Source organism: Hippopotamus amphibius, chromosome 2 (assembly GCF_030028045.1).
Source record: "Hippopotamus amphibius kiboko isolate mHipAmp2 chromosome 2, mHipAmp2.hap2, whole genome shotgun sequence".
Lineage (NCBI taxonomy): Eukaryota > Metazoa > Chordata > Mammalia > Artiodactyla > Hippopotamidae > Hippopotamus > Hippopotamus amphibius.
Genome location: NC_080187.1, coordinates 198262330 through 198516753, shown reverse-complemented (window position 1 = coordinate 198516753; position 254424 = coordinate 198262330). Strand labels below are relative to the sequence as shown.

The 254424-nt window shown below is 37.1% G+C and overlaps 2 protein-coding genes, 1 non-coding gene and 1 pseudogene across 9 annotated transcripts; 2 read left to right on the top strand and 2 right to left on the bottom strand.

The window, feature by feature from the left end:
• The first annotated feature begins 50361 nt into the window (after nucleotides 1–50361).
• On the top strand, nucleotides 50362–50487 carry LOC130847261 (U6atac minor spliceosomal RNA). The gene has a single exon (XR_009052044.1). It is a non-coding gene; the product is annotated as a U6atac minor spliceosomal RNA (small nuclear RNA).
• Nucleotides 50488–106332: 55845 nt separating this feature from the next.
• MNS1 (meiosis specific nuclear structural 1) lies at nucleotides 106333–170367 on the top strand. Of its 4 annotated transcripts, XM_057722420.1 has the most exons (11): nucleotides 106333–106451; nucleotides 107281–107502; nucleotides 123652–123779; nucleotides 135996–136098; nucleotides 138559–138788; nucleotides 139365–139581; nucleotides 139686–139793; nucleotides 154863–155120; nucleotides 160694–160819; nucleotides 162161–162265; nucleotides 163749–163871. In XM_057722420.1, the coding sequence occupies exons 1-10, from the start codon at nucleotides 106449–106451 to the stop codon at nucleotides 162251–162253; spliced, it is 1488 nt and encodes a 495-aa protein (XP_057578403.1). In that variant the 5' UTR covers nucleotides 106333–106448; the 3' UTR covers nucleotides 162254–162265; nucleotides 163749–163871. The 4 variants fall into 4 exon arrangements, with proteins under 4 accessions (XP_057578403.1, XP_057578404.1, XP_057578405.1 ...); XM_057722421.1 differs by lacking the exons at nucleotides 162161–162265; nucleotides 163749–163871 and adding an exon at nucleotides 170294–170367; XM_057722422.1 differs by lacking the exon at nucleotides 162161–162265 and having other exon boundaries at nucleotides 163749–163875.
• Nucleotides 133923–135236, bottom strand: LOC130845349 (26S proteasome regulatory subunit 7-like; annotated as a pseudogene).
• On the bottom strand, nucleotides 159066–232760 carry TEX9 (testis expressed 9). 4 transcript variants are annotated; one of them, XM_057722424.1, is made up of 12 exons: nucleotides 232657–232760; nucleotides 232460–232551; nucleotides 221656–221719; nucleotides 220072–220151; nucleotides 212283–212331; nucleotides 211451–211533; nucleotides 209353–209531; nucleotides 206653–206735; nucleotides 206064–206237; nucleotides 187119–187253; nucleotides 163671–163805; nucleotides 159066–159511 (listed from the first exon to the last, which is right to left on the bottom strand). In XM_057722424.1, the coding sequence occupies exons 1-12, from the start codon at nucleotides 232675–232677 to the stop codon at nucleotides 159494–159496; spliced, it is 1113 nt and encodes a 370-aa protein (XP_057578407.1). In that variant the 5' UTR covers nucleotides 232678–232760; the 3' UTR covers nucleotides 159066–159493. The 4 variants fall into 4 exon arrangements, 3 of the variants coding, with proteins under 3 accessions (XP_057578407.1, XP_057578406.1, XP_057578409.1); XM_057722423.1 differs by lacking the exon at nucleotides 159066–159511 and adding an exon at nucleotides 162780–163061; XR_009051386.1 differs by lacking the exon at nucleotides 159066–159511 and adding an exon at nucleotides 165868–166003 and having other exon boundaries at nucleotides 163757–163805.
• Nucleotides 232761–254424: the final 21664 nt, after the last annotated feature.

Here is a 254424-nt window from a genome sequence, read left to right as displayed (position 1 = left end):
AAATAAAAAATAACTTAAAAAAAAAAAAGTGATACCAGGAGTATTGTCAGGTAATTGTCAAAGCTTTTTTTACCAGGTAATGGTCAAACGCTTCCCCCTCTAACTATTCTCCTGAGTACTTCCCAATTTCCTGGGGCTCCCTTTTGATTGTCCATGTATAATGCTGGGGCTTTGTTTACTTCATTCTGTCACACATTTACTGTAGCTGCTGCCCTCATGTCCAGGACTAAGTGAAGGGAAGTATGTGAAAGCTGAAAATGCAATGGGAATCACCTAATCCTCTTGAGACTCTAACTCCTCTGATTGGAAAGTTTTCCTCCCTCAGTTTTTGATATTTGTCTGGTCCTGTGGCTGCCAGGAGAACCCTATCTTGCTCTGTGAGTGTGAGCTGGAAGACTTCTCTGGAACCTCTCCCTGGCCACAGCAATGCCCATTTCCTCATTTCAGGCTACTTACATCTAGGCTGAGGGATACCAGAGGGAGAAAAGTAGTTTGCTCACCACTGATTAGGTGACACTTCAAATTCTGTCCTCCAATCCACCTACTACTATTTACTTTTCAGAGTTCAAAAGCTGTTACATGTATTCTGTCCAGGTTTTATAGCTGCATTCAGTGGGAGAGTCAGAATGAAGTGTGCTTACTCCATCTTACCCAGAACTGGAATCCTTATAATAATTTTGTAATCAAAAACAGTAATAGTGAGACTGTTTACTCATTAAAAAAACAAAAACATAAACAAATTTGAAATGTAGCATTTGCAATACTAGGCCAAAGTTTTTTTTGAAAACTTGCCATAGCTATTTAATCTAAGGAAACTTTCAGGTAGAAACCAGTGTTAAAATTTCAGCAAACCAAGAGCAAATCAGGGATGCCTGCTTTGTTAGTCAGGCTTCTTAGTTACAGTTCACAGAAAAGCTACTCTGGCTGACTTAAGATGAAAAATAGCTTACAAAACAAGTATTATAAGAAGACAAAAATAATCAAATCAGAAATGAAAGTGGGGACTTTACTGACCTAAGAAAAATAAAAAAGAATTATAAAAGAAAACTGAACAATTGTATGCCAAGAAATTAGATAACTTATATAACATAAACAGATGTCTAGAAACAAAAAATTACCAAAACTGAATCGAGAAGAAATAGAAAATCTGAACAGAACTATAGCAAGTAAAGAGGTTGAATCTGATAAGTGGAATATTGCCTGCCATATCGGTAAACAAAGGATGTCACAGTCACCCTCCAACATGAGCTGGTGATCCCTGAGGAAACTCAGGAAGGAAAGAATACCTGCCATCTAGCAGCCATCAGACTGTAGCCACTCCCTACAGTGGGCCCTGAGGAAACTCAAGATGTGAAAACACAGGATACCAGGCCCAGGTAGCTGAGGTGCATATCAAAGGAATGATTTCAGTGAGCCCAGAATCTTGCTTCTTCCCATACATAGAGAAGAACTAAATTCCTTAACTTGGAATATCTGGCTTTCTTTAATTAATAATCTTTTGACCTTCAGACTATGTCCTTTGTTGCAAAACTTCTATATAACCTGGCTTCCTTTTTGCCTCCTCAGAGCAGTTCTCTCAGGGTTACTTGAGATGCTTCCCCTAAAGGGCTTGAAGTCCTAAAAATTCCCACCAAATAAAACAACTCTCAACTTTTAGGTTGTGAACATTTTTTAAGTCTACAAATCAGTAATTTAAGAAATCTCTCTACAAAGAAGAGTCCAGGGCCAGATGGCTTCCCTGTTGAATTCTACCAAGGATTTAAAGAATTACACTAATCCTTCTCAAACTCTTCCAAAAAATAGAACGGGGAGCCCTTTGTAATGCATTCTGTAAGGCCAACATTATCCTGATACCAAAGTCATATAAAGACACCACAAGAAAACTACAGATCATTGTCCTTTATGAATATAGATACAAAAATCCTCAACAAAATATTAGCAAGGGAAATCCAATAGCATTTTAATAGATTAAACACTTTGACCACATGAAATTTATCCTAGGAATGCAAGGATGGTTCAACATAAGAAAATTAATCAATGTAATATATCACACTAATAGAATGAAGGAAAAAAATGCCACATGATCATTTCAACTGATGCAGAAAAACATTTGACAAAATCCAACACATTTTCATGATAAAAACTCAAAAAACTTAGAAGGAAACTTCTTCAACATAGTAAAGGATAGTTACAAAAATCTCACAGCAAAAACCATAATCAATGGTAAAAGAGTGAAAGCTTTTCCCCTAAGGTCAGGAACAATACAAAGGTGGCTGATTTCACAGCTGTTGTTCAACATTGTACTATTTTATTTTCTTCATTTTATTTATTTATTATTATTTTTGGGGGTACACCAAGTTCAATCATCTGCTTTTATACACATATCCCCATATTCCCTCCCTCCGTCGACTCTCCCCCCACCCTCCCCGTCCCAGTCCTCTAAGGCATCATCCATCCTCGAGTTGAACTCCCTTTATTATACAGCAACTTCCCACTGGCTATCTATTTTACAGTTGGTAGTATATATATGTCTCTGCTACTCTCTCACTTCTTCTCAGCTTACCCTTCAACCCCTCCCCCCCCAAACCTCAAGTTCTCCAGTCCATTCTCTGCATCTGCGTCCTTGTTCTTGTCTTGTCACTGAGTTCATCAGTACCATTTTTAGATTCCGTATATATGAGTTAGCATAAAATATTTATCTTTCTCTTTCTGACTTACTTCACTCTGTATGACAGACTCTAGGTCTATCCACCTCATTACATATAGCTCCATCCCATTCCTTTTTATAGCTGAGTAATATTCCATTGTATATATATGCCACATCTTCTTTATCCATTCATCTGTTAATGGGCATTTAGGTTGCTTCCATGTCCTGGCTATTGTAAATAGTGCTGCAATAAACATTATGGTACATGTTTCTTTTTGGATTATGGTTTTCTCTACGTATATGCCCAGTAGTGGGATTCCTGGATCATATGGTAGTTCTATTTTTAGTTTTTTAAGGAACCTCCAAACTGCTTTCCATGGTGGCTGTACTTACATTCCCACCAACAGTGCAGGAGAGTTCCCTTTTCTCCACACCCTCTCCAACATTTGTGGTTTCCAGATTTTGTGATGATGGCCATTCTGACCAGTGTGAGGTGATACCTCATTGTGGCTTTGACTTGCATTTCTCTGATGATTAGTGATGTTGAGCATCTTTTCATGTGTTTGTTGGCCATCTGTATGTCTTCTTTGGAGAAATGTCTATTTAGCTCTTCTGCCCATTTGTGGATTGGGTTATTTGCTTTTTTGGTATTAAGCTGCATGAGCTGCTTGTATATTCTGGAGATTAATCCTTTGTCCATTGTTTCATAGGCAACTATTTTCTCCCATTCTGAGGGTTGCCTTCTAGTCTTGTTTATGGTTTCTTTTGCTGTGCAAAAGCTCTTAAGTTTCATGAGGTCCCATTTGTTTATTCTTGATTTTATTTCCATTCTTCTAGGAGCTGGGTCAAAAAGGATCTTGCTTTGATGGATGTCATAGAGTGTTCTGCCTATGTTTTCCTCTAGGAGTTTGATAGTGTCTGGCCTTACACGTAGGTCTTTAATCCATTTTGAATTTATTTTTGTGTATGGTGTTAGGACGTGTTCTAATTTCATTCTTTTACATGTTGCTGTCCAATTTTCCCAGCACCACTTATTGAAGAGGCTGTCTTTTCTCCATTGTATATTCGTGCCTCCTTTGTCAAAGATAAGGTGCCCATATGTGTTTGGGCTTACCTCTGAGTTCTCTATTCTGTTCCATTGATCTTCCTTTCTATTTTTGTGCCAGTACCATATTGTCTTGATCACTATGGCCTTGTAGTATAGTCTGAAGTCAGGAAGCCTGATTCCACCAACTCCATTTTTCCTTCTCAAGATTGCTTTGGCTATTCGGGGTCTTTTGCGTTTCCATACAAATCATAAGATTTCTTGCTCTAGTTCTGTGAGAAATGCCATTGGTAATTTGATTGGGATTGCATTGAATCTGTAAATTGCTTTGGGTAGTACAGTCATTTTCACAATGTTGATTCTTCCGATCCTAGAACATGGTATATCCCTCCATTTGTTTGTGTCGTCTTTCATTTCTTTCATCAGTGTCTTAAAGTTTTCTGCATACAGATCTTTTGCCTCCTTAGGCAGGTTTATTCCTAGGTATTTTATTCTTTTTGTTGCAATGGTGAATGGGAGAGTTTCCTTAATTTCTCTTTCTGCTCTTCCGTTGTTCGTGTATAGGAATGCAAGAGATTTCTGTGCATTAATTTTGTATCCTGCTACTTTACTAAACTCATCAATTAGTGTTAGCAGTTTTCTGGTAGAGTCTTTAGGGTTTTCTATATATAATATCATGTCATCTGCAAAGAGTGACAATTTTACTTCTTCTTTTCCAATTTGTATTCCTTTTATTTCTTTTTCTTCTCTGATTGCTGTGGCTAAAACTTCCAAAACTATGTTGAATAATAATGGTGAGAGTGGACACCCTTGTCTTGTTCCTGTTCTTAGAAGGAATTCTTCCAGTTTTTCCCCATTTAGAACGATGTTGGCTTTTGGTTTCTCATATATGGCTTTGATTATGTTGTGGTAATTTCCTTCTATGCCCATTTTCTGGAGAGCTTTTATCATAAATGGATATTGAACTTTGTCAAAAGCTTTTTCTGCATCTATTGAGATGATCATATGGTTTTTATCCTTCAATTTGTTGATATGATGTATCATGTTGATTGATTTGTGTATATGGAAGAATCCTTGCATCCCAGGGATAAACCCCACTTGATCATGGTGTATGATTTTTTTAATGTGCTGTTGGAGTCTGTTAGCTAGTATTTTGTTGAGGATTTTTGCATCTACATTCATCAGTGATATTGGCCTGTAATGTTATTTTTTTGTGACCTCTTTGCCTGGTTTTGGTATCAGGGTGATGGTGGCCTCATAGAATGAGTTTGGAGTGTTCCTCCTTCTGCTATAATTTGGAAGAGTTTGAGAAGGATACGTGTTCGCTCTTCTCTAAATGTTTGATAGAATTCGCCCGTGAATCCATCTGGCTCTGGGCTTTTGTGTGTTGGGAGATTTTTAATCACAGTTTCAATTTCTGTACTTGTGATTGGTCTGTTCATAGTTTCTAATTCTTCCTGGTTCAGTCTTGGAAGATTGTATTTTTCTCAGAATTTATCCATTTCTTCCAGCTTATCCAATTTATTGGCATACAGTTGCTTGTAATAGTCTCTCATGATCTTTTGTATTTCTGTGGTGTCCATTGTTATTTCTCCTTTTTCATTTCTAATTCTGTTGATTTGCATCTTCTCCCTTTTTTCTTGATGAGTCTGGCTAATGGTTTATCAGTTTTGTTAATCTTCTCAAAGAACCAGCTTTTAGTTTTATTAATTTTTGCTATTGCTTCCTTCCTTTCTTTTTCATTTATTTCTGCTCTGATCTTTATGATTTCTTTCCTTCTGCTCACTTTGGGGTTTCTTTGTTCTTCTTTTTCTAATTGTTTTAGGTGTAAGGTTAGGTTGTTTATTTGACATTTTTCTTGTTTCTTGAGGTAGGACTGTATTGCTATAAACTTCCCTCTTAGAACTGCTTTTGCTGCATCCCATAGGTTTTGGGTCATTGTGTTTTCATTGTCATTTGTTTCTAGGTATTTTTTGATTTCCTCTTTGATTTCCTTAATGATTTCTTGGTTGTTTAATAGTGAATTGTTTAGCCTCCATGTGATTGCATTTTTTGCAGTTTTTTTCCTGTAATTGATATCTAGTCTCATGGCGTTGTGGTCTGAGAAGATGCTTGATATGCCTTCAATTTTCTTGAATTTGCCAAGGTTTGATTTATGACCCAAGATGTGATCTATCCTGGAAAATATTCCATGTGCACTTCAGAAGAAAGTGTATTGTGTAGTTTTTGGATGGAATGTCCTATAAATATCAATTAAGTTGAGATGGTCTAATGTGTCATTTAAAGCTTGTGTGTCTTTATTTATTTTCTGTTTGGATGATCTGTCCATTGATGTAAGTGGGGTGTTCAAGTCTCCCACTATTATTGTGTTACTGTTGATGTCCCCTTTTATGGCTGTTAGCATTTGCCTTATGTATTGAGGTGCTTCTATGTTGGCGGCAGAGATATTTAGCATTGTGATATGTTCTTCTTGGATGGATCCCTTGATCATTATGTAGTGTCCCTCCTTGTCTCTTTTAATAGTCTTTACTTTCAAGTCTAATTTGTCTGATATGAGTATTGCTACTCCAGCTTTCTTTTGGCTTCCATTTGCATGGAATATCTTTTTCCATCTCTTTACTTTCAGTCTATATGTATCCCTTGGTCTGAAATGGGTTTCTTGTAGACAGCATATAGAAGGGTCTTGTCTTTGTATCCATTCAGCCAGTCTGTGTCTTTTGGTTGGAGCATTTAATCCATTTACATTTAAGGTGATTATTGACGTGTGTGTTCCAATTACCATTTTCTGAATTGTTTTGGGTTTGTATTTGTAGGTGTTTTCCTTTTCTTGTGTTTCCTACTTAGAGAAATTGCTTTAGCAATTGTTGTAAGGATGGTTTGGTGGTACTGAATTCTCTTAACTTTTGCTTGTCTGGAAAGCTTTTGATTTCTCCCTCAAATCTGAATGAGATTCTTGCTGGGTAGAGTATTCTTGGCTGTAGGTATTTCTCTTTTAGGACTGTCAGTATATCCTGCCATTCCCTTCTGGCCTGCAGAGTTTCTGTAGAAAGGTCAGCTGTTATCCTTATGGGTTTTCCTTTATATGTTATTTGTTGCTTTTCTCTTGCTACTTTTAATATTTTTTCTTTGTGTTTAATTGTTGTTAGTTTGATTAATATGTGCCTTGGAGTATTTCTCCTTAGGTTTATTCTGTGTGGGACTCTCTGTGCTTCTTGGACTTGATTAATTATTTCCTTTCCCATGTTGGGTAAGTTTTCCACTAGAACCTCTTCAAATATTTTCTCAGACCCTTTCTTGTTTTCTTCTTCTGGGATGCCTATAATTCGAATGTTGGTATGCTTGATGTTATCACTGAGGTCTCTGAGAGACTGTCTTCCATTCTTTTTATTCTTTTTTCTTTTTCCTGCTCTGTGGCATTTATTTCCCCCATTCTATCTTCCGACTCACTTATTCATTCTTCTACCTCAGTCATTCTGCTGGTTATAGCATCTAGAGTATTTTTAATTTCAGTTATTTTGTTATCAATTGCTGTTTGTTTTTCTGAGTTCTTATGAACTGTTTTTTGTACTTTCTCTATTTTGTTTTTGAGATTTTGTGTCATTTTTACTCTCATTACTCTGAATTCTTTTTCAGGTATTTTTCCTATTTCCTCCTCATTTATTTGGTCTTGTGGGTTTTTTTCCTGCTCCTTCGCCTGCATGGTGTTTCTTTGTTTCCTTATAGTAGTCCAAACTTTTGGGGTTGCTTGTCCCGGTGATAAAGGTGTTTATAGAAGACTGTCCCAGCCTCAGACTAATGTCCGAGTGTTGGGTTAAACAAATACTAAGTCTAGGAAACACATACATGTTTAAGACACACAATTACTGAATCCATTAGGACATAAGGCTCTGGAAAGACCTGACAGAAGAACCCCAGTATGCTATCAGATATTCAAAGAGAAACCCAACAGAAATTGAAAACCAAAACAGAACAAAACAGAAACAAAAGCAAAAACATACAAACAAACAAATAACACCTTACACATACAAACACTAATCCAGGGAGATTTTGTAAGCTAGGATCAAATATAAAAAAGAGCTAGAGTGCCATCAGACAGAATGGAGATTCTCAGAATGAAATTAGACAATTTTATTAAGAACTAAGATAAAGACAAAAACCTAATATTAAATACCAAGGTGTTGCGTCATCTGGAGAATAGAGCAAGGAGTCTGAGCAGATCGATAGTGTTGCTTATATGTTAAGATAAGATAAACTAAAAATGGATGGAAGACAGGGGAACAGAAGAGTGTAGTGTGATTGGAAATATGCAAATAAAAAGAAAGGAATAGAAATGTATAAAAGATAGGGATGAAAGGAAGGTATGAGAGATATATTGTCCGTACTACCAAAAACTTAGCTAGAAGTATATAAAAAAGCAAAAAATTAAAAATAGAATAAAAACTAGAATTAAAAAAATATGTTATAAAACTTGTAGATCCATTAGGTCTAAGATTGCAGTTAATAAAGGAAAAAAAAATCCAGAATTGATCCCAGAACAGACCAGTTCAATAGAATTGATACTAATATTTTTGTTTCCTTAGAGTCTCAGCTGTAAGTGTCCTTCTACTCGCCTTGGGTGTTTTTTTTTTTTTTTTTTTTTTTGTATTATTCTGTGACCAGCAGAGCTTCCTTTATTGTTCATCTGTAAGCATTGGTGTGTGGGGAGGGAGAGGGTACAATAGTGGCTCCTTCCCATGGGTGTGAGTGAGCAGTGGTGCACTATTGTTTCAGTTGGGCTTGGAGGTGCCTGTTGCAGAGGGATGCTGGTGGCTCAGGTGTAAACAGAAAGTCTCAGAGTTGGGCCTCGCTCAGGTTTTTTTTTTTTGCTTTTTCTTTTCTCAGCAGCCTCCCTGCTGCTGGAGTTCCAAGGGGTTTTAATCTAGCCCCGCCCGAGGGCCTGAGGGTCCCTATTATCCCTGAGTGACTTATGTGGCTCCACTGCCAGCTGCAGGCACCAAAAGATAGGCTATGCCTGCAGCTCCTCCCCTCACGCCCATGAGCCTGCATCATCCAGCTGCCATCATGGCCAGGCAGCTCTCAGGGGCAGGCACTTCTCGTCGTGGACCTCTTCCCTCCTGTCCTCTCAGTCCGTCACCTTTCTGGCAACAATTTTTTTCACCCTAAACCAGCTCTCCAGTTCCCACGTTCCCACTCCTGGACCCACTGTTCAGCTGTGAATCGACATCTCAGTCTGGGAACACTGAGCTGCAGTGCAGACCCTCCGTATGTTTCTCACTCCCTCCCATCTGCCACAGCTCTGCAGTTTCAACCTCTTTGAGCCATCGTAGATGCCTCCCTACCAGTTATGTCAGGATCCTTGCAGTCCTTTCTGGTGTCCAAGGCCGTCTGCTCGTGTTCAGTTGGTTCTTTGTGGGAATTATTGCATCTTTTGGTGCATTCCCAATGCATCTGTGGAGAGGGATGCATTCCACATCCCTCTAATTTGCTGCCATCTTTTTCTCAACATCATACTATTTATAGTGAGAAAAGTTCTAGCCAAAGCAGTTGGGCAAGAAAAATAAATAGAAGGCATATGAATTGGGAAAGAAGAAGTAAAACTGTGTCTATTCATAGATGACATTATCCTATATATTTAAAAATCCCCAAGGATCCACAAGAAATATATTAGAGCTAATATACAAATTCAGCAAAATTGCAGGGTACAAGATCAACACAGAATAATCAGTTGTGTTTCTGTACACTATTAATGAATGATCCAAAAAGCAAATTAAGAAAACAGAGCATCCAAAAGAATAAAATACCTAGGAATAAATTAAACAAAGAAGGTGAAAGACTTGTATATGAAAAACTACAAATCATTGTTGAAAGAAATGATAGAAGACATAAATAAATGGAAAAACATCTTATGCTTATGGATTAGAAGACATAATACTGTTAAGATGCCAATACTTACCCAAAGAGATTTACAGATTCAATGAAATCTCTATCAAAATTCCAATGGCCTTTTTTGCAGAACTGTAGAAGCAAATCCTCAAATTCATATGGAATTGCAAGGGACCCCAAATAGCCAAAACTGTCTTGAAAATGAACAAAGTTGAAAGACTAACACTTCTTGATTTCAAAACTTACTATGAAGCTACATAATCACAATGATGTGATACTGGCATAGGAACAGACATATAGATCAATGGAATAGAATTGAAGACTTTAGAAATAAACCATATATCTATGACCAGTAACTTTTTTATTGTGGTAAAATATAGGTAACATAAAATTTACCATCATAACCATCTTTAAATGTACAACTCAGTGGTATTAAGTACATTCATATTGATGTGTAACCATTACTACCATTCATCTCCAGAACCCTTTTCATCTTGCAAAATTGAAATTCTATGTCCATTAAATAATAACTCCTTATTCTCTCCTCATCCAGTGCCTGGCAACCACCATTCTACTTTCTGTATCTTGATTTTGACTCTTAGTTCCTCATGTAAGTGGAATCATAGAAGTATTTGTCTTTTTTGTAACTAGCTTATTTCACTTAGTATAATGTCCTCAAAGTTTATCCAAGCTGTAATATGTGTCAGAATTTCATTCCTGTTTAAGGCTGAATAATATTCTATTATATGTAATCACACATTTTGTGTTTCCATTCATCTATATATGGACTCTTGAGTTGCTTCCAAGTTTTAGCTTTTATGAATAATGCTACTATGAACAAAGGTGTACAAATATCTCTTCAAGATCCTGCTTTCAATTCTTGTGGGTAAGAACCAGTAAAGCTTTATTAAAAAATTCAGTGTTCAAGCTACACTCGAGACAGAAATTGTTGTGAGTAGAACCCAGGCATCATGATTTTAAGTCTTTATAGTTGATCTGTATATGGCCAAAGCTGAGTGACCTAGATCATCGTACCACATAATAGGCATTCAATCACGAGCTGAATGATTGACTAACTTGTAATTTGTGAAAGGCAATAGGACTTGCTAGATGTATCAGCTTGGTGATGAATGTTCTGGCTTTCAGAAGCGTGGTTGTCAATGCAAAGTTGTCACTGATAGTTTGTGACATGTTTAAAACCTGATTCTGGAGGTTACTTGATGCTATTGTCAGGGAAAACAGTCCTTTCCTGGGACAGAGGATGAGAACATTTTTATTCTCAGCAGTTAAGCAACCTACCAAAATTTTATTGCCAGAATAATAGCTAGGCTTCTAAAGTTACTTTCAGATACACAGAGCCAATAGATAAAAGATAAAGATCCAGGATGAGACCCAGAGATTAAACTTCTTTACCCAAATATGCAGTCTCTGGACCTTGTTTTCACTTTAAATGTCAAAAGTGATTTCAGGATGAGGAAAATGTGATCTCGCCCCAAAATACCTATGTTACTGCATATCCACCAAGATTTAAGAGTAGGCAGTTTATCTCAACTAGCCTTGTTTAGGTTTCCCTCAAGCATTTTACCTGGAAGGGTAGTAGAACACAGTAGATTCTAATGGAAAATTAGTTGTTTCAAACTAATGAATTCATTTACACAGTCTCCCTTTCCTATGAACTCTCTTAATATTTATTTCATTATATATAAGCTTGGAGATTTGAAAGAAGTGTTCAGGGATTAGTTAACCTTTAGCTATTTACTGTAGTACTTAAATAATACTACTGCCGATTGGCTGACTTTCAGTAGCATGTGTACTGGAGTGAGGCTGTTGTTGATTGCCTGACTTTCAGAGGGGGCTATCATTGGTTGGCTGATTACTGGTGTGAAGTAATTATTGATAGATGAGGATGGGTTTTTAATTGGTTCTGGTTGTTATAGTTGTTAGGGCCAATAAATGGTCAGCCCTTTTCTAGAAGAATAAGGACGTTTTTAGTCTCAGCACTTTCTTAGTTCATTTCACTCATTTGTGAAATAAGTGAGATCATAGCAACATTTCTCCAAGTATATCCCACACCTAGATTCTAAGGCATGCAAATAGGAGTGCTGCATATAAATAAGAGTTCTCTGACAAAGATATAAGGTTCATTTCAGCTGGATTAGGCAAGGATAGATGTTTCTTTATTGCATAAGTTTTCAGGGTGTTAAATATCCACAGCAGGAGTCTACAACTGGGAAATACAGTATGCAGCTTTTTATAATGTTATTTAACTTTTTATCCTTAGGAAAGATTTCCTAGCAGTAGAGTTCCTCAAAGCACATTTTGATAAATATTATTTTAATGACCTTCTAGGTTAGGAGTTGGCAAACTATGATCCAATGTCCAAATAAAGCTTGCTGCTTGTTTTTGTACAGCCTGTGAGCTAAGAATAGTTTTTAGATTTTTAATGGTTGGAAAAAAACCAAAAGGATAATGTTTTGTGATACCTGAAAATTATATGAAATTTAAATTTACATGACCTTAAAGGTTTTTTGGAACACAGTCTCACTTACTTGCTTACATACTGTCAATGGCTGCTTTTACACTCAACAACAGAGTTGAGTGGTTGCAGCAGAGATCATACATAGCATTCTGATCACTTCACACTGCTTTTTATGCCACTATTAGTTGCAATGATGTGGTTATAACTGAACAGTGTTTCAAGTGTCATGTGTAACTCTAAAGTGCAGCATTTTATTTTACTTTTATTACCAGTGCATCCTCACTATGTCAAAACAAGTTAGGCAGGTAAAAGTGGACTCTAAATGTCACATTTTTAAGGCACAGTGGAGTGTGAAATATTTTGTTACCAAATGAGATGGCAAATCATTAATTTACATTGCAATAACATTACAGTTGCACTATAATAGACCCTTGATTCATGACAAAGACATTATTCCAAATCACAGGAGAAAGAAAGCCCCATCAGGATGAAAAAATATGAATTTGACCTTACCTCACATTATATATGAAAACAATTCAAGGCGGATTATAATCTAAGTGTGAAAGACCAAATGATAAAACTAGATAATGTAGAAGGATGACTTCCTGACTTTGGGGTATGGAAAGTTTTCTTAAACAGAATACAAAAAACACTAACCCTGATGGAAGACTGAGAAATTTGACTACATTGTACTTAAGATCCTCTATTTATGAAAAGATAACACAAAGAGAATGATAAGGCATGCCACAAATCTTTAGAATTTAAATGGCCAATCCCTTCACGACCAAGAGTTCAATTAAGTGACATTTGTAGGTATCAAGTTCCATTCAAAACGTTAGCAATCACAGAACTCAAAGTTTGCAGAAAAGAGAGCTAGCAATTGTACCTTTCTAGTCACAAAAATGTGTGCTAAGTTTGTAATACTCATTCTCACATATAAAAGTTAATTTCTCAAATGAGCAATAAATAACTTTTTGATATTTATTAACACTATAAATCAGTACTTTGAGGAGCACACAATGGAAGGTTTTAGAACTAATATGTTCAAACACTTTAAAATACAATAATACAAATAAATTGTTCATTCATATTACACTAACCATACCATTTGTAAGGCACTAGTCCTGTTGGATAGAGAATTAAACCTGATAAAGTGAAAAGAAAGCACATTACAATACAATTATCTATGTGGTTGTCATTTAGAGCCCTGGGTTTACTGAAATAATCATTAGACTAGTAAATAAACCTCAACAAAACCAGCACACTATTTTATGTTAGTAGATGCATTAACTTTATTGCAGCTGGTGGACAAAGACAATTTGATGAAACTCCTGGAGGATGACACATTTCTTAGTGAAATGTTTTTGCATCCTTTGCTTCATCTGGTAAATATAGGAACCATTAGGATTTTAAATGTGGCCAGTTTAGGTCAATTAAAAACTCTGAATAAAAAAATTTAAAGTCATTATTTTGAAATCAGGGATAGAATCCAACAGAAAAATGTTAGTGAGGCGCAACCAAGTGATTCTATGATGTTCATCTATAACTACTAAAAAGAATCATTTCAGGAGTAGAGTATTACTCATCAAATTTTCCTTCTTATAAGGTAATTCTCCATGTTAAAAAAAAAAAAAGAAGCTTTCAAAAAGTTCTTCAACAGAAAGAATTTGGGGAAATCTCTACCATCCCTCTCAACTTTGCTGTGAACTTGAAACCTATCCAAAAAAAAAAATTCTTAAAAAAAAAAATGCCTGAAGAGGGCACTCCCCTTTTAGGGACATTCACATCTTCTTACACTTGTATTTAAAGTGATGAAAGGGAAAAAACCTACAATCAAGAATACTCTACCCAGCAAGGCTATCATTCAGATTTGAAGGAATGATTAAAATTATTAAATACAAGCAAAAGCTAAAAGAGTTTAGCTTGATGAAACCAGCTATCCAAGAAGTGTTTAAAAGGTCTTCTTTAAGCAAAAGGAAGAGGCCACAACTAGAAATATGAAAATTATGAAAGAAAAAATCTCTTTGGTAAAGGAAAGAAAAAGTAAAGTTAGTAAATCAACCACTTACAAAGTCAGTAGGAAGGTTAAAAGACAAAAGGAGTAGAAGGTATGTGGTGTGAAAAGTGTTTTAATTTCATTCTTTTACATGCAGCTGTTCAGTTTTCCCAGCACCACTTACTGAAGAGACTGTCTTTTCCCCATTGTATATTCTTGCCTCCTTTGTTGAAGATTAATTGACTGTAAGTATGTGGTTTATTTCTGGGCTCTCTATTCTGTTCTGTCGAACTATTTGTCTGTTTTTGTGGCAGCACCATGCTATTTTGATTACTGTAGCTTTGTAGTCTGAAGTCAGGGATAGTGATTCCTCCAGCTCCGATGTTTCTCAAGATTGTTTTGGCTATTTGGGGTTTTTTGACTTTCCATACAATTTTTAAAGTTATTTGTTGTATCTGTGAAAAATACCCCTGGTATTTTGATAGGAATTGCATTGAATCTGTAGACTGTCTTGGGTATTATGGTCATTTTAACAATATTAATTCTTACAATCCATGAACACAGTATATCTTTCCATCTGTTTGTGTCATCTTCAATTTCTTTCATCAGTGTTTCATAGTTTTCTGAGTACAGGTCCTTAGGTAGGTTTACTCCTAGGTATTTTATTCTTTTTGATGCAATGGTAAATGGGACTGTTTCTTTAATATTTGTTTCTGATAGTTTGTTGTTAGTGGACAGACATAAAACAGATTTTTGTACGTTAATTTTGCATCCTGCAATTTTACCAAATTCTTTGATGAGCTGTAGTATATTTTTGGTGATGTCTTTAGGATTTTCTATGTATAGTATCATGTCATCTGCAAATAGTGACAATTTTAGGTCTTCCTTTCCAATTTGGATTCCCCTTCCTTCTATCCTTCCTCCTTTTCTTTCTTCCTTCCTCCTTCTCTTTCTTCCTTCCTTCCTTCCTTCCTTCCTTCCTTCCTTCCTTCCTTCCTTCCTTCCTTCCTCTCTCTCTGTCTCTATTATTGCTATGGCTAGGACTTTCAATACTATATTGAATAAAAGTGGCAAAAGTGGGCATCCTTATCTTATTCCTGATCTTAGAGAAACTACTTTCACCATTGAGTATGATGGTTGCTGTGAGTTTGTCATATATGGCTTTTACTATGTTGAAGTATGTTCCTCCATGCCAACTTTCTGGAGAGTTTTTATCTTAAACGGATATTCAATTTTGTCAAAAGATTTTTCTGCATCTATTGAGATGATCATCTGGTTTTTATTCTTCAGTTTGTTAATGTGGTGCATCACATTGATTGCTTTCCTGATATTGAAAAATCCTTTCATCCCTGAGATAAATCCCACTTGATCATGTTGTATGATCCTTTTAATGTATTGTTGGATTTGGTTTGCTAATATTTTGTTGAGGATTTTTGCATATATGTTCATCAGTGTTATTGTCCTATAATTTTCTTTTTTGTGATATCTTTGGTTTTGGTATCAGTGTAATGCTGGCCTTGTAGAATGAGTTTGGCAGTGTTCCTTCCTCTGCAATTTTTGGGAATAGTTTGAGAAAGTTAGGTGTTAACTCTTCCCTAAATGTTTGATGGAATTCACCTGTGAAAACATTTGGCCCTGGACTTTTGTTGGGAAGTTTTTTTTTATTACTGATTCAATATCATCTGGTAGTTGGTCTGTTCATATTTTCTATTTCTTTTTGGTTCAGTCTTGGGAGGTTGTACATTGCTAGGAATTTGTCCATTTCTTCTAGATTGTCCATTTTATTGGCATGTAGTTGTTCTTAGTAGTCTCCTATGTTCCTTTGTATTTCTGTGGTGTCAGTTGTAACTTCTTTTTCATTTCTGATTTTATTGATTTAGACCCTCTCTCTTTTCTACTTGAGGAGTCTGGCTAAAGATTGATCAATTTTGTTTCTCATTTCAAAAACAACCAGCTCTTAGTTTTATTTTATTATTATTATTTTTTAATAGCTCTATCATTTTTAAAATTTTATTTTATTTTATTTTTTATTTTTGTCTGCATTGGATCTTTGTTGCTGCATGTGAGCTTTCTCTAGTTGTAATGAGCAGGGGCTACTCTTCGTTGCAGTGCAGGGACTTCTCAGTGCAGTGGCTTCTCTTGTTGCAGAGCACAGGCTCTAGGCACATGGGCTTCAGAAGTTGTGGCACTTGGGCTCAGTAGTTGCAGCTTGTGGGTTGGAAAGCACAGGCTCAGTAGTTGCGGTGCATGAGCATGGTTGCTCTGTGGCATGTGGGATCTTCCCGGACCAGGGATTGAACCTGTGTCCCCTGCATTGGCAGGCGGATTCTTTTTTTTATCTTTTTTAAGCTCTTTATTGGAATATGATTGCTTTACACTCTTGTACCAGTTTTTGAGGTACACCAAAGTGAATCAGCTGTATTTATAGATATATCCCCTCCCTCCTGCAACCCCCTCCCACCCTCCCTGTCCTGGCCCTCTAAGGCATCACCCATCATCAAGTTGATCTCCCTTTGTTATACAGCAACTTCACGCTAGCTAGCTATTTTACAGTTGGTAGTGGATATATGTCTATGCTACTCTCTCACTTTGTCCCAGTACCCCCTTCACCCCCCCCAAACCCTGTGTCCTCCAGTCCATTCTCTGCATCTGCATCCTTATTCTTGCCTTGTCACTGGGTTCATCAGTACCATTTTTTTAGATTCCGTATATATGAGTTAGCATACAGTATTTGTTTTTCTCTTTCTGGCTTACTTCACTCTGTATGACAGTCTCTAGGTCTATCCACCTCATTACATATAGCTCCATTTCATCCCATTTTATGGCTGAGTAATATTCCATTGTATATTTGTGCCACATCTTGTTTATCCATTCATCTGTTGATGGGCATTTAGGTTGCTTCCATGCCCTGGCTATTATAAATAGTGCTTGGCAGGTAGATACTTAACCACTGGGAAGGGAAGGGAAGTCTGTCTGTCCTTCCTTCCTTCCTTCCTTCTTTCCTTCCTGTCATTCTATTTCTTTTCTTTCTTTTTCTTTTTCTTTTTTTTTTTTTGGCTCTGTTTCATTTATTTCTGCTCTAATCATTGTCATTTCTTTCCTTCTACCAACTTTGGGTTTGTTCTTCTTTCTCAAGTTCCTTTAGGTGTAAGGCTGGGTTGTTTACTTAAGATTTTCTTGTTTTTACAGGTAAGTTTGTATCATTATAAACTTCCCTCTTAGAACTGCTTTTGCTGCATTCCTTAGGTTTTGGATCATTGTGTTTTTGTTTTCTTTTGTCTCCAAGTGTTTTAACATTTCCTCTTTGGTTTTGTTTAATATCACATTGGTTAGTCTCCACGTTTTTTTGCAGGTTTCTTTTCTTCTTGTGGTTGACTTCTAGTCTCATTATGTTTTTGTCAGAAAAGATGCTTGATATTATTACAGTTTTCTTATATTTACCAAGACTTGTTTTGTGGCCTAGCATCTGATCTATCCTGGAGAATGTTTGATATGCACTTGAAAAGAATATGTATTCTGTTGCTTTTGGGTGGAGTATTCTATATATATCTATTAAGCTCATCTGACCTAATGTGTCATTTAAGGCCAGTGTTCCCTTACTGATTTTCTATTTGGATGATCTGTCCATCAGTATAAATAGGATTAGTCCCTTAGTATTATCCTTTTATGTCTGTTAATATTTGCTTCATGTATGTAAGTGCTCCTATTTCGGATGCATATATATTTACAAATCTTCTTCCTGGATTGGTCCCCTGATCATTATGTGATGTCCTTCTTTGTCTCCTGTAAGAATCTTTATTTTAAAGTCTATTTTGTCTGATATATGTATTGCTACCCTGGCTTTCTTTTGATTTACTTTTGTTTGGAACACCTTTCTTCGTCCTCTAATTTTCAACCTCTGTGTGTCTTTAGAGTCTCTTGTAGGCAGGATATATACAGGTCTTTTTTCTTTTTTTTTTTCATTCAGCTACTCTATATCTTTTGATTGGAGCATTTAGTCAATTTACATTTAAAGTAATTATTGATGTGTATACTCATTGCCATTTTATCAATTGTTTTGCGGTTGTTTTTAAAGGTTTTATTTTTCTTTCTTTCTTCTTTTGTTCTCTTCTATGATTTGATGACTATATTTAGTGTTATGTTTGGATTCCTTTTCTTTGTTGTGTTTGTATCTATTACACATTTTTGTTTGTGGTTACCATGAGGTTTATATATAGCAATAGATTTATATCAATATCAATATCTATATGTATCTCTATGTGATTTTTTTTAATGTTGCTTATCTCTTAATTTCAAATGTATTTTAACAATCCTACATTTGTGGTCTCTTCCCCTCATAATTACTGGTTTTGATATATTTTATATCTAATTGTTCTGTGTACCCCTTAAGTTCTTATTGTGGATATAAATGATTTTTACTACTTTTGTCTTTTAACCTTCCTACTACCTTTGTGGGTGGACGATTTCCTACCTTTGCTATATGTTTGCCTTTCCTGAGGAGTTTTTCCTTTCACATTTTTCTTAAACTGTCCTCATTTCTTTTCATTTTTTCTTTTTTTTCTGTTCAGCATCAGTGATTTCCACTACTCTGTTTTCCAGCTCAACAATCCATTCCTCTGCATCATTTCATCTACTCTTGATTCCCTCTAGTGTATTTTTCATTTTGATTATTCTATTCTTTATCTCTGTTTGGTTGTTCTTTATATTTTCTAACCACTTGTTAAAAACTTCTCATTTCTGACTCTGTGCATCCATTCTTCTCGTGAGTTCTTTGAGCATTTTATAATCACTACCCTGAACTCTTTCTTGTGTAGATTTCCTACCTCCACTTCATTTAATTCTTCTTCTGGGGTTTTATTTTTATCTTCGATTGGAACATGTTATTCTCTCTTCCTGGTGCATCACCCCCTGTGTTGGGGAGCCCAACATGGGGCTTGGACCTTTCACTCCTTTGAGAGAACTCTTTGCAATTGTAATTATTAAACCATTTGTGAGTCACCCACTGGGGGGTATGGGATTTGATTATATTGAGACTCTACCCCTCCTTTCCATTTTGTTGTGCTTCTGTCTTTATATCTTCATTTGTAAATCTTCTCTGGTAGGTTCCAGTCTTTTTCATCAATGATTATTCTGCAATAGTTGTGATTTTGGGTTGCCTGTGGGAGGAGGTGAGCTCAGGGTCTTTCTATTCCACCATCTTAGCCAATCCTGCATCAATTTGCATTCTATCTCTATGGATTTATCTATTCTAGATATTTAAGATACATGTAATCATACAATATGTGACCTTTTGTATCTGGATTCGTTAACTTTTCATAGCATTTTTGAGTTTCGTTCATGTTATAGCATGTATCAGTACGTCTTTCCTTTTTATCACTGAATAGTATTCCATTGTATGTACATATCATAATTTATTTATCCATTCATTTGTTGATGGGCATTTGGGTTGTTTTCACCTTTTTCCTATTGTAAATAGTGGTGCTACTATGAATATGCATGTACATGTGCTTATTGAAGAATGTGTTTTCATTTCTTTTGGTTACACACCTAGGAGTGGAATTGTGGAGTCATATGGTAATTCTATTTTCAACTTTTTGGGGAACCACAGAACTGTTTTCCACAGTGACTGGACAATTTTACTTTACTACCAACAGTGTGCAAAGTTTCTAATTTCTCCACATCTTCACCAGCACTTGTTACATTTCATTGTTGTTGTTTTTGTTGTTGTTTTCATTATTATTATTGCTATCCTGCTGAGTGTGAAGTGGTACTTTATTGTACTTTTGACTGCATTTTCTTAATAAATAACAATATTGAGCATTTTTAAAATGTGCTTCTTGGCCACTTGTATATCTCCTTTAGAGAAATGTGTACACAAGTACTCTGCCATTTTAAATATTGGGGTGTTTGTCTTTTTTGTTGCTGTTAAGTCATAAGAGTTTTTATATACCCTGACCATTGTCAGATATATCATTCATAAATATCCTTTCCCGTTCTGTATGTGGTCTTTCACTTTTTGATCATGTCCTTTGATGCACAAATTTTTAATTTTGATGAAATCCACTTTATTTTTTCTTTTGTTGCTATACTTTTGATGTGATAGCTAAGAATCCATTGCCAAATCCAATGTTATGAAGATTTACTATATTTTCTTCTAAGATTTTTTAGTTCTAGCTCCTATACTGATCCATTTTGAGTTAACTTTTGTATATAGGGAGAGGTAGGGGCACAACTTCATTCTTTTGTGTGTGATATAAAGATCAAGTTGTTCCAGCATCATTTATTGAAGAGACTTTTCTTCCCATTGAATAATCTTGGTTCTTTTGTCAGAAATTAATCAATCAATGATATCAAAGACATAGGCAACAAAAGAAAAAACAGACAAATAGGACTATATCACAATTTTGATATTTTGTTCATCAAAAGACACTGTCAACACATTAAAAAGATAACCCACCAAACAGAAGAAAATATTTACAAATTATATAGCTGATAAAGGATAAATATCAAGAGTGTATAAAGAACTCCTACAACTCAACAGCAGGAAAAACAATCCACTTTAAAAATGGGCAAAGGAATTGAATTGACATTTTTCCAAAGAAGATAAAAAATTATCAAGAAGCACATGAAAAGATTCTCAACATCACTAATGATTAGAGAAATGCAACTCAAAACCACAGTGAGATACCATCTGACATCCATTGGGATATCTACCATACAAAAAAAAAAAAAAAGAAAATAGCAACAGTTAACAAGGTTGAGGAGAAATTGAAGCACTTGTGGACTGTTGGTGGAAATGTAAAATGGTACAGCCACTGTGGGAAACAGTTTGGTGCTTCCTTAAAAACATTAAAAATAGAATTACCATATGATCCAGCAATTCTACATCCAGACTTATACCCAAAATAATTGAAGGCAGGATCTGGAAGAGATATGTGTACACCCAAGTTCATAACAGCATTATTCACAGTACCAAAAGAGTGGAAGCAACCCAAGTGTCCACTGATGAGTGAATGGGTAAACAAAATATGGTATACACATCCAATGGAATATTACTCACTCTTAAAAAGGAATGAATCTCTGGCACATGCTACAACATAGATAAACCTTGAGGACATCATGGTAAGAGAAATAAGATGATTACAAAAAGAGAAATACTGTATAATTCCACTTACATGAGGTACTTAGAGCAGTCAAAATCAAGAGATGGAAAGTAGAATGGTTGTTGCCAGAGACTGGAGGGAGAAGATAATGAGGAGTTATTGTTTATTGGGTATAGAGTTTCAATTTTGCAAGATAAAAAGTGTTCTGGCGATTGATCACTCAACAGGGTGAACATACATAACACTACTGAATTGTACACTTAAAAATGGTAAAGATGGTAATTTTTTTTTTAAACTCTTAATTGGAATATATTTGCTTTACACTCTTGTACCCATCTCTGAGGTACACCAAAGTGAATCAGCTGCATCTACACACATATCCCCATATCCCCTCCCTCCCGTGACTGCCCCCCACCCTCCCTGTCCTGGCCCTCCAAGGTATCTCCCATGAAGTTGATCTCCTTTTGTTACACAGCATCTTCCCACTAGCTATCTATTTTGCAGCTGGGAGTGTAAATATGTCTATGCTACTCTCTCACCTCGTCCCAACTTCCCCTTTGCCCCTCACCCCAGCCCCGTGTCCTCAAGTCCATTCTCTACTTCTGTATCTCCACTCTTGCCTGTCACTGGTTTCATCAGTACCATTTCTTCAGATTCCATATATATGTGTTAGCATGAAGTATTTTTCTCTTTCTGGCTTACTTCACTCTGTATGACAGATTCTAGGTCTATCCACCTCATGACATGTAGTTCAATTTCATTCCTTTTTATGGCTGAGTAATATTCCATTGTATATATGTGCCACATCTTCTTTATCCATTCATCTGTTGATGGGCATCTAGGTTGTTTCCATGTCCTGGCTATTGTAAATAGTGCTGCAATGAACATTATGCTACTTGTTTCTTTTTGGATCATGGTTTTCTCTGGGTATATGCTCAGTAGTGGGATTACTGGGTCATGTGGTATTTCTATTTTTAGTTTTTTAAGGGACCTTCAAACTGTTTTCCATAGTGGCTGTACCAGCTTACAATCCCACCAACAGTGCAGGAGAGTTCCCTTTTTTCCACACCCTCTCCAACATTTATTGTCTCTAGATTTTTTGATGATGGCCATTCTGATCGGTGTGAGGTGATACCTTATTGTGGCTTTGATCTGCATTTCTCTAATAATTAGTGATGTTGAGCATCTTTTCATGTGTTTGTTGGCCATCTGTATGTCTTCTTTGGAGAAATGTCTATTTAGGTCTTCCATCCATTTGTGGATTGGGTTATTTGCTTTTTTGGTATTAAGCTGCATGAGCTGCTTGTATATTCTGGAGATTAATCCTTTGTCCGTTGCTTCTTTGGCAAGTATTTTCTCCCATTCTGAGGATTGTCTTCTTGTCTTGTTTATGGATTCTTTCACTGTGCAAAAGCTTTTAAGTTTCATGAGGTCCCATTTGTTTATTCTTGATTTTATTTCCATTCTTCTAGGAGCTGGGTCAAAAAGGATCTTGCTTTGATGGATGTCATAGAGTGTTCTGCCTATGTTTTCCTCTAGGAGTTTGATAGTGTCTGGCCTTACACGTAGGTCTTTAATCCATTTTGAATTTATTTTTGTGTATGGTGTTAGGACGTGTTCTAATTTCATTCTTTTACATGTTGCTGTCCAATTTTCCCAGCACCACTTATTGAAGAGGCTGTCTTTTCTCCATTGTATATTCGTGCCTCCTTTGTCAAAGATAAGGTGCCCATATGTGCTTGGGTTTATCTCTGAGTTCTCTATTCTGTTCCATTGATCTTCCTTTCTATTTTTGTGCCAGTACCATACTGTCTTGATCACTGTGGCCTTATAGTATAGTCTGAAGTCAGGAAGCCTAATTCCACCACTCCATCCTCCCTTCTCAAGATTGCTTTGGCTATTCGGGGTTTTTTGCGTTTCCATACAAACTGTAAGATTTCTTGTTCTAGTTCTGTGAGAAATGCCATTGGTAATTTGATAGGGATTGCATTGAATCTGTAAATTGCTTTGGATAAGATAGTCATTTTCACAATATTGATTCTTCCAATCCAGGAACATGGTATGTCCCTCCATCTGTTTGTATCATCTTTGATTTCTTTCATCAGTGTCTTATAGTTTTATGCATACAGGTCTTTTGCCTCCTTAGGCAGATTTATTCCTAGGTATTTTATTCTTTTTGTTGCAATGGTAAATGGAAGAGTTTCCTTAATTTCTCTTTCTGTTCTTTCATTGTTAGTGTATTGGAATGCAAGAGATTTCTGTGCATTAATTTTGTATCCTGCTACTTTACTAAATTCATCGATTAGTGCTAGCAGTTTTCTGGTAGAGTCTTTAGGGTTTTCTATGTATAATATCATATCATCTGCGAAAAGTGACAATTTTATTTCTTCTTTTCCAATCTGGATTCCTTTTATTTAATTTTCTTCCCTGATTGCTGTGGCTAACACTTCCAAAACTATGTTGAATAATAATGGTGAGAGTGGACACCCCTGTCTTGTTCCTGACCTTAGAGGGAATGCTTTCAGTTTTTCACCATTTAGGATGATGTTGGCTCTTGGTTTTTCATATATGGCTTTTATTATGTTGAGGTAATTTCCTTCTATGCCCATTTTCTGGAGAGTTTTTATCATAAATGGATGTTGAATTTTGTCAAAAGCTTTTCCTGCTTCTATTGAGATTATCATATGGTTTTTATCTTTCAATTTGTTAATATGGTGTATCACATTGTTTGATTTGCATATATTGAAGAATCCTTGCATTCCAGGAATAAACCCCACTTGATCATGGTGTATGATCTTTTTAATGTGCTGTTGGAGTCTGTTAGCTAGTATTTTGTTGAGGATTTTTGCATCTATATTCATCAGGGATATTGGTCTGTAATTTTCTTTTTTTGTGACATCTTTGCCTGGTTTTGGTATCAGGGTGATGGTGGCCTCATAGAATGAGTTTGGGAGTGTTCCTCCTTCTGCTATAATTTGGAGGAGTTTGAGAAGGATAGGTGTTAGCTCTTCTCTAAATGTTTGATAGAATTCGCCTGTGAATCCATCTGGCTCTGGGCTTTTGTTTGTTGGGAGATTTTTAATCACAGTTTCAATTTCTGTACTTGTGATTGGTCTGTTCATATGTTCTATTTCTTCCTGGCTCAGTTTTGGAAGATTATACTTTTCTAAGAAATGATCCATTTCTTCCAGTTTATCCAATTTATTGGCATACAGTTGCTTGTAATAGTCTCTCATGATCTTTTGTATTTCTGTGGTGTCCGTTGTTACTTCTCCTTTTTCATTTCTAATTCTGTTGATTTGCATCTTCTCCCTTTTTTTCCTGATAAGTTTGGCCAATGGTTTATCAATTTTGTTTATCTTCTCAAAGAACCAGCTTTTAGTCTTATTAATTTTTGCTATTGCTTCCTTCCTTTCTTTTTCATTTATTTCTGCTCTGATCTTTATGATTTCTTTCCTTCTGCTCACTTTGGGGTTTCTTTGTTCTTCTTTTTCTAATTGTTTTAGGTGTAAGGTTAGGTTGTTTATTTGACATTTTTCTTGTTTCTTGGGGTAGGACTGTATTGCTATAAACTTCCCTCTTAGGACTGCTTTTGCTGCATCCCATAAGTTTTGGGTCGTTGTGTTTTCATTGTCATTTATTTCTAGGTATTTTTTGATTTCCTCTTTGATTTCTTTAGCGTTTTCTTGGTTGTTTAAGAGTGTATTGTTTAGTCTCCATGTGATTGTATTTTTTACTGATTTTTTCCTGTAATTGGTATCTAGTCTCATGGCATTGTGGTCAGAGAAAATGCTTGATATGATTTCAACTTTTTTGAATTTACTGAGGCTTGATTTGTTACCCAAGATGTGATCTATCCTGGAAAATGTTCTGTTTGCACTTGAGAAGAAAGTGTATTCTGTTGTTTTTGGATGGAATGTCCTATAAATATCAATTAAGTTGAGATGGTCTAATGTGTCATTTAAAGCTTGTGTGTCTTTATTTATTTTCTGTTTGGATGATCTGTCCATTGTTGTAAGTGGGGTGTTAAAGTCTCCTACTATTACTGTGTTACTGTCGATGTCTCCTTTTATGGCTGTTAGCATTTGCCTTATGTATTGAGGTGCTCCTATGTTGGTGGCATAGTTATTTACAATTGTTATATCTTCTTCTTGGATTGATCCCTTGATCATTATGTAGTGTCCCTCCTTGTCTCTTTTAATAGTCTTTATCTTAAAGTCAATTTGTCTGATATGAGTATTGCTACTCCAGCTTTCTTTTGGCTTCCATTTGCATGGAATATCTTTTTCCATCCCTTTACTTTCAGTCTATATGTGTCCTTTGGTCTCAAGTGGGTTTCTTGTAGACAGCATATAGAAGGGTCTTGTTTTTGTATCCATTCAGCCAGTCTGTGTCTTTTGGTTGGAGCATTTAATCCATTTACATTCAAGGTGATTATTGACATGTATGTTCCTATTACCATTTTCTTAATTGTTTTGGGTTTGTTTTTGTAGGTCTTTTCCTTCTCTTGTGTTTCCTGCTTAGAAAAGTTCCTTTAGCTATTGTTGTAAGGCTGTTTGGTGATGCTGAATTCTCTTAACTTTTGCTTCTCTGGAAAGCTTTTCATTTCTCTGTCAAATCTGAATGAGATTCTTGCTGGGTAGAGTATTCTTGGCTGTAGGTTTTTCTCTCTCAGGACTTTCAGTATAGCCTGCCACTCCCTTCTGGCCTGCAGAGTTTCTGTAGAAAGATCAGCTGTTATCCTTATGGGTTTTCCCCTATATGTTATTTGTTGCTTTTCTCTTGCTGCTTTTAATATTTTTTCTTCGTGTTTAATTTTTGTTAGTTTGACTAATATGTGCCTTGGTGTATTTCTCCTTGGGTTTATTCTGTATGGGACTCTCTGTGCTTCTTGGACTTGGTGAATTATTTCCTTTCCCATGTTGGGGAAGTTTTCCACTATAACCTCTTCAAATATTTTCTCAGACCCTTTCTTTTTTTCTTCTTCTTCTGGGATGCCTGTGATTCAAATGTTGCTGTGCTTAATGTTGTCACCAAGGTCTCTGAGACTGTCTTCCATTCTTTTTATTCTTTTTCATGTTCTGTGGCAGTTATTTCCCCCATTCTATCTTCTAACTCACTTATTCATTCTTCTGCCTCAGTTATTCTGCTTTTTATACCATCTAGAGTATTTTTAATTTTGGTTATTTTGTTATCTAGTACTGTTTGTTTGCTCTTTAGTTCTTCTGATTCCTTTTTAACTGTTTCTTGTAGATTTTGGATCATCTTTACTATCATAACTCTGAATTCCTTTTCAGGCAATTTTCCTATTACCTCTTCATTTATTTGGTCTTGTGTATTTTTACCTTGTTCCTTCATCTGTGGCATATTTTTTTTTCATCTCATTTTCCCCCCACTTTGGATGGGCAGGATTGTGTTCCTGCTGAGTCTTGGTGTTAATCTGAGAACCTCTGGGAGACCTCACGGTAAAGGATGTTTCCTGGGAACTGGGTTTCCCTATTAGTCCAATGTTTTGGCCTCTGAGCTCCCACCTCAGGAATGCAGGCCTGACACTGGGCTTGTGTATCAAGATCCTACAAGCTGTGTGGAGCAGGGAAAATGAAAAAAAAAAAAAAAGAAAAAAGAAAAAAGGTAGGAGAACAGGAGAACAATAGCAAGCTAAAAAATACAATAGTAGGAAACTAACAGATGTGTTAGAGAAAATTTAAAAATAAAATGATGGAGCAACAACTGGATCGTAAAACAACTGCAATATCCTAAGTGAGGGGGTGGGAAGAAAAAAAAAGAAAAAGAAAAAGGAAAAATAAAGAGAAAAAAAAAAGAAAAAGAAAAGCCAGAAAAGGCCTTGGCTGTGGGAACGGGGCTTAGACAAGGGTGGGGGGGGGGGGGGCAGTTAGGCAATGGGCAGGGCCTACCCTTAGAGAAGGCCCTGGGGGTGGTGGGGAATGGGGCTTAGGTCCAATGAGGTAGAAGGGCCCAGAAGTGCCTCTGGTCCTGGGAGCAAAGGACCAGGTCAAGGTACCCAGTGGGCTCCCTGGGCCCAAGTTGGTGGGAGAGATGCAAGCACCTCCCCTAGTCCTCCAGTCTCAGAGGGTCCCTCCCCCTTGGGTTCTCTTTTTGCCCACCCCCTCTCTCCTATTCCCCTAGAACCCTTACAGCTGCAGGGGGCACTGAAAGGCAGGAGACCAGACTCTGACACCCAATAGGCTTCCCATGGCCAACTGGGCTAGGGTAACACCTGCCACACTTCCCCAGATCTCCCAGTCTCGTAGGGTCCCTATCTGCCTGTCTTCCTCTCCCCCACCCCCCACTCTCCTAGGTTCTAAGCAGCTGGAGAGGACCCAGAGAATGAAGGACCAGGTCCAGGAGCTCAGTCTGCCTCCCTGGCCAAGAGAGCAGGCAAAACACCTTCCAGCCTCCCCTGACCCCTAATCTCAAAGCTCCCACCCCCTCCTGCCTGCCTCTCCACCTCCTCGCCCCTCTTTCCTCCTTCCCACACCCCCAGGACCCAGGCAGCCCGGAGGGGGCCTTGGAGGGTGGAGGACCTGGCTGGGGAGCCCAGCAGGCCCCCAAGCCGGGGAGCTCAGCAGGCCTCCTGGCCTCCTGGGTGGGAGAAACCCAATCACAGTTTCCCCGATCTCCCCAACCCCCAGCAGTCTCTCCAGGCGGGAACCTCTCCCCTCCTCCAGCCACCCCCCAGGGTGCCGGTCTGGTGAGGCTTCCCCTTCCCCACCCCCCTGACTTCTCCCAGGTCCTACCCAGTTCCTGCGGGGTTCCTGTGGTCTGCTTGGGCCTCAGGTCCCCTGCTGGCCTCCGATAATTGTTCTATTTGTGGAGAGACGCAATCTCCACCTCTTCCCATGCGGCCATCTTGACTCCGCCCCTGGTAATTTTTTAAAAGTCCGTACAAAGGTACATTTTGAGAGGTAGGATGGGGTTTTGATGAGGAAGGGGCATACCCATTTATTGCCATTTTACCCCTTTACTATAATTTTCATGGAATTTTGGGAGTTAAGCAAAATTGTAAATTTACTTTTGTACAGATGTTTGTTTTTTAATTTTTTTTTTTAGGAGATAATATCCAGGTACCAATGTGTGAAGGATAGGCTGAAATCAGGAAAACCTGATGGCAAAAGAAAGCTATAGGGAGCATTTATAATAGTCAAATTTAAACACACTTATGGGGTTGGACTCCAGCCTCAAAGAGTATTTGCAAATTAGCTTCAACTATTAAGCAAGAAAATCTCTCTCTCTCTTCCAGTATCTCTAGGACTGAAAAATACAGCAACAACCCAATTCAAACAACAAACATCTTGGTATGCTCACATTACTGTGATTCTCAAGAACTTCCAATTTATCTGGACTCACTATACCCCACAGTTTCATTTCTATCAGATATTGGAATTTGACATGGATTATTTTCTTCCTACCATTTTAGGTCAACCTTGGCTTCATACCATTACTTGGAATTATCCAACTAATAGGTTTAGACAACATGTGAAGTCCAAGGTACATTCTTTTTTTTTTTTTTTTTTTTTAATATATTTACCATTTCCAGCATTCTTTTTTTAAATTAATTAATTTATTGGCTGTGTTGGGTCTTCGTTGCTTCACATGGGCTTTCTTTAGTTGCAGTGATCAGGGGCTACTCTTTGTTGCGGTTCACAGGCTCCTCTTTGCTGTGGCTTCTCTTGTTGAGGAGCACAGGCTCTAGGCACATGGGCTTCAGTAGTTGTGGCACATGGGCTCAATAGTTGTGGCTCATGGGCTCTAAAGCACAGGCTCAATTGTTGTGGCACACAGGCTTAGTTACTCCACGGCATGTGGGAACTTCCAGGAGCAGGGATCAAACCTGTGTCCTCTGCATTGGTAGGTGGATTCTTAACCACTGTGCCACCTAGGAAGCCCAAGGTACATTCTACCTGGGGAAGAGGAAAGGTGGTAGAAAACTAGAAGAGAGATGGAGGGAACCACCTATTGAGTACATCTCTAAAGCTGTATTATTGATTTTAAATAGGTTATGTCATTTAATATTTATGACAACCCTATGAGGTATATATTGTTATTTTCTGTTTATAAATTAATAAAAAGAGACTTGGAGAGCTTTGATAATATTCCCAAAGTTAAATAAGTCGTACAGAACAAGAAAATTGAATTTAGAACTCAGGTGGTCTAAGTCTATTCTGAGGTTGTTTTCTGAACTGCCAGGGATGGTTAGCCTTGAGCTTAGCTTGATTTTAAACAGAATGTTGTCAGGAATTGGCCTTTGATTAAGATAAGAATGCATCACGGAGTTTTCTCATTTCTTCATGCACATTTTCCCAGTTGCTGTGACAAAGATGCTTCACCAAATGGAGAACAGATCCACACTTTGCTGATAGGAAATGGGATTCATGCTCAACTGTTGCCTTTGGTGCCTAAATATACTACGAGAGCTGTAGAATAAAACATCACAAATTCAATGCTAATTATGTTTAGATGTTAAGTCTATTCTTGCTGCCAAATGACAAAACAAAATAGTGATGAACATTGAATTTGCACCAATGTGCTCTTTGTGCTTACTTATTCATGAATGCTACACTGATTTTTTCCCAACTCATAAAAGGTTTATAAGAATACAAGAGGGAACATACTGAAAAGTTTTAAAATATTTAGTAATTGAATGGCAAGTTTTCAAATTATGCTAGAAAATTAAAGTCATCTTTCTTGTTCAATGCAACAAACTTGCATTAGAATTTTGAAGTAGTTCGTTGCTTAAAGAGATCAAAATCCCATGTTTAGAATCTGCTTCTCTTATGTGGGGTTATGGAAAATACTGAATATGTTTCTAGATCTACAGAAAGCAAACCTTTGTTAGAATATCACTTCCTCCAATTTCTCCATCCCTAACTGACCACTCTCTAAACTTGTGTTCCTACTTATTGTGAGAAGCACCTGACCATTGAGGTGACTGTTAACTCCTTGAAGAAAGTTTCAGACTTCAAATCTCATTCTTTGCAGGACCCAGAACAGCACTTCTCAACCTTGGCTACAGGTAAGAACCAATTGTGTTGGTTAATTTTTTGTGTCACCTTGACTGGGCTGTGATGCCCAGCTATTTGGATAAGCATTATTTCTGGGTGTGTCCATGAGGATGTTTCTAGATGAGATTAACATTTGATGGATAGATTGAATAAAGCAGGTTGCCCTCCCCAATATGGGTGGGCCTCATCCAATCCACTGGAGGCCTGAATAAAATAAAAGGTAGAGTGAGAAAGAAATCTTTCTCAGCTACCTTTTCTGAATCAGCCAGTGTTCCCCGGGCCAAAGCAAATCTCTGAATTGTTATCTACTCTGAATCTAGCGCCAGTATTTCTTCAATATCTTGTACATTTTTTAGATGCTTTTAAGAATATGATTGTTTTATTTGAACACTTTTAAAGTTGTCTTCAACAGGAGGATTGATTCAAATTATCTAGTCCATCATCACAAGAAGGAGAAGTCCTAATCACGCCTAAATTAGGGATTGGTGTGTTTTACAGTGTTTAATGTTTTTACAGTGACTTGGCTAACTTTGGGATATAGCCTTGAGTCCAAATAAGGAACTGGAACTAAGTTGCCTGAATAAATCTAGAATCCCCAAAAGGGGATCACATTTTATATTTCTATGAAAAAGAAATTAGAAAACTTCACCCTTGAAGTTTTGGAAAGATGCAAAGTAGCTGGTCATTTGCCTGATTTTGTGATGTAGGGGTGCTTCAAATTCTAAGAAATTAAAACCTTGAGACTACTCCACCAGTTGTTTCACTGTGGGTGTGGTGTAGAGGATCTGAATTTATTCTACTCAGTAGTGAAGACCTTAATTTAAAAATTATCCCTAGGACCTCCTAGGTGGTGCAGTGGTTAAAAATCTCCCTGCCAATGCAGGGGACACAGGTTTTAACCCTGCTCTGGGAAGATCCCACATGCCATGAAGCAACTAAGCCTGTGCACCACAACTATTGAGCCTGTGCTCTAGAGTCCATGAGCCACAACTATTGAGCCCATGTGCCGCAACTATTGAAGCCCACGACCTGGGGCCCAAGCTCCACAACAAGAGAAGCCACTACAATGAGGAGCCTGCGCACCACAATGAAGAGTAGCCCCCGCTCTCAGCAACTAGAGAAAGCCCGTGTGCAGCAATGAAGACCCAATGCAGCAAATAAATAAATAAAATAAATAAATTTATTTTTAAAAAAAAGTTAAAAAAAATTATCCCTAGCTATTACAATAATTTGGGGCATCCAACAGTGAAAAAAAGAAACCACAAAATTGCTCCATGGAGACCTTTCCACACCCCAGAATTCATTAACTCACATGTATAAAGCAACCCCGCCATTAAAGTTAAGCTAGCGATAAAAATTTACAAACAGCATGAGATGATCTGGCATGAGGAAGAGTCACCAGACACAACAAACTAGAGAATTAATAGGCTAAAAACTTGAGGTAACAGAACAATCTCATAAAGTCTACAAAACAAATTTGTTTAAATGATCAAAGAGATGAAAGAAGGAGTAGAAATCACACTGATGAACAAACCACTGTGGAAAAAAGAGGCAAATATAAAAAGAAACAAGTATATTTTTATTAATGAATATAGTCATTATAGTCATTGGAATTTAAAACTCAGTAAATGTTTAAATAGTGAAAAAGAGAATTAGTGACCTAGAAAATAAATCTCTGGATATTACACAAACACGGATTAAAAATATAGAAAACAAAAAGAGAAGTTATAAGACATGAAGAGTATAATTAGCAGGTCAAACATATCTCAAAACAGTTCCACAATGAAAGAATAGAAGTGCACCAGTGTTTAAGGAGAAAATGTCTGCAAATTTTCTTGAATTGAAAAATAAAAGCAATGAGTCTTCAGGCTGAAGGTACATTAAGCCCCCTGTTTGATAAATCAAATGAAATGCAGAAGTAGACACATTGTCAGTAAAGTAGAGAATACCAAATACAGAAGGAAAAATTTAGAATACACCAGAGAGGAAAAGACAGTGTATTTATAATGCAAAAAAAATTCAACTGAGTGAAGACTTGTTATATTGACAGTCATAAGATGATAGAATAATAATTTCAAAATGTTGAGGAAAAATAACTCAGTCTATAAATCTATACCCAGATGTATTATCTTCAAGAATAAAGAAAAAGTAAAATCCCTTACAAACAACCAAAGAATAAATTTATTGCACCCAGATCCTTGAAGAAAATCTATAAATTTAGGAAACTTAAACCAGAGTAATGTGTGGGCTGTAAGAATAATATGAGCAAGATGATGTGGATAAATCAAATTAAGAGTTAAGCATATAAAAAAGTAAATGAAGAATCACTATTACAAAACTGGAAAAAATAATGTGAAGCTGAGAAACAATCCAAATTAACATGAGTAGTAGGTGCTTGTAATCAGAGTCCTTACATTTTAAGGAGGAAGAAATATTGACTAATTTTTGATTTTCTGTCAGGTATAATCGGTGACCCTTAAATCCATAGAGGTGGGGAAATATGAGTGAAGAAAAGTCAATCAAAATAAATAAATAAAAGTAAATAAGCAAAGTAGGAGAAGGAACAAATAAAAAGCCCAGAAAGTAGAAAATACAATATAATATGGTAGGAATTAAACCAAATACATGAGTGATCCTGATAAATGAAAACAGAATAAACTGGTCTTTTGAAACAAAGATTGTCAAATAGGATTTCAAAATAGAATCTAGCTATATGTTTTACACAAAGAACTCATCTAAAATATTATGACACAAAAAGGATGAGGACTTGAGGTCATTGCTGTGACAACGACCCCACTTGTTCCAAGGCTGGGGAGGCCGTGGAAAACTCATATAATCTGCTGGATCTGTAGACAGATGGTGATTCATGTTTACTGACCCTGTTACTAAAAAAGATTTGTTCTCCAGTCTTCCAATTTTAACATACTCATTTAGAACAGAAGCATTATTAATTCTTCAGTATTTGAAGAAATGGCTATGGACAAAGGGTGTCTTTTGGGTTTTCACGTGCCAATCTGGAAATGGTGCCAAGGTTCATTTACGGCCTGTACCCTTCTGCAGTCTAATTCAAAATGTGCAAGCTCATTCTATCTCAGTCCTAATGAACTAGATCTGCAGTGCAATCAGAAAATCACTGTTTGCTGAACTAAACATAATTACTAATCATTCCTTGGAGGATACCATAAAACTACAAAAAGATTTTGTTATGTTAGAGGTCTTAAATAGGGTAACTACATATAATACTGTTAAGTTCATTTCACGGATGCTAAAAGATTAAATTTTTCCTAGAATCTTTTATTACGTTTTTCTTTTTAGAATTAATTTTAATCTAATATAAATATAACACTCAGTAATAGGTATTAAATAGTATATTTGGGGCTTGTCTGGTGGCACAGTGGTTAAGAATCCTCCTGCCGGGAATATGGGCATATGTGTATAAATACAGCTGATTGACTTTGGTGTACCTCAAAAACTGGTACAAGACTGTAAAGCAATTATATTCCAATAATAAAAAAAAAAGAATCCTCCTGCCAATGCAGGGGACACGGGTTCAAGCCCTGCCCTAGGAAGACCCCACATGCCGGGGAGCAACTAAGGCCATGCACCTCAACTACTGAGCCTGCGCGCTAGAGCCCATGAGCCACAACTATTGAGCCCACGTGCCACAACTACTGAAGCCCACTGTGCCTAGAGCCCATGCTCCGCAGCAAGAGAAGCCACCGCAATGAGAAGCCTGCACACCCCCCACTCTCCGCAACTAGAGAAAGCCCGTGAGCAGCAACAAAGACCCAACACAGCCAATAAAGAAATAAATTAATTAATTAATTAAAAAAATAGTTTATCTGAAAGACTGATACTTTGCATTCAGTTTATTAAAATTTTAAGCTGAGCAATTACTTGTCTTTTTCATGATAAGATGCAGATAAAAGGTAGATGCACACTAATTTCTCAGGGCAAGATTGTGAATATTATCAGTACTATTAAAAATAATATTACATATGACTAGAAAGAGTAATAGAATAGAATACAATCCATAATGAAGTCTAATAGGTATATGATGAAGGTGGCATTAGTGGAGAAAAGCCAGATCCTTCGAATAAGTCATATTCAGACAATTTATACCAGGATAAATTCCACATGAAGCTAAATTTGATGATAAAAATGACTCCATAAGCTACTAGAAGAAAACATAGATTGTTGTATATAATCTTGGAGTATCATGACCTTTCTTAATATGATATAAAACCAGGATTATATAAAGGAAAAGAATAAGTAAATCTATTTAAAAATTAGTAACATTTCCATGAAAACTATATATAGTAAAGTTAAAAAGAACATATTGGCAAAAACATTTGAAGATAAATTACAAAGTGCCATTTAAAAATTCACGTGGAATTTTTATAACTCAGTAGGAAAAGATGAACACCACCAATAGATATATGGGAAATGATATGAAAAGTCATTTCATATATAAAAAATACTATGAGTGAAAATAATTGTTTGTCCAGCTAATTCTTTAAAAGATGCAAATTAAAAAAGCAATGAGATACTATTTTCTAAAGTATAAGCTTAACAAAGATTTAAAACTTTAATATTACCCCTATTAGCAGGATATAGAGGTACAGATGGTCTCATAATGTGGGGGTGCAAATTTAAATTCATTGTAACTGCTATAGCAAAAATTGACTACATAAATAATTTTTGTCAGATTTACTGAGGAGTAATTTACATACAATAAAATTTATTCTTTTAAAGTACATGATTTGGTGAGTTTTGACAAACACATATATTAGTATAAAAATTTTCATTTCCATCACTCCCCAAAGTTCCCTCCTTCCTCCTTGAAGTAAAGCCCTTGTCTTTATCCCTAGGCTTTTGCAACAATTAATATACTTTCTGGCCCTATACAGTTTTGTCTTTTGTAAAATATCACCTTTTTTATCTGGCTTATTTCATTTATCATAATGCTTCTGACTGTTGTATCAGTTTATTCCTTTTTATTGCTGAATACTATTCCATTGAATGGATGTGCCAGTTTTTTTGCTCATTTATGACTTGGGCATTTGAACCTAGTTTGGGGGCATAATGAATAAAATTTCTATGACTATACATGTGCAATTATTACAAGGATATATGCTTTCAAGTTTCATTGGCAAATATCCAGGAGAGGGATTACAGGGTTATATGGTAGGTATATGTTTAGCTTTATAAGGTACAACCATACTGTTTTCCAGAGTGGTTTTACATTTTGAGCATTTTAATTACTCCATAATCTCACTAATGCTTGGTATTGTGTCTTTTAAATTTGATCATTATAGTGGGTCTCTAGCAGTATTTTATTATGGTTTTAACTTGCATTTGCATAGTGACATATTGCAAATCTTTTCATGTGTTAAAAGAAAACATAATGATAACACCAAACCCTGGCAACATGAAGAAACTGGATCACTCATACATCGCTGGTGGGAGTGTAACATGGTATAGCCACTCTAGGAAACAGTTTGGTAGTGCCACAGTAAACTGAACAGGCAAGTACCATGTAACCACACTATTGTACTCCTGGACATTTATCTCAGAAAAATTAAGAAGTACGTTCATAGCAACATCTATACATGAGTGTATCTAGCAGCTTTTGTCTAATAGCCAAAAACTGGAAAAAACATAGATGTACTTCAGTGAGTGTATGGTTAAACAAATTGTGTTAAATACATATCATGGAAATATGACTCAGCAATAGAAAGGAATGAACTATTGATAAATGCAACAGCCTGGATAAATCTCTGGAGAATTATACTGAGTAAAAAAAGCTAACCCCAAAAGGTTATATACTGTATTATTCCATTTATATAATATTCTTGAAATGAATTCTAGAAATGGAGAATTAATTAGTGTTTGGTTAAAGAGGGAAATGAATGTAGCTATAAAAGGACAAAATGAAGAATCCTTGTGGTGATAGAAACATTCTGTACTTTGACTTTATTATTGTCAATATCATGGTTTTGATATTATAGTATAGTTCTACAAGATTTACTATTGGGGGAAAACTAGGAAGAGTGTACACAGGATCTTTGCATTATTTTTTGCAACTGCATTTGAATCCTCAATTATCTTAAAAATTTAACTTAAAGAAAAGTTAAATATACACCTACCAGATAATCTAGCCTTTCCATTTCTAGGTATCAACCTAAGAGAAATGAAAGCTTACGTTCCTACAAAGAATTGTATAAGACTGTTCATAGCAGCTTCATTTGTAATAGCCTAAACCTGAAGAGAACTCAAGTATCCTTCAACGGGTGAATGGATAAAGAGGTTGTGGCATATCCAAACAATGGAATACTCAGCAGTAAAAAGAACTGAACTTTTGATACATGCAACACTATGAATGAATCTTAATATAATTTAGGCAGAGTCAAAGAAGTCAAACAAATATAATATTCTAGAAATGCACTTTATAATGACAGAAAAGAGATCAGGTGGATTTACAGGTGCATTTCAAAGCTTATCAGATTGTATACTTTAAGTGCTTACAGCTTATTGTATGTTAAATTATAACTCAATTAAGTTGTAAAAATAGTCATTGTCTTTGTGTTTTTACAGAATTTTATTTAAAATCTCTATTACAGCGTGAGCTTTGGAGTTCGAGGCCAGGGATGGAGTCCCATTTTCATCATTTATTAATTATGTAACTTTAGGGAAGTTAAAATCATTTCATCATCTATAAAATGAACATAACAAAAGTGCCTATCTCAAAATATTGTCTAGAAGATTGAATGTAACAATGCAACTCTTGACACACTTCCCAGTAACTAGTAAGTGCTCAAAAATGCCCAATGCTCTATTCTTGTATTCCCACTAACTGTTGAAAAAAGTACACTCTCAATCTTTAATACATTGAATTGAATAAGGTGGATTATTATTGCAATATTCCAAAGTACCTTCACCCTTCCACAGCATTTGAACATTTGGGCCGTTTCCAGGTTGTTTTTTTTTCTGTTGAAACATACACAACTACAATATGTTGTCACAGTAATCACACAAACCTTCCCCAACCCATTTCAACTTACTTCTTGGGATACAGTCTCAGGAATAATATTATCACAACATTGGGCATGATTAGAATATCAGATTGCGGTGACTTTTATTTTGCTTAGGATACCTTCCCATTGCCTGTCATCTGGTGCCATCATCTTTACTTTGAGGGATGGATGCCTGAGGAGGAGAGTAGCCTGGAGAGCATGGTCATTCATGGTGTCCACCTTCACTGGTGAGTCTCTCATTGTCCTGTATTCCTCTGGGCAAGTCACTGGTTTGTTGGTGGGAGGGCATGTGACTTAAGTCTATCCAATAATCTATCCAATAAGTGTCCAAGTTGGAGAAGGAAGGATAGCCCTCTCTTTCTCTTGGATCTTGAAATGTAGGATGTAGGCCTCAGATAGTTGACTACTCAATCTTCAATAATGTTAGCAACTCTAGTCCTTCTAAGTTATAGAGGAATGTTTTTGTTTTTTTTTCTTAAATATAAAGGAAGTCTTGACCGATATAATTAGTTTTATGATTTTTCCCCTAACTCTTTTTAATTTACTGTACTAAAAGCTTACTCATTTGTAGTTATCAGAAACGTATGAGTGTACCTAATTCCTTTTGTCCACCCACACATGGTTTTAGAATTTTAAAACAATTATCTTTTACTAACTTAATAGGTGCAAGAATTGTCTATGTTGAGGGTTCTGAACCTGCAACCCATCTTGCCATATTGTTTTTCTCAGACTCCTTAAGAAATGCAATACAGAAGACTCTGCAGCATAGTCTACACTCCTAACTAAAGCTTCTGACTCCATCTTTGTCTGCTTTACAACCCTGGTGAGCTGGCCTGGACAGTAAACAAAATAATCTGGTTCACCCATTTCTGTGAAATCCTGAGGTAACCACAGTCTGGCTGTGGCTCTCCTCAACATTTCAGAGCCTGCTCCACCGCTTGCTACTACTTACTGCAGTAGGGAAATACAAAGAGGACGGAGGGCAAGCAAGAAACAGAGAAGAAGTTCTCATTATTTCTTCACTCTTCCCACCAAAGGTTTGATCTCGTAGTCCTGAGAGAGTGATGAGAAAAACATTGTTAATACATGGTTACCACGCATTTAGTACCTATTAGGAGCCAGGTCTTCTGTTTACATATAGACATTTTAATCTTCATAAATATCCCATGAGCTTGGTGTAGTTATCCCAGGGAAGCTCATTAAACTAACTTAAGGGAGATTAAGTAAATTTCCCAGGCTCACATGTTCATAAGGGACGGAGCCAAGATTTGACCCCCAGGCCCAGACCTCTGACCCCCTTGACATAGAGCATGCTGCTTCTCAGAGGTTGCACCATTCAGAATGTATAATGCTCAGTAGTGGCCCTCTCTCCCTTGGCAGGTACAGAAAGACAGTAGATACTTTAAAAAGACCTATTCATAAGAAAACACCACTGTCATAAAATAAATTTTGAACACAGCTTTAGGGTCAAGGGAACCATCTTGTATTCCTTCTCTTGCTGCAGGGAAATTGATCAAAAGAAAAGGAAGGCACTGGTGCATGTAATCTTAATAGATGGCTAGTGGGAAGCAATTGCATAACCCAGGGAGATCAACTTGATGCTTGGTGATGACCTAGAGGGGTGGGATAGGGAGAGTGGGAGGGAGGAAGAGGGAGGGGATATGGAGATATATGTATAAATACAGCTGATTCACTTTGTTGTACTAGCATAACAGTGTAAACCAGTTATACTCCAATAAAGATCTGGGGAAAGAAAAAACTAAAAACAAAAAAAGAAAAGGAAGGCATTGGTGCACATACTCTTAATAGATTTTAAATGATACTTGGGCCACCAAATGCTACCAAAATGCTTCTAAACTGTAAAATGCTGTGAAATTTTTAAAAATTTTTCAATTAATTTAAAATACATCATTTATATTTATATTCCTAAGGTGCTATGTTTGTAATTTATGATATGTTGTGATTCTCTGTATGAGCAATATGTTTACAAAAATATCTTTCGAACTTGGAGCATATGTTTTCTGTCTTAAGAAAAAATGAAGAGTTATAGTTATGTATATTGTCAGGCAAATAAATCCACAATCACAAAGCTGTTTCTAAGTTAAAATACTTATGCTGTGTTAAAATTTCTAGTATCTCACTTGTACAGCAATGGCCCAATTTCTCCTTTTCAGCTGCTCCCTGGTACCCTCTTAAAAACAAAAAAGTTGTAGATTTAAAAACATCAACCTTTACCTTGTACTTTATAATAAGTAGCACTCCTGTTCTTATCCTACTTAAGATACTTAATACCTAAGTATGTAAGTATGGTTAAGTAAATGACAAAAATTCTATGATTTCTAATTACTGTGTGACAAATTTGATTAGTTTTTCTCTCACAGTTAAGTAGCAGACTTCTCCAAATATATTTTTAAAATATATATATTATTCTCATTTGTTTCCATCATTTTACTTGGGATTTTCAGAGAGTTTTTGCTCTCAGAATCTCATGCCATTTTAAAATAAGACCCTTCTCTACCTGTATCTTGTGTCAAAAAGTCCCTAGGTGTAAATTCTACTTCTATTAATAATCAAGAGTCTTGGTGGCTTTGTTTCTCTGCTTGTTAGTATTCAGCTCTCACTGACTTCTCTATGCCAAAAAGTGTTAATAACAAGTTGGCTATTATACACTTTAAGTGAGCTATGTATATGAAAAGGATTATTAAAATGCTACATGAGATACAAATTCAAAAATATACAGCTGTACATGAAAAGCAAGAATATTGCTAAAATACCACTATACCCACCGAATAAACAGGAAAGACGTGTCAGAACTTTACTGGCTTTGCTGACACAAACAGCAGTGAAGTCAGGAAAAGGGTTGGTACTTCAGTAATAATATCCTTGGGGGCCTCCCATATACAGGTTGCAAATAATTAAACTTGAGCTACAAGGCCACTTAGCCTAACACAATATCAGGCCATGTGACATTTAATAACAGTGTAATTTTGCAGCCTTTTCAAATGCAGCTTCAATTTGAGATAGGAAAAATGAAAAACCTACATATTTTTATTCTATGAAATTTGCATAAAGAGTTGTATCTGTCATGAATTATTATAGTGAGAGAATAAAATGTTTCATTAGGAACAAAACGCTGCAATTTTACTGATTCACTTACTTCTTTTGTGTATCTATGTCATAACTTATGTTACCTTTGTAATTTTTCACTTCATTTTAAACTATGCATCAAATTTTCCTAGTGAATCTGAGATCAGTTTGCTCATCTGGAAAATAAAAGGATATTAAAATAGATTATTTATTTATTTTTAAATTTTTATTGGAGCATAGTTGATTTACAATGCTGTTACTTTTAAGTATGCAGCAAAGTGAATCAGTTAAATATATATACATCTCCATTCTTTTCCAGATTCTTTTCCTATATAGGTTATTATAGAATATTGAGTGGAATTCCCTGTGCTATACAGTAGGTCCTTATTAGTTACATATTTTATACGTAATAGTGTGTATATGTCAATCCCAATCTCTTAATTTATCACCTCCCCCATGCTTCCCCTTTGGTAACCATAAATTTGATTTCAAGATCTGTCTATGTTTATGTTTTGTAAATAAGCTTATTTGTATCACTTTTCTATTAGATTCCACATATAAGTGATATCATATGATATTTGTCTTTCTCTGTCTGATTTACTTCACTTAGGATGATAATCTCTAGGTCTGTCCATGCTACTGCAAATGGCATTATTTCATTCTTTTTTATGGCTGAGTGTGTGTGTGTGTGTGTGTATATATATATACATATATATATATATATTCCATTGTATATATGTACCACATCTTCTTTATCCATTCCTTTGTCAATGGATATTTAGGTTGCTTCCATGTCTCAGCTATTGTATATAGTGCTGCAGTGAACACTGGGGTGCATGCATCTTTTCAAATTATGTTTTTCTCCAGATATATGCCCGGTAATGGGATTTCTGGATCATATTTTAGTTCTATATTTAGTTTTTTGAGGAACCCCCATACTGTTTACCATAATGGTTGTACCAATTTAGATTCCCACCAATAGTGCGGGAAGGTTCCCTTTTCTCCATGCTGTCTCCAGCATTTATTGTTTGTAGAGTTTTTGATGATGGCCATTCTGACCAATGTGAGGTCATATCTCATTGCAGTTTTAGTGATGTTGAGTATCTTTTTATGTGCTTTTTGGCCATTTGTATGTCTTCTTTGGAGAAATGTCTCTAGATTTTCTGTCCATTTTTTGATTGGATTGTTTGGTTTTTTTGATATTGAACTGTATGAGCTGTTTGTATATTTTAGAGAGTAAGCTCTTGTCGGTTGCATTGTTTCCAAATATTTTCTCCAATTCTGTGGGTTGCCTTTTCATTTTGTTTATGGTTTCCTTTGCTGTGCAAAAGATTTTAAGTTTAATTAGGTCCCATTTGTTTATTCTTGTTTTTATTTTCATTACTCTAGGAGGTGGATCAAAAAAGATATTGCTGTGATTTATGTCAGAGAGTGACTGTCTAAGTTTTCCTCTAAGAGTTTTATAGTATCTGTCCTTACATTTAGGTCCTTAATCCATTTTGAGTTTATTTTTGTGTGTGGTGTTAGGGAGTGTTCTAATTTTATTCTTTTACACGTAGCTGTCCAGTTTCCCCAGCACCACTTATGGAAGAGGCTGTCTTTTCTCCATTGAATATTCTTGCCTCCTTTGTTATAGATTATTTGTAATCAAACTTTTTTAATGCTGAAACTCAATAAATCAAAAAGATAGAACTAGAGCTGTTATGGCTGACATTGGGATAGGGAGGGACTTTTCTCCTAAGGAGAGCACTAAATCATCTCCTTTCCCTCCACCCTGCCTGTAAGAACTCTAGAGAATCTAGTAAAAAACAAACAAACAAAAAAAAACACCTATTAGAACTAAGAAGTGAGGCCACATGATATAATATCAATACAGCAATCCAGTAATGAAATTGAAAAAAATTTTCCACTCACTGTAACATACAAAAGAATAAAATACTTACAAATAAAGTTGATAAAAAGGCAAGACCTTTACACTGAAAACTATGTCATTGTTGAGAGAAATTAAAGGCCTAAATAAATGGTGATATATACTATGTTCATGAACTGGAAGAGTTAATATTGATAAGATGGCAATATACCCCAAATTAACCAATAGAGTAGATAAAATTCCTATCAAAATCTCAGTAGGTTGACAATTTGATCCTAGAATTTATATGAAAATGAAAATCACCTAGAATAGACCCCCTTCCCCCCAAAAAAAACCAAAACCAAAACCAAAAACAACCACGTTGAAAAGAACAAAACTGGAGGATTTATCCTACTTGATCTCAAAACTTACTACAAAATTTAAGAAATTAATATATGGTGTTGGCATAAAGATAAACATACAAATCAATATAAAAGAACAGTTAGTCTAGAAATAAATGCACATATTATGGTCAGTTAATTCTGACAAAGTTTCCAAAACAATTCAGTGGAGGAAGAACAGTCTTGTTTTTAATGGAGCTGGAATAATTGAATATCCATTTTAAAAAAACCAAACTTATAGAAATTTACCTCACACCATACACAACAATTAGCTCAAAATGGGTCATAGACATCAGTGCAAAAGCTAAAACTATAAAATTTCTAGAAAAAAAACACAGGCAAAAATTTTTGTGACTTTGGGTTGGGCAAAGATATATTATATACGACACCAAAAGCACAGTCCATTTGAAAAAATAATATATTGGCCTTTGGCAAAATTAAAAACTTTTCCTCTTCAAAGGACACCATTTAAAAATGAAAAGACAAACCACTGGCTGAAGAAAATATTTGCAAATCATATATCTAAAAATGAACATGTGTACACAGTACCCAAAAATCAACTCAAAATGGATTCAAGATTTGAATGTAAGACCCGAGGCCATAAAACATTTAGAAAAGAATATAGGGAATAAGCTCCTTAACCTTGGTCTTGGCAATGATTTTTCGGATTTGACACCAAAAGCAGAGGCAACGAAAGCAAAAATAAACAAGTGGGATTACATCAAATTAAAAGTTTCTGTAAAGCAAAGGAAACCATCAACAAAATGAAAAGACAATCTACAAATTAAGAGAAAATGTTAGAAAACTGTATATCTGATAAGGTGTTAATATCCAAAATGTATAAAGAACTCATATAACTCAATAGAAAAAGAACAATCTGCTTTGAAATAGCCGCCCCTCTGTCCTAAGAAATAGAGGCACCTAGGGTAAGGAGAGTAGCATGGGAGGAATCCAGGGTGCCCAGGGTTAAGGGGAATTTAGCAGTAAGGGAGTGAAGGTAGCTCATGCGGATAATCCTTTTCAGTATTTGCCAGTAAAAGGACCATGAGCAAGGGATGAGCCCTGGAAGAGACAATGAAGACCAGGGACAGAAACTTCCTTAAGGAAGCTGTTTGTTTTTAAAAATGGTAAGTATATTCATAAGCTAAGAAATAGTTAAACTAATACAATTTGTTGCTACATTAGTCACTGATAAATATAAGCCAATTTAGAACTAGATGCTATGAAAATAAACACTATGAAAAGCACCAGTGGAACCTTTTGTTAAGTGCTTCTTAATAGCAGAATTTACATTTCTAAAAACCTACTGCATTGATGTTGCATCTTTAACAAAATTAAAACTATTGCATTAAGTCAAATACCCCTAACCTAGTTTGATTATGAATGAGATTATACTAGTCAAGAAACTAGTATATGCACATTATCACATTATTTAAAGAATCCTTTTGCAACCATCGTGATAGTGTTGGCAGTGGTTAGATTAGGTCTGGTTTATGGGATTATATAGTATCTTATTTTTCTTTTTGTTTATTTGTATTTTTTGCATTTTTGACAATAAAAATTTTTTTAGTGGAGGAAAAATAACATTTTAAGTTTAAAAATCTTTTTTCTCCCAAACTGACTGTTAGTTGAAAGGAAACTAGTTAGTTGAAGGTGGAAGTAATGTAACAAAACATAAATACCCACTCTGAACTGGTTTTACTTTTGTAAAGGAAGGTGAGAAACAACTTCCAGAGTCAAGAGTGCTCTTTAGCTGTAAACATGCCTTTGACTGCGGTCAACTCTATCACCCCTGTGAAGGGCAGGGATTTTCCATAAGAGGCTGAGATTAAAATGGTGAATGGAAGTGACTGACGGGCTAGGTGTGTTTTCAGGATAACTGACAGTCCAGAAAAGAACCGAAACAAATGACCCAGCGGAGAAGTTGGAGGAATACTCTGTCAAGTAGTTCAGCCTTAAAATCTGGGGATGGGAGTGTTTGCTTGGGCAGAGCTGACAGGAAAGTCACTTGGAATGGGCTCCTGGGGGAGGCCCCAGATCAGAGAACTGGAGCCTGGACCAGGAAACTGGAGCATTTTCCTGTGAGGAGAAGCCAGGGAAGACCCTGGCTGAGCTGGGAACAAAGGCAGCTTCCAGCATGACTGGTGGAGAAGCAAAGACCCTGCTCTGAGATTTGAAGGGTTAGGAGAAAAAGAATGTGAGTGAAGTAGGAAGATTAGTAATCCCAAAGACTGAGCCTAGGAGAGAAATCTCTGGACTGAAAAAAAAGGCACTATCACTAGGGAGGAACCAAAAGTTCCCAGAATTTTATATCAGAGCATTGTGAAATTGCCTCATTGTAAGTTTAAAATTGTTTGTCTCAATTGTATAACTATATGAAGCACACACCTTCAGATGTCCCTCTGCTACAGGAAGTTATACCTGTATATTGATACCACAGTGCACCCTGATGGGAAAAGAAGCTCTGGTGGAGACCAGAGGGTCAGAAAAGGAAGGGTACTAACATCAACAGAGAAAATGCTGCTTCATAAAATTTGGCTACAAGTGCTAAGCATGCAAGGTTTTCTTTTAATTTTCACAAGGACCTTGTGCCATCAATATTATTATTCTTGTTTTACAGACAGGAAGAGCATGGAGTTTGACAATTTGTGGCCTCGTTGACCGGTCAGCTTCAGTCTGCTCGTAGCCCAGGCTCCTAGTTCTCATTTCACCACACCCGTAAGTGCTTTCTGACTTGGAAATGGAGATTAAATTTAGGTGAGTCAAGATAGATAATTCAAGTGGGAAGGATCATCTGTTTGGCATCGTTATTACTAGAAGGTGTAATAGTTTCAGCATATTGCCTAATTTCCCAAAGACTCTCAAGAAACACCTCTCTACAAACTATTATGTATAAAATAAGCTGTAAGGATATATTGTACAACACAGGGAATATAGCCAATACTTTATAATAAGTATAAATGGGGTATAACCTCTAAAAATTGTGAATTACTATATTGTACACCTGTAACATATAATATTGTACATCAAATATACTTCAATAAAATTTTTTTGAAACAGAGATACACCTTTCAAGACCCCAAAAAGTGGAAACATTCCATCCTTCAAATGAAAAAAATTATAAGTAGTATTTTCAGAATGCAGCATCCTTATATCTGCGATGCTTATGGAATTAGATACACTCAGCTACATAAGTAGGGTGCACCATGTCTAACTGGCCTGAGAGAGTGAAGAAATCAAATATTATTAAAAGTGATTTAGAGATGTACAAAGATAGCTCTCAGAAAGGAAGCCATTAGCAGGTTTATACCATGTCTAGATTTTTCTATTTTTGTGTTATAGCATAGCTGTTGATAATCAAGAAAGATTACTTGTTTCCAGGGTGAAGGGAAAAAAAAGCAAGCAATTACACTAAATCAGAAGTATCATTTGATAGGGAATAATAACAGAGGAGTGATGAGTGACAAAGTTCCAACAAAGAATTTTAATGAGAACATTTTCACTCATTCATTCATCATTCATTCATTCATTATTCATTTTTTTCCTTCCATTGCTAGGCCCTGAGAGTGTCAGAGAAAAGATAATGAGTAGGGCACAGTCCTTCCCTCACAGAACTTGCAGTCCAGTGAGGGCAATAGATATGCATAGCTACTACCCTGAAGTGATGGGCTTTACAAGGACAGGATGCGCAAAGGGCTGTGGAAGCCAGAAGGAAAGAGGCCTCTACCACACCTAGAACTGTGTGACTGTTAAAGCAACCCAGGGGCCAGAGGCCAGCCCCGATCCCCGCAACGACTGCCAGTGTAGCAGCTGCAGAGCCGCGGTTACACCGTTGTAGCAACAGCCAGAGAGCAAGGTGAAGCCAGGACCAGCAACCTCAGTGTTGTGGTTAACAGGTGTTGAAGCAAGTATGAAGAAAATGTAAGATCAAGCCACAGCCGGGTTTTGAGAGGTAAGCGCTCTATTAAATGCATAAAGAAATAACGCAGGCAGTGTAGGTATTTCACTGAAGTTTAAATCCATCTTCAAATTCTCAGGATCCCAATACTTTTCCTATGGTTTTTCTCAGCCTTGACACTTACCTTGATTATAGCTCTGATTTGGAAAGGATGTAAGTGTTAAGAGTTGAATATTTGGAAGTTGAAGATGGACCTCTGTAAGAATGTGGCTGGAGTTTTGATGAGACCCTCAGTTGGAACTTTCTCACCTGCTAATTCCTCACACTCTTCATTCTTTAAAAATTGCAGTGCCCCATTCATCCATTAAACATATATCGAGTGCCTACGGTGAGTTAAACATTGAGGATACAAAGGTGAGCAAGTGCCATCATTGCTCTGTGGGAGTTCCACCTTGATGAGAGGGCAACACTCAGACAATCCCAATACTAGACAATAAATGTGTAAGACATACGCTGGAAGCACAGTGGGGAGACTGACTGATCTGCTCGAGAAAGATATCACAACAAAAGACGGGCAGCAGCTTTCAAATGGAGGACGGCACAGAGCTTTCCAAAGAGCCTGCGCCGGGATACGAAGGCACGGAATTGCATGAAGTGTTCAACAAAGGTGATCAGTTTTAGGTAAGAATTAGAGTGGCAGGAGATGAGCTGGAAAGGTAGGTTGAGACTACTGTACAGGAAAGAGGAAACAAGTAATTGCAATAAAAGCTTTAGCCCCTCTGAACGTGTGGGTTCAGAGATAAGGGGGTTGCTTCTAGTTGACCTTAGCTTGGCTTCTGCCTGTTGTCTACTAGCCAGTCATTTCTCAGACGAAGTTTTGAAGCAGACAGAGTGCATATAGAATGTCCCTCTCCCCTGCTTCTGCTTCCCCTCCATCCCTCCTAAGAGTACCCTCTGTCTCCAGACTCCTTTCCAGTGCCTTTTGTTCTGGTGATCTAACAGAGTCTGCCAGCTAGAGACTCCCTTCTCCTGACTTTGCTCCAGGCTCAAACAAATTTGATAAACATATTAAAAAACACACACTACCTTCACTGTGTCACTTCTCAACACAATATAGCTGACTCTCAGCAGAAGCGGTCAATGTTTTACATAAATTTTTGGTTCTGGCAAGTGCACACGTGTGTTTGTGTACATGTTTGTGAAGGTTTGAGGAGGGGGCGCGGGTGCCTTTTGGGCCGCTGAAGTCATCACACAGACTCACACTTCAGTGAGAGTAAGGAGCTGGCCACATCTAACCACTGGTGTGGTTGTGGTCCCGTCACCGATAGTCTGATGGTGGACAGTGGTGGTTGATTGCAGCTGCAATGTCCAAGGTTCATATGTTTAAAATATTTATAAGCATTACATGCTAAAAATGTAATAAATTATTTACACTAGCAAAACAACCATCACCAACACAACAGATCTCATTCATAAAGTTCCACTGTATCTTGATGAATCTGCAGGCTTCCTGGTTTAATGAGATGCTTTGAACAAATTAAAGAGAGAAAACAGAAATTGACAAAACTATGAATTATATGATGGTTTTGTTGCCAGAACCGATCAGTGACCTATAAGCAGAGGCATCACTGTCATAGTCTATGAAACCAAAGGTGTTTCTAGATCCTACCATTCTTTGTTTCACACACAGCCCATTATAGTCAATATAGATTTCTACTGTATTCTCCATTTTCTAAGTGAGGGTTCTAGAAGATATTGGAATGATGAGAGTGTTTAATATTATCAGTATGGCTAGGGGAATATAAGTCTATCAGTGCAAACAAAAACCTTCACTGTGGTAGTTAAGGAAGAGCCATTTGCCTTGCAGTGTGTATAGTCTAAGACTTTCACAGTCTCTGGTGGCAGCGTTCAGAGGTAGAAGTAAGAGATGATACTAATAAGCTCTGATCTTGCAGATGCAAAATGCTGGGCCAAGAACTGACTATAAAAGGCTTTGCCAGCTGGGGATCCAGGACTGGCTCTTAAATTAAAATGTGAGAACTTCTCTTTTTCTCTTTTTACATGACCTCTTTCCTCCCTTCAAAGAAACAGAGGCCTACAGCACTCTTTTCCTAATTCTGCTGAGGGTCTTTAGCTTCATGAGCAAAGGGAGATGGAAGTTTTCTTTTAAACCAACATCTTAAGCAAGTCAGCTGGGAACTCTTCTACACCTCCCAGGAAAGGTAAAAATAGGAATGCTCCCGGGGCCCTGGAGGGGACGATGTCACGAAGCGGAGATGGGCATATTACACAGGGCTTCATGATTAGCACCATGATCTCCGCTTTGGCTGTGAGGAATATTTAAAATGCCCATTGCCAAAGGTGATAAGCTACCTCCATGCAGTCATGGGAAATAATTGTTGATGGAGCCTGGAGAACTTTGAGCATTATCTCTTCTCCTGAGTTGAACTCCTTCCCCCGTTTGACAGTTGCTGTGTACAAAGCAGGTTAGCCCATCACCTTGGGGAAAGGAAAATCCAAACTGAGGGGCCACAGAAGCATTATCCATCTGCAACTCGGGCAGGGTTTTTGCATATTAGTACAGAGCTCAACGAGCAGCAAGAGGGTTGTTTGTGTTTGGCTTATGTTTGCTGTGTTTCAAAACTAAGGTGAAATCTGGCCTCGGATCCCCGAGGTCTAACTAATCCAGTAATGAACTGAGACAGCTTGATAGGCGGTGTTTCCACCCAATTCCCAGACTGCTCTGTTCCGGAAAGATATTTTCTAAGTTGAAAATGGGGTAAATGTAATGTGCCCCACTCAAAAAGTGACAAATCTCATTGTAAAATAATCTATACGTGAATTGAGCTGTTGAAGCCTTAAAATATTGCTCTGTTCCTAACGTTATATTCAAGAGTCTCACTGTCAAGAAGACATGATAGGTTTATTAAATACCCTATAGAATAACGTACTTGAAGCACTTGCCTTATCTTATGCAATTTTTTCTGTTTAATCTGAGTTGTATGTATGCTACTGCAGCTTCAAAACATCTGGGCACAGCAATTTTTTCTTTCCTGCACCTGCAAGGGTAAGTACACACATAAACAAAAAAGAAATTAAATCTTCCGCAGAGCTGGGGAAAAAAAGAACCCAACCAGCCATGAAGCTCAGGAGAGCAGTATGACAAGTGCTGAGCTGTAAACAAGCTTGAGAGGGATTTAATTCTTATGACAAGTGCCAGTGGTGGCATCTCACATGGACGCAGCATATGCACACATTTCAGAGAGGAGCCACACAGGATTTAATGCAAATAGAAAAGAAGAAAAAAAAGAAAAAGCTCTCCATGCATCAGCTTCTCCTCATCTATAAATAGCCAAGCAAATCAGGATGAGCTAGTGTTGTAATTATCTTGATTTTCAGAATTTTTGCCGCTCAGAAGAGATTTTTAGAGTCTCCTCCCTGCTCTTTATAATTATAGCTGCTGTTCCAACCTCTGCCAAGGGTTGGTGGTTGCAAACCGATATTCGCCAGGTGGCTGCTCTGCAGCAGAGAAAATTATCAAGTTTCCTCGGTTGGTCCAGTTTTATCACTTAGGATCCAAATCAAAACTTCAGAGGGCAGCCATTCATCATCTCGTGACAGCCGCTTCTTCACTTTTGCTTGTGCCTTCTAGACTCTGGCGCTGTGGGGCCCTCCTGCACTTGAGTAAATGACATGACTAAGATACCAAGTAGTTGTGTTCCACTGTGCTTAGAGTCACAGACACCTGTGTCAAGAGAGGGTTAGAAACCAAGCTTTGTGACAGCCCAGAACCTGGACCCCTTCCAAATGTGAAATGCCATGTTTGCTCACCCCTCTTCACTTGGTGTGTTCAAGAACTAGAATGTAGGATGGGAAAGGGGAGTGGAGAGTGATTCTTAAAAACAGATGGGTAGTGTTGTATGAAAGGAGAGAAGGTTAGCACTCCCCTTGACAAGGATGGAAGAGGCCCTTGGGCCTGACAACACGCATATGGTTAAGGCACTGCCACCTACTTCGTGGCATCTAACCACTGTTTTTTGGACTGGAGAACTCGAGGTATGGGAGGTATGGGAGGGGGCAGGGGGTGAAGGGGAAACTGAGACGAAGTGAGAGAGTAGCACAGACATATATATACTACCAACTGTAAAATAGTCAGTGGGAAGTTGCTGTATAACAAAGGGAGTCCAACTCGAGGATGGAAGATGCCTTAGAGGACTGGGGCAGGGAGGGTGGGGGGGACTCCGGGGGGGGGGAGTCAAGGAAGGGAGGGAATACGGGGATATGTGTATAAAAACAGATGATTGAACCTGGTGTACCCCCAAAAAAATTAAAAAATAAAAAATTAAAAAGAAACAAAAAACAAAAAACAGATGGGTAGGATGGGAGACCTTGTTCATTGCCTACCTAATATCTGTCTCCTACATCAAGAGTGGGCAAGCTAAGGTCCACAGGCTAAATCGAGCGTGCTGCCTGTGTTCATAAATAAAGTTTTATTGGAACACAGCTTCACCATGTATTGCCTACGGCTGCTTTCATGCTACAAGGGCAGAACTGAGCAGTTGCAAGAGAAACCATCTGGCCCACAAAACCTAAAATATTTACTGTATAGCCCTTTACAGAAAAAGTTTGGTAATCCCTGTCTTATACTAACAGAGCCCCATTTTGATTGTGGCAGCCATGTGCCAGTTTTTTGGGTTTTTTTTAAATCACTTTCTTGAAGCTGAGGATACACATGTGATCCAGTTCTGCCTGGAGATATAAGAAAAAGTAAACTGGGTGCGGATGGGCTCTAGGAAAACTATTGTTTGTCTAGATTGTAATGGGAAAGCTCCCTGAATCTCCTTCCCAAAAGTCATCTGCCTTTGTGGTATATATTAGCTATTCCCAGCAGTCGATAGTAGCATTATGTGATGGTGTAATTCTCTGACTTAGCAGGTCAACATGGTAGAATTTAGGATGCGAGAAGAAGTGGAACCAGGTGGAATTCTTTCCAGTTCCGTATGTGAAGATTTTCTTTTTATTCCATCTATGAGGAGGTAAAAACCATTTCTAAATGATTCCCCCAGCTCTTCCCGTAGGACTTCGCCTCAGCCTTTCCCCTACTCTCCTCTCCCTTCTCTCTGCTGCAGTTCTCATACTTGATATGCAGGGGATGGAGGTGGTGAGAGAGAGGACAATGGGAGGGGCCGGGATTTCGTGAAATAAGGAGTGCAGTGTCTTCCCCTCACCTCCTCATAACCTGATCAAACTGCATCCATTAATGGGCTTTACTCAATAAGTGGTCATCGCAGTTACAAAATCAGTCCATGCCAAAATGATAGCTTCAGTGGGGACACTCTCAAAACCATCCCACGGCTTCCTCTGCTTCCTTCTCTGGGCCTCTGTAGGACAGTAAAGATTCTGAAAGAGATCCTTGAAATTCCTAATCTTTTCTCATAAAGAAACTTTTAATGGTAGGTAATATGTCTGACACCTTCCTGCTTAGAGTCTTTTTTTTTTTTAATTTATTTATTTTTAGCTGTGTTGGGCCTTCATTACTGTGCATGGGCTTTCAGAGAGCAGAGGCTACTCTTCATTTCGTTGCAGTGCTCAGGTTTCTCATTGCAGTGGCTTCTCTTGTTGCGGAGCACGGCTCTAGGCTTGCAGGCTTCAGTAGTTGTGATGCATGGGCTTAGATGCTCTGCAGCATGTGGGTTCTTCCTGGCCCAGGGCTCAAACTCGTGTCCCCTGTATTGGCAGGCAGATTCTTAACCACTGTGCTACCAGGGAAGCCTTTCTTTAGAGTCTTAAAAGTCTACAATCAAATATCTCATCTTGTATAAGACCCACGTTGAGTTTTAAGATACAAAGAAGGTAAAGTTCTGGAGTTGAATTCCTATAAATATTTACCAGTAGGAATTTTAAATGAAAAAAATTCTTTAAAAGGATTCTAATGTGGCCATTTGCATGAGTGTTTCTGAGAGACATCATTTAGGAAAGCATTAAAAATACTTTTTTGGGGGGCTTTAAGTTTAAATATTATTTGGTCTATTAATGCTATCTTGGTTTGCTTGTAAATGGTCTGTACTTGGTTTAACTTTTCATGGTTTTGTCTAAAAATTATTGTAGACTCTTGGCTATTATGCTTGTGAAGTTTTAAAGAAATGGTTGACTCCACAAGACACTTGGTGCTTCAAAAATCACATTTCCACAATTTAAAGCAACCATTCTCTCCTCTCTCTTCTTTTGGAAATGACTTCAGATCCACCAAACTCCTTCATCAGAAATGGCTCTAGAACACAAGCATAGCTACTGATACCTCAGCCTCCTCAACATGCATCTCTGAAAATATACATGGCCTGGCAACGCTCCCAAGTTAAAACAAAACAAAACAAAACAAAAAAACAAAATACAAAGAGTTTAAAGATTTGATGACAAATGTAAAACAGACTTTTTGCTTGGAAGAAGTACCTAGGAACTTTGAAGAGCACTAGAACTTGCATCCCTGTGAAGGGCAGAACTCTGCAACAGCCCCCAGGAGTCCATCCCCCTGCAGTGCTTGCCCTGTATGTATATCCCCTCTCCTTGGGTGCAGGCAGAACCCGTGAACATGACGAGATATTAGATACCAAGTTACGAATAAAGAAGTTGACTTTGTTTAATCAAGAGGGAGATTGTGTGGGTTGGACCTGGCAGGTTGTATCAATAAATGTCAGAGGACTTATGGAGAGAACCATGCAGCTAAATTTGAGCCGCAGCCTCTAGGAGCTAAGAGCAACTCCTGGCTGACAGCCAGCAAGAAACAGAGGCCTCAGTCCCACAGCTGAGAGGAAATGAATCCTGCAAACAACTTGAATGCACTTAGAAGAGGCCCCCAACCTGCAGACGAGACCCCAGCCCAGCCAACACCTTGATTTCAGCCCAGTGGGATCCTGAGCAAAGAATCCGATTTACCCATGCCTAGACTCCTAACCCACAGAAATAATAAAATTGTGTTGTTTTAAGCTGCTAAGTAAGTTTGTGGTAATTTGTTATGCAGCAGTAGAAAACTAAGACAATCGCAAACAGAACCCTATCTCTGATAACGCTTACCGCTATGGGAGCTCCATATTCTGTTGTGGGGAGGAGATGTCTCTCTTTATAACTTCCCTGCTGAGATGGATGATCTGTTGACTGGATGTTGTACCTGGCAAGAGTCACACAGGAGTTCATAAGGATGGCTTGATCAACAGTAAAATTAGTTGATTAATCAATTCATTTATTTGAAAAAACATTAGAGCACCTACCACATGCCAGGCATGCTTCCAGACACCATTTTACATGATTGTCTTATATGATGGCACTCAATTTTTTCTATTTTTCTCCTCTAGATACTACCTCCATTCATTTCTGTATCTTGGGAGGCTGAATTTTAGGACCTTCCACGTGCTTCGGATTCAGCTAATGGAACAAACCAGCAGGAAGATGAAAGTGTAGAAAGAGAATGCAGTCAGGAAACTTATTTCCCTGGACTTTTCCCTAATGGGCTACTTCGAGTTGCAGCCCCGCACTCTTGTTGGTGTTCCTCTCCTAGGCTTTTCTCTCTCGAAGCAGCCCCCTCCCCTTCCCCCAGCCCCAGGATGCTAGGAGTTCCCCACCATTGCTAGCCTTGGCATGCTGCACCCTCCCTGTTGGTATACCTAAACCCTGGCCACACCTTGGTAAACAATTCCCTTATCAAACTCTCTTCTTTTCTTTGATGTTTGACTCTACTCTTTCCTGCCAAGACCTTGAGGGTACAGCACTAATAATCCCCCCACTAAAACTTGATATTTAGGACCAGTGGATCAGGGGATGTGGATGCCAGTCTCAGTTCATCCTCTACTTATCTGCAGGAACATGATCTTTCAGGGACACTGTTTCCTTATCTGTACAATGAGAGAAGAGGGTTAAAGTATCTCTAAGGTTTATCAGGTTTATGATATTGGTAAGTGGGTTGTAAAACACATTATGTGATGTTCAGAGAAAATTTAATATATATATCTATGACTGATCTGGACTTCCTCATGTTTCTCAACCCATGCATGGATCATGTAACCAAATATAGTTAGAGAAACTATATTCAGGCCAATCTAATGAAAGAATAGAACTAACCCTTTAGATAACACTCACTCTTTTTAGGTAAAAATGCTCAGCCTCTTAAATTTCTTCATTTAGTCCTTAGTCCCCTTTCCACATTCTCTCCAGGATAGTTTCTGGGTGTATGGAGGGAGGGGACCAACTTATGTTATACAACCTATGACTAAGGAAAGGATGTTCTTGGTATTCTCTGGCTCCTCTGATCTCCAAGGTACCATCTCTTGTTTGCCTCATTGCAGCCTGTCCTGCAGCCTTTCATAAGTTCAAGGGCAGAAGCTGGCAAACTTCTCCCATAAAGGGCCATCCAGTAGGCTTTGTGGACCTTACATCTTTGTTACAGTTACCCAACTCTGCAGCTCAAAAGCAGCAATAGAAAACATGTAAATGATTGGGCATTTACTTTATTTACAAAATAGGCCAGTAGGTTGGGTTTAACCCATGGACCATGGTTTGCTAACCTCTGGTCTAGAGGCCCTTGGCTGACTCGGCTTCCCCCAGCCCTCACTCTTGTAGACCCTGCCTCTGCATTCTTACTATGCAGGGCTCAACTGGCTCCATCTGGAACCCCAGCCTTAGGGGTCCACTCCAAGTCTCTGCTGTGAGATCATCTCACCAACTCCAGGGTAAGCCCTCAAGGCCCCGAACTCGGAACCCGGGCACACGGGAACAAAGGCTCTAGTTTCTTTCTGTTGTACACCTCCCTGCATTGTATATGCCCCTCAGTTTAGTTGGTGTTCCTATAACCACCCTGTCTTAAAGCTTTGCCCAAGAAGCGAGAAAAAAATAAGAACTCTGGAGTCCACTGTCTCTGGTTCCCGTCTTCTCACTATCCCTTAGAGTCAGAAGGGTCAGTTTTTTTTTCCCTTCTGGCCTATAGTTTTACTCTTACCACAGAACAGTAAGCTTCCTGGTCTAGCTGCCTTAGTGGAAGGGTTATCTTCTCTGTAATATGAGAGAACTCTTTGGGTTGGTGCTTCCATACTTAGTTTTTAATATGTTCAAGGGAAAATAAAGGAATTTTGAAAATCTTGTCTTGAGGAAATAATCTGTTCGGGGACTAACATCTTTATGCAAAATTCTATTTTAAATATTTTAAAAGGCCTAACTCTTTCACTCTCTTTATATGCCTTTTGGAGCCAACACTACCAGTAAACACACAAATGCCTCCAGTGGAAGTACAAGACTTGGGGAGAAGTCTAGTATTCAGGAAAGCAAATGAGAAAAGCGTGTTAATGTTTTTTTTTTTTTTTACTAAATACTACGCCTGTTACAAGTGAGAGGAGAAGCAGAATGAGGCAACTTTGGAAGAGTCACCAGAAAAGCAGCCACATTCCTAAATAGTTGTTTTATCTTTTATTCAAATCAGTATTGATCATTCACCTTATTTAGTACACGGGGCTCCAAATGACTCTGGGCTGTTTATTCTCCAACATACTCTCAAAAGACAAAGTTTCCTGCCCAAGGATGTCAGAAGCATACGCTGGTGGCTCTGAGGCATTTCCTGAAAGACAGGTGTGGGATGGATGTGAGAACTTGTGCTTTAGCTCTGCTTTGCCCTTCAATTGCTGTGAAATCATGGAATAGTGTTTTACTGTTTTTGAGTCTCATGTTTCTTATTTCTAAATTTAGCTTTGTGATATGTAATGTAAATAAAACTGCCTAGAGTAGGGCCCGATTATATGGTACGTGTTCAATACATGGACTTCGAAAGCTAAAACTATTATCAGGAGAAGTCTAAGATGTCTTTAATTCAATCGTATTAGTGAATAGTCACAACTCTGTTTTGTAAGCTCTGTGTTTTTGTAAAGTTGAATTGAACTTGGGTTGAATTGCACAGTGTCTACATAAATCTCTGCTCCCTTAGACTGTTTCTTCACTCATTACAGGTGACCTCCACCGGAGGAAAACAGTGATAGGTTAGTTGGTACTGCATTTCAAGTACAATTTATGGTGAGAATTACACATAATTGTCTTTTCTTTAACATTTTTTTGCTTTATATTTTAAAACTTATAATTCTTGGTTGGCAAAGATTAAACACACCAGCAGAGCATACCACTTTAATGGACCAAACTGACATGTAGACCCTGTAGTTCATACAAGAAAGGAGTGGGTTTCAGATACACGTAAGCAATTCACTAGTTGTGTTTAGTTCCATTTGTCCCTTTTGTCTCCCCTGACCCCTGTTTTCTGGCTTTGCTCATAATACTTACTGGGAAATGAATTGTTAAATGAGGTCAAATAATAAATAGGTATAGAACTGTTTAAAAGTCAGTACCAATTGTTACATTTCCCACAACAACTTCACACCAGAAAATAATTAGATTTGGTACCGAGCTCACTGATGCCGAGTCTTCCCCCACTGATTCCTGTTCTCTGCGGAGAGGCCGACTCAGTGTTATTGCCTGAAGATTGCTTTATGGATTTTAGTTTTTTAATTCCCATGAGAGGGTTCAAATGGCCACAGCTGCTGGGCTTATCAAAGTGTAGCTGCAGACATCTGCGCCGTGTTTCTTGCTGTTTTTGATACTCCCTGTGCTTATTTAAATGTTATGTGACTGACCTTTAGCCCAATCAGTTTAACTTTACATTGAGAGTTTATTGGGGATAGTGGAGGTGGGGATAAGAGTGAGTTTCATGATGAAAACTCATGCGAGGAGGTAAAAAGGCATCTTTGGGGAGACACTTTGTCTACAAAAATGAGGAAGTAGATCAAAGAGAAAAAAATATGAAACCCACAATGGCTGCCCAGGTAAGAACTCTATAACGAGAATGGAAGCACTGTGGAAAACAGGAAATAAATTTGAGAAATGAATAATGCATCCTTGGTCCATCTTATGCCCAATCTCTTTCCTTTGACTTTTGCCATTTCCTCTGCTGCTCTATGCCTGGCCCAGGGACACTTTCCCTAACTTCCCCTTCCTTCCTGCTGTGTCTTTAATCCTCGTTACGATGTATTTCCTCTACATCCCTCTCCCAGGTAATGGGATTGCTGATGTGATGGTCTGATAATAGGTGTAAATATGTTGATGTGTGCAAGGCACTGTCTTTAAAGTCTAGAATGAAGGTTTGCATAGCCGGGGACTCTGACTCTAGTGGAGAGAGAATCAATCATGAAAGCAGGACAGCTGTGGAGATCATTGTGGTCAGGAAGCTGGACTGAAAGACCAGAGCCCCTCAAGTCATATCTGCTTAATCTAAGTGATGAACCAGCCCAGGACATGCATATTGGAATATAAAGTTTAAGTCTGATGAGGATAAAGTGGCAAGACTGAGGGAAGATGGTAGGGTGGGAGGGCACAAAGGTAATGACAATCGCAGCAGCTTCCCACCAAGGGAGACTCAAGAGGTCAGGGATGCTAAGAAAGTATAGCTCCTAATTTGGTGCCCGCTGCATTTAGAGAGTAGTAGAGATGAAATTCCACAGAAAGAAGGGGGAAGTGGCAGAGCCATTGACAAGATGCAACTTCCCTACAATTTAGCTCCAGTCTCCGTAACACTACATATTGGTGTTTTTGCAACACTTCTTTAAGAAGGTCTCTTAGATACTCATTAGAAATCTCTGCAAATTCCCGTGATAGAGCATGCATGCATTCATTCAATTATGGTTATATGAAGCCTGTGTTTTTTAGGCATGTTCCAAGGGTGCCAAAATAAGACAGGCTTCGTGTCCTCAAGGAGCTTGTGATCTAATCCAGGAGAGATACATGAGCAAGTAATTGCAATGCCGTGTGTGACAAGTGCCTCAGTAGATATATGCATGGGGGAAGAGCATGTGAAGGAGGAGGTAAGGCAAAGAAAGTGTTCACAGAGGAGGTTACATTGAATGAATAGGAGTTTGCTGGCTAGACAAGTGGGAAAAAATCATCCCAAGCAGTGTAAGTAGCCAGTACAAAGACTCAGAGAAATGAAGTAATCTAGTGCCTCTTTAGGGAGCAGACAGATAGAAGTTCAATGAGGTTGAAGGGAGCAGGGGGCAGATGATGAAAAGTTTTGAATGCATTGCTAAGGGTCTTGGGTATTATTTTATAGGTGATGGGCAAGTTGAGGAATTCCTGACACCTTTGGACTATGAAGCAATAGCGATTCGTCCCAGGCCAGGTTAGCGCTCTGCACTGTCCATTTCTTCCTTTCTATGGGCTTGCTTCCCCTCAGGTGCCAAGAGCTGAGTTAGTCACACTCTGGTTCATGGCACTCTGTTGACATGGGCCTAGGTACAGCCCTCATTTATTTCATCACATTATATTTTAATTTTTATTTCATTTTCCCCCTTCAACCATGATCCCCACACCCATTCCTTCCTCCCCACAGAGGCATCCACTCTGGTGGATTTGGAAGATGTCTTCGGATATTTATGTAGCCTTGCAACTTATGCTGTGCTCTTTTGTATGTGTTTTTTTTCTGTTGTATTTATGTTAGCGTGTAAAAATGATTTAAAAATTTTATTTTATGTTGGAGTAGAGTTAATTAACAATATTGTGTTTGTTTCAGGGGTACAGCAAAGTGATTCAGTTATACATATACATATATCTATTCTTTTTTAAATTCTTTTCCCATTTAGGTTATTACAGAGTACTGAGCAGAGTTCCCAGTGCTTTTCGTATGTGTTTTTAACCCACACGGTTTTGTGATGTAACTTTTTTCAATCTATCTTATGGCTATATGTATACTTGAATTATTACTTCCTACTCCTGCATAATATCCCACAGAATCTATTCTCATTTCCTGATCCTCTCCCCTAAAGTTAAACATGAAGTTCACTGCCCTCTAGAACAAACAATGCAGCAATAAACTTCCTTCTATATGGATCTGGGTAGGAATTTTTTTAGGCTATGTAATCAAGACTGGCATTGCAGGTATAAGCTGTAGGAATCTTTGGTTTACCAATCTAGCAGGTTGCTCTCAAGAGCAGCTATACCAGTTTACACTCCAGCTGATTATATATGAGAGTACCATGTCCCTTCACCCTCACCAACATATAATATTTTCTGACTTTGTAATTATTACCAAACTCAAATATGTCAAGTGGCAGCTCATTTTAATACCAGTGTTTCTCTGGCTGATAATGTGGTTGAGCATATCTTCAATGATTTGGTAACTGTTCAGATTTTCCTTTATGCAAATTATTCCCTTATATACTTTCCCTATGTTTCTCCTGGGTTTCCTTTCTTTTTCTTATTTATTTGCAGGTGTTCTTTGTGTATTTATATACTAATCCCTTGGTTTCTTTAATCATTACAAACATCTTTTCCCATGATGTCACCTGCTAATTTTGTCCATAGTGCTCTTCATCCAACAGAAATACTCAGTTTTGATAAATCAAAACCATCAGGTTTTTTTTCCTTTAACTTATGACATATAATTTTAGGCCTTGTTTAGTTGTCCCGCGGCATGTGGGACCTTTCCGGAGCAGGGCTCAAACCCGTGTCCCCTGCATTGGCAGGCGGATTCTTAACCACTGTGCCACCTAGGAAGCCCTAGGCCTTGTTTAAAGAAGTTCTCTTCAACTCTGAAGTGGACAAAAACACTCTTTCACATTTTCTTCTCTTGGCTATGTAGTTTTAATCTTTTATACTTAGAACTCCTTGATCCGAAGTTTGCTTTTGTGTTTGGTGTAAAGTAGGAATCTAGCTTTGTTTTTCTCCAAATTACCCCAACTCTGAATACTAAAGAATCCATTTCTGCCCACTGATATGTCACCCGTTTCTTTTATCAAGTACTCATATATCTGTGGGTCTATTTCTTCGGACTCTATTTTGTTTCATTGTTCTTTTTTGTTTTTTTTGTTTTTTGTCTGTTTCTATAGCCTTACCACAATGCTTTTTAAAAATGGTATCTCTTGTTTGTGATAGGGTAAATGTCCCCCAACCTCATTCTTCTTTTTCAAAATTGGTGATTTTATCTGTGGACTTGTATTCTTCCATATAAATTTTGGAATGTTTGCAAAGCTCCTCAGAGATTGCTGCTGAAATTTAAATTGGGATTTCTTTGCATTTATGGGTTAATTTGGGCAGAACTTATGTTTTTAAAACAAGTCATTTCATCCATTAACATGAAAAATCTCTACATTTTATTCAAAGACTTTTTTAAACCCTTTGAGATTTTTCTCCATTGAGGTCTTAGGCATGCTTTATTATTTCATTCCTAGATATTATATAGCTGCTGTTGTTATTGTAAGCAGTGCCATTTTTAAAATTACATTTTCTCTTTAATTGCTGTTGATGTAATGAAACCACTAGCTCTCTTATTTTGACAGATGATTGATTTTGAGGATTTTCCAAGTAGGGAATCATGCTATCAGCAAAAAATAATACAATAAAGTCTCTTCCCTCTCAAAACGTTTAGTTCTTTCTTCTTTTTCTATGTTATTGTCCTGGCCAGGACTTCTAAAATTATGCTGAACAAGAGTAGTGATAGAGGTTTTCTTTCCTCGTTCCTGAATTTAAGAAGGCTACATTTAGAGTTACTCTAGGAAGTATGAGGTTTGCTGCAGGTAGCAATACAGAGCCTTTAACCAATTCCAGACGTTCCTTCTATTCCTTGTTATCTGAGAGTTTATACTTTTACATTACAAGCAGACATTGCCTTTTTTCAAATGCCTTTTAGGCTTCTAAGTGTATTCTCTATTAGGCAGTTGTGTATTTTTTTTTCCTTTATAGTTCACTAATGTGGTGATTTACATGGACAGATTTTCTGTTATAAAACCATTCTTCATTCCTAGGATATGTCCTATTTCATTATAATGTATTGTTAAATAAAACTCTGCCACTTTCTATTAACTATTTTAGGGTTTTACATCTATTTTCACATATGAAATGGGTATAATTTTCTTCTACTACCATTATTTTATATTGGAATCCAGGTTATACTGGCTTCCTCAAGTGAGTTGATTAACTTTCTTCTTCTACTTTCTGTAACAACCTACATGTGGTAGGAATTACATATTTCTAGAAAATTTGGTAGAATTTCTTGTAAAACAGTCTGGGGATGGGGGATTTTCTTTTCATGAAAAGGTGCATTCTTAACTTATTTTTCCAACCTCACTAGTGATTTTAGTCTATTCACATTCTAGATTTCATTTGCATTAATTTTTGGCATTTGTATGTATTTTCAAAGACATTTGTTCATTCTGTCTAAGTTTTCAAATATATTGGTATATGTATATATGTGTGTGTAATTTTAAATTTCTAATTTCTATATTTTATTTGCAATTTCTCTTTCTCACTCTTTTCCTCTTTAACATTCTTGCCAGAAGCTGTTCTGTTTTATTGATCTTATAAAAAAATTCAGGTTTCCTGTAGCTAAATTTCTCTGTTTTTTTTTTTTTTTTTTTTTTTTTGGTGTTGCTGTTGTTCAGTATTTTATTGATTTTCACCTTGTATTTATTATTTCCTTCCTTTGTGTATCTTTGGGCTATCTCTGTTGTTCATTTTCCAATTTCCTGATGTAAGCACTTAGCTCATTAGTTTTAGATCTTTCTTATTTTCTGATAGATGTTTATTAAATCCATAAATTTCCTTCCAAGTGATGATTTAGTGTGTCCTACAAATTTTGATGGTCTATTTTTAATACCATCTAATTTTAAGTTTCCTTTTAAAACAAAGGGTTTTGGTACATATTTTTTAGTTTCCAGACAAGTACATTTAAAAATTTTTTCTTGTTACTGATTTCTCATTTTGTTACATATGGTCAGGTAACACTGTATCATTTGATTCTTTGGACTTTATTGTGGCTTCCTCTGTGTTCTATTACACAGGTGATTTGTGTAAATGGTTTGTATGTGCTTGCCAAGAAGTGTATTCTCTATTAAGGGTGATAGATAGATACATGATAGTTAGGTAGAAAGACCCAAGTTTTTGATTTTGCTCTTTAAATCCTCTTTATATTTGATTTTTTAAAATCTGAATAAAAGTTGGCCATAGGGACTTCAAATTTCCTAATCCAGGGTTGAGTGAGTGTCAATGAAACAAGATTGGGCGTGAGCTGGGTGATGGAAGAGGGAATTTTTTTTTTCATCCTCTGTATCCAATTTGAGTTACTATGCTGATAACATTCTTATAGAGACGTATTTTATTCACAGTTGTAAGAAGAGTGGAGAATAAAGGAAGGAAATGAATGAGGTTTGTCTGAATGCCTCCCCACAGTGGAAGGAGAATTAAAGAAAGTTGCTCCAATTTGGGTCCTGTGGATGACTTACAACCTGGAGAAAGGTAATGTGTGTACGTATGTTTGAGTGAGAGTGTGTGTGTGCACGTGTGCAGGTACCTTTCACGAATTGAAATACTTGGGCATCAAACTGCTTTGCTTTGGGACATCTTGGATGGGGGGAAACAGAAAGAAGAGAGAACCCTTTGCTATCACCTCTAAACGGCTCCTTCCTGAACAAAACAAGAAAGCTCTATGCTGTGGCTGCCAGGAATGGGTAATTACATTGGAACCACTTTTTTTTCATAGTTCTTGCTTTGTGTGAAGAAATCTCAACATTTCCATAAATGTGGATGGGAGTTATACGTTAACGCAGCCATTTGGTCTGAGACTAATATTTGTTTATGCATGTGAGCTTCCCTGGGGCTCTCATGAATATTTTAGGAAGTGGACTTTGTAAACGACTGGATAATCAAGCAGAAGAAGAGCTCCGGGCCATTGGACTTTGGCCATTAAGTGTTAAAATGAATTAATTCATGCTTACAGATAGTGTGTCTTTGTGTGTGTGTGTGTGTGTGTGTGTGTGTGTGTGTATTACTGGATTATATGTATTGGGAAATATATAGCATGTGTATAACTTATTTTTCACAAGTAGCATACAGCTTTGTTAAGCTGCTTCATCCATTCAACTATATGTCTTTGATGTGGTATAACAGTCAATAAAAATATTACTAGTAATCCACAGTTGGAAAAAATGAATACATTTGAAAATGTGAGGTATTCACACACTACTTACTGGCTTGTCTGATCAGGCCCAATTTACTTAGCAAGGAAGTATCCAAACATTTAAGTATGCAAATGTATAAAGCCAAATGAGATATCATTTAATTCCTTTATTGTCTTACAGTGAAAGAGAGCAAATGAGCAAGTTAATGGCTTTATGCCACTTGTTTTTACTACTATTTCTTTTATGCTAAGGTATAGCTGAAGGCAAGCCCTCAAATTCTAGCATGAACATGCAGCAGCAATAACATGAATATTTTAGGGGCTATAAGATTCTTTTCATGGGTTATGGTTGGAAATAAAAAATTTAAGTTGCAACTGCTTTGGCGAATGTCATAAATGACTGGGACTAAATGTAAGAGTGTGTGTGGCCTCAATCCCAGACTTGCTTTTAAAAGACCCAAGTCCTGGGTGTTCAAGGCCCTCCACAATGCCACCTTCTTTCTTCCTTTCTTTCCAGGTTAATCTTTTACCACTCACCCCATTTAATGCAGCTCCATACCTCCTTCCAGTCACACAGACTTACTTTACAGGACATGAATTTTCACATTCAAGGAACATGGCCTAACAACTGTCCTCAAATATCAAAGCCACTAACTGTGCAGTACAATGGTGACAACAGTGAGAAACTCAGACGACTGAGGCTGACTGGCTGAGTCACAGAGAACAGTGGGTTTACAAGGCTTAGGTCATGACCCCCAGCATGACAGCTACATTTCCTCTCGTCCTCTACCAGACTACATGCTTACCTTCACGCAGTCCTCTCGCAGACTGTGTCTATGGGTCTGAACAGTGACCACAGCAGGGAGCACATGAAGACACCCTCCCTGTCTGAATGACAGCTTGTTGGAGACATCGAAAGGGAGACATTATTCATCTTGAGTACAGTTAACCCGTCAGAGTATTTAACCTATTTGTGTAAGGGTGGCTTTTCCCATTCTAGGGGAAAAAAAAGTACAGTATTTCCCATTCTAGGAAAAAAAAAAGCACATCAAGAATTAATGAACCTCATTCTCTCTTTCTTACCCAAGGCATATCACTGCTTCAAATCACAAAGTGCTGACCTAGCCAGTGGTTCCAGAACCGGGGGTCTCCGCACAGCATTTTAAAGACTCATCCTGATAATAAATTACTATTTTAATGATACTTCTGGTAACATATGGTAAATGGAGAACACTTTCTGTAGATTAAGCAACATAGTTCCCATTAATGGTTTACTATACTTGAGACCTTAAAGAGATTTAAGTAACTGTTCATTTGGTGCAGTTTCTGCTGAATTATTTAAAACATCCTTACTGCTTTAACTTTGAATCTGCATTACAAAGTATAATGCCAATTAGGATTCCTCCATTGCCTCAAATGCTCTAAAAATAAATACAAACTAAATCCCACCCACAAATACATTTTCTCTTGACACTATGAACTATCGTCCTGAGCCTAGGCCAAATAAATAAACAACACGCAAAAATTTAGGAGAGAGCCAGAAAATTAGGAAATAATTAAGGTAACAAAAATTAAAGTCTAATGGATGGCTTTTTGGAAGTGCTGAAGACATGAGGTTCAGAAGTGTACATTTAGGTAGGAAAGTCAGCGTTTACACTTGACTAGCACAAGTCCCAGAATTACATACTGTAAAATATAAATCTAAGTATTTACACTTACATAAAACCAGAAATGAAAGACATTGGCTCAATTGGCTTATTTGAATTGTATTTACTGTGATAATCAAAAGTGAAAATCAGATGCAAGGCATAACTTTGGCGACCATGTTTTCTTTTTGTTTATTTTTGCAAAGCTGAGTGTTTCTCTTGCTCCCCCTCGCTCGCCCCCACCACTTTTTCTCGTTATATGAAGCTTAGCTATTAACTTTAAGCCTCCATCAGATGAGTTTCTCAAAGTAGACCCAAGCTGTTTCATATACCTCACATACACTACTCTGGCTCCCAAGAAACCTTTCTACAGGCCGCTTCCCCCACCTGGAATGTCTGTTTCTTGCTGCCTCACGTCCCTTCCTCTCCATTCAAAGCACTCTACTTAAGGAAGCTCTTCCACAGAAGAGTTCTCCACGAATCCCATCTGGGATTCTAATCTCCCTATTAGGACTGTGCCCTATATCCTTGTACATGCCAACTCTCCTAAAATAGTTTGAAAATATGGTTTTGAGATACTTTTGTGTTAGCACACGTTTTCACTTGGATACATCTCAGCCGATTGGTACACAGCCTTCCTCACAGTTACTGCTCACGAAGTGTTCCTGCTGGACCCCTGGAAGCTTAGAATATCAGTCTGAACCACAGTTCCATCTACTGGTGGGAAGGCTATAATACGTCAAGTCAGCATGACTACCTTCTGCCCAATGTACACACACACACACACATTCACCCCTCCCCGCCACACACCAGTTCTCACAGTCTGATTAAAGAATAAGGACTATGCTATATCAAATCAAAACTTTGCTCCCACCTTTAGTAAGCTCTATGTATTCAGAAAGAAATGACAATGAAATAAGAAAAGATCTCCATTTGGATCCTCTAAATGAAACTGTCATCTTCAAAAGATGGGTGTGAATTTTAGATTATGTCCTCTGGCTGTTTTGTAACTTTTTCTATTTATTAAAAATATTATATATGGAATGAGGAACTGGAGCAATATACAATAAAATGTCTGAATGCCATTGTTTCTATGGAAATGGCACTGTTTTATGAGGAAGACTAGTTTTTGTTTTTGTTTAACTCCAAGAATTTAGGGCCTCCATAATGTGAGCCGTCCCTCCAGGACTGACCAGATCTTTGAGTCCTGAACCTTTGAGTGAGCACGATTTCTCAGCGCACTGTGGAGGGAGCTGCATAAAAGAGCAAAAGTGGAAATATTTAGTCCCTGTTTATCAGGTTACCATTTTAGCCTATTAAATAATTCCTCAAACCCCTTAATAATGCCAATCTGGAAACTCACTAAAAAGCAAATCACATTATGGGTAAATTTTAATTGCACAGAAGTGGGTCTGTAAATTAAGAGAAAACTTTTCTTTTCCCGCACAGAGGCTGATTTAGATAGCATGGGATCATTAGTGACCAAACAGATGCCCCCATCTATAACCCAGAGACAGCTCTCAGCTGTACAGAGAAGCTTTCATTTCCTACAGAGAGGGGAACTCAAAACTTGTCACTGATTTTTGCACCCTCTTAATCTTCCTGTTTATTCTGTGCTTCATTAAAGTCAATCTCCACGGGGCAGACTGTCATCCGAGCTCGGCCTGTCCTGCTGTCTGCTCTCTCCAGAGAGCATCCTTCATCCTGATAAACAGGCTGTGAGCTGAGCACGTGACTGAGCTTCTTAAAGTAAATAGATTACAGAGAGCTGCTCCTTCCACACTCGCTCAACAGAATTTGATAAGCAGGAGCTCTGACGTGGGCATCAGGGTGGAGACAATGCTTTCCCGAAAGATGGGGTTTCAGATTTACTGTTAGAAAATGAGATAGAGGGTATTTATCCTTATCACTGTGTCATACCATACCTTTAAGGCTGCATTAGCTAATGTCATTTATCTGCCAAGTGTCTCCCTCAGGATTCGGCATCATTATAGGATGTCTGCTGCATGCCAGGCTCTGTGCTAGGCACTGGAGACATAAAGATACATAAGAGGGAGGGACAGTGATGACCATGGTGGGAAACATGGTGAAGTTCTGTGGGAAGCCAGAAAGCATGCCACCATTACAACACCAGCCTGTGTTCTGAGCTTAGTGGGTGCCTGTTTGTTGGACTCACGGACCATGTGATCCCAGAGCAATTGTTATATCTGCATGAGAAAACAACACTGGAGCCCACCACTGGTTTCTAGGCAGCTCTGTTTCTACCCTGACTCATGTTGACAGATAAGGCAGTAAGCCTACCCCAAGGGTACACGACTGGTCTCCGTCTGGTTTCCTTCCTACCTAGGAAACCAGACGGAGACCAGACTCTGGAGAAGGAAAGTCTCATCTCTCAGAGAGGAGATTTAGAGACATCTTCAATGCCTGAGCTGAGAAGAGTTGTGTTCCTGTGACCACCAGCTGAGCACTGGCATCACTCCCTAATACCTGGAACGATGGGAACTGTGAAAAAGACACTCCATTGTCACAGCAAGGGTAAAAGTATGGGCAACCCCATAAGACTTTGGAAGCATCCACCCTGGATGGCCAGGGCAAGAAGCTCACTTGTGCTGAGCTGAGAAGCAGGATGAATCCAAGGGAGACTCCCAGCCACCTCACCCCAGTTTTCCCAAGGTCTGAGTAGCAGAAATCCAAGAAGGGTCCTGATGATTGGCACTTCTTAATAATGATTGCAGCTTGCACCTGGGAGGCTTGAAGATCAACAAGCAGACAGGACTCCAGGGAGATGGTGTCCTGTTCTGCCAGGGCTGCTCCGGGCTCCTGACTTGCCTCTAGCTTACTTGGTGATAATAGCAGCAGTGAAGAGCCTGCATGGGCATGGCGTCAAGGACAAGAGCTGCCACATCTGCGGGGCTGTCAGCCTGTGCAAATCCACCCACCGTCAGCGCTCAGACCAACTAATTTCTCTTCCTTTTAGTTCTCCAGCCCCTCGCTGGATCACATGCGTCTCTCTCTCCTCTGAGCTCCTCTTACAATGTGCAGTTTAGTATTTTATTAAATTCAGTCTCATAATCTAATTGTTCCCGGTAACACTGAATTACCACAACAAAACCACATTTGTGTCTTTCACTTCTTTGAAATGAGAGACACAGTATCAGATGTGCAGCAGGTGTCTAATACTTAATCTAATTGGGAATCAGAAAATAAGAGCTTGTAGAAACGTTAATAGAGCTTCCTCCTTTCACAGAATAGTACACACATCCAGAGAACTGCTGCGTTATTCATTCCACAGGTGTCTAATGAAACTTTCAAGCCACTGGGCCTGGTGCTGTGCAGGAGATGGAGGTGCCTGAGAGGTGGGTCGAGCTCCCACGGACCTTTCAGAGAGGCATGGAAGATAGGATGAGTGCCCCCGTCACCAAAGGGAGAAACCCACGGGGAAGGTAAAATAGGTCTGAGGGATCTCAGGTGAGGGAGATGATGAGTCAGCTAGAGACTCAGGGTGGTTTCATGGAGAAGGTGGCAGCTGAATCCCATGTTGAAGGTTGCCCTCTGTGGGAGTGCGGGGGAGGGTATTCACGTGTGAATGCGCTGTGTGGCCTTCACCAAGCTTTACACCCAGCTCAAGGCCAGCCACAGGAATCCGCTGGGACAAGTGTGATTGTGGCTGCTGCCATCCACGCTGAGCCTTCTGAGGGTTTGCTGAAGGAGGACACGTCCGTCCACCAGAATCAGAGCTCAGCGCTCCTCTTGACGTGGCGGCCCCAGCTCTCCACACCCAGAGAAGGCTGCCTCTCTCCTCTTGTTTCTCAGCTCTACTTGCCCCCTCTTCCACTCACCCCACCAAGTGCAGGGAAGCTTGCAGTCCGACTAGCCTTCGGCAGCCGAGATGCACTCTGACCCTCTCGGGCGGCCCCAGCCCCCTAGAGCAGGCGCAGCCGTGCCCAGCTCTGCCCACGCGTGCTGTGCGCGTATGCTTAGGCTCTGCCCTGGCCCGGCCGGGATGTTGCAGGGTTCAAAACGCGCCCCTGGAGGGGCAGCAGGTGCGGCCCACTTCTCTCTCAACTCCGCCTGCGCTCCGCCCCCGGGTTTGCTCTTCCTAGGAGCGAAGCCCCGCTGGGCCTGTTTCTGGGAAAAGCGGGCAGTGGCTGAGCGCACTCAGAGCGCGCAGCCAGGAGCTTCCGAGCCCTCCCCGCTGAGGCCCCCCGCCTGGCCCGGCCCTCGCTCTGCCTTCAGGTGGCTCCCCGCCGCTCTCCCGCCTGCACAGAAGGGTCCCTCGCCCCGACCCTGCCTGCGACTCAGTGCCGCCCTCCCTCTCCCACAGGAGCAGCAGCTCCAGCCGTGTCGGCCCTTTTGCTCACCGGCTTCCCCTCGCTGGGCATGTCCAGTGGCCAGAGCCATCTCCTCTCCAGGTCGGCTTGCTTTCTTTTGTCTCCTGTCGCTTATGCCCTTTGGAGTTAGGGGGAGAGGGAAAGCATCAGTATGCCAAGACAGCAGCTCGGGGGAAAGAACAGAACAGAGAGATGCTAGACAACGTGCTTTCTCTTCTTAGCCTAACAGCCTGCCCCACAATTTCCTCTCCATTCTCCCCTCTAGACCTGGACCTTCAGCCTCTTGTCTTCCAGTTAACCGCCACAGCAAGTGGAGTTCTGAAAGTGGCATCTGGATGAAGAGGCAGCCTCTTGGGCACTCCAGCAGCTGGTGAAGCCCTCCCCCGCTTTCTAATTGTACAGGTTTCTGTCTGGTGGCACTGGGCAAAGGTAGTGTGGGAAGATGCTCCAAACCAGGGTACCCTAATGTCCTCCCTCTTGGCTCTGAGGCCTCTTGTCCCTTTGGCCTGGGCAAGCTTTGTCATTATTGCTTGAGAGGTATAATATCCCTTTAACCTTTTATTTTTTAAGTTCCTCTACCCCCAAATTTAGTGTAAGTAAACATTTACATATGGCAAAAATATATGATTCAGTTCTAATCCTTTGGTAGATGTGCATTTCACACTGTTTCATGTTACCCTGTTTGAGGTAGGGCGATACATCAGGGTTGTACCCAATTTCCCTTTTCCACCTTCCAACTACACTTCATTCTTATCACCTGCCCATGGATGGGGGCTTCCGTCTTCATGTCTGTCCATCTGTCAGGCAGGCACTGGCAGTGCTGATATTGGCCAGACTGAGCTCACATTGCTACCCCAGAACTTCCAGCTACTTTTTTTTTTAACTTTTTATTTTATACTGGAGTATATTAGATTAACAATGCTGTGTTAGTTTCAGGTGTACAGCAGAGTGATTCAGTTATACACATACAGGTATCTTTTAAAACTCCTTGCAGAGGGCTATCTGTGGATTGGCACTGAGAGAAGAGGCTAGCAGTTTGGCTTCTTTGCTGTAATCTGCCCTCGTATTTGAACATGTAGGCAGCAACCTCTGGTGTCCTGGTCTGATGATGTGACAGCCCTGGGAACCAGTGGTCACAGACCACCCCAGCTTCAGGCCAGTCTGAGCGAGTAGGGAGGTTATTGCACAGGGTTTCACCTGATCTTTCTCTACTCCCAGCCCCCCCCCCCCCCCAAAACCCCACTAGCTCACGGTTAAGGGTCAGGAGATTTTCACAGACAAAAATGACATAAAATGTGCAGACATTAAGTACTTAATATTGATCTCCTCAAAAGAGGTTTAACACCAGTAAAAATTGAAAACAGACTCAAAATAATTTTCATTTTAGAAACATTTGAATGTATGAGAAAGAGTATCCTTTTCAGCCTACTAAGCAAACGTAGAATCGGTGAACCCAAGGCTAACAGAGCCTGGAAACTTTCTCTCCAGTCTGTAGGCCTTGGCTCCCTCTAGTGTCCCTGACAGCCTTTGTTTCAGGATGAAAATGCCCAGGACCTAAGGAGTCTATTTATATGGAGATTCAAAGCCAGGTTCTAGGAACTTCTCTTCCTCTTAACCTTCCATGGTGACTCTTGACCAGGTGCATCTCCTCTCTCCATGAGCTCCTGTGTTATTTTCTGTTTCTTACAACTAACATTTTATTATATTCTGTTTATAATAGTTTCATGTGTGTTGTCTCCCCACCCCGCCCCCACAATATCAGGCATGCAATACGGATCTAATACTTACTTTAAATTTGGGAATCAGAATGTTAGAGTCAGTAGGAAAGCTCATATAGCTTCCTTCTTGCACAAAATGGGAAACAAGTCCAGAGAACTGCTGCTTTAGTCATTCCACAGGTGTCTAATGAAATTTTCAAGTCACTGTGCCGGGTGCTGTGCAGGAGACAGGTGTTCAAGAGATGGGCCCAGCTCTCACGGACCTTCTGGGGAGGCAGGAAAATAGGATGAGTGCCCAAGTCACCCACGGGGAAGGTAAAAATAAGCCTGAGAGATCTCAGGTAAGGGAGAGGCGGGGTCAGGTGAGGGAGAGGCGGGGTCTGCTGAGGGACTCAGGGTGGTTTTATGGAGAAGAAAGTACTTGAGCCCCGTCTTGAAGGATTTGGATATGAGCGAATAGGGGGAAAGCGTGGCGGTATGAAAGCCATTCAGGGAAGGAAACATGAAGGAGACTATTAGAAGCTAGGACTGGAATGCCTCAGGGTCAAATTATAGCAGACCTTGGATGCCCGCCAAGAAGCTAGCACTCTAACCAGTAAGCAGGAAGCACTACGAAGGAAGAACTTATTAAACTTTCCAACTTCTTGAACATGTATTGAATTCTTTTTCAAAAGTGAATTCTCTATCCTTAGAGGTTTAAGTACCAACTGGATGTACTTTTATCCAGCTATCCACTTATGATTTATAGAGATTCATGAAGGAGATTCATACATGGACTAGGTAACTGCTATGGTTACTTCTGATTGAAATTACAAAATCAGGATTTTGGAACTGGAAACTGACCCTAACATCATAGGAGGGAAGGCTGAATTTTTGTGTGTGTGTGTTTAGTAGGCGCTAAATGTATGCTTCCACAATTAAAGAATGGCATGAACAGAGTTGTGCTTTAGGAAAAGGAATTTGGCAGCAAGATTTAAAGTAGACTAGCAAGAAGGGAGAGACTGGATATGGACTGGGTAGGACCCTATTATTCACTTTCAAGGTCTAAACTAGGTTAGTAAAAATGGGAATGGAAATTAGGTAGACATTGTGGATGTAGAATCAAGATAACTGCTTTGTTGTAATTATTTGTGACTCTCTTCCTCAATGGATTGAAAATTCCACGGGAGCAAGAAATGTATCTTACTTGACTTTCTGTCGCCAGTTGCCTAACAATGATTATCACATACAAGTGCTCAGTAGGTACTGAATGAGTTTGTGGAGTCAGCGTTGACTGGCTGTATGAGTAAGTAGTTGAGATGGTATTATTTGAGGGGCACTGGATACCCAAGCTGCTGGACAAGGGGTAGCCAGAGTCTGAATCTGAGCCCAGGACTTGGGTTGTCCTGGGACAGAGGGGACACAGGAGACAGAAGCTGTCTCTACTTCCTCACTCCCCAGTCTCTCTAACCCATGCCAGGCAGGCCTTCATCCCCACAGCGCCGCCAGAACTTTTCATGTTTAGGTCACCCCACCCTTGTCCTGTCTTCCCTCTTAGACTTAACTTCTTATCAGCATTTGACACAGTTGACCATTTCATTCTTGGAACATTCTCTTCACTGAACTTCCAAGACATTACTCTGCTGGTTTTCTTCCTACTTTACCAATGGCCCCTTTCATTCTAGTCATTCTGGCTTAACCTACTATTCCCAGTCTTTAAACCAGTGGTCCCCAGTCTTAGCTGCACATGAGAATCACCAGGAGCTTTTAAATCTCTTAATATTCTAGCTGCATCCCAGACCAATTAAATCAGAATCTTTGAGGGGTGGGTCCAAGTTCAATATTTATTTAAAGCTCTCCTGGTGATTCCAATGTCATCAACTCTTGTTCCAAATATTAGTGTTCCTCGGACCTTAGTCCTAAATCTCTTCCTATCTCTGGCTCTACCCTTAGTTGAATGGGGTTCAAGAGCATCCTTATCATGTTAACAGGCAGATCTATATTTCTAGTCCCAATTTCTCCTTTGATTTTTAGATTTGTGTATATGACTTGTCTACTCAACATCTCCACTGGGATATAGACATGGGAGTTATCTTTGAGTAAATGTTTTTGTCGTTCCCCACATCTAATCCATCATCAAGTCCTGATAGTTTTATTTCTGAATTATATTCTAGACCCAACCCCTTCCTGTCACCTCTGCCACCACCATTCTCAACCCTCACTGCTCCACAGCCATGGCTTCCCAGCTCTTCTCCCGGACGTCACTCTTGCTGCTTTACAGCTCCCACGGCCCTTGAAGGGCTCTTCAAAAACTTACATCTTATCATATTTCTTCCTCTTTAAAAATCTGTGCAGTGGCTTCCTATTACATTTAGAACAAAATTCAAACGCTTTAGTCCGGCCTTCAAGGTTCTTTGTGATCTGACCTTTCCTAACATCCACCCCCTCCCTCACTCTCCCCCTAGTTCGCTCTGTTCCTGCTGGTCCTCCTTTTTGTCGTTTGTGGAATATAGCCTTTGCCTCGGGTGCTCCTCGCCTAAATCTTCACATGGTTTGATGCCTACCATTCAGATCTCTGCTCACATGCTATCTTCGAAAAAGTCTTCACTGACCTAGCCCCTCACAGCTAAAACGGTCACCACCCCACTCCTGGTGGTCCTCTGTCTTGACCTTGCTTTATTCTCTTCTCAGCTCTTATTATTATCTGAAATTTTATCATTTGTTTATTTCTGTCTCCCCCCAGTAGAAGACAGGGGACTTGTCTGTTTTGTTTATAACCAGTGGATTCTCAATAATTATCTATTGAATGAATTGTTAAATCCAGACTTGAAATTCACACTGATGGTGAAGCAGACTGCACGACCGAGGTGTCACTGTGAGGTAGATGAATGATCTCAGCATGAGGCCTAATTAATTAAAGACTCTATCGAAGGTGTTTTAGGAGAGTCTGTGGCTTAGCCTGTGGCAGGCTGTCTGCCCTAAACTTCCTTCCTTCCTCTAGTCATGGTGTCTGAAACTCTCCCATTGACAATTCAGTGTCATGCCTCTATGTTGAAAGGTTTTCACCTTCTCTTGAATTCTCTACCAAAATTCAAATGGCTTCAGCATGTGTCTATTTGCTAATAAAAGATTAGGGAAAAAGGATTTTCTGAGAGATCAGACTAAGAGCAGAAGGAACTAAGAGCAGAGGGAAGGCTGATGATGGCCATACTAAATTTTCTTCACCATGCCATAATGCCTTTGACAGAGTCCCTGGAAGGTATCAGTCCTATAGAAAGCCAGATGGCTATAGGCCTCAGCAAAAAACTTTCTGTGTGGATTCCCATGGGACTAGCAACCTCCTTATCTCTCTCTCCCTGTGTACTTCCTATTCCACTTCCCCATCCCCAGGATAATTTCCTACATTATGGGGACTTGACAGTTTGGTAGTCTACCCTCCTGACTGTTTTTCTATCACAGTAAATCAACCAGCCCCACCTATATCCAGGGGAAACTAGTGATTTTTAATTGTCTAAACAATGTGTTATAGTATTCTTAAATGCTAGTTAAAAACATATTTCCTTATTATAAGGTAATACTTATATTTGAATAACATGTTAGAAACAAAGAATTTAATTTCCCTAGTATTCAAATTTGGGTTTCCTGAGAAGCAGACTCGGAGATGGAGGTTAGCATGCAGAGCATGTAGCAGGGAACATTCTTGGGATCAACATTTGTGGAAGGGAAGGAGGCAGGACTGGGCAGAGGGAAAAGCTGAGCTCAGCTCAGCCCCTGGAGAGCTCTGCAGAAGAGCGGGGCTGGCCCTTTAGAGCTGACTCCCCTTGCAGGGAGGAAGCTAGGCTTTCATACTCCCACATGAGACAGACATTGGATGCAAGCTGATCCCCTGTGAGAGAGGGGGCTGTGTGGCCAAGGGCAATTTCTGGAGAGGACTGACAGCTGACAGTTATCTAGTGCTAGCATTCCTAACATCTAGGAAAATAAGTCCTTAGACTGGAAGACAGATCTGGGCAACATGACCCAGCATCCATTACAACTGGCATTTTCATGTTGATGTCGCTTTTTGGTTGCTAACATTATCTGGGTATCTATTGCAAGGTAGTTGGATTAATTATGTACTAAGAATCTCCCTTGGCTGAGTTGGTTTTACTATTGAGGAATCTTTTCTTGTTAATGCTGTGCTTCTGAAATACTTTCACTTTTCTGCCCATAGTATGTGCTATATTCATATGCAGATAAGTGGGTTTTTTTGTTTTGATGTTGTTGTTAGTCTTATTTGACATTTTATGAAGCATTCACAGGATGTACTAGGGTCCTCAGATTGTTTCTTGGCCACCTGCAGTGGCCAGTCCGGCTGATTAGAAAGGTAAGATTCGGCTCGCATTAATCCTGCAGACTCATTTGAATCCATGTCCCAGAAGTTTTCTTTAAAATAAATAAACAAAATAAATACCTCAGCCTGGATGATGTTGGAGGAACTAATTACTGAGGCTTCCCATTATAGTTTTGTCTGTGTAAGGACTGCAGGTTGCGGCCCTGAGTAAGCGTAATTGAGAATTAATGTGTTCTGTGGCTCAGAGGTGGGAAATAAAACTGAGATGGCCCACAAGAGGGAAAAAAGATGACTCATCGTGTAAGTGAGGCAATAAGACCTATGATAGTCAGCTTTATTGCTTAGTCCTCATGGACGAAGACAAAAGGACCCTCTTTCTGCCATGGTTTTTCAATCTGACATATTTGGTCTCTGAAATAAGACTAAATTATACCTTGTTCATCTCTGCAAAAACATGGACATGAAAGAGCAAAGAAGTAATACTTAGTAAATTTGACACATGCCCAAGTGAGCATTAAGCAAATAATAGATTCTTATTAGAGATGGTCTACTTGTCTGGAATTCTAATATTGTGGTTGGGACTGGGAGTTGGTATCAGGTGGTTCATGGGCCCATCTTCCTTTCCCTGCACTACTCCCAGCATCTGAGATAATGAGGGAAGTTCACCTATTTCCTTGCAGTTTTGATTTATTGCTAGGGAGGCTCTACTCAGTGTTTTTGTTTGGATGGCAATATAGTCCAGTGGTTTGGCATGTGGCTCTGAAATCCTGGCCTCGTCACTTAGTAGTAGTACTATGTTAGGCATCCTAAATTATCTGCTCTGATCCTTAGTTTCTTCCTCTCTAAATTTACAATGACCATAGTGCCTACTCCTAGAGTTGTTAAAATGATTAAATGATACGTGAGGTGCTAATGGTGCATAGTACAACCAGTAAATGTTAGGTATAATTATATGCTAGGAATGAGTTCACAGGTATAAGATCATGTTGAGAGTCGCTTGGACAATTTGGGGGCAAAGAGAGGGGCAGAAAGATTTTCTTGAGCTGATAATTCTTTGAATATATAAAATTAAGTAAATAGCAACAAAGAAGTTTCCATGCAGAGTTAAAACCAATAACATTCCCTTTTTAAAGTTAAATATAACTGTGGGAGCTGGATTAGACAATTTATTGGTAAGAAAAAAGTAGTATTAAATGTTAAGTTAGGAGTAGCCATTACTGTCACTGAAAGTCCAGGAATAGCCATTTCTGTCAATCACAAAAGATATGTCAGTCAAGGAATTGGATTTCCTACACCAAAAAGCCTTCCCTAGCTGATCAGAACAAGATGTAGACTCACCAAGCTCAACAACCTGCTTTTCTCACAAGAAAGAATTATAAAACTTAAGAACAGAATTTTAAATTTTGATCTGGTAGCCAACTTATTCTCTGCTCCACTAAGCTATTATTAACTGGGAGGAAGAACGGGTCTCTGTGAAACCTAAAACGTTTCAAGCACTTAAAAAATTATTTTTATTTATTTATCTTAAACTTATTTTTGGCTGTGTTGCGTCTTTGTTGCTGTGTGCGGGCTTTCTCTAGTTGTGGCTAGCAGGGGCTACCCTTTGTCGTGGTACATGGGCTTCTCAGTGCGGTGGCTTCTTTTGTTGCAGAGCACAGGCTTCAGTAGTTGCAGCACATGGGTCTAGTAGTTGTGGTGAGTGGGCTTAGTTGCTCCGCAGTATGTGGGATCTTCCCAGACCAGGGCTCAAACCTGTGTCCCCTGCATTGGCAGGCAGATTCTTAACCACTGCACCACCAGGGAAGTCCCTTTCAAGCACTCTTATTCTTTATCTAGGTATTTTGTTTGGAAATTTTAAACTTCTGTGTTAGAATGCCTGTTGATTTTTATGTTTGATGAGAAGTGTTTCTTAACATATGCTGTTTTTTTTTTTTTTTCAGTTGAATTTGTTCCATATTTATTCATTCAACAAATGTTTATTGAATGCCCATTGTGGACCAGTTATGTAGTAAGAGGATGTTCTGAATGCAGGTAAAAGGAGGAGGATTAAAAAAAAGTTAACAGGCAAATGTCTTTCAAAAATCTATTGAAAATGCATATTGTTTTTATACTTCACATTCATGCGTCTGAATGAATTGGGACCACATCTCTATGGTATTTCGGTAAAATTTCCATTATCTCTGACAAGCACGCACTTGACACATTTGTTAAGTAATGCTAAAAGATGGTTGTAGTCAAGAGGGAAGACAGTGACTCTAAGGGCAACATGATTACCGGTAATATAGTTTATCTTATCAGAAGAAAGTTAGTTACAGGTATAAACAGCCTGAATAAATGATACAATTTGTGGATCTGTTTCTACACATCAGGCTTTAAGAAAGTTTGAGGAGTTAAGCTTTATTTATTTAAAATGGAACATAAGAAAATCAAGTTGTAATAATCAGAAAAAGGAAAGATGGAATAGTCAGAAAAGGGAAGTTAAAATGAAAACCATTGCTTCTCTCTGAAATTATAACTATGTTGTTAAAGGCTTTTGTATCTTGCCCACTACAGGTGAGAATAATTTCTAAAATATAAAGTCAAGGTTTCACTGAAGGCATCCAGAAAGATTAGCATCCAGTAGAACTGAAAGTAATCAAGGTTTAGTTTTTTATTTATTTATATTTAATTCCTCTATTGCTTCACCCATCCTACTTCCTTTCACTTCAGGGAATCTCAAATAATTTATTTTGGCTTTTCTGTGAAGACTGTGAGAGGGAAATGCCAGGGCTCTACCCATAACCTCCTGAATCAGACTGTCTGGATAGTGTGATTCATTCACGTGCACAGTTTTTTTTTGGTAGTGAAACAAACATAACATGAAATTTACCGTCTTAACCATTTTTAAGTGTACAGTTCATTGGCATTAAGTGTATTCACATTATGTGCAACCATTACCACCATCCATCTCCCAAACTCCTTTCTTCTTGCGAAACTGAAAAGTCTGTGCCTATTAAACAATAACTCCCCACTTTTGTCTCTTCCCCCAGCCCCTGGCAACCAGCATTCTTTCTGGCTTTATGACTTTGACTACTCTAGGTATATCATACAAGCAGAATCAGACCGTATTTGTCCTGTTGTGACTGGCTTATCTCACTTAGCACAATGTCTTCAAGGTTCATCCATGTTGTAGCATGTGTTAGAGTTTCATTTCTTTTTTAAGGGTGAATAATATTCCCTTGAATGTATATATCACATTTTGTTTATCCATTCATCCATCTGTGAACATTGGGCTGCTTTCACCCTTTGGCTCTTGTGAATAATACTGCTATGAATTTGGGTGTACAAATATCTCCTCAAGACCTGCTTTCAGTTATTTTGAGTACATGCCCAGAAGTAGGATTGCTGGGTTGTATGGTAATTCTGTTTTAATTTTTAAAGGAAGAACCAAACTTTTTTCCATGGCAGCTCTACCATTTTATATTCCCACCAACACAAGAGTTCTGACTTCTCCACATCCTTGCCAACAATCTTTGTTTTCTTGTTTTGTTTTTTAATAGTAGTTATCCTAGTAGGTGTGAGGTGATATCACACTGTGGTTTTGATTTGCATTTCCAGTGATTAGTAATGTTGAGCGTCTTTTCATGTGCTTGTTGGCCATTTGTATCTCCTCAAAGAAGTGTCTATTCAAATCTTTTGCCCGTTTTCAAAATTGGTTGGGTTTTTGTTGTTGAATTGTATGAGTTCTCTATGTATTCTGGATACTGACCTCTTATCAGATATGTGATTTGTAAATATTATCTCCCATTCTCTGGATTGCCTTTTCACTCTGTTGATTGTGTCTTTTGTTGCACAGAAGATTTTTATTTTGATGTAGTCCAATTTATTTTTTCTTTTCTTACCTGGGCTTTTGGCGTCATGTCCAAGAAAACATTGTCAAATCTAATGTCATGAACCTTTTACCCTACGTTTTCTCCTATGAATTTTACAGTTTTAGCTCTTAGGTTTAGGTCTTTGATTCATTTTGGATTAATGTCTGTATATGGTATAAGGGAAGGGTCCGATTGATAAAACTGAATTCTCATTCAGGATTAAAACTCTTCACAAACAAGGGAATAAAACACCTACAGTGTGAAAAGCAGTTTCCAATGTGTAACTTTTACATTACAGCATATACAGTGTAATCTCTGTTAAAAATCTGTAAATATATATGTGCATGGTTCACTAAAGAGTTAGTAATCATAATCTTTGGGTGAAGATATATAGTTGTGTTTTTATATTTAGTTATCTATATTCTTTGTAACAGTGTACATATAATGCTTTTGCAATTATAAAGCAACAAACAAAATTTGCAGCAAACATAATACGTAGAGGTGAGATGTCAAACATCTAAGTTAAGCTTGCTACTATTAGTTCTCCTAGTTGTCATTTTATTGTAGGTTCTAGCCAGTTCAATAAGGAAGAAAAAAATTTTAATGGTATAAGGAGATGAAAGGAAAGAAAAAAATGTTTATAAATATGAAGACTCAGGAAAATCCACAGATAAATGATTAGAATTGTAAATGGAATTCGGCAAGACTAGTGCATCTAAAGTCAATATACAGAAATGATTTGCATTCCTATATAACAGCAATAAGCAGAAAATTAGTTTTGTAAAAGATCCAATGCTGGATGTCTGTCCCTCCAGATTTACTCTCCACTTTTGTCCATGCTTGGTAATGACTTATGGACTTGTGATAAGAGGCTCCCTTTTTCTTTGGCTTCTCATTAGTTTAACCAGTGGAGATAAAGGAAGGGCAAAAGAGGATGGGGGTTATATTGCCTCACGTCTCTCCCCGTAAGGTTGTTCCTGGCTGACTGTATACATTGACCAAAGATCCCAGCTCCCATCAAAGAGCTCTGTCAATGTAGCAATTTTGGGCTAGGGTTCTGGAAAATTGCCTCCTCCCTTTGCCTTTAGTTTAGGAGTGGTAACGGTTCCCCTCAGTACTGTACACTTTCTGGTTTCCTTAAACCCTGCCTACATCTTTGTAAATGACCCAAATGAGGGTGCTGTTTCCTACTTGGACCTTACATGATATAGATATTATTTGTGACAGCAGCAAAGAATTTAAAGTAGCTAGGAATAAACTTAACAAAAGAGGCATGAGATCTTTATAGAGAAAATTACAAAACTTAATTAAAAGATTTTTTTTAAAAGACATTATAGAGGTGTACCATGCACATTAATGGGAGGACATACTATCATAAAGACATTGGGTTTTCTCCAAATTGATCCATAGAGTCAATGAAATTCCAATCAAATTCCCAACAGTTTTTTTTTTTTTTCATGGAACTTGGAAGGGAAATCTAAATTTATAGATGTGAACTGAGGACAAAGAAAAGCCAAGAAAGTTTAAAGACCAGCAAATCCAGTAAACTATTATCATAATTTTATGTAATAATATTATGTAAAAGTACTTTGGAAACATACAGTAATTAAAACCATGAAATTGGTACATTGTGGATTATTAAGAAAAGACAGTGATGCTGGGACAATGGTTATCAATATGGACAAAAGAATAATAAAATTGTACACGTCATATTATATAAAAGATATGTAAATCCTAGGGGAATTATAGATGGATCATGAAAAGCTTTATGAACTCACCTTATTAAAGGATTGTTTAAATAAGGCAAAACCCCCCATAAGACATAAAGGAAATAATTGATAAATCTGACTACATTGGATTTAAAATTTCTGTGTATTAAAAGGGATTTTAGAGAAAGTACTAATAAAAATATAAGTCTTGGCTTGGAGAAAACAAATAAAGTAGATGTACATGTACTACCATGGAGCAATCTCACAAACATGATGTGGAATTAAAAGCAATTTGCAGAAGTACGGCTCAGTTTTATCATTAAAGTATGCAAAATAATATTTTTAGATGTTGATTCATGGTACTAAAAGTATAAAGACAGTCATAAGAATGAGAAATGCTATTAAAAACAGAATAGTGTTATCTCTGGAAGGAAGAAATGAGACAGGATGATGTAGACAAGAGCACAAAACAGCTTCCGTAGTTTTTCTTACGTTGAGTTATGAAAAGGTGGGGGTCATATTATTCTCCATACCTTTCTGTATGTCAGAAATATTACCAATGCAAGTGGACATGACACAAAAGTAGAAACCAGATATCAGACACCAAAGTTCAAGAAACTAAAAGTTTTTGATTTAATTTTAAAAATTTTTTAAATTTTAAATTTTTAAAATCTAAACTAGATATGAGCTATAATATTTATGGGAAAAGTAGAAAAATACAGCATTAAGTGAATAGGCATCAAAAGGAGGATAATATAAAATATGTCCTTATTAAATGGAAATCAGAAATTCTTTTTGCTAGAAAATTAAGCATCTTTTTTAAAAAAAATTATTGGCTGTGCTGGGTTTTCGTTGCTGCGCACGGACTTTCTTTAGTTGCGATGAGCAGGGGCTATTCTTCGTTGTGGTGTGCGGGCTTCTCATTGCCTTGGCTTCTCTTGTTGTGGAGCATAGGCTCTAGGCATGTGGGCTTCAGTAGTTGCAGCACATGGGCTCAATAGTTGTGCCTCATGGGCTCTAAAGCTCAGTAGTTGTGGAACACGGGCTTAGTTGCTCCGCGGCATGTGAGATCTTCCTGGAGCAGGGCTGGAACCCGTGTCCCCTGCATTGGCAGGCGGATTCTTAACTACTGTGCCACCTAGGAAGCCCCATCTTTTCTACTAATAATTCAATGTTGACCCAAGGTAAAGGCTATGTAAAGAAATGCAGAAGTCAAAGAAGAGTAAGAAAAACATGGAATTAAATGAAGCAAATGTGGACAGAACTAATATCCCTGATCACCTGTCCTTAAGCACTTCAGAAAATTGTAAAGAATTTCACAAAACCACTGTCTGTCATTTTATAAAACTCTGGTAGAGTGTCTGATGAGGTTCTTAATGCAGAAAAATGTCAGCACAAAGACTTTTTTTTTTTAATGGAAAAGAATGGCCTTAGTATTATAATGTCTGTCAGGTCAGATTCCTTGCCCAGAACACTATTGAACCTGTTGTGAAAGCATTAATTTGCAAATCTTAAAAAAATAGTGTTGGGCTTAAAATCAACATGAGTTGGTGAAGATTAAGATCTGTGGGTTGAATCTAATTTTCTTCTGTGATGGGTCTGTTAAAGGGCAGCGACAGTGTAAATAATTGCTCGAGGCTGAGAAACCCAATTAATCTCTAAGTTGACTTTTATTTCATATAATGTTAGTGCTAGAAGAGGCCTCAAGGATCATCTAGCCCACCCTCTTCATTTTATAGACAAGGAAACACACATCAGGGAGGTTAAATGACTTGTTCAAGGTCAAAGATACAGTCTGTCCTTGCCTCTGCGTTCTGTAAATAGGTTCAGTATTGCATCCTTAAAGCTTCTATGAGTTTCTTTGCATCTGATCTTGAAATATTATTTGAATATGGGGTTTTCTGGGAATTCATCTCATGAATGTCTCCTTGCAAGGGTTTCCAAGCCTCAGTCTTAAAAATTTGAAGCCTGTTCTATAAGTTTACACAGCAAAGGAGGAGTGAGGAGGGGTCGTGTCCTAGTCTGCACACTCAACAGGGGAACCCTGGAGACAGAGAAACAGCCCTTAGTGGTGTGGAAAAACAGGGGTCCCAATTTGACGGTGTGAGTGACACCTAATCCTGATGGTAATTTCCAGGCCGTGCCATCCCTTAAGGATTCTATGGGCCTGACTGTAAGATGTAAGTAGAAACCGCTGGTACCTAGAGTATTTTTCAATAAGATACCAGCAGGGCAATGAGGACAACAAAGATGACCTATGAGAACATCAGCAGAAATGAGACACTACAATAAATGTAGGAAGCATGGTGGCATGCCACGTGTCAGTGTGCCAGCCACGGAGGTGCTCTGCTCAAATCTCCCTTTGAGGGAACCTGCTACAAAGGTGGTGGGTGACTAAGAACCTCCAGTTGCTGTGCATTTGGATCTCAGCAGCATTCATGCTGAGCCCTCGCTCTCCCTAAGCTGCTCCCAGCCAATGCCTGAGCATGGCCAGGTAGTTCGGGACACTTCTAATGCAGAGTCTTTGCTTGGGGACTCCCCATTGGCCTGGCAGAGACTTTCTCAACTGTGCTGCAGTTCGAGGCTCCTCCATTCTCCTTTCCTCTCTCCTTTTACAGCTGTCAGACCTGTAACAGTTCTGAAGGCTCTTCCTGCTTACCTCCACTTACCCTCCCCCTTCATCCTTTATAGACCCTTCCCAACATAAATGTCTTGACTGACAAATTCTGTCTTGGCATCTGCATCTCAGAAGACCCTAGCTTATGCAGAGTATAGCAGTTTCCCTGGTCGATGCCAAGGAAGGATAAAAAAACAACTTGAAAAAGAATTTGCATCCTACTTTGCAGGTGGAGGCTTCATAGTAATGGTTTCTGTTTGGTGGTTGTAGTTCCCATTATTACAGTTCCTTAACTGTGCTCCTTCATGAAGAAAATCCGTGTTTCATAGATTCTAAGATATACATTTTTTTTTCATGTTAGCCTTTCTGATGTTAACCTTGATGTATTGTAGATCAGTAAGATACATTAGCTCAATTCAGGTCACCAGATGCCCAGTACTATAGTGGATTTTAAAGAACTAAGGGGCTGGATTAGCCTTAGTAGGTTGTAATTTTGCTACTTCTTAGGTATATTTACGAGGAAAGCAAAACCCTAAGGAACAGGATTGTATTATGGAGAGATGTACAGCAGATAACTACTGTCATGGATATGTTAACATAGAAATAACTAGAGATCCAATGAAACATTAAATAATCACAGAAAGCAAAGAAGTATGTTCTTTCACTTCTGGCTTTATTCACCTTTTTATTCTTCCTTTTTTGACTACTTTTATGACTGATAATTCCCTGTAGGCCATAGTCACCTTGTTCTCCTGGTTATTCTTGTCATTCTGCCAGTAGTATCTTGTGTACCAAAACATATGATAATAAAGGTTTTCCCCTCTATGTGTTGAACCCCATGTTGGTATGTGGACAAAAAGCACTGCGTGGAAGACCAAGCAAATTCAGTAAGCTTACCAACAGTTTCCAGGGAGACGGGTTAGATGGAAGAATCTGTTGCCTGGATTCCCAAAAATGTATCTGTTTATCTAAAATTGGATTCCTTGGCACTGACTGCTTCTAAAATTGGGATTGAAACCATTGTTTCCTTTCTCTCCAGATACAACCTTTATGCCTGGATAAGTTTCCCCTAGCACTCATCGTATTTCCAAAATGGGGAAGTCTCTGCCTCTGAAAAAACATAATTGTTATTCCTTATCTGGATACAACTCAACCAGTACTAGATACTCAATAAATAGTTACTATTCTTATTCTATAAATCCAATGTAGAACATAAATTGTGTAATGTATATACCATTAGTATATTACATATTTTATTGTACGTAAATTAAAAGTGTTATATAATCAATGATATATTGTTAACATATGAATTTTATTATAGTCATTAATTATAATGCATATTTTAACAAAACTGAAGGTTAGGTTTGCGTAGGAAAGAATCAATGAGGATCACCTTGATGTACTAATCCATAATCATTGAAAGGACTGGTATAGTTTGTGGAAAGCATTCCATAAAACAAGAAATTTGCTATAATTCAGAAGTGAAGAGTATCTCCCTATGATTGGGAAAGAGAGGCAATGTAATCTAATTCAGTAATTTTAAAACTTTTTTAACCTTGACCCATGGTAAGAAACACATTTTACATCATGATCTAATATGTACATGCATTCTTTCAATAACTAAAAAGTTTCACAAAATGATACCCATCTTACTAGATTTAACACCCTCTAGTACTTTCCAGGCTATTCTATTTCTATTTAAATACTGTTTGTGATCCACAGTTTGAAAACCACTGCACTCAAGAAAAGAGCATGAGCTGGGGAGACAGACTTGGTACAAAACTGTCCCACTACTGGCCCTTTCTGTGAACTTGGCAAGTTGTTTCTTGTGAATCTTGTTTTCTGTACTTGTAAAATGAACTAGGTTGTTCTGGTGATTACAGACAATTATATGTGAAGTGACTGGCATATAGTAGGTGCTCAATAGATGATAAGGTAGCAGGATAATACTTTCTAATAGTAACTTGTTTTCCACTGCATTTCCTTATGCACTTTGCCATCTTTTACCTTGAGGTAAGGTTGTTAGAGAATTTCTGGCCCATTCTTTTCTGTTAGCTCTAGCACTTGATTGATACAGCTTCTCCCTCTCTTACCCCCTTGCTCTCCCTACTCCTCCCTCCCCTCAGGCAATGAACCTTGCAGGGCTGGGTCAGAGGACAGAACAAAGGGAAGCAGCCTGTATCAATACTCATTGCCTGCCTCCACGTGCTCACAGCCAGCTTGGGCCCTTCGACTCCCTTTACAGGTAGTTGCCTTTTTTTTTTTTTAAGTTTGTTTGTTTATTTTTATTTTTGGCTGCATTGAGTCTTGGTTGCTATGCACAGGCTTTCTCTAGTTGCAGTGCATGGAGGCTGCTCTTCATGGTGTTGTGTGGGTTTCTCAGCGCAGTGGCTTCTCCTGTTGCAGAGCTCAGGCTCTAGGTGCGTGGGCTCAGTAGTTGTGGCACGTGGGCTCAGCAGTTGTGGCTTGTGGGCTCTAGAGCACAGGCTCAGTAGTTGTGCACAGGCTTTTGTTGCTCTGCGGCATGTGGGATCTTCCCGGACCAGGGATCGAACCCCGGGTCCCCTGCATTGGCAGGTGGATTCTTAACTACTGTATGTTCTTCATCTGCTATTCCTCTTGGAGGGTTATCGTGTCCCTCTTCTTCCCCCAGGACCTTAGAGTTACTCCTTGGGTTCTGAGTGCCCGTCATTGTCCTTTCCTATGAGGGTACTTAGATTCCCTACAAATCACCTCTCACTGGTCTGCCCTCTGACCCTCCAGACACACCCACATTTCTCTCAGTGCTTAGCTGATGTGCTATCATTTACTTTAATCATTCCCTTATCATTGCATATTTCAATCATCCCTCATTTTTTGCTAATTAGAAAATTTTACAGTGAATATAATAATGCATTTAGTGGCTTATAAGTTGGGGTCTTATTAATTTTTAATTAGAAAAAATTGTCATAAATGTACCAAATTTGATCAAATTAGGCACTTTTTCTAAAGTTAAGAAATGAAAAAAATACCTTTATAAAGGTAATTTATACTATGTACATATATTAATATGTATACACATATTTTTAAAAGTCAGTAAGAGCTTTGTAATTCAAAAGGGGGTACCTCTGCTCTTCACAGTGAATTAAGTATGGGTATCTTTGCTTTACCACTAACCAAATTAGAGTCCCTGTGCACCACGTGACAAACCCTAAGCAACTGTTATTTCATATCACAAGTTCCATACCCTTTTTATGTATACATGATTTTTTATATATGCCAATCCCCTGTTTTACTACTAGTTAATATCACTTTCATTCAATTCTGTGCCTATACCTGTTTGTCTTCGCTTTCTTTTCTTCCTATGCTTAGAATTTGACATTCAGTGCACGAAAAAGGACAATTGAGGCAATTATCTGGATGAAAGTAATTTTTTTCCAATTATATGGTATTTTAAATAAAAGTGGCTTTTTACAAAATTATCCAGATAAAAATGTGTTCATATCCACAATATATAAGCATTCTTTTTGTGTAGTGTTCCCCAGCCCTGCAAATGAGTGTATAACAATTCTACAGTTATTTTCCAGTTTTACTTTAGAATTTACAAAGTCAGCAACTTCCTGGTCCCTACAGACTTGGTGAGGGTGCCCGAGCAAGAGTGAAAGTGGGAGAGCAGGAAAGGTAGAGACCCACTAATCTAGGTTTAAATGGGGCAACAAATAAGCCATTTAATAGTGCCCTTCCCCCCACCCCAAACAATTATTTGACACTTGATCCCATCATCACATAGTCAATGTGATTCCCAGCTTGTGGTGGCTAAAATATCTAGAAACAGATTTCAATGTCTTAATGAAACAATCAGATTCAACATATGGAAGCTGGCCTATTCTGAATCAACCAGAAAGTAGTCATTTCCTAACTGCATATAACAGAGAGAAAAAGTACAAAAGGAAGTTATATACAATGAAACCATTAAATGCAGATTTGCCACAAGGCAAGATGGTAATGCTTGAACATTATGAAGTGCAAAAACTGCACAAACACATTATATTTTAAACACTCCATCTATTTAACAAACTATGTACACTCTTCAGCTAAATAAGATGAATTGAGATTCAAGAGGCAGCACCGTACTGGCAAATCTCGTCCTAAAGGCATCCATTAATATAAATCAACAGTAGCAATTTGGTTTGATCATTTATTTGCAAGAATCATTAAGGTTTATTAGCATAATTATTCCCTGTGGGATTTCATGTCGAGGAAATGAAAAATGGCATTATCAATATTTAAAAGATAAGTGTGTAATGTTCAGAGTACTTAAACAGTCATCTGCAGGTGGTGTCCAGCTGCAGCAAATTAGATTAGATTTGGGCATTTTTCTGAACAAAAGAAAAATTGTTTTGTTCTAATTGCTTCATTTCATAAAGCAATACGATTTTGTAAATAATTTCTACTGTATAGTTAAAACTTACAGTGTATACCTATTAACATGCTTTATTTCAGATCACCAACTCTGATATGTTCAACCCTGTTACGTTGTAACTATTGGGGAATATTAATCAGTATAATCCATCATTTACTATTAGGGAAAGCTCTTTCCCTTTAGTAATCTAGACCTTTAGTCTAGACCTGTAAGTGAGAAGCTATGTCCCAAAGGGAAGTGAACCAGCAGATTTCTCCTTAATTCTGGGAGGGCATAAATCCTTCCTTAACAATCAAATATCATTTATGAATAGTAATAATTTATCATGAGACATCTTTAAATGTGATAATTGTTTTTTTTTAAAGTCATACAATGGATTATTATTCAGTAATAAAAATAAATGTGCTACCAAGCCATGAAAAACACGAAGGAATCTTAAATGCATTGCTAAGTGAAAGAAGTCAGTCTGAAAAGGATATGATTCTAACTATATGACATCCTGGAAAAGGCAAGCTATAGAGACAGTAGAAGATTAGTGGTTTCCAGGAGTTTGGGTGGAAGGAGTGAAGGGTGAATAGGTGGACCGCAGGGCATTTTAGAGCAGTGAAACTATTCTGTAGGATATTGTAATGGTGGATACATGACATAATGTGCTTGTCAAAATCCATACAGATCTGCACAAAACATCCAGTGAACTCTAATGTAAACTGTGGACTGTAGTGAGTAATGTATCAGTATTGGTTCATCAGCTGTAACAAACGTATGGTGCTAATGATAGTGGCAATTGTGTGGGCGTGAAAGGAAGAGGGGACATATGGAAACTCTCTGTATTCTATCAATTCCTCCATAAACCTAAAACTGCTCTAAAAAGCAGACTATTAATTTAAAAGAAAAATTTTAGGGTAATTTTCTTCAGGTAAAATCAGCTAATTGTAGCAATTGATTAAATTTGTCTTTGCTTCAGATGAACAGTATCAGGCCAGAAATCTTTTTCTATGACAGACCCCCTATTAAATAGCATAAATTATTGTAGAATCCTTCTACAATACCTGTGTGTAGATTGGACACAAGGAGCTATAACTAAAATTCCCTTTAGAGCCAAAGGTCCTCAGAGAAGCAAAATAAATGAAAAGCATACATGTTTGCTAATATACTTTGAAATGATGCATGATATTTTGCTATTAGGAATTAAAAAATTCTATGCTATTGAACCTATTATATCCGGAACTGGTCCTCATCTCTTATCCTCACTACAAGGAGCCTAACCCTTTGAGGAGATGGTTATGTCAAGAAATCTGCAGCAGGCTTCATCTCAGGTCAATTTATATGCAATACCAAAAGGTCAACCTTCTCTCTGTTCCTCTCAGACAGTATTGCCAATGAATAGAGCAGTAGAGGTAATGTTGTTGTGCAATCACGTGACCAATGGCTCAAGGAGGGAGGGGGGCAGAAGGTTTGCAGCTCCCAGAAACTTTCAAGCCTCCACTGAAGCTTTTTTTTTCATGATTTGTATTCTTTTTCTCATGGTCTCTGTCCTTGCCACATACAGTGGTCCTTGGGTATCTGTAGGGAATTGGTTCCAGGACCTGCCCTGGATACCAAAATCCACGATGCTCAAATCCCATATACACCCCTTGGTGCCCATGGTTTTGCATCTGTGGATTCAACCAACCAGCAATCCTGTAGTACTGTATGTATTTATTGGGGGTGGGGAAAGCCCTGTATATATGGACCTTTGCAGTTCAAACCCATGTTGTTCAAGGGTTAACTGTATATACCTTTTTCACCAGAGTTTCCTTCAAGGTGACTGTTGCATGTTTTAACTTGATTATGTATGGCTTGACTATTAATCACTGTTTCTTTGTTAGTACACTTTGTTCTTATTATAATGCCATTACCTTAAGGTGGAGGTCCCCTTGCTAGGGCAACCTGGAGTGCAGTGTGAGTACTCTGTGACTAAGAACTTGAATTCTACTTGGTCAGAATCCTATTTTTTTTTTTTTTTGGCTCCCCTCACTATTTTGATTAAAAGCATGGCAACCATTCCACAAATCTTTCGTTTTGTCTCGTAATTTCTGATGAGCTACCTGGTTTCCCCTTAGTTTATTTGTACTAACTAAATGCAGTGCTTCCCCCCTCTGCTACATAATAGATTCCCCACCTGAATTACCTTTCTGATCATCCTAACACTCAAATTACTACATTCTAAATATAATGTTAATCCTTCAATGTATATTTATTAAGCTATGCTATGTTCAAGGCTCTGAGCTAACCACATTTTGGTAAATTTAGACAATTAGTATTGCATTTAAACTATTGCTGTGTGTGGTGTTCTGAAATATTAATTGCATGTTTTAAGAAGCAAATAGTATTGATATATTTAACTGCCTGATGAAACAGATAATCTATGTATCGATGAGTGAAATACTTTATGTATTTGATTAATGAGTAGTCTTAAAGTTGCAAATATTTCCTTGCAAAAACTACTATACTATTGTGGTTTAGAAGTCCATTGTACATGATAGAGCTTACCTTCGTCGAGTAACTAAACATTTAACGACCAGATTTGTACCCTATTAAGGTTTCAAAGACATTTATATTTATTGATCTGTGAGCATTTCAGATAAATGATGTTGACTTGAATCTATCTATGCAACCAAAGAATTTGTCATTTGGATGCCAAGGAGTAAATTAGATTGTGTTAGGTAGATAAGGAAAGGAAGAAATTGTAGTGTATCTAAACCTCAGAGAAGTCTTTTTGGAGAATTCCCTCAGCAAATTCTTACAGAAAGGCATAGAAATATTGGTAATATATTAGTAAAAGTGGTGCATTGGTAAATAGTTGAATGATTATACTCAAAGTTTGCTGATCTAGTTCCACCTGGAGAGATACTCTAGTAGTGCATGTTAGGGCTCTGTGTTCTCCCAGTCTTACTTAACATTTTTATCTAAGAAGTATTTGAAAATATTAAAGACATAGTTATCCAATTCATAAATGATGTCGACTGAAAAAAATGCACAATGTAAGAGTTGTGAGTTAAGTTTAATTTGGGGTACAATGAAGGCTATAGTCTGGGAGACAGCATCCTAGATAGTTCTGAGGAATTGCTCTGAAGAGGTAGGGGGAAAGGTGATTACATGTGATTTTAGTGAAGGGGGAGTACATGCAGTCAAGCACACATTTTTGCAGAAGGTTGCTGTTAGTCTTGTGAAGGTTGCTACTAGTCATGAGGGGCAGATGTCTCCGTTAATGATTTTAGTGCTTTACTACATATGAGAAGATGCAAGTATTTGGGCTCATAAAATCTTCTCCTGAAAATATCTATCTGAAGGTCTGTTCTGCCAGTTGTTCCCAGAGCACAGAGTGCCTCATTCCTGATCTCCACTCTAAACTCCTTTCAGGGTGTGTTGAAGGTCAGTGACTGCAGTGGCTAGTGACTTAATTGGCACTTGCCATCTGCCTCTACAAGGATTTTTAGATAGCAATGACATGACTCTGGGGGTTATCAAATTACTAGACAAACATGTTGCATGGGTATTTTGGAGAACAAAATCAAGAATGAAAAATTGTGATCAAGACTCTGAAATCACAGGGATTAAGGGAAAGAAACTGGCTAGTAGCTTCTAGAAGATAAAGCAGGGAGAAATGTGAGAAAGGAAATCAGAGGTTTTCCACTCTAATCTTTAAAATCAAGCTGATTTTAAAAGACAATTAATGCTGCAAAAAGTTTTGTTTTTCTTAATCATTTTCACCCATGAAATTAAACAGAGATAGTGGTTGTATCAGTTAGGAATTACATTTGGATAACTGTAATAGAATCCGGGTGGAGAAGAGGACACAGAGGCTTAGACAAATTACTTTTCTTTCACATAGCTTGAAGTCATGAGTTAGGCAGCCCAGGGCTGCTTTGTTAGCTCTGTGGTCCTAAAGAACCAAGGCTCCTTCTCTTTTTCTGTTCTGCATCCAGAGCATGTGTTATCTCATTGGCAAAACTGCTGGTGGACTTTCAGTCATCACATACTCTTATTAAGGGCAGAAACCCACACATACAAAGGCCCTCTGACAAGAAAAATTTCAGAGAAGTCAATTTTGGCCAAAGTTTGAAGAAGGAACCTGAAAGGGTAGGTATATAAGACTTTGCAGGTCAGGCTGATGGTTTTAGGCTTTCTTTAAAGGCCAAAAGAAAACAGGGAATTCTTATCATTAAGGAAAGTTTTTCCAGTGAGACACCAGAGACCTAGTGTGCCAAAACCTGTCAAAAATGCTGAGACTGGACCAAGACAGCAGAGAACCCCCTTTGTTCCACTTCCTGGCTAGCAAGGACCGAAGAACAGGGATCTGCTGCTGGGAGGAGGAGACAAATATGGAGAGAGCCTCTGACATGCAGGAACACAGAAAGGCCTAAAGCTAAGGGTGAATCAGGAATGTTGAGGGAAGCTATCTGGAAAACCACCCCCCTACATAAGCACAAGATAACATGAGAGAAATTTGAAGATTATGGTGCACTGAAGCAACACAAAGTTCAAATCCAGCTCAACTTCTGACTATACAGACTCAACTTCCTACATTAATTGTAGGAGAATAGGTGTGCTTATTGCCAGGCATGAATATGACTTACCTCAGTCTCTGCTGTCTTACACATGATGTCTGGCATTCAGTCAAAAAGTATGAGACACACACACACAGAGAACCAAGAAAAAACACTGTAAAAGGTGTATAAAGATGAAACAATCAGCAGAACAAAACCCACATGACCCAGATGGTGAAACTATCAGAAAACTTTAAATACTATAATTAATATATTAAAGTCTCTGCCGGAAAAGATAGGCAATATATGTGAAAAGATGGGTATTTTTAGCTGAGAAGATGGAAACTATAAAAAGTTAATGGAAATATTAGATAAAAAAATAGAGTGAACATGAAGAATGCCTTTGACAGGCTCATCAGAAGACTTGACATAACTGAGGAAACAGTCAGTAAATTCAAAGATATAGCAATAAAAATTACCTAAACTAAAACACAAAGAGGAAGACTAGATGAAGAAAAAAACAGAGCATTTGAGAGCTTCAAGACAATATCAAACAATCTAACATATGTGGAAACCTATGTATTGTGGATTTATATATGTAAGTAAAATGTATGATAATAATAGCACAAAAGATGGGATGGAGGAATTGAAATTAAACTATTGTAAGGTTTATATTTATAGTAAATATATATATTATATACATATAATATATATACATGTAATATATATAGAGAGAGTAAATCTATATTATATATATAGAGAGAGTAAATCTTAGGGCAATCACTAAAACTTAGAGGTATAAATAATAAGCTGATAATGAAAATAAAATGGGACCACAAAAAATTATCAAAAAGAAGAGAGAAAGAAGAGAAAATGAATCAATAACAGATACAACAAATATTTTAAAATTTGCAAAATTGTAGATATCAATCCATACATATCCATAATGATATGTAAATGTAAATGGCATAAACACACCAATTAAAGGATGATGAGTGTCATACTGAATAACAAAGCAACACCCAACTATATGCTATCTACAGAAAAGCCATTTTAAATATAAAGACAGATAAAATGTAAAAGCATGGAGAAAGATATATTATGTAAACACTAGTTAAATAAAAGCTGGAGTACCTACATTAATATCAAAAAGACTTCAGAACAAAGAATATTACCAGGTGAAAAGAGGGTCATTTCAAAATGTTAATGTCAAAATGTTTTTAGGACATAATAATCCTAAAGGTGTACACATCTAACAATAGAGCTTTAAAACACATGCAGCAAAAAAGGAACTGAAAAGAGAAATAAGGAAATCCACAGTTATTCTTGATGACCTCAACACTACTCTGAGTAACTGATAAAGCAAATCGATAGAAATACTGTAAGGATATAGAATACCTGAACAGGATTCTCAATCAACTTGACCTTATTGAACATCTCACCCAAAATCCAGAATGTTTCCTGTGTCATGTTTCAAGGACACATGAAACATTTACCAGAGCAGACAGTATTCTGAACAATAAAGCAAACCTCAGTTAAAAAGCTTTGAAATCATACAGTGTGTTCTCTGACCATAATGGAATTAAACTAGAAATCAATAACAAAAGATGCCTGGACAATCTAAAATGTTTGGAAAGTTAACAAAATGCTTCTAAATAATTCATGGGTCAAAGAAGAAGTCTTTGAATATTTTGAATTGAACAAATGAGAATGCATAACATCTCAAAATCTGTGGGAGGCAGCTAAAGCAGGGCTTAGAGGGAAATGTAAGTTATACATTTATATTTGAAAAGAAGAATGGTCTTAAAGAAAGATTGAAGCTTTTACCTTATGAAACTATAAAAAGAAGAGCAACTTAAACCCAAATCAAAAAGAGAAGAAAATAATGATGGTAAGAGCAGAAAACAATGGACTTGTAATAAGAAAACAGTAGAAAAAAAATAAATAAAACCAAAAGTTTGCTCTTGGAAAATATAAGTAAAATTAATAAAACTCTAACTGATGAGAATAATATTTCTTCAAAGTTATTTTTGGTAGAGCTTTCTCTTGTGTGCATAACGGTAGTATGTTTTCAATCATTTGTTCATTTAACAAATATTTATCACTTACTATATGCCAAGCACTGTTTTAAATGCTTGGGATACATCAGTGTTCAAAACAACAACAACAACAACAATTCTGACAGCCCAGTCAACAAGGTTTAATTAGAGGCTACTTTAAAAGAAGATATACATAATAAGCCATGATTTTGGTAGAGTTCTTGTGGAAGTTGCTAGACTAACATGGGATTAAATGCAAATAATAGTTACATCCTGGTTTCAAAGTGTTTTGTACTGTATACACCCTGTTGCCAATTTTACTTTTGTAGTAACTGGATTTATAAAGCTCCCCAAAGACAGAAACATTGACAGTATTCTCCCTATGCACACATACAAACACTTGCACAAATCCTCTTCTGATGTTAGAAGACAATTTGAGCCTAAGGTGAGGTCTAAAAGCCCATTAGGGTTATCTATTTGCTATTAATCTCTTTACATTTCAGTTTGGGAGGTTTCTATTGACATACCTTCAAACTTACTGATTCTCTCTTCAGCAGTGTCCAGTCTACTGATACCCTATTAAAGGCATTCTTCATTTGTTAGAGTTTTTGATTTCTAGAATTTCCTTTGGATTCTTTCTTAGAGTTTCCATTTCTTTGCTTACTCTTCTGTTCTTGTATGTGATCCACATTGTCTATCAGATCCCTTAACATTAATCATAGTTATTTTAAATTCCTGTTTAATCCCAAATGTATGTGATAGTTGAGTCTAGTTCTGATGCTTACTTTGCTTTTCAGATTGTGTTTTCCCTTGCTCTTAACAATCTGCCTTTAGCTCTGTAATTTGTTGTTGAAAGGTGGACATGGTATCTTGGGTAACAGGAACTGAGGTAAACAGGGTTTTAGTGTTAGGTTTGTTTGTTTTTTATTACATGGCTAGGAGTTAGGCTGTGTTTAATGTTTGCTGTAGCTGTAGGTTCCAGAGGCTTCAAATTCCTCTAATGTTTTTATTTTGGTCTCCTCTTGTCTTAGGTTTCCCTAAGAATTCCTTGTTAGACAGAGTGTGTGTTTTGAAGGACTTCCAACTGTAATGAACTGTTGCTACACTGCAGCATTGTTGGTGTGGTGATAAAGTGTGGGAAATGGGAAGCATTCTATGATTCTATGGTTAAATCTCTTAGTAGAGCTGTGTCCCTGGGTTGTGACCTTCACAAATATTTCTTAGATCCCCTTTCTCCACTTAGGTGAGACAGGAAGGTTGTTGAAGGCTGGAGGCAGAGAAATGTCCTTGCCCCAGGTGGAATAAAACTTTAGTAAAATCTTTTCCTCTGGAAAGTAGGCCTTTATTGTGGAGAAGGCTCTGGACATATTTCACAATGTCTTATCAACCCCCTGCCAGAACCATGGGAGATCTTTCTTGGTTCTTCATTGTGAGAACGTGCTGAGATTCCTGGAAGCAAAACCCATGGAAGTGTGGGGGCCTCCCTAACACTGCAGCCCCTACTAGTTTCACTGATTCTAGTCCACACTTAATCTCCAGCAATCCATCAAAAATATCATTTAATTATTCCTAATTCATGGCTTCAGAAGCTTCCGTTCCAGTTAAGGTCTTGACTGTGACTCTCTGGATTTACCTCTCTCCAGATTTCAGGGTGGTGGGTTGCCCTGTGACCTAAGTTCTACGATGAATGCAAGAAAAGTCATTAGTTTCAAGTTTATCCAGCTTTATCTTGCAGTAAGGAGGGAAGTGATAACTTCCAAGTTTTTAATATTTTGGAGCTGAAACTAGAAGTCCTATTTGTTATTAGTCTTTAAGCAGACATATTGCTGCACAAGATGGACTTCAAATTAGATAGCACAAACTACCTTAAAAAATATTTTTTTAGTTTTGACAAGATTTCTCTAAACATGTCATCTCTAAAATCAGTATATTTGGCTAATTTCTCTGACCCATCCTGTTCTTAAATTCTTCTATTTAAAATGGACTTCAGTATTGAGGCAGGTTAATAACAAAAACAGGGAAGGACAAGGCAAACAGGAAAATACAAGCCCCAAGGAATAAATAACTTATGGCCTTTTTCACAAGACCCTGCCAGGGGCAGCACAAACATCTGGGTCAATGAGATAAGGAAAAACTAACGTATGCACTCTGGCTTCTGTACATTGCTTCTGCGTAGATAAACATAGCTATAGGCTCCCAAAAGCACAGGAACTGGTCTATAAAAGGAGAAGCTCTCCTTTGGTTTGGGGGCTTAGTTTTTGGATGTGAATCCACTGGGCCTGTACTGGTATAATAAACATTGCTTCCTGCATTATAAGCCTCAGTGTCCTGCCTACCTCTACCGATTCCTCCAACATTTCTGGGGTCTCGTCCGGGATCAGGAGACAGTATACAGAGACAATGCTTTCACCTCCCTTGTCTCTGGGGTATGATCCCTGGGATGCCAGGGGTGGTAACATCGCCTGGTGCCAGCAGACCAATTGATCCGTAGGGGACTAGTCCTCCCAGCGTGTTGGGGTGAGACTTCCGAGAGTACAACAGAACCCAGAGAGGTGCAGGAACCAGTGCAGGGAGCACTGCCCGACAGACTGATAAGAACCCGGGTTCATTCTGGTTTAACAGACCTGTCCTTAAGTGACGGAAGGGGAGCCTGATCACCTCCCAAGAGTCGCCCGAGTAACCTCCAAGACCCTCTCAGGGGGAGAGGAGGAGGCGAAACCGCAACTCTAAGGTTAAAGGATTGGGTGGAGGGCTGGAGCTTGTTGAATGAGTGTGAGTAAATGAGACGACCAGTTAAGGTTGAAGTGAGTGTTGAGTCCTGATCTGGTTCTGTGGCAATCCTCATATGGCTTAGGGTGGTTCTCTTTGGAGAAGTCCTGATGTGGGGTTTATTCCATCCCACCAATACTAAGAGGTGCCTGAAAATTTCCACAAGGGAAGCAGCCAGAGACAGGACAAAGCGCATTTCCAAAATCTGATTTTCCTACTCCTACCCTCCGTTGTGTGTGTACATGTAGTCTGATAGAAGGAGAGGAAATGGTTGGCAAGCAAAGTAAACCCACCCCTTTAGAATGCATGATTAAGAACTTTAAAAAGGGATACTCAGGAGACTACAGAGTTAAATTGACCCCTAGAAAACTCCGTAGCTTGTGTGAAATAGAGTGGCCATCATTCAGAGTAGGATGGCCCTTGGAGGGCTCCTTGGACAGGGGACTAATCAATAAAATATATAAAGTAGTGACAGGGTACCTGGGATACCCAGACCAATTCCCATATATAGACTCATGGCAGGATGTAGTCCTGATAAACCACCCTGGCTTCAGTTATGCCTAGAGGAAAATTGTAAGATTCTGATCACACAGGCAATAGCCTCCTCTAGGTGCAAGCCTAAACCAAAAAGCTGGTCCTAGCGGGAGAGCCAGAGGAAATGCCCCCACCATATGTACCCTTATACCCGCTACTGACTCAGCAAGGAATAGTGAGGTCTGTAGCTCATCTGAAGCCTCCTCACCCATTATGCCCCAGACATCAGACTCCAAACCTCCTCCTAGGGGGACGTCTCTGAATCCTGGAGAACAGAAGGGAAATAAGAGCAGCCCACCCCTCACTTGGGGCCAATGGGTGGCCCTAGAAATGCCACTGAGGGTAACACAGGGACCTCTCTACTATGATCAGGATGGACAGATACAGGGAGGACAGCGTACATTCGTGTATCAGCCCTTCACCACAGCAGACCTCCTAAATTGGAAAAACCACACCCCCTCATATACAGAAAAGTCCCAAGCTATGATTGATTTGACGCAGTCCATAATTCAGACTCATAAGCCCACTTGGGTGGACTGTCGTCAGCTTTTACTGACATTATTTAACACTGAAGAGTGCCATAGAGTCACACAGGCTGCCCTGCAGTGGCTAGAGGAACATCCACCAGAAGGCACTCTTAACACCCAGGCATACGCTCAATGCTATTTTCCTGAGGAAGACCCCCAGTGGGACCCCAATGAAATCCAAGGCCTTCAAATGCTAGAACGATACCAGGAGGCCCCTTTACGTGGAATGAAAGAAGGAGGGAAAAAGGCTATGAACATGAATAAGACCACTGAGGTGCTCCAGGAGCCTGGAGAAAGCCCGAGCCAATTCTATGAGCGACTGTGTGAGGCGTTCCGCCTTTACACCCCATTTGATCCTGAAGCCGCAGAGAACCAGAGGATGCTTAATGCAGCCTTTGTGAGCCAGGCCTGAGGGGATATCTGACAAAAACTGCAGAAGCTTGAGGGTTTTGCAGGGATGAATATCAGTCAATTGCTGGAGGTAGCCACCACGGTCTATATTAATCAAGACCAAGAGGCTAAGTGGGAGGCTGAAAGAAAATGAAAGAGAAAGGCAGATTTACTTGCGGCTGCTCTTATGGAAAGGAAAGGATGCCCCCGAGGAAGGACATGAGGTGGAGGTCAAGGTCGAGGTGGAGGCCACGGCAGGGGCCTGGAAGTGAGTCTAGAGCGGAAACCGACCTATCCAAATCCAGGCTGGGACCAAACCAATGTGCCCATTGCCTTAGGGAAGAACACTGGAAAAATGAATGTCCTCACCGATCAGAGGACTGCCATTTAGGCCATAAAGGAAAGGAAAGGGGGCGAGTAACCCAGGGATGATATCAGCCTGGGCGACAGAGACATGAGACCTCCTCCGATGACTTTGTGGGTTTAGCTGCCATGGAGGGATACGGGGAAGACTAGGATAGACTGGGCTCCATTTTACTAGGCCCCCAGGAGCCCATGGCCCGAATGACTGTAGGGGGCCAACCCATGGACTTTATGGTAGACATGGGGGCAGAACACTCTGTAGTAACACAATTGGTGGGGCCTATTTCGCAAAAACAAACTACCATTGTGGGGGCCACAGGTGGTACAGGGCACCATCCCTTTTTGTTACCTAGGCAGTGCAAGCTAGGAGGCCATGAGGTCGTTCATGAATTCCTATATCTTCCTGATTGTCCTGTAGCCCTAATGGGGCGTGACTTATTAGGAAAATTACAAGCCCAGATAAGCTTTAACTCACAAGGACAAGAGGCTTTGACTCTGGGAAAGCCCAAGACTAGGATTTTGGCTCTTATTTTCCCCGGAGAAGAGGAATGGCGCCTCTATAGTGTCATGAAGGACCCACAAGAAGGACCCGAGCTCCCTTTCCGAATACCTGGGGTATGGGCAGAAGATAACCCCCCTGGACTGGCTAGAAACATTCCCTCAGTGATGATAGAACTAAAACCCAGGGCCAGGCCAATCTGCCAAAGACAGTATTTCATTCCCCAAAAAGCTCAGGTTGGGATTCAGAAACATTTGGAGAGGCTCCTAAAGTACGGGATTCTATGGCCTTGTCAGTGATCATGGAACACGCCTCTCCTGCCTGTACAGAAACCAGGCACGGAGGAATATAGACCAGTTCAAGATCTCCGAGCTGTAAACCAGGCTACTGTCACCCTGTATCCAGTTGTCCCAAACCCCTACACACTATTAGGACTTATTCCTGCTGAAGCAACATACTTTACTTGTCTAGACCTAAAGGATGCATTCTTTTGCATCTGTCTAGCTCCACCATGTCAGGACATTTTTGCATTCCAATGGGAAGACCCTGTAAATGGAGACAAGGCCAGCTGACTTGGACTAGGTTGCCACAGGATTTTAAAAACTCCCTGACTGGGACTTCCTAGGTGGCACAGTGGTTAAGAATCTGCCTGCCAATGCAGGGGACACAGGTTCGAGCCCTGCCCCAGGAAGATACTACATGCTGTGGAGCAACTAAGCCTGTGTGCCACAACTATTGAGCCTGAGCCCTATAGCCAGTGAGCCACAACTATTGAGCCCATGTGCTGCAACTACTGAAGCCCATGCACCTAGAGCCCGTGCTCCACAACAAGAGAGGCCACCATAATGAGGAACCCACGCATCACAATGAAGAGTAGTCCCCACTCACCGCAACTAGAGAAAGCCCATGCGCAGCAACGAAGACCCAACATAGCCAATCAAATAAGTAAATAAATAAATTTATAAAAACAAAACCAAACAAAACTCTGCGACCGTTTTTGGGACGGACCTATCAACTGATTTTAGGGCTTATCCGGCTGACCAGCTGGACTGTACCTTGCTCCAGTATGTGGATGACCTTTTATTAGCCAGAAAAACCAAAGCAGGATGCATGGAGGGAACCCGGTACCTCCTTACCCTCCTATGGGAAGCAGGCTACAAAGTATCTAAAAGAAAAGCCCAGATCTGCCAGGAAGGTGTAAAATACCTTGGGTTCTACGTTTCACAGGGGCAACGATGGCTAGGCCCAGAAAGAAAACAAGCCATTTGCTCAGTCCTGGTCCCTACAACCCAACTCCAGGTCCGAGAATTCCTTGGGGCGGCAGGCTTTTGTAGAATTTGGCTACCCAACTTTTCTGTAATGGCAAAACCCCTACATGAAGCAACAAAAGTGGGGGAAAGGAAACCATTAATATGGGAACAGGCACAACAGGAGGCATTCGAAAAGATCAAAAGAGCCCTCATTAATGCGCCCAGTTTAGGGCTCCCGGATGTCTCAAAACCTTTCTATATGTACATGAACCTACTGGGATAGCGGTAGGAATGTTAACTCAAATTCTGGGCTCCTGGCACCATCCCGTAGCATACTTGTCCAAACATTTGGATACAGTTGCTAGAGGATGGCCCCCTTCTTTGCGAGCATTGGCAGGTACTGCTATCCTGGTCTCTGAGACTGACAAGCTCACTATGGGACAAGAATTGACTGTTTGGGTGCCACATGCAGTGCTAACTCTGATGGACTATAAGGAACAATATTGGCTGACCAATGCTCGGATGGTTAGATATCAGGGAATGTTATGTGAAAACCCCCGTGTCCACCTAGAAGTGGTAAAAACTCTCAATCCAGCTATGCTGTTGCCGGTGGGACCAGGTCCACCAGACCATGACTGCATTGAAGTCATGGATGAAGTACTCTCTAGCAGACCAGATTTAACAGATCAGCCCCTCAAAGACCCTGATGTAGAATATTTTACTGACGGTAGCAGCTTTGTGAAGGAGGGAGAGCAGTTGGCTGGATACGCAGTGGTGACATTAAATTCCAGGCCCTCGCCAAAGGGAACTTCTGCCCAAAAGACAGAGTTGATTGCGTTGAACAGGGCTCTTAATTGGCAGCAGGTGTACAAGTAAATATCTATACTGACTCTAAATATGCCTTCTCCACTCTCCATGTACACGGAATCCTATACAAAGAAAAAGGGTTAATTAATTCAGGAGGAAAAGATATAAAATATGGACGAGAAATTCTTGAACTTCTAGATGCAGTCTGGGCCCCCAAGAAAGTGGCAGTTACGCATTGCCGGGGACATCAGAAGGAAAACACAGTAACCGCTAGGGGAAATCGTCAAGCCAATCAAGAGGCAGGACTAGCGGCCTCTAGAGAACTTCAGGAAACTGCAGCCTTAACTACTGCTTTCCTCCCCTCTCCCTAAGAGAATGGAACCCTTGGTACTCTAAAAATGAGGAAACGGCTTACAACTGAGAAGGGAGAATATCTCCCAAGTGGATGGTGGCAGTTTGAGGATGGCCACACAGCTGTCCCTGAAGCCCTTCCTCTGGTCTTTGTCAAATCATATCATCAAGGAACACATGGGGGTCGGACAGCCTCAGAGTAAGGCTGAGCCGACACTTCTATGTTGCCCGGCTCTCTAGTATCGCTCGGGCAATAAGCAAACAGTGTGAACTGTGTGCCAAAAACAACCCGCGCCAGAGGCCAGTAATGGCTCCCGGGTCACAGAGTGTTGGAGGGACGCCATTTGAGAATATTGTAGTAGATTTCACTGAACTCCCCCGCATCCAGGGCTGTAAGTACCTGTTGGTATTTGTGTGCACATTCTCGGGGTGGGTAGTGGCCTTTCCCACCTGTATGGGAAAGGTGCGGGAAGTAGCCCGGCTCCTTCTAAGGGAGATCATTCCCCAATTTGGAATTCTGATTACCATAGGGTCAGACAATGGGCCTGCATTTGTGGCAAAAGTAGTACAGTTAGTTGCCAAAGGATTAAAAATTACTTGGAAATTGCATATGGCCTATCGCCCACAGAGTTCAGGGAAAGTAGAGCGAATAAATAGAACTTTAAAGCTACAGCTAAGCAAGTTATACCAGAAGACTCATTTACATTGGGGTCAACTGCTACCTATTGCCCTGTTGAGAATTCGGACAGCCCCCACAAAACGGACTGGGTTTTCTCCATTTGAAATTCTTTATGGGTGACCACACCCTATAGTTAAGAGCATAAGGGGAGATTTAAAAGAAATAGGAAATATCACTTTAAGGCAACAAATACAGGCTCTTGGCTCGACCCTAACCGATGTACATCACTGGGTTGGGGAATGACTGCCTAAGAGTCTAACTACTGACGTCCATTCCTGTATGGGTGAAGGAATGGAATGTCAGCCTTTGAAGCCCCTCTGGAGGGGACCATTCACTATTATTCTATCCATGCCTACTGCAGTAAAGGTGGCTGAGGTGACACCTTGGATTCACCACAGCAGAGTGAAGCCGGCCTCTGCAGACTGGGAGTGCATCCCTGATCCAACGGTCCCGTGTAAACTGACTGTTCGAAAGAAACGAGTTGCGGCGCTTAGAGCCCTGGAAGACAACAGCCCTGATTTAGTCAGTCCGGAGGCTGACTGATCGCACGGTGGAAGCCTGAGAAAGGACACCACAGCAAAAGGACAGATAAGACTATTATTACCTCCCCATGGACTGTAATCCCTTTTTCTTGATTCTAGCGGCACTTTTAGCACGAAATCTAGCTGTGGGATTAGCGTCTACTGCTCCTGAAGATTGGACATGGGGGGAAAGAAATTTACTCGCGCTGTTTTTCCTCATGCTTATAAGTTGCTTGTTTGCTATTGGATGCTTGGGATAATTGTTGCGATAGGAAGTACCCAAAACCCCTATTTCCCTATCAAGCTGACCATTAATGTGACTAGATCAGCGATTCCCTTTTCTGTAAAGTTTGATGCTTGCCAAGTCATACCCTGTGGAAATCTAAATGCACAAAAACAACGTTCCCTGGTAGATAAATACCTCTGTCCTGAGACAGATAATAGCATGGGGCCACCCTGTCCGACTTGGAATGACATATAGTGGACTACTCGGTATCAAGGGTGGACAGCCAGCACAAGTCCACTCAGGTGGCAGCTTAGGTGGGGATGGGACCGCCTGAAGCCAAAATTACATATTTATAAAGGAACTACACCCCCTAACTGCCAGCCCTTAGGATGTAATCCGATAATCCTTTCTATTAATAACCCTGCTGAAATAGACACCTTCTGTAGTAGCCCTCGGCCTTATGGACTGGGAGCTGATGTGTCTGGAAGGGACCTCCGGGGAAAATTCAAAATAGCTTTAGTCAGCGGTCCAGTAGTTAAATCTACTACCATAGCACCTAACCCAAAAAAAGAGACATCAAAACGCCAGCCTGTAAGTAATCCAAAACAAGTAAAGGTGATTGAAGTAAAGGATCTGAGACAGACCATAGCAATTGAAACAGGATATGGGGGACCAAATGCCTGGATAAAATGGGTAAAATTCTCAGTGTTGGCCCTAAACAAAAGCGACTGTTACGCATGTGCTGTAGGGTGACCACAGACACAGGAAGTCCCGTTCCCTCTTGGATGGGACAATGATCCTTCCGGATTTGGTTGCATGATGGCACTCTATCAAAACAAAAAGGCCTGGGGAAATGAGACATGCAGGAACTTGGCCCTGTCTATCCGGTGACCCGTGAGTCAGACCCAAGGGTAACACCCTCCTTCTCGGTGGAAAAGGTGAACTACTCTTCGTGTCTCTCTAGACAGGGAAAAAAGTTCACTACTCCTGTGGGAGATCTGTCAGACTGCGTAAAGCCAAGAGACATGTCGCACGAACTGGGAGCCAATTACTCTAACTTAAATATTCCTCGGGCTGATGTCTGGTGGTACTGTGGAACCTGGACTCTCTTAGACAGGTTGCCCACCAGATGGACAGGAACATGTGCCTTCGTTCAACTGGCTATACCATTCATCCTGGCATTCTGTCCCCCTACAAGGGCCAAAAGATCCATACCGGGATCTTTCGAACCCAGATGTATATCTAGACTCAATAGGAGTGCCCAGGGGAGTCCCCAGTAAGTTCAAGGCCAGAGATCAGATAGACGCAGGATTTGAGTCGTTCCTTTTCTGGTGGGTAACAATTAACAAAAATGTAGATTGGATAAACTATATTAACTACAACCAGCAAAGATTTATTAATTACACTAGAGAGGCCCCAGAGAGGGCGGCTAGCCAGTTAGATGCCACTAGCCACATGACTTGGGAAAATAGAATTGCCTTAGATATGCTGTTAGCAGAGAAAGGGGGAGCATGTGTCATACTGGGAGGGAACTGCTGTACCTTTATCCCCAATAACACTGCCCCGGACGGCACCATAACTAAGGCCCTCAAAGGATTATCATCATTGGCAGACAAACTGGCTAGAAATTCAGAAATTAAAAACCCTGTTACTGGCTGGCTGGAAAAATGGTTCTCAACTTTAGGTGGTTACAAGACTCTAATAATAAGTGTGCTCACAATATTGGGAATTCTCCTATTACTTCCCTGTTTTGTCTCCTTAATTATACGGATAACTTCAAACTTCACTGAAAATTTAGTCGAGAGAAAAACGGCCACCCATGCAGTGATGCTATGGAAATATCAACCAGTAAGTCAAAATGAAAATGAATCTATTGGACCTTAAGTCAGATCCAAGCATCAAAGGGGGGAATGAGGCAGGTTAATAATAAAAACAGGGAAGGACACGGCAAACATAGGAAAATGCAAGCCCCAGGGAATAAATAACTTTTGGCCTCTTTCACAAGACCCTGCCAGGGGCAGCGCAAACATCTGGGCCAACGAGATAAGGAAAAACTAACGTATGCACTCTGACTTCTGTACATTGCTTCTGCATAGATAAACATAGCTATAGGCTCCCAAAAGTGTGGGACCTGGTCTATAAAAGGAGAAGCTCTCCTTTGGTTCAGGGCTCAGTCTTTGGATGTGAATCCACTGGGCCTATACCGGTGCAATAAACATTGCTTCCTGCATTATAAGCCTCAGTGTCCTGCCTACCTCTACCGATTCCTCCAACAGTATCTAACTTGCCAATAAGATAAACCTGACCAACATCCTGCCATCATCTATTTGCTCTCTCATTGGTACCTGGACCTTGTATTACATAGAATAAGATTCACATGGCCCATATATTTTATTCCCCCAATTTACCAACAGCTTCTGTGTGCCACCCACAGTGCACAGTTACTCAGCAAGGGAGACTGTGACCATGCCTTGCATTGCTGAGGACGAAGGCGGTCATCAACCTTGCAGACATGCATTGAGTTTGCAGTATATTCTGTTTATGGAAAGTGACTTTGGCCCCATGTCTTAGACAAAGTTTGCTGTATTTCTCTGTAAACAGTTTCCACACCTCAACTTGGCTCCCAACTCTGCCAAACCCAAGGTTAGTCGCCTGAGGGAAACATTGGGCTCCTAACAGACTGCAGAGGGCTTGCAGCAGGACACATTTGGACTTCCCGCCTGTCTCCTTTAAAGCTATGGAAGTAGCCTCCCTGCTAAGCCTCCCAAGAAGCTCAGCGCTGATTGGATAGGGCTGCGTCCAATGGGAGGCGGTGGCCTTCGCGGTCGGCTCTGTTCCGGTCGGCGCGCTGCGGCGGCCGTTGCCGGGAAACCGCATCAACACCAGAGAGCCCTGCTAGCCTCTCGGTTTACGGCTGGAGGTGGTGGTCGCAGGAGCGGGAGGAAGGGAGTTTCGTCAGCGGAGATGGTGAGCCTGTCGGGGTTCTGGAAACTACTTGGTTGTTTATTGATTTAATTCTAGTTTACAGCCAGCCTGCTTCTAAAAAGGGATTTGAAGTGCCCAATCTGAGAATAAAGTGGGAAACTCATGTTTGCTTCCACAGACCTCGGGTGCTATTGTTTAAGGGACGCTCCTCGTGGCTTCCAGCCGTTTTCGCCTTTCCCAGCAGTATGTTATACCTGCCCGCTAACAATCTTGCTTCCTACATTTCTGGAAATTTGGGAAATGTTTAAGAACCGATGAACAAGTGAATGGAAATAGAGGTCCAGGAGAGAGCGAATGAATAAATAGCAGCGGGCTGAGCTATTAACTGTTTATTAGAAAAACGTGACCGGCTTTTGAACAGCACTTTACGGCCGGGGGGAAGGGTGGAATGAGGAGGAATTCCCTGCGCTGTGGTAAAGAGCTGGGTCTATAGAGTTCAGCTGCACGTCTCTGTTTTTTTTGTTTCTTTGTTTTTTGTTTTAGCTGCACGTCTTTGAATTCTAGTAGGGCCGTTTATTAGCTGAGGAAACTTGGGCCAAGTTGCTTTAACTTTTCATGCCTCAAATATAAGATGGGGAACACTACTGGTACCTCCTTCATTGGTATATTACGTATTTATCGACCACATTTGCTCTTTTATTATGGCATATTTCTCTGAAATTAGGAAGGAAGCCAACAGCCTTTCGTTTGTTACTGTTAGCTGTCTTTGTTTCATTTATTTCTGGGGCTCCATCAATATATTTAAAAAAAGTTAGATTCTGGAATACCAGAGTATGCTTTTTTTGGTTTTTGTTTTTGTTTTCCATTTTAGGCTTCCAAAAGAAGAACTTTGAGCTTCAGTGAAAGGCATCAGAAATTAGTAGATGTAAACTATTGCAAAAAATTGCATGTTGAGGCACTACAAAGGTTACAGAATCAAATAAGGGGCCAAATGGTGCAGAATGAGAATGATGACCGGGCTGAACGCAAAAGGTTCCTCAGATTATTACAGAATGAACAATTTGAGTTGGATATGGAAGAGGCCATTCAAAAGGTAAGTTTTACTATTCATTTTTACATCATTTTTTCCTTCATTTTCCCTTTGGAAACAATGAAAGCCAGCTGTTAATACTGGAGTTGAGTAGATAGACTAAGCGTCAGGCAAAGGTTGCCTCCCTGTGAAGTCAGCCCTGTGTAGCGGTGAAGAGCTGGGATTTTGGAGCTGGACTGCGTGTCTTTGAGTCCTAGTACTGCTATGTGTTGGCTCTGGAACCTTGGGTCGGTTGCTTTTACTTTCGCTGCCTCATCTAGAAAATAAGAAGAATAATAGTTCCTACTTCATAGGATTGTTTTAATAATTAATCAGTTAATACAGGCAGAGCCCTTAGAATAGTTCCTGGTAGAGTAAGCACTCGGGTTTGTTTGCTTGTTTGTTTTTCATAAATATGAAATCCATAATTACTAACTTCCACAGTTTTATTCACATAAGTATAATTCTGTTGCTTTCCCTAAAATTCCAAAGACAAAAATTTAAGAGTATCTTTTTTGAATTAAGAGAGATTAAACATATACATTAAGTGGTAGAAAATGAACACTTATGTATTAACAATGAATTTAGTTGTATTTTTTATTTTTGAAATACTGTCTTGAAGAATTCAGGTGTAATATGTAGGTATGTAACTACTAAAGTGTGGAGACAGTTTTTCAGTGGAAATTTCTGAATGTTTTAAGGGATGTGGGAGGTACAAAAAGGGAAACCAACAAGAAAAGAAATGAGTTCTCATAAATGTGAAAAAGGTGTTCTGATATTTCAGTATTTTTTGAGTGTCTGCTGTATATTCAATGTTTTGTAAGATATTGTGGGGAATGGCAAAAACAAGTTTTAAAAGTGGTATTCATCCTTCTGAGTTTCAAATTCCAGAAGCTTAGACATGATTTTTTAACCCTGAGCAAGAAGATCCTTAGGGATTAGGTTTTCTCCTATTTTTATTCATTTTTCTTTAAAGAAAATCCCAGATATCATATCAGCTCTCTCTTGCATACTTCAGAATACATCTTACAAAATTTGGATTTTTTTTTTTTTAACATAGCTGAGCATAATGCCACTATCTTACCTAATAAAATTATCAATAAATAAATTTTAGGTATCATTTAATACCATTCCATAATCAGATTTCTGTGATTGTATTAAAAGACTATTTTTATAGTTGGTTTGTTTTAATCAGGATCCAAACAAGGTTTATACAGTGTATTTGGTTACATCAGGTCCCTTTTAATCTAAAACAGCCCTTCCTTTGTGCTTTATTTTTTTAACTTCATGTTTAACTTGTTAAAGAAACTAGGCCATTTGCTGTACAGCAGAAACTGACACAGCAGTGTAAAGCAACTATACTCCAGTTAAAAAAAAAAAAAAAGCTAGGCTAGTTGTTTAATAGGGTATCCCACTTTCTGAGTTTATCTGTTTGCTTTCTCAGTCGTTCCTTTATTTTGTTCCTCTATCTCTTATATTTCCTCTAAATGAAAGTTAGCCCTAAAGACGTGACTAGATTTAGGTACAGCTTTTTTGGCAGTCATCCCATGGCGATGCTGTCCTTAATGTTTTATCCCACCGGGAGGCACATGCTGGTTCTAATGTTGATGCTAATGTTGATCAGTGGGTTTAGTGAGGCAGCCTGGTTTCTCCATTGGAAAGATTCACATCAAACTGTAATCTTTGGTTTCACCAATGAATCTTTTTCTTTATTAGAGGTTGCAAAACACTGATTTTCTAATTTTGTTGTTCCTTTCACATTTAATTAGCTGCAATACCTTTGTAAAGAACTTTGCCTCGTCAACCAGGGTACCCTGAAATATAGTTTATTTTTTAAAATAAATTTATTTATTGGTTGTGTTGGGTCTTTGTTGCTGCGTGTGGGCTTTCTCTAGTTGCGGTGAGTGGGGGTTACTCTTCATTGTAGTGTGCAGGCTTCTCACTGTGGTGGCTTTTCCTGTTGCAGAGCACAAGCTCTAGGCATGCAGGCTTCAATAGTTGTGGTGCACAGACTCTGTAGTTGTGGTGCACGGGCTTAGTTGTGGATCTTCCTGGACCAGGGATCGAACCCGTGTCCCTTGCGTTGGCAGGCAGATTCTTTATCACTGCGCCACAAGGGAAGTCCCTGAAATATAGTTTTTACTGGAAAGGGAGATAAATAATTTTCAGAGTAAGAACTGGTGCCCTAGTCACTTCCATTGGTGTATGCCTGTGTTGTTTTTTACAATTTTGTTTTCTTTAGCTTTGGACTTTTTCTCTCTCTCTCTCTTTTTTTTTCCTTTTTCTGAACTTGCCCATTGGCTATTTCTTTTTTTTTTTTTTGAGGTACACGAAGGTCAAACATCTGTATTTATACACATATACCCATATCCACTCACTCCCTCGACTCCCCCCCACCCTCCAAGGCATCATCCATCATCCAGCTGAGCTCCCTTTGTTATACCGCAACTTCCCACTGGCTATCTATTTTACAGTTGGTAGTATATATATGTCTGTGCTACTCTCTCACTTTGTCTCAGCTTCCCCTTCACCCCCTGCCCCCCCAAACCTCAAGTTCTCCAGTCCATTCTCTGCATCTGCGTCCTTGTTCTTGTCTTGTCACTGAGTTCATCAGTACCATTTTTAGATTCCATATATATGAGTTAGCATACAATATTTGTCTTTCTCTTTCTAACTTACTTCACTCTATATGACAGACTCTAGGTCTATCCACCTCAGTACATATAGCTCCATTTCATTCCTTTTTATAGCTGAGTAATATTCCATTGTATATATATATGCCACATCTTCTTTATCCATTCATTTGTTGATGGGCATTTAGGTTGCTTCCATGTCCTGGCTATTGTAAAAATTGCTGCAATAAACATTATGGTACGTTTCTTTTCGGATTATGGTTTTCTCTGGGTATATGCCCAGGAGTGGGATTACTGGATCATATGGCAGTTCTATGTTTAGTTTTTTAAGGAATCTCCAAACTGTTTTCCATAGTGGCTGTAACAACTTACATTCCCACCAACAGTGCAAGAGAGTTCCCTTTTCTCCACACCCTCTCCAACATTTGTTTCCAGATTTTGTGATGATGGCCATTCTGACCAGTGTGAGGTGATACCTCATTGTGGCTTTGACTTGCATTTCCCTGATGATTAGTGATGTTGAGCATCTTTTCATGTGTTTGTTGGCCATCTGTATGTCTTCTTTGGAGAAATGTCTATTTAGGTCTTCCACCCATTTGTGGACTGGGTTATTCACTTTTTTGGTATTAAGCTGCATGAGCTGCTTGTATATTCTGGAGATTAATCCTTTGTCCGTTGTTTCATAGGCAATTATTTTTTCCCATTCTGAGGGTTGCCTTCTAGTCTTGTTTATGGTTTCTTTCGCTGTGCAAAAGCTTTTAAGTTTCATGAGGTCCCATTTGTTTATTCTTGATTTTATTTCCCTGATTCTAGGAGGTGGGTCGAAAAGGATCTTGCTTTGATGGATGTCATAGGGTGTTCTACCTGTGTTTTCCTCTAGGAGTTTGATAGTGTCTGGCCTTACACTTAGGTCTTTAATCCATTTGGAGTTTATTTTTGTGTATGGTGTTAGGACGTGTTCTAATTTCATTCTTTTACATGTTGCTGTCCAATTTTCCCAGCACCACCTATTGAAGAGGCTGTCTTTTTTCCATTGTATATTCTTGCCTCCTTTGTCAAAGATAAGGTGCCCGTATGTGTTTGGGCTTACCTCTGAGTTCTCTATTCTGTTCCATTGATCTTCCTTTCTATTTTGTGCCAGTACCATACTGTCTTGATTACTATGGCCTTGTAGTATAGTTTGAAGTCAGGAAGCCTGATTCCACCAACTCCATTTTTCCTTCTCAAGATTGCTTTGGCTATTTGGCATCTTTTGCATTTCCATACAAGTTGTAAGATTTCTTGTTCTAGTTCTGTGAAAAATGCCATTGGTAATTTGATAGGGATTGAATTGAATCTGTAAATTGCTTTGGGTAGTACAGTCATTTTCACGATGTTGATTCTTCCAATCCAGGAACATGGTATGTCCCTCCATCTGTTTGTGTCGCCTTTGATTTCTTTCATCAGTGTCTTAAAGTTTTCTGCATACAGATCTTTTGTCTCCTTAGGCAGGTTTATTCCTAGGTATTTTATTCTTTTTGTTGCAATGGTAAATGGCAGAGTTTCCTTAATTTCTCTTTCTGCTCTTCCATTGTTAGTGTATAGGAATGCAAGAGATTTCTTTGCATTAATTTTGTATCCTGCTACTTTACTAAATTCCTTAATTAGTGCTAGCAGTTTTCTGGTAGAATCTTTAGGGTTTTCCATGTATAATATCATGTCATCTGCAAAGAGTGACAATTTTACTTCTTCTTTTCCAATTTGGATTCCTTTTATTTCTTTTTCTTCTCTGATTGCTGTGGCTAAAACTTCCAAAACTATGTTGAATAGTAATGGTGAGAGTGGACACCCTTGTCTTGTTCCTGTTCTTAGAGGGAATTCTTCCAGTTTTTCCCCATTGAGAACGATGTTGGCTTTTGGTTTCTCATATATGGCTTTTATTATGTTGAGGTAATTTCCTTCTATGCCCATTTTCTGGAGAGCTTTTATCATAAATGGATGTTGAACTTTGTCAAAAGCTTTTTCTGCATCTATTGAGATGATCATGTGGTTTTTATCCTTTAATTTGTTGATATGGTGTATCACGTTGATTGATTTGCGTATATTGAAGAATCCTTGCATCCCAGGGATAAACCCCACTTGATCATGGTGTATGATTTTTTTAATGTGCTGTTGGAGTCTGTTAGCTAGTATTTTGTTGAGGATTTTTGCATCTATATTCATCAGTGATATTGGCCTGTAATGTTATTTTTTTGTGATATCTTTGCCTGGTTTTGGTATCAGGGTGATGGTGGCCTCATAGAATGAGTTTGGGAATGTTCCTCCTTCTGCTATATTTTGGAAGAGTTTGAGAAGGATAGGTGTTCGCTCTTCTCTAAATGTTTGATAGAATTCACCCGTGAATCCATCTGGCCCTGGGCTTTTGTGTGTTGGGAGATTTTTAATCACAGTTTCAATTTCTGTACTTGTGATTGGTCTGTTCATAGTTTCTAATTCTTCCTGGTTCAGTCTTGGAAGATTGTATTTTTCTCAGAATTTATCCATTTCTTCTGGGTTTTCCAATTTATTGGCATATAGTTGCTTGTAGTAGTCTCTCATGATCTTTTGCATTTCTGTGTTGTACGTTGTTACTTCTTTTTCATTTCTAATTCTGTTGATTTGCATCTTCTCCCTTTTTTTCTTGATGAGTCTGCCTAATGGTTTATCAATTTTGTTAATCTTCTCAAAGAACCAGCTTTTAGTTTTATTAATTTTTGCTATTGCTTCCTTCCTTTCTTTTTCATTTATTTCTGCTCTGATCTTTATGATTTCTTTCCTTCTGCTCACTTTGGCATTTCTTTGTTCTTCTTTCTCTAATTGTTTTAGGTGTAAGTTTAGGTTGTTTATTTGATATTTTTCTTGTTTCTTAAGGTAGGACTGTATTGCTATAAACTTCCCTCTTAGAACTGCTTTTGCTGCATCCCATAGGTTTTGGGTTGTTGTGTCTTCATTGTTGTTTGTTTCTAGGTATTTTATGATTTCCTCTGATTTCTTTAATGATTTCTTGGTTGTTTAATAGTGAATTGTTTAGCCTCCATGTGTTTGTATTTTTTGCAGGTTTTTTCCTGTAATTGATATCTAGTCTCATGGCGTTGTGGTCTGAGAAGATGCTTGATATGATTTCAATTTTCTTGAATTTGCTGAGGTTTGATTTATGATCCAAGATGTGATCTATCCTGTAAAATGTTCCGTGTGCACTTGAGAAGAAAGTGTATCCTGTCGTTTTTGGATGGACTGTCCTATAAATATCAATTAAGTTGAGATGGTCTAATGTATATTTTAAAGCTTGTGTGTCTTTATTTGTTTTCTGTTTGGATAATCTGTCCATTGATGTAAGTGGGGTGTTCAAGTCTCCCACTATTATTGTGTTACTGTTGATGTCCCCTTTTATAGCTGTTAGCATTTGCCTTCTGTATTGAGGTGCTCCTATGTTGGGGGCATAGATATTTACCATTGTGATATGTTCTTCTTGAATGGATCCCTTAATCATTATGTAGTGTCCTTCTTTGTCTTTAGTAATATTCTTTAAAGTCTAATGTGTCTGATATGAGTATTGCTACTCCAGCTTTCTTTTGAGTTCCATTTGCATGGAATATCTTTTTCCATCCCTTTACTTTCAGTCTATATGTATCCCTTGGTCTGAAGTGGGTTTCTTGTAGGCAGCATATAGAAGGGTCTTGTCTTTGTATCCATTCAGCCAGTCTGTGTCTTTTGGTTGGAGCATTTAATCCATTTACATTTAAGGTGATTATTGACATATGTCTTCCGATTACCATTTTCTTACTTGTTTTGGGTTTGTATTTGTAGGTGTTTTCCTTTTCTTGTGTTTCCTACTTAGAGAAGTTCCTTTAGCACTTGTTGTAAGGCTGGTTTGGTGGTGCTGAATTCTCTTAACTTTTGCTTGTCTGGAAAGCTTTTGATTTCTCCCTCAAATCTGAATGAGATTCTTGCTGGGTAGAGTATTCTTGGCTGTAGGTTTTTCTCTTTCAGGACTGTCAGTATATCCTGCCATTCCCTTCTGGCCTGCAGAGTTTCTGTAGAAAGGTCCACTGTTATCCTTATGGGTCTTCCTTTATATGTTGTTTGTTGCTTTTCTCTTGCTGCTTTTAATATTTTTTCTTTGTGTTTAATTGTTGTTAGTTTGATTAATATGTGCCTTGGTGTATTTCTCTTTGGGTTTATTCTGTATGGGGCTCTCAGTGCTTCTTGGACTTGGTGAATTATTTCCTTTCCCATGTTGGGGAAGTTTTCCACTATAACCTCTTCAAATATTTTCTCAGACCCTTTCTTGTTCTCTTCTTCTTCTGGGATGCCTATAATTCGAATGTTGTTACGCTTAATGTTATCACTGAGGTCTCTGAGACTGTCTTCTATTCTTTTTATTCTTTTTTCTTTTTCCTGCTCTGTGGCATTTATTTCCCCCATTCTATCTTCCAACTCACTTATTCGTCCTTCTGCCTCAGTCATTCTGCTGGTTATACTATCTATAGTATTTTTAGTTTTAGTTATTTTGTTATCCATTGTTGTTTGTTTGTTCTTTAGTTCTTCTGAGTTCTTATGAACTGTTTCTTGTACTTTATTTTGTTATCGAGATTTTGTATCATTTTTACTCTCATTACTCTGAATTCTTTTTCAGCCATTTTTCCTATTTCCTCTTCATTTTTTTGGTCTTGTGGGTTTTTTTCCTGCTCCTTTGCCTGTATGGTGTTTCTTTGTTTCCTCATGGTAGTCCAGACTTCTGGGGTTGCTTGTCCTGGTGATAAAGGGGTTTATAGAAGACTGTCCAAGCCTCAGATTAATGTCCCAGTGTTGGGTTAAACAAATACCAAGTCTAGGAAACACATACATGTATAAGACACACAATTACTGAACTAAGATAAAGACAAAAACCTAATATTAAATACCAAGGCAGTGTGTCATCTGGAGAATAGAGCAAGGAGTCTGAGCAGATTGCTTATATGTTAAGATAAAATAAACTAAAAATGGATGGAAGACAGGGGAACAGAAGATTGTAGTGTCTTGGAAGTATGTAAATAAAAAGAAGGGAATAGAAATGTATAAAGGATATAGATGAAAGGAAGGTAGGAGAGATATATAGTCTGTACTACCAAAAACTTAGCTAGAAATAGAAGTATATAAAAAGGCTAAAAATAAACATAGAATAAAAAATAGAATAAAAAAATATGTTATAAAACTTGTAGATCCCTTAGGACTAAGATTGTAATTAATAAAAAAAAAAAAACAAAAAAACCTGGAACTGATCCCAGAATGGACCAGTTCAATAGAATTGATACTAATATTTCTCTTTCCTTAGTGTTTCAGCTGTAAGTGTCCTGCTCGCCTTGGGTTTTTTGTATTATTTTGTGATCAGCAGAGCTTCCTTTATTGTTCATCTGTAAACGTTGGTGTGTGGGGAGGGAGAGGGTACAGTAGTGGCTCCTTCCCCTGGGAGTGAGTGAGCAGTGGCGCTCTGTCATTTCAGTTGGGCTTGGAGGTGCCTGTTGCAGAGGGGCGCCGGTGGCTCAGGTGTAAACAGAATGTCTCAGAGTTGGGCCTCTCTCCCGGCTTCTTTGTTCTCGGCAGCCTCCCTGCTGCCTGCGTTCCAAGGGGTTTTAATCTAGCCCTGCCCGAGGGCCTGAGGGTCCCTGTTATCCCTGAGTGCCTTAGGTGGCCCACAGGGGTCCTTCCATTGCCTGCTGCAGGTGCCTAAAGAGAGAGAGAGGCTATGCCCACGGCTCCTCCCCCCCGCCCGTGAGCCTGCAGCATCCAGCTGCCATCATGGCCGGGCAGCTCTCAGGGTCAGGCACTCCTCGCCGTGGGCCTCTTCCCTCCTGTCCTCTTGGTCTGTCACCTTACTGGCCACAGTTTTTCTCACCCTGAACCAGCTCTCCAGTTCCCATGCTCCCGCTCCCGGACCCTCTGTTCAACTGTGAATCGGTGTCTTAGTCCGGGAATGCTGAGCTGTGGTGCGGACCCACCATGTGTTTCTCACTCCCTCCCATCTGCCACAGCTCAGCCACTTCACTCTCTTTGAGCCCTCGTAGATGCCTCCCTACCAGTTATGTTGGGATCCTTGCAGTCCTTTCTGGTGTCCGAGGTCGTCTGCTGGTGTTCAGTTGGTTCTCTGTGGGATTTATTGCATCTTTTGGTGCGTTCCCAATGCATCTGTGGAGAGGGATGCATTCCACATCCCTCTACTTTGCCACCATCTTTTCCGATCCAGACTTTTTCTCTTTTTAAAATTATTTATTTGGACTCTTGGGTCTTTATATACTTGAATTAATTATATCAATATTTATTATTCTTTTTCATGGTCAAATTGTCCTGCCTTTGGCCAGTGGATGCCCTTTTATTGCTTCCGTGTCCTTTTGACAAGACTCCCTTAATCTGTGGCAGCTTCCTTGCTTTTTGTCAGAACAAAATGTTACAGGCTAGGAATCGTTAATTTTATGTGTCAACTTGACTGGGCCATGGATATTTGGTCGGACATTATTTTGGGTGTTTTTGGATTTAACATTTACATCTACAAAATTAACATTTAAATTAGTAGACTGAGTAAAGCAGGTTTTCCTCCCTAGTGTGGGTGGACCTCATCCTATCAGTGAAGGCTTGAATAGAGCAAAAAGACTTAGTAAGAGGAAACTGCTCCTCCCTGATTGCCTTCCAACTAGGATATTAGCTTTTTTTCCTGTCTTCACCCTTGAACTGAAATGTCAACTCTTACTGAGTCTCAAGCCTGCCAGCCTTCAGATAGGAACTTACACCACTGGCTTTCAGGCCTTTGGGCTTAGCCTGAAACTATATCATTGGCTGTTCTCTGTCTGCAGCTTTCCAACTCACCTTGCAGATCCTGGGACTTGCCTGCTTCTGTAATTGCTTGAGCTGATTCCTTATTATATTGTTTCTGTTTCTCTGGAAAACCCTAATACAGGGTTCATCTTAGAAATTTCTTGCTTCATACCTGGAATTGGCCATTGTATCAAGTTCTATTATCATTTCGTGGAAATAATATTTAGAGACAGTTTTGGGTTTGGATATGCTTATTATTCTTGGGTGTTAGATATGCTTATTATTGTATTGGTTCTAGGTCTTTTCAGCAAATAGAACTTGGAAATATGCATATTTTTAACTTTTTAGGATAAGTTTAGTTTTATAGAATAGTTGAAAAAATAATATAAAAATTCCTATATACTTTTGACCTGACTTCCCTTTATGTTAATGTCTAACATAATCATAGGACAGTTATCAAAATAAAGAAATTAGCCTTGGCACTATACTGTTAACTAAACTGTGATATTTATTCAGATTTCATCAGTTTTTCCACTAACACCTTTTTTTTTATTCCAGGATTACAATTTGCATTTAGTTGTCAGATCTCCTTAGTCTCCTCCACTCTGTGAGTTCCTTCCTTTTTCCTGTCTTTCATGACCTTGACAGTTTTTAAGATTATAGTTCATTTGTTATATTAGTTTTCTGTTGTTGTGTAACAAATTAGGAGAAACTTAGTGGCTTAAAACAACATCCTTTTATTACCTCACAATTTCTCAGGTCAAAAGTCCAGGCATGGTGTAGCTGGATTGTCTGCTTGGTCTCACAAGGCTGAAATCAAGGTGTTGCCTGGGATTCATTCTCATCTGGATCTTGGGACTTCTTCTCAGCTCATTTAAGTTGTCAGCAGAGTTCATGTTCTTGTAGTTGTGAGCCTGAAGTTTTCATCTCCCAGAGGTTGCTGACATTCCTTGCCACATGACCCTCTCTACACATGCAGTTTACTTGCTTTTTTGGGACCACAAGTTGTTCCAGACTCAGCTTATTCTTTCCTTTCCTTGGAATCAACCAGTTCTCTAAGAAGACTTGGTTCCTTTTATTGGAGAATGGTATTTAGAAACCAAGGTCTGAATGATAGATTGTGCTTATCAATACTGGGGTTTTACTGGTCTACTCCCTCTAGGTGAAAGAACTAGAAAATAACCATACACACACATCTGTGTTTACATTTGTGTATGTGTGTGTCTGTCTGCATGTATTTATTAATTTAAAAAAACCAAGAGTCTGCATTGGAACTGCTGACTTCAATCTTGCACCACAGGGGTCATTTTACAGTCTTTCCCCTTTCCTTATTTGTAATTGCATTCTCCCAACAAAAATAAAGCTGGCTCTCACCTACAATATATTTATTTATTCTTTCAAACCTAGAATACAAATAGTTTCAGAATTGCTAACCTGCATGCTTGTGAACAACAAATTTACTTACTACAGTACACATTTGGGTACAGTTCTTTTGTCTTTAGCCTTGCAATCTCTAGTCAAACACTTTTTTCCAAAGGTACTTATGTGCACTCCTACCTATCTCCTTCATTGTGGTTATTTGATTGATTTTAGCTTGGTAGGTTTTTTAGTGATTGATTTTTAATACAGTTAATTTGTTATTCTCTGCATTCCACTGTCCTCTCTCTGATTAATTTTTTTTTTAATGTTGAGATAATTACGTATCCTTGGGAAGGTGCAAAGATAGTACAGAGAGGTGCACAGTGCCCTTGGACAGTTTCCCCCAATGGTTACATCTTACACACTGTAGGACGATATCAAACCCTGTAAAATGACATTGCTATGTTATGTGTATATACTTCTATGTCATTTAATCACATGTGGAGCTTTATGCAACCACCACCTCATTCAAGATACAGAACTATTCCATCACCACCAAGACCTCATTCAGTTGAACACGTCCTTCAATCCCCACTATGCCTGGAAATCACTCATTTGTTTTCCATATCTATAATTAGGTTATTTCAAGAATGTTATTTTAAAAAAAGGATGTTATATACAGTCATGTGTAATTCCATATGTATGTGGAATCATATGTCTGTAACCTTTGAATAGGCTTTTTTCACTCCACATAATGCTCTTGAGATTCATTCATGTTGTTGGATGTGTTAATAGTTGATTCCTTTTTATTATTAAGTAGTAGTAGTACATAGTATGGACGTAGTAGTTGATTTCATTTTAAATTTGCATATTATAAAATTCATTATTTGTGAGGTAGAGTTCTATGGATTTTGGCAACTGCATAGATTACTGTTTCCACCATCACAATGTCATACAAAGCATTCCATCACACAAAAGTTGCCCCATACTGCCACTTTGTAGTCAGCCACTCACACCTCCCCTAATCCCTGGAAAACATTGAATTTTTTGTCCAATAGTTTTATCTTTTCCATAGTATCCCATAAATGGAATTATATAATGTCACCTTTTGGGTCTGACTTCTTTCACTTAGCAAGACAAATTTAAGATTTTGTGTTGCACGAATCATTCATTTTAATTGCTGAAAGGTATAGTAGTATTCTATTATATGGATGTACCACAGTATCCATTTGCAGTATGAAGGAAATTTGAGTTGTTTTCAGTTTTGGGCAAATGTGAACAAAATTGAATACAACCTTTGTATGAACATAAATTTTCATTTCTCTTGGTTATATATGTAGAGTAGGATGGTTGGGTCATATGGTATGTATAAGATTCATTTTATATGAAACTGCCAAATTGTTTTCGAGAGTTACTGCACTGCTTTGCATTTCCCCAAGTAATGTATAAGAATTCCAATTGCTTTGTGTCCTCACCAGTACTTGCTGTTGCTTTTTGTTTATTGAAATTTTTATTGAGATAGTTATAGATTCATATGCAGTCGTAAGAAATAATACATAAAGATCCTATATATCCTGTACCCAATTTCTCCCAATGGTACATCTTGCAAAAGTATAGTACAATATCACAAACAAGATATCAACAATGATGCAGTCCATCAGTCTTGTTCAGATTTCCCCAGTTTTACGTGTGTGTGTGTTTAGTTCTATATAGTTTATAACGTGTAGCTTTGTATATATAACACCACAGCCAAGATCCAGAAGAGTTCCATGATCACAAGGATCCCACATTTTGTCCTTTTATAAGCATAGCCATCTCTTTCTTGTACAGCCCTACCTCAGCCCTCACTCTAGCAATCACTATGTTCTCCATTTCTATAATTTTGTCACTTAAAGAATGTTACATTTACAACTTATCAGTCAAAAGAAAAAAAATTTTTTAATGAGCAAAGGATTTCAATAGCCATTTCTCCAAAGAAGATATGCAAGTGAGCAATAAGCACAAAAAATGATGTTCAACATTAGTCATTAGGGAGATGCAAATCTAAACCACGAGATACCCCTTTAGACCCAGGAGGACTGTTACAGTGGGAAGAAAACAGAGGAAAATAAGTGTTGGAACCCTTGTACAAGGGTGAGTCAAAACTTATCCACACCCTTGCTGTAGAATTTATTTTAATTAGCTTTTAGAAAAGACAGATACATCATTTTTCGACATAATCTCCTTGCTTTTCAATACACTTTGTCCATCTGTCAACAAGCTTTCATATTCCTCATTAAAAAATGTTTTAGGCTGAGCTGTGAGGCACAAATGCACCACTGTCTTCACTTCTTCATCAGAAGTGAATCTTCGTCCTCGTAGGGCTGCTTTCAGGTCAAAGAGGTCAAAGTCCGATGGAGCTACTTCTCTATCCATTCATACATACTTCTTTGCAGCAAAACACTTTCTCCATACTGCGCACAATGTCTTTGATAAATAATGGCACCAGGTACACCCTCAGTCCACAAAAACGAATCACTGCACACTGCTCTTCTTTCATGCAGATCATAAGTGGAGCATCCATTTTTGCTCTCACTGTAGTTACAAATGAACTGATGTAACACGTTCACACCTGCACAGCAGTGACTGGGGAGACAGTAGCCTTGAATGGAAAGCACAAATAAGACAGTACGGGCAACAGAAGTTTTAATATAACTGCGGTGCAGATAAGTTTTGATTCACGCTCATACATTGCTGCTGGAAATGTAAAATGGTGTAGTGGCTGTGGAAAACAGTTTGGTAGTTCCTCAAAAAGTTAAGCATGGTTATTGTATTATACAGCAGTACACTCCTATGCATATGACCAAGATAATTGAAAATCTATGTCCACACACAGACTTTTACACAAATGTTCATTTTGGCATTAATCATGATAGCCAAATAAGTGGAAACAACCCAAATGCCCATCAGCTTGTGAATGGATAAATAAAATGTTATAGCTATACAATTGTATATTAAACAACCATAAAAAGGTATGTATTACTGATATGCACTGCAACATAGGTGAACGTTGAAAGCATTATGCTAAATGAAAGAAGCCAAACACAAAAAGGCCACATATTGCATGATTTCTTTTAAATGAAATATCTAGAATAGGCAAATTCATACAGATAGAAAGTAGACTAGTGGTTGAGGGGTAAAGAGAATGGTGAGTGACTGCTAACAGGTATGGGGTTTCTTTTGGGGGGTGATAAAAATGTTCTGTAATGTTGAAAACTCACATCCACACAAAACCTGCACATTGATGTTTATGGCAGCTTTATTCATAATTGCCAAAATTTGTAAGCAACTAAGATGTCCTTCAGTAGGTGAATGGATAAATCAACCAGAAAATAGAGTACTAGTCAGTGCTGAAAGAAATGAGCTATTAAGCCATGGAGAGACAGGGAAAAAACCTTAAATGTGTATTAGTAAGTGAAAGAAGCCAATCTGAAAAGGCTACATAATGTATGATTTCAACTATATGACATTCTGGAAAGGTGAAACAATGAGGATAGTAAAAAGATCAGTGGTTGCCAGGGGTTTTGGGGAGGGTGGAATGAATAAGCAGAGCACAGAGGATTTTTAGGGCAGTGAAACTATGTATGATACTGTAATAGTAGACACATGTCATCATACAATTGTCTAAAACCACAGAATATATAACACCAAGAATGAACAGTAAGGTAAACTATGGACTTTGGGTGTTACTGATGTGTCAGTGTAGGTTTATTGATTGTAGCAAATGTCCTCTCTGATGTTGATAGTGAGGGAGCTGTGCATGTGTGTGGGCAGAGTATATATGGGAACTCTGTTCTCCTCAGTTTTGCTCTGAACACAATACTGCTCCAGATAATAGTCTATTAAAAAAAAAAGTTCTGGATCTAAGTGGTGGTGTTGGTTGCACAACATTGTGAATGTCCTAAAACACTGCTGAGTCATGAAATGTGAATTTTATGCTGTGTGAATTATATTTCAGGTTTAAAATAGAACATGGTCCAAGAACATTATATAAATAGGATCAAACAGTATGTAACCTTCTGGGATTGGATTGTTTCACTCAGCGTAATTCCTAGAGATTCATCCAAATTGTATGAATACTCATTCATACAAAATACAGTAGTTTGTATGAATATTCTTTTTTGTTGCTGAGCAGTGTTCCATAGTGTGGATATACCACAATCTATTTGACCATTCACCTGTTGAAGAATGTCTGGGTATTTTCAATTGGCTATTTTGAATAAATCTGCTGTAAACATTAGAGTACAAGTTTTTTAATAAACATGTTTTTGTTTCTCTGGGATAAATGCTGAAGAGTACAACTGTTGAGTTGTATTGTAAAAACTATTTTCCAGAGTAGCTGTACCATTTTACATTCTCACCCAGTGAGTAATGCATTTTCTCACCAGCATTTGGTTTTGCTGCTACTTTTTATTTTAGTTATTCCAGTAGGTATGTAGTGATATATCATTGTAGTTTTAACTTGAATTTCCTGATGTCTAATGATATTGAACATCTTTTCATGTGCATATTTCATGTGCATATTCTTTCCTAAATACAGAATTTAATCAAGCCTGTAGATCTTTCTACCATTTTATAGGAAATACAAAAGAGAAAAGATATCCTGGGGAAGCAATCTGTCAGATTCAGAATGTGGACATTCTGTGGGACATATGCCCTTATTTCTATAACAAATCAGTGCCTTTGCAGAGTGGGGGACTGTGTGAGGAGACTGTTAAAAATAAAAGAGACTTAAGAGAAATAATAATAATAACTTAAGAGAAATCCAAACAATATATGGACCTTGTTTGGATTTTGATTTGAGCAACAACAAAAAAAGAGGATTTGAGACAGCTAGGGAAACCTGAATATGGACAAGTTATTAGACCTTACTAAGGAATTGTTGTTAATTTATTTCAGTTTATTAATGGTATGGTTATATAAGAAGAAATTCTTGTCAGGTAGAGATCAATATTGAATTATTTACATGGTAATGATATATCTAGGATTTGTTTTTAAATACTCTAGCAAAAAAAATACAGAAAAAAGTGCGAGTGGAGTGGAAGAGTAGAGAAAAAAAGATTGGCAAAATACTGATAATTGTTGAAGATGAGTGATGGCTACCTGAGGGTGTGTTTCAGTTTTCTTCTTACTGTTGGTGATGTTTGAAATTTTCCATGATAAAATGTTCAGAAAAAGTATTTATTTAAATTATATTTTATATTTTAAAATAAAACATAGTTGATTGCTCAGAAGGCACTTGTAGTTTTTTGCTGTAAAACAGATTCAGCCTTGATGAAAAAAAAAATCTGGTTCTGGGGGACAAATGACTAAAGTTATTTATTTTTTTATTTAGGCAGAAGAAAACAAAAGATTGAGGGAGCTCCAGCTTGAACAAGAAGAAAAATTGGCTATGGAGTTGGCAAAACTAAAACATGAAAGTCTAAAGGATGAAAAGATGAGGCAACAAGTAAGAGAAAACAGGTAAAAAAAAAAATCTTTTTTTTTTTTCCAGCAGGTCCTTGTTGGTTATCTGTTTTAAATATAGCAATGTGTACATGTCAGTTCCAAACTCCCAATCCATCCCTCCCCACTACCCTTCCCCCTGTAACCGTAAGTTTATTCTCTAAGCCTGTGAATTTGTTTCTGTTTTGTAAATAAGTTCATTTGTACCATTTTTTTTAGATTTTGCATATAAGTGATATCATATGATATTTATCCTCTGTCTGACTTACTTCACTTATCTTTAAACTTTTTTGTGACGCTTATCACCTGAGAGTGAGATTTCTTTCTTTATGTCATTGTACTTAGTTAATATTTTGACTGGAAATACTTACTGCTTTAAATCCTATATATATGTTCATTTGAGAAAAGAGGTCGTATTTATAGAACTAAAGTGTTAATATTTAAAGTGAAAATTAATATCGATTCCCTCTTCTCTTTTCTCTAAAGATAATTTTTTAAATGACCTCTTATAAAAAATAAGAAATTCTACTCATAAGAAAAAATCTTAGATGATACCTAATTTAATTTTATGCCCCTACATAAATTTCCTACAGTGTTTCTAGAAGGTGGCTGGTCAGCTGTGGTTCAGCAAGTCTAGAGACTACAATAGGAACTTTTTTTTTCATTCAGCCCAGTCTTTGAATAATCCTTTTTTCCCTATTGTTTCAAAATTAATTTCCCGGTAATTTCCAGGCATTTATCTTAGCTCTTCTATCTGATTGAAAAAGAAATAGAGTTCTTCTTTAGGACATCCGTTCATATTTATGAATCCACTAAACATTTCCTTCTATAAGTTAAATATACCTTATTCCTTCATTTGTTACTTAGATAACAAGATTTCAAGCTTCCTCACCATCCGGATTCTCTTCTATAGATGTATTTTAGATTTTTAGTGTTCCTTAACAAAATCTTGTCCCCGCAATTATGTGTAATACTCTAGGGTACTATTTGGTACTCCTAATAGTGAGACTATTAACCACATTGTTCTAGAATATGTTTCTTAATGTTGCCTAAGATTGAATTACTTTTCAGTGGCAGCCTATCACACTGTTGATTAAAACTCAGACTAACTAAATGCCCATTCCGTACTTATGTAGTTGAATATATTAGGAATGTACTTTGATAGTTGTTATATTTTATCTTAACTGAGCAAGGCTTCTATAGAATATTATATGACCCATGGATGAGCTTCAGAGGTTTTGAGTCTCGTTAAATTATATATATATGTTTGGCAAATGTACCCATGTGTATTTTTCTGTGTCCACAACTTTTATCACATTCTCTAAGGGATTACTAATTCTTAAAAAAAAAAAAAAAGATTTAAAGTTACCGATAATGTCTTAGTATTGTTCTAGTCTCAAATTATCTTTTTTGATCTTAATTCTCCAATCATTGTTAGCTATCACTCACACTTCTATATTATCTGCAGATGAAATAAATGTTTCATCATGTCTTTGTCTAATTCACTGATAAAAGAATTAAATACAGGAGCTTTCTAGCAATTGCAGACGAGGTGATTCAGATAAATGCTTTCTCCCAGAGCAGACTCTGGAGAAGGTATAATAATAAGATATATGGAGAGGAAGGAATGGTGAGCCTGGCATTTGTAGCTGCATTTCTCCTGGAAGTTTCTGCAGATGGCAACAGTATGGCTGAGAGTTAATAAGTGAAGCAAAGCTTGGCCAGTAAGCATATAGCAAGGTGTTCACCATCATTCTATATGCTGTGTGCTTAAGAGAAGTTGTGTACTTTAGTGTATGTTTTACTTTAATAATCCAGAATTTAATTAGATTTTATTAGATAGAAACAAATGAAGAGATAACGTGTGAGCAGTTTGGTGGAAACTATCCAGAATAAGCATAGAGAGACAAAAGGATAGAAAAATACAAAAGAGAACTTAAAAGAGATAAGGGCTGTGCCAGGAAGTTCAACTGGCTGTATAATTTTAATTCTGGTAGTAGAAATGAAAGCAGATGATGTAGAAGCAGTATTCAGAGAGATACAGGCTGGGAATTTCCAAAAATAATAAAAGGCATAAAGCCACACAGTAAATAATTTAAAATACATCTGTGCTCATCCTAGTCAAACTTTAGAAATCTAACAGTAGAGAAAATCATAAAAATCACAAAAGTAGCCACACACAAAAGACTGTTGCTTTCAAAGGAGCAATAGTGAGAAGTATGACTGAATTTTGAGCAGCAACATTAGAAACTAGAAGACAGTGGACTTAAAAGGACTGAAAGAAAATTTAGTGTTCTATACATTGTGCAAAGTGTTTTCAAACATAAGGCAAAAGTCATTCGTTGAGTATTCTTTCAAGTAGAGTATGTTTCCTCTCAGCAGTGTCAAAACTGTGAAGAGTTTTTTATTTTGTGCATAAGCCATGGTAAAATTTTGACTGACATGCAAAAATGGACCATTTTCTGATCAGTCTTTTCATCTGTAAATTGGCAGGTCTAAATTCAAGGAAATGTTTGCTGTGGTGCTTGAAATGTATCCAAAGTAATTAAAAATCACCTGTATCATAATTAGGCTCTTTAAACTTAAAAGAAATTAATTTTTAAAACCCAGGGTAAATTTTTAAAAATCAGTGAAATTTATTTTGAAAATAATTCAAGTTCAGAAGTTAAGAGACCATTTTATTTTATTTTGAACGCATGATTTTTTTTTTTAATTCAAGAAAATATTTAAAATACAATCTAATCTTATCATAGCTTTTAACTGGGGTTGAGAAACTCACTGTCTAGTTTTAGAAATCCTATTTTAATTGTATCACCAATCAATAATTATAGTTATAATTATTTACAGTTATTACAACTAATTGTGTAGTTGACTATACAATTTATAATTATTAAATAATGAGCAATTATATATTTATTATGTAGTCAACACACAGCTTTGTGAAAGCAAAAACAAGTACCTTGTTTATAACTTGTATTTAAGTTGGGCAAAAACTAGCTCAAAGAAGAGACAGAGATAGTCTTCCCTTACTAAATGTACAACCAGTTCCTTGCTGATGCCAGTATGATTATATTCCAAACTAATAATCAAGATGTAATTATTAAAATAAAGTAGATAAGATGGGTTAAAAAAAATAGCACTTTCAGTCAAACAAAGCAGAGAATCAATCATCGATAACTCTGCATTAAAGGAAATACTAGCAGTTGTTCTTCAGGTAGAAGAATAAAAATGATCCCAACATTAATCTCAGAACTTCAGGGAGGCAAATATGTAGTAAATCTAAATGAAATTTGAATCTATAAATTACTTACTGTAGTCTTTGGGATTTAAAATATATTGAGTTAAAAATGTAACAAACTATAACGAAAGTGAGGTAGGAAAGTACATATATGGAGTTAAAGTGGTCAAGAATCTTTTATTGTTTTGTAAAAAATAATGGATAAATTTTATTAGACTTGAAACAAACGTGATCTCTGTAATACAAATTTGGAAAAGAATATATAATTAACTTAATAGAGGGAAAAATGTGATAATAAGGAATGATGAGGCTGTGCAGAAAAGTGTCAGCATAGCACACTTGAGACTAATATTTTTAGATAGTCCTGTTTTGCAAGTTTGGTCTTTGGCTGGCAGCTGGAAACTTGATTTCAAAAAGGTTCCAACTGCTGTATGATAAGAGTGCCTAAATTGTTTGGAAAAACAGTATGGTTCATGCTGAACTCTGTTCCTTCTGGTAGTCCATAATTTTGGTACTTGGTAGGCAGAGGGTACATGTATAACCAGCCCCTAATGAAAATCTTGGGTCCTGAGTCTCTAGCAAGCTTTCCTGGTAGACAATTCTCATGTTGTCACAACTCATTGCCGAGGGAATTAAGTGTGTCCTGTGTGACTCTACTGAGAGAGAACTTTGGGAAACTTGCAGCTGATTTCCTCCAGACTTGGCCCACATGGTTTTTTTCTTTGTTGATTTTGCTCTGTATTTCACTGTGATAAATCATATCCATGAGTATGACTAAATGCTGAGTCTTGTGGGTCCTCTGAGTGAGTGATGGAACCCGACGTTGGGGGTGGTCTTGAGAATTCCGAACACAGAGACAGAAAAGAAGAGAGAACACAGAATAGGTAGGACAAGTAGAAAGAAAATACTAAGATTGTAAATGTAAACCCAACTATATTAGTTATAATAAACATGTTTGAACCATTTTTGAAAATAGACCATGTTATGCCAGAATACAACAGACTTTTAATACATTTAATTCATACATAGTATGTTCTTTGACCACAGTGGAGTTAAACTAGATATATAGTAATAACAACAACAAAAACCAAAAAACTAGACAATCTTTGTATGTTTAGCTGTTTTAAAATATACTTCTAAATAACTCCAGGCCAAAGAAGTTATCAAAATTGAAATTAGAAAGTATTTTTAACTGAATGATAATGAAAATGCCACATAGTAACAGTTCTAAGATAGGAGTGACATCCGAGAAATGGTGTAGTAGGCAGCTCCAAGTTCCTGCCCTCCCAGTCAAACTAGCAGAAGTTGTCAGAATCAACTTTATAAGAACTCTGAACAACAAAGTTTTATAGCAACCAAGTGAATGCTCAAACAAGAAGAAGGCAACTTAGCAATGGAAGCAAAAGTTTGTAGTGTTTTTACTCGTCCTTGCTCCATCCCCTCCCAGCTCTGAGGCAGTCACGAGGATAGCAGCTCATGAAGACAGCAGCCCATATTGCGAGTACCAGGCCCTGGTTCTGGAGGAAGAGCAGCAGATCTTATTCTCAAATTATTGTGTCTGTATATTCTAACCTACCTGGGAGCTACCTGAAGAGCTGACACGAGGTGCTCACCTGTGTTTCTCCTAATTCAGAACTCAGGCCAGAAAAGCAAATTGTATCTCTGGTTAAATATAATTTCCAGAATATATAAAGGATTCCTACAATTCAACAACAAAAGACAAACAACCCAATTCAACAATGGGCCAGGTACTTAAAGATTTCTCCAAAAAAGACAGACAGTGAACAAAAGCATATGAAAAAGTACTTAACATTACTTATTAGGGAAATGCAAATCAAAACCACAAGGTGATACTATTTCACACCTGCTAGATAGCTATAATAAAAACAGTGGAAAAGAAGTGTTGGTGAAGATGTGGACAAGTTGGAAACCTCAGACATTGTTGGGAGGAATGTAAAATGGTGCACTGTGGAAAACAGTTTGGCAATTCCTCAAAAAGTTAAACATAGAATTACCATATGACCCAGCAATTCCACCCTTAGGTGTACACTCAGAAGAATGGAAAAGAGGGACTCAATCAGATACCTGTAGGCCAATGTTCAATGTAGCATTACTCACAGTAGACAAAAGGTAGATGCCACCTAAGTATCTATCAACGGATGAGTAGATAACAGATCAGTGGATAAACAAATACAATGGAATACTGTTCAGTTATAAAAGGGAATGAAGCTCTGATACATACTGCAGTATGGTTGAACCTTGAAAAACACTGTCCTGAGTGAAGTCAGCAGAAACAAAAGGACAAAGACTGTATAATTCCACCTACATGAAACATCTAGGGACAGATTTACACAGACGAAAAGTAAATTAGAGGGGAAGGAAGGAATGGGGAGTTATTGCTTAAATAGGTACAGCATTTCTTTTTGAGAAAAAATTTTGGAAATAGTGTTGATAGTTGCCGAGCATTATGAATGTAATTAACACCACTGAACTGTACACTTAAAAAATGGTTAAAATGGCAAATTTTTTTATATATATTTTACCACAATAAAAAAAATCTGGGATTAAAAAAAAACCCAAAACGTATCCCCATAAGTAGCTAAAGCTATTCCATGAGGGTAGCTTATAATCTAAAATGACTATTAGAAAAAAAGACTCCACCTGGAATTATTTGAAAACAAAGAGAAAATTTCTATCTGGAGTGATTAAAAAATAATGTAGGATAAAGATAAGAGCAGAAGTGAGCAATTTAGAATGTAAACATAAAGTAGACTAACAAAGCCAATAATTGTGCCTTTAAAAAGGCCAATAAAATTGACAGTCCCTGACAGGAATAATAAAGTGTAAAAGAGAATGCACAAATAACCAATTCTAGGACTGGATAATGGGATGTAACTGTAGTTTGTACAAATGGGAGATCACTATGGATCATAGCAGGATATTGTGAACAATTTTATGCAAATTTGAAAATTTAGGTAAATTACTAAATAGCACATTTACCAAACTGGACTGGCACTAGTAGAAATGGAAACTGGCTCCATAGTGCCAGTTTTGTCGTAAAGTAAGGTGTATATGTGTATAGGTCTGTTTTTGGATTTTTCTATCCCATCCTTCCACAACTGGGGTTCCATAAGAGAATGAAGCCTCACAGAAAGTTGAACGATTGTATTTTTAATTTTCTCAAAGACAGTATATAGGTGGTATTATCTTAGATCCAGAGGAACTAAGTTAATTCATTTCATGTAATAGATGTTGAAGGGCATTGTGGCTTAAAACTTTTGGTTGAGAAGAGCTGCTCTGTTCTATTCCATTGATCCATTTGTTCATGCGGTGCTAAAAGCACACTATCTTAAATATAGTGGCTTCAGCAATCAGAGAAGAAAATGAAATAAAAGGAATCCAAATTGGAAAAGAAGAAGTAAAATTGTCACTCTTTGCAGATGACATGATATTATACATAGAAAACCCTAAAGACTCTACCAGAAAACTGCTAGCACTAATTGATGAATTTAGCAAAGTAGCAGGATACAAAATTAATGCCCAGAAATCTCTTGCATTCCTATACACTAACAACAAAAGTGCAGAAAGAGAAATTAAGGAAACTCTCCCATTCACCATTGCAACAAAAAGAATAAAATACCTAGGAATAAATCTGCCTAAGGAGGCAAAAGACCTGTATGCAGAAAACTATAAGACACTGATGAAAGAAATCAGACAATACAAACAGATGGAGGGACATACCATGTTCTTGGATTGGAAGAATCAACATTGTGAAAATGACTGTACTACCCAAAGCAATTTACAGATTCAGTGCAATCCCTATCAAATTACCAATGGCATTTTTCACAGAACTAGAACAAGAAATCTTACAATTGTATGGAAACGCAAAAGACCCCGAATAGCCAAAGCAATCTTGAGAAGGAAAGATGGAGTTGGTGGAATCAGGCTTCCTGACTTCAAACTATACTACAAGGCCATAGTGATCAAGACAGTATGGTACTAGCACAAAATAGAAAGGAAGATCAATGGAACAGAATAGAGAACTCAAGAGATAAACCCAAGCACATACGGGCACCTTATCTTTGACAAAGGAGGCACGAATATACAATGGAAAAAAGACAGCCTCTTCAATAAGTGGTGCTGGGAAAATTGGACAGCAACATGTAAAAGAATGAAATTAGAACACGTCCTAACACCATACACAAAAATAAACTCCATATGGGTTAAAGACCTAAATGTAAGGCCAGACACTATAAAACTCCTAGAGGGAAATATAGGCAGAACGCTCTATGACATCCATCAAAGCAAGATCCTTTTTGACCCAGCTCCTAGAATAATGGAAATAAAATCAAGAATAAACAAATGGGACCTAATGAAACTTAAAAGCTTTTGCACAGTGAAAGAAACCATAAACAAGACAAGAAGACATCCCTCAGAATGGGAGAAAATACTTGCTAACGAAGCAATGGACAAAGGATTAGTCTCCAAAATATACAAGCAGCTCATGCAGCTTAATACCAAAAAAGCAAATAACCCAATCCACAAATGGGTGGAAGACCTAAATAGACATTTCTCCAAAGAAGACATACAGATGGCCAACAAACACATGAAAAGATGCTCAACATCACTAATCATTAGAGAAAGCAAGTCAAAGCCCCATTGAGGTATCACCTCACACTGGTCAGAATGGCCATCATCAAAAATCTAGAAACAATAAATGTTGGAGAGGGTGTGGAGAAAAGGGAACTCTCCTGCACTGTTGATGGGAATGTAAGTTGGTACAGCCACTATGGAAAACAGTTTGGAGGTTCCTTAAAAAACTACAAATAGGACTACCATATGATCCAGGAATCACACTACTGGGCATATACGTAGAGAAAACCATAATCCAAAAAGAAACATGTACCATAATGTTTATTGCAGCACTGTTTACAATAGCCAGGACATGGAAGCAACCTAAATGCCCATCAACAGATGAATGGATAAAGAAGATGTGGCATATATATATACAATGGAGTGTTACTCAGCCATAAAAAGGGATGAAATGGAGCTATATGTAATGAGGTGGATAGACCTAGAGTCTGTCATACAGAGTGAAGTAAGCCAGAAAGAAAAAACAAATACTGTATACTAACTCATGTATACAGAATCTAAAAAAAAAAAAAAAATGGTACCGATGAACCCAGTGATAGGGCAGGAATAAGGATGCAGATGCAGAGAATGGACTGGAGGACACGGGGTTGTGGGGGTGGGGGGCGAAGGGGAAGCTGGGACGAAGTGAGAGAGTAGCATAGACATATATCCACTACCAACTGTAAAATAGATAGCTAGTGGGAAGTTGCGGTATAACAAAGGGAGATCAACTTGATGATGGGTGATGGCTTAGAGGGCCTGGACAGGAAGAGTGGGAGGGAGGGGATATGGGGATATATGTATAAATATAGCTGATTCACTTTGGTGTACCTCAAAAGCTGGTACAAGAGTGTAAAGCAATTATATTCCAATAAAGAGCTTAAAAAAAAAAGGAAAAAAAATATAGTGGTTTTATAATAAGTATTCATATCCTGAAGAAGTCTCCAGTTTTGGTCTTCTTAAAGATTGTTTTAGCCATTGCTACTTTGCATTTCCATATACATTTTAGAATCACTGCAGAGCATTCAGAAATAGACATTTTTAGATACTGGATCAATTAGATATCTATATGGAAGAAGATGAACTTGATTTCTACCTCACACCACACATAAAAATCAATTCCTGAAGGATTATACTCTAAAAGTTAATGGTGAAATAACAAAGCTTTGAGAGACTAATACAAGAAAATATCTTTATGTCTGCGGGGTGGTCAGCATTTCTTAAAACATGACACAAAAGTCACAATGAAGTAACAGATTGGTGGATTAAAATACTTCTCTTCATCTGAAGAAACCACGGTGAGAGTAACTACAGACTGGAAGGAGGTATCTGCAATACATATAACCAACAAGAGACTTGTATCCGGAATGTATAAAGAACTTTTATGCAGCAATAAGAAGTAGACAAACCAGTATAAAAATGAAAAATAAACTTTTAAAATAGTGAACAAGAACTTCACAGAAGTTATATAAATGAGCCAAACATATGAAAAGGTCTCAGTTTCATTATTAATAGGGGAACATAAATTAAAACCCCAATGATAAATTACATCCCCAGAAGAGTGGTTAAAATCTGTGACAAGACTATAAAGTGTTACTGAGGATGTGGAGTGGTGGGAGTGCTTGGGCACTGTTTATGACAATGTAAATCTGACAAAGCTTTGGAAAACCGGCATTATCTACTAAATTTGAATGCAGTCTACCCTATGGCTCAGAAATTTCACTTTTAGGTGTATAGCCAATGGATATGTGTGCCCTTGTCCTTCAGATGAAGGTCGTTTATTTGAATGTTGGCTGTTTGCAATTTAATGTACATTTTTTTTGTAGAGGCAATATTATAAATTGATTTGGTTTGTATATCGGTGCATAATCAGTAGTACCCAACTCTTACAAACATCTTTGTAAATGTATCTCAATCTCTTAGTGAAATAAAATATGTAGACTAACCCAGAAATTTAATCCTCATTTACGACATTATTTTTATGAAAGAAGATAATCTTGTGTCGTATACGTTTGTACCTACAACAGTAAGGGCAAGAAGGATCCACACCATAATACCAGGAATATCCCTCTTCCCTTACCCCTTATGACTGTTTCTTTGATGGTAGGGGTTACTTATAAGTTGAGTTTATATGTAGGTGAGTTCCTCTTTGTTCCAGTAAGAATTAACATGTATTTTTTTTTTTTTTCAATTTTGAAACCATTTATTTTGCATGTGAAATGGTTATTAAGAAGTCTGTATTAAGGTTAGGATTCCAATGAAAAGCAATGTTTTCAGGAACACCTCCAGGGCTCAGTTGTATGTCATATAGCGGGGAGTAGCACTGAATTTGGCATAGGACTTAATAACCTTATTTACAGCCTCCAAGAAATTCTTCTCAGTAGCAATTTTGTGCCGTGCTCGGATGGCAAACATACCAGCTTCTGTGCAGACACTTCTTAGCACCAGTGCTATTTGGATACAGTTATGCCAACAGTTCAAATCTGATATCTCTTTCAACACTCATTGAACGGGCATGAATCTTAAAAATGTGAGTGCAACCCTCTAGATCAGGTAAGCTAAACTCAATCTTCCTGTCCAGTCTCCCCAGCCTCATCAGCGCTGGGTCCAGAGTGTCAGGCCTGTTTGTGGCCATCAGCAATTTAATGTTGCCTTGAGGATCAAACCCATCTCGCTGATTGATCAGTTCCAACATGGTCCCCTGCACTTCATCGTCACCCCTGGCACCGTCATCAAAACGAGCCCCTCCAATAGCATCAATTTCATCAAAGAAGATAAGGCAGGCTTTCTTTCTTCTGGGCATTTCAAGGAGCTCTCGAACCATTTGAGCTCCCTCACCGACATACTTCTGTACAAGTTCAGATCCAACAACTCAGATGAAGCAAGCATCAGTCCTATTAGCAATTGCCTGAGCACAGAGTGTCTTGTCTGTACAGGTGGACCAAAGAGCAGCACACCCTTGGGAGGCTCAATGCCAAGGTTAACAAACCTCTCTGGATGAAGTAGTGGGGTTTAAACTACTTCTCAAAGTTTCTCAATCTGTTCCTTATAGCCACCCACATCACTGTATGTAACATCAGGTTTTTCCTCCACCTGCATCATGGTAACTATTGGGTCAGTCTTAGGAGGCAGTGGAATGTGAATCTGATACTTATTTCTGTCCACACCAACTCTCATCACTTCTTCAGTGTCGGTAGGTGCTACCTGATCACTGAGGTCCACCAAAAACTTGGTAAACTGCTTCACATTGATAATGTACTTTGGGTCCTCTGAATCAGCATTGATTATCTTTGTGCATCTCACAGCCTGCAACGGCTGTTCACTCTGGAGTGTTTGTTTATCTGCAGCCAAATCCCAGAGTGCTGGTGGGGCCAAGCCAGTGTCAGACTCTTTAATACCCGTGAGCTCATTAATTTTCTTGAGAAGTTGTTGAATGTCATCTTCAACCTGTTTGATCTGCCTAGAGTAAGTGCTCTGACCATAAGTTTTCAGCAAGACAATATCCCCCTCATCCAGAGCTCGGATGGGCTTGTCATCCTTCTCATCTTCTTTGGTTTTCCTCTGATTGGCACTGAGGTAATCCGGCATTTTAGGAGCTCCAAGTGCCTCAGCTCCCAGGTGATAACCAACGTGTACATCTTGATGACATCTCAGGGCTGTTCCAACTCAGAATTCTCATATTCTGTCATATTCAGAATTATGACTGGCACATTAAAATGAAAATTTTTTTATGGCATATTGTTTTCATTAATGTTAGGAGAGTGATAGATTCAAAAGTAATTGAGAGATTATCTGAGGCCAATCCCCATTTTTTAATAGATAAGTAAACAAGCCCAGAGAAGTGAAGTAAACTTGCCCATGTTACTCCCTCTTCATCATCATCAAACAATAGTTACTATATGTAGAGTGTCTACTGTTATATACATTAGCTTATTTAACTGCCCAAACTACCCCTTTTAAGATAGCAAAACCAAGTTACAAAATTTAAGTAACTTGTATATGTTTAAACGCCTCCTCTATAGTTATTCTTTTAGCCTAATAGTACTGGTAACGACAGAAATTTTAACCTGTATTGATATAGCATCTCTTCTGAGCCAGGAACTGGCAAAAAGATTTTTAGTGATGATTATTGAAAATAAAAGGTTTGTTTTGTCTAGAAAAATTAATTATGACATCTCATGTCATGCATTCTGATTTTTCTTGGGATGAATGGAGAAAGGGGTATTTTTCAAAATATTTATAAAATAATGTAAATATCTTTTAAACATTTAGAAAAAATTCTTTTAAATTGCAGATACGTATTATTTTTAAAACAGTGAGAGATATATGGTCCTCAAATTTAAATTTCTGTCTTTTTTAAACAGTATTGAGCTCAGAGAATTGGAGAAGAAATTAAAAGCGGCTTACATGAATAAAGAAAGAGCAGCTCAGATTGCTGAAAAGGATGCCATTAAATATGAGCAAATGGTAATCATGTTTCTGTTTTTTATGTTTTCCGTATTTTTAGCTTCATTTAGAAAACCAAAAATAGACCAATTTTTGGAAAATTGTTACATTCTATAAAGAATTTACTGTTAAATTTCTCAAATAGTTTTCTACTTTTCAGATCCTTAAGGTGCAGGAAATTATGGATATTGAGCTCTGTGTAATTTAATACTAGAACCTTTCAGAGACACAAAGAATTAGGTTGATGCTTAGAATGAACAGCTATATTCAGTAACTCCTAGCATTCTAACTGATTATTCGTTGACAAACCAATATAATTTGTTAGCATGATCAGTGTATTTTAGAATATTATTAATTTTTTTATTTTTTAAATGTTTTAAAAAATTAACTTTAGGTAGGAAATTTTTCTGTTTTATAAACAGCAATCTTTTCTTCTCATGTTTTCCTCTATTTTTATCCTCTTTTCTTACTCATGACTTCTGCCCATTACTGGTAATAGTTATTCTTGGGCAGAGGAGTTTCAGACACACTCAGCAGTTAGTATAATATAAAATAGGGTTTATTAACACTTAAAAGCAGGGTATACATCATCACTTGAACTCTCATTGTTACTCACAGAGGCTAGATGTAGATGAAAAGGTCTGATTGCAATATTACACAGTCTTTTAAGTTCCCTTCTCTCATTTCTCTGTTATTTTGTAGAGCATTTTGATAGTGGAGTTCCCTCTCTTGTAGATCCCTTTCAAAGATATTATACAGCCATTAAAGAGAATGAGGTAAAGGCAAATATTCTGGCTTTGAAAGTTGGCCAGGATATATTATACGTTCAAAGGAAAAAAGGAAGTTGCAAAAAAACCCCAAGTTGGAGAATAATACATTTCACAATCCATTTTTATTTTTAAAAACTTGTACATAGATGTGTATGTATATCAACATTTGTGTGTGTTCTGTACACGTGTGTTCTGTACACATGTGTTCTCTATATGAGCACACACATATTCACATACATATACAATTAGAGGGGTGATATCAAAACACTTGACCAGTGCAGTGTTGTATAGGCATCCAGTAAGAACAGATGCTGGCTGCAGTGACATGTGTGTGTGCATGTGTGTTAATACGGAAAAAGTCTGGAGGGTTGTACAGCATGCTGTTAACAGTGACAGCCTTTGGTGTGGCAGATGGTAGGAGAGGGTAAGGAAACTTACTTCATAAGCCATAGTCTACCCTTACAGAGATAAAGTAGAACATAAACAATGTACTGTTTGACTGGTGGATTGCAGTTTTAATTATTTTGATAATTGAGGTTATTCAAGGCAGTTGTAGATATTCATTCTGGCTGTTGAAAGAATTGCTGTTATTTTCTAAATAAAATTGATCCACAAAAATTAAAGTCAAATACTCCTAGGACTTGACTAGTTGTCAGGATATTTAGGTGCTAGTTTTGGCTTTATCTCTCTTAGCCTTAGTTTTCTTGTCTGTGAAATGAGAACACTGTATTTCTATAAGTGTGTGATAATTTGTACATACATGTTTTTGTCATGTCATATTTTTTTCTGTAGAGCCTAGTACAATATGTGCTAAGAAAACAGAAGGAAAGAAAGAATTTTGGTCGTCATATTAACAGTGTATATGTTAAAGGCATCAATTAGATCTGGAATGGCATTAGCATTCATACTTTAATCTGTTTCTTCTTTTATGTTTGATGCTGGTAGCCATTCTAGCATTTGGGATGTTTTCATAACCATAAAGGATAATTTTTTAAACTGCCCCAATATATTTACTTTAAAACATTTTATTAAATGATTTTAAAATGCTGAAAACAAATAAGGAGTTTAACCCATTCAAGAAGCAGGATTATGTCTGAGAAGGAATGGTCTTGAATGAGTGAATTAAAACCTGAGAAAACAGGCACAGTGATCCGTGACCCTTTTATTAAGTTAAAGTGATTACAGAAGGCCTTTAATAAATGAGAAAGAGGAGACTTCAAAGGCTAGTGGCAGGAAAGAAAATTTAGGCTGAGAGAAACTTAAGAGTTGCTAGAGCTATTTAATAGCAGACCTGTATAAAAAAAGATAGTACCATCCTTACTCTATAAATAGCAGCCAATACCCAGTAGAATTAAAATTTGTGAAAATTACCTACATCAACTTTTAAATAGATGAAAAAGATGACTACTGCTTTGGCAGTTAACATAATTATTAACAAAGCACTTCTTATTTTATTTACTGTTTTTCAAATGTGGAGCTATTCTCCTTATTACCCCGAGAGAGCTACTTGAAGGATCAGGAAAGCCTTTTTAGGGTTTGACTCATCATTCAAACCCTTCAGGTGACAGGGATTTACCTTTGCTTTTTACCTACAGAGATGAAAATGTTTTATGTAACAGACTTTTTAGTATTCAATTCCATGTGCTAAAAGTATTCTATTGTATTGTGCTCATATTTGAAAGTGGAAAGATGAATTTTGTTTTAATAACAGAAACGTGATGGTGAAATAGCCAAAACTATGATGGAAGAACATGAGAGATTAATAAAGGAAGAGAATGTTGCAGAGGACAAACGAAACAAAGTAAAAGCACAGTACAATCATGACTTAGAAAAACAACTTGAAGAACAAGAAAAGAAAAAGCAGGAAGCTTATGAGCAGTTACTGAAAGAGAAACTCATGATTGATGAAATTGTTAGGAAAATCTATGAAGAAGATCAATTGTAAGTTTATCCCAATGTTCTTACATGCCTAAACATTTACATTAGATTTATCTCAGGCTTGTCGTGAAAAGTAAATCACCTAAATAGTGCCTAATACATGGTAAGTCCTCAGTAAATGTTATCACATAAACTGAGACCAAGTCTTACTTATCTTTGTTAGCATGATAATTAATTGTCTGATAATTAAGAAACATTTACGTGACAGTGGCTAAACCTTTGTTTTTCTTAAGCCCATATCAAGAGAACTTGTTTTCTATTCAATTTCCTTGATAGACAAAGTATAGAGTGCTGTGAAACATATATAAACAGATTGTGGCCTTTCTGAAGTGAGATGCATAAAACTTCATCATAGGTTAGAGAAAAGGCATAGTGGTAGTTTACACAGAGAAAATTCATAACTGTTATTATATTTAGTGGCACATAGTAGATACTCAAAGTGTTTGTTGCATGACAGAATGAAAAAACTGTAAATAGGGAAGCCATTTTTCTCCACGTCATCAACTGGAGGAAATGACATATTTTTTGATATTTTGTTATTTCTGTTACTATACAACTGCACTCACTATTGTTTTTTAGGGAAAGACAACAAAAGTTAGAAAAAATGAATACAACTCGAAGGTATATAGAAGAGTTTAAGAAAGAGCAGGCTCTCTGGAGAAAAAAGAAACGTGAGGAGATGGAAGAAGAAAACAGGAAAATCATAGACTTTGCCAAGATGCAGCAACAAAGAGAAGAAGATCGGATGGCAAAAGTTCAAGAAAGTGAAGAAAAAAGGCTACAGCTTCAGAATATGGTATTAATATAACCATTTCTTTAACACTGGAGAAATTCTGAAATGTCTGTCATAGAATTTGATTCCTATTCATGTTTGTGTATATATATTTTTTAATTTAATAGCTGACTCAGAGATTAGAAGAAATGCTGCGGCAACGTGAAGATTTAGAACAAGTGCGACAGGAATTATACCAGGAAGAACAAGCTGAAATACATAAGAAGAAACTAGAAGTAAGTTTTGGAAATTGAAGGAATGATTAATATAGAGAAGAGTATCATTTTGAGATGAATCAGCAGAAAGATAATAGATTTAAACCCAGCCATATTGATAATTACATTATATGTAAATGGTATAAACACTACAGTTAAAAGAGAGATTTTCAGGCTGGATAAAAAACTAGACCCAGGCAGCAGTTCACAAACTGCATCAAGAGCATGATGCAACTATGCTGTCTACAAGAAAAAATAATGTAAGTATGAAGACACATATGGTTTAAAAGCAAAAGGATGGAGAAAGACATACCATATAAACACCAACCAAGAGCATGTTAGAGTTCATGATGAATAGGCTAAATTCATGTAGAGGATGAGTTTGTAATAACCCTAAAGGTGTGTGAACCTAAATAAAACTCCAAAATACATGTAGCAAAACTGGAAAAACTGAAAGGAGAAATAGAGAAATCCACAATTATATTTGAATGTTTTAACACTCCTCATTAATATGTAAAATAGTTAGAAAACCATGGCATATAGTGTTGAACAATAATGTCAACAAATCAAGATGATTTGTCAGTTTTCTAATTGGGTGGTTTTTGTTCATTTATTGTAGAATTTGGGGAGTTCTTTATTCTAGATACTAGTCCTTTGTCAGATGTGTGGTTTACAAATATTTTCTCCTAGTCTATAGCTTGTCTTTTCATCCTCTTAACAAGGTCTTTTTCCAAGGAAATGTTTTCAGTTTCTGTGAAGTCCAGCTTATCAATTTGTTTTTGTGGCTCATACTTTGGTATCAATTCTAGGAAGTCTTTGCCTAGATCCTGAAGAATTTCTCCTTTTTTTCCTAAGTTTTCATTTTCAGTTAATTTTTTGTTTACAAGGTATGATACTTAGGTCGGGTTCCGTTTTTGCTTCTCTATGGCCAGTTGCTCTATACTATTTGTTGAAAAGGTTTTCTCTCTTACACTGAGTTGCTTTTGCATCTTTGTTTAAAACATAGTCGAGCATATTTGTGTGTATATTCCTGGGATCTCTGTTTTGTCTCTAGATCTATGTGTCTATCCCTTCAGCAGCACCACACAGTTTCGATTACTGTAGCTGTATAAAGTCTTCAAAATTGTTTTAGCTATTCTAATTCTTTTGCCTTTCCATATAAAGTTTAGAATAATCTTGTCTCTATCTACAAATAGTCTTTAGGGAATTTGATAGGAATTACATTAAATCTGAATATCAATTTGGGGAAAATTTACATGTTCATTATATTGAGTCTTACAGTACATGAACACATGTACTGTACATGTAACTCTCCATTTATAGTTGCCCTTTGAGCAACATGGGTTTGAATTGTGTGAGTCCACTTATATTTGGATATTTTTCAATAGTAAATACTACTATTTTTATAGTCCATGGTTGGTTGATTCCACAGATATAGAGCAACTGTGGATACGACGGGCTAAATTATGTGGATTAACCCCCATGTTGTTCAAGAGTCAACTCTATTTAGATCATCTTTGAATTTTTTCATCAATGTTTTATAGTTTTCAGCATACAAATCCTGTAAATGTTTTGTTAGATTTACATCTAAGTATTTCAGTTTTTTGAGTGATTGTAAATGGAATTTGTTTTAATTTCATTGTCCACATACTCATTGCTAGTGAATTGACTTTTTAAATATTTATCTTGTATCTCATGACCTTGCTGAATTCACTTAGTAGCTATAGGAGTTGGTTTGTTTGTTTTTCCATACATAGTCATGTCATCTGCAAATAGAGACAGTTTTATTTCTTGCTTTCTTATCTATATACACCTTTTATTTATTTTTTTGCTTTATTGTACTGGCTGAAACTTTTAGCACTGGCTAGCACTATGTTGAATAAAAGTGATGAGAGTGGACATCACCTTTCTTTGTTATCTATTGGGAAAAGCATTCTGTTAATTGTAGTTTTTTCATAGATGCAGAAAAGTTGAGGACTTTCTCTTCTGTTGCTATTTTTCTGAAGATTTTTATCATGAAGGGGTGTTAAATTTTGTCAAGTGCTTTTTCTACATCTATTGATATGATCATGTGCTTTTTCTTCTTTAGCCTGGTGGATTGCATTGATTGATTTAGGGGGTGGGTACTGAACCATCTTGCATCACTGGACTAAATCCCACTTGGTCATGGTGTATACTTCTTTTAATATGTGACTGGATTTTAGTTTTCTAATAATGCATTAAGGATTTTTGCATCCATATTCATGAGGAATATTGGGTTTTATTTTTTATTTTTTATGCTGGTCTCAGGGTAATACTATCTTCATAAAATGAATGGGGAAGTATTTCCCTCTCTTCTATTTTCCAGAAGAGATTGTTTAGAATTGGTGTTAATTCTTTAAACATTTGGTAGAATTTTCCAGTGAAACTATCTAGGCTAGGAGTTTTATTTTTTGAGAGTTTTAAAATATTAATTCAATATTTTTATAGTATATTTATTTTAAAGTTAATTTTATTTTATATTATAGTTGATTTACAATATTGTGTTACTTTCAGGTGTACAGCAAAGTGATTCAGTTATACATATATCCATTCTTTTCTTGATTCTTTTACCATATAGGTTATTACAGAATATTGAGTAGAGTTCCCTATGTATGTAGTAGGTCCTTTTTTATTATCTATTTTATATATAGTGGTGTGTGTATATTAATCCCAAACTCCTAATTTACTCCTCCTTCCCACCTTTCCCCTTTGGTAACCATAAACTTTTTTTCAAAGTGAGTCTGTTTCTGTTTTGTAAATAATTTCATTTATATTTGTTTTTTTAGATTCTACATATAAGTGATATCATATGATATTTGTCTTTGTCTGACTTACTACACTTAGTATGATAATATCTAGGTCCATCCATGTTGCTGCAAATGGCATTCTTTTGTTTTTTTTATGGCTAATATTAATTCTATTGTAAATATGTACTACATCTTCTTTACCCATTCCTCTGTTGATGGACATTTAGGTTGTTTCCATATCTTGGCTACTGTAAATAGAGCTGCAGTGAACATTGGGATACGTGTATCTTTTTGAATTATGCTTTTCTCCGGATATGTGCTCAGGAGTGGGATCTCTGGAGCATATGGTAGTTTTATGTTTAGTTTTTTAGGGACCCTCCATATGGTCCTCCATAGTGGTTGTACCAGTTTACATTCCCACCAACAGAAAACAGGAGGGTTCTCTTTACTCCACAACCTCTCCAGCATTTATTGTTGTAGACTTTTTGATGATGGCCATTATGACTGGTGGGAGGTGATACCTCATTGCAGTTTTAGTGATGTTGAGTATCTTTTTGGCCTTCTGTATGTCTTCTTTGGAGAAATGTCTCTTTAGATCTTCCGCCCATTTTTTGATTGGATTGTTTGTTTTTTTTGGTATTGAACTGTATGACCTGTTTGTATATTTTGCTCAGTAAGCCCTTATTGGTTGCATTGTTTCCAAATACTTTCTCCCATTCTGTGGGTTTTTTCGTTTTGTTTATAGTTCCCCTTTGCTGTGCAAAAGCTTTTACTTTTAATTAGATCTCATTTGTTTATTTTTATTTTTATTTTCATTACTCTAAGAGTTGAATGCAAAAAGATATTGCTGTGATTTAAGTCAAAGAGTGTTCTGCCTATGTTTTCCTTCAAGAGTTTTATATTATCTGGTCTTACACTTAGGTCTTTAATCCATTTTGAGTTTATTTTTGTGTATGGTATTAGAAAATGTTCTAATTTCATTTGTCTTACATGTAGCTGTCCAGTTTTCCCATCACCACTTATTGAAGAGACTGTCTTTTGTCCATTGTATATTTTTGCCTCCTGTGTCATAGGTTAATTGGCCATAGGTGCATGGGTTTATTTCTGGGCTATCCTATTCCACTGATCTATATTTCTGTTTTTGTGCAAGCACCATACTGTTTTGATGACTAAAGCTTTGTAGTATAATCTGAAGTCAGAGAGCCTGATTCCTCTGGCTCTGTTTTTCTTTCTCAGGAATCCTTTGGCTATTTAGGTCTTTTGTGTTTCCATACAAGTTGTAAATTTTTTTGTTCTAGTTCTATGAAAAATGCCGTTGGTAATTTGACAGGGGTTGCACTGATATGGTATATCTGTCCATCTGTTTGTGTTGTCTTTGATTTGTTTCATCACTACCTTATAGTTTTCAGGGTAAAGGTCTTTTGCCTCCTTAGGTGAGTTTATTCTTAGGTATTTTATTCTTTTTGATGCAGTGGTAAATGGAACAGTTTTCTTAATTTCTCTTTCTGATTTTTCATTGTTAGTTTATAGAGATGCAAAAGATTTCTGTGTATTAACTTTGTATCCTGCAACTTTACCAAATTCATTGATGAGCTTCAGTAGTTTTCTGGTAGCATCTTTAGGATTTTCTATGTATAGTATCATGTCATCTGCAAACACTGATACTTTGACTTCTTTTCCAATTTGGATTCCAATTTCTTTTTCTTCTCTGATTGCGTGGCTAGGAGTTCCAAAAATATGTTGAATAAAAGTGACAAGAGTGAACATTCTTGTTTTGTTCCTGATCTTAGTGGAAATGCTTTCAGTGTTTCACCATTGAGAAGGATGTTTGCTGTGGATTTGTCATATATGGCCTTTGTTATGTCAAGGTATGTTCCCTCTGCCCACTTTCTGAAGAGTTTTTATCATGAATGGGTGTTGAATATTGTCAAAAGCTTTTCCTGCAACTATTGAGACAATCATATGGTTTTTATTCTTTGATTTGTTAATGTGGTGTATCACACTGATTGATTTGCATATACTGAAAAATGCTTGCATCCCTGGGATAAATCCCACTTGATCATGGTGTATGATTTTTTTAATTGTTGGATTCAGTTTGCTAGTATTTTGTTGAGGATTTTTGCATCTGTGTTCAGAAATATTGGCCTGTAATTTTCTTTTTTTGTGATACCTTTGTCTGGTTTTGGTATCAGGGTAATGGTGGCCTCATAGAATGAGTTTGAGAGTGTTCCTTCCTCTGCAACTTTTTGGAAGAGTTTCAGAAATATAGGTGTTAACTCTTCTCTAAACATTTGCTGGAATTTGCCTGTGAAGCCAATCTCGTTCTGGACTTCTGTTTGTTTGAAGTTTTAAAATCACAGTTTCAATTTTAGTACTTGTGATTGAGCTGTTCATATTGGATTGGCCAAAAGGATTTTCCGTAATCCCAAATGAAATTTTGGCCAAGAAAAACCTGAACGAACTTTTTGGCCAACCCAATATTTTCTTTTTCTTTCTGATTCAGTCTTGGAAGGTTGTACCTTTCTAAGAATGTGTCCATTCCTTCTAGGTTGTCCATTTTATCTGCATATAGTTGCTTGCAGTAGTCTCTTATGGTCCATTGTATTTCTGTGGTGTCCATGGTAACTTCTCCTTTCTCATTTCTAATTTTATTGACTTAAGCCCTCTCTCTTTTTTGCTTGATGGGTCTGGCTAAAGGTTTATGAATTTCGTTGATCTTTTCAAAGAACCACCTTTTAGTTTCATTGGTCTTTTCTATTGTTTTCTTTGTCTCTGTTTCATTTATTTCTGCTCTGATATTTATGATTTGTTTCCTTCTACTAACTTTGGTTTTGTGTGTTCTTTCTCTAGTTGTTTTAGGTGTAACATTAGGTTCTTTATTTGGGATTTTTCTTGTTTCCTGAGGTAAGATTGTGTTGCTATAAACTTCCCTTTTAGAACTGCTTTTGCTGCATCCCATAGGTTTTGGATTGTTGAGGTTACATTTTCATTTGTCTCTAGGTATAGTTTGATTTCCTCTTTGATTTCTTCAGTGGTCCATCAGTTGTTTAGTAACGTATAGTTTGGCCTTCATGTGTCTGTGTTTTTTACACTTTTTTCCTTGTAGTTGATTTCTAATCTCATAGCATTGTGGTCAGAAAAGATGCTTGATATGATTTCAATTTTCTTAAATTGACTGAGGCTTCTTTTGTGGCTTAGAATGTGATCTCTCCTGGAGAATGTTCCATGTGCACTTGAGAAGAATCTGTATTCTGCTGCTTTCAGATGGAATGCTCTATAAATATCAATTAAGTCCATCTGGACTAAAGTGTCATTTAAGGCCTGTGGTTCCTTATTGATTTTCTGTCTGGACGATCTGTCCATTGATGTAAGGGGGTGTTAAAGTTCCTTACTATTATTGTGGTACTGTCAGTTTTTCCTTTTAACTTAGCATTTGCCTTATATATTGAGGTGCTTATATGTTGGGTGCATATATATTTACACTTGTTATGTCTTCTTGGATTGATTGCTTGATCACTATGTTGTGTCCTTCCTTGTCTCTTGTAACAGTTGTTAAAGTCTATTTTGTCTGATATGAGTATTGCTACTTCAGCTTTTTTTTTTATTTCCTTTTGCATGGAATATCTGTTTCCATCCCTTCACTTTCAGTCTGTATATGTCACTAGATCTGAAGTGGTTCTCTTTTAGACAGCATATATACAGGTCTTGTTTCTGTATCCATTCAGCCAGTCTGTCCTTTGGAGCATTTAATCCATTTACATTTAAGGTAATTATCAATATATATGTTCTTATTGCCGTTTTGTTGTTTTGGATTTGCTTTTATAGGTCTTTTTTCTTTTCTTCCTCTTGTGTTCTCGTGATTTGATGGCTATCTATAGTGTTGTATTTGGATTGCTTTTTCTTTCTTGTGTGTGCACATATTCTAGACTTGGTTTGCAGTTACCATTAGGTTTTGATATAGCAGTCTGTATACATACAGGAGTGTTTCAAGTTGCTGGTCTCTTAATTTCAGTGCATTTCTAGTATCCTGCATTTTTACTCTACTCTTCTCATGATTGCTAGTTTTGATATCATATTTGTGAGTGGAAGAATTTTTGCTGTATGTTTGCCTTTACTGGTGAGCTTTTCCATTTGTAATTTTCTTATTTCTAGTTGTGGGCTTTCTTTTCTGCCTAGAGAAATTTTTTTAGCTTCTGTTGTAAAGCTGGTCTGGTGGTGCTGAATTCTCTTAGCTTTTGCTTGTCTGTAAATCTTTTGACTTCTCCCTCAAGTCTGAATGAGAGCTTACTGGGTAGAGTATTCTTGGTTGTAGCTCTTTCCTTTCATCACTTTCAATATATTGTGCCACTCCCTTCTGGCCTGCAGAGTTTCTGCTGAAAAATCAGCTGATAACCTTGTGGGGATTCCCCTGTATGTTATTTGTTGCTTTTCCCTTGTTGCTTTTAATATTTTCTCTTTGTCTTTAAGTTTTGTCAGTTTGATTACTGTGTGTCCAGCTTGTTCCTTCTTGGGTTTATCCTGTATGGGACTCTGCAATTCCTGGACTTGAGTGTTTCCTTTCCCTTGTTAGGGAAGTTTTCAGCTATTCTCTCTTCAAATATGTTCTCAGGCCCTTTCTTTGTCTCTTCTTCTTGGATGCCTATAATGTGAACGTTGGTGTATTTAATGTTGTCTCATAGGTCTCTAAGACTGTCTTTAATTCTTTTCATTCCTTTTCTTTATTCTGTTCTGTGGCAGTGATTTCCATCACTTTGTCTTCCACCTCACTTTATCATTCTTCTGCCTCATTGTGCTATAGATTCCTTCTAGTGTACTTTTCATTTCAGTTATTGTATTGTTCATCTCTGTTTGCTCTTTAAATCTTCTAGCTCATTAAACATTTCTTGAATCTTCTCAAGCTGTGCCTCCATTCTTTTTTCCGAGATCTTGGATCACCTTTACTATCATTACTTTGAATTCTTTTTCAGGTAGATTGCCTGTCTCCACTTCACTTAGTTGTTGTTTTGTGGTTTTATGTTGTTCCTTCATCTGGAACATATTTCTCTGCTGTCTCATTTAGTCTAACTTTCTGTGTCTATGGTCTCTGTTCTTCAGGCTACACAATCATAGTTCCTGTTGCTTCTGGTGTCTGACCTGAGTGGGTGAAGTTGGTCCAGGGGCTGATACAGGCTTCGGGTGGGAGGGACTGGTACCTGCCCACTGTTTGGTGGAGGTGGGTCTTGTCCCTCTGGTGGGCAGGGCTGTGTCAAGGGATTTGTTTAGAGATGGCTGTGGGCTCAGGATGACTTTTGTTTGGCCTACAGCATCACAGCACTGGAGCCCATCGGCTGTTGGGTGGGGCCAGGTTTTGGTGCCAAAATGGCGGCCTCTGGGAGAGCTCATGCTGATGAATATTCCCTGTGGCTCCCCACCAGTGTCCCTGCCCCGACATTGAGCCACAGCTGTCCTCTGCCTCCCCAGGAGACTCTCCAAGACCCTCAGGTAGGTCTGGCCCAGGCTCCTGTGGAGTCACTACTTTGCCCTGGGTCCCAGTGCACATAAAACCTTGTGTGCACCCTCCAAAAGTGAAGTCTCTATTTCTTCCAGTCCTGTGGAGTTCCTGTACTGAAGCACCACTGGCCTTCAAAGCCAAATGCTCTGTGGGCTCCTCCTCCTGATGCCAGACTGTCAGGCTGCGGAGTCTGACTTGGGGCTCAGAACTCTCACTACTGTGGGAGAACCTCTATGATATAATTATTTTCCAGTGTGTGGGTTGCCCACCCAGGAGGTATGGGATTTGATTATATTGCAAAAGCATCCTTCCTACCATCTAGTTGTGGCTTCTTCTTTGTCTTTGGATGTAGAACATCTTTCTTGGTATGTTCCAGTCTTTTTTGTCAGTGGTTGTTCAGCAGTTTAGTTGTGACTTTTGGTGTTTTCATGAGAGGAGGTGAGCTCAAGTCCCTTCTACCCCACCATCTTGTCTCCTCCTCCCAGTATTCTTATTAGTTACTGACTAGAGTTATTCAAATTATCTATCAGATACAGGATTTGCAAATGTTTTCTCCCATTCCATAGGTTTCCTTTTCATTTTGTTGATGATTTCTTTGGCTGTGCAGAAGCTTTTTAGTTCGATGTAATTCTACTTGTTTATTTTGCTTTTGGTGTCAAATCCAAAAAATCATTGCCAAGACTGATGTAGAGGAACTTACCCCCTATGTTTTCTTCCAGGAGTTTCGTGGTTTCAATTTCACTGATTTTTTAAAAAAAGAGCCAGCCACATTGATATTGTCTATTGGTTTTCTGTTTTCAATTCCACTGATTTCTGCTCTTCATTTATTTCCTTCTGCTTCCTTTTTTATGGGTTCCTGAGGTGTAGCTTAGATTATTGATTTGAGACATTTCCTACATGCATGCCCTTAATGCTATAAATGCATTTTACTAAATATATGCATTTGGTGCTATAAATTTCCCTCAAAACTGTTTCAGTTGCATCTCACAAGTTTTGATATCTTGTTTTCGTTTTCATTAACTGATGTATTTAATGTTCTTGAGACTTGCTCTTTAACCAATGGATTACTTAAAACTGTTACTTAGTCCCCAAATGTCCAGAAATTTTGGGGTTTTTTTTTGAATTATTGATTTCTAGTTTTATTCCATTGTGATCAGAGAACACACTCAGTATGATTTTATTTCCTTTAAGTCCATTCTGTGGACATTTGAAAAGAATATGCATTCTGCTATTTTGGGTGAAATGTTCTGTAAATGTCAGTTAGATCCTACTGATTGATGGTGCTGTTGAGTTCTATATCCTTGCTGATTTTCTGTCTAGTTGTTTTATCAGTTGTTGAGAGAAGATTGTTGAAACCTCTAACCATAACTGTGGATTTGTGTGTTTCTCCTTAAAGTGTTTTTTTTAGTTGAGGTATAATTCATGTAACATAAAATTGGCTGCTTTAACTGTTTTAAAGCAGAATTTAGTACGTTGACAATATTGTACAACCATCATCTCTGTCTAGTTCCAAAACGTTTTCATTACCCTAAAAGGATACCTTGTATTAAGCAGTCACTGCCCTTTCTCTACTCTCCTAGACCCTGGCAACTACTAATCTGCTTTCTGTCTTTATGAATTTGGGTATTCTGGATATATCATATATTCTGGATATATCATATAAGCAGAATCATACAATATATGACCTTCTGTGTTGGGATTTTTTTCCCTTAGAATAGTATTTTGGAGGTTCATCCATTTTGTAGCATCTATCAGTAATTCATTCCTTTTTTTTTTTTTTTTTTTTTTTTGGCTGAGTAACAGTCCTTGTATGGATATACAACATTTCCTTTATCCATTCAGTAGTTTATGAATATTTGGTTTGTTTCTGCATTTTTTGACTGTTGTAAATGTTACTGCTATGAACATGTGCGTAGAAGTTTTTGAATATCTTTCAAATTCCTTTGGGTATATACTTAGCAGTGGTATTGCTGGATCATATGGTAATCCTGTGTTTAATTTTTTGAGGAACTGCCCAACTGTTTTACACAAAGGCTGCATCATTGTACATTATTACTATCAATGCAGGAGAGTTCCAATTTCTCCACATCCTTGCCAATACTTATGTTTTAACACAAAAAAGCTTAAACTAAAAAATTGCTAGAAGAAAACATGAGAGAAGGTTGTTATAAACTTGAGAACGGCTAAAATTTTTTTAGAAGGATAAAAAAAAGTCATGACCCATAAAAAAAAGTTTTTAAATTGGGCTTCATCAAAATTAATAATTTCCTAACATTATTAGGAAAATGAAAACGCAAGCCACAGTTTAGGAGAAAATATTCCCTATACATATATCTTACAAATAACTTTTATCCAGAATATATACACTTTGTTTTGGTGCACCGCATAGCTTGCAGGATCTTAGTTCCCTGACCAGGAATTGAACTCGCACCCTCGGCAATGAAAGCATGGAGTTCTAACCACTGTACCACAGGAAATTCCCAAAACTTTGAACACTTTATAAAACAAGATATACAAATAGTCAAGTACACAAGACATTATAGCTATTAGTATTATTATTTGTAATATCAGCTATATAAAAACAGAATATTATTTTAGATACACTATTTCATCAATGAGGAGGAAAATAGATACCATGTAAAATACCAAAACTTATTTCTTGTGTATCCTTAATTATTAACTGCATGTAAGAATGTAAAAATATGTCCAGTTCTTTTTGAAAACTCTTAATGTAATCCACTTACAGATACCTAATGTCAAAGAACCCCCAAATCTTTAAGAATAAAATGATGGATGAAGGCATAACAGGGCATATATGAATAAATGTGAAGCAGGTAGGCAGGGTTATTGCTAGGTAAGTGGAACATGAAATGAATCCAAGATATCATAGATAAAAGGTATAATCACCAAGGGAGGTATAACAAAATAAGCATTTAATCTTACATGTAACTTTGCATTGAAGTACATAACTTTAAAAGCTGTTAGATCTGCAAAGAAAATTTACTGGAATATACAAGGGAAAAGCATGTTTAAACACCACTAGAAATTAATAACAAATATTTTAACCTACTAACTGAAAATCTAAAAACATTCTTTTCAATGATTATTGGTTGAAGAGGATATTTGCAGAAAATTTAGAGGACGAGATTATGACCTATCAAAATCGGTCAGGCAACTAATTATTAAATGAGAAATACTGGAAAAAACTGTTTAGGCAACCAACTCAATAACTGAGAAAATAATATAAATTGAAGTATGAAGCAAAATTATGGAAGGAAACAAAGATACAAGTAGAAATAAGCTAAAAATCAAGAGAACACATTAGCATTTATTAATCCAGTTGCTTAATATTGGGAGGAAAAAGATTTTACTCTGGAAAAACATAATAAAAAAAAGAGGTGAAGACAAAATTTGAAGGAATAAAGGGTCTGTAAAGAGAGAAGATTAGAGGAGCGGAACTGTGATGAAAGCCGCCTACGTCCTCCTTAAGGGCTGCTGCGGTTTCTCCAGAGCTGCCCAGCGCCTTCTTAGGGCTAATCTGAAAGGAAGCAAAACGGTGCAGAAAACAGTCTTCAGGAGATGAGGAGCCTCAGATGAGGAAGGACGGCCTCGGGGCTTTTTACAAAGGCTCAGTAGGGGGAGGCTGTTTTCCGGCTGTCCATGCTTTATGATGGTGGGCAACTTTTTCTAATACTTTCTTCTGGAGAGGATTTAGTTTCCCTTTCGTGAGTGAGACTTCTAGAGGCACAACTGGAGTTAGGGTGCCTCACACAAGAGAAAATCCTGCCCACATGGACGCGGCAGCCTCCCCACTGCTCTGCAGAAGGACCGTGAATTTTACACCCCACTCCAGGCAGTGCAGGTGTGCAAAGAGAAGCAACAGCAGGAGGACTGAGGCTCTGGGTGGGGGTGGGGGACGAGGTCGACTGCATTTTACAAGCAGGCCCTCCCGGTGATCCTGATGTGCGCTCAGTGTGAGAGCTAACGAGCTAAGGGACCAACAGATCCCCCTTGCAGGTCTTGAGAATTTGTCCAGTGGTCGCAAACGAACTAGGAAAACATCTTTACGGCTTGCTCCCCAGCTACTGCCAGCAAGTGCTCTTTTCAAACAGATGATATTTCCTACTCTAGAGGCACACTTTTCAGTGGAGAACGAAATAACCCTCATCAGTCCTTTCTAGTCTGATGCCAGGAGGAAGTCTGAAGATGATGCAAGTTAGGTGCATAGAATAATGCTTCCAGCTGCTGGAACCCATTCTACAGCATACACTAAAGATTAGAAAATAAATCTGGCTTTTCCTGGGAGATGAGAAGGCAACAATCAGAGCTGGAAGAGAGGAGTACCAGGGAGCTGATATTCCACCAGGGGCCCCAGGGAAGCTGGGGAGATGGCCAGGAACTATCGAAAGAAGAGAAGGGCCTTGTAGTCCCCCAAAATAAATTAAAAAAAAAAAAGAGAGAAGATTAGAAAAATAGTGAAAGGTTATTTAGAAAAATAGTGAAAGGTTATTCAATTATATACTAATAAAATGAAAATCTCAATGGCACAATTTTCTGAGTTAAAAATATAGTGATTTCAAAAAATACAGAAAAAAACAGACAAGATTAATAAGGATATTTCCTATATCAGAAGACTTTTGTGCCCTGCCTCACATCCTCTCAGCCATACCTCTGATTTCAGTGACAGCAGTGGGGAACAGTTGTGAGGGCTTAGACCAACTCAGTGCTGAAAGAGTGGGGTGGGGTGTGGGGGCAAGGAGGTAACATCCTCTGGGGCATCCCTCAACCAACAGTGGACAGAAATTGAGGGATAAATGCTCCCCTGCCTGTCGGCCTTTGGGAAGATCCTGAAAAGTGCTCCATGCATTCCTTACAAGGTCCTGGCAGGATTAAGCCTCAGTTGTCTGAGGTGGTAACCAGCTCAGTGATGCACCCTTGTGTTGGCTTTTCTTCCTGTTTTACTCTGTCCCTCACCACTGCTTCCTGAGATTACCTCCCTGATAAAATATCTATATACAAGTCCTTGTTTAAGGCTCTGCTTTCAGGAGGACCCAGACTAAGACATCTCTAAAAAGTTTCCAGGCTCAGAGTAGTTTTATAGCAAATTACCTCAAACCTTCATTGAACAGCTATTCGTCAAACCACATAATAGGTTTTAGAACATAGAAAAGGATGGTAAATTATGCAGTTCATATTATATAACTATATAATCCTGATCCAGACACATCAAAGAGTACATGAACACTTTTCTAGTTGAAAAAATATAATGAATGGTGCGTTGTTTTGCCAAACTCTTCCCTGCTCTTTAGCCAGATGTCTTCACCACTGGATCAAACTAAAATTTGTATGGGAGATGGATGCTAGGCAATGTCAACAGTTCATTTGGTTCAATACATACTGAATTTCTGTGTGCAAAGTATTATGATAAGCTCTGGAGAAATTCAAAGCTAACTGACACAGCATCTCTGCCTTCAGTGAGCCTTTAACTTCTATGTAATATGTGGCAAATAAACACAAACTATATATTTTAAAATCATGATGTGCCCAGCATCTGAAAGGAACATAAGATGTGCCCTCTATGAATTTATTTTTAGTGAGAAGATGAGGCATTGTATATATGGAATAAAATTAAATGATGTAAAATTAAATGGTATAAGAGCCCCCAAAGAGAGATGAGTTTGAGTTAGAGTGATTAGAGAGGACTATGAAGGAAGCGGGGTCTGAGGAGAGGGTTAGCTAGGGGTAAATGAAGGAAGAGGCTGAATGAGCAACACAGTGAACAAAGTTGCCATAACTGATACTGCAGATTGGCTCACTTAAAACCCACTCCTGCTCCTACCACATCCTACCCTGTTTTAAATTCATTTGTCTTACTGTATTATAAAGAGTATAAAGTTAGAACAACAGTTAGCTACAATTCTTCTTATTAATTAGGTATCTCCAACAGTCAACACCCCCACTTCAAGGTGTGAAGATGGAAGTGAGCAAAATGAGATAGCAGGCAGAGTTACCACAATGGGACTTGAGCAGTGGGATGGCAGCTAGGTTCCAGCTAGGCAGCTGGCCTTCCTGGAAGTTCTGTGCGCCACCTGATGGCCTATAGTAAATCTCTTACAGTTTGTGTTATCTGTAAGTAAGAACCTTGGCCATATGGGTGGTGTTAAGGCAATATTTGGAATGCTTTGAAGATACTGGCCTACCTGGAGCTTGGATTAGAATTGAGCAAAGTTGGTAAGATTAGCACATGATTTAAAATTTAATCAGTCCCAATTGAATAGATAGATGATAAAGCAAAAATGGGTGAGCACTTTGTAATTTCTGGAATCTTTTGTAATAAAATGTTGGGGAAATTAAACCTTGCAGGAAAAGACTTAACTGCTTCAAGTAAATTTGAATTTTTCTGAAATACTTCCGATTGTCATTGCTAGATTATTTTTCTGAAAAATATTTATCTTTGATTTGAACACAAGGTTCTAAATTATTCATAGTTGGTACAAATTATACAGACAACAGATATAATAAACTCAGATATGCAAAAAATTTTTATATCAGCTCTTTTCAAAGTTAATGTGTTAATTCTGACTAAAGAAACAAGATGGTAAATATATATTAATTAAAATTTAAAATAAGTAATAGGCAATTCAAAGGTAACATACTTTAACTATTAGTTTTTAAAGGATGGGGAAAAGTGTTACTGTGAAAAGGCTTAATTTTTCAGTTTTGTTTCATGTTCTAACACTAAGCTTAATCAAACTCTCTCCTACCCTATCTTTATAAATCTGCTGTCAAGAAATAGTTACTCAATTAACTTTTATATGTATTGTTATTTAGGAAGAAGCAGAAGAGAAATTGAGAAAACAAAAGGAGTTGAAGCAAAATTTTATGGAACAAATGGCCTTGAAGGAACTAGTACTTCAAGCTGCAAAAGAGGAAGAGGAGATCTTTAGGAAAGCTATGCTGGCGAAATTTGCTGAGGATGGTCGAATAGAATTAATGAATGCTCAGAAGCAAAGAATGAAGCAACTAGAACACAAGAGGGCTGTGGAAAAACTTATTGAAGAGCGTCGCAACCAGTTCCTTGCAGACAAGGTAAGGAAAAGTATTTTGGGCTTTTTTTTTTTTTTTGTAATTATCATTGAATAGCAACCAGCTAATTTATTTATCCACTAAACATTTAACTAAGAACTGTTTATGTGCCAGATGTTAGATATCCATTTACTCATCATATGATATATAAATTTTCTGACCACTTATTATTGAATCTAGAAAATATTTGTTGATGCTTTCTATGTGTTAGATATTGGTTGGTGTTGAGAACATAAAGATAAATATGACTAAGTCCATGTCATTTATGAGTTTTTGGTGTTGGTTAATAAAAATCACAAAAACAGTGATTATAAAGATATGTCAGGTGCATGTGATGATAATTATACAGACATGCACACCTTGGTATGGCAGAGAAGAGGCAGATCATGAATGCCCTGGCTGCTATTTTAAAGGTGGACTTTATCCAGGGGGATGCACTGAAGAATTAAGCTACATGGGAAGATCTGCACTTGGAAAGATGACTCAGGTAGCAGTGCTGAGGACAGATGTGAGGGGAGTAAAACTGGAGACAGGAAGATCAGTAAGGAAGTTATTACAGTTATCCCACTGATAGATGGTGAAAGCCCTTGTGAATAGAGAAGGGATCCATCTGTGAGATGTTAGGAAGATAGAATTGATGGGGTTTGGTGACCAGTTAGGTCTGGAGAGTTGAGAGAAGAATCAGGCTACTACTACTGAGTAATGCTATTATGTACTTCCATCTTCAGTGAGTGAGTGGTGATGTCCTACAGAAAGAGTATGTACAGAGAAAAACAGATTTTGAGGGGGTAGATAATTCCATTTTGTCCACATTGATTTTGAGGCCCAGGGGAAGATTTCTTAGTTGGGAATGCGGACTTAAGAGTTGGTGAGGAAACTAGGTTTGTGACTTTGGACACATTGATTTGTCTCTGTTTCATCCATAAAACTGAAGTAATACTTTAAGAATCAATAAGAAAACGTGTGTTTTGAAAGGATAAAGAGCTCTAAGTATGAAAATTACAGATTAGACATATGGTAAATATTTTTAAGTAGTAATAAAAGCGGTAGTAATAATAACTAACAGTTACTGAGCATTTTCATGTCATTCACTATTCTATACTCATTACAAACAAAGTAATAACTTTTAACTTTCAACTATGTTAGGTACTATTACTACCCCCATTTTAAAGATGTGGAAACTGAGGCATAGAGAGATTATATATATATTGCCCAAGGTTTCACAGCAAGTAAGTGGCAGAGCTGGGATTAATAAATTAATATCATAATGCTGATCTTTTCCTGCATGGGTGGGCAAAAAGAAATCCCAAGATATTCTTACAGTCAACGGATACTCATCTGCTAGGCATTCTGCTGAATGTTGGTGAGGGAACCAAAACAAAAACTCATTCTGGTAGCTTCTAATCTAGCAAAAGAAAATAAGGTCTAGATACCCAAAAGACAGTTCTTTATAACACTATACTAAGAATATATTTCTTAAATGTAACAATGTAAACATTTATAGAATGTGGTAGTGTGTGATTTACTAATTGTGCAGTACATTTGTGACAGAACCATGTGGATTTATTATCTGGAAATACATAAAAAATGAATAAAAGAAAGAGGAAGCCTATTCTAAGTTGGCAGCATATGGAATTATCACATGGAGAAACCTGAATAATAGGCAGAGGAGTTTGGACATGATACAGTAGGAACTGGTTATTATAATATGGCTTTTAATAAGAGGAGAAAGTAGTAATTTACGAGTGAAGCAATGAGGACCCTGGAATAGGTTAATAGAGCAGTGGAAGGAGAGAGAAAGGGAAGTTTAAATATTTTTAAAGGAAGAATAGATGAGACTTGTATGACTATTTTTGGACCATATAGGGTAGAGTGGAGGAAGGAGTCAAAAATAACTCTCAAGGTTTCAAACATGAGAAGCTCAAGGAATACAAGTGCTGTTATGTTTTGCATTGGAGCAAAAAAGATATGACTTCAGTTTTAGTCATATTGAGTGTGAAACAGAAATGCAAGCTGAAAAATCCTGAAGGCAGTTGAACAGAAGAAGAAGAAGAAAACTTAGGCCAAGTATTCTTAGAAAAGCATTTCTGGCATTAAATAGCACAGAGTTTCAAACTAAGATGATTCTTCCAAATAATATGAGGGCTAGTGACTGAGACTTGGAGAACATTCTAGTTAGGAGGTGGAAGTAGTTGAAAAATTGACAAGACTAAGAAATGGTCAGAAAGATAAGAGAATCTGGATGTCACAGAAAACCAAGAGACATCGACCCTGTTTTGCGTGCTGCATGACGTGATGGGAGACTTGAGGTTCAGTTTTTGGCTCTCCTCTATGCTTTATCAACTCTCGCTGTAGTTCTTTTGTTATGTTTCCAGATGCCTAAAGGACACAGTTGGAAATCTTGTGGGTGCCTTAGAATTTAGGTTTCCAAAGTGAACGTAACAGACAAACCCTTTCCAATTTCTGTAGTGTGAATCTTGGTTAAAGCCAGGCTTGGGTGACCAAGTGAATATGCTATCACCTTGGAATCATTCCTGGACTCTTTCCATTTCTTACCTAGTAATTTTTGGTCAGCCACCAAATCCTATTGACTCCACCTCAACAATAACTCTTAAATTCAGTTCCTCTTCCTTAACTTAATTTAGACATTCAGTATCATTCTATGGACTATTGAAATTGTCTTCTAACTGGTCTCCTGTGATATCTGCTACCAGTTAGCAAGGTATAAAAAATCTCTTTATGTTCTCCTCCTCCTTAACTATGAGGGGGAGTCAAAAATTATCGGCACTCTGGCTGTAGAATTTATTTTAATTAACTTTTAGGAAAGACAAATACATCATTTTTTGACGTAATCTCCTTGCTTTTCAATATACTTTGTCCATCTGTCAACAAGCTTTTCATATTCCCTCATTGAAAAATGGTTTAGGCTGAGCTGCTGTGAGCCAAAAATGCACCGCTGTATTCACTTCTTCATCAGAAGTGAATCTTCATCCTCGAAGGGCTGCTAACACTAGTGCGACGTTCCTTTAACTTCTCCTTACTGCGCACAAAGTCTTTGATAAATAACGGCACCAGGTACACCCTCAGACCACAAAAAACTAATCACTGCACACTGCTCTTCTTTCGTGCAAATCACAAGTGGAACGTACGTTTTTGCTCACACCACAGTTACAAAAATGAACTGATGTAACATGTTCACACCTGCACAGCAGTGACTGGGGAGAGAGTAGCCTTGAACAGAAAGCACTGATAAGACAGTGCGGCCAACAGAAATTTTAAGTGCAGATAATTTTTTACTCACCCTTGTAAGTGGATTCCTACTGGATAAAACCTCTATTCCATAGCTTTGATATAAACCAGCCATGGTCTACTCTAACCTTTAAGGCAGATAATTATCTATAAAGTACCTGGCATTTTGCCTGCTCAGAGCACAGTGATCAAGGAGACTGAAATTTAAAAGGCTTTTGAAATTGACCAGAAGGCTTTGACTACTCTTTGTCTAGAAAGAGGTAGAACCAGTGACTGTGACTTTCCTATCTCATGGCTTACGGAGCTAACAATTAGAAAGCTCCTGAAAAAGTTAGCAAGACAGCTATAAATGGAAGAAATCTGAAAATATTACCTGAAGCATAAATATTTTTACAAACAATTTATATCTTAATTTTTTTTTAAATTGTAAATGTTCCCACTATGAAGCTGTGGGCTTAATTTTAAGTATCAGTGAGATTGGGTCACATTTCTATTGTGGCCCAAGGGCAAAGATGGATTTTCATGATTACAGAATCATGAATCCATTCTATTACATAATCATACAAGGCTCTAACTCTGTTTTTTTTAGTTTTCGTTTGATTCAAAGATATTCCTAAATAGCTATCTGTCTTCCTCTAAAAAAATCTAGGGCCAGAGAAAATCTGAAACTCCCCAGGATATATCTGCTACCATCAGAGCTATTCAGAATTTGTCCTCATGGACAAATTGGTTTCATACCTTTCTAAAATATTTACCCCAATTTACTATAAAAATGTTTTTTAGGATAAACAGTTAATGTGGTCTACCATAGCATAAGAAGGCAAATCCTATATTACACCCAAATTAGAGACCATATACATCACTGGACAAAAATGTAGTGAGTGAGTTTTGGACAAAAATGTAGTGAGTGAGTTTTCCTTACAACATTATAGAACTTTCTTGCCCCTCCCTATTATAAGGAATAGATCAGTTAGGATAATGCTTGGCTACAAGTCTCAAATTAACAGTGGCTTAGTAGATAGTTTACTGTTCCCTCACATGAAAGTCTAGAAGTTGAGGCTAGGAACCCAGGCTCCTTCCAGCTTTTCGTCATGGCTTCTGTAGGGTATAGCCCTCATCTTCATGGTTTAAATTGGATCTTCAACCTTCATATCCATGTTTCAAGCAGCAGATGGAAGAAGTGCAGAAGGGAAAAGGATGTAAGATTGATTCCTGGAAACTGCCACATGACACTTTTGTTTATATTCCATTGGCAGAAACCCAGTCCTGTTGTGACCACATCTGACCCTAAAGGAGTCTTAGAAATGTAGTCTAAAAAAAAAATTCAGGTGGCAGATTCTATTACTGTGTTTCATCTTAGAGATAAAGTAATTAAGGGCAACTCAACCCTTTCATTCAGTAGCAACATGGGTGAAAATGTCTTTTCTCAATTAGCTGTCAGTGATACTTCTAATTCTGTAATACAAATAAATCTGACATGATAGTAGACAAAATATTCTCATGAGAAGCAATTCCAAGTTTAACTGGCACTGGATATGGCTGTGTCCTAGCATTCTTCTGTATTTTCATTCAATAACTTTAAAGAAATATTAGATTATATAGAAGCCTGCCTCTCATTGTAGCAAAAAAGACAGACATCATGCTTTCTGGTTTACATCACTTAAACTAGTTACTTCAAAGGAAAGTTTGGTATTAATACTAGAAATTCATCACTATTTCAGTGGTCCCTATGCAACAGGACTATTTGGATATATTTCCATAAGAGTTCTTTTAAGCCCTAAGATGTGTTAAAGCTGGTCATCTCTTCCATGTTTATGTGGCACAGAAGTTTGCTGTGGTTATCTATCAGAATTCTTTCCTGAGAAATACTGATTCTCCTGTTGGAACTCTTGTTGCTACTCTTGTGTTTCATACAGGCTTTAAAAAACTTAATATATGTGGCAATACTTATCTTTTAGATATCCCTATTCTGTTTTATCTGCCTTTTTTTTTGTCTTACACTGTGAGCTGCTTTCAGCACCTGAGATATGGTAAGCACTCAAAAAATATTTGCTGAATTAGGAAACCACTTCTTTGAAACTTCTTCCTTGGTAATGACAAGATACTTGTCCTGAAAATACATACCTGCCTCCCTAAAATCCCAGTCATAACTATTTTTCTTGTAACTTTAAAGAAAGTGACTGCAATATATGTATATATAATGTAAGAGATATATTATCTAATATAATATCTATCAGTTTTATCTAATTTACTGCAAGAGTAGTTTTATTTGACATATTCTTAGAAGATTAATGTTTTGTGACAATAAATTTTATTTACACTTTCAGCAACGTGAACTGGAGGAATGGCAGTTGCAGCAAAGAAGGCAAGGATGTATTAATGAAATTATTGAACAAGAAAGACTAAAACTTCTCAAACAACATGCTACAAATTTATTAGGATACCTCCCTAAAGTAAGTGAGATTTAATGTATAACCACTAATAGTGGGGGAAAAAACATGGTATTAGGATATCAGAGGGCCTGGGTTTCACCCACTTCTTGCAGTTGCAAAGCAGAGTGTGATATCAGCCAGTAATTAAACATCTCCAAAATGAAAGAGTTGGTCTTGGCACATTCTATTAAATATGAACTGGAATTACTGAATTTAAATTTGAGGTTCTTTTCTCCTCTTTCAGTGTAGGAGGTCTAACACTAAAGAAATTGTGATACTCTGGTAATACACAGTAATTGGTAACAGTACTCACAGATGCATGCTTGAACTGAGTCTGAGACAGATCTGCTATATAGCAGAGGTTACATTATAACTAGGTAACCCTAGTTTTTAAAAGTACTTCTAGAAGATAGCAGATTTTCATGTATATTGAAATACGTTATGGCTATAAAAATAACAACTGAATTTCATAGGCCACATAAACATCTGGACTCATGTAAATAAAATTTTCGTCCTTCCAAAATAGAAATTATGCCCTTTGATACTGTATTCATTCAAAAGAATCAAGTGTATATCTTGTTTAGTCCAGTGCAAAGGAAGGAGAAAGAGAAATGTGAGTAATTATTACCTGTCCATAGTATAATTAGTTAAAATTAATGAATACAAAGTGATATATTAATGACAAAAGCCATATTGATAAGTTTTATAAACAAATTCTGGGAGAGTCTTGGGGTTTAGATATTTGTGTAGCAGAATGATTGTGGAAATGGGAGAGACAGATAACCTAACATGATTTTATCCTTTAGATCCTAGTGGTTCCAAGGGATCTAAATTATTCTTTGATCTAAATATTTAACTTTAATTTTGTTTTAAGTGATTAAGATTAGTTGGTTTAACTCCACACCTGGATTCTTTTCTGCAAGATTGAATATTTGCTGATTAGACACAGAACTGAGGCAAGAGCCAATCCCATGCATGACTCTGGCAAAGCTCAGTCTCTTCTCCCTGACCTCCCTCTTACTGTACTGTAGGGCTGATTCAAAACAAGGGTAGAGGGTACAGTATGGGTTAAATTAATTCCCATTCAGTTCGTCAAAGCAGTAGTACTTGTAGTAATAAAGCAGAAGAGCCCAGATTCCTATGACAAGTGCTAACACAGGATCTGGTAAATCAGGGAATCAGGTCAGCCTAAGAATATTCAGTATATATCAAGTCACAATTTCAGAAAAAATTTTTTTCATAAATATATTAAATTTTATCTTGGAAGTAACTATAAATTTCATGTCTATATCTGTTAGTCTTATGAATACTTAGTGAAATATTCTGGCATTCAAAGTAACCCACCAAATATTTTTCTTGTAGGGAGTATTCAAAAATGAGGATGATATTGATATGCTTGGTGAAGAGTTTAGAAAAGCATATCAGAAAAGGAGTGAAATTTGTGAAGAGAAGTGATATCAAGATTTGGTAAACTGGGATTCTTTTGTATGTTACCACTAGATGTCAGTGTAACTTTTGTTTTACAGTTCAGTGAGAGTAGGAATCCATTGTCTCTGGATTTTCTAAAACAGCTTTGTATTTCATCATTTATAAATTATTTGTAAGAAAACATTTGTTTTCTAATAAAAATTAAATTACTGAGTATTTTTCCACTGCAAAATTAATTGTGAAGTTGATTTGAAGATCTGAATTCTACACCACACACATATATAAATCAAAAAACCCAGGAGACTAACCCTCTCCATACCACTTCCATCTATGTTAGTGTCTAGGAACTTTGGCCAGGGAAAATTTTATCTGTAGAGAGGAAGAGAGTGAGAAATTTCAAAGTGCTTTATTACCTAATGCACTTGATTGTGAATAAGAACACAGAAACAGTTTCTCTCAGATACACATCGTTTACAAACTAGAGCTAAATCTCTAGAACATAAAATACTATCTATTCAAATGCAGTTGAAAAGGGGCTAGAAGGTCATAGGACTCTTATTGCTTTATGTTACAAAATATTTCCATTTTCTAATGATTAGATATCAATTTTACATCCCCAGATCTAAACAGGGAATTTGGAATTATTTTGATTTCATTATCAAATATCTTCATTACTTAGAGTAAAAATAATTCAAACCATTTCAACTTAGGTTAAATAGTATATCCACCATGCACTATAGGTTAAAAAGTGGATCACTTATTAGTTTCCCCATTCAAGTGCCTTCATAAATTCCTCTTCAGTGAAAGACAGCATCTTGGCAGCTTCAATATGCATCTGTGTTTAAAAACAAATACTATCTAATTTAGTACTAAGTAGACCACAAAACAACAGGAAATTTGTAAAAGTGTGTGTATAATATGCTGTCAAATTGTTTTGTTGTAGGAATGTGTAATTCTATTTACAATAAATGTGACATTTGAAATAATAATTACGTTCAATGGTCAGCCTCTAAAAGCCTTTGTTCACTGGTGGTATTGTACTAACCTGCTGAGAGAGGAATTCAATACTATTGTAATATCTAACCTTTGCAAAAAGGGACAGTGGCAAAACCATGAATTCATATCCTCTTACCACTCGGTAACTCGTGTAGTGAATGGAACAAGTAGTTTGGAATCAGTTTTCACTCTTCAAGGTTTCAAAAGGCAAACTGATCCCTAAGTTTTTATATATGGTTATATTCTTTAGTTAGGGAGTATCCATATTGTATTTACTAGTCCTATTTCCACATTTCTAATTTACTTGCATCTATGCCTATATAAAATTTTGTTACTAAGCATGTCAAAACAAAAACATACCTAAAGTAGAAATACTAAATATCTTAGTAGAAAGATCCAAATAACATCTATGGTTTATTTTAACTTTGTTTTTTTAGGATAAACTCACCTTCTGTCTTTTTAAAACATCAATTAATTTTAATTGTTTCTTGAACCCTATCATTAATTCTCCTTTTTGTCTTTCTAGCTTCCTGTTTTCTGATTTTAACACTTCGATTTTTTTGTGTTCTTCATCTGCTATATCCTGCAAAAGGAAGAAAAAAAATCCCATGTAGTCCTTGCAATATTTTAATGGAAAAATGGTATCAGCAATAAAAACTATTTTTAGTTTTTGCATTACTGAACTACTGTAACTTTGATAACTTTAAATGATGCTCACACCTCTAGCATTTTAAAAAATGTTTTTAAAATAAAAACTCAGTTCTAATTACAGTAATGCCAAAGTAGATTATCTTTGAAGGCAGAGATGAATAATCAGTAGTAAGCAGAAACTGGAGGTGGTTATGATCCTTAAAAAAAAAAAAATGGACCTGTACTAATCGAGATCCACATTCAGCTGGTTTCTGAGAGTAGTTTTCAGTTCATTAGTTCACAGGGGATAGACCTGAAGCAAAAAGCAGCAGTCTTATTGGGCTGAGGAAATGGACTGCAGGGCTGCCACAATAGTAGAAATTTCCAGGTGGGAAATCCCTCAAAATCTGCATAGTTCCTGCAAATCCTTGGCATCTAGATAATGTGTAGGGTGAGACTCCTAGGAACCCATAAAAGGTAACAGCTGTGGTCTGAAGAGCTGAGCAGAGAATTTAGCCACTGTCCATGACAAGGAAGACTGTTTGTAATCTTAGTAAAAATTGATGAGCTCTGCAGCAATTTGGACAATGGAGAAAAAGGGCCAGTGAACTTTACCACAAGCTACTAGAAATCATTAAGTGTAGGAACATCTTGTACTTGGAAAAACATTAAAGGAGATCTTTCATGCAAAAGGGAAATGATACCAGAAGGAAATCTGAATCTACATACACACACATTAAAAAAAAAGTATCAGAAATAGTAATGTGGTAAATATTAATAGAGCTTTTCTTTAAAAACTTCTCTTTAAAAGATAATTGAGAGCGGCTTAGATTTTATTGCCAAGATGGCAGAGTAGAAGACCCTGAGCTCATCTCCTCCACAGGCACACCAAAATTACAACTAGTTACAGAACAACTATTGATGAGAAGGACTGGACTCTAACAGAAAAGATCTCCAACTAAGGATATAAAAAAGGAGCCACAACGAGATAGGTAGAAGGAGTGGAGGTGCAGTATTGTCAAGACCCGCAAGCCACAAAACGGGAGGATAATTACAACTACAGAGGCTCTGCCTAAGGAGCAATATAGGTCTAAGCCCCATACTGGGCTCCCCAGCCTGGGTGTCTTGTACTGGGAAGACAAGCCCCAGAATGTTTGGCTCTGAAGGGCAGTGGGGCTTATTTTCAGGAATCAGAGGGCTGTGGGAAATAGAGATTCCATTCTTAACGTGTGTACACAAAATCTCACATGCTGCAGGACCCAGGCAAGCAGTAATTTTTTAAAGGAGTCTAGGTCAGACCCACCTACTAATCACCAGGAGGCAAGAGGCAACTGAAGCTCATCCTTGGGATACAGGCATTGGCAGCAGTCATTTGTGGGAGACCATGCTATCACACAGACACTGATGCTAGGAAGCACCACTTCAGAATCCTCCTCTAGCTTACTAGCACTGGAACATGGCCCTCCCACCAGCTTGTCAGTACCAGTACTGAGAAGTCTCAGGCCAAGCAACTAGCTGGGTGGGGACGAAGCTCCACCCACCACCAGCAGACAGGCTACCTTAAGACCCTCTAAGCCTATAGCCACCCTGGAAAACAGCCCTGCCCTCTAGAGGGCCCAGCATCCTGCCCCACACATAGGCACTAGCCCTGGGATCTCCAGGGCCTTGCAGTCAGAGACCCTGGGAACCAGTTCCACCCACCAGTAGGCTGACACCAGCCCAGGACCACCACAGCCTGCCATGGCAGGACCCTGCCCAGCCACCAGCACTGGGGCCCTCCTGCTAGACCCTGGCCCCACCCACCAGCCCTCCAACACCACCTCTGGAATACCTTGGGACCCTTGGCAAGATTCAACACACTCTCATGATAAAAAACACAACAAACAAGGAACAGAAGGATTCTACTTCAGCATGATAAAAGCCCTATATTGACAAGCCCACAGCTAACATCAAACTCAGTGGTAAAAGACTGAAAGCTTTCCCTCTAGGATCAGAGATAAGACAAGGATGCTCACTTTTGTCACTTTTATCCAACATGGTACTGCAAGTTCTGGTCAGAGCAGCTTGGGAATAAAAAAAGGTACCCAAATCAAAAAGTAGGAGGAAGATTATCTCTGTTCACAGATGACATTACCTTGTATGTAGAAAACCCTAAAGATTCCACAAGAAAACCATCAGAATAAATTAATTTGGCAAAGTTACAGGACATAGAATCAACACACACAAAACCAGTTGTGTTTCTATATACTACTAATGAACATTCCTAAAAAGAAATTAAGAAAACAACTACAAATATATAACCATCAAAAAGAATAAAGTACTTAGGAATAAAAGTAACCAGGAGATGAAATGCTTTTACACTGAAAACTTCAAAACATTGCTGAAAGTATTTAAAGACAAATAAATGGAAGGATATTCTGTGGTCACGGATGGAATATTACTATTATTAAGATGTCTATACTACCCAAAGAGATCTACAGATTTATTATGATCTTTATCAAAACCCCAAAGGCATTTTTACAGAAACAGATCCATGCTAATATTTATATACAATCTCAAGGGAACACAAATAGTCAAACAAACTTAATGAAAAACAAAAATCAAATGTCTCACACTTCTCGATTTTAAAACTTATTACAAATCTATGGTAATCAAAATAGTGTAATATGGACGTAAAGAAAGATATATGTACCAATGGAATAGACAGCCCCCAAATAAATCCTTGCATATAAAGTCTAATGATTTTTGACAAGGATGCCAAGACCATTCACTAGGAAAAGATGGCCTCTTCAACAAATTGAGCTGGGAAACTAGATATCTCCATGCATAAGAATGAAGCTGTACACTTATTTCATATCATATACAAAAATTAACTCAAATTTGGTCAAAGACCTAAATGTAAACCCTAAAACTATAAACTATTAGAAGAAAATGTAGGGGAAATAGTCATGACACTGGATTTGGTTGTGAATTCTTGGATATGAAACCAAAAGCAAAGGCAGACAAAAGAAAAAAATAAATTGGATTACATCAAAAGACACAACAGAGTGAAAAAGAGGTCTACAGAAAATATCTGCAAATCATATATCTGATAAAGAGTTAATATCCAGAATACAGAAATAACTCCTATAAATCAGTAACAAAAACACAATTAATAAATCGGCAAAGGACTTGAATAGATAATTCTCCAGAAAGGATATACAAATGGCTAACAAGCACATGAAAAGGTGGTCAACATCACTAATATTTAGGGAGATACAAATCAAAACTACAATGAGCTACCACCTAATAAACATTAGGATGACTACAATAAAAAAACCCCCACAAAATAACAAGTTGGCAAGGATATGGAAAAATGGGAACCTTTGTGCACTGTTGGTAAAATGGTGCAGCCACTATGGAAAAAGAGTATGATGGTTCATCAAAAAATTAAAAATACAATTACCATATGATCCAACAATACCACACCTAGGTGACTATCCAAAATAACTGAAAGTAGAGTCTTTGAGATATCTATAAGCCCAATATCACCCAGGTTGCTGTATCCAATGAATAGAAAAACAAAACCTGTTACATACATACAATGGAATATTATTCAGCCTTAAAAAGGAATGAAATTCTGATATGTGCTACAACATGGATGAACCTTGAGGACATTATGCTAAGTGAAATAAGCCAGTCACAAAAAGGCAAATAGTGATTCCACTTACATTAGGTACCTAGAGTAGACAAAATCATAGACAGAGAAAGTAGAATTGTGGCTGCCAGAGGTCAAGGAGAGGGGGGTGGAGAATTATTTTTTAATGGACATAGGTTTTCAGTTTTTGCAAGATGAACAAGGAGTTCTGCAGTTTGGTTACACAACAGTGTGAATGTATGTAACACTACTGAACTGTACACTTTCAAAAATTAGGGTAAATTTTATGTGTAGTATAATACAAAATTTTTTGTTTTAATTTAGAAAGTTCATTACCTCTTCAAAGCTAAAAAGTAACAATGTAGTATAGAGCTTGTATATAAGTAAAATGTATGACAGCAACAAAGGGGAGGAGAGAAGTATATTGCTGAAAGGTTCTTACATTATTCACAAAATGCTATGTTACTTGAAGGTAGACAGTGATAAGTTAAAGGTGTATCTGATAAATGATAAAATGTACATAAAAAGAAGTGGAGATAATAAGCCATTAAGAGAGATAAAATTAAATTGTTTAAAAATATTCAAAAGAAGGAGAAAAATAAGAGGAAGAAAGAAGATGAACATATGTGTATAAAAAACAAACAGCAAGTTAACAGAATTAAACCCAACCAGTATTAATAATCATATTAAATGTAATGGTCTAAGCCTCCTAATTAAAAAGTCAGATTGTCAGATTGGATTAAAACAATAGGAAAACTCAACTATATGCTGCCTACAAGAACATACAAAGGAGTTACAAATAAAGAGATGGAAAAGACAACACTAATGTCAACACTAATTAAAAGAAATTATATGATTTCAGGATTTATTATAAAGGTATAATAATCAAGACAATGCATTATTAACATGAAGACAGACAAACATCAATGGAACAGAACAGAGATTCCAGTAACAGATCCACACATATCTGGGCAACTGATTTTCAACAAAGGTGCCGAGGCAATTTAATAGTGAAAGGATTATCTTCTCAACAAATAGTGCTGCACATATTCCAATAATAAAACTTGACCCTCATACTATGGACAAGAACTCACCAAAACATAAAAGCTCAAGCTATGCAAATTCTATAGCAAAACCTAAGAGCAAATCTTAGTGACCCCTTAGGTTAGAAAAGGATTCTTAAATAGGACACAAAAAGCATAAATTATATAAGAAGAAAAACAGTAGATTGGACTTCATCAAAATTTTAAACACTGCTCTTCAAAAAAGCTATTACAAAAATAAAAGGCAAGGGATAAGATATTTGCAAAGCAGGTATCAGACAAAAGACTTGTACTTAGGATAAAGAACTCTTAAAACTCAGTTACATAACAAGTCAACTCAATTCTTAAAAATGAACCAAAGAGATAAAAACTAAAGAAGTATGAATATAGTATGGTCTTTACTTAATGAGTCATAATAATATTCATTCATTAATGGTAACAAATGTACCATACTAATGTATATATTAGTTTCAGAGGAAACTACATGTAGACATTGTAAAAATTCTCTGTACTAATTTCACAGTTTTTATGTAAATCTAAATCTGTTCTAAAAATTAAAGTTCATTTAACAATTTTTTAAAAGGACAGATTTATACAGACACTGCACCAAAGAAGATATTAAGACTCTCCTGAATAACCAATGGATGAAAGAAGATATCAAAGAAGAAAAAAGTGATCTTGAAACAAATGAAAATGGAGACACAACATACCAAAACTTATGGGATGTAGCAAGAGCAGTTCTAAGAGGGAACTTCATAGCAACAAATGCCTACATTAAGAAAGATCTCTGCATTTTTACTCCTCCCCACATGTTTAATGTTTTTACATCTTTTTGTTTTGTGTATCCCTTAACTACTTATTGTGAATATAGATGACTTTACTACTTTTGTCTTTTAACCTTACTAGTAGCTTTATAACTGGCTGATCTACTACCTTTACTATATGTTTGTGTTTACCAATAAGATTTTTCTTTCTGTAATTTCCTTATTTCTAGTTGTGGTCTTCTCTTTTCCACTTAGAGAAGTTTGTTTAACATTTCTTTGGAAGCTGGTTTACTGGTGCTGAATTCTTTTAGCTTTTGCTTGTCTGTAAAACTCCTTCTCTTTCCTTCAAATCTGAATGATAGCCCTGCTGGATAGAGTATTCTTGGCTGCAGGTTTTTTCCTTTCATCACTTCAAATATATTGTGCCACTCCCTTCTAGTCAGCAAAGTTTCCGCTGAAAGTCTGTGGACAATTTTATGGGCATTCTTTTATACATAACTAGTTGCATTTTCCTTGCTGCTCTTAATATTCTCTCTTTATTTTTAATTTTTGCCATTTTAATTACAATATATCTTGGTGTGGATCTCTTTGGGTTGATCTTTTTTGGGACTCTCTGTTCTTCCTGGACCTGGTTGTCTGTTTCTTTTCCCATGTTAGGTATGTTTTTAGCTATAATTGCTTCAAATAAGTTCTCAGCCCCTACCTGCCTCTCTTCTCCTTCTGGGACCCCTATAATGTGAATATTAGTATGCTTGATGTTTTCCAAGAGGTCTCCTAAACTGTCTTTATTTTTTAAAATTCTTTCTTCTTTTTTCTGTTCAACTTGGGTGATTTCCACTACTCTGTCTTCCAGTTTACTGATCCATTCCTTTGTATTATCCAATCAAATGTTGATTCCTTCTAGTGTATTTTTTATTTCAGTTACTGTATTTTTCAGCTTTGTTTGATTCTTATGTTTTCTAATTCCTTGTTAAAATTCTGTGTTGGGACTTCCTAGGTGGTACAGTGGTTGAGAATCTGCTTGCCAATGCAGGGGACACAGGTTTGATCCCTGCCACAGGAAGATACCACATGCTGCAGAGCAACTAAGCCCATGTGCCACAACTATTGAGCCTGTGCTCTAGAGCTCGTGAGCCACAACTATTGAGCCCATGTGACGCAACTACTGAAGCCCATGTGCTGCAACTACTGAAGCCCATGTGCCTAGAGCACATGCTCCACAACAAGAGAAGCCACCACAATGAGGAGCCTGCACACCACAATGAGGAGCCTGCACACCACAATGAAGAGCCTGTGCACCACAATGAAGAGTAGCCCCCACTTGCCGCAAATAGAGAAAGCCCATGAGCAGCAAGGAAGACCCAACACAGCCAACAAATTAATTAATTAATTAAAAAAAAGATTGATTCCAATGAATTAGGACAACTGAAAAATGCAACTCTAAAATTATACTGAATGTATAATATAATCTTTCTAAAAAAAAATTCTCACTGTGTTCACCCATTCTTCTTCCTAGTATATTGAGCACTTTTATGGTCATTAGCACAAACACTTTATTGGGTAGATTGCTCATCTCCAGGGTTGTTAGAATGTGTTCAAACTTAAGACATCTTCAGCTTTCAATATTCACCTGTATATGTTGCTATATATAAACCTCATGGTAACCACAAACTAAAAATCTATAATAGATACACACAAAAAAAGATAAGGGAATATAAATATAACATTAAGATAGTCATCAAATCACAAGTGAAGAGAGGGAAAGAAGAAGAAAGGAAGAAATAAGAACTGCAAGGACATCCCTCAAGCCATTAACACAATGGCAATAAGTACATACCTATCAATAATTACTTTAAATGTAAATGTACTAAGTGTTCTGATCAAAAGACAGAGTAGCTGAACATATACAAAAACAAGACATATATATATGTATATATGTATTGCCTACAAGAGATTCACTTCAGATCTAAATACACACACACACACACTGAAAGTGAAGGGATGGAAAAACAGTCTTTAACAAGAGACAAAGAAGGACATTACATAATGATAAAGGGATCAATTCAACAAGAATATATAACACTTGTAAATATTTATGCATACAAACTGGAGCATTTAAATGCATGTAGCAAATAGTACCAAATATAAAGAAAGATATTGACATTAACACAATAATAGGGGCTTTAACACTCCATTTACATCAATGAACAAATCATCCGGACAGAAAATCGGTAAGGAAACACAGGTCTTAAACAACACATTAGATCAGATGAACTTAGATATATATAGAACATCCCATCCAGAAGCAGCAGAATACACATTCTTTTCAAGTGCACGTGGAACATTCTCAGGACAGATCACGTGCTAGGCCACAAAACAAGTCTTAATAAATTTTAAAAGACTGAAATCATACCAAGCCTCTTCTCTGACCACATCACTATGAGACTATAAATCAACTATTAAGAAAAACCACATGGAGGCTAAACAATATGCTACTGAACAACCAATGAATCACTGAAGACATCAAAAAGGAAATGAAAAAATACATGGAGACAGAAGCAAAAACATAATGATCCAGAATCTATGGGATACAGCAAAAGCAGTTCCCAGAGGGAAGTTTACAGTGATACCAGGCTACATCAGGAAACAAGAAAAATCTCAAAAACCCTAGCCTTACACCCAAATGAATTAGAAAGAACAACCAAACCTAAAGTTAGCAGAAGAAATGATGAAAGCAGAAATTAAAGAAATAGAGATGGAAGGAAGGGAGGGAGGCAGGGAGGGTTGCAGGGAGGGAAAGCAAGAATCAAAGAAATTAAGAGATGGTTCTTTGAAAAAATAAACAAAACTGATAAAGTTTTTGCCAGACTCATTAAGGAAAAAAGAAAGTGAGCCCAAATGAATTAAATCAGAAATGAAAAGAATGAAAATGAAAAGGAGTTATAGTTGACACTGCAGAAATACAAAGGATCATAAGAGATTACTCTGAATAATTATACACCAATAAAATGGAGAACTTGGAAGAAGTGGACTAATTCCTAGAAATGTACAATCTCCCAAGACTGAATGAGGAAGAAATACAAAATATGAACAGACCCTAATTAACAATAATTAGATCAGTAATTAAAAAAAAATACTCCCAACAAACGAAAGTCCAACACCAGATGGTTTCACAGATGAATTAAAGAAGAGTTAATGCTTATCCTTCTCAAACTATTCCAAAAAATTGAAGAGAAAGGGATGCTTCCAAAGTCATTCTTCAAGGCCAGCATCACCCTGATACCAAAATCAGATGAGACACCACAAAAATAAGAAAATTACAGGCCAATAACACTGGTGAACATAGAGGCAAAAATCCTCAACAAAATGTTAGCAAATTGGACTGAACAATACATTAAAAGGATCATACACCATGATCAAGTGGGATTCATCCCAGAATGGGTCAATATTTGCAAACCAATCAATCTCATACATCACATTAATAGAATGAAAGAAAAAAATCACATGTTCATCTCAGTAGACACAAAGCATTTGACAAAATTCACCATCCATTCATAATAAAAACTCTTAACAAATTAGGTTTAGAAGTAATGTACCTCAATGAAAAAAAGGCCATATATGACAAGTACACAGCTAAACATGTACTCAATGGTGAAATGTTGAAAGCTTTTCCTTTAAGGTCAGGAAAAAGACAAGTGTCCACTCTCACCTCTCCTACTTAACATAGTACTAGAATTCTAGCCAGAGAAAATCAGCAAGAAAAGTGAAAAGTATCAGAACTGGAAAGGAAGAAGTAAAATTGGCCTCTATTTGCAGTTGATATGATTTTATACATAAAAAGTCTTATAGACTCCACCAAAAAACTATTAGATCTCATCAACAAACTCAATAAAGTTGTAGGATACAAGATTAACATCAAAAAATTAGTAGAGTTTCTATACACTAACAACAAATTATCTGAAAAAGAACAAAAACAATCCCATTTATAATTACATCAAGAATAAAATATTTAGAAATAATTTAACCAAGGATGTGAAAGATCTATACACTGAAAAATTTTAAGACACTGATGAAAGAAATCAAAGAAGCCACAAATAAATGGAAAGGTATCCTGCATTCATGGATTGGAAGAATTAATATTTTTTAAATGTCAATACTATCAAAGCCACCTATAGATTCAAGGCAATCCCTATCAAGATTCTGAAGACATTCTAAACAGAATTAGGAAAAAATCCTGAATTTATACAGACTCACAAATAGCCAAAGTAATCCTGAGGAAGAACAAAAGCAAGAGGCATAGCACTTCCTGATTTCAAGCTACATTATAAAGCTATAGTAATCAAAATTCATATGGTACTAGCATAAAATCAGAAACACAGACCACTGGAACAGAATCAAGAGCCCAGAAATAAACCCCAGCATATACAGTCAACTAATATTTGACAAAGGAGCCAAGAATACTCAATGGGGAAAGGATAGTCTCTTCAGTAAATGGTGCTGGGAAAATCTGATATTCACATGTAAGAAGAATGAAACTAGTCCTATATTACACCACTCACGAAAATGAACTCAAAATGAAATAGAAACTTACATGTAAGACCAGAAACCATAAAGCTCCTAGAAGAAAACATGGGAAAAAGCTCCTTGACGTGGGTCTTGGCAATGATTTTTTTGGATATGACGCCTAAATCAGAAGCCACAAAATGAAAAATAAACAAGTAGGACTATGTCAAAGTAAAAAGCTTCTGCACAGCAAAAACAAAACAAAACAAAAACAAACCAACAAAAAAACAGATTAACAAAATGAAAAGGCAACCTACAGAATGGGAAAAATATTGTAAACTATATATCTGAAGGGGTTAATATCCAAAACAGATAAAGAATTCATACAATTCAATAACAAAAAAACAAAATTATCCAATTTAAAAAATGAGCAAAGGACGTCAATATACAATATTCCAAAGATTTACAAATGGCCAACAGGTGCATGAAAAGGTGCTCAACATCTCTAATCCTTGGGGAAATTCAAAGTAAAACCACAATGAGATGTCACCTCACAACTGTTAAAGTGGCTATCATCAAAAAAATGAGATAACAAATGATGGTGATGATGTGGAGAAAAGGGAACACCTCTGCACTATTGATAGGATTGTACATTATATTCCAACCACTATGGAAAACAGTTTAGAGGTTCCTCAGAATATTAAAAATAGAACTACCATATATCCAGCAATTCCACCACTGAGAATATATCCAAAGGAAACCAAAATACTATGTCAAAGAAATATTGCACCGCAATGTTCACAGCAGCATTATTTACAAAAGTCAAGACATAGAAACAACCTAAGTGTCCAGTGACAGATGAATGGATAAAGAAGTTGTGGTATATATACACAATGGAATATTATTCAGCCATAAAAAAGAAGGAAATCCTGCCATTTGCAACATCATGGATGGGCCTTGAGGGCATTATGCTAAGTGAAATAAATCAGAGTAAATCAAATACTGTATGATCTCACTTATGTGTTTTAGAATCTAAAACAACAACAAAAACAACAACAACAACAAAACTCAAAGAAAACGAGATAAGATTTGTGGTAACCAGAGGCAGAGGGTGGTGGGAGGGGGGCATTGGATCAAGGTGGTCAAAATGTATAAACTTCCTGCTATAAGATAAAAAAGTACTAGGTATGTAACATACAACTTGATGACTAGAGTTAACACTGCTCTATGGTATATTTAGAAGTTAAGAAAGTAGATCCTAAGAGTTCTCATCATCAGAAAACATTTTTTCTGTATACATACATATATATATATGATGGATTTTAACTAAACTTATTATGGTATCATTTCACAAAATATGTAAGTCAAATAATCATGCTATATACCTTAAACTTACAGAATGCTGTATGTCAATTATACCTCAATGAAACTGGAAAAAAGATATCAAGATGGCAAATAAGCACATGAATATGATTGCTAGTCTTTAGGGAAATGCAAATTAAAACCATAATATAAAATACCACTAGGCACCTATTAGAACAGCTAAAAGTAAAAAACTGACCATGTTAAGTGTTGGTGAAGATATGGAACAGCTGCAACTTTCATACAGTGCTGTTGAGAATGTAAATTGGTACAACCATTTTAGAAAATAGTTTGGCAGTTGAATGTACATGTAAAATACAACCCAGATAATTGACTCCTAGGTATTTCCTTAAGAGAAGTGAAAACACAGTCCACAAAAAACTTATATGTGAATGTTTATGGAGGCTTTACTTATAACAGCCCAAAAGTGGAAACAACCCAAATGTCCATTGACAGGTGGTATAGTTTGATAGATTTATACCATGTGTAAAATTATTAAAAGTGAACTACTGTCACATGCAATAACGTGGATGAATCTCAAAATATTTTTACTGAGGGAAAGAAGTCACATTTTTAAAAAGAATATGAAATTCTAGAAAATGTAAATGAGTTACCTGAAGATAAGGGCTGGGAGAAGGGCATGATTATAAAGGGGCACAAGGAAACTTTTGGGAATGATAGATATATTTATTTTCTCTATCATGGTGATTTTTCAAAGGTATACACATAGTCACAAATCATCAAATTTTATACACTTTAAACATGTGCAGGTTTATTATATGTCAACTATATCATACTAAATGTGAAAAAATAGAAATAAAAATACATTTAAAGATATGCAAATAGAAAATTGTGAGACAGCTAAAGTATCATTTTGAGGAAAATTTTAGTTTTAAATGTTGTGTTAGAAAAGAAGGTTGAAAAATCAATGATCTAAGTCTTCAATTTAAGAAGCTGAAAAGATAGCAAATTAAAAAGCAAAGCAAGTAGACAAAATTGTATAATAAGGAGAATTCAGTGAAAAATAGGAAACAGACAATAGAAAAAATAAAACCAAAAGTTGAAAAGATTAACTGATAACTGGTTATCAAGACTGATCAAGGAAAAAAAAAACTGACAACACGGATGAATCTGAACACTATGCCTAGTGAAGTAAGCCAGTCACAAAAGAGCACATTCTGTGCAGTTCCATTTGTATGAAAGTCAAGAACAAGAATAGCAGAACAACCTCCAGTCAGAGAGAAGGATGGAGTACTTGGAAAGGGAATACAAGAGAACTTTTGGGGGGTGATGAAAATATTCTATACATTGACTTAAGTGGTGGTTACACAGATGTATAACAGCTCAAACTCACTGAATTATAGATATAAAAATCTGCATTTTATTGTACATAAATTAATTCAATTAAAAAAATCCACCCAACTCTTTTATGTCTCTCCAGCACTACCCTCTAGCTAAGCTTCCTGAAAGGGTTACACACATCCACTGTCTCCACCTCCTCACCTGCATTCATTTTTCATCCACCTTGAATTTAGCATCTTCCCTATCACTCTTCCAAAACATTTCTGTGCTGTTAAATCCAGCAAAGTTTTTCAGTTCCCCTAAGAAACTTGACCACTCAGGAGTATTCAACGTTGTTGACCACTTCTGAAATGCTGAAATTCTTCAAGGCTCAGCTCTCAGCCCTGGCTTCTCTCCTTCTCTCATTCTATCCTTTCTTCCAAGTGAATACTAATGGCTTCTTCTATTGTCTCTGTGCAGATTTCTCTCCTAGATCTTGACAACTCCCCTTGGATTTCTCAGACTATCTCCAAACTTGACATGTTCTAAAACAACTCAATCTTTTTCTCCAAACTTATTCCATTGTTATTTCAGTGAATGGCACTTTATCTAGTTCTGAAAACCAGAAGTCAAAATATCCTTCCTTAAGCTTTCCTTTCTCACAATCCTATATCCAGTCCATCACCACATCATTCTGATAGTCTCTCCTAGATGTATTTTTTGATACTTGGTTTCTCTCCATTTCTACCACTCTGTTTAGTTCAAGCTACATCATCATCTCTCACTTACACTGCTACTCTCAAGCAGTCTACTGCATCCATTCTGTCCCACTTGCAATTGATTCTCCACAAAGAAATACAAACAAAGAAATACAGCTGGCCCTCCACATCCTCAGGTTCCACATCCATGGGTTCAATCAAGTGCCAATGGAAAATATTCTGGGGAAAAAATTTCCAGAAAATTCCAAAAACCAAAACTTGAATTTGCCATGTGCCAGCAACTACTTACACAGCATTTGCACTGTATTAGGTATTATATGTTATATAGAGATGATTTAAAGTATACAGGAGAATGTGTGTACATTATATGCAAATACTGCACCATTTTATACAAGAGACTTGAGCACCCATGGACACTGAGAGACGACTGTACTTTCCAGATGCATGTCTGATCATGGCATCATCTCCTGTCATCTTTTTCAAAATAACTGTGCAGTGGCTTTACAGTGCTCTTTGGATAAAATCCTTAATACTTAACATGGCCTAAAGGACCTAGATGGTTTGGCCTTTACCTGTGTTTGAAGCCTCACTTTGCAACACTCCCTTCACGTCCATCCCTGACTTTCATTACCCTGTCTTCTTTCTCGCCACAGAATCATTTTTTACATACTATTCCTTCTGCCCACAATCTCTCCCCAGGTACATAACTCCTATATGTTTTTCAGATCTTACTTTAGGATGTATTTTTTAAAATGAACTCACTGATCTGATTACCTACTCAAAGCACCACGTACCCTCCTTCATGGCATTTATCACAGTTGCACCTTAATTTTGCTTGATGTACTGTCCAAATATCATCCAACTTTTCCGTTATAAGGTACATGACTACAAGGATCATATTTATTTTTAAATCACCTTTATATCTCCAGCCTCTACTAAAGATCTGACAGGTACATAGCAGGTCCTCCTAAATATTTCTAAATGAGTTAATGAAGAATTAGAAATTATCTGTTCCTAAATGAAGTAACATCTACTTGGTGATATATTTTAAATGAACTTCAAGCAACCATCTAATCAAGTGCGCAGTTAAACCATCACATAGTTGTCTTTCATTATTCCTCCCTTCAGTGTGTTTCAGAGGCAATTATTATGTTCCAGGCATTGAGGCCTAGTTGTGAATGAGACAGCATTGCTGCACTCATGCAGCATCTGGTTTAAATTGACTTTCCATTTCAAAAGTTACTCTAAACCAGTTTACTTGTTTCCTAAGCTCTGTGCAGAATGAGTTTATAATTTTTTAAAGAAGTCTTTAACTTCCTGATGACTATGAGGCAATATTGTTCTATTTTATGGAAATCTTATTATTTCTTAAACATATAAACCTGAGTAATTTTACTTGCCTACCTATGTATAATAACATGTCTAATAACACGTCTCATTCTTCAGAATGAGAAGAAAGGTACAAACAATTAAAATGGAAAAAAAAATAACTGCTCACAAAAGAAAAACTTATATACAGATCAGACTCCAAGGAAAATCTTACTGCATATCTTGAAAACCACTCAAAGTTAGAAACAAGGCAAAATAATAAAAAAATCAAAAACTTGACATATTTTTTCAGAAATCTTATACAAGTTACATTTAAGAACTCTGATCTCAAAATGTCTACTTAGTAGTAAACACTAAGTAATATATACAACAAAATGCCATCCCACTATGTTTAAATCAATCAATAATGCAAACCTAGGGTCAGAAGTTTGTCTTGAACACATCTAAGTTGTTTTTATAGTATTAATGGTTTTGAACTGAGTTGTTCACATATCAAGTCCTCATTACTTGAATTTGCAAAATCGCTGGCTAGAATGGGAGTGTCATCTGTTGTTGTGGAAACAAGTTTTTCTTTCCACTTCTCTAATGTATATACTAAAATAGAGATCAAATCTGCAACCAAAATCAGCAAACACTGACATTTACATGATTATTCCATTTTATTTTCTTCAAAATTCGTTTACAATGCACCAAAATTGGAAATAATACTCCAGTAATGTGATAATTATTGTCAAGTTTGTAAAGCTGACTTCCTAACTTGTTCATTAAATACTTCCTATTAATAAGTCCCAGTCATCATACCATTGATAGCTCTTGAATGTGAACAGTCTGATCATACAGCATAAACTATCTCACAGATGATATCTTTAAACTCTGTAGTCACTGTAATATATTTGCCTCAGTTAAAAATATTGAAATTATTACCAAGATCAATTTAGTTCTATGTCCTATTAAGTGTCACTAATTTAATCCAAAAATGTATCATCTGTGTATGTAATGAGGCCGACTCCTAAATTCATCATCCAAGGCATTGTTAAATAGCTAAGTATTGTCCTAAGGGAGAGGCTCCAATGGAGCATCGCTTTCAGGCTGACACAAAACCCAAAGCTAATAGCCAGTATTTACAGAGCAGGCTTTATAGACCTGGTGTGGGAGCTATGGAGGCAGCACATACATGTGGGGGTTGGGCCAAAAGCTTTCACATACATTGATATTTGAGCTTTCATTTATTCAACAGATATTTCAGGAACTGAGTGTTAATTCTATGCCAATCATTGGCTAGATGTTAGAGACACAATGGTGATCCTTAGAATAACTCTAATAGTGGTTATCAAAATGTCATCTCAGAATCAGTAGCATCAGCACACCTGAGAACTTGTTAAAACTGCACACTTGGACTTTCCAAGACCATGGAGGAGTAGGAGGACATGGAGTTCATCTCTCCCCACAAATGAATCAAGAATACGTTTAGAGGGACTTCCCTGGTTGTCCAGTGGTTAAAAATCTGCCTTCCAATGCAGGGGATGCAGGTTTGATACCTGGTCGGGGAACTAAGATCCCACATACCTCAGGGCAACTACTGAGCCTGCATGCTCTAAAGCTCGTGCACCACAACGAAGATCCCACGTGTTGCAACTAAGACCCAACACAGCCAAATAAATAAATAAATATTTTTAAAAAAATATTTAGAAATGGAAAAATTCTCACAGAGCACCTGCTGAACACTAGCATAGGATCCTGGACACCTGAAAGGACAAGAAACATTCCTGCACAACCAATTAGGAAGAAAGAAAGAAGAAGGAAAAAGGAAGAGGAAGCAGGACGGGATGGTCTGTGCCACAGCCCTGTGCAACCCAGCCTGAGACAGGTGTCCGCTGGTGCACACGGGGGCTGGATGCTGGACTGTGGGGTCTGGAGAGCAGACCTGAGGAGCAGACTGCTTTTGGCTGGGAGGAGACAGCCTGAGGGGATGGGAATGAGGAGCTCCACAACTGGAATGCTCGTGGAGAAATCCTGGACTGCCATAGAGGCAAAGTGCCATTGTTGAGTGACATGCAAAGGGTGGGGCCACCATTGCAGCCTCTCCCCTCACGTGCAAGCCCCTGCATCCATGAGCACTAAGGAAGGCTCCTGCTGGAGCCAGCTCTCACGCCCCTGCCACTGCCTCCTCTACCTGTTCCCCCCACCACCTGGGTAAACCACTCACCCCAACTGCTGCCTGATGGACTCGCATGTTCCAATCGCTACAGTGCCCACCCACCTGGGCAGCCTGCTCACCCTGATCACCCTTGGTTCCTTCCTGCCTGACGGGCTCTTGTGCTCCAGCAACCTCTGGAGCAGACTCCAGTGGGAGGAACACACAGAGGTGGGGCTGAAACCACAGCTGAGCCCCAGGGGCCATGTGACTACGGAAGAAGACCTGAAATCTCTCCTTGTGGCTGCACGAACTGCAGACTTACACCTCTGCTGACAGCTTCCTAAATTCAGTGCCTGCAGAACATCTGAAAGGACAACAAGTGCTCCTGCAGGTGGGATACGTCTGGCTTTAGCAGCTGTGGGCTTTGTGGGCACATACACGTGGGGGTTGGGCCAGGCCAGAGTCTGTGCTGCCTCCATAGCTCCCACAGCAGGTCCAGGTACATGACTACTGCAGTCCTGGGAGCTGACTTCAGTGGGTCTGTGCCGGTGGCCTGGTGAAAACAACACCTGAGAGTTACCAGAGCCAACTGCTGGAATACTGTGAACAGTGCCAACTACAGTGTACTTTGTAAGCCTGCACAATGGGCGAAAGGGGAAAGAACAGAGTACATTCATGGTGAACAGCCCCAGAGGAGGAATACTCAGTGGCTTCTCTCCCAGTAGGAGTGCACCAATCCCTCCTACCATGCACTGTAGATCAGAAACACAGCTAAGAAACAGATCTGGGGCTCTACTCCAACAACTAGGGAACAGAATCCACCCCTGACAGGACAGTGACAACCACAGAGCAAAGGGAAGGCCCTGCTCAATAACCAGGGCAGGCTCTGGTCACCACAATAGCAGTCAAGCCTCCTATCAAGGGGATAACAGAACAATCCTCAGGACCAACCTCACCCACTGGGGGCAGACACCAGAAGCAAGAGGAATTATAATCCTGCAGTCTGTGGAAAGGAGATCACAACACAGTAAGATGAAAAAAGAAGACAAAGAAATACACTGCAGACAAAGGAGCAAAATAGAAACCTATAAGAACAATTAAATGAAGAGGAGATAGGCAATCTACCTGAAAAAGAATTCAGAGTAATGACAGTAAAGATGATCCAAGATCTTGGAAAAAGAATGGAAGCACAGATAGAGAAGATACAAGAAATGTTTAACAAAGACCTAGAAGAACTAAAGAACAAACAGTACAATAACTGAAATGAAAAATACACCAGACAGAACCAACAGCATAATAACTGAGGCAGAAGAACAAATAATTGACCTGGAAGATAGAATGGTGGAAATCTCTGCTGTGGAACAGAATAAAGAAAAAAGAATGAAAAGAAATGAGGACAGTCTCAGAGACCTCTGGGACAATGCACCAACATTAAATGCACCAACATTCGAATTATAGGGGTCCCAGAGAAAGAAGAAAAAGAGAAAGGGCCTGAGAAAATATCTGAAGAGATTACAGTTGAAAACTTCCATACCATGGGAAAGAAAGGAAACAGTCACCCAAGTCCAGGAAACACAGAGTCCCATACAGGGTAAACCCAAGGAGGAACATGCTGAGACATATATTAATCAAACTAACAAAAACTAAATACAAAGAAAAAATATTAAAAGCAACAAGGGAAAAGCAGCAAATAACATACAAGGGAATCCCCATAAGATTATGAGCTGATTTTTCAGCAGAAACTGCAGGCTAGAAGGGAGTGGCATGATATACTTTAAGTGATGAAAGGGAAGAACTACAACCAAGAATACTCTACCCAGCAAGGATCTCATTCAGATTCAGTGGAGAAATCAAAAGCTTTACAGACAAGCAAAAGCTAAGAGAATTCAGTACCACCAAACCAGCTTTCCAACAAATGCTAAAGGAGCCTCTCTAGGCGGGGGTGGGGAAGAAAAGAGGCCATAACTAGAAACAAGAAAATCACAAATGGGAAAGCTCTCTGGTAAAGCCAAGCATGCAGTAAAAGCAGGAAGTCATCCACATACAAATATGATATCAAATCCAGCAACTGTGAGAAAAGGCAAATGCAAATGCAGAAAATGGGAATTGTACTTGAAATTATGAAACCAGCAACTTAAAACAACCTTGTATATACGGAGACTGCTTTCATAAAACCTCATGGGAAATATCAACCAGAAAACTACAATGGATACACAAACAAAAAATAAAAAGCAACCCAAACACAACACTAAAGATGGTCATCAAACCACAAGAGAAAAGAACAAAAAAGGAAGAAAAAAGACCTACAAAAACAAACCCACAACAATTAAGAAAATGGCAACAGGAACATACACATTGGTAATTACTTTAAATGTAAATGGATTAAGGGACTTCCCTGGTGCTGCAGTGGTTAAGAATCTGCCTGCTAGTGCAGGAAACATGAATTCAATCCCTGGTCCAGGAAGATCCCACATGCCACAGAGCAACTAAGCCTGTGTGCCATAAATACTGAGCCTGTGCTCTAGAGCCTGTGAGCCACAACAATTGAGCCCACGTGCCACAACTATTGAAGCTTGCATGCCTAGAGCCCATGTTCTGCACAAGAGAAGCCACCACAATGAGAAGCCTGCACACTGCAACAAAGACTAGCTCCTGCTTGCCGCAACTAAAGAAAGCCCACACAAAGTCAATAAATAAATAAATAAATAAATAAATAAATAAATAAATAAATAAAATAAAATAAATGTAAATTGACTAAATGCTCCAACCAAAACACACAGACTGGCTGAATGGATACAAAAATAAGACCCATATATATGCTGTCTACAAGAGACCCACTTCAGACCTAGGGCCACTTACAGACTGAAAGTGAGGGGATGGAAAAAGATACTCCATGCAAATGGAAATCAAAAGAAAGCTGAAGTAGCAACACTCATGTTAGACAAAATAGACTTTAAAATAAAGACTGTTAGAAGAGACAAGGAAGGACACTACATAATGATTGAGGGATCAATCCAAGCAGAAGATATAACAATTGTGAATACACATGCATTCAACATAGATGCACCACAGTATATAAGGCAAATGCTAACAGCCATAAAAGAGGAAATCAACAGTAACAAAATCAGAGTGGGGAACTTTAACACCTCACTTACATCAATGGACAGATCATCCAGACAGAAAATTAACAAAGAAACACAAGTCTTAAATGACACATTAGACCAGATAGACTTAATTGATATTTATCGGACATTCTTTCTGAAAGCAGCAGAATACCCTTTCTTCTCAAGTGCACCCAGAACATTCTCCAGGATAGATCACATCTTGGATCATAAATCAAGCCTTGGTAAATTTAAGAAAACTAAAATCATATCAAGCATCTTTTCCAACCACAACACCATGAGATTAGAAATCAATTACAGGGGGGAAAAAACTGTAAAAAACACAAACATGGAAGCTGAACAATATGCTACAAAATAATAAATGGATCACTGAAGAAATCAAAGAGGAAGTCAAAAAATACCTATAGACAAATGACAAGGAAAACACAACAATCCAAAACCTATGTGATGCAGCAAAAGAAGTTCTCAGAGGGAAGTTTATAGCAATACAATTTTACCTCAAGAAACAATCTCAAAGAGCCTAACCTTATACCTAAAGCAACTAGAGAAAGAAGAACAAACAAAACTCAAAGTCAATAGAAGGAAATAAATCATAAACATCAGAGCAGAAATAAATGAAATAGAGACAAAGAAAACAATAGCAAAGATCAATGAAACTAAAAGCTGGTTTCTTGAGAAGATAAACAAAAGATAAACCTTTAGGCAGACTCATCAAGAAAAAAAAGGGAGGGGGCTCAAATCAATAAAATTAGAAATGAAAAAGGAGAAGTTACAATGAACACCACAGAAATACAAAGGATCATAAAAGACTACTACAAGCAACTATACATCAATAAAATGGACAACCTAGAAGAAATGGACAAACTCTTAGAAAGGTACAAACTTCCAAGACTGAACCAGGGAGAAATAGAAAATATCAGATTGGCCAAAAAGTTCATTTGGGTTTTTGGGTAACATTTTATGGAAAAACTCAAACCAACCTTTGGGCCAATGCAAGAACAGACCAATCCACAAGTACTATAATTGAAACTGTGATTCAAAAACTTCAAACAAACAAAAGTCCAGGGCCAGATGGCTTCATAGGCAAATTCTATCAAACATTTAGAGAAGAGTTAACACCTATCCTTCTGAAACACTTCCAAAAAACTGCAGAGGAAGGAACACTCTCAAACTCATTCTATGAGGCCACCATCACCCTAATACCAAAACCAGACAAAGATGTCACAAAAAAATTACAGGCCAATATCACTGATGAACATAGATGCAAAAATCCTCAACCAAATACTAGCAAACCAAGTCCAACAACACATTAAAAGGATCATACACCATGAGCAGGTGGGATTTATCCCAGGGATGCAAGGATTTTTCAATATCTGCAAATCAATCGATGTCATACATCACATCAACAAACTGAAGAATAGGGACTTCCTTGGTGGTCCAGTGGTTGAGATTCTATGTTCCCAATGCAGGAGGCCTGGGTTTGATCCCTGGCAGGAAACTAGATCCCACATGCCACAGCTAATAGCCTGCAGGCTGCAACTAAAAGATCCAGCATGCCGCAACTAAATATCCCACATGCTCAACTAGAGATCTCACATGCTGCAGTGAAGAACCCACATGCCGCAACAAAGATCCAGCAAGTGGCAACAAAGATCCCATGTGCCGCAACTAAGACCCAGCACAGCCAAATAAATATTTTAAAAATTTGAAGAATAAAAACCATATGATCATCTCAATAGAAGCAAAAAAAGCTTTTGTCAAAATTCAACACCCATTTATGATAAAAACTCCCCAGGAAGTGAGCAGAGAGGGAACCTACCTCAACATAATAAAGGCTATATGTTACATGGCAAGCCCACATAAACATTATTCTCAATGGTGAAGAACTGAAAGCATTTCCTCTAAGATCATGAACAAGACAAGGATGTTCACTCTCACCACTATTATTCAACACAGTTTTGGAAGTCCTAGCCATGCAACCAGAGAAGAGAAAGAAATGGAATCCAAACTGGAAAAGAAGCAGTAAAACTGTCAGAGTTTGCAGACAACATAATACTATACATAGAAAATCCTAAAGATACCACCAGAAAGCTACTAGAGCTCATCAATGAATTCAGTAAAGTTGCAGGATACAAAATTAATACACAGAAATCTCTTGCATTCCTATACAATAACAATGAAAGATCAGAAAGAGAAATCAAGGTAACAATCCCATTTACCATGGTATCATAAAGAATAAAATACCTAGGGGTAAACCTACCCAAGAAGACAAAAGACTTGTACTCCAAAAACTATAAGATGCTGAGGAAAAAAATAAAAGATGACACAAACAGATGGACAGATATACCAGGTTCTTGGATTGGAAGAATCAATATTGTCAAAATGACTATACTACCCAAAGTAATCTACAGATTCAAGGCAATCCCTATTAAGTTACCAATGGCATTTTTCACAGAATTAGAACAAAAAATTTTACAATTTGTATGGAAACACAAAAGACCAAAAATAGCCAAAGCCATCTTGAGAAAGAAAAGCAGACCTGAGGAATCAGGCTCCCTGACTTCAGACATACTACAAAGCCACAGTAATCAAAATAGTATGGTACTGGCACAAAAACAGGAATACAGATCAATGAAACAAGATACAGAGTCCAGAGATAAACCTATGCACCTATGGTCACCTAATCTATAACAAAGGAGGCAAGAATATACAATGGAGTAAAGTCAGTCTCTTCAATAAGTGGTGCTGGGTAAACTGGACAGGTACATGTAAAAGAATGAAATTAGAACATTCTGTAACACCATGCACAAAACCCCAAAATGGATTAAGGACCTAAATGTAAGGCAGATACTATAAAACTCTTAGAGGAAAACATAGGCAGAACATGCTCTGACATAAATCGCACCAAGATCTTTTTTAATCCACCTCCTAGAGCAATGAAAATAAAAACAAAAATAAATAAATGGGATCTAATGAAACTTAAAAGGTTTTGCACAGTAAAGGAAACCATAAACAAAATGAAATGATAACCCTCAGTATGGGAGAAAATATTTGCAACTGAAGCAGCCAACAGAGATTAATCTCCAAAATACACAAATAGCTCATGTAACTCAATATCAAAAAACCAAACAACCCAATCAAAAAATGGGTGGAAGATCTAAGCAGACATTTCTCCAAAGAAGACATACAGATGGCTAAAAAGCACATGAAAAGATGCTCAACATCACTAATTATTAGATAAATGCAAATCAAAACTACGTTTACCATGACATCAAGAATTATAATTTAAAAACTATTACTTTTGAGTCTTGCATAAAAGAGAAAGTTACCAAAGGTGGTCACTACCAAAACTATTCAGTTTTTCTATACCTTATTATTTTGCCTTAGTTTACTCAACTCCAGTTTGTACTTTTCTGCTTCTTCTAGAGCTCTATTCAAGCGAACTTCCATGGCATTTTGACTCGTGGCAGCCTGTTTTTGCCGTCTTCTTTTATTTTCTAATTCCTGTACAGTAAGAGAGATACATAGAACATTTATGAACATAAGTCCCCTCTATTATTCTCCAACATTTTCCATTTCTATATTCCTTGCTTTCCCCTAAATTATACACATGTACACACACACATGGCCAGAGACTGAACACTGAGTGATAGAGGTCTCAGAGAATCCTCACTCTGAATTGGTTTTAGGAAAGTATATCCTTAAAGATGCAGTCACAAATTAGGCTTTAAAACTGTTTTTTGTTTGGAATTTTCTGCCTTTTTATTGACCCCAAGATGCAGTATACATGTATTCTACATTTACTTTGACTTTTCATAACCATAGTTCTTCTCTTGGGAACCTCCCAAAACACCAAGGTAAGACATAAATTCTCTCATAAATACTGTTTGTGTAAACCTGATAAAATATATCATTTAAAAAAATATTTTGTTAAATACAGAGCATTCTATTGTACATTAGCCATATAGGAAAATTCCAATTCTGAGCAAAAACAACAGATTTTATGGATATTTCCCACATCTTGGTGTGGGTTTGGACCTGCATTTCTGCAAATACTCTAAGAGCTGCTGTTGCAAAGTCTATAGGCCACATAGGAAGAGACATGAACATGCCGGATAAACTCTAAACTCCATCACAATCTGCCACCATAATCTCATATCCTCCCACAAATGTTACCTTCAGCTGTTTGAGCAGCACTTGCTCGGACTTCTCCCAAACAGCCATGATGTTTCCTGTCTCCAAACCTTTGCTCACGCTCTTCCTTCCGCCCTGATCTCTCCCTACCCCCCATTTTTACCTGTCTAACACCTATTCATCCTTTAAGACTCAGGGCTCTACACTGCTGCTTTACCTCCTCCCAGAAGCCTTCCCTCACTATCTTCCCAGGTTGGCTTAAGCACCTTTTCTTCGGAGATGCTATAGCACCTTGATATACATATATCATAGAACCTGGTTGTGTGGAAGACACTATCCATTTACTCATTTCCCCAGCTATACTGTAAACGCCCTTAATTTCTATATTCCAAGCACTTCAGCAGCATATAAAAGGCACTAATGACATGTTAACTGAACTGAATTTATTTTGTAATACTTAACTCACTCTTCTTTGCATGCCCTACAATGTCTGGTACAGAGCATTCTACAAAACAGACACTCAATAAATATCATGGAATTGAAATGATGCAGTTAATAATATAGTTGTCTGTTTTCTTCTTTTATAATTTTTTTTCTGGGCTGTATCACTATGTTTTATTTGAAAACTGATCTCCCTGGCTCTGAGTAATTAAAGGGAAAACAAAACAAAACAAAACACATGCTGCTCTTTATGCAGGTTTCTAAACAAATCAAACTGTGTCTAGATACCATCTGCTCTCACCAGCCTTCTTCACAGCTTTGTGGGTGGTAGCTACACTAAAAGCAGCCTGATTTCTCTCACTGTTCACATGGAAAAGGCAGAGACTCTTATTAGCTACCAAGGCCACAATTCTTGCTGCCTCATTTCAGCCTCTTCTCATAAGAACATGGAAATGAATCTTTGCCCTTCTCTTTCTCGCTAGTGACTCTGTAACCTACTTCGTAGAAAAATGAAAACCTTTCTTTACCATATGATGTTCCCCTACTGCTGAATCAATACTGCCCCACTTCTTGGGAAAAAAAAAGAAAAAGGATAGTCAGAAGAATAGTAAAGTTAAGAAATAAACTCTTCCTATATGAGAAAATCCACTAAAGAAAGGGATAATCTTATCAAAAACTTGAAAATACTTCTGTTTTGAATCATACTTAAGTACTTTTTACAAAGTTCAGACAAGATACCAATATTATTATTGAGTATTTTTAGGATGAAAGCTCTCTCCTAAAGCAAATCTATTATTACCCCAGAAGTTAAGAAGTTTACAGGGTGCTAGAGAAAATTTTTATGAAAAATCTCATGCTGAATTTCACATTAGTTGTAAAAGAAAAAGCTGGATAGCTTAAATAAAATCAAGTCTAAGTTTAAAACTCAAATACTAAGAGATCTAAGAAGAAATAAATTTGTGATTCTCCCACAATTTTTAAAGCATTCATAAGGTACTGGGATAGTGCAAGAAAGGTATGCATCAGTAACCACAGTTCAAGACAAACGTAGTAAACGCTTAAAGAGTAACACAAACAGCCACAGTATTTCAGATGAGGAACAATCAGATGAGGACAAATAAACAATCAGATAAGGTTCTAGAAATAAGTGGCTGAGGTTCAAAAAGCAATAAACTTGGAATCAAAAAACCTGCCAGCTGTGGTAGATTCAGTTTCTACATCTGAAATTGGGAGTAATAATATCTATGCCTAACAGGTTTTACTTATTCAGCACATTTATTGAGCACTTACTACATTGCCAGGTAGTCTTCTACATGATGGGGACATGATAATTAACCAGTTCTCCTCTCATAAAGCCTGCACTCTAGAGGAAGAGACAGATGATAAACACATACATACATACACACTCTACATACATACACACTCATATGTAATACCTAATAGTGAAAAGGGCTATGAAGAAAAAGAAAGGGTTAGAGGACAGAGTAGGGGATTCCCAGGCGGTCCAGTGGTTAGGACTCTGCACTTCCACTGCCAGGGGGCCAGGGTTTGATCCCTATTTGGGGAACTAAGATTCCTCAAACCGTGCAGTGCAGTGAAAGAAAGAAAGAGAGAGAGAGAGGGAGGGAGATTCTGGAGCTCAAAGAAAGATCTGAGCAAGAAGTAGAAATGTGGCATTGATCAACATATGGACATAAAGCCACGGAAATCAATGAGTGCATCTCAGAATTGGATGTAGACAAAGAAAAAAAGCAAGGACTGAGCCTTGGCTAGTCCAACATGGAAATGTCAGGGAAAACAAGAAAGAAAATTACGAGTGTGATGCTCCAAAAGCCAAATCAAGTTTTTCAAGGAATAAGAAATCAACTATGGCAAATGTTGCTGAGATATAAATTACTATGAGGAATAAAAATTGACTAGAACTGGCAATGTGGATTACTAGTGACCTTGTAAGAATGGTTTCAGAGGCAGAGTAGAGATGGAAGCCTGACTGTTGTGGTTTCAAGAGAATGGCAAATGAGGAGCAGAGAAATTGAGTATAGACAAGTATTTCAAGAAGTTTTGCTATACAGGGGAGTAATGATACAGGACCAGAGGTAGATATGAGATATATGGAGGTTTTAAAAAATATATACTGGAGATCCTATGGCATGTTTGTATACTAATGCAAATAATTTCATAAATAGAGTAAATTTGATTTTTGCAAGAGAAAGGAAGACAGGATAATCATAGGAGCAAAGTCCTTGAGTAAGAGAGACTGTATGGGATTCAGTGCACAGTGAAGTGATCAGCTTTAGAGAGAAGAGGTAATAATACATCACAATGAAGGGGAAAGAAGAGTAGATGGGTATAGAGGCCAAGAGGTTGACAGTAAAATCTACTGTTTTCTTAGTAAAATAGGGGGAAGCTATGAATTGAGAATGGTAACATTGGAAGAGGTATTGGAAACATGCGGAGAAAAGATCACCTGTTTAATAATCACCTCTGAAAGTGGGAGAAGGGACTAACTTCTCAGAAAGTAGGAGAGGAAAATAGCTCACACTTGATATTGGTAAATAAAGTTCAAGTAGGACCAATCCACTTGACTGTGTATTTTTGCCCAGCCATAATTCACTGCTCACGAATAGGCAAGCAGTACGGGGGAAGTTAGGTTGGGTTCTGCCACACACTACACTGGCAGGGAAATTAAGAATACATTCAATGATAATTAAGTTGTGTACCATGAAACCTAAGCTGGAGAAGAAGGAAATAAAGCTCATGGGAGAAGGGGTAGAGCTATGTAATAAAATATATAAAAATGAGAATACACAACTATTAAATGTATATGATAGATATACAATATTAAACAAAGATACCATTCATATCATGATTTTGCAGGATACATGTAAGCAAAAATGAAAAAAAAAGCTTTCTTAGCAAGATAAGGAAATGAAGAAGGTGAGAAAAGTGCTTTTGAGGCATTTTTACTATGAAAGCAGAAAAGAACAAAGCAGTTTTAGAAAATGACACAGAGATCAATTTTACCTGGATCAAGATAACAAGACAGCAGACTTTTTTTTTAAAAGGTGAGTTATTCACGTTAATAAGCGTGTTAATATGACAAAGCCATGGTCAGAGAAACTTGTGGAGTGCACCAATAACTTTAACTTAATCAAAAAACAAAACAAAACTGAGAGATTAAGTCTTCCGGCCATGAAGAAATAATAAACACCTAACATAAAAATGCACTGTAAACAACTAGAAAAAATGATTAAGATATGTTAAATAACTGTTTAGAGATACTGGAAAATAGCAGAGTTGTGATTCCTGAGAAAAAGGAGACAAATGAGTGCTACAGGCACCCCAGCATTCTGCTGGGGGGCAATATCCACACTGTGGCTACCGGGAAGAGAAAATACAGACAGAGCCCAGAGGTCCATTGAATTGAGGAAGCAGATCAGAGCTGCAGGAGACAGGCAGCTGGGAATGTGTGTGAAGGTTCAAGTAAGGAGGAACTACACTAGGAGAGAGCTTCACGAATCTTCATAGGCAATCCCTTGAGTCTACTAGGCCACACCTAGATACATGAAAACCCAACAAAGCCAGACAAAGAACAAATAGGGAGCTGCAAACAGAATAATTCCCATAGTTCACACAGGGCAGGAAGACATCTGAGCTCTCACCAGCCAGAAGGGACAGTCCTCAGGGATCATCTGGGGCATTCAGTGGAGACTGTGAAAGGTCTCTTTAGGGGAATCCTTAAAGGGTAGAGCTGAACTAATCCTGAAGGCTGCTCTAAACACACTAGCAAAATTAAAAACAGGCCTCAAAGGGATTAAACTGGCAAATAACTACCTGTCAAAATCCAACACTGTCTTCAAAAAGTACACTAAACAGAAATGCTCAACAATATAACATTCACAGTGTCTAGCATCTGGTAAAAAAATCACTAGCCAAGCCAAGAAGCAGGAAAATGTGACAGTTATCCAGGAGAAAAAAAGTCAGTCAACAGAAACAAACCCATGAATGAGAAATATAATGAGTACAGTGAACAAGGCTCTCAAAACAGCTATTTTAATTATACATAAGTGATTAAAGTAAAACATTAATATAATGAGAAAATAAGTCAAAAATATAAAGGAGAATCAAATGGAACGTCTCTAGATGAATAATATCAAAATGAACATCTCTCTGCTTAAGAACAGGGGCATACTAGACACTACAAAGAAAAGTTCAGTAACCTACTGAAGACATAGCAATAGAATCTACCCAAATAAAGAACATAAGAAAAAAAGGCTAAAAACAGCTCATCAGTAGCCTAATATCACTGATATTATCGATGTGAAAAATATCAAGTAGTCTCTAACAGAAGTATAATTGGACTCTCAGGTGAGGGAGGGAGGTAGGGAGTACAGGAAAAATATTTGAAGATATAATGACCAAAATTTTCCAAATTTGATAAAAATCATAAACCCACAGATTCAAAAAGCTCAACAAACTTCAAGCAGAATAAACACATTCCCCACACAAAACTGAGAAAGCACATTATGGAATTGCTAAGAACCACTAACAAAGAGAAGGTCTTAAAAGCAGTGAAAAAAGACACATTACATACAAAAGTAGAAAGAAAAGAATTACTGTGCACTTTCAGTGAGAAACTATACAACACAGAAGATAAACGAAGAACATCTTTATAGTAACAAAAGAAAACAAAAAAACCCAGTAAATTGGTAATTCTATACCTAGTGAAAAATACCCTTCAAAAATTAAAGGGCTCAAAAACACACGAGTGTATATAAAACTGGTGAAATCTGGATAATGTCTGTGGATTGTACCAATGTCAGTTTCCTGGTTTTAATACTATACTGTAATTATGTTAGATGTTACCACTGAGGGAAACTGAGTGAAGAGTACACAGGAGCTCTCTGTACTATTTTTGCAACTTCATGTGAATCAATAATCATTTCAAAACAAAATTTTTTTTAAGTAAGGAAAATAGTCTTTTTCAGAGAAACAAACATAGAGAATTAGTGACTAACAAACTGGTACCACAAAAATTGAAAGGGTAGTTATTTCAAGCAGAAGTATGGATAAACAGATCTAAAGAATGAAGAATACAAGAAATGACAAATATCTTCTTCTCGTTAAAATATAACTGCATAAAGAAAAAAATATTGTGTGATGTATGACATTTAAAAATAAATGTATGACCTGACCGGGACTTCCTAGGAGGCACAGTGGTTAAGAATCCACCTGCCAATGCACCGGACATGGGTTCAATCCCTGCTCTAGGAAGATCCCACATGCCACAAAGCAACTAAACCCACGCACCACAACTATTAAGCCTACACTCTAGAGCCCGTGAGCCACAACTATTGAGCTCATGTGCCGCAGCTACTGAAGCCCATGCACCTAGAGCCCATGCTCCGCAAAAAGAAGCCACCACAATGAGGAACCTGTGCACCAAAATGAAGAGTAGCCCCCACTCCCTCCAACTAGAGAAAGCCGTATGCAACAATGAAGACCCAATGCAGACAATAAAAAATAAATTTATAAAAAAAATAAAAATAAAAAAATAAATGTATGACCACAAAAGAATCAGATGGAGTATACTGTGAGAGTGTTATATCATACATGAAATAATATAACATGATTTGAAGGTAGACTGTGATATGTTAAATATTGTAAACCTTAAATCTAAGACTAGATATAGCTAATAGTGGAGAAAAAAACAGAATACTAAAAAATATTCAATTCAAAGGAGGAAAAAGTAACAACAGTTGAGAAAAATAGAAAACAAATAGGAAGATGGTAGGTTTAAATCCAAACACCAAAAACGGCATTAATGTAAACGGACTAAACATTACAATAAGAGACAAAGACTGTCAGAGTGGATACAGATGCAAAAACCAATGATATGTTTCTATAACAAATCCATTTTCAGTTTAGAGACAGATTAAAAGTAAAAAGATGACAAAAGAGAATCAAGATGATGGAGGATTAGGGGACATGGGATTCATCTATCCCCTCAAATGCGTGAAGAGTATATTTACAAATGGAACAATTCTCACAGAGCACCAGCTGAATACTAGCAGAAGACCTCAGACATCTAAAAGGACAAGAAAGATCTCCCCATAACCAGGCAGGATGAAAGAAGGGAAAAGGAAGAGGAGAGAAAGTGGGACAGGACCCGCGCCCCTCAGTGGTGGGGGGTGGGGTACTAAAGGAAAGGAGAGCTTCCTGCATCCAGGGAAGTCCCCTCACTGGCAAGGAGATCAGATGGGACAGAAGGGGAGCCTTGGGGTCTATTGGAGGAGAGCGCGGTAACCGGTCTGTGGCAGTCAGGACAGAATGAGACCTACACAAAGGATCCATGCCACGGCCCCGCATGCCCTGCCTGAGGCATGTGTCTGCCAGTGTGGATGAGGGTTGGGTGCTGGAATGTGGAGCTTTAAGAGCAAATGGGGAGAGGAGTGCTGTTGCCTGCAAGGAGACTGCCTGAGGGGATGGGAGTGAGGAAATCCACAACCAGGAATGTCTGTGGAGGAAACCCAGACCACCACAGAAGTGAAGAGCCATTGCTGAGTGACACGCAAGGGGCACGGCATTTGCAGCCTCTCTCCCCATGTGCCAGCCCCTGCCTCCCCACACACTAGGAACGGCCCCCACTGGGGCCAGCCCTCTCCAGCCCACATCCGCCAGCTCCCCTGCAGGCCCCGTCCCCACCAGTGCTCCACTGATCCTGGCCACCACTGCCTCCATGCCCCTCCTCACTGGGGCAGACTCACGTGTTCTGCGGATGGCTTGCGAGCAGACCCCTGTGGGTGGCCCACATGGAGAGGTGGGGCCGAAACCACAGCGGAGCCCCAGGGGCTACGCAACTAAAGAAGAAAAACTGAAATCTCTCCTCGCAGCTGAGCAAACCACAAATTGACATCCCTGTGACCGACTTTGTAAACTCAGTGGCTAAAGAACAGACAACGAGTGCTTCCACAGCCAAGAAGGGTACAGCTTTAGCAGCTGTAGACTTTGTGGGCACATACGCATGAGGGTTGGGCCAGGCCAGAGATTGAGGATCTAGATCCATGATTACTGCAATCCTGGGACTTCAGTGGATTCTGACTGGTAGCCTGGTGAAAACAACATCTGAGAGACACCAGGGTAAACCGCCGGCATACCCACAGTTAAGATGGGGCCGAGAGCAATGCCAACAACAGTGTAATATGAGAGCTTGCACAATAGGTAAAAGGTGACACAACAGAGCATACCCACAGGTGAACAGCTTCAGAGGAGGAATATTCAGTGGCTTCCCTCCCAATGGGAGTGCTCCAGTCCCACCTACCTCATATCACAGGCCAGAAACCCAGCTAAGAAACAGATCTGGGGTCTCTAATCCAACAACTAGGGAGTAGATCCCACCTCTGACAGGCAGTGACAACCACAGAGAAAAGGGGAGGCCCTGCTCAATATCCAGTGCAGACTCTGGTCACCACAACATCAGTCACACCTCCTATAAAGGGGACAATGGCTAGTATACACTGAGGAAAGAGGTGGCAGACATCCATACTAAAAACAGCTCTCAAACCAAAAAACATTAAACCACACAGGCTACACATGGACGTTTCCACAAAAAATAGCCCTACAACACAGTCTGAGGGTCTGGAATCTGGTGGAAGAACCCCCAGAGCATTAACTCGTAAAGGTCTGCAGGGCTTGAGTGCAGGAGCTCCACAGGGCTGGGTGAAACAGAGATTCTACTCTTGTAGGGTGCATACAAGGTCTCACGTGCACTGGGATCCAGCACAAAACAGTGATTCCATAGTAACATGGCTATACCTAATTAGGGGTCTCCCGGAGGGGCAAAGGTCAACTGTAGCTCATTGTGAGGACAAAGTCCTTGGCAGAAGAAGCCACAGGGAATACTGATTAGAGTGAGCTCTCCTGGAGGTCCACATTTCAGCACCACAACCCAGCCCTACCCCACAACCTGCAGGCTCCAGTGTTGGAAAGCCATGAGCCAAACAACCACCAAGATAGGAACATGGCCCCACCCATCAGAAGAAAGGCTGCCTAAAGTTGTACTGAGCTCACAGCCATCTCAAAACACACCCCTTGACACAGCCCTGCCCACCAGAGAGACAAGACCCAGCTCCATCCACCAGAGGGCAGGCACCAGTCCCTCCCACTAGGAAGCTTGCACAAGGCCCTGGGCCAACCTCACCCACTAGGGGGAAGACACCAGAAGCAAGCGGAACTATGATCCTGCAGCCTGCAGAAAGGAGATCACAAACACAGAAAGTCAGACAAAATGAGACGACAGAGAAATATGTTGCAAATGAAGGAACAAGATAAAAACCCACAAGAACAACAAATAAAGAGGAGACAGGCAATCTACCTGAAAAATAATTCAGAGTAATGATAGTGAGGATGATCCAAAATTTTGGAAAGGAACTTCCCTGGTGGCGCAGTGGTTAAGAATCTGCCTGCCAATGCAGGGGACACACGTTCGATCCCTGGTCCAGGAAGATCCAACATGTTGTGGAGCAGCTAAGCCCATGTGCCACAACTACTAAACCTGTGCTTTGGAGCCCACAAGCCACAACTACTGAGCCTGCACACCACAGCTACTGAAGCCCATGTGCCCGAGAGACCACAGGCCACAACTACTGAAGCCCATGTGCCTAGAGTGCATGCTCTGCAACAAGAAAAGCCACTGTAATGAGAAGCCCGCACACTGCAATGAAGACTAGCCCCTGCTTGCCACAACTAGAGAAAGCATGCATGCAGCAATGAAGACCCAATGTGGCCAAAAAAAAAAAAATTGTAAAAAGAAAGGAGGCACAGACCGAGAATATAGAAGAAATGTTTAACAAGGAGCTAGAAAATTTAAAGAAAAAACAGAGATGAATGTACAATAACTGAAATCAAAAATACACTAGAAGGAATCAACAGCAGAATAACAGGAAGAAGAATGAATAAGTGACCTACCTGGAAGACAGAGTGGTGGAAATCACTGCCACAGAACACAGAAAAAAGAATGAAAGAAATGAGGATACTATCAAAGACCTCTGGGTCAGTATTAAACACACCAACATTCACATTATAGAATCCCAGAAGGAGAAGAGAAAGAGAAAAGGCCTGAGAAAATATCTGAAGATATTATAGCAGAAAAATTCCCTAACATGAGAATGGAAATACTCATTCAACTCTTGGAAGTGCAGAGAATCTTATACAGGATGAACCCAAGGAGGAACATGCTGAGACACATATTAATCAAGCTGACAAAAATTAAAGACAAAGAAAAAACATTAAAAGCAACAAATAATATACAAGGGAAACCCCATAAGATTATCAACTGATTTTTCATTAGAAACTCTGCAGGTCAGAAGTGAGCAGCACAATATGCTTAAAGTAATGAAAGGGAAAAACCTACAACCAAGAATACTCTACCCAGCAAGGTTCTCATTCAGATCTGACAGAAAAATCAAAAGCTTTACATACAAGCAAAAGCTAAGAGAATTCAGCACCACCTAATCAGCTTTACAATAAATGCTAAAGGAACTTCTCTAGGGGAGAGGAGAGACCAGCAACTTGAAACGACCTTGTATATATATAGATTGCTATATCAAAACCTCATGGGAACAGCAAACCTAAAAACTACAATAGATACACACACAAAAAAGAAAAAGCAACCCAAATACAACACTAAAGATGGTCATCAAACCACAAGAGAAATGAACAAAGGAGGAAGGGAAGAAAAAAGACCTACAAAAACAAACCCACAACAATTAAGAAAATGGCAATAGGAACATACATATAGATAATTACCTTAAATGTAAATGGATTAAATGCTCCAACCAAAACACACAGACTAGCTGAATGGATACAAAAACACAACCTGCATATATGCTGTTTACAAGAGACCCAGTTCAGATCTAGGGAAACATACAGACTGAAAGTGAGGGGATGGAAAAAGACACTCCATATAAATGGAAATCAAAAGAAAGCTAAAGTAACAATACTTATATCAGACAAAATAGACTTTAAACTAAAGACTCTTACAAGAGACAAGGAAGGACACTACATAATGATCAAGGGATCAGTCCAAGAAGAGGAATAACAATTGTAAATATATATGCACCCAACATAGGGGCATCACAATATATAAGGCTAATGCCAACAGCCATAAAAGGGGAAATTGACAGTAACAAAATCATAGTGGGGAACTTTAACACCTCAGTTACACCAATGGACAGGTCATCCAGACAGAAAATTAATAAGGAAACACAAGTCTTAAATGACATATTAGACCAGATAGACTTAATTGATATTTATCGGACATTCCATCCGAAAGGAGCACAACACACTTTCTTTTCAAGTATACATGGAACATTCTCCAGGACAGAGCACATGGTGGGTCACAAATCAAGCCTTGGTAAATTTAAGAAAACTGAAATCATATCAAGCATCTTTTCCAACCACAAAGCTTTGATATTAGAAATCAATTAGAGGAAAAATCTGTAGAAAGCACAAACACATGGAGGCTAAATAATATGTTACCAAACAACCAATGGATCACTGAAAAAATCGAAAAGGAAATCAGAAAATACCTAGAGACAAATGACAAGGAAAACACAACAATCCAAAACCTACAGGACAAGCAAAAGCAGTTCTAAGAGGGAAGTTTATAGCAATACAATCTTACCTTAGGAAACAAGAAAAATCTCAAATAAACAACCTAAACTTACACTTAAAGCAACTAGAGAAAGAAGAACAAACAAAACCTAAAGTTAGTAAAAGGAAAGAAATCATAAAGATCAGAGCAGAAATCAATGAAACAGAAATGGAAAAAAAAAAACCCCAATAGCAAAGATCAATGAAATTAAAAGCTGGTTTCTTGAGAAGATAAAATTGATAAACCTTTAGCCAGACTCATCAAGAAAAAAAGGAATCATTAAAATTAGAAATGAAAAAGGAGGAGTTACAATGGACACCACAGAAATACAAAGGATCATAAAAGACTACTACAAGCAAATACACACCAATAAAATGGACAAGCTAGAAGAAATGGACAAATTCTTAGAAAGGTACAACCTTCCAAGACTGAACCAGGAAGAAATAGAAAATATGAACAGACCAATCACAAGCACTGAAATTGAAACTGTGATTAAAAATCTTCCAACAAACGGAAGTCCAGCAGATGGCTTCACAGGTGAATTCTATCAAATATTTAGAGAAGAGTTAACACCTATCCTTCTGCAGCCCCTCCAAAAAATTGCAGAGGAAGGAACACTCCGAAATTCATTCTATGAGACCACCATCATCCTGATACCAAAACCAGACAAAGAAACCACCAAAAAAGAAAATTACAGGCCAATATCGCTAATGAACGTAGACAGAAAAATCCTCAACAAAATACTAGCAAAGCAAATCGAACAACACATTAAAAGGATCATACACCATGATCAAGTGGGATTTATCCCAGGGATGCAAGGATTCTTCAACATATGTAAATCAATCAATGTGATACACATGAACAAACTGAAGAATAAAAACAATATGATCATCTCAACAGATGCAAAAAAAGCTTTTGACAAAATTCAACACCCATTCATGATAAAAATTCTCCAGAAAGTGGGCACAGATGGAACCTACCTCAACATAATAAAGGCCATATATGACAAACCTATGCAAACATCATTCTCAATGGTAAAAAACTGAAAGCATTTCCTCCAAGATAAGGAACAAGATAAGGATGTCCACTCTTGCCACTTCTATTCAACATAGTTTTGGAAGTCCTAGTCATGACAATCAGAGAAAAAAAAAGAAATAAAATGAGTCCAAATTGGAAAAGAAGTCAAAGTGTCACTGTTTAAAGATGATATGATACTATACATAAAAAATCACTGCAGCACTATTTACAGTAGCCAGGACATGGAAGCAACCTAATTGTCTGTAAAAGGAAGAATGGATAAAGAAGATGTAGTACATATATACAATGGAATATTATTCAGCCATTTAAAAAAATGAAATAATGCCATTTTCAGTGACATGGATTGACCTAGAGATTGTCATACTGAGTGAAGTCAGACAGAGAAAGACAAATATCATATGATATCACATATATGGAATCTAAAAAAAATAGTACAAATGAATCTCTTTACAAAACAGAAACAGAGTCACAGACATAGAAAACAAAGTTATGGTTACCAAGGAGGAAAGAGGGCGGGATGGATAAATTGGGAGATTGGTATTGACATATACACACTACTATACATAAAAGAGATAACTAATAAGAACCTACTATATAACACAGGGAAACCTACTCAATACTTTGTAATGACCTATATGGGAACAGACTCTAAAAAAGAATGGATTTATGTATATGTATAACTGATTCACTTTGCTGTATAGCATAAACTAACACAATGTTGTAAATCAACAATACTCCACTAAAAATTAACTTAAAAAATAGATATACAACGCAAACACTGAGAATAAAACTGCAATTACTACGTTAACATTAGACAAAGTAGACTTTGGAACAAGGAGTATTATCAGAGATTTTAAAAAATAGTATTTCATCATTATAAAGGGACACTAATCAAAACACTATTTTAATCTTTAATGTGTAGATATTCAAAACAAAGAATGAAAATACATGAAACCAAAACTTATATAACTGACAGGAGAAACAGACAAACCCACAACTCAGTCAGAGAATTCAGCACAAGCAACCCTCTCTCAGTGATTGATAGAATAAGGATACAGAACACTTGAAAAATACTATCAACAAATTTGGCCTGATTGATATTTATAGAAAACTCTACTCAACAAAGCATAATACACATTCTTTTCAAGAGCACATTAAGCATTTACCAAGAGAGGCCAAATGTTGGTTCATAAAACTAGTTGGAAAAAATATTCAAAGAACAAAATCATACAGAGAAGGTTCTCACACAACATAATTAAATTAAAAATCAATTTACAGGGCTTCCTAGGTGGTGCAGTGGTTAAGAATCCGCCTGCCAATGCAGGGGACATTAGTCCGATCCCTGCTCCAGGAAGATCCCACATGCCTCAGAGCAACTAAGCCCCTGTGCCACAACTACTGAGCCTGTGCTTTACAGCCCATGCTCCACAACAAGAGAAGCCATGGCAATGAGGAGCCCACGTACCACAATGAAGAGTAGCCCCCACTTGCTGCAACTAGAGAAAGCCCATGTGCAGCAACAAAGACCCAACACAGTCACTAAATAAATTAATTTAAAAAAATCAATTTACAGAAAGACATGAAAATCTTCAATATTTAAAATTACACACAGGGACTTCCCTGGTGGTCCAGTGGCTAAGGCTCCACACTCCCAGTGCAGGAGGCCCAGGTTCAAACCCTGGTCAGGGAACTAGATCCCACATGCTGCAACTAAGAATCCACATGCCACAACTAAAGAGCTGCATGTGGCAACAAAGATCCCCAATCCTGCATGCCGCAATTAAGACCCAGCACAAACAAATAAATATTTTAAAAATAAAAAATAAAATTAAACAACACAAACTTCTATGTAATTCAATAGTCAAGAAATATCAGGAAGGAAATTGGAAAATACTTTGAACTTAATGGAAATAAAAAGACAGTATCAAATTTTGTGGGATGTAGGTAAAGAAGCACTTAGAAAAAAACTTATAGCTTTAAATGCTTATATGAGAAAAGAAGTAGAAAATCAATTATCTAAATTGCCTAAGAAACCTGAAAAACAAGAGCAAATTCAGCCCAAACAAGAATGAAGGAAATGCTAAAGATAAGGTTAGAAATCAATAAAACAGAAAACTGACAAACAGTAGAGGAAAAGTAACAAAGTCAAATCCTGACTCATTGAAAAGTTGAATGAAATTGATAAGTATGTAACTAGACTAAGAATAGAACGGAGAAGACACAAATTATTAATACCAAGACTGAAATAGGGGTCATTATCACAGACATTAAAATATAAATAAAAATATAATAAATGAATATTACAGACAAATTTATGCCAATAAATTTGACTACTTAGAAGAGTTGGAAAAATTTCTTGAAAAACATAAATTACCAAAACTAACTCAAAAAATAATGAAAAATCCAAATGGACTCATATACACTAATTAAATTTGTGGGCAAAGATTTCTCAAATAGGATGAAAAAAGCACAAAACCACACAAAAAATTAATGTATTGGATTTATCAAAATTTTAAACTGTTGTGTTTTGAAAGACACTTAAAATTTAAAAGCCAAGTCAGATTGGGAGAAACTATTCACAATACATATTCTTTCTAGCAAACAAATTATATAAGGAAACATAAATAACTCTTACTACAACCCAATGTTTTTAAACTGGACAAAAATTTTGAACATACACGTAACAAAAGAAAATATATGAACAGTCAATAAGCATATGAAAAAATGCTCAAGATCGATAGTTATCAAGGAAATAGAAACAAAAATATACTGAGTTACTACTTCTACCCCTCTAGAGTGGCTAATACTAAAAAGACTGACAATACCAAGTGTTAGTGAGGATATGGAGTAACTGGAACTCATATACACTGCTATTGGGAATGAAAAATGGTACAGATACTTTCCACAATTCTCAGAAGTTCTACTCTTAGGTATTTAATCAATATCATGAATGATATTGAATGTGTCTACACAAAAACATGTATCTACACAAAATACTTGCACATGAAAATTCACAGTGGCTTTATTTTTTACAGTCCAAAGCTTGAAACAACTCAAATTCCCATCAACTGGTGAACAGATGAAATGTGGTAAATTCATAAATAAATACTACTCAGCAATACAAGGGAATGAACCATAAAACAAGCAACAACTCTGATGAACGTCAACAACATTATGCTGAAGAAGATAGCTGCAAAAAAGTACATACTTAGGATTCCACCTATATGAAATTTTATAACAAGGAAAATAAATCTGTAGTAAAAGAATACAAATCAGTGGCTGCCTGGGGCCATGCTTAGAGACTGGGGTAGAGACACAAAGGAAATTTGGGGGAGTGATAGAAATTTTCTTTATTTTGATCATGGTGATGGTTACAAAGATGTATCAATTTGTTAAAACTCAATGAATTGTACAATTAAGACAAGTATATTGGGTTGTATTTAAGTTATTCCTCAATAAAGTTGATTTGTAAACAGAGATCAGTAATAGAAAAATAAAGTCCAAAGCTGGAGTAAAATGCTTTCTATTTTTATATTTTAAAAATGACTCCATCTGTTAGAATCAGCAGCTAAAATAAGTTAGTATACATAACAATGTTTTAATAGTTGGTTTTTGCAGATTTACAGAAGCAGCTACTTAAGCTCTATTTTGCACTTCTGTGAACTTTACACTGAGACTTGTTCCAGAGATATAAAAAATGAATGGAATTAGTAAAGAAAGAGTCAATCTTGAGTTTCACATAATTCAGGGGAGTTATGTTATGCCTCTGGTTGGTAGGTAGATAAGAATTCAAGCTGAGAAGTTCAGAGCCAATGCAAGTTTTCATAACAATCTTCCGCTTAGCCAACGTATCATAATGCCTTAGTACATTCACTGTGAACTAAAAGTTTCAAATATTTAACTCTAAACAACAGATTTTAGAACAGCTGTGTGTTTAAGTACATTTAATTTTGGGGAGCTGGAGAAAGAATCTACATGATTTGTAGAGTCAGATAAACACAGTTTGAATCTTGCTCTGCCATTCCTGTTTGACCTTAGGCAATCTGCTTATCCTCTCAGACTCAGTTTCCCTTTCGCAAAATGTGTTTTACCTGGCAGATACACTCCAAAAATGTTAGCTCCTTTTCTGCCCGCATAAAAGTAGAGTTATAATCAATGTGGTCCTTTGAGAATATTAATCTTTTGACAGAGTACAGTATACCATGGGTAAGAAAAACAGAAAGGACATAAAATAACTAGTGAGAAGGATTTAGAAATAAGATAATAGCTCAAACCAAGAAATGGCAATGGGAATTGAAAAGAAGAGACACATGAAAAACATTAAGAAAGAAAACACAGGATTGGGTATGAGGGCCAAGAACAAGAAAAGAATCAAAGATGCAGGCAAGTTATATGGACTAGAGAACTGACATGACCACAGCTTGGATGCATGATGACAAATGGTAAAGTGACAAATTAAAAGTTGTTTCCCAGATATAACAGCTTGTTTTTTTTCAGACCGCTTGCCTTTATTACTTAGAGCAATAGAAACACAGTACAAACTATATATATAATTTAAAATTTTCTAGTAGCCACTTTAAGGAAAAATACATAAAATTAATTTTATTACTACATTTCACTTAACCCAGTATATCCAAAATATTATCATTTCAACATGTGACCCTTATTAAAATATTAATATCAAAAGATTTTACATCTTTTTTTGTATTTAATCTTTGAACTTTGGTGTTAATTTACACACACACAGCATGTCAAAATTTGGAAAATGGTAACCACACTGTGGCTACCATTTTCGACAGCACAGGCTTAGACTATTAGATACTGTAATTAATTTTCTTTCCAGATAAGAAGGTAAACAAAATGTGGAATATCCAATGTTACAGTCAACAATGAAAAGGAGCCGACTACAACATGGATGACTACAACATGGATGAATCGCAAATGCATTATGCTAAGTGAAAATATCAGACACAAGAGGATACTATGTAATTCTATTTATACGACATTCTGGAAAAGGCCAAAATATAAGAATCAAAAACAGATCAGTGGTTTCTTGAGGTTGGGAGGAGGGAGAGGACTTGACTAAATTCACAGAGACATTTTGGGGGGATGATTAAAGTGTTCTAGATCTCAACTGTGGTGATGGCTATGTGACTATGCATTTGTCAAAATTCATAATAGAACTGCATACAGTCATCTCTCAGTATCCACAGGGGATTGGTACCCCCAATCTAACATGCGTTGGTAGGATGTGCAGAAACTGGAACCCTCATACACTGCTGGTAGAAATGTAAAAATGGTATGTATCTGGTTTGGAAAACAGTCTGCAGTTCCTCAAAAGGTTAAAATGTAAGCAATTCCACTCCTAGAAAAACAAAAACATATATCTACACAAAACTTGTACATGAATGTTCATAGCAGCATTACCCAAAACAGCTCAAAAGTAGAAACAACCCAAATGTCCATCAACTGATAAACAGGTAAATAAAATGTATTACATCTGTATACTCTATAAAAAGGAATATTACTCTATAAAAAGCAATGGTGTGCTGATACATGGTATGAACAATGTGAATGAACCCTAAAAACAATACTTTAAGCAAAAAATGTTGGTTACTAAGTATCAATTACTGTATGATTTTACATATCCAGAAATTTTCAAAATAGGCAAATCTATCAAGACAGAAAATAAATGAGAAGTTGCCTAGGGCTGGAGGAGATGGGGGAAGAGGGAAGAGATACTGAGGCTAAAGGGTGCGGGGTTGACTTCTGGGGTGATGAAAATATCCAAACTTGATACTGGCGACGGTTGCACAACTCTGTGAATACACTAAAGCCACCAAACTGTATACGTTAAAGGGTGAGATGTATGTGAATTGTATCTCAATGAAGCTGTTAAAAAATACTCTCCTAATGATGGGGGAAGAGTTTTTAGTAAACACTAACAAAATAACTAAACAATGACAAGTGGTGTCCGTGCAAACATGTAACTTTTATGTTTTTATGCATCCTTGGCATTAGATTAGGAAAAATAGCAAAATTATTACCCTTTCTACTGCAGACAACTGTTGCTGTAATCCATCACATTTTTTGTTTGCTTCTTCAAAAAGAGTTTTATACTTTTCTGTTTGAGACTGTTGCAAATTAATTGTTCGCTGCTGTCTCATACAATCTTCTTCAAAACTTTTCAGTTGAGACTTTAAATCCTGGATTTCATCCTCCTATAGTTATGAAATTATAGATTATATGAAAAACACACGATTTGGTATCAAAACAAAGCAGAAAACATAAAAGCTTCGTATGATCTTTGATGAGATATTTATACACATTTCACTAAGAAAAACAAATTTACACTCCATTTTCATCCTCACAACGGAAGTCAGATGTTTTATTTGCACTTAACAGCTTATAATTTTAAGTCCAATAGAGAGCATTCTAATTGCTAAAAAGTATTTAGAATTCTTCAGCTCTGTGAAAATTCAACATCTCAGAACAAAGTTCAGTATTTAAATTTTTTAATTTAAAAGTTAACTGAATTATACCTCAATGCAGCTATTTTTAAAATAAAATTGAAAACTGCTCCTAAAATGACTTTGAATATTACAGCATTTACTCTGAAAGATTTTAAAAACGTACCTTTTTATTGCATTCACATACAACATTATCCAATTCCTCCTGCATAACACGGAGTTTGGCCTTCAGAAATCTGATCTGTGCTTCTGTGTCAATTTAACAATAATATTTAATGTCTTTCACTGAATCTAAGATGCCATCGATTGTAAGACAGACTATTATTTTATGAGGGAAAAACTGCTCAAGAGGGGGAGTCTAACAGGAGATCCCTGTTTGGGAACACTCAAGACACTACATACCCCTAATGTGGAAGTAAATGAAAAACCCACCCCACAGAAAGGAACTGTTCACACCTCAACATTGGAACTGAGTAAAGAAAGGGGGGGAGAAAAAACAAAAACCTTTCCTGAGAATCAGAACCACAAGCCAGTACTCACATAAGTTTGCAGACTGAATTCATACTTACCCAGGTGGTTCAAAACACCTCAAACAGAATTTAAAGTGGTAATGCCCCCAGGTGTTTGGCAGAAGCAAACACAAATCCTCTCTAGCAAAACTCAACTTCAATCCCAGCCACTGTAATTATAAAATGCCACTGACTGTAATACACATCCCAATTTCACAGAAGTTAAAATGCAGTGATATGTCTGAGAAGCAAAAAAAATACACTAATAACTTTATTGCCAAAGCTTTCTCCCACAAACCCCTCATTAAGATCTACCTTTGGTATTTCACTGCTACCAAAAGTTCTTTATTCAATAACATCAATAAATCTTTGAGGGTTTTAGGTCTATAAAAGTAAATAAAGTGAAAACTGAACTTAGAACTCACTCATAATTCATTCAATCATTTGGTAAAAAGATATATACATCATCTCCACTATGTTCCAGGCCTAACATGGATATTATAAGACGAGGTTTGCCCTCACGGAGCTTATCTTCAGTAAACACTCTGAATAATCTCTGAGAAGTCATCAAGACAAATGCCACAGACCACAAAAAATCTGCACACATGCTTCCTGTTTCAAAGCTCTTCTTATGAAGTATCCCCAGTGTTACATGGAGCCAACGAACTATGTTTGGCTCTAACCCCACCTAGATTTCTCCAGCTTGAACTCTCCTTCTAGTCTCTCATGTAACTCGAGGTTAGCAGAGGTTAGAAAGGAAATGATAAACTTGCAGTTTGCAAGTAGTCTGAAGTAGTTGGTCTCTAGGGGGAAAGAAGGAAGAAAGAATGCGAGAGCATGACTTTTCCCATCTCTTTCTCTCTGCAACTCTAACCTCAGTAGTATCATCAAGGATTTGAGCGCTCTGTCTCTGTTGGCCCACAGCATTAACCTACCCACCCATTCCACTCCAACCTTGGTCTTACAAAGCAGTCTGCGCTACTAAACTACTTTTTAATTGTCTACTCCTGCACAAAACCCAGCCATTCTAGGCAATCATGTGGAATAAGTGAAAACTCCCTTAAAAGAGGAAATACCTTGGCCAAAGATTCTGAAAAGGGAAGATAGGGATGCAAAGTGGCAGCGAGGTCATTCAACAATAAGAAAAAAAGCAGCAATTTAAGGTAGTCTGTGCTGGTTCCCATACTTGGGAGGAGGACGTTTGTAACAAGGCTATGCATGGGTGACTGTGAACTGAGGAAGAGCCCACATCTGACCATTGCATCCTTGAAGGTATCTTAACAAAGGCATGAAGGTAACTTTTTGCTTCACTTACCTTTGCTCCTAACAATTAGCCCCAGAAAGCCTGGATAGGTCAGTAAATGTAATAAGTACATAAATGATTTTTCATTTATGACTAACACGTAGCACAATAATCATTATACATGCAAATTGCTGTGATTTTCCCACAATCAGAGAATTTTTAAGGATAAACTTCATGATGATCTAATACAAAATGGTAAATTTTCAAGTGAAGAAACTGCTGTTACAGAGAGGCTAAGCAGTTTGCCTGAACCCACTATTAATTACAGTTTAGCATTAAGTATGTTCATATACACTCGACTGCCTTTTTTAATTTACAATAGCATAGGTGGCTCCTCATAAATTCAACAATTTTAGAGGCGCTACTGGTAACTAACAATGTTTTTGATGATCTAGACTAAGCATTATTTTTCTAGTGGTATGCAGAGAATGAATTTATACGAAAGAAAATAATATTCATTAGAAAATTCATTATTTTACCTGATGTTATATCAATAATTCAGTTATCCTTTAACATGTGCTGATTTGACACACAATAAAGAGAATTCAGTAACATTAAACAAAAGGAATTCAAAGAAACATGTTTTTTAAAATTTACTTCAATGTTTTAATGATAAGCTATGGGGCATTTAACATTAGCTGAAAAGCGGTCAATGAAACCAATACCAGATAGTTCTTTTTCTCTTTTCCTTAGCTGCACTGCATGGCTTGTGGGATCTCAGTTTCCTGACCTGGGACTGAACCCGGGGCCACAGCAGTGAAAGTGCCAAATCCTAACCATTGGACCACCAAGGAACTCCCCAGATAGTTTTTTATTTTTACTTTTTATAATGGAAAATAGCAAACATATACAACAGTTGTGAGACGAGTTCAGTGAAACCCTACTTACCCATCATCCATTTTCAACAGTTACTGACTCAAAACTAATTATATTTCACCTATCAAACAAATGCAAGACATCACTACATTTTCTATATACGAGAAAAGTAGTTCCCAAATATCTTTTTCTAAGTAATTGTGATATAAGGATAAAAATAAACAAAAAAACAACCTACCCGTTCCAATGTCTTCACTAACACCACAAAAAATATCATCATCTGTATAATCAGGTAAGCCTTCTTCCTCCAGTTGCCCTTCAATTTTGCAAATTGTTTTTGCAAGAGAAAAGTCTGAGAAATCCTCTGGAATGGCAACATCATTGGCAGTTTGTACATCAGGGTATTTCAACTTTACACTAAAAAAATCCCATATATATGCACATTATTTATTATATACATACAATATAAAAAGAAATATGACTCCCAAATATGACTTTTATCCAAATAAAAAAGCAGATCAAAATTATTAAACATTTTAAATTTATAATGAAATCTACAATTGATATTTTCAAGGACAATATTACAAGAGACTTAGTAAACTTTCAGTCTTTATTGATCACACAACCACAGAGCTAGAGAAAGCTTTATTACGCCAGTTAGCCTAGACATTGCCAATGTAAAAATTAATAAACAGAAACCTCAGTTAAACAGAGTCGGGGGACCAGAAGGGGGAGCTCTCACACCCTGAGACAATAGCAGAGCCCACCAGTGTGAAAAAAGACCCTTCCTTCCTGGCAACAACTCAGGTAATGAAAAGCCTTTGTTTACTCTAGCCCTCCCAACTTCCTTCACCTCTATAAGAGCTCTCCCTGCCTTGCTGTGTGGGGGCCTGCACGTGGCTTGCCATGGTTGCAGACCCTGAAGTGCATTCTCTGCTCATCCCAAATAAACCCATTTTTTGCTGGAGAATTATTTGTTCTAGGTCAACACTCCCAAACAAGTGAATATCAAAACCAAGAGTACTAAACTTGGCCTCAGGTGAAATCCAGGCTGTGGCTTTTAATTTTGCATGATGCTGGAGAAGAACTGTACGATTTGATATCACTCTAACCATAATTCTGCAAACACTGAAGAATAATACCTCTTGAGAAAGAATTACAAAGTGAACAGTTCTTAGCTCAAACTCTACATTTTTTTCCCACCTAAAGAAGCACATTTGAAGCAGGATCAAAGTTTATCAAAAAGTTGATTTTTGTTTTAATGAAGGGGAGAAGTATGAAATGAAAGTAATTTCTAAAGGCGTTGAGAAATGCGCCAGGCCTATCCCATCAAGTTTGCTTCCGAAAGCCTTACTTTTAACTTTTTACTTACTTTAAAGCCTAACTTACTTTTAACACATAAGCAAATACTTTAGAATTCTTTTGGAAAAAAACTTTTTATTTAAAAAGTAAACTTGAAGTCTGAAAATAAGATAACTCTTTCCAGTTATGTATGTATGTACAGTACTTATTTATATACAGTACTTATATATGTAACATGTTCTATCAATTTTAGATTTCTTTCTTCCTTATCCTTTCACCCTATTTTTTGTCTCTTTTACTCAAAAAACAAAAACTTAGCTAATTAAAAGACACAAGGAATTAACAAAGATGTTTCCTGAATTATAATGCAATCATCAGTTTGGGCAAGCAATAAATTAATATAATATAAATTTATAATATAATATAAATTTAATAAATTGTAAATTCAATAATCTACTGTGAATTAGAAGCTGGATGGTACGGTCCACTGCAGGTGTGAACCTCCTTTTATAGAAGGTCTACTATCCTCAGGAACCTCTTGGGTCCCCTTTTTATGCTTTAAATACTAAAAACAGTCTTGAATTCTTTCTCACCAAAAACAACAGAATATAAATTATAACTATACTATAGCTTTATTGAGAGCATGCCAAAATCATTCTGTATCTCAATATATACAATGCATGGTGTTCAAAAAGCATAAGGCTTATTCAGTTGATTTGAGAGAACTAGGCAGAAAAAACATCTAGGTTCCATTTTCTGATCTAAGAAAATATCCACCTAAAAATAGCATTTATAAATTTGACATGTGGCAATTTTGCTTAAAAGAATTTACAAAATGTTCATTAACTGCTGCAGGACATTTCTGATTAGAAGATGTTTTAAATTATTAAATGTGGAGAAGAAATATAGAGTATAATTTTGTATATTTTGGGTATAAAAAGATCTGGAGAAACAGAACTTATTAATTAAAAACAACGATAGTGTAAACTATAAAACTAAAAAAAGAAATTAATACTTTACAATCTGTACTATACCTTGAATTTGATTTCCTTCCTTTACTTGCAGAGTGTAATTTGTTTTGAACTTTGTTTACTGGATCCACATTTTTGGTCTTTGGCTACATGTAAAGAATTTAAACGATTAATTAGACTCTAATCACTTGCCAAGGAAGGCAATTTTGTAATACACAGAATTGCTAGTTTGCTACACAGAGGAATTCCTATATTCAGAGATTAAATTGTATTTTAAGGAATCCAGAACTGTATAGCTGGAAAAAACCTAGTTATTACTAAGACCAAGAGATTTAAAGACAAGAAAATGAGTCCCAAAGAGTCAAGGATATTCAGCTAGTTAGAAGAATGTTAAACTGGATATTCTGATTCACAGAATTTAATTCTCCTCACTGATTATTCTGCAGACAGGCCTCCACATATACTATTCCCTGGGTCTAGATCCCCATGGGTAGAGAATTTGTACATCCCAGTATGCCCAGCACCAGGAATAGTGATTTCTACACACTGTAAATATTTATGTGAATGAATGAATGAATCAACCTTCCAAATCACTTTCTCTGTATATAAGTACGTTTCTTTTTCAGATCCTCTATCTAGTAAATTTGGGCTTCAGAGAGAAAACTTAATTTCACTGGGAATTTTTCCAATGTATCTCCAAATTGTTCAGTGAAATTATGAGACAAAAAGGGATTCAATTTATTTTATGAGCAACATTTCATAAAGGCATCCCTTCTGAATATCAAGGCTAATATTCTGTTTCTATATTCCTTCTCTGTTTTATCTAAGAAAAATCTGAAAAACAACCTAAATTCTACAGGATATAATCACATTCACAAAAAATTTGATTTCATACCTTAGTTTCTGAACATAAATGAACTGTCCCTTCAGAAGATAATGGACGTCTACAGATAAAAAATAAACACCATATATTAATAATAGATAAACCAAGACAATATAATTCAACAGCAATTATATTTGAAAGAAAAAAATATATAACGATCAAGAAGATTTTACTATAATTCTAATTATACACATGTTAATTTATTTTGAATGAGTGTCACAAACAAGAAAAGTGCCTTGGTTAAATAATTTGCCTTTGAGAAGATATACATAGTGCCAAAATTTTTGTAGGTAAATGCAGCAGAAATTTTAATGAATGTAAATCACAGTGAGTGATTATTGGCTACACACAGGGATCATCCATTTTACAAAATGATTCACCACAGGGCTTTTTATTGTGAGGCCACTCAATGTTATCCTTTGACTTACGTATTTAAATACTTGGTCAGTGTCTGTTTTTCCTACTACATTACAAACTCCCTGAGGGTAGCAATCATGTCTACCCTGTTCACTGCTCTATGCCTAGTTCTTGGAATAGTACCCGGCACATAAGCTAAATATTTGTTAAAGCTGGCACTAAATTGGCACTAAATAAATATTTGTTAAGTGTATAAATAAATGTATCTAAAATACAATTCCTTTTTATGCACAACGTTTTCAAAATATGTTTGTAGTTTAGAACAAAGAATGCTTATGGGGGTGGTCTGCCAACTATGGTCCACAGGCTGAATCACCCACATCCATTTATTTACACATTGTCCATAGCTGCCTACACTCTACAACAGCCAAGCTGTAGCTGCAACAAAGGCTGTATAGGCACAAACCCCAAAATATTTACTATCTGGCTCTCTGTAGGAAAAGTCTGCCTACCCCTGACCAATTTTCTAGATCACCCTCGACACACCTATTAACAGGTCTAAAAACCTACCACTTCAATATCTATCATTGCTATGAAAAAAACAAAAGAAAAAAACTCCACATGCCCTGAGGACTCCTAACCAAAGTAGAAGACATACCAGTATAAACAAAATTACTTTCTATCAGGTCACCTACTAGTTATATAACATATATGTTTTTTTCAATACTAAACACACAGATTTACTTAAGATAGATATTATTAAATACAGCCTCTTAAAGAACTAGAAACTGCTCTGGAAAGGAAAAAAAGGCTTTCACAATTCCTTAAAATTAGAAACCAAAGAATCATTCTCACATATGACATGAAAATGTTTCCAAACTGTATACAAAATTTTTAAGAACTTTTATTGAGATATAATTGACATACAATAAACTGCATATATTTAAAGTGTACAATTTGATATTTTTTCTTATTAGTAAAGTATATATGGCAATCCCAATCTCCCAATTCATCCCACCCCAACCCCACCCCCTGCTTTCACCCCTGATGTCCATATGTTTGTTCTCTACATCTGTCTCTATTTCTGCCTTGCAAACTGATTGATTTGTACCACTTTTCTAGATTCCACATATATGCATTAATATACGATATTTGTTTTTCTCTTTCTGGCTTACTTCACTCTGTATGACAGTCTCTAGGTCCATCCATGTCTCTGCAAATGTCCCAATTTTGTTCCTTTCTATGGCTAAGTAATATTCCATCATATATATGCACCACATCTTCTTTATCCATTCATCTGTTGATGGACATTTAGGTTGCTTCCATGACCTGGCTATTGTAAATAGTGCTGCAATGAACACTGGGGTGCATGTGTCTTTTTGAATTATGGTGTTCTCTGGGTATATGCCCAGTAGTGGGATTGCTGGGTCATATGGTAATTCCATTTTTAGTTTTTTAAGGAACCTCCATACTGTTTTCCATAGTGGCTATATCAATTTACATTCCTACCAACAGTGTAAGAGGGTTCCCCAAACTGTATACAAATTTTAAGTGACCTCTTTAATTACCCTCGTTTTAAATTAACGTTTGCTATTTCCTTACATTTTCTGCATCTTCCAACTCCCCACCTACCACATACACATTCATATCAACCAAAAGACATTTAACAGTTATCTGTCTCCCTCAGGTTTAGCAGAGTGCTACTACTTTGTTAGCGTATTTCCATGAAAAATAAACCAAAACACAGTGTTCGGATTATTTTTGTTAAACTTCTCCATGAAAGATTTCTGTGTAATGTGATTAAAATAATTTGTGTGATAAAATTTGCTTCCAGCAGACGGAAGGATACATATGCTATACTATCAGGAAACTGAGGTCTGGTTTCCCTACCATATTCCCACAGGGAGAGTAACCCTGGATGTTGAAGACCTATTACAATAAATACTGTCTGACTACAATAATTTAGGTCAATTATTGTTCCAAGCTGAAATAGATTGTCTCTTCACAGAATTACCTCCCATCTTTAGCAATTTCCAATAGTCAAGTACCATGTTTCACATTGTAAAAGCCATCTGTTCAAAAAGTAGCATTAAAAAAAAAAAAGCCACCTGATCTATGTAAACAGAGGTGTCATCAGCACTTTGCACTTCAGGAAAATTTAGTAAAAGAAAATCAACAGCTTTATTTTCATGCTTGTAAAATCAGTCTCTCACTTGCTTCAACAGAAATCAGGGATTAGCAGTTGTTAACATCATTTCAATCTTTTTGTTTACTAGATAAAAACTGTACCTAATTTGATCTGTAATCCAAATTTTGGAATTTTGATAACTGTTAAACATGATTTTCCATAAAATATCAGAAAGCATTACCTATAATAAGGATAAGTAGTTTCATGTTAATATGTACACATAGATATGTGTATCTCAAAGGATGATGTAAAAATATTTTTATGGAAAAAATTTTTTAATTTCAAAAAATATATTAAAAAGCAACACACTAGGCATAAACTCCTTGGGAGCAGGACCTGGTCTGTTTACTCACCAGTGTACCGCCAATACATTAATGTGTTCAACAGTTATTTTGACCTGGCACTAATGGTGTTCATTTTTTTTTTCAGGCTTACCAAAATATTTTACATATAGTAAAATACACCCTTTTTAGGGTGTACATGTCTATAAATTTTAACAAACTTATATGTTCATGTAACCATCACAACAACCAAGACAGAGAACACCTCCATCATCCCAAAAAGTTCCCTTGTGTCCCTTTGTAGTTAATTCCTCCTCTGAGTCCCACACAACCACTAATTCAATTCCTGTCTGTGTAGTTTTACCTTTTCCAGAATGTCAAATAAGTGAAATAATACAGTATATACATTTTTCAGTCTGGCTCTTTCACTCAACATCTATGTTGTTGCTCTATCACTAGTTTATTGCTTTTAATCACCACATAGTATTCAATTACATGGATATACCATAATTTGTTTATCCATTCACCACTTGATGGATGTTTGAGTTGTTCCCAGTTTTTGGCAATTATGAGTAAAACAGCAATAAATATTTGCACGCAGGTTTTTGCCTGAACATATATCTTCATTTTTCTTGGGTACACAGCAGGAAGGGAACTGTTGGACTGTATGCAATAATTATTTTTGAGTAAATGAATAATGTCCCAATATTTTAAATATGAGCCAAATATACTGCCATGTTTAACATTTCTGTTTCTAAGCCCTCTAAGGTGTTTAAATATTATACTCTCTCTGTGCAACCCTCACAGCCTGCTTCTTCATCTTACAAGATTGGGAGAGCTCATAGTTATTTTAAAATTTAAACAATCACAAACAGTTTTAGTCCATCATTCTTAAAGTCCCTTTGTTGATACAACTCTCTCAAAAACTACTGAGTTTCCTACCTATTTGATTCCAGTCAGTTCCATGTGCCATTACCACACTCACAGTTCTAAGACTATTTCTTTACCCTGAACACCTCTCTTTCTCCCTTCTTGCCTCCCTCTCTCTCCCACCAAACTCAATTTAAAAATGGGTTACTTTGAGGTTGTCAGGCATCTATGATCTTTGCCCTGAGCCATTTTACCCAACTGGATAGTTTCTCTAGATGCCAATTTAATATGATCCTTGCCCTCAAAAACCTTAATGCATTGAAAAGTTTTATTAATAGTTGTGAAGACCACACCTTTCACCTGATCTCTGCTTCAAGGATGAGCTTTAATAGGCTTTTGTTCTTCTAACGTTTTCTCAATTTTATTTCATAATTTTTGAGGTCTAAAAGCAACTGACTCTGCAAAGCAAGGGTAATCGAGACAGTGCAGTATTGGCATAATAACTGATATCAATGGAACAGAACTGAGAGTCCAAAAATAAAACCATGTCATATGTCTCTAGTCAGGTGATTTTTTGATGAGGGTGCCAAGACCGTTCAGTGGAAGAAAGAATAGTCTTTCAAATAAATGGTGCTGAGACAAATGAGTATCCACATGCCAAAGAGTGAAAGTTGACCCTTTTCTCATACCATATAAAAAAAAATTAACTCAAAATGGATCAAAGATCTAAATGTAAGTGCCAAAACTATAAAACTCTCTTAGAAGAAAACATAGGGATAGATCTTAATGACCTTGGATTTAGCAATGGATTCTTTGATATGACTCCAAAAGTACAGGGAACAAAAGAAAAAAAAAAAGATAAATTAGACTTCAATAAAATTAGAAGCAGGTGACCTTTCCAATGTTACAAGGCCTCTAATTCCTAGAATTCCCATATTACCTTTCATTTCTGCTTGCAAAACAGCCAATTCTTTCCCAAACTTGCCTTTCTTGTAAAATAGTGCCAATACAGCTAACAGTAACAGCACATACTACTAATATTCTGTTTTCCAACCACTTCGTCTAGAGCACGAGTTCCCCAGACATCTGTTCAACCTTCCAATTTACAAAAGGTGACAGTTTAAATTCACTGCCACTATATAACAGTATTCCTCTATCTTTCCAGCCTCCAAAATCAGTTTCTTTACTGGTACTACCAAACTACTAAGTTAAAGCCACGCTTTTAGAATATTTGTTATACAGCACCTGACTCTTAATACCAATTGCTATACTAGTTAAGATAGGCTAGGATATTAACTCCAAAATTTCAGTGGCTTAACACACTCAAAGTAGCAGAGAGGGAGAGAGGGCCCGTTTTTCCATATCTTCCACGTGGTCACCCAGTTGATCAGGTGGGAGGTTTCACCAAGTAAATTTTCACTGATCACAGCAGAGGAAGAATCAGCTGGAGGTTCAAGCTGACTCTGCTCAGGCTTGGAAAAGAATACTTTGACTTCTGCCATAGCAAGAGAGCTGGAATGTTTGGTGATCACCAATGCCTCTGCTATAAGATGTATAGTTTTATTCACACAGATCCTATTTTTGTCCTGTTAAATTTATTCCTAAACATTTTTTTGATTCCCTAATTTCTCAACATATCTAAAGTTCACATGAACTCTAAGGGGAAAAAAGATCTACTGTATCTTATTTTTACTAATTTATTTACTTTTACCTAATCTTCACATGCAATTTTAAAGAAAAGTAGTGTAGTATGTGAGGACAGGTTTAGAAATCTTATCAACTGTAGTTAGGATCTCAGTGAAAGCATATACCATCTATAGGTCCTTAGGCAAGCTACTTAACTTCTCTAAGCTACAATCTCCTCATTTTTAAAATGAGGACAGTAATATTTATTTCAAAATAATACTTTGATAATTAAATGAGGTAAAATAGGTAAAAAGTTTACATTGTGGCTGACTGGTATGAGCCTCCAATTATTAGTATTTTATAACTTACATTATTCTTCAAATTTGTTCCAATACTTACATGCAAAAAGATACTATATAATAACAGATCCACATACACTATCCAAGAAAAATGGCATTCTCCCTGATTTCAAGCTATTATACAAAGCTATAGTAATCAAAACAATATGATACTGGCATAAAAACAGACACACAGATCAACAGAACATAATATAGAGCCCAGAAATAAACTCACTCATATAAGCTCAATTAATTTATGACAAAGGAGCCAAGTATGCAATGGGGAAAGGATAGTTTCTTCAATAAACGGTGTTGGGAAAAACGGACAGCCACATGTAAAAAAATGAAAACGGAGTGTTATCTTACACCATATACAAAAATAAACTCAAATGGATTAAACATATGAATGTAAAACCTAAAACCATGAAGCTCTTAGAAGAAAAACATAGATGGTTAGCTCCTCGACATCAGTCTTAGTGATTATTTTTTTGGACTTGACACCAAAGCAAAGGCAACAAAAGCAAACACATGGGACTACATCAAACTAAAAAGCTTCTGCACAGCAGAGGAAACCATCAACAAAATGAAAGGTAATTTACTGAATGGGACAAAATATTTGCAAATCATATATCTGACAAAGGGTTACTATCGAAAATACATTTTAAAAACCTCATAAAACTCAATTTAAAAAAACCAACAATCTGATTTAAAAATGGGCAAAAAATGTGAACAGACATTATCCAAAGAAGACATATAGATTGCCAACAGATGCATGAAAAGATGCTGAATATCACTAATCATTAAGGAAATGCAAATCAAAACCACAATGAGAGGACCTCCCTGGTGGTACAGTGGCTAAGAATCCACCTACCAATGCAGGGCACACGGGTCCGATCCCTGGTCCCACATGCCATGGAGCAACTAAGCCCGTGCACCACAACTACTGAAAACCTGTGTGCCTAGAGCCCCTGCTCCGCAACAACAGAAGCTAACACAATAAGAAGCCCATGCACCGCAGTGAAGAGTAGCCCTTGCTCTCCACAACTAGAGAAAGCCCGTGCACAGCAACGAAGACCCAACACAGCCATAAATAAATAAATAAATAAATAAATAAATAAATAAATAAATAATCTTTAAAAAAAACCCACACACACACACAATGAGATATCACTGTAAGAATGGCTATTATCAAAAAGATAAGATGTAACAAATGCTGGCAAGGCTGTGGAGAAAAAGGAACCCTTGTACAATGTTGTCAGGAACATAATTTGGTACACTCACTATAGAAAACAGTATGGAGATTCCTCAAAAATTACAAACATATGATCCAGCAATCCCACTTCTGGACATTTATCCAAATAAAATGAAAACACTAATTTTTTTACATATATGCACCTCCATGTTCATTGCAACATTATTTAGAATAGCCTAGATATGGAAACAACCTAAACGTCCATCAATGGATGAACCAGAAAAGAAGATGTGCTATATATAGTCATAAACAAGCATATAATATTTAAAATATTATATAAAAATATTTACACATATAAATATTATTCAGCCATAAAAAGAATGAAATCTCGCCACTGTGACAACATGGATAGACCTCGAGGGCATTATGATAAGTGAAATAAGTCAAAGAAAGACAAATACGAAGTGATCTCACTTATATGTGGAATCTAAAAACAAACAAACAAAAACAAGCTCATAGATACAGAGAGCAGATTGGTGGTTGCCAGAAGCTAGTTGGTTGGGAGTAGGCGAAATGGGTGAAAGGAGTCAAAGGGTACAAAAGTCCAATTATAAAATTAGTAAGTCATGGAGAGGTAATGTACAGCATGGAGACTATACTTAATAATACTAATGGCATATTTGAAAGCTCCTGAAAAAAGGAGATCTTAAAAGTTTTCATCACAGGGAAAAAAAGATTCTGTAATTATATATGATAATGGATATTAACTAGACATTGCGGTGATCATTTCACAATGTATACAAATATTGAATCATTGTGTTGTACACCTAAAACCAATATAATGTTGTATGTCAAATACACCTTAATTAAAAAAAAAACAGAAAACAATCTTAAAGCATTTACCCAGTAAAAAAAACTTTTTTAAAGTGTTCGAGAATTTAAGTCTTACCTTAAACTATAATCATCTTCCTCTTCATATGATTTAATTTGTGTTGAAACAGACTTAGATCGTACTTCTTGCTGATCTCTCTAGTTAAATAAAGCAGTCATACAGGAAAATAACCCACAAAACTAGGATACATTCAAGTGCCCTTCTGATCACTAATTATTTCAGAGTTGTCCACAATTTCTATAAAATCAAAGGACAGAATTCTAAAAGCTATTGTAACAAAATGTCTGTAATAATGTAGTTTCATCTTTCATTCATTCTTGGTTAAGAGTCAATTCTAAGGAAAAACTGTAAGAATGCCAATGCCTTTATACCATCTTAACTGACTCCTGCTTCCCAACTACAATGGAGCTTCCATTCTGTGTAACATGCAAAGGAAATAAGGCTCACAGGAAGTGAAAACATAAATCCATTTAATGGATAGAAAAACTTGTCTCAAATCAGACAAATTCAATGCTAAGATGACCACATAGAAATGAAAGTGCTAAAAATGAAGCACTAAGAGTGAAAGCTTTTGGAGAAGATGTATCAATATGAAAGCGAGAAAACAAAAATTCAATGTGGCAAAAGTTATATCCATTAGAGGACTCTATGATCAAAATACATAATGAATCCCTCCTTTCACTATAATGTTGGATTTCTTTGTTCAAATTATCTTCCTGTTCTTCAGACACTGACAAAAACCTAAAAGATGTAATAAAAATATTTATTTTTTAGTGAAATATTTAGTTACAAATGCAACTTAAAAATCTGTAACCATTATCTAAATACATTACCTGAAATGTTATATATGTTTCTCATTCCTAAACTGACAAATAATGATGTATCTGTCTAAGGCATTAAAATATTGCCTATTCTTCCCTGCCCCCATCAGCTCCAAAGTGGAGTGGGGGTGGGATTTAAATGAAAGGAAATTATAACTGAATTAGAATAAAAAAATGAAAAAAGTTTGAAAGCAGCTACTTTATCCAAGGAATACTACTATGTCCTATCAACTAATAATGGGAATGCTGATACTTAGGGAGGGATGCTTAAAGCAGGAATAACCAATTTGGTGACCAGAATTGGGCAAATATGCTTACATTGTCTAGTGATATAACCTCACTACATTTTTCCTGACTATAAATCTGCTTATGGTCTAGCCCTAAGAATCTGTTACATCCAACTGTAGAGTTTAAGAAACAGATTACCATTTGAGCATTAGTGATCATTGTTATCCTTTATTCAACTTCTGTCCAGAGACTGTTTTATTTCTATCCTGTTGAATTACCCATACTAATCCTATATAGCTACTTGCAAACATTAACCTTAAAATATTGGTGCATATTATTAAATATTAATGTTCCTATTAATTAGATGATTAGAATATCTAAATAGAAAACACTTTTTCAGTGGCTTTTACAAAATGTGTGCTTATCAAAAACATATACATGCATGTATACACAATTATGCATATATCGATGTTCAATTTATGAGCTGAAAATTTATGCTTTGGGCACTTTTTTGTATGTATGTTACACTCAAATTAAAAAATTAAAAAACTAGCACTTACATGGAATTACTAATAACTATACATTTACTCACTATTACTTCTTCAGCTTGTCGAACCAGATCAGCAGTTTTTGCCTCTAATTCTGCATTTAAACGCCTAAACGCAGAAAATAATTTAATAATTGTGATATACTGAAGATTATAACACAAAAATAAAAGTAACAATTTCAATAACTACATTTCAGCTAATCAATAAATGCCGAAACATACACAACATTTTTATTTGGAAATTAACATAACTATTAGTAAGCTTATCTCCATATCGCCATGATTTCTTCTTCTTTATGGTAGAAATTCAAACAGTGTAACTCCTGGCCCTTATTTCAGGTGGAATGATTTATTTGGGAAGAATAAACTGGGTGGGTTCAACTCAGTTCCACCCTCCATATTCTTGGAATCAACTCCAATTGGGAACAGGATGGGGGCAGAGTTGGTGGGGGGTGGGGAAGGGGAGTTGATTTCATCAGGAGTGTTCAGGTAATTGGGGAGGTAAATCTGGGGTTTAGTGAAGACACCTGAGGGGGTTCACACCTCAGCTATATACTTTAGTATCAGCTTCATCAGAAATACAGGTGATTACTTTGACATACCTGCCACTCCTTTTTTTTCCACTCTATTAGGAATCTAGCAAAGAATAAGAATACTATTTGGCCCCATTAAGAGTGTAAGAATAGTAATGCTATTAAAGGAAACTGTTTTGAAAGGAAAAATTGCTCATAATTCTACCACCATCATCCAATCATTTTTAACATTTCTTTCTAATTTTCATCTGTAAGCACATACACAATTTTGTACTGTTCTCCCATAACAATATAGATGGAATATATTTATCTCTATATAATTTTTATAATTAGTGGCTTAAATGGCTATGAAACATTGTAGAGTTGAAGTTAACATTAACATACTAAACCGTTCCTCTTTTTAGTTCGTCCCCTTCTCAGTTTTAAAGGTTAACATTATAATAAACATCCTCAAAAGAATATAACTTTTAAGTTCTATTCACAGGTCACATTTCTAGACTATCTGGGCTCTTCTGAAGTTTTATGAAGAAAATATGTAGAGCAATTTTTAAGATGAGATATCTTGTTGTTTGTTTTTTTAGATATGTGATTCAGAAGTAACACAAACCAGTGATGACCCCCACTCCCAGGAAGAAAAAAAGCAGTATCATATCCCTTCTTAAAACAGTCTGATGTTTTAAGGAATATTTTTATATCTTAGGATGAATTACTCAAAATAAAAATATCTAATAAAGACTTAAAGTTGTATTCAAGATGCCTGTACCTGATTTTTTGCATTTCCCTAACAAGAACCATTAGAAGTTTCTGGTCAATCTAACAGACTGAGATAAATCAAAAGGCTATTCTTCTGCTCCAAAACCCATAGAAATCCTGGATAAAATATAATGAAGGAAATATTGCTAAACTTAAACTCAGGCAAGGAAAATACCCTGGCACTAAAAATAAAGCAGCAACTCAAAGTGAGAGCAGTAAACAGGAACAGAAGCCAAAACAGCTTAACAGCTAGAAACTGTTGCACATGAGAGAGTCATGAAGGGCTACACCTGTGAATCACAAACTACAAAAACACCACCCATAACCCTAGGTGAACGGAAATGAAACTAGAGCCACTTGTGGAAAAGATTCTCTTCTGAGTAATCAGAGCATATAGGAGTGTAGTCCAAGTTCATCTTACCCAGAAGGTAAAGGGACACTATGCCAAAACTTTAATATAGAAAGTCGGCTCAGAACCAGTGAAAACTTGATAAGCTAATAAAGTTAAATGCAAAACCACCCTTAGGGACATTTACTTACCTAGAACACATGCAACTGTCTCAGAAAGCAAATCCTACTAAGATGTCTTCACAAAGGTAACAAATTGTATTAAGAAACAACTCCCCAGGAGGGATAATCAACAAATGCAACAAAATTTGCACCATAAGAACTGGAGATAATAAAACAACCTAGGAAAGAACTTTAAATAGCACTTTTCATTAAAAAAAAAAAAAGAATAGAAACCATTAGGCAAGAAGCAGGCACTGTAACCCAACATTCAAAAGAACAATGAATTTGGAAAAGAACCAAATAGAAATTACACAAATGAAAATACAGTCAATGTAAATAAAAACTCAAATGCAGTGGATAAATTGAACAATAGAATGAAGAGGAAAAGAATGAATTAGAAAACAGATATGAGGAAATCACTAATGAAAAGGTTCTGGGAAACAAAAAGATGAAAATATAAGAGAGGTTAACATCTATATGACAAAGATAGATTTATAGCTACCTAATAGACATTGCAGAAGGAAATCCTGGAGAAGGAGAAAATATCAAAATTTGGAGAGGTACACTGACCATAGTCTAACGAAGTGTGATACATCCAGCTCTGTTCTTTCTCAGGATTGTTTTAGCCACTAGGGATCTTCTGTGTATCCATACAAATTTTAAAATTATTTGTTCTAGTTCTGTAAACAAAATTCCATTGGTATTTTGATATGGATTGCAATGAATCCCCAGACTGGCTTCAGTAATATAGCCATTTTAATAATATTAATTCTACTAATCCATGAACACAGTATACCATTCCATCTCTTTGTGTCATCTTGGATTTCTTTTATCAGTCTTATAGTTTTCTGAGTACAGATCTTTTACCTTCTTAGATTTATTCCTATGTATTTCATTATTTTTGATGCAATTATAAATGTGATTCCTTAATTTCTATTTCTGGTAGATCATTGTTAGTGTATAGAAATGCAACAAATTTCTGCATATTAATTTTGTATTCTGCAACTTTACTGAATTCACTGATGAGCTGTACCAGTTTTCTGCTGGCATCATTAGGATTTTCTGTGTATAGTATCCTGTAAGCAAACAGTGACAGTTTTACTTCTTCCTTTCCAATTTAGATTCCTTTCATTTTATTTATTTATTTATTTATTGGTATAATTGCCATGGCTAGGACTTCCAATACTATGTTGAATAAAAGTGGTGACAGTAAGCATCCTTGTCTTGTTCCTGATCTTACAGGAAATTCTTTTAACTTTTCAGCATTGAGTGTTAATGTTAGCTGTGGGCTTATCACACATGGACTTCATTATGTTGAAGTATGTTCTCTCTATACCAACCTTGTGAAGAGGAGAGTTTTTTAATCATAAATGGATGTTGAATTTTGTCAAATGCTTTTTCTGCATCTATTGAGATAATATGATTTTTATTCTTCTTTTGTAATGTGGTTATCACATTGATAGATTTGCAGATATTGAACCATCCTTGCACCCCAGGATAACACTCATTTGATCATGGGTTATGATTCTTTTAATGTATTGTTGGATTTGGTTTGTTAAAATTTTGTTGAGGATTTCTGCATTTATCTTCATCAGTGATATTGGCCCGTAATTATCTTTTTTGTAATATCTTTGTATAGTTTTGGTATCAAGGTGATGCTGGCCTTATACAATGAGTTCATAAGTGTTCCTTCCTCTGCAACTTTCTGGAATACTTTAAGAAGGATAGGTGTTAACTCTCTTCTAAATGTTTGGTAGAATTCACCTGTGAAGCCATGTGGTCCTGGACTTTTGTTTGTTGGGAGTTGTTTTATTACTAATTCAATTTCATTACTGATACTTGGTCTGTTCATATTTTCTACTTATTCCTGGTTCAGCCTTGGGAGATTTATATTTCTAGGAATTTGTCCATTTCTTTTAGGTTTTCCATCTTATTGGAATATAGTTGTTCATAGTAATCTCTTATGATCCTTTGTATTTCTGTGGTGTCAGCTGTAACGTCTCCTTTTTCATTTCTGATTTTATTGATTTAGGGCCTCTTTTTTTCTCAATGAGATTTATCAATGTTGCTTATCTTTTCAAAGAACTAGCTCTTAGTTTCATTGATTATATATATATATATACACACATATATATATTTAGCCTCTACTTCATTTATTTCTGCTCTAAAGTTTGTTATTTCTTTCCTTCTACTAACTTTGGGTTTTGTTTATTCTTCTAATTCCTTTAGGTGTAAGGTTAGGTTGTTTATTTGAGATTTTTCTTGTTTCCTTAGACAGGCTTGTATCGCTATAAACTTCCCTCTCAGAATTGCTTTTGCTGCATCCCATACATTTTGGATTGTTGTGTTTTTGTTTTCATTTGTCTCCAGGTATTTTCTGATTTCTTCTTTGATTTCTTCAGTGATCCATTGGTTGTTTAGTAGCATATTTTTTAGCCTCTATATGTCTATGGTTTTTGCAGTTTTTTCTTGTAGGTGATTTCTAATCTCATAGCACTGTGGTTGGAAAAGATGGCTGATATGATTTCAATTTTCTTAAATTTACTAAGATTTGTTCTGTCACCTAGCATGTGATCTATTCTGGAGAGTGTTCCATGTGTGCTTGAAAAGAAAGTGTATTCTGCTGCTTTTGAATAGAATATTATATATTCTATTTGGTCTAATGTGTCATTTAAGGCCAGTGTTTCCTCATTGATTTTTCTGTCTGAATGATCTGTCCATTGATGTAAGTGGGGTTTTAAAGTTCACGACTATTATTCTGTTACCATCCTTCATGTCTGTTGTTATGTGCATTATGTATTTAGATACTCCTATGTTGGATGCATATATATTTACTACTGTATATTCTTCTTGGATTGATCCACAGATCATTGTACTACAAAGCTACAGTAGCCAAAACAGTATGGTACTAGAACAAAAGCAGACACATAAATCAATGAAACAGAATAGCAAACTCCAGAACAAACCTGCACTTATATGGGCAATTAATCTATGACAAAGGAGGCAAAAATATACAATGAGGAAAAGACAGTCTTTCAACAGGTGGTGCTGGGAAGACCAGACTGCTACATGTAAAAGAATGAAATTAGAACATTTTTTCATACTATATACAAAAATAAACTCAAGATGGATTAAAGACCTAAATGTAAGACCATAAACCATAAAACTCTAGAAGAAAACAGAGGCAGAACACTCTTCAAAATAAATCACAACAATATTTTTTTGGATTTGTTTCCTAAGGCAAAGGAAACTAAATACATACATACATACATAGGACCTAATTAAACTTACAAGGAAAGGTAAGGAAAAGAAACCACTGACAAAATGAAAAGAATCTACTGAATGGGAGAAAATATTTGCAAATGATATGACCTACAAGGGGTTAATACCCAAACTATATAAATAGCTCATACTACTCAATATCAAAATAATAATAATAATAACAATAACAACCTGGTTAAAAAATAGGCAGAAGACCTGAATAGACATTTTCCCAAAGAATAATACAGATGGCCAACAGGCACATGGAATGCTCAACACTGTTCATCATCAGAGAAATGCAAAGCAAAACTACAATATCATCTCACACCTGTCAGAATGGCTATCATCAAAAAGACCACAAATAACAAATGTTGGCAAGGATGTGGAGAAAAGCGAATCCTCCTATACTGTTGGTGGGAATGTAAATTGGTGCAGCCACGGCGGAAAACAGTATGGCAGTTTCTCAAAAAAATTAAAGATATAACTACCACATGACCCAGTAATTCCACTTCTGGATATACACCCAAAGAAAACGAAAACACCACTTTGAAAAATATATGCACCCCAATGTTCATAGCAGCATTATTTACAATAGCCAAGATATGGAAGCAACCTACATGTTCAACAAAAGATGAATGGATAAAGAATATGTGATACATATACACACTTACATACACAATGGAATACTATTCAGTTATAAAAAAGAATGAAATTTTGCCATTTGCAACAACATGAATGGACATGGAGGGTATTATGCTTAGTGAAATAAGTCAGAGAAAGAAAATACTGTGTTATCACGTGTGGAATCTAAAAAATAAAGCAAATAATGAATATAACAAAACAGAAACAGACCCATACATGTAGAGAACAAACAAGTGGTTACCAATGGGGAGAGGGAAGGAGGGAGGAGCATGATAGCAGTAAAGGATTAAGAGATACAAACTACTATGTATAAAATAAATAAAAGGATATATTGTACAGCACAGGAAATATAGCTATTATTTTATAATAACCCTAAATGGAGTATAATCTATAAAAGTTTTGAATCACTATGCTACACCTGAAGTATAATATTGTAAATCAAGTATACTTCAACAAAACAAAAAGAAAAATGACAAATATTTGAAACTTGAAGAATATAGCAAGAGACATAAAACAAAAGACAATACTACTTTTTAAGAAAAGGGATAATGCTGAGAATTTTCTAGAAATGAATAAATATAGGGACCTCAAGCAGAATTAACAAAATACAAATCCACACCTGTACACATCATAGTGAAACTGCAGAACTTCAAAGACAAGGAGACTGTTCTTTAAATTACAAAGCAAATATTTAAAAAGAAGACAGAAAAATAGTCTACCAGCATGACTATCTTAAAAGTTGACAGTAGATGGCTTATCAATATCTCTAGATTCCAATGGACAATGAAATGGTATCTTTCATGGACCATCGGGAGGTGAGGGGCAGGGACTAGCCATTTTGAGTTCTATATTCAGCTAAACTATCTTTGAAGGATAAGTACAAAGTAACAAAATTTTCAGATAAGACTGGAGAATTAGGACTCAGGTTTTCACATAAAGAAGTAATGGTCTATGCTTCAGAAAAGAGGAAATTGAACCTAGAAAAAAAATGCCAAGAAATGAGAAAACATGACGATAAATCTAAATTAGTACAGAATATGAAAATAACAGGTAAGGGTATTCAAAGCAAAGGGGAAATAAATATTATTTAACTTGAAAAATGAGGGAAACCAAGTTAAAACATTCTAAGGTATTTTCAAACCAGGAAAGGAAAAATAAAGACATAATGAAAACTCATTCAACTAACAAGAGACAGAAAAAAAAATAAAGGCATAAACAGAAAACAACGAAGACGGCCAAAACAATTTCAAATTAATAAACAAAATAATATAAATAAATTCACTTATTATAAGGCAGAAATTACCAGAGAATATAAAAAAAATGCTCTTAATAAAACTAAATGACATAAAAAGTTTGAAAATAAAGAAATACAAAAGATATAACAGACACTACATAATAATGAAAGGAATTATTCATCAAGAGGATTTAAGTAAATCAAACAATATAGCCTCCAAACAAAAATGGACACAATTATAAGGAGAAATTTTTATATTACAATTATAGCTGATTTTAGTACACCTGTGACAGAAACCAATACAGCTACTAGGAAAAAAATGGTGAGGATACTGATGTTATAGACAGCAACATTACTTAGCGTGATCTAAGATATGAGTCAACAAATAGTTAATACACTTTCTATTAAAGAACACACAGAACATTTACAAAAATTCATCATGTACCTGGTCACAACTAAGTTTCAAAACATTTTTGAAAATCAGTATTATATACATTCTCTGAATATAGTACAATTAAAAATAAATTTTAAAGTAACAAAAATAAAACAAGCAAACAGACAGATGCTTGGGAACTACAAAAATACACTCCTAAAATAATCACTATGAAAATCATAAAATATTTAAAACTATATAACCACAAAAGAAATACACATATCAAAACAGATTCTGAAATACAGATAAGCTGTGGTTGGAGAGAAATATACTGAAATTAAATGTATGTATTAAGAAAATAAGAAAAACTAACCTAAAAAAAAAAAACTAAAAAAAGAAAAAATAAATTCACAATTAGAAGAAACAGAAATCATAAAGACTGAAGAACGAAATTTTAAATCACTTAGGTGAGCAATAAAACCAAAAGCTAATTCTCCAAAAAGACCAATAAAACATATACACACCTCCCAGCAAGACTGATAGAAAAGTCCCCAAAAGAACGTGTGTATAAGGTTTCAGATACAGTCAAGACTTAAAACATAAGGGCATAATTAGAATAAATGTATGTTAATAGATTTTAAAACATACATGAAGTGGACACTGTTCTAGAGAGCTGGCAAACAACCAAAATTTATTTATTTGCATTCACAGGCAAAAAAACCCAACAAAAACCCACACTAGACTCAGTTTCACAGTTTTAATCAAAGGGCAGATGAACTGATTACAAGAAGCTTCTAAGAACAGAATAAAATAAAAAACGGAAAACTGTTCAGCTTATTTTATGTAGCTAGGGTAATAATGACATAAAAATCAAAAAGGCAAAGAACTAGAAAAAAGTGTAAGACCAATTTCACTTCTCTTTATAGGTGAAAAAAAAACCTACATAAAATTAAAGCAATCTAATCCAGGGGACTTTAAAAGAAAGCAACAAATCTGCCTTTGTAGTTCCCTATGTTAAAACATTAAATGAGGAGGTTAAAAAAGTTTCATTACGTAAATAAATTTGGGGAAAAAATTTTGTTAAAATTTAACATTCATTCAAAATACAAATTAAGGGTATAATATTACGTATCAACTATCCTTGATTAAAAAGTAAAGAATTAAGGCAAACTGAATCCTTAAGCCTGATAAAATAATATCTACCAAAACTCTACAGCAAACCTCAAATGTAGTGATAAATTAACAGTGGGCTCTTCAAAATCATAACCAAGATAAGAATGTTTACCATCACTTTTTCTATTCCATATTGCACTGGAAGTTGTAATCAGGTCAAGAAAAAAGATGCAGAGGAAATTGTAAAGGGACAAAACTATCACAATTTGCATATAATATAACTCTTTATAAAAAACTCAAAGGACTCTGCAGAATAAGAGAGTTCAGCAGAACTGACAATCTATATAAATATAGGTATAGGATCAACATATAAAAATCAGTAATGTTTCTATCCATATAACCAATTAGAAAAGGTAGCAGAAAAAAAAACATTCATTATAGCAACAAAAACTATAAGGTACCTTTTAAAAATTATACATGCAAGACTTTTATGAAATAATATGATAAAACATTATTAATGGACACCCAGAACAACCCCATGTAAATAGAGATATATCACATTCGTGGAAGGGCAGATTCAACAGCATAAAGATGTCAGTTCTCTGTAAATTAATCTATAAATCCAATGTAATTGGCATTTATGGGCAAGAAGTTTTGGGGAAGGCTTTCAGTTATCACGATCAATTAAAACAGATGCCACATAATCTTAATGTTTAGCTCTCTGGTTTTATGATATAAGCACAAGTCTTGGAATATCTATTGATTTGAGTGATCAGCATATAGTTTACTATCTCATATAGTGATTATTTCCTCCAACTATCTGACAGGAGCTGACTGTGAAAGATTCTGGATTGGGATTTCAGGGAGGTGCTGTTGATTAAAATGACATCCCTGCATGCCTAACATCAAGATAACATGTGGCAAAATACTCTGTTATAAACTCATATTCTTGCCTATGTGGATGGTGAGACATCTCACCCTTATGCATAGTGCTGAGTGATCACAAATTTCAAGCAGTGCATGGGAGCTACTCTGTTCAAAAGCCTCAGATTTGCACACCTCAGAGTGCATATAATAGTACAAATAACAACTGGGAGCCTTTACCACAAAACTTTTGCTAAAATAGAATAGCTCCTATCCATGCAGGACCATATCCTTAATGAAGGGCCACATGCAAAATATACCCTTAAATAACCAAATGAATTAACCTAATCAATGCATGTATTTAGTGCTATCTGGTACATGGTAACGAAAACAAATGTTTTGGGTGGAAAACAGATGACTCAGAACTGTATATGAACAACAGATCCGTTGATTAAGTACACTCTTACTAGAGTAATGGACCCATTTCATCAAACGATGTAAGACAATTATGTTTCTACATGTTATGGCAAGTTGACATGTGTCTAGTTTATCTAAAGACAGTACACTTCAGTTCTAACTCTAAACATGCTTTAATTTTAAGTACAGATCATTTGGTAACTACGTTTAACCGTTTGAGGAACTGCCAGAATGTTTCCCATTAATTGCTGTAAATTAAAAAGAAGGTGAATTTAAAAAAAAAATTTTTTTTTGGTAAGGGTATATACGAGGGCAAATAAAAGACATGGTCTCTGACCTTGTGGAACTCACAGTCCAGCAGAGGAAACAGCCAAAAAAGTAAACTAACAGATGAATTTACTGCAACCAGTTATGCTAATTGCAATGAAAATTTAATCAGACAATAAAAAAAGAGTAATAGGGAGCCTACTTATCATAGTCAAGACAGGCCACTCTGGTAGGCAAAAAGGAGAGAGGTCAAGATCACACAAAAAGTAGGAGCCAGGTGTGACAGCGCTTTTGAAGTGCAACTGGAAACCACTGCAAAGTTTTAGGCAAGGGAGTGACAAAGTCAAAAGATTACTCTGACATCGGCGTGAAAAACGAGGGATGAAGAGTGGAGTGGTCCAGGAAGGAAAGCACGTGTCTTCAGGATAGCTGTAATTACACTGAGAGCAGAGAAGGAAAGGAAACCCTCCCAACTCCGCCAAACGTGGATGAGAACGGTAATTCCAAATGCCTTGAGAAATATGCTTTCAGTTTAGACACCAAACCTAAAAGAAATTTACATACGTAAACTCCAGGCACTTGAAATTACGTGGAATTCCTTTAACTAGAAACTGAACTATTCGTGGCAATTCCTGCTATCCAAACTACTTCTAGCAGTATCATCTCTCTGACGAACAGGTTTACTTAACTTGGGTTAAATTTCGCCCACGTTCAACACCTACAGGAGAAAAGATAAAGAAGGGCAAGCTAATGGGATGATGAGAAGAAAATGCCGGACAGTGAATGGTCTCAAAGATCCACTCAGTGGCTAGGAAAAGTACTTGTGAGCAGCCTCATTTCGGGGAAAGAAAGAAGGAAAAGCTGAACCGCCAAATTTCTTACTTATATTCTTCCTCCTTGGCGAGGAGGTCCCGTTGAGATGAGGCAGGTTGCTGAACGCGTTGCGGAAGCGGAGTCCCTGAAACGCCCCGTCTCTGTCAAAGAGACAGACACTTTCAGACCCAAAGTTAAATGAATTTCGGTGTCCGCAGGACTGTTCGAAACCTAGCTGCTACCCAGGAAAGTAGAGTTGAACTAACCTTAATACTTCGCCCCGCCATCTTTCGCGGCCGCGACGCCGTTGCTGAGGCAACGACGCATCTTCCCGCGAGAGTTACCACAACACCCGCAGCCTCCAGCCGCGGGCAAGATTCTGTCCACGCCCCTATTCTTGGCTGAAAATAGCGCGATGCTGTGGAGGGGCTGAGAACTGGGGAGTGGGCGCTGCGATGTTTTCACTTCTCTGCCGTTAGCGCTGACCACTTCTGTCCTGCTGCAGGAACAGAAGAAGCCAAAGTAGTGCGTTGATTTATAAATTAAGTTGGCGATGGACGGGTTTCAACCAAGGAAGACAGGTCCATTTCTAACACTCAGTAGGAAGCAAGCTAGTAAAGCTCCTGCTTTGTTGTGGTTTTCCAAACTTAGTGGCCAGTTTGACTTCCGACTGTTTTGTTTAAAATGAACTATTTAATGGAATTCCAAGTTCTAATTTCTCACATTTATTTATTGCATGGTTAAAAGCGCAGGCTCTCAAGGCAGTCGTCTAAGTTCATGTCCTGGGTCTGCCACGTACTAGCTTGGGCAAATCATTAACTCAGCTACTCCATCCGTAAAGTGGGGGTAAGAATAGTGCCCATCTCCCATAGTTACTGTGAGGAGTAAGTGAATTTATGCTTAGAACTGTGCCTGGAACACAGTAAGTAATCAAAAATTCTAATTTGGGGGGAATAAACTTAGGAATCCAGAAATAAACTTCACATTTAGGGTCAACTGATCTTCAACGAAGGTGCCAAGACCATTCAATGGGGAAAGACTAGTCTTTTCAACAAATGGTAATGGGATAAGTGGATGTCCACATGTAAAAGAATGAAGTTGGACCTTTATCTCACACCATGTGCAAAAATCAACTCAGAATGGATCAAAGGCCTAATTTTATGAGTTAGATTAAAGCTAACTCTTTAAAGAAACATAGGTATATATACTCATCACCTTGAATTAGGTGATGATTTCTTAGAAATGACACCAGAAACGCAAGCAACAAAAGAAAAATCAATAAACTAGACATCAAAATTAAAAACATTTCATTTTAAAGGATACCATAAATAAAATAAAAAGACAAACCACAGAAAGGGAGGTAAATTTTGCAAATCTTATATTTAATAAGAGACCTGTGTCTAGAATATATAAAAGAGCTATGTTTAAAATGGGCAAGGATCCTGAATAGGCATTCCTCCAAAGAAGATATACATATAGCCAAAAAGCATATGAAATTGTGCTCAAAATCATTAGTCTTAAGGGAAGTGCAAATCAAACCATAATGAGATACCACTTCACACCAGCTAGGAAAACTATAATGAAAAAAGATGGACAATAACGTGTTGGAGAAGATGTGGAAAAATTCAAACCTTCAAACACTGTTGGTAGGAATACAAGATTGTGCAGCCACTGTGGAAAACAGTCTGGCAGTTTCTCAGAAGTTTATACATAAAGTTACCACATGATCTAGTGACCCATTCCTAGCTACATACCCAAGAGAAATGAAAACATATACCCTCTCAAAAAGTTGTATACAAATTTTTATAGCAGCATTATTCAGAAAAGACAAAAAGTGAAAATGACTCAGATGATAATAAATTGATTAATAGGTAAATAAAAAGTGGTGAAGTCATACAATGGAATATTATTCAGCACCAGAAAGGAAGACGTACTGATGCGTACTGTAATATGGATGAACCTTGAAAACATGCTAGGGGTAAGAAGCAATTCACGAAAAACCACATATTATATGATTCCATTCTAATAGGACCACATATTATATGAAATGTCCGGAACAGGCAAATCTATAGGGGCAGAAAGTAGTTCAGTGGTTGCCTAGCCCTGGCAGATAATGGGGGGTTGACTAAAGGGTTGCAAGATTTTTTTGGCAGGGGTGGGGTAATAAAAATGTTCTAAAATTGTGATAATGGTTTCACAACTCTGTGAATATACTAAAAGCTGATTAATAGTACACTTTACATGGGTGAATGGTGGGTATGTGAACTACATCAAGTTGTTAAAACAATAAAAATAAATTATTAAAATAAAAAAGTCAAAAGATGGGAAAAGGTATGTCATACTAACACGATCAAAAAGAAAGCTAGAGTAGCTACATTAATTTCAAACCAAGTGATTTCAGAACCAGAAAAGAAATCAGGGATAAAGAGGAGCATTATATAATGATAGAGGTCAGCTCTCCAAGGAGATATAACCATTCTTAATGTCTATGAACCAAACAGTTGAGTGTCAAAATGCATGAGGCAAAAACTAATAGGAATGCAAAGATATATAGATAAACGCACAAATACACGGGGAAACATCAGCACCCCAATTTCAGTCATTGATAGTTTGGGCAGGCAGAAAATCAGTAAGGATATAATTGCCCTCAACAGCACTATCAATCTGCTTGATCTAATTGACATTTATAGAATATTCTATCCAACAACAGCAGAATACACATTCTTCTCAAGGTCATGTGGAATGTTTACCAAGATAGACCACATCCTGGGCCACAAAATACACATTAATAAATTTAAAAGAATAGAAATCACATTCATTTTCTAGAATTGCTCTAAGAAAGTACCCAAGACTGGGTGGCTTAAAACAAAAGTAACTTATTGTCTCACAGTCTGGCGGCTGGAAGTCCAAAATCAAGGTGTTAGCAGGGCCATGCCCCCTTTGAAACCTGTAGGGGAGAATCCTTCCTTGCATCTTCCTAACTTCTGGTGGTGGCTACCACTCCTTGGCATTCCTTGGCTTGTAGCTGCATCACTCCAATCTCTGCCTTTGTAATCACATGGCATTCTCCCTGTGTCTCTGTCATCACATGGCATTTCTTCCAATCATATTGGATTAGGACCCACCCTAATGACCTCATGCTAACTTGATTACATCTGTAAAGACCCAATTTCCAAATAAGGTCATATTCACAGGTTAAGGGGAGGGGTGTGTATGTTTTGGGTTAGGAGTTTCAACGTGTCTTTTGGGGGAACACAATTCAACCTGTAACAGAAATTATATAAACTATCTTCTCTGAGGCCATGATAGTATTAAACTAGAAATAAATAACAGAAAAATAGCTGGAAAATCCCAAAATAGTTGGAGACTAAACACACACTTTAAAATAATACATGGGTCAAAGAAGTCTAAAGAGAAATTTAAAAGTATTTTGAACTCAATGAAAATGAAAATACAATTTATCAAAACTTGTAGCATACAATGAAAGCAGCACTTAGACAGAATGCTTAGCTTTAAATGTATGTATTAGAAAAGAAGGAAAATCTAAAATCAACAATCTAAGGTTCCACCTTAGGCAATGAAAGAAAGAGCAAGTTAAGCTTAAAGAGAGCAAAAGAAAAGAAATAATAAAAATTAGAACAGAAATCAATGGAATTGAAAACAAAAACAACAGAGAAAATCACAGAAACCAAAATCTGGTTCTTTGAAAGGATCAATTAAATGAATAAACCTCTAGCCATACTAACCAAAAAAAAAAAAAAAAAAAGCAAAGGCACAAAATTACCTGTTCTGTATTCTTTTCTGTGATGGTCAGTCAGGTCAGTCTGGTGCAACCACCAGAGAAGGCACAGAAGAGGCTCAGGAAAACAAAGTTCATTATACTCAAAGGTCCTAGAACTAGAAGGCACAGCATGCCATGCAAGGCTACATGGGAAACTCTCAGAGTAGTTAGGAGTCAGCAAACATGAGGGAAGAGAAAATCTAGACTACCCTGTAGAAAAAGCGAGGCAGAGTGAACAGTTTAGGATTGGCTAGTTTGAATCATTTCAGCAGGCTTTAAGCATTAGAGGCTGTTCCTAGTTGCCTGGTATTTGGCCCTGGGATGATTGAAACAGAGGAATATTGCCTCCTGAGGTATACAGGTCAGTTAGAGGAGGTATGACTCTGCATTGGTCAGTTGGCATATTTAAGGTACACTCCTGGCTGAGCCCTTTGCTATCTCTGAGAATTGGCTATGCCGAGGAGTCTCTCCCTAGCCAGAAAGATTTTTTAAGATGTAAAAACATAATAATACACAGGAAAACTGTTTAAATAAACAGTACAACACCATTATCAGAAATGGAATAGGGATCATCATTAATTATCCCATGAACATTAAAAGAAAAATAAAGGAATACTATCAACAACTGTATACCCAGAAATTTGATAAATTAGATGAAATGAACCAATTCCTTGAAAGATGCAAACTACCAAAATTCATACAAGGAGAAATAGATAATCTGAGTAGTCTAAGGACTGAGTCAATAACTTTCCAAGAAAGAAAGCACCAGGCCCAGGTGGTTTCACTGATGAATTCAACTAACATTCAAGGATTAAATGATACCAATTCTCCATAATCTCTTCTAAAAAATAGAAATAAAGGGAACACCTCCTAACTCATTCTATAAGTCCAGCATTACCCTATTACCAAAAGCAGTTAAGGATATTATAAGAAGAAAAACTATGGACCGATATCTCTCATGAACATAGATGTAAAAGTCTTTAACAAATATTAGCAAGTTGAATCAAACAATGTACAAAAAGAATTATACAACACAACCAAGTAGGATTTATTCTAGGTGAATAAGGATAGTGCAGCATTCTAAAATCAATCAGTAAAATACAGTACAGAAAGAGGATAAAGTAGAAAAATCATACAATCATATAAATTGATGCAGCAAAAGCTTTAGAGCCAATCCAACAACCTTCCTGGTAAAAATTCTCAGCAAACTAGGAATAGAGGGGAACTTCCTCAGCTTGATAAAGAACAAAATACCTACAGCTACCATCACAGTTAACAGTGAGAAACTGAATGCTTTCCTCAAAAGATCAGGAATAAGGTAAGGATATCCTCTCTCATCATTTCTATTTACTCTCACACCTAAAGTCCTAGCTAATAATAAGAAAAGGAAATAAAAGGTATACAGATTGAAAATGAAGAAATAAAATACCTTCGTTTACAGACGACATGAGTGTCTATGGAGGAATCCCAAGGAATCAACAAAAATCTCCTGGAACTAATAAGCAAGGCTGATAAAACAAAATGTAGTCATTTTGTTGGGCAGTGGAGTCTAACACAACATTGTAAAGCAACCATACTCCAATGAAAAAAATTTTAAAAATATAAAGAAAAGGCGAAAGATTTATTCGATCTGAGACGAAGTGAGAGAGTAGCACAGACATATATATACTACCAACTGTAAAATAGATAGTCAGTGGGAAGTTGTTGTATAACAAAGGGAGTCCAACTCGAGGATGGAAGATGCCTTAGAGGACTGGGGCGGGGAGGGTTAGCGGGACTCAAGGAGGGGGGAGTCAAGGAAGGGAGGGAATACGGGGATATGTGTATAAAAACAGTTGATTGAACTTGGTGTACCCCCCAAAAAATAATAAATAAATAAATAAAATTTAAAAAAATATATAAAGAAAAAAATGTAGTCTATGCATACAGTGAATCTGGATACACAGTATAAGATGGATGAACCTTGAAAACATGCTAAGTGAAATAAGCCAGACCCGAAAGAAAAAATATTGTATGATTCTACTTAAATGAGGTATCTAAAATAGACAAATTCAGAGACAGAAAATAGAACAGAGGTTACCAGGAGATAGGGAGAGAGAGGACTGATGTGGTTTTTTTTTTTTAATGAGTACAGAGTTTCTGTTTGGGATGATCAAAAAGTTCTGGGAATGAATGATTGTGATCACTGAACAATGTTATGAATCTATTTAATGCCACTGGACTATGTGCTTAAAAATAGTTACAATGGTAAATTTTACGTTATGTATATTTTACTACAGTAAAAGAATTCCAACAGAGGGGCGGCCTACAAAATACCTGATCAGTACTCCTGAATGCTATCAAGGTCAGGCAAAGCAAGGAAAGTTTGACAAACTGTCACAACCAGGAGGAGCCTAAGGAAACATGACAAGTAAATGTAAAGTCGTATCCTGGATCGAATCCAGGAACAGAAAAAGATGTTAGGTTTAAAAACCAAAGAAATCTGAATGGACTATGGACTTAGTTAATGACAATGTATCAATAATGGTTGATTAATTCTAACAAATGTACTATGCCAATGTAAGATGTTAATAATAAGGGATATTGGGTGCAGGATATATGGGAACTCTGTACTCTATTCTCAATTTTTCTGTAAATCTAATTCTGTTCTAAAAAATAAAGTCTAATTTTAAAAAATAAGCTGAAAGAGATTTTTGCTGCAATAGAATTGTAAGCTAAATTATCTGGGGGCACCCTTAGTGCAAAACAACCAGATTCTGTTAAAAGAAACAGACAGACAAGTATAAATGCATTGCTAAAAACTTGAAGGAAGCAGAGAAAATCTCTGTGTCCTGCTGACATCTCCCCCTCCAGCTCTTTGCCCCCTCAAATAAATAAAACTGATTCTGTGACTAGGCAATTAAAAACAAAAGGACTAATCAGAGAAAATGCCCATAAAAGAACTGTGCTCAGAAAACCAAGTCTGTGTTTAGGTCAACAGTAATATGAAGGAGCTGAACTTGAGACCCTTGCTCTAAGCTACTAAACTAAATGAAAAAGGGTAAAGTACTTTCAAAATTGGTAGTGCCCCCAAGCTCCCAGAAGAATCAAACACAAATCCTCTTCAGAGAAAAATATCTCTAATTAAACCCACCAGATTCCTGGATTAAGATCAAGAAAATGTGAATTCATCATCAAATATCACCAAGCATAAAGGAAACAAATCACCATTAGTGAAAAATGAGAAGAAATAATAAATATTTAGAACGCCCAAGAGACATTAAAATTGTATCAGCTGTGAAATGTAGAATATCTATTTAGAAAATATTTAAAGACATAAGGGATAGAATCACAATGATGAGCAAGCAATAAGAGACTATCAGGAATGACCAAGCCAACGTGACAATACTCAGATTAAGCTTTCAGACATCAAACACACATTTGTTGAAATGAAAACACTCATGGATGGTTCGAATGGCAGATCAGACACAGATAATTTATAAAGCATAAAATATCTAAGAAAATTATCCAGAATGAACAGAGAATGATAAGGACATGGGAGATACAAAAGAAATGTTAAACAATTATAGAAGTTAGATTGAGAAGGTCTGACATATAAATAATCAGATTCCAAGGACAGATTTTTAGAGAAGCAATATTACAAAAGTTAACTGCTTAGAATCTTCCAGGAGTTAGGAAAGATATGAATGCACAGATTCAAGAAGCACAGAGTGTCACAAAGAGGATAAATTTAAAAATCTATTCTTAAAAAACTAAAAATAGAACTACCATATGATCCAGGAATCCCACTCCTGGGCATATACATAGAGAAAACCATAATCCAAAAAGAAACATGTACCATAATGTTCATTGCAGTCCTATTTACAATAGCCAGGACGTGGAAGCAACCTAAATGCCCATCAACAGACGAATGGATAAAGAAGATGTGGCATATATATACAATGGAGTATTACTCAGCCATAAAAAGGAATGCAATGGAGCTATATATATTGAGGTGGATAGACCCAGAGTCTGTCATACAGAGTGAAGTAAGCCAGAAAGAGTAAAACATATACAGTATGCTAACTCATATATACGGAATCTTTAAAAAAAAAATGGTACTAATGAACCCAGTGACAGGGCAAGAATAAGGATGCAGATACAGAGAATGGACTAGAGGACACAGGGGTGGGGAGGTAGAGGGCAAAGGGGAAGCTGGGATGAAGTGAGAGTAGCATAGACATATATCCACTACCAACTGTAAAGTAGATAGCTAGTGGGAAGTTGCTGTATAACAAAGGGAGGTCAACTTGAGGATGGGTGGTGATTCCTTAGAGGGCCAGGACAGGGAGAGCAGGAGGGAGCCGCAGGAGGGAGGGGATATGGGGATATATGTATAAATACAGCTGATTCACTTTGGTGTACCTCAAAAGCTGGTACAAGAGTGTATAGCAATTATGTTCCAATAAAGAGCTTAAAAAAAAATCTACTCTTACGCCTGTCATAAAATCCGAAACACCGAAGAAAAAGAAAAGATCTTTAAAGCAGCCAAAGAGAAAAAAGACAGACGACATATAAAGAAGCAATTAGATGGAAAGCCGATGTTTTAACAGCAACAGTGGAAGCCAGAAGACAGTAAAATAATGAGTGAAATCCCAGGATAATAAGCACCATTATATATGAGAATTTGAGTCAAGTATGATTGGTGATTCGTCACCACTTAATCATTAATGATTGGCTATCTTTTGCCTAGCCCCAAATTGAGTGGGATAAACTTTTATCTTTTGGGATAGGGATGTAAATGGCATACAGGACATGGAGGAAAGGATAAGCCTGGGTGAGAAAAAAGTAAGCACCCTTTCTCAGGAAACAAGGAGGCAGGGGTCCTTTAATGCTGGTATCCTTCTAGCTCAACCTCCTTTGATTAGACTGACTAAATGGGCCCCAGCTAAACAAGAGGTTTCTGTGAATGCTGCCAGTGGCCTGGAAGTTCCAGCCAGTGAGACAGGATCCAGAATTGGCACCACTGATGTTTATTTTGAAGCAGACAGCTACCACCAAGTGGTGCTAAATCACAACCATGGTGAGCAAAAATTTTAATTGTAGAGCCAGACCAATAGAACTTCTAGCCGATCAGCTAGACAGACTCAGACGACTCATTTCTTTAATCTTCATAATAAGTCCACTCTTCTTTTTACACAATTGAAATTTTTCATCTTCACGAATCTTATTATGAGGGGGGTTTATGATACCTCCAAAGTGATCAAAGAAAATAATTTCAGTCTACAACTGTGTACTCAGTCTCTATATCTCTTATATTGCAAGAGAGAGGGGGAAATAAAGATATCTTTAGATAAATAAAATCTGACAGATTTACTACCCACATACTAAATGGAACTCAGGATGCACTTCAGGAAAAGGAAATAATACTAAAGGAACTTCAAAATGATGTACTTCAGGACAAGAAAATAATACAAGAGGAACATTTTGAGATGCCAGAAGAACGGTAATCAAATAAAATGCTAAATGTGCATGTAGCTCTAAATAAATAATTTCTCTAAAATTCCTATCAATAATAATGCCTATCATGTGGTGTTTAAAAAAAAAGTAAGACTAAAACATTGTATTCTAACCAAACTGGGAGCAGAAGGAAACTTCTTCAACCTAATAAAGAGCATGTCAAAAAAACTACATCTAACCTCATATTTAATGATAAAAAACCAAATGCTGTTTCCTAATGTGAGGAATAAGACAGGAATTTCTACTCTCACTACTCCTATTCATAATCATACTGGAGATTATGAATAATGGTTCTATCCTGGGCAATATGGTAAGTTAATCAATCGATCAATCTTGGAAAGGAGGAAATAAAACTTTCTATTCACAGATGACATGATTGTCTATTTTGAAAATTCTGAAAAATCTACCCCCAGAAAATCTATGGAGCTGCTTTACTAAGTTCAGCAAAGCTGTAAGATACAAGGTCAATATACAATAACTAATTGTAATTCTGTATACTAGCAATGAACAATTGGAAATTAAAATTTTAAATGTAGCACTATTTGCAACAGGACCAAAAAACCACAAAACACTTAGGTATAAATCCACCAAAATATGTGTAAAATCTATGTGCTGAAAACTGCAAAGCTTGATGAAAGATTTCAAAGAAGAGCAAATAAATGGAAAGATATTCCATGTTCCTGGTTTAGGAGGCTCAATATTATGATGTCAATTCCCTCCATTTAACATCCCAGCAAGATTTTTATGGAAATCAACATGCTGACTCTAAAATTTTTGTGGAATGACAAAGGAACTAGACCAACCAAAACAATTTTGAGAAAGAAGAGCAATGTTGGAGGACACAAAATACCTAATTTTAAAAGTACAGTAATCAAGATAGTGTAGTACTGACAAAAAATGTAGACACATGGGTCAATGGAACAGAAGAGAGTCTAGAAGTAGACCTGCACATTTTAACGAAGGTGCAAAAGCATTCAATGGAGCCAGAGTACAGGCTTTTAAACAAATATTGCTAGAACAATTATAAATCCATATGAGAAAAAGTTAACCTTGATCCACACGTCACACCATATAAAAAGCCCAATTGGTCAGTGTTTTATAAAGTTAGATACATGATTACCATACAACACAGCAATTTAGTTTGTAATTACCCAAAACAAATGAAAACATATATCAAAGACAAAAGACTATATACTATATGATTCCATTAACATTAAATTCTGGAAAAGGCAAACCATACTGATTGAAAGCAGATCGATGGTTGCCTGGAACTGGAGGAGGGAGGATGGCTCTGACTGGCAAGGGCCACGAGGAACTTGCAGTGGTTGGAAATGTTTTATACCTTGATCGTGGTGATGGATACCTGACTGTATGTAAGTATCAAAGCTTATTAAACTATACACTCAAAATGGGTGAATTTCATTGTGTGTAAGTTATTCCTTAATAAAACTAGAGAAAAATAGATTGGTTAAGACATTCCTAAAAATTCCTATACTCAGTATAACTTGTTTGAATCACTTTTCAACTGTCTCAAGGACATCCAGCCTTCTCCATATAATTCTTTCTTCTGTATCATCAAGTGTTAGTTGTACAACATTCATTAAGAATGCTCTACTATTTTCTCCAGATTTTTTTTCATGCTTCTGACTCCATTTTGCAAGTTTTGGTGTGAATATTCAAGTAGTGATGACCACACTGTTTCTGCCACTTATCTGACTGTACCTATAAGATGTCTTCTGACTTCAGATACATTAGAACGTGAAAAAAAAAAAAAAAAAAAAAGGACATGTTGGAATTGAAATGTGGTAGAAACATAAATCCTGGGAGGGACTTCCCTGATGTCTAGTGGGTAAGACTCCGTGCTCCCAATGCAGGTGGCATGGGTTCAGTCCCTGCTCAGGGAACCAGATCCCTCATGCCAAAACTAAGAGTTCACATGCCGCAACTAAGAAGTCCGCCTGCAGCAACTAAGAACACCACATGTCACAATGAAGATCCTTTGTGCTGCAACTAAGACCCAGTGCAGCCAAAATAAATAAATATTAAATCCTGGTGAAATGAACCTTTTATTATTATGTAATAATCTATCTCCAATAATGCATTTTAGTTGGTCAATTTTATATGGTATAAAAATAACTAACTTGGCATTCTTTTCATCGGTCATTTTCCTGGTCTATCTTTTCCCCATTTTTTTACTTTTGGACATCTTTTCCCCATTTTTTCCCTGCTTCGCCAATTTAAGGACTCTAGAAAACTAACGTTGGCGTTCAGCAGAGTTTACAATGCCCAATGGAGAGAGGTGGATATCTCACAGAGCAGCAGCAGTACCTTTAAGGTAAGATTTGTTTGTAACTACAGGAGAGACACCTCTAGGGACTCCTAGTAATAACTGAAGGACACTGCAAAAGTGGGTAATGTCCTCTTTAAGCAGCTAGAGCAAAAGCCAGCCACATCTGAGTATTAATGTAAGAATGATTCCTATCCCTGACCCCAAGTGACCTAACTCGGGATACAAATGTGCAAAGTATATAAACATATTTAAAAGCCAGGGAAGATTCCACTAAAATGTTAGCCTTTATTACCACATATGATGTTTTAAATCTGGATGTTCTAATTTACTAAAAAGAACACACATTACTTCTGTAATGTTTATAATGCTAAAAATAAAATGAAACAAATATGAGGTTACCCATCTAAAATACAATGGAAAGATTGAGCAATAGGCAGACTGGGAGAAGTTCTCTGGATTTGGCAAGAAAGAAGCCACCGGCCTCAGGAAGGATATTTATAGTAAAGTAGAAGAATTAGAAGCCATGTTATAAGGGAACGAGTGGAAGGCAATTACTATCAACAATATGTTTGAGGAATTTGGTGCCAAAAGTTGGTTGGATAATTCTTTAGAATCAGTCCGTATCCCAAAATCTGAAGCTTAGGCCTGATCAACTGAATTGCCTCACATTGGCTTCTTTATGTATGGCTCTTTAAATTTTTAGCACATCATCTCTTTTTGCTAGATTTTTTTCCACTTTTTGTTACATTTTACTTTAAATAAGTCATTTAAAAATCACAATTTAATCATGGTCAAAATTTCTTTTAATTATTGATTCCTTTTAAATGAATGTAACTTTAAAAGAAGCTATTACTTACAACTCAGAAAGTTGTAGATTACAATTTTCAAAAGTGTTCTCTATTAATTTAGAGTGCTGATATGGCTCTATATTTTTTCCCCAATGGTTTTATAGAGATATCAGAAATTCAGTAATAATTATTATTTTCATTTTTTTACTTAAAAAATCCAAAGCTGAACATTTCCTCGTGGCATCATTGGGAAGTGACTATTCATTTTTCAACATGTCTGCCTTGAAGGGAGATCAGCATAACCAAAAACAACAGCATATACATTAAATTAGAACAAGCTTATAAAATCTGAGTATTTCTCACCAAATGCAAACAATATAATAAATCAAATATACATTAAAATGTATAAAGTAGTTGTAAATGGATAAAAGGAAACAAGTCCAGTCCAGTCAGGGCAATATGAGAAGGTCTATGGCACCAACTTAATTTCTTTCTTCTTGGTCATAAGTTTAGTAGAAAAACTTCAGTTATCAAAGAACTTTGTAACAAAATCCATATAGAGAAAGTTCTCTCTTTTCACCTATAGAAAAAGGTGCTGTTATTAATATATGGATTAGCTCTTCAATATTTTATGATAACTGTAGATGCCTAAGTAAAACCTGTTTATTCAAATTACTTGCTTTCAAATTATTATGAGAAAAAATATTTCTTATAATGTTATTAATTCGACACATGCACCCTAACCTTCATAGCAGCATTATTTACATTAGCCAAGATACGGAAGCAACCATAAGTGTCCATCATCAGATGAATGGACAAAGAAGACATGATATATATATATATATATATATACACACACACACACACACACATATATATATAATGGAATATTACTCAGCCATAAAAAAGAATTAAATTCTGCCATTTGCTACAGATCAACTGGTTTGCAAGGAAGATGTAGAGAACAAACATATGGACACACCAAGTGGGGAAAGCAGGGGGTGGGGGCTTGGGGTGGGATGAATTGGGAGATTGGGATTACCATATGTACATTACTAATAAGAAAAAAAAATCAAATTGTACACTTTAAATATATGCAGTTTATTGTATGTCAATTATATCTCAATAAAAGTTCTTAAAAAATAAAATTAAAAAATAAAGTAAATAAATTCTGCCATTCACAACAATGTGGATGGACCTAGAGAGTATTACACTTAGTGAAATAAGTCAAAGACAAACATTGTATGTTATCACTTATATATGGAATTTTAAAATAAAACAAATGAATGTATATAACAAAATAGAAACAGACTCACAGATATAGAGAACAAACTGATAGTTACCAACGGGAAGAGGGAAGAGGAGGGGTGAGATAGGGTTATGGGATTAAGAGACACAAACTACTATGTATAAAATAAATAAACAACAAGGGCATAATGTGCAGCATAGGGAAATATAGCTGTTATTTTGTAATAACTTTAAATGGAATATAATCTATGAAAATACTGAATCACTATACAGGTTGTACACCTAAAACTAATGTAATATTGTAAGCAGACTATACTTCAATAAAAAAGTCAACTTCTTATGAGTCATGCTGAATGAATAAAATGAATAGTCAAGAAAAATTTCTTTCCATCTCACCACTGTCCCTAACTAAACATGTTTATATAATCTATTTGGGGAAGGAGAGATGATTTCTGGATGTTCTTCTTCCTCAGAAGATTGACAGCTGGCAGCAAATGACACATTCACAGCCCTTATTCTTTGTTATGTATTTTTCAGCAGCTGTTCCCTACCTTCAAACATTGTGTAATTAATGTCAGATGAGGTCAGACAAGAGTGTGTTAAATCCATACCCCTTCCTGAGCAAAAGCTGAGCCTTACCTTTAATTATTCAAAGTTTTCTCTATGCCAATGTTTATGTGCAATAATTATTAGATCTGGTTGAAAAGCTGTACCATATTTTGATCTGTCATCCCCCAAATGACAGAGATCTCAAGTCCTGCCCCAATAATACCAATCTTCTGGTATCTTTCAGATAATACTTGTTACCTACGAAATGACTAAAAGACTCAGCTGTCAGTCAAGTCATGGAGGGCACATATCATCTTTCATGATGCCTCTCTTGAATTAGGAAGTGTTTTGTGATAAACTTTGAAAGAAACAGTGCTTTTGATTTCCTCCACTTTAAATGGAACTTGCCAATTCAAAACTAGTCTTTCATAAATCAATTCTGCAAATATTTGAAAAAAATTAGGAATGTTTATAAGCCTATGTAGTCACCACATGTGTTTTGAAATAATGTTTTAGGGTGATGAGAATGTATAAAACAGAGGATTTAGCTATGGAAACATTGTGAAAACAAATAGGAATTCAAAGGATATTGTGAATTGTGGACCTTTATCCAATAACGTTCATCACTTTGAGTGTGACGCGAATAAACATTCTCAGTTGATTCAATAATATGGAGCTAGAAACTAGAAACAGAAAAGGTTTATGGGGCGGTAGCTAATGAGAATTCAGCTCAATACGTGCACGAAGCAAACACAACTTGGTAATTGTAAGTATCTAAGATTCCTTATCGTTAGCTAGGGTAGATTCCCAACCTACTTAAAGTATTTTTAAAGTTTCAGATTAAATGATATTATAGAATCATCAGATTGTAGAGAAGTACATTATTTGGCATGGGCCCTTCATTTTCAATAATTAGGAAATCAATTTCTAGAGAGATTTAAAATTAATTCAAGTTTACACAGTTCATGAACAGTAACTTTCAGGTTAAAAGCCAAGTTTTATGACCCCAATCCAATTTCTTTTTTTAACAACAAAATTTTTTAATTAGAATAATATTTTAATTTTATAACCAGTATAATAATTTATTTTTCTCCAAAGTGTTTCGGAATCAGAATTTAACCCTTAGACATGTTAAAAGTACAAATTTTAAGAAAAAAATCCTGTCCTGATGTTATGTCTACAGCCAACTATAAAATGTATAAAAATAAAATACATGCTATTTCAGAGGTATAAATTGCCTTGATAGGAAAACCCATTACATACATAGCTATATGTTAGCAGTTCAATGTTTAAATGATGTTGGAGGAAATGAGACTGAAAAAAAATGTAAAAGTCAAGACAACAATATGATAGAATCTGTGATTCAGAAAGGTCTAAAATGTAATAGAATTCCTATAAAGGATTTCAAGAAGGGAAAACTCCTGAATGTCTTGAGAAATAAGGGAAAATATCATGGGGAAGGAAAAGACACATTTGAAAGATTTGATCTGGGCCTTAAAGAATATGTAACACTGGGAAACAAAAGAATCATTTGGATTTGGAGGGAAGGGAAGAAGAGCCTGGGATGTCCAGAACAGTGGTTAACAGTGGGTAGCAGGGAGTAATAAGGAGTGAAGGATAGTTGGAAAATGTCAAAGGCGCCTTGAACTTGGAAGAAGTACTATAATTTTTTTTTTTTAATTTTTAAAGAAACTTCATCCAACAGCAGTGAATAAAATGAATGTGACGAGATAAACTGTGTGCAGAGGTTCCAGCTAAGAAACTATTCTGGTAATTAGACATTCAAAGCATTTGAAAGAAACAAAATTATGCTTTGAAAGACAATATAGGATTGTGCAAAGAACATCCACTTTAGACTCAGATCTGGGCTTGATTCCTGGTTCCACCACCTAATAGCTGTGCAAATTTGGGTAAGTAACTTACCTACCCTGAGCCTCAATTTCTATTTGTCAAATAGAGAAACCCATATTGTAGAGTTGTCATGACAATCAATAGGTAGTAAATATGATTATTTTTAAATCCTCTGATTCATAGCTTTTGCACGTTTAGATTAGGTTTTGTTGTAGTTAGGCCCTGCCTTTGGGAGGCCTCATAACCCGAGCTGTTTGCCAGTAGAATTGAAAGTCTTGTATGGTAGTGTATTTTTCATCACTAATAAGCATTCACTCAGAGGCTGAATGAGACCACACATCATGGATAGTGTAGAAAAAGATTCTGGCATTAGTCGAGACATATGAAGGTTTGTATCCTCCCAAAATTCATATGTTAAAACCGTACTCCCTAATGTGATGTTATTAGGAGGTGGAGCCTTTAGGAGGTAATTAGGATTACATGAGGTCATTAGGTTGGAGCCCTCATGAATGGGATTAGTGCCCTTATAAGAGTCACCAGAGAGCTTGCTTTCTCTGTCTGCTCTCTGCCACGTAAGAATACAATGAGAAGTCAGCAGCCTGCAACTAGAAGAGGGCTTCTCAAACACCCAACCACGTTAGCACCCTCATCTGAGAATTCCAGCCTCCAGAACTGTGAGAAATAAATTTCTGTTGTTTATACACAATCCAGTCTATGGTATTTCTCTTACAGCAGCCTGAACAGAATAAGACAACATTGAAGTAGATGATTTCTTCAGTGTTAAAATTCTGTTGTGGAAGACTAAAATAATCTTTATAGCTGTTATTTCCTAGTAGTAACATATAAGAGATCAATCAATCATTTAGCATGTAGCCCAGAGAAGAAAGAGGTGTTATCTAAGTCCTTGTCACTCAAAGTGCAGTCCCTGGCCATGTTAACAGCAGTATTACCTGGAAATTCTAAAATGCAGAATCTCAGGCCACACCCCACACCTACTGAATTAGAATCTGCATTTTAACAAGATCCCTGGGAGATTTGTATGCATGTTAAAATCTGAGAAGTACTGATCTGGGTTTTTCAGGATTGTAAGGAACAGTCTCATGTTATTTCAATTAATGAAGCTCTACTGTGGATATACAGAGGGGAGGTCATTGGAAGAAAAGGAAATGGTCTCAATAGCCATATAGCCAGGCCATGGAGAACTGGGGTGTCATTAAGGAAACAACAAAACTTTTGCAATCTGCTTCCTTCATCATACAGACAACAGTAGACTTCCAATACTCCCCATTCTAGTGCTCCACGACTTAGTCACTGTCTTTATTGCTGCTGCTCCTGGCAAGAACAATGAAATAACCCTTTCAAAGCAGGTGTCTCATTCAGACTCTCTAAGAGAAGTCTTTGTTGGTATTGGCCAGTTATGGGGCACCAGGGCACCACTCTTAGCCAAAGCTCTCATAATAGGCTCACTCGCCTGCTTCCCAGGTCATTTGCTACCTTTGGGTCTAATCAACTGTGGTTATGCTATTGAGATCCTATAAACCTGAGCATGGCCATCTATGCTTAAGGGCTGCTACTGGTCTGTTTATTCAGAAAGGGACTGTGAGCAGGTCAGGCACCCAATTTTTAGGCCCTATATTACTAGGTTCCAAATATTTGTTTATCAGTTTTGCATAAGAACTTACCTTAGGTAGTTTAGATAATGAGCTGAACTGGAGAGAAGATGGAGAGGGGAAAATAATGATTCAAAGATATTTAGAAATGTAGTTTTCAAGCACTCTCATATAGTGTGAAATTATGTAACAGAGCTTAGCCTTTATTAACTGACTGAATATCTTATTTCAGAGTCTGGGTGGAGTAACTAAAATTTCATGCATAAAAAGCTTATTTTTAAATTTCAAAGTAATATATTCCTGATGTGACAGCAAACGTTTCCTGCTATTCAGTAACCTGATACAAAAGCATCATATTACAGTAAGAATACCGAAAACAATAAAGATAATAAACAAGAACAGAAGTGCCATCAACCACTGCATTGTCAAGAGAAGTAAATTATTTAAATACGTTTATACTAGTGGAAGACACATGGCAGAGCTTGAAATAGAAATACAGCAATTAACATCTGGGTGTGCCTTTATCTAATACCTAATCACTCAATATTTTCCAACCTACTCCTGTCTGGGAGTCCTTTTAAACCTGCACGTTCTACCTCTCCCGAATGAAATTAATTCCCCAAAGTATTGAAGTTGCTTCTTTTTCAATTTTGTTCACTTAATAATAGCTTCAAGCTCACTTCCAGGGATGGATACCTTCACACCAAAAGCTTCAGTATGTACTTATCAGGCATCCTCTCCTATTCATCTCGAGCACTAAGGGGAATGACAACATGTCTAAAGTGCCTTGTTAATAAAGTTACATACTAGGACTTAGAGAAACCAAAAGGAAGCACATTGTATACCTAACATTTTGAATGATTAAAGAAATACACAATGTCAAATAAAACAGCAGTTCTTTCTTTCATATATAACTCAATCTTTGTGACTGCACTTTAAATGATTTCATGAAGCCAGAAATTTTTTGAGCTCAATATTTTGGCAATTGCTAAGTCTGACTGCTTAAGACATTTGCTGAATCTAGAGTTAATAACCTCTAGCTAGGCCTAATATTTTTGCCTAGTCAAACACCTAGAAATCAGCCAAGGATTACTCTACCATCCCTTCATTTTTCTCCATTCAAAACAATATTACACAACATGCAGATACCACCACGCTGGCTGCAGTCCAACTCTTGGGCAATTTTAGTCCTCTGCTTGTGACATAATTTTATGTTCAAGTGAAACTACACACTCCGACATTTTGGAGGCAACTCCAGAGGATTCTGCCTACAGATAAACTCTTCAAAGGAGGATGGAGTCTAACCCTCTTATAATTGCTTTTTGGGTTGAAATGTTCAATAATGATGGTATCCTATCATAACTCCATTATCTCATTTGAGACAGGTTACTAGGCAGGTCTTTCTTTGTCCTTTACTGGAGACAATAAACAGAAACCTGGCATAAATTTCAAACAAAGTAATTTTGGATCCATGATTGCTATAATGTGAAATATGTCTTTCACAGAAAGGTGCACAAAATCTGGGTAAGACCTACAAAACATGGTTAATAGCCACAAATTATTTTCACCTTTTTCTCAAGAGATAGGGAAAACATTGTATCCTAAGTGTCTGGGGTTTGATAGCCTATGATGGGAAAATTGACAAGGGTCTCCTGAAACAGTGACCTTCAATGAAGCTCTGGAACTGTTTCACAGTTGCCCTTCATCCATCTTACCCACTCCACTGCCACACATGCTACAGACTCTTTAAACGCTCAGCATGTGGCACATTCTTGCCTGGTCTTGGCCTCAGCAAGCTATCAGTTAATTCACTATCTTCTAAACTCTTACCCCTCCCACGAATATTTTCACTTTAGTTAGGGGCCTTTTAAGGACCAATACAAGCTCAAGGCCTAATGAAATTAATAAAAAATCATGACATTTCTGGGACCACAAATGATGTGTCCCCTAGCAAAAATCAACTGTAATCACTGAAGATCACCAGACTAAAGGTCAGACTCACCCAGTGCCAAGGCTATTCCAGACTAAGTGAATAGAATCTGGAATTAGTCTCTGTGAATGGAACAAGAACGTCCAGGCACCTGTGGGCCCACTATGTGGCTATCTTCTTCTCTGGCCCCCACCAGCAGTGCCTACTCAACAGGACAGAGATTCTACCTCAGCTGCTATTTTGAATTGTCATTCCCACTGCTGGGTCTAAAACCCTTTCTAGGACTCCAGACTACTTGACTGTCTCCATAACTATCCTACCCTACTAGGCCAAGATTTAGATTGAACTCTGTAATTTGAATATCTGGACACTACACCCTTACACACTTACCAATAGGGAAAGAATCATAAAAGTCATAATAAAAAAATCATAAAATAAAGTATATAATTTTATGATACATATCACATCTCATAGCTTGTCAATACGGAATGTTCAACAAAACATTTAGCCAATGGACTAGATCTACTAGACACTAGGGATCTAAAGATAAATAAATAAACTAGGGTCCCTGAGCTCTAATTGTTACAGTCTGTTGGAAAAAATACATACATTTAAGTAATTTCACTAAAATATAACAAGTGCTATAAGCAAATTTGATATAGAGTCCTATGAAAGCCCAGAGGAGGAACTCCTAACCAGTCCTTAGGTAGCTAACTAACTTTCAACCTGAAGGAGGTGGGTGAAAGGGAAGTTTCTCTGAGGAGATAACGCTTTAACTAATTCTTAACAAATGAACAGATGTGCTTTGGGTAAAAAAAAAAAAAAAAAGACAAAGGAAAGGAGCTAAAATTCTCGTATGGCTGAGTAAACTGTTGGACCAACATATTTGTAGTTTATAACAACTCTAAACTCTAAACACAATACAAAATAATCACCTGTAGGCACTGAAGGGTGACAAAAGCAGGCAATTTATGGAAGAAAAATTATACTTGGGTGAAAGGAATGGCATGGAGTACATTTACCATTTATAGTTTTTAACCTGAGGGGAAGCTACAGTTGGAACAACACAGGGTGGCTAAAACTCTGATAGTAAACTCACAGTATTTCTGGCCTGAATAACCAGAGGACAGAGTTTGGAGCAACTGGAAAACAAGACCAGAGAGGAAGAGCCCAGAATTCTGTGTATAAATTCTACCCAAATCTCTAGCTGACCAATGAATTATACATGCATGGGCAGGTTTCAAGCAGCTCAGCTAATGATGGAAATGAGATCTGAGATATTTACCGAAAGACAAAATTTTCAGATTGAGTGTGACAATTTCATGTTAAAATAATTCTTTGGAGGAATATAGTAGAATCCAGAGTTTCTACAACATTAGCATTCACATTGTCCAAGGATAACCCAAAGTTACTTGACATATGCAGTAATAGGAAAATGTGACTCATTATCAAAATAAAAAGTCATCAAAGATCATCATTTATGATGATCCAAATGTTGGAATTAGCAAACAATGATGTTAAAACAGCTATTCTATCAGCAGTGAAATTTTAAAAAATTCATTAGATGGGCTGAACAGCAGAATGGAGATGACAAAGGAACTTCAGGGAGCTTGAAGACAAATCACTAGAACAATCTTTCTGTGAACAATAAAGAGAAAAAGGTTGAAAATATGAACAGAGACTCAGGGACCTATGGGAAAATATCAGTAGTTCTAATATATGTGATATATGAGTTACTGAGGTCACAGAAGGAGAGGAGATTTAGAATGGGACAGAAGAAATATTTGTAAAACTAATGGCTAAAAACTCTCCAAATTTGGTGACAGAAATAAACTTCAACAAGCTCAGTGACTACAACACATTATAAATATGAAGGAAATCATGCATACACATTATCATCAAATCTCTGAGAACAAAAGATAAAGGAAAAATCCTGAAAGCAGTCAAAGAAAATTGACATATAAAGGGCAACAATAACTTGAATTACTACTTACTGCTCTTCGGAAATAATGGAGGAATGTGGACAATGGAATATCTTTAAAGTGCTAAAAGGAAAAATCTTTAAGCCAGAATTCTTTATCCTGCAAAAATATATGTCACGATGAAAGCAAAATTAAGACATTTTCACATCAAAGAAAAATATGCAAACTTGTCACCAAGAGACCTGTGCAAATTTATCTTCAGGAGACCTGAACTATAAAAAATATTATGGAAGTTTTCAGGCAGAAGTGAAATAATCAGGTGGATCTTCAAGAAAGAATAAAAAGCATCAGAAATGGCAAACATTAGAGTAAATATAAAATAGTATTTTTCTCTCTTAATGTCTTCTTAAAAGAAAGAGCATTTCAAGCCAAGGAAACAGCATAAACAAAGTCCTAAAGATGGGGAATAACATGGTGTGATAAGGATGTAACAAACAGTTTATTTCTTGAAATGTTACATGTGATAAGAAGACTGAGGAGCATGACTGACAAGGAGCCTGATCTTA

Coding starts and splice junctions, on each gene's coding strand:
- MNS1 (XM_057722420.1), top strand. Junction 138,789..139,364: donor ATCTATGAAGAAGATCAATT/GTAAGTTTATCC, acceptor ATTGTTTTTTAG/GGAAAGACAACAAAAGTTAG. Junction 139,582..139,685: donor GGCTACAGCTTCAGAATATG/GTATTAATATAA, acceptor TTAATTTAATAG/CTGACTCAGAGATTAGAAGA.
- TEX9 (XM_057722423.1), bottom strand. CDS start 232,677: ATGGCGGGGCGAAGTATTAAG. Junction 232,552..232,656: donor TGGCGGGGCGAAGTATTAAG/GTTAGTTCAACT, acceptor TCTCTTTGACAG/AGACGGGGCGTTTCAGGGAC. Junction 163,806..187,118: donor AACTAAGGCAAAATAATAAG/GTATAGAAAAAC, acceptor TTCCTTTTGCAG/GATATAGCAGATGAAGAACA.